This window comes from Crotalus tigris, unplaced genomic scaffold (assembly GCF_016545835.1).
Source record: "Crotalus tigris isolate CLP2741 ecotype Arizona unplaced genomic scaffold, ASM1654583v1 scf7180000018371.15429387391:27106975, whole genome shotgun sequence".
NCBI classification, from domain to species: Eukaryota; Metazoa; Chordata; class Lepidosauria; order Squamata; family Viperidae; genus Crotalus; species Crotalus tigris.
Genome location: NW_024096970.1, coordinates 23,661,071 through 23,949,428, shown reverse-complemented (window position 1 = coordinate 23,949,428; position 288,358 = coordinate 23,661,071). Strand labels below are relative to the sequence as shown.

Below are 288,358 nucleotides of genomic sequence, written 5' to 3'. Positions count from 1 at the left end.
AACCAAAAACCTTCTGGCCAGGACCTTTGAACACAGTCTAGACAGGGGTAGTCAACCTTGGCTCTTTTATGACTCATGGACTTCAATTCCCAGAATTTCTGAGCCAAGAGCCAAGGTTGCCTGCCCCTGCTCTAGAATGAAGAAAAATACATTTTCTTCATCTTCTGTGTAATATTCCTTCAAGTTTTGAAGGATGTTCTTATAGTGTCTCTCTGTTTTTTGTCAAAATTAAATATGTGGAGCTTCTTCAATCTTTTTTTCCTAAGGCTCCATTTCTGCTCCCATGATAATCTTCACTGATTTTTTTTTCAATCTGTTCTAGTTTTTCTGAAATTTTCTTAAAGTATGCTGTCCAGAACTAGATGCAGCATTCGAAGTGAGGTCTAGCCAAAGCAGAAATTCATTTATTTCTTTTTTTTTTTGCATTCATTTATTCAATCAATCAGTCATAAATATTTGTATGTTGCTTCAGTCATTTTTATTTGAACTGGCTTTCTGTAATCTGGAAATTAAACTTCTGTAGATACAGACTAACATTGCATTTGTCTTCTTTGCAATTACTGACTCATATTTATTTTGCAATTAACTATAATTGCATTGCAAAAACATTTTGAAATACTGTTATCAAACCAGGTATTCTCATCCTATGCTGGTAAATTTAATTTTTTTCCTAAGTGAGTTTGCACTCTTCTCTGTTCCATTTTGTTCTATTACTTTTAGTCCATTCCCAATTTTGAATGTTATTTTAAGGGGATTAAGTATCCCACCCAATTTTGTATGATCTACAGATCTGATAAAAATTCTTTCTTTATCTCAATAATTAATAAACATTTTGAAGGGCAGAAGACTTAGGAGAACTAATCCTGTGACAACCAATTTGACATCTCTCTCCATTTTGAAGGGGAATCACTAATAAACAGTATGATTTTTGAGTATATCCATTTAATTGTCATGCTGTCCAATCCACTTAGCTATTTGGCTGATCTCGATTGCTATTAAATTGCTATTAAATTATTTAATGCAAAATTTGGTGCTCAACTATTATTTGGGCCTCAACGTGGACCTGATTCCAGTCCATAGCCTATGGAAAAGTACCATTTCATATTTGGAGATCTTTATGGCACCCAGATGTGTACCCAATGAAGTATGCAACTGAAGGATGGAGGTCAGGATCTGCAATCAATTTTATTTACATGGCTAAATCGATAACTATAAATCTATAAATCTATAATTAGCTATAAAAGCTAATTATAGAATTTATAATCTACACATGATAGGGTTGGAATATTCTCCCTAGAAATTGATGCCTCAAAAATGCTTTGAAGATGATGAAAGTGATACTGATAGTAATAATATAGAACAGACTTTGTATGCTGGTTGTGGGATTGAAATCCACACATCTTAAAGACACCAAGTCTGAAAAACATAGATATAGGGCACTTTAGAGTCTAAAATCTAAAAAACAGTTTTAATAGTCACTGACTTACCCTTTGCATTATAATGATTTTATGGTCCATAATTTTCAGGCTTCTGAGTTGCTTGCCTGTTAAATAGATGACATTTATTTCTGGGAAAAAAACCCCAGTGACAAATGTTATTGTTGTAATTCCCTCATAACACAGCAGATGTCACTAATACATATGCTCATCCTGGAATATCACTGGATTTAGCCAGCAATACGTTTTGCCGATGAAATACGTTTTATTTTTTCAGGTGTTTCCATGTGACACTTCATTTTCCCTGTGATCAAAATCTTTTTTAAAAAAATTAAAAATAAAATAAAATAAATGTAAGCTGTTTTCCACAATCTAATTGTGACCCAGTCGAATTCTCTGGCCTAATCAAATGAAACTACATGTTATTCGCTAGATTGCAATTAGCATTCACCAACAAATTTAATTGTGGAGATTTATCCCCACACTTGGATAATGGGAAAGCATTTAGATAATTACAAGTGTCTAGTGCCCTTCCACTGCTAATTGCTTTTACTGAATGATTCATTTCAGGGCTGCAAGTGAAATTTTTATTAAGGATGTGATGGTCTTGTGGTGAACACTTGAAAGATGTTCATTTATTTCCTTGCCTCTCTAATGCTCAGCTTATCTCAGAGTCTTTTGCGTGCAGAGAAACCCCTTAAAAATACGTACTTGACATTGAGAGTCGGTACCATATGCATTCCATGAGATCCGATCTTGTTTACTGAACCTTTCCCCATTGCTGAGTTAGTACTACTTTTCCATCCTTCAGTTGGCAGACAATTAAACTGCCATGAAATTATTTCCACTCATTGCCAGTCTCTGTCCTGCCTCTCCTGTGTCTATCTTGAATCCCTGCCAAGTGTTGTTAGTGTGATTATTTATGTAAACCAACAGTCTTCCTGTTTTGCTGCCCTCTGCCTTCACCAGGTTGCCAGCCAACAGGACAAACAATCCACTAATGTGGGCATTGCAGCAGTGTTTTTCAAATTCAGCAACTTTTAAGACATGTGGAAAAGAGACGTTTGAGAAAAGCTGCCAGAGTGACCAGAAGATATAACATCAGAAATGAGATCATAAGAGAAAGAATTGCCATAGGACCAATCCTAAACTGCATACAAAAACAGCAAATAAAATGGCTTGCTCATCCAGAGAGGATGTCTTGGGATTCCACACCATACAAGGCATATATACAAAAAGAGGAGAAGATCGTAGTACACAAAGCAGACACAGATGGAGAGACATCATCAAAGACACACTACAACCTCAATTAACAATGGTTGAGGCCACCAGGCGAGCAAGGACCAGAACTTTGTGTTTCCCTCCACACCCAAGGTGGTAAAAGAGGAAGTAAAATTCTGCAGACCACCTTGTCTTTGAAGATGCCAGCCACAGTTCTGGTGAAACATCAGGAAAACTGTTGTCTAGAGACTAAAGTCACTAAACTCTGAAGCCCACACTACCCAACTTGTAGAATTCTTTATCCCACATGAAGTTAGAGTGATAGCTTGTTAGTGTACTGTTGATGATTTTATCAAGGTGCAGGTCCTCCTCATGTTACAATGGTAATTAGGACTGGAATTTCTGTCACTAAGCAATGCGATTGATAACACTTTGTAAGATAGACTCAGGATTCAGCGGGATTTTGACAGATCTGAGCATTGTGCCCTGTTTAACAAGATGCAGTTCAATGGTGAGAAAAGTAAGGTCCTGCACTTAGGCAGGAAAAACACAGATGCACAGGTACAAGCTAGGCAGTGCCTGGCTCAACAAGAGTGCCTGTGAGAGGAATCTAGCTGCCCTGGTGGACCACCACTTAAATATGGGTCAGCAGTGAGCTGCAGCTGCCAACAAAGCCAATGCAGTCCTAGGCTGCATCAACAGAGGATAGAATCAAGATCATGGGACGTGATATCTAGTGAGCCCACATTCGGAATACTGTGTCCAGTTCTGATGACTATGATACAAAAAAGATGCTGAGTCCCTAGAAAGAGTGCAAAAAAAGAGCAACAAAGATGATAAGGAGTCTGGAGGTAAATTGTAGGATGAATGAACTAGGCATGTTAGGCTAATGGAAAGAAGGCTTAGGGTTGATGTGATAGCAGCCTTCCAATACTTGAAGGGCTGTCATAGGGAAGTGAGTGTCAATTTATCCCCCATAGCACCTGAGAACAAGACAAGAAGTAATGGGTGGAAGATTGTCAGAGGGGGATCCAATATGGAAATGAGGAATTTCCTGGCAGTGCTCTATTGCTGGAGTTTTTCAAGAAAAGATTGGACAACTGTTTGTTCGGATGAGGTATGAGCATTCCTGCCTTGGGCATGGGGTTGGACTAGAACAGAGTTCCCCAACCTTTTCAGCTTTGCGGACTGGTGGGGGGCAGGAGAGGGGTTGGTTTGCATGTGGCAGGCAAGTGCACACACAGCTCCATTTGCATGAGATGTGGGCACGTGCGCCTACTGCGTATGCAATTGGAGCCAGTGCACCCACTGCTCGCATGAGTGGGGATGTGCTCACATGTGTGTGCTGGCCCATCACTTCCACAATCCAGTTCTGAAAGGCTAAAGGCCCGGTAGTGTGCCATGTCCTGGGCGTTGGGGACCCCTGGATGAGAAGACCTCCAAGGTCCCTTCCAACTTTATTTTAAAATAGGGCTGAAACATAGTATGCTAAACCAAAAACAAATCATACAGTGGCTTAATATAGAATGTGGAAAAAGAAAAATAGTTTGGAATGACTTTTCATTGTAATCTCCATGTTCAGAAGCAGTGAGTCTTTAAAAAGCATAAGACTGATGCCTATACAAAATATTTGGCTGATCAGTGCCAAAAGCAAGAAAATAGCTTTCACAGGGTGCAGTCTGCTCCAGAATGTGCCTCTGATGTGATTGTGATGACGGGGACATGCCTTGCAGACAGAGTGTCCTATTTTCAATACTCGTGCCTTCATTCAGTTCCCTAATTATCTTTCTCCGTGCAAATTGCTCTCTCAGTATTATATGACAAAAGCTTCAGTTAATGTAGTCTGTATTTTATGAAATATTTCCTTTTGTTTTTCTGTGTTGTCTGCTAATTAGTTTTCTTGTTATTGTAGTGGAGTGTGTACGCTTGTATGCATGCCTACCTATGTGCTACACTGAAAATGAATCTCTAAGATTTAATCTAGCTTTCTTTTTTGAATTTGTTTTTGAAAAATCCCTCCCTGCTACTTCTGACAAAAGCAATGTGTAATGGCTGTTATTATCCTCATGTTAGAACATGGTTTTTCCATCTCCATCTAGAGATGGCAGGGGTTAAATCTGAAATTTTCTAAATACAAGACAAACACTTGACACTTGACTAACAATCTTTTGTCTTTCAACTAGAAATGTAGGAGACCACATCAGAAATGGCTGCCTCCATGCTCCGCTCCCCTTACATCTTTTAATACGAGGGAATCTTTGGTAGGTATTCAAATGGAACAGGAAGAATATCTGGAATAGACAGTCTCATATACTGTATATCCAGGCCCTGAGGCACCAGGCTGGAGGAGTGAGTTCTAGTTCTGCCATAAGTGCAAAGCCAGCTTGGTTACCTTAGAGCAAGGGTAGGCAACCTTGGCTCTTTTATGTCTCATGGACTTGCTCAGCATGGCTGGCTTAGGAATTCTGGGAATTGAAGTCCACGAGTCATAAAAGAGCCAAGGTTGCCTACCCCTGCCTTAGAGCAGGGGTGTCAAACTCAATTTCATTGAGGGCCGCATCAGCATAGCAATTGCCCTTGGGGGGCTGGGTGGGTATGGCTAGGATGGGTGTGGCCTACTGGGTGGGCATGGATGGAGTGGGTGTGGCCTACTGGGTGACATGGCCAGCTCTACATTGTTCGCATCAAGGGTGCCTGTGGGGGTCTGGGCAGGAGTGGGACAGATCTGAGGGTTTCTGGCAGAAGGGGATGGGACCAGGGTAAGTGCCAAGGCATGGTCCACTGGTGGATCCTCACTGTTCCTCTCAGGCCATGCGGGAGGACGCTGGATGGTGGCACGGGCTGTCCAGAGCCCTGGGGAGCAGAGGTCAAATGCCCAGCCTGGCCCTCGAGCACCAGCGGCACCAAGCCCAGCCCCACATCCCCAAGAGGGTGCCCAGCTGCACTTATCTCCTCCTCAAGGCTGCTGCTGCTGTGATTGCTCTCCTTAGCCAGGTTACTCATGATGGGTACGAGGGCAAAGTCAGAGGGAGGGCCATTCCCTTTCCATGGGAGTAGACCCGGCTTTGTATCCAAAGCTTCCTTAGCAATAAGATGGGAGACCCCAGGATAGGCCAGGAGGAGGGGGCAAGGGGATGGTGAAAGGGAAGCAGGGCAGGACTAAGACAGGAGTTCCCTCAGACCCTCCCTCTCCTTCTTTCCTTCTTTCCTTCCTAAGTACAGAGTGGTGGGAAAATATGTGAGATGAGGGAGGGAGAAAAACAGGCAAGAAACGCAGCTGGGGAGGTATCACCCTTCGTGAGGAATGAAGAAATGCACCATCACCTGGAAGTAGCCAGCACATGGCCCTCACCTACTTCACATATATGACTTGGTGGGCTCTGCCATGAGCAGCGTGAGAGCCAATGTTACCTGTGCAATGCCACCCAGCCCCCAGCCTGTCCGGTCTCGGCAGGCAGCGGGGCGCTCTCCTCACAGCGCCGAGAGGCTGAGCCAGGCGGCGCGAATCCAAAAAGAAGCACGAGGCCGCCCAGCCCCCAGCCTGCCTGGTTTTGGCAGGCAGCGAGGTGCTTTTCTCACAGTGCCGATAGGTTGAGCCAGGTGGTGCAAAGCTCATCAGCTTTGCACCTTGCTGCCTGCTGAAACTGGCCAGACTGGGGGCTAGGCAGCATTGCACTTCTCATCAGATTCACGCCACCCAGCTCAGCTCTTGGTGCTATGAGGAGAGCGCCCCGCTGCCTGCTGAAACTGGCCAGACTGGGGGCTAGGCAGCATTGCACTTCTCATCAGATTCACGCCACCCAGTTCAGCTCTTGGTGCTGTGAGGAGAGCGCCCCGCTGCCTGCTGAAACCAGGCAGGCTGGGGGCTGGGCAGCCTCATGCTTCTTTTTGGATTCGCGCTGCCCAGCTCAGCCTCTCGGCGCTGTGAGGAGAGCGCCCCACTGCCTGCCAAAACCCCTCCCCCGGAGCCCATTAAGCCGGATAGGTGAAGTAGGCAAGGGCCATTTACTGGCCACTTCCAGGCCATGATGCATTTCTTCATTCCTCACAAAGGGTGACACCTCCCCAGCATGCACCCAGGGGGCAGGGGCAATGTGGCAAGGGTGGCTCCTCGCTGTTTCCAGATGGCTTTGTGGAGCTAAGACTGAATGCATTTCAGCATAGATGGCCACCACAAAATGGTACATTGGCTCCTGGCCGGCATGGGCCAGGGCCAAGACAGAGGGGGCCGTTCCCTTAGTGTTTCCAGGATGGCTTTGTGGGCCACATGAAACCACTTCGCGGGCCGCATCCAGCCCCTGGACTTTGTGTTTGACATGTCTGCCTTAGAGAGTCAAACACTCTTAGACCTCAGAAGGAGGCAATGGCAAACCTCTTTAGAAACTTTCTCAGCAACATCCATTTTTTCATCCAGACCAACCAACAAGCAGTAAAATAAAATTTCAAATTTGATAAACTCGGTCCTTCTCTTTTCTTCACACTTTGTAACACTTTATATTTAACTCATGTTTTTCCCCCTTGCCATATAAATTTAGATATCTCTTTTTGCTATTGCTTAAATAGCAAATTAATTGTCGAAATAGGTATTGTCTGAAATAAAAACATTGTTAGCAGAATATTCATTTTTATCACAGAAATTCTCCTCAACAATAAGAATGAGAATTTTAATTTCTCCCTTCTTGACATGTCTTTCTTAATCTCAGTCCATGTATTAACATAATTATTTTGAAATAACATACAATTTATATTGGTCACAGCAATACCCAAATATTTATACTTTTTTCTCAATTATAAATCCAATTTCCTCCATCGATCTTCTCAGTTCATGGTTTTTGGTTTTAGTTTTTTGATTATTAACCTTGAAACCTAATATAGCAATTTAATGAACAGCAAACAGGGTGAACTAAAAATTCAGGTTAATGAGGGCAGATATGATATTGTTGCCATTACGGAAACACGGTGGGATGAAACCCACACATGGAACACACAGCTAGAAGGATTTAAATTATTTAAAAGAAACAGACCAAATAAAAGAGGAGGTGGAGTTGTTCTCTATATAAGAAATAACTACATCTCTACAGAAATAGAGACAACAATGATAAAAACTGTCTTGAATGCATTTGGGTCAATATAAAAGGGGGGGGGGAATGACATTGCCATAGGTGTATACTACAGACCACCCAACCAAACAGAGGAAATAGATGAACTTTTGCCTTGGAAGATCTACATAGTCGTCACGATCGACTCCGTCATATCTACCCTCCACTTATTCACCTCATTTGCACCCAACTTACACTACTCTATAGCTAAATAGATTTTTTGTGGAACGCTAGTCAGCTAACTAAGGTATGTAGGAAGCACATCACAATAGTAATGGGGGACTTTAACTACCCGGACATCAACTGGGAGACAAACTCTGCACCAAGTGGAAGATCAAACAGGTTCCTGGCAAACCTAGCAGACAACTTTGTCTCCCAAAAAGTAGAGAAGGGAACTAGGGGATTAGCCATTTTGGATCTAATTCTCACTAACAGAGATGAAATGATAGAAGGTGTTGAAGCCATAGGAACCTGGGAGGAAGTTATCATGCAATATTAGAATTCACCATTATGGAAGCACAACCAATAGAACACAGTCAAACTAGAGTCTTGGACTTTAAGAGAGCTAATTTCAATAAACTTAGAGAGGGCTTGGGAAGGATTCCATGGATGAGAATCCTCAAGGGGAAAACAACTCAAGAAGCTTGGGAAATTTTGAAAAACGAGATAATAAAAGCACAGTCTAGCACAATACCAATAAAGAGGAAAAACAACAGCTCTCAGAAGAAACCAGCATGGCTGCACAAAGAACTCTCTGACAAATTGAAAGATAAAAAGGACAAGTATAGAAAGTGGACACATAACTAAGTCAGAATATCAGCAAATAGCCTGATCCTGCAAAGATGAAGTGAGGAAAACCAAGGCTCAAAATGAACTAAGGCTTGCGACCAAAGTCAAAAATAACAAAAAAAGCTTCTTTCAACATGTAAAAAACAAGAAAAAAGTGAATGATTGGTCCATTAGTGGGTGAAAGTGGCAAGAAGGTGACAAGCAACAGGGAGAAAGCAGAACTTTTTGCATCTGTCTTTATACAAAGGGAAAAAGACCAACCTATCAAAAATAATGCCATAAAAAACAGAATAGAAACACAAGTTAATTTTGATAAAATTTCGTATAAAGAATTATTAACTTGGTCAGGTTTGGATTGGCATTTAAAACCTCTAGATGTATTAAGGCAAGAAAATATTCTACAGTCATGGTTTCAATATTTACAGATAGTGGACAGGTGGACTGTAGATAAAAAAGAAGGAATAACACTAGAAGATGGAAATCTGGTTATTCAGATTAAAGACCAGAGTCAGGCCCATATAAAAAGAATTTACAATGCTTTAATAGAATTAGACTCTGAAACAGAATTGGTTAAAGACTGTATGATTAAATGGGCTCAGAATATCCAGGATCCGATCCCATTGGACTTATGGGAGACAATTTGGATTAGACATGTTAAATTTACACAAGCTCAAAATTTGAGGGAAAATTTTTATAAAATGTTTTACAGATGGCATTTAGATCCTAAAAAAATTATCTTGTATGTATCCAAATTTACAACCCAAATGTTGGAGATGTGGTAATATTGATGCGACATATTTTCATGTTTGGTGGAATTGTAAAAAGGTAAAGGCTTTTTGGATTATGATTTGGTGGAACATTCAAAAGATTTTTAAAAGGAAGATAAAGTTCACCCCTCAATTATTCTTATTGGGTATTTTTGTGGATTTAAATGACAAAGAAACTACTTTAATGTTGAATTTATTAACTGCAGCAAGGTTATTAGTAGGCTCCTATTGGAAGAAGGACTCGTTGCCTACTTTAGAAGAATGGATATTTAAAGTTTCTAACTATGCAGAAATGGCAAAAAATTCTGCTTATTTGAAGGATCATACACAAGAAAGATATATTATTGTATGGAGAAGATGGATAGATTATATTCAGAAAAAATATGGGACTATAAAGTTTCATTTATTTTATGAGTAAATTTTATAGTAACTGTTGTAGAGATTTGTTTATATGACTTAATTTAAGGGGAGTTAAAGGTTAAGTATGATGTTTTTTCTTTTCTTTTCTTTTTTATTTTTTTCTTTTCTCTTCTTATTATTGTTAACTTTCTTAATAATAACCCTGTACTCTGCTCTGGGAAGCGAGGGGGGGAGGGTTGAGGGTGGGTGGGTGGGTGGGTGAGTGGGTGGGTAATGATAATATAGTCATGGTAAACGCTTGGGTATTTCCCCTATGCTGCGTTCATGTGTGTGAGAGGGATGAGAGGGGAGGAAGGAGTAGGGAGGAAGTAGGATGGTTAGAGGAGAAGGGGAGGGGAAGAGAGTAGGAGGGGAGGAGAGAAAGAGGAGGGATGTGGGGAAGGTTAGAGAGGGTGGACGCAGTCTGGGGGGAATGGGCAGGCGGTACCAATGGTTAGAAATTTAATTGTATTTTGTATGAATAAATGGAAAATAAAAACTTAAAAAAAAAAACACAAGATAGGCAAGAAAATGGTAAGTGAGCATCTGTCCAGCCTAGATGAGTTCAAATCGCCAGGACCAGATAGATTACACCCCAAGGTTCTCAAGGAACTGGCAGATGTGATCTCGGAACCACTGAACTATATTTTTCAAAGATCCTGGAGCACAGGGGAACTACCAGAGGACTGGAAAAGAGCTGATGTAGTTCCCATCCTCAAAAAAGGAAAAAAAATGGATCCAGGAAATTACAGATCTATCAGCCTGACCTCAATACCTGGGAAGATCCTGGAAAAGATAATCAAACAATGAATCAACAAACACCTAGAGGCAAACAAAGTCATTACTAAAAGCCAACATGGGTTTGTCAAAATAGATCATGCCAGACAAATCTTATTGCATTCTTTGACCAAGTGACAAAATTAGTGGATCAGAGGAATGCTGTGGACATAATTTACTTGGACTTCAGTAAGGCATTTGATAAAGTAGATCACAACCTACTACTTGACAAGATAGAAAAATGTGGGGTAGACAGAACCATCACCAGATGGATCCGTAGCTGGCTGACCGGCCGTACTCAGCGAGTGATCCTCAATGGAACTGCATCTATATGGAGGGAAGTGTGTAGTGGGGTGCCCCAGGGCTCTGTTCTGGGCCCAGTACTCTTCAACATCTTCATCAACGATTTGGATGAAGGGATAGATGGGGAACTCATCAAATTTGCAGACGACACCAAGCTGGCAGGAATAGCCACCACTCCAGAAGACAGGCTTAAGATACAGAAGGATCTGGACAGACTTGAACACTGGGCACTAACTAACAAAATGAAATTCAATGGTGAAAAAAGCAAGGTTCTACATTTAGGCAAGAAAAACCAAATGCACAAGTACAGCATAGGTGGCACCATGCTCAATAGTAGTAACTGTGAGAGGGACCTCGGAATCCTAGTAGACAATCACCTAAATATGAGCCAGCAGTGTGCTGCAGCTGCCAAAAGGCCAACACAGTGCTAGGCTGCATTAACAGAGGGATAGAATCAAGATCACGTGAAGTATTAATACCACTCTTCAATGCCTTGGTAAGGCCACACTTGGAATACTGCATCCAGTTTTGGTCACCACGATGTAAAAAAGATGTTGAGACTCTAGAAAGAGTACAGAGAAGAGAAACAAAGATGATTAGGGGACTGGAGGCTAAAACATATAAGGAACAGTTGCTGGAATTGGTTTAATTAGTTTAATGAAGAGAAGGATGAGGGGGGACGTGATAGCAGTATTCCAATATCTCAGGGGCTGCCACAAAGAAGAGGGAATCAAGCTATTTTCTAAAGCGCCTGAAGGCAGGACAAGAAGCAACGGGTGGAAACTAATCAAGGAGAGAAGCAACCTAGAACTAAGGAGAAACTTCCTGACAGTGAGAACAATTAATCAATGGAACAACCTGCCTCCAGAAGCGGTAAATGCTCTAACACTGGAAGTTTTTAAGAGACTGGACAGCATTTGTCTGATATGGTATAGGGATTCCTGCCTGAGCAGGGGGTTGGACTAGATGACCTCCAAGGTCCCTTCCCAACATTATTGTTGTTGTTGTTGTTGTTATTATTATTATTATTATTATTATTATTATTATTATTATTATTATTATTAATCATCACACAGTCAGCCAGATGTTCAGACTGGATTTGGCATTTTGTCTACCTATCGAGTCCTTACCCAGGACCTGGGGTAGGCAGATGTGGATGTTTGATGGTATTACAGGTATCGTCGCAGGATGGAAGCAGTTCCTAATAAGGCCGCCTTTTGCAATTGACTAATAGCAAATTTGTACTATTATTATTATTATTATTATTATTATTATTATTATTATTATTATTATTATTATTATAATATACCAATTTAATTTTCCCATTGTTTCTACTCCCTCCAATGGATCTTCTAAAATTAACACCAAGCCATCTATAAATGGCCTTAACTTATACGTTTGTTTTTTTAACCTCCATAATTGTCTGATATTGTCCTATATCTCCATTCAATATTTCAAGAACAGTGGAGGCAGGGGGGCATTTTTGTCTAGTCCCTTTTTAATCTAAGAGGATTTTGTTAGTTTTCCAGTAACAATTCTTTGTGTTTTCTGAGAGGTATAAATAAACCTTTACCCATTTAATAAAATTATCTCCAAGGTTCATATGTTCCAGAACTCTAAACAAAAAGATCTGATTTAAATGGTCAAAGATCAATCTGTGACTCTACTTTCTCCATCCTCATTCCTGCTTTGGATTCCAATTTCTCTTATCAGACCATTGTCTAGGACTAGGTGATGACTCTTCCTCCTGTTGCTCAAAGTTAGTCTCACAGCCCATTGCAATCTTCTTGCCTTTCTCCTTTCCTATTATTTTTTTTCCTACTCCTTTCTTACCTGACCCTCCTCTCTGGCAATCAGCCAGCTTTTAGAAAACAGCACCTATAGATTCACTTATCAATGATATAGCATAGCTGCTCCCAGGGCCCCAACTTTCGACTTTCCAGGTTGCTGCAGGAACTTCTGCCTCCCCCTCCCACCCACTCATGAGGCAGTCCCTGCAGAAGTTGCCCGCCTTCTTATTATCCATATAAACATCACATGAGTATTGGATTTTTCTTCTATACAGCACTGCCTTGGAATAGTCATTATTATGTGAGGATATCTTTTGGTGTTTTCTGGCAATTAGACTTCTGATCAATAACTGAGTCAGCTTCTGGGCATTTTTAGTTCAAAGGTGCAAATGTGTGATTCTCATCGTAAGCATACTTACTTGGAAATCTGTTTTGTTGAAATCGCTGAGACTTATTTCCAAGCAAAGAGTGGAGGGAGGGGTAGATGGGGGTAATTAAGTAGTGAAATCATGTGGCATTAGGCTATGATGTCACCAGCTCTGTCTTCCTGCTGTTGTTGCACAATATATGCTCTTCAGAAGAATGAATTCCTCTTAACCTCTGCCATTCATCATAGAGACCACTATCTATTCTTGGAAGTCTTAGGAGCATGAGTGGCATTTACTATTTCCCTTCCATCACATCATTTCCATGCTACTTTGTAGGTCTTTCCCAAACCTGGTGTCCACAAAGTGAAAATACCACAAATCTCAGGATTTCTAGTGAGTAAGACATGTTGGGAAAGATGAAATTCCTATGCTTTTCTTTTAATATAATGTTACACCTCAGAGATAGTGGAATCAATATTCATTTAGCTAAGGTGTAGAGTGCTTCAGATGGCAAAGGACATGTCTAAGAGGTTCTTAAGCTGTGCCTCAGTGGAGAAGCAATTTTTTAAAGTCTTGACTTTCTTCTTGAACTTAGATTAAAATGTGAAGCAGAAAAAAAATGACTGCAGGACTTTCTGGTACAATTCAAAACATCTAAAACTTGGGAAACAAGTTAAAACATGAACATGCACATTCTTTTCTGTGATCATAAGGGCAGGAGTTTTTTTGGGGGGGGGGGAGATTGGTTGCACCAAATGTCTATGAAAAGTCCTTTCATAGAGAATTTGGTTGCACTAATTTTGATGTTATTTATCTATTTCACCAGACAGAATAAGCTAATTTTTAATTGTGATTTTATCTATTCTGCTGTTTTTTAATTGCTCCAAGAACTTTTATCTAGTTAAACTATAAGTTGCAGAAAAGTTTTATACCAAAGAAAGACATGCATATTTCCCAGAAAGTTGGGATTGTAGGCTTTATTTATTGATTTGATTTGTGAGGCTGTCTAATTGACACATGTTTTGAGGGGAGGGAGTTAAAAGCACAATATAACAATAAAAGAAGAACTGGCATTAACATACAACCACTCAGAGAATACAAAAATTGTTTTTAAAAAACCCTGGCAGTTCTAGTTAGTTCACAAATCCCCTAGGCCAAGATGTGCTGGAAGAGCAAGACCTTTTTGGCCTTCCTGAAGGACAGCATGGATTATGAAGATTTGAGAGGAAATACTGTTGCAGAGCGCAGGAATGGCAGGAAGGGCTTTATAGAAGACCAGTTGTATCAGTAAACCAGGGGTATCAAACTCGCAACATCACGTGACGTCGTGACGTATTGGCTTTTTTTCCACTGTCGGCAATAGGGTGGGCACAGTTTTGCCATGCTGCATCCGGCCCATAGGCCGGCAGTTTGACACCCCTGCGGTAAGCCAAATGGCAACCAATGCAATTCGTGAAATAAAAGGATTACATAGATACACTGAAGAATGAATACATTTTGAACCAGCTGTAGGCTTCTCAGTAGTCTTCAAGCATAGCCCCATTACAATATAATACAGAAGTCTAAACTAGAGGTGACCAAGGCATGGGTATCTATGAGAAGGGCCTCCTGATCTGAGAAAGGGCACAATTGGCACACAAGATGGATCTATTTGCAAACTAATCAATGGGAAATTTGGGGTAGTTAGCCAAACTACTAGGAATTCTGGAACATCAATCAAGGCTCAGTAATGACTGAACCAATAATGCACAAGAACAGGCATCAATGATTCATCTTCTGGATTATGACAACCCGTCTTCCTGGGTTCAGTTCCTCTAATCTGGTACCCAACTGATATTCAATTCTCATAATTCTGAACCCTCCTGGCCAAAGATTGTGTCGATCCAGCATTATTGGAATAAAAACCCAGCACATCTGGAGACCATTGGGCTAAGGATAGCTATTTTCTCTACCAAGCCTACTGTCTTCCACATGTGCTAGAGTATATGGGTAGAGATGATTGAAGTAGTAATCTCAGAAATCTGGAAGGTATAGGAGGCATCATTGGCAAAAATACAAGGACCCATAATATTTCTTGGTGAGACAAGCTACAGTGCAATCCTCAGCATGTGTAAAATTGACTCTTCAACAAAGATCTTATTGCATAATTGCCCTGTAAGATTTTTTTTTTAAAAAATGTACTCTAAATATATGCACTGATGCTTTTCCTGTTGTATAGGAAAGGTATTCAATTGCATTCTTCAATCTAAATACAAAATCATAGCCTTAAAGTTTGAGGTATTTTCTTGCAATACTTCAATCAAATACTTTATATCTTTGATTTAAATAAGTAAGTACATTAAATTCAATACATTAAATGAAATTACAATATTGGTGAAGTGTTGGCCTAGATTCAAACTTAAGGAAAACAAATGAGGCCAGGACTTAGCTGCCACATATTTCTTTAAAATCTCTCCATATTCTGAATTAAACTTCCCAAAAGAACAAAAACCAAAAGCACACCCCAAAGAACACCACTAACCCATCTGCTCTGGGGAGACTGAATTTATCCAATAGCCAGCTGGTTTTCCTTGACTGAATAATCAAGCTACAAAATTGTAACCCTACAATCTTTCTTTGTACCTTGAGATTTCTTTGTAATTCCTCAACAGGAAAAACATCACTGCATATGTTTAGAGAACATTTTTCTAAAGAAAAATCTTATAGGGCAAATACGCAATGAGACCTTTGTTTTTGAAGACTCAATTGCCTCTGTTGTTACAAAAGTGAACTTCCTTCCTTGCTGTAACACAATTCTTTTTTAAATTAGGTATTATGATAAGAACATTATATTAATAGTTTATTACCAGTCATGCCTTCTTGTATTGAGGGGTCAATTATTTTTCAGAGTTCTCTGTCAATAAGCTTAGGATCAAGAATAAAAGGAACAAAACCCATATCTACTGATTATAAAGATAACTAAATTTGGGGGAAAAAATTGCTAGTAATTAACTAAATTGTTTGCTTGATGATTTATTAACTATTTAAAAGTCTGTTTTGAGGCTACCAACTGAAAGAAGATTTTCTAGAGAGCAGTATTTACAGGAGAAGTGGACAAAAAAAAAAAATCAGGATGGCAGCCACAACCACCTTTTATATCTGTTATGTCAGAAGTTAGTGACAGATTTTATCTTCCTGGGCTCCAAGATCACCACAGATGGGGACTGCAGCCAAGAAATTAAAAGACACTTGCTCCTGGGAAGGAAAGCTATGGCAAATCTAGACATCATACTAAAAAGCAGAGACATCACCCTGCCAACAAAAGTACGTATAGTCAAGGCTATGTTTTTTCCAGTTTCAATGTATGGCTGTGAAAGTTGGACCATAAGAAAGGCTGAGCGCCAAAGAATTGAGGCCTTTGAACTATGGTGCTGGAGAAGATTCCTGCAAGTCTCCTGGACTGCAAGGCGATCAAACCGGTCAGTCCTAGAGAAGATCAACCCTGACTGTTCTTTAGAAGGCCAGATCCTGAAGCTGAAACTCAAGTACTTTGGCCACCTAATGAGAAGGAAGGACTTACTGGAGAAGAGCCTAATGCTGGGAAAGATTGAGGACAATAGAAGAAGGGGACGGCAGAGAATGAGGTGGCTGGATGGAGTCACTGAAGCAGTAGGTGTGAGCTTAAATGGACTTCAGAAGATGGTAGAGAACAGGAAGGCCTGGAGGAATGTTGTCCATGAAGTTGTGATGGGTCGGACACAACTTCACAACTAACAACAACAACAACAATGTTAGAAGTAAATTTCTTCAAATAGGACCAGTTCCCAGGCTTCAAATCTACAAGACACAACAGTCTGGCAAACTCAAATATAATACAAACCTGTGGAAGAAGCAAATCAAAAGTTTCTTAGCAGACCAATGGAACTGCACTGCTGCTAGGGCTAATTTCAGAATAGGCTTGGCTGAAAAGAATGATGTTTGTGGAGTTTTATGTCTGCTTCATTTGGTGAATAATAATGTGCAAATCCAGACCACAAATCAAACTGTGGTTAGAGAGGACTGCCTTAAACTGCCATTTGATATCATGGATTACTGAAGGTAAATTTTATTTTATTCATAGTCCAGAGTTTGAAAGGGATTTAATGTCAGTTTATAATTAGCCAAGCATTAGTCCTCCTGGAAAACCTCATAATCACAAGGTAAGTGAAGTGAAGCAATTTTGGCTTGGATGGATGAATAAATATGACCTCCCTTCTTTATTGTTATTGTCTGAAAGTATATGAAACAAATGCAGTAAATAATAATAATTATTATTGGTGTTGCCCAACTCCCAACATCTCTGAGTGGCTCACAACAGTCAAAACAAAGAAATTACAGTAAAACAAAAGGATAAAAGACGGGAACAGCAGACCAAGTAGAATGAATTGAAGGGTCTCCCCCTCCCTCTTGGCTCACCATAGCTCTTGTAAGCAACAGCAGAGTGTAGTCCACCCAGATCTCTCCATTCAACTGTTCCACTTCAAATCCTAATGTAAATATTTTTAAAAATATTATATATCACACATTTTGACATTAATTGCAGTTAAAATATGGTGGAAGGTCACTTGAAAAAGACATTTTGTGCACTATTTTTTGGTGTCAAGTTTTATCCTCAAAACAAATGTGTGACACATATCTTGCAACCTTTTTTTTCCAAAATTAGATGAAACAGTTGCTGACATGTTACTGTCAAATTTAAAAGGTTAGTGAAGAGGGGAAATGGTACAGTTAACAGGTGTGAATTAACGTACATTGATCTCACTTGAAGTTGGGGAAGGTGATAAAAGTGAGACATGTTGGAAACATATGTCAAAAGAATTGCATGATGGTCATAAGGGATAGACGGTGGATAACCACTATTGATTCCAGCCATTTAATTTGATTTGGTGGATTTTACTGTAATTAACTCAGAGATTTGTAACAGCATGGCTTTTAACATTAACTAGGAAACAAATTATGAAATTAAATTAACATTTCAAATCTAATTTAAAAGTTGTAAATGTTTTCAATTGTTAAACAGATTTGGTTAATATTCTCAATGCTGAAGGTACCTGCTTTCTATCTCCTCTTGTTCCTATTCAAGTGATCAGAGAGAATTTTTTTCTTTCTGCACCAAGACAGAGACATTTAGGTGGATATTGTTTTATGTCCTATCTGTCAAAAGATGGAAAAACAAGTGAGAAAAATACTGTGAAATTAATGTTATTGTAATGAATGTTATAATCTATATAGCAGTCAGATCACAACTTTTATCAGAAAAAAGTGTGATGTCTAGTCACTGCACTGAAAATTTGGCCATTTGTTTACTTTCACCTGGTATACAATTTTAATTGTTTGTTCTTAATCTAGATCCCTGCCTAATCCCTCTCTAGCAATATTTTTATGACATGCCACTTTATAAACTAACTACATTTTAACCTAGCCTCTTGAGCAAATCAACTCACATTGCAATCTATGGTTAAATATATTGCCCAAACCAAGAAACTGAATTCATAAATTAAACTGGGGAATTACATTTTGTGAAATCAGATTGAGTATGTTGTTCTAAAGGGCTGTTTTTGTTCACACATAGTCCTATATAGAAATAAAGCAAAGTCAAATAGAGAAACTTTCACTGAATAATAAATAGGTCTGGGAATCATATGTATGTTTGCCTGAGTTCCATAATCAAAGACAGGTTGGGAAATGGGTAAGAATGATAATTTGGAATAAATGGGACTGTGCATGGAAAACATTTGTCTTAGTGTGCTGTGTATGACCACTCTCTGCGTATAATATATGCATCTGTGTAAACATGTACCCAATTCATTTCTCCATCCTCAAGTAAAATGTAAAAGGGGATGGGGATATGAGATACTGCATGTGAAGTGTGTATGCCTGTTGCCAGGCACTCGTCAGGTTCTGGTGGTGTTCTGAAAGGATCGCCAGAAATAATGGCAAAAGGTCTGTGGCATCAAGCCCTGCTGCTTCAAATAAATGGTAGGAGCGAATAAATAGTGTTTGTGAGAGAGCTGGATCCCTTTGTGTAACCTTTCCTTTCTGTAGCTTATGAAGTATCTATAGCTCATTAGTACAGCGCATGCTTTGCATAATGCCCAAGGCTCCACTTTTAGATACTTCTCAGCCGAAAGCTATTGTTCTATATGTGGTTAGGGGATCCCTTGGGTGGCTGAGTATAATTAACCTCTAATTTAGTGATATATGTACTGAAGCTGTTCAATTCATTTGGCTATGATTCTTGAAACATCCCAAAGCCTGACCTCCCTCTTGTGAATCTCTCATTGGGAAACTAATTAACGGGAATCTCTTTTTTTTTTAACAACAAAAAAAGACAGGAACCACTTTTGCTTTTCTCCATTAGGATGTTAAAAAAGCAGAGCACTTCTAATTAGCAATAATTAAAAATTAATTAAGAAGCTTTTTGCAATCTCTTTTCCCTATCCTCTCCTTGGCTGCGCTGGATTGCGGGAGCTGTTCTGATCCGTGTGGTGCTGAATCGTGGTTTAATCACAAATTTAGATCTTGGAAGTTAGCCTTATATACACTAATCACAACAGCTCTCCAACAGTGACAAACATCTATTCTGGCCATTAGGAAGCCAGGCCAATTTAAAGCACATAAAATGTATAGATAGATATTGGCTGACTACAGAGGTAAATTGCTTTATTGTTTATTCCAATGAGAGGATTAGGAGATTCCCCCCCCAAAAAAAACCCCCTTAATTACTTCAATCCAAATTTCAATTTGAGGTATTAAAGGCAAAGAGGTGATTTAGGGTCACTTTGCATATTCCTTTTACATTTCCCCTTCAATCCCATTGCTAGGAAAATGTATATTTTTGTTCAGAACGGTATTTTTTTAAATAGGGGGAGTATAATAAGTTCTGAGCTATGCAATGATAATATTTAAAATGAGTATATGTAGGAAAAATAATTTCATTGGTAATGCTATAACTAGTATTATTAATAAATATATTATAACCAATGACAAATTTGAATAGTAGAAATGTGATCACTAATAGAAAAATATTATTTCTTAGAATCATGATATTGTATGCATCAGAGGTAAAAAAAATATTCCACAGTACATAGCAAAATCCTCAAGTTCCATAGAGATGAAAAACAGTCCCATATTTTGATTAAGGCTTATGGTTCATCGTAATTTTATGAATCTGAAGCAAAATTTCCAAAACTTGTTGTTCATTCTTACATCTAATTCTCCACTTAATAGACCCTTTTTTTTAAATAAAAAGGATAATTGTCATATTTTGTGGGCTTTTTTCCTGCACAAAATAATAACTACAATCCTCGTATTAAATTCACTAATAATTAATTTTGGAAAAAACTAAGATTTTCTTTTTAAAAAAATCTGTCCAAGAAATATTAATGTCCCCGAAGGCAAATTATTGTTACCTTAATTATGTTTCTGAAGCAAACATTATTCCAGGATGATAAAAGATGACATGACATTAAAGGTAAAGCTAGAGCAGATGTTACATGAGTATATGCCCACATTCTGGTAATTTTTCCCCTAGTAGACATGTTCTCATTAATCTCTGATTAATAGAATTTGAGTATAGTAAATGATGATCATCTATTGTCTGTCTTTGTGTAACGCCATGGAGAGAGCAATTTGTCAGCTCAGCTTTTGTGTGACTATTTAATGGAAAAGGCGGCGGGGGAGGAAAAAAGACGTTAATCTTCTAATTGGCATCTATAGAGAAAGGTTCAAGAACATTTTCCGCCTGGAAATAGCTTATGTGTAATTCCTATGCCTCTGTGACTGGGCAAACACACAATACACAACACTCAGTGCATCTTTTTTAATAATCATTATTTAAGGAAAAGGCATCAGAACAGAAATTAAAGAAAATAAGTTTCAGAACAAAGCATGGCTTCTCACACATAAATGAACAAAAACGCGGAACAGAGTTTCTCATAGAACAACAAGAAAAAAAAGGGGGGCAACTCTTACAAATATATGCCTATATGCAGTCACTGCACTGAAAAAAGGAGAAACAGGCTTAGAAGGTGACTTTTGCTTCATTTCTCATTTAACCACATAATTCAAACACGAAGTGCAGAAACAAGCCAAAACGGATTTAAAATCACATTGATTTCACTGACTCTGTGCAGTGCATATATACTTAGAGGTTTGCTTAATTATGTTTGATTAAGACTTACTTCCAGATATGTGTATATAAAACAGCATGTAAAACGCTTAAGCATTTACTTAGCACTTTCAGTGAAACCAGTGGGACTTAAAGGGGATTAATGTTCAGTCATGGTCTAAAGACAGCATTTCTAATTTTAAGGTAATATATTGTCCACAATGAACATTATTTTGGAATGTTTTGCTACTGTGAATCCCACTCTAAAGAGCACTCAATATTTTTCCACCATGGGGGCTGTCTAGAAATAGACATATAATCAAGCAATTTGCAGCTGAGGTGGGGTGGAGGGGGGAGATTCTTCGGTTCTTTTTTTTTCTCCCTTAAAAAGTCTCAGTAAGAAAAATGTCTCACATAATGATTTAAAAAGCTGGATGGTTTTGTGCTGCTTGGAGAGGACCTGGTGAACACTCCATATTAGATTTGCTATATTGATTTGAGAAAAGCAATACTATGGACAAACAGATTAAACATACCGTGGAGTCTAGTGTAAAACTAGACTGGAAAAAGGGTGAACGATCGAATATGCAGTAAATCTAAATGTGTGGCAGATCAACAGTGTGAAGCTACAATTTAATCCTCTCAGTTGATGTGCTGTTTGAAACACATTTGATCAAAATAAACATGCATTTGCAGAAAGAAAGTAACATAATTATATGGTACTAAAAGTATAAAAAGTATAAATAAATAACTTTATGGTTGTTAATGCTGTATAATTGTATAAACCCAAACACTAACATTCTAGAAACTATATTTCAGTTTAATCTTTTCTCATGAGTATATGAGACTTGGATGGAGTAAAATATGGCAGGTAGAAAATGTTCTATGTGTTAAAAACAACGTAACATTCAATTGTGCAAAATAATAAATACATAGAGGAGCGGTGTTCTTAATTTGATTCATCCTAATTTAGCATTATATATCTATAAGAACTTTATTTTGTGCAACCTCCCCAATAACAAAACAAATAAACCCCTGTATAGGTATTTCATAATAAAAAAGCAATGTGAGAAAAAATGATTAATCTGATATGTAATTTATAAGAGAAATTTTGACTTTAGAAATCTGAGTTCAAATTTCTTCTCAGCAGTAATTAGTTATTATGAGTCAATCATTCTTGTAGATGCAGCATTTTTAGATACAGCTGAAACAGTAATGATCTGCTTTTCAGAGTTGTTTTTTTTTTTTACTGATAGATAGAATTATATGTGGCTTCAACAGAGTAATTATTATATTCCACCTAGAAGCAATTCTGAAACTATATTTATGGTATTTTATAGAATAAATTCTGCTCGTGGAATGCAAACTTATTGCTGTATGAAGAAAATGTATAGCATGTTTTTCATGTGGGTGAAAAACAATGTCTTCCATAGGAGAGCACCCAACACTGGGCTTTTTCCCACTACACTTCCTTCTTTGGTGAGCTCTGGCCATCTGGGTTGTGAGAAGAGGCAAAGACAATTTGGTTAAGGTAGTCTCTTTGATACCAAAGAGCCAAGACCAAGCGATGTGCAACTTTGAAGGAAGCATAAGTATTTTGAATTGCTTTTGGAAATACAATGGAAACCACCAAAACTCCTGAAACAGTATTGTAATGTGTCAGCATCAAGTCAGACCAGTGAGCCTATAGGCCCTTGCATTCTAGACCAGCTGAGTTTCCAGGTGGTTTTCAAGGGCCCCCAGTTTTAGGGCACACCCAGATCATAGCTAAAAACTTTAAATTCTATTGATATTCTTAATTTTGGTTTAACTCTGTAAAGAATTTGTAAACAATCTAAAGATATAAATGTTTCAGTGACATCAAAACTATATTAAGTGCACAGCCCTTTGCATTGTTGCTATTTTGATTCTTTTATGATGACTACTCTAACAGTTAAGATTTAATTAAAAACAATATTATTAGTCGGTTTTAGCAGAATATATTTAAATGAAATGTAAGCTGTAGGATTGTAAACGGATTAAAACAAAATTCATCCACAAAATAATACATGGCATTCCCACAGGTCAGAATGGGAATTGGCAGATGGTGTCCATGATGGGAATCTGCTTCTAAAGCTTCCTTTTGTGGCCTGGAATTCACTGAGCGCCTCTCCTGGGCCTCCACACTTGAATGCGTTGCATCTGGCCGTCACTGATGTTAAGTTATCACATCTTTTCCAGTTGAGTACTTTTCACTGTGAACATAGCTGATGCTGCCTGTTGCTTTCCTCCTGTTCTCACAATATTTTAAAAGCAACCTGACTCTGGTGTGATTTTTCTTCCCTCTTGATATTATTGATAACTTCAGGGTCAAAAATGGAAATTTAGAGCTGTATCTTATCTTCTCCTTTAAACAACTTGATCTACCTTCATTAATAGACTCTTATCTAAAGCTGTTACTTACAAAGGTAGGCAATAACATTCTATTTATATTATAAACGCCATCAGCTTAAATTAAATGGAACATCATCGGTCATAACTGAAATAAAAATCAATACTATAAGAGGGTTAAATATAAACTTTAGCTCTAAATCTAAGGAGCTTTTTTAAAAAGCATTGTTTTACTCTGCTTTATTTTAATTGTGAGTGGATAGTATACACTACATCTCTAAATAACTCCCAGCACAAAATTTGGAGCAAAAAGAAAATTCATACTGAAACCTGAAAGAAACTAAACTTCAAAACTTTTCATGATATTACTTTGAAATTAGAGCCCAACATTGTGGTGGTTCTATCAAAGATAAACGCAGAAGCAATTGTTAAGTGTTGATAAGCAGCAGTTAAGAGAGATAATCTACTGGGAGGGTTTTTGATCCAAAATGGAACAGCTTTCTATGCCTGCTAGTCAGGCAGAAATATAATTACTGTCTTGTGATCTACCCAGGAGAGTTAAACCAAAGAGATGAGGATACAGACAGTTTCATTGATTTTTATGTCACAAATCAACAAGTGCAGGATTTACACTTTGCACATACAGATCTTGTTTAACTGCTGTCAGGAATCAAATACTTCGAATTGACCTATCCTACTACCAAGTCAATAAGCATTTTTTGTTTATTTTGTTCAGAGTTGTAGTTTATTTTGTTCAGAGTTGTTGCAGTTATTCTTGCAAAATCTTGTTTGGTTTGGAACTGGGGATGAGCAGTTTTTGGTACTCTAGATTTATTTAGATCGGCTCAAAGTGCTCACCCAAAATTCCATGCCTACTTTGAGTAGTCCTGTTTAGGGAATTCTTACTTATGCCAGTAACAAGGATGGACAAAAAAGTGTCATTTGTATCCTTAATAGCAAGGGCCTTTCCCCGTTTAAATCAAACATAGCATCTTTTTTTCTTCCCATCCTGTTCATGCTGTTTTCTTGAGTGGGACAGCCTTAAGCTGATAGCTCATAACAGCATGTAAAAGATAAGTAAAACCTGTTAAGTTTTGCCTCCTGTTAGAGATGAAGTCAGCTATCCAAAAGAAAATGGAATCAGAGTGGCACTTATAGCCCATTGCAGGTATTCTTTTCCTCTCCGGTCCCCAGCCAGTCTTGTATGCTCTCTTTTCCTGCTGTTTCGACAAAACAGTCAGACAATTGTGCTGTGCTGGTGGTCTGTCAGAACTGTTGTTAATGCTCAACTTCTTTGCTGGCTGTACTGTAGATGCACCTTCTGATATCACGAACCATGAGGTGATGGACCATTTCTTCCTCAAAAGAGCACAGAGGAATTTGGAAGTGAGCGTTTGTTTCCTGTATGAAGAAAAGGGAGAAGGTAACAAGACAGTCTTGTAACTCAGCTGCCTTTGTGACTCCAGTCTGGTTTTAAAAAACTTTATTCAGCTTATAACAGAATGGAATATAGGCAAAGGGGCACAGGGCAGAGCCCATGTGCCACTGGCGATATACAGGAAAGGGATGAGTGTAATGCAGCAAATGATTGAAAAAGTCAATCAGTCAGATTGCTTAGCACATGCTGTACACGCAAAATCCATAGAGCACCATTCAGCGGTGAATCAGAACAAACAATAGAATTAGCAATGGGATAGCAAATGTCATGCTGGCACATTTATCATTGCTGACACAAGAGTAGGCAAAGCGCATATGACCAGCAGTGGGGAAAGACCCTTTGAAGACTCAAGATTCAATTGTATAATCTGGTTAGTTAATGAACCACACATACATACCACATATCTTGAAAAAGCTTTCTAAGTGCTTCATCCTTCCTGTATTCAACAATATTATATAGAGGAGCAGAATGTAATTTTACTATTTCATCTATTGTTTGTATGCATTAAATCTATGGGTGGCAAATCTTTACTGCAACAATGGCTTTGTCCTGAGAATCAGCATATTACCATAGTCACATGTTGGTTTAGGGCAGCAGTGGACAACCTTTTTCTGCCAAAGAAGATGTTTATCTGTTTCAGGCTACAGGGCATGTAGGGCTAAAGCAAGCAGACCCATTCTTCCATTGATATTCTTCCTTTTGGGCATTTTGTGATCTCATGCCAAGGCCCAGGCACTCTCCCAGTTGCAAATTCTCATGTGAGAGTATTGAAGTATTGCATTATCTCACAATAGGACTACCCAAACACTTCAGATGGCATTGATCTTGCAAGATGTTGAAGTTATTTCACAAACCTAAATCCATTAGAAACAATTATTATGTAAACCAAGATACAACATTTCTCATCACAGTAGTGATATGCTTTGAATGTAACTTAAAAAGCAGCTTTGTGGTTCCTGAACTATCTTTTTTTTTAATCTTTAAACAAGATTTGTCTGTATATGCCTTCAAACAGAAAACCTAGAGCCACTGATGTGGAAAGAAAATCTAAAACAAATAATTACATTTTCCCTTTAGCATATATATAAGTTAAATGTGCAGGTTTTCCACCATTGGACTGAAATGTCAAACTATTATTGGATGTCTATTTCCTTGTAGCTGTTGTTTAAATTAAATTCCTATTTGCCAATGATGAATAATGCATAGGACACAAAAATATACCAAGCCTGGCAGTTGTTTGCTTATGATTCCCACCCAATGAAAGACCCGGTGGGTCATATCTCTTGCTCAGATGCCATGCCTGCAGACAGAGACATGGGAGCTAAAACAAGTGCAGCCTGGAGATTATCTTCTTTCTTGCGTCCTGGGAGATAAGGCTGTTTCTCCCACACCACTTTTTTTTTCTGTGTGACTGACAGCCTCTTCAGAACAGATCAGCCCCTTTTTGTGCCCTTTCAGTCAGTTGCAGGTTATCAACTAAAACTGCACTCAGCATTCAGACACGGCTTCCCCTGTGGCAGTAACTCCTGTTAACACAATTAACCTTCTGATGGGATTGGGAACATAAAATGAATCTGGGCAGGTGGGGAGTGAAGAGGAAGCAGCAAGAAGCCGAACTACATTCCCGTGTTATGGATCAAAAGGACCATTTGCAGTGTTTGTGGCTTTTATTTCTCTGTCTTTCTATCTTGGGTTGCCAAGAGACACATTTAGCAGGATGCTGGTGACTCACTGTATTCTTAAAATAATAGAAATGCCCTGAGCCTTCATTACTATAGTATTTATTCCCCAAACAATGGGATCTGACTACAGCTTAGAATTATGTTGATTTGCAGAATATTTTCCAAAGCCACCATTGAGCAGCAAGATCCCAAATGCATCTATTCAGAACCTACCCCATGAGATTGTTGAAGGGTAAAAATAAGTCTTGCACTTTGCTTAGATATAAATACAAAATCTTGCTTAGATATAAATATAAAATAGTACAAAATATAAAATCCTCATGGCATTCAACGGATTTCCAAATTAATGGCCATCAGACCAAAACTATGCAGATCAATCTTTTGTGATTTCAACTGCTCATAAGAGTGAGCTATTAATAGGATATCAAGAAAAATACTTAACCAGTAGCAATTATGATATAACCATTTCATAATATGAATTAGTGATTACTGTTATATGGTTAATGACATTCTGACATGCAAGCTACATCAGTTGAAGAAATGCATTGCTTAGAGCTGCTAGATCAGATCTTAGTCTTGCAAAGACCCAGATGACTAATAGCATTTAGCAATAGCACAGCAATAGCATTTAGGCTTATATACCACCTCATAGTGCTTTATAGCAATCTCTGGGCAATTTACAATGTAAGCTTAGTTTGCATATTGCCCACAACAATCTGGCTCCTCATTTTGCCAACGTTGGAAGGAAGGAAGGCCAAGTCAACCTTGAGCCTCATCAGGATTGAACTCCAAGCTGTGGACAGAGTTAGGCTGCAATGCTGCATTTTAACTGCTGTGCCACCAGGGCTCATTAGAGGGCAACAAAAAGGGCAGCAAAGCATTAGCATGTTCTGCATCAGTCTGCTACCATTTAGGGGCTCTCCTGAGTTTAGCAACTCAGATCTCTTTTTATTCATATCTATTGAAGATGTATGGAACATCCCAACTTGAGAGAAGGCTTTTGGGACTTTTTTTCCTAATTGCCTATTAGAACTTCTGATGGTCATGGCCAATTCTCTTTTTAAACTAAGTTGCTGCATCTCATTTCTGTACAGCTCTAATGGACAGGTATAAGTTGTTAAATCAAACTGGGACTACTTTGAAAACTGCTTGTGAGCAGTAAATGATCCAACTTTCAGAGGCGTCCTTGTTCTATTTGTATTCTTAATGATGAACTGATAAAGACTTTAATGAATAATTTTGAATAGCTGATGATACAATTCTATATTAAGAAGAAAGACTCATCAATTGTTATCTTGAGTGGGGTTAATAGGAATGCTGGATCTTCTATGAGTAATTTTCTACAGCTTGCTAGTTTTCTGCCGCATGTTTGGCTCCTGGAAACTCTGTGAGCTGCAAAGAGCCAAAAAGTCTGTGGGTGCTCACCTTTACAATTTTTCAGAGCCATTTACTTTTGTACAGCTGCTCATTACTTCCAGTGGAATAATGCCATGATGACCACATTATGTAAAATGTTAACTTTGAAAACTGCTGCTTCATAGCAGCTGCAGGAGCACCTGGCCAATCTTGGCTGATTTTGAAGAATCTCAGTTGCATTGGACCTGGTTATTATTTAGACAAGAAACTAGCAAGAAGTGACAGGCTGAATGTTAGACTAGGGAATAAATAAATAAATAAATAAAACACATACATACATACATACATACATACATACATACATACATACATACATCCATCCTAAAAGATTTATTCTTTCTTTACCACGTCGGGTGGGCCAACAATACATTTCTGGACCCCTCAATTCCAAAAAACCATTGTTCAGTTTCCAATCTTCCCTTTTTGAGCAAGGTTATAGAGAAGGTAGTTGGACACCCATTGCAGACAATCTGGGAGGAAATGGATTATCTAGACATATTTCAGTCGGGTTTCAGACTAGGCTATACTATGGAGACAGTGCTGGTTAAGCTTAGCAGCGATCTTTGGTGGGGCAAGGGTGGGTATGGTACATCCATCCCTGTGCTTCTTGATTTCTCAATGGCTTTCAACACCAACAACCACAGTATCTTTGATTGGTTCTGGGGCTTGGCAGTGGGAGGCACTGATAGTGGCTCATCTCCTTTCTCAATCATTGGTCTCAGTCAGTACTGATGGGAGAGGAAAGATCACAGTACCCCTCACTTGTGAGGTACCTCAGGATTTGATGATTTTCCCCTTCCTGTTTGATATCTACATGAAATCACAGAGCAAAATCATTGGTCTTCAGGACTTCAGTAATACTGAGCTTTACAGATATTTCTTCTTATGTAGAAAATTTATATTAGCATACATTGATGGCCTGTAATCTCAGTCAAAATATAATCTTAGTAAATCAGCATTGTAGCAATATTATAATGTAATGTGCTGTAATATATAATTGGGCAGACAACAGGGGAGTCTGCAAAATATGATAAAAAAGTTAAGATGACAGCCATACTGGTGCAATTGAAACTACATCCATTTTTTAAAATATCCATCACACACATAACCCTGGCATGTTTATACTGACCCTGCAATGATTTTTAATGGTGAACTTCCTGTAATATAAGAAATAATGAACCTGCAAACTTCAGGTTCTTCATGTAGAAAAAAATGATTTTGTACATTTCTACATTGGCTGGCATCAAGAAGAAAAACTCTAGAAGCAATGAATTGATGCCTGCCTTGTTTGGTGATTAGGAAATAAAAAATATATCTGCTGAAAATCAGTATATCTCAATTCTAGCCCCAAGGGTTCAGATAATTCAGATATCTGATAAAATGAGATAATTAATTGAATGTAGAGATGATTCTGAATATACATTTCTCCATCTTGGAGGCTGATAGTCCCCTGGTCACCTTGGCTGGAAATCCAGGACATATTACCAACATATCAGCCAGATTTGGTTGGAAAAAGCTATGCTTTAAAAGGACGACTGGAGCATACAACACACAGAATCCATTAAGATTGCAGTATGTTATAGATACTGTTAAATAAATAAAGTGCTAATATCCTTGTCAGGTACTTAGATGGTATTTTTTTAATACATTGTCCTAGTAACTCTAACGTTATTCCTTGTTCAAAAAAAAAAAACCATACACACTTTTCACAGAATATATGGTAAGTACAAATTATATGGGGTGATATCAAAATAAACACATTCTCTTTATTGCTTAGTAGTCCTTGATGCTTTCTGATCTTGGTTGTTTGCTTGCAGATATTTGGTTAGCCAACTACTGGTAGGTAATATCATCGGTGTTTGTTGCTCAGTCATCATAATCTAGATAGCATTCTTTAGCTGGAAACATACAGTATATTAGATTCCTGGGCCAATGAGTAGAACAATTGGTTTAATACTCTTGGACCTTGCCATGAAGTCTAGGTCAGTTGAGAAGTTTATAGTCTGGTTGCTGAACAATATTGGCCCAACATGATGTTGGGATATGATTTACCTAATAGCCACTCTTTGAAATATTTCAAGTTGAAGTTCTCCAAAATCTCTTGTCTCGAAAGCTGATTGCTTTTCTAGAAGCTGATGGTTACATGGAGAAGAGTGAAGATGCTCATTTTATATTTCTGAAAACATTTGTAATGATGGAGAGAATGTATATTTTTAAAGAAAAAGGCTATTTTCTTCAGTGCAAAATTGGAATTTAAGAATCCTTGCAAATCATGAACTGAATGCAAGTGTGTCTTGCTGTATCTAAAACCAGTCATGTCAAATTTTGACATAAATCCTTGGAGAACAAAATTCTCAGCTCATCCCATTGTTGAAAGATTACCTTCTGAAAGCTTTGGGCATTGAGGGATTATGGATCAGCAACCCGAAGGAGAGGCACCCTGATGTGATTTATGGTGTTTAAGGTCTTTATGCCAGATAATAGTGCAATTCATACAGCACTTAGAGCTAGTAAGACTTCCTATACATTGCCTTGCGTGATCATAGATAATGTACAAGCCTTTAACTCTTCGGTTTAACTCTTCAAAGGTGGAAGTACATTTTTGTTCTCCTGGAGAGCAGATATTTGGAGAAATGTAAGAGCTCTGTGTAGGTCACTCAGGATGCCAAAGTTCTATCCATTTAAAGTGGGCATCAGCCTTTGGGGGCTGCAAAACTGAGCAGGCCCAGAACCCATTTGGGAGAAAGTTTGGGGAATTGTATGGGGTAAAGTGGGTGTTTGAACACTGAAAGGTTTAAAGCATCAATTTTGCCTGATAAATCCAACAAAAGCTAAAATTAAAAAAGCAAACTTGTGTGTGTGTGGAGAACACAATAAATTTTGGAGATCCCGATACAGTCTTTTTGCCCCAGAGATGTGCATGGTTAGACAAAGTGAGTAGTGGATTTGATATTCATTTGTGAGAGTGTATAGATCTAGGTACAAAAAGTATGTTAACCATAGACATAGTGACTGATCTGGGGCAAATTACTAAATTTTCCCTTTAGGTTTTTACTCTTAACATTTGAATAACAACAATGGTGGTGATGATGATAATGACAATATTACTTAGGGTGAAAAGCTTACAGATTTAATATTATGTATGGATAGGAGCAATTAGCAGGTGTAGGTTGAGTTTACACATGACACTAAGGGCAGACCTGCACTTTCTATTTGGCTCATCACCAATATAGGCTATTCACTACTTTCTGGGTACAAGTCAGATGATGTAATCTTCCTCTTACTCCTAGACCATTGCAAATGCATCCTGGCCTGTGTTTTCCAGCTTCAATTTAAAATGGCTGTTTTCCAGCTTGAGTTGCCCTTTCTAGTAGAAGCTCCAGCTTCTGTTGGCTGCAGTGCAGCCTCCTGTACAACCATTTTGTCCTGGGGTGTTGAGCTACTATAGTCAGAGATGTTTTTTTTAACAGGGTCTTGCAATTAATCTAATGATGATCCATTAAGTCAGTGAACTACCCTCAACCTAGAAGCTCAGTTGCCTTTCAACCCTTACATTTTTCATTTCTGCCCAGGCTGCGTAAAGCGTGCTCCCCTCACTTTCTCATATCCTGCCGTATTGGAAAGTTTTCCTTTCCTTTCCTTTTGTTTATAAGCATATTGAGAGTGCAACTTAAGAATGTTGCTACAGCCTTGAACTATTGGTTATTTCTTTATACTACAAAGTATAGAATAGTAGAAACAATAGTAGGTTCTTGGTGGTTCTAGCATCAGACCAGTGCTATTATCATAAGAGAAAAGAAAGGGTCTGCATTAGCGACCAAGAAGTTTATTTATTTAATTAATTTTAATTAATTTGTTGCCTATCTCGTTGTGGGACTACTTTAGGCAGCTCACGGTAATCATATAATAATATGTGTGACAAAGCAATAATAATATAATAATAAGGGAAGGAGGAATGTAAAAACATCCATGTATGCAAATATCTGGAAAAACAAAGAAATGGGAATAACTGAGTGAGGAGGGAAGTATTCCTAGAAGGAAAAGCAGGACTGGTCTATGCAGGAGCTAACCAGCAAAGTCTGCTTCTCCTGTATAGAATGACATGCCCTGTCTTGTGGCCACCACAATCTGGACTGACCACTAGCACATCCTGCCTGTCAACTGATTGCAGTCCAGACGGAATTTCTGAAGTCTGCTTAAGAAATAGCTGTGAATAGCATGGGAGACACGGGGCATATTCTTGTTAGTTTATGAGAGTAGCATATTATGAGAATCAAATCATAATTTGTTTGCCTATTTATAATATTTATTGTATATCCTGCCTTTACTTTAAGAGTTCATGATGTTGGAAACATCCTGGACAATGAAAGAGTGAATGGCCCAAAGATACCCAGTGATTTCAATAGCTAGTCTAGCATATTTTCTGCGATACCACACAGCCTTGGTATATAGTAGTGTTTCTCAACCTTGACAGTTTTAAGGCATGTGGTTTTCAACTCCCAGAATTCCACAGCCAGCATTGCTGTGGAATTCTGGGAGTTGAAGTCCATATGCCTTAAAATTGTCAAGGTTGAGAAACACTGCTATATAGCCTGGGATGATGTGTGAACTTACTCAGTTATGGGCTATTCAGCAAACCATGATTTACAAGAGGAGAATATTTGTAACTCAGGGTTAAACTCTGGTTTCCTTGGCACTCTCTGAGCTTCTCTTTTTTCCTTGCAAACATTTCATTACCAAACTAGATAACATCATCAGTGCTCAGAGAGCACCAAGGAACCCACAAACCATGATTTAATGTGAAACGTGAACACAGCATGTCAGTACTAAAGCAGCTACCATGGAATCCTGTTTAAACCAAATTATATCACTTTATTATTTCACTGGAATTACCTGTTAAAATGAATATTTGCCAGTGGCAGAATACCTCACAGATCCTGGGAACACAAAGGAGCCTGAGGGTTAAGGGAGGAAGCAGGGCCACTGCAAATGAGATTCTTGAGTCCAGGGAGGAAAATAAACTCAGAATAACCCCACCTTAATAACATTAAATATTCTTAAGGAAGAATTATTTTAGTATGCTTTCAAGATTCTCATACATTACTCTACTCAGCAATAAAGCTATTTCCAGAAGTCCAAATGACTCTTGTTTCCTGAGCTTTCCAACTTCACTGGGCTTAACATTGAATCAATGCAAGTGAAAAAATCTCAGTGTAGTTGGAAAATTAAAAGGGAATATTCTATTTAATTGGAAAATGTATGTCTCCATTTTGGCTATTGAAGACCCTGAAGATGGGATACAAATCTCAAAAATCAATACATTGACACAGGTAAACCAATCAATCACACTCAGTCAATAATCAATTACCTCTGAGTTACTCTGTCCTAATTTATCACCATCCAGAATTATGCGATATATAATTTTTGTATGATGTTAAATGCAACGCCCAGCAGAATGATAATGTAAATGATTATTTTATATTATACTGTAGCTTTTCTATATCTTGACACTATATGCTAATTTTATTGCTCTAAATAGCTGTAAACTAAACAGAGAGGGTTATATATATTTCTAAACAAACCAACCTCTTTTTTGACAGAAATATCCCTGTACACGTAGTCTTCGGCTTACAACAGTTCATTTAGTGACTGTTCGAAGTTACAATGGCACTGAAAATGTGACTTATGACTGTTTTTCACAGTTACAACCTTTGCAACATCCCCATGATCATGTGATCAAAATTCAGATGCTTGGCGGCTGGTCTGTATTTATGACCTTTGCAGTGTCCCAAGGTCATGTGATCCCCTTTTGCGACCTTCGGACAAGCAAAGTCAATGGGGAAGCCAGATTCGCTTAACAACGGGGTTACTAACTTATCAACTGCAGTGATTCACTTAACAACTGTGGCAAGAAAGGTTGTAAAAGGTAGGCAAAATGACTTAACAAATGTCTCACTTAACAACAGAAATTTTGGGCTCAAAAATTGAGGGCCATCTGTATCACCGAGATGTAATTACCACTTTTCTTTTTAATCTCCCTAAAATCTAACAGTAAAATAATGAAAAGCCATAAAAGTGGGATTGTGTCAGGAACGTACGAAAGATTTCATTGTACTACTTTGTTGATATTTTAATATAAAGGCAAACATCTTGCCTAAAATGTATTTAAAAATAAAAATGATAATTATATAATAATAAATAAATGATTCTTCTCACCGGTTTAAAAAAGAAAAGAAAAGTTTTCCTATAGTGCAGATGGAATTGAAGCTATAGCTCAAAAAGAAAAAGAACAACGCTAACATGAACTCCACATAAAATTGCAATCAATAGATTTATAGCTAAGAGAAATTGACATAATTGCCTTGGAAGTGCTATGTAAGAAGACATTTCAGGCTCAGAACAGCTCACATCTTGCTTCCTGCCTGGTTCTTAGAGAAACAGTGGGAAAGGATAATGGGCCACATTTTCAAAAGTCACATTTCAGTGCTTACAGGACAATGTGCTTTTAATCATGTTCTTTGGCTAAATAAACTATATCACAGTAGCCAAGCACATTTAGACATCGTCCCAATAGTTAGGGTGTCAATTAAGAGTATTTTATTAAAATGTCTACTCCAGATTTTTTTAAAATTATTATTATCATCTTTAGCCTTTCTATTTGCTTTATTGTCACTATTCATTTCAATTTGCTATTGTAAAATCTTTTTTTCCCCTTTTAACAATGGTAAAAAGCGTTTCTCCTTCCTTATGTGTGCTTTACTATCTTTGAATCATTAATTATAGCTGTCTTTCAACCTGTTTTTAGAAAACTATCATCTCCTGATTGAAAAACCTTTTCCATTTTGCTATCGTATCCCGAAAGATACTGTATCCACAAACCTTTGCCCCTTCTTTGCTTGTAGATCTTGTCCTTACTGAAAACCATGAGCCTTCTAAGAAAACTTTGGTATGATGCATATAGATTCTCTTAATAAATGATAATAAATTATTGCAGCCTTTTCTGTGTCGAGGTACGTTGTAGTACAATCCAAGAGGAATTCTCATTTATTTCTTTTATTGCTCTGGAGGGATTCCATCTTACTTCCACTGGAGAGAATTTCCTGGCCTAAGGGTCATAAGGGAGGGAGAGTTAGTCCTTGTCCCTATGTGGAACCTACTCTTTCTGCTGCTACATTTGCCCTTTTGGAGGGGGTAGAAAAAAGCTTCATGTTTCTATCAACAGAGATGTTCTAAAAAGCCCAATTGGTGGGGAAGGGAAAGGAAACAACCTTGCTTAGAGAGGTCTCACTCTATATATTTTGCTTACAGTTTGCTGATCCCCCTTCCTTGCTTAAGGACTGCTTTAATAAGACTCATGTACAATGAGATTTTCCCACATATGAAATGGGACAGGCACCCAAATTGCATAAGTCAACGAATAGTCAAAAACAATTATGTTATTAAGCGCGTTACTTATTTGACCTCTAGCATTATCAATTAAGATATGATTACATAGGAGAATTAAGCCTTTTTTAAAATACAGGCATCATCTTTATCTATCTATTTATTACCATAACACACAAGTTTTATTATCAGCAGGCATTGCCCAAGATCTGTCAAAAAGATTGCATCAAGATTGTTTTGAAATCCCTCTTGGCCACATTGTAAGACCTTAATTTTTGTCCTGGTTAAGAACCATGAAAAGAACGAAGAGTTTATTAATTTCTTAAAGTATATATTAGATATTCCAAGCATACTGCATTTTTCACAAGCCCTTAGAGTAGTGTTTTTCAAACTTGGCAATTTTAAAATGTATTGACTTCAACGTTCAGAATTCCCTAGCCAGCATGCTGCTTTAGAAGAAGTGGACTTACAATTTAATAAGCTCTCTGTCTTTCTGAAGAAATGAATTTAAATGAACTGATGGTTTTTGAAGTTATTTTTTTTCCTGGTAGGAATAATTTCATGATAACCATAATGTTTTTGGTGGGATGGCTGATTGCACTTATATTTTTGGATCAATTCAATAATTATGTATTCACTGCCTACCAACTCCTCTCCAATATTAGTACTTTGCAGTTGAAAAAAGACCCATGTTTGGCTGAAACTGATATGCTATCTAAGGTTGTGGTCCTTCCATTATATGCACATAAACTAAGCAAGCAACCAGCTGAATTTTCATTTATGCTGACAATGGCCACCACAATTTTTCAGTTGTATAATTTTGAGGAATTATACCTACCCTACAACTTGCAGCTTTATTTATATCACCATTGTCCTCCATGAGCATTGGGTTAGTGAGGGATCTACTGTTCCTAACACTAGTTGACTTACCTAAAATCTATGAATGTAATCAACTTCATCTGAGGTAGTCTGGGATTGTGAAGCAAGTATAAATTTCAGTATCTTTCCAGAAATGCACAGATTAATTCAACATTTCCTAAATCATTCAACCTAGTTTTCCCTCCCCCACAGCAGATGGCATAAGTATCTGGATAAATGCAAAAGCACAGAAATCTGCATGGTCCAGTTAAACTGACCTCATTGCTATCCTTTTTACACTGCATGGGCTCTTGGGGAAATTACAGTGTAGGTAGTTTGAAAAAGCTTCTTGTATGACTTTTTTGAGCTATCTGGAATAAAATTTGCAACTCCTTTTTAGTTACAGTTCAGTCCTAGGTGTGAAATGAAAATAGCATTTGTCACTCTGGTTAAACGTTGTGTGTAGAACCAAGGATGATGCATTTCTCCTGTTCCTAGTAGATTTCTCGGTGTATTTAGTATCTGGACTACTTGTAGAGTTTGAGAATTGGAAGGATTATTTTGCAATAGTTCTGAACCTTTCTGAGGAAATGGATGCAGATGGTGTTGTGGCAGATGAGTGGTCAACCTGGAGACAATTTCCTCATGTGCGAATTCAGGATTTTATCCTTTTCACACTTCTCTTCAGTACTCATATGAAATACTTGGGAGAGGTAATCTGTAGGTTCAGGTAAGGTGTCATCAGTATGCTGATTTTACTCAAATATGTCTATCTAGTTGATCCCAGGCTGATCTAATATTGCTATGAAAATTCCTACCCAGTTGGGATGGCTGTTGAAGTCTGGACTGATGAAACAGGTTGAAGTAACCCTAACTTGTTGGTGACACTGTTTCTACATAGAAGTACTTGTCCAGCCCCAGCATTGATTCTGGACTGAAGTGCAAGGAACAGGGGGCTATTCTGGGCTCATGACTACTGCTCGGTGGGCAAGTAGAGAGATCATTTGCCTTATTTTGGTGGACGTCCCTGCTGTAGCCCTAACTGAAGTAGAATGACCTTACAGTGATAATCAGTGCCTTATCACAATATGCTGGATTGCTTCAATGTCCTTTACATGGGCTATCTTTGAAGACCATTTGGAAACAGCAATTGGTACAGAAAATATAGGGCTGGTATGAACCACAATGACAAATCACTGATACATGTCATACACTGACCATCCAAAGATTTGTGGTTGCAATTCAAAATGCTATAACCTATAAACAATGTAGACCTAATTAAGATTGTTACCTAGTATCTTCAAGGATGATTGTTGCCTACTGAAATCAGACTGCCTGATAGATGATTTTGGGAAAAGTTCATATGGTTCCCTGCTTTTTGAGGAATGAAGTGTTTTGCGGTTTGCAAACATTTTGTTGTTGTTGATGAAGATGGATCCAGTTTTGTGCAATGATTTTCCTCCAGAAGTGAGATTCGTCCCTTCTATTTACCTTTCTAGAAATTACCAAAACAACTGTTTTGAATAATTTAGGATTTACTGAGTTTTGCTCCTGCATTTATTGATATGCTCAATATATGATTTAATTGTAGATATTTCAATTATTTATTTGGATATCTTAATTTTTTGATGTTTACTACTAGGACCCTGCTGAGGTAAAGCAGGTCTACAAAAATTAATAAATAATAAGTAAACATGGACCTAGCCCAAACTTTCCACGTATTGCAAAGGATACGAAGAAAACAAACATTTTCATTTAACTCTGAACTCCTGGGATAGCTCATATGGCTTGAGTAGGAGAAGGAAATTAGTATAGCGAGAGAATGATTTCCTTTACAGTGGATCGGTAAAGGAATCTTTCTGTCAGTCTTCTAAACAACAGAGGTAAGAAGGCTGAAGTTGTTTAAAGAAATCATGGCATATCCCCTTGCTGGAATTAATTTACACTCTCTCTCTCTCTCTCTCTCTCTCTCTCTCTCTCTCTCTCTCTCTCTCTCTCTCTCTCTCTCTCTCTCTCTCTCTCTCTCTCTCTCTCTCTCACACACACACACACACACACACACACACACACACACACACACACACACCGATTATTATTCTGTATGAAGAGGGATCACTGCAGAGGCTTACAAAATGTGAGATGGGCCCTAAAATCAGCATCTAGAAAAGGTTGCTTAGAGGTCAAATAATGACCAAAATAATAAAGGAAGAAAGTGTTGGATATTAATCTGTTAAAAGAATTAATAGTTCAAATGATTCATCACACAATTCTTTTTATTTCTTAGGGACATGTGAAAGGCAGGGATTTCAAAACAGTTGTGTTAGAAAAAACATCAATAACAAGGCCTGCTGATTTAATTTTTCAGTACCTCAGGCTTGAAAAGAAGTTGTGATTTATGAACCTTTGCTTTCAGTGAAACTGAAAACTGTTATAAATTACAAATTACTGGTGGCTTATCTTGCCTGGTTTGAGTTATTTTTAAAAATTCATTGTGTACATTTTTATGTTAAAAAAACAAAAAGAAATCTAAAAGATTACTTTTTCATTTAAGTGAATACAATGGCTCATCATCGTTTGATACAAAACACAATACTATATTATATATTTTTGATTTCATATTTTCTTTTCATATAGAAATACATTTTCAGTACCAGCATCTGTATTTCAAAACATACTGTAAAAGCCTACTATTTTTAAAAGCTGAATATGTCACTAAAATATATAATCTCAAATGCAATGGCATCTTAGGATAAGCATGTCATTTCTTTTTTTCAAGTAATATTTGCATAGATTTCTACCATTGTGTGCCTTACAATGCATTCATTTTATAGGTTTAGGAATACTTATCATAACAGCTCAGAATCCCTTTTTACACTTAGTCCTGCTTCTTTGTTCACAGTTTTTTTTTCAATTTTTAAAGAAAGATTTTTGTAGTTCAGTGGAAATAACATCGAACCTTGCTAATCAGCATGTCTCATATTATCGGAATATCATGGTAATGGCCAGTGTGAATAGAACAAGAATATGAAGCAGAAAAGCAAAGAGAAGAAAGCAAAGAGAAATTACATAGCTTAACTTCACGGTCAGTATAGAATGCAACATATTAAACAAGATAAAAGAAAAATTGCAAAGGTTCCGGTAGATGGAAACTGTGATGGGGAAAAAAGTTCAGGAAATGGGAAATTCTGAAAAATGAGATAATTAAGGTCCAAACAAAATCAATATTGAAGAAAGGGACATGACTGGTGTGGTTGCATAAGCCCTGTCTCATAAACCAAGAAACAAAAAGGAAAAGTTTAACAAAAGAAAAGAGGGCCACATAACAAAAGCAGAATATCAGGAAATAGCCTCAATCTGAAAAGAAGGGATTGGAAAGGCTAAGTTTCAGCACGAGCTAAAGCTTGCTATATTTGCCAAAAATCTACCAAAAGGGTTCCTTGAATAGGTAAGAAAAAAAGCTAAGTCAAGGAAACAGTTGATCCATTACTTGGAGAGGATAGCAAGATGGTGACAGGCAACAAGGACAAAGCTGAATTGCTTAATTCCTATATTATACCCGCCATTTCAAAAAAGGAATAGCAGCCTGCCTTGTCAGAAGCAACATTCGGAGGAGCAGAAGTTATATACAGATCAAAATAGATACGGAATTGGTAAGAGGACAACTATTTGCGCTTAATGAATTCAAGTGTACAGGACCAGATGAATTATATCCCAGGAATTAAAGGAACTGGTGGATGCCGTTTCAGAGCCACTGACTGAAGTTTTAGAGAAATCATGAAGCACAGGAGAAGTGCCAGAAGACTGCAGAAAAGCCAAGACTGATCCAATATTTGGAAGGGGGGGGGGAAACCAAGATCCTGGAAACTACAAACCAATCAATTTGACATCAATACTTCAGAAAGTCCTAGAAAAGGGAATCAAGCAGTGAGTTTGCAAACACTTAAAAATGAACAGGGTGAATACCAAAAGCCAACATGGATTTCCTAAAAAGGAGTCATGCTAGACAAATCCTATTGCTTTCTGTAACAACATGACTAGATTGGTGGAGCAAAAGAATGCTATAGATGTACTGAACTAGGACTTCAGCAAAACATTTGATAAAGTAGACCATAACCTTCTTTGGAAGGTTTTGGAACAATGTGGGATGGATGGTTCCACTATCAGATGGATTCATATTTGGCAAACAATTGTGGCCAAAATATGGTCCTTAATTGGTCTATGTCCACATGGAAAGAAGTATGCAGTGGGATATTTCAGTGTTTTAATAGAAGAGAATATGATTTTATGATATCTAGGGGAAATTTAACTACTTTGACTACTCTTACATTTGCACTGTCTTGCCTTGTTTGTAGATAATGCTAAACTGGAACTTGTTTTGCCTAATTTTAATTCAATTGAATGTTTGGCTGTATCTCAGGATGCAAATCATGATTTATTTATTTTTTTTGTTAAAACTGTGCTATGAAATCACAGTTCAGAACGGAAATTCTGCTTGGTTTAAACAACAGATTATTTTTAATGGCTGGCATTCTGGCTTATTCCTAATGTCATCCCAAACTTCTTGCCAGCCTACAGAAGAAGGCGAGGGCTGCTGAAAAAGGCTCCTTACTCAGGCTCTCCTCATCTTTTAATCACCATGGCAACACTCTTCTGTTCACATCTAAACTCTCCCTGGACATAAGAAAACGATAGGGATCTGACCTCTAAATGCCAAATCACAGGTTTGTTTCCAGAAAAACACAACCAATTTCCCATTTCACAAAAGGCAAAACAGTTAAGCTCAGGAAAGGCTTGCACTCCCTTCAGAAAACCCATAGAACTCCTTAAACAAATCCACCCATAAACCCACAGGGGAAGAGCCTTGTAACTGTTCCCCCACAAATAGAGGCAAAATACAGATATTAAAGGCCATCAAAAAGGCCATCAAAAAGGATAATACAAGCACTGTCGCAAACAGTCAAATAAAAAACACAGATTCACTCCACAAGGCTCTTTCTCATTTACACAAAGAAAACCCACATTATACTATGAACTCCTAGACATACATAAGCAGAGATGTCAAGGTGTTCCCACTCTATTTATCTTATTTATTTGTATCCCACCTTTATTATTTATACAAATAATCCGGGGCAGCAAACATATCCAGCATACCTGCCTCTTCCTATTTTTCCCACCACAACCACCCTGTGAAGTGGGTTGAGCTGAGAGAGACTGACTGGCCCAAGGTCACCCAGATGGCTTCTCTGGCTAAGGTGGGACTTGATTTCATCTGATATGGGGGACATTAGCCATCAATTGGCCAAACAAACCATGTTTACTTTGCTTGTTTGTGAATCCATTGATATGAACTCTGATTTACTATTATATTTTAAGTTAGCCTTCTGAGTTACAGATATTGTATAAAGAAATTTCTGTTACTCTCTGCTGGTCACCTAGAGTTTTGCAGCCAGATATGGCCACCCTAGACATCAACTTACAGATTACCCAAGAAGACTAATTTATTACATCTGATCATTCTTATCATTAATCATGCCACTTCATGCTTTTTGATTCCTTATTATACTGGCTTCCTTTCCCCTCCTGATTTTTCAATGTGCTCTTACCTGTCTCACTTTATTCTGCCTTGTCTGAAGACCTAGAGTTTCAAGGTTCACTGCTGTCAGTATCTGGAAATATATATCATAATATTCGTTTTAATTAATTTCTAAAGCAACAGAAGGTTACACTAGGAAGCCTTGATTACAAATCTTGAACTAAAACAACATGTAGTTATCCCCATGTGATATGTTGTCAGTGGGAACCGAGAAAAATATTTTTAAAACATTTTGCACAATATCATGCTAGGCCATATGGTGAATTGGTGATAGCCACTTAACCAATAAATATTGATTAATCATATGAATTAATAGGGATTTTCAGAAGTATTAGTACATTAAACCAGTTCAACATTAAGTAGAGTAATTTTTCTCTCTTGTGAAGTAATTTATATCTTTACTGGCACTTGGGGGCAATTTTTTAAACACCAAGAGACTTAAAAGATGCATTAATTGTTGCCTCTCAATACTAAAATATCCATTTAGGATATTGTCAATGAGATCACACTTAGCAAAACCCGAAACTAACAGGTCAAGAGCATAAATGGTTTGGCATCTGTGGTTAAAAAAATGGCATGTCAGATCTTTTCAGCTTATTCCTCATGTAGACGACTAGCAAAACTGTCTCAGTAGAAGGTATTTTTGTAGAACAGTGTTTCTTAAACTTTTTTCTCTCAGTACCCCTTCCCACTTTTTAAAAAAGTATGGAGGATCCCAAACAAACTCATATTCGCATGGCTAATATTTATCCTTAGTTACTGGATTAAAACATAAAATTGATGCATTTGCTGCTGCTACGATTTCTCAAACTGATGGGATTTAAATATTGCATTATTTTTCAACATAGGCTGACAATTTTAATTTTGCAGACCACCGATAGAGTGTTGGGGGTCTATTGGTAGGTCTACATTTTAAGAAACACTGTTCTAAAGCATGACTTGCCCTCAGCATGTCGCTTTGTTAATGTACAGGTCAGGATATAAGGCATTTGCCAGAATGGTAAAATTGCAACATTTTAAGCAGTTTTACAGCCTAGCAGCTACCAACATTACTGGCCCAGGAGAAATTCACAGTCATATGTTCTCAAGAGGAAGGAGTTACTGTATGTGTAATCTTTCAGAATAAAGTTAGATTTATTTGTATATTTATTTATTAATCACATTTATACAGCATACATTTAGCAGCAACATATATAAGTATAGGGTCTAATGTCCCTTTACCACAAATAAGGACACAAGAATATATCAGGCAACGATCAAACAAGATATATTCTTTGTTCCTGTGACCAAACTCATAGGCTGATCCAAAAACTATGCTTTCTTATGGGGATTTAAGAACATAACAATAGCCCTTCTGGACCAGGCCCAAGGCTCATCTAATCTAGCTTCCTGTTTAAACACAACAGCCCTCAAGATGCTTTTGTGAGAAGCTCACAAACGAAGCAGATGGCCTTTCTTGCATACAGCCATCCAGACTAAGAGCCATGATTGACCATAAATCCAAAGCCGTCCAAGCTGATAACCATCACCACATCCCGACAGAGAGGCATTATAAGGGGCTAATCTAGATAGGTCTGAGGTCTTTTCTTATGTTCTTCCTAAAAAACTTGGTAATAATCCAGAGCTGCTTATTATTCTTCAATCATTTTAATCACAAAATCCCAATGGCCATAAATTTCTTAAAGCCTTCATTTGCAAGGCTATTTGCAGCAGAAACAGCAGTGGCTCCTACTCTGATCAGTGTATTTTCTTATCTGAATTTGTTCCTTTCCTGCAACAAGGCAGCTGCCTTGTTGACTTCTTCAAAGAATTGAAATTATTAACTAAGGAATTCTGAGCCTTGAAGTTCTCAAGTCAATAGACCTAGGAAGATGCACTACTCTCTTTCACATCTGGAGTGCAAGTCAAGAAAAATTATGGGAAATCAGACTAAAACCTGAAGTTCTACCCTTTCTAAAGCTTCTCTTTCCTGCTTTTTTTTTTTTTTTTTTGCAAAAGTCCTATATGGCCAGGTACTAAGAAACAATTGAAGTGGCAAAAATTGCCTTCTTTAATTCTAGAATGGCTGTGTAGGCTTTAATGAATTTTACTTCTTTTCTAAAAAGTTAAAATTACAGAATGGAATTAGCTAAAGGTAAACGTTGACAAAAACATCTGAAAAGTAATTTAACACTGTGTCTACCTGATAAACTCATGTAGCTATGGGAACATGATTCCTCTTGATATCTACAAGAGAAAGACACTTCTGTGTGTTTCAATTTAACTATACTGAGGCATTTTCTTGTTTCAGAAGTAAAAAACAAAAAAAACTTATTTAGGAGCACACAACCAATGGTAATAAACAAAACCTAACTGCTTATTGTTAGGGATAATTGAAGCCAATATTGTTGTTAAATGTTGGGGCTCATTAAACTATGAGGTCTAGGCAATTTTACACACACACACACACACACACACACACACACACACACACACAAGTTTTTATCAGGCTTGGGGATCTGCACATTGGTTGCACCACATATAGCATCTTAATTAATCCTCTTGCAATCTTGCTTTTTACTCATGTTAATGATTTAATTGTTTGAACTGGTTTTTATATTCTGTTTTAGTAGTTGATTTTATTGTACACCTCCCAGAGTCATCTTATGTGAGATGGGAAGCCATATAACTTTGGCAAATAAGTGTGTTTGTGTATGTGTATGAAAAGTGAAATATAATAATATGAAATGACATTCTAAGAGCACCATTACAATCTCCCAAATTCTTGTTGATGGATGGAAAGGCTCAGAAGGGCCTACTTAAAGCTGAAATAGAAAGATGGGTGCTGGATGCCTAAGCAATAGGAGAAGCATATTTAAGCCATATTAGCCTTGTGCAAATATATTTCCTGATAGTATTCATATGGATGAACATATCTGTTTACCCTGGTTTTATTTTAAATTCTTTTTGGTTGGTGTGTTATGTTGTAGAGCTACTGGGCTCCTGTTTAACAAATCATTTATGGTCATTATAAGCATATACACAAAATAAATGTATCTTGATGCATAACTGTGCAGGAGTACAGATGTTTTATTAATGAAAATGAATCCAGCTTTTTGTAAGTCATGGCAGTAATATAAGCTATGATTGTTTAGTTCTTTGCTAGACAGTCCCCGCTGTTTTCACATAGAAATTCCTGTAATACTTAATGGACATCTGGAAGAATTCAGCCAATTAATCGAATTCACACAGGAGCTAAGCTAATGGCTGTCTGAAAGGCAGTTTACATTAAATCAAACTTGCAATATGAATGAAAGTACTTAATCATACATGCAACATTCATTAGATGCAGCACAGCAAGTGTTTTGATTACTTTAATGAAAGATCAGGTAAAGTGCATCAACTGAACAGATTGAAGAGACAGTCTGCTTACAAATGTTTGATTATGAAGACTATCAACAGAAACAATGCCAGTAATTTACAGCAAAATATAATTTACAAGGCCAGAAAAGTTTGCTGCAACAAGTGAAATTTGGGGTTTGTTTTCTAACACATTCATAGACAGACATAATATAAAATGCCTTCAATATAGGTGCAAGCCAACTTAAAGATATTTGTGCAGGAGTTCTAATAATGTCTTATGAATCATAGAATTGGTCGTTTAGTATGTTATTAAGGTATTAATGTGTAAAATTCAATTCATATGTCATATGGCTTTTAACTCTTTATACCCCTCTGTAAACATCATGATATTCTGCCCCATGCAGGATAAATGGATAGAGGGAGGGAGGGAGGGAGGGAGGGAGGGAGGGAGAGAGAGAGAGAGAGAGAGAGAGAGAGAGAGAGAGAGAGAGAGAGAGAGAGAGAGAGAGAGAGATCCTCCTTTCTTGTCCTGAAGGTATTCATTTCAAAGTAATAGAGCTACCCTTCCAAAATCTCTTGTTCCAGTTTCTTGAGCTAACGCTGTTTGTGGCTAACTATTGCTATCAGATGCTGAACTCTAGTAATCTGCTTTTTCAAGAAATGGTAGCAACTTTTATACTTTTCCTTGAGATGAATGACCTCATGGTAAGCAAGTGTTTTTACCTACCAAGCACTGTTTATTACAGATGATGATGGTGATGATGGTGATGGTGATGGTGAGGGTGATGATGATGGTGTTATCCATTCAGTCATATCTGACTCTTGGTGACTCTGTGGGCCAGGTCTCTCCATGTCTTGCAATCTTGGACTACTACTTTGAGTTCTATGCTCTGGTGGGTGTCAGCTTGGATGGTGTTCAGCCAGCATGTTCTTTGGTGGCCTGGTTTCCTTTCCCCACAAACTCTTTGAAACATAATTACTTTCTCCAGTGAATTTCCCTGCATGATCCACCCAAATGTGGATGAAGTGAATTCCAGTTCCAATGAATTCCAATCAACATAGCCAACGGTGAGGAGATGGAAACCATAGTCTAGCAATATCTGGAAGACTGTAGTTTGCCTACACTTGAGCTACTACTGCTGAGCTACAGAAATACAGTGATCACTAGATGGCACTAAAGATACAGAACCTTTCCTGCCATCTAGTGGGTTGTTCAGAATTTTGCAGGCTGGATATGATAATTCTAAGTCTACCTCTAGTTTAGAAAACAGACTCAAGTTTTCTTAAAAACAACAACAACAATCTTGTCCAAGTAAGATTTTCTAGCCATCTATTGGAGAGAACTGAGACTTATTTCCAATATAACTATGGACATGGTTTATCTAATAAGCACAATATCCTTGTTGAACTTTCTTTAATAGTTGTTGCAAGATTATTGCAATGCACTCTGTATGGAGTTGCTGTTCAAGATCCAGAAGCTACAGCTAGTACAAATGAACGAGCTGCTATGGACACTTCATGTTTCACCCGTGGTGATTGAAAACCCAGGAGAAGAAATGAGGTTTGTACGGTTCTAACCCATAATTCATTTCAGGATGAAATGTAGCCAGAATACCTTGAGCTACTTCCTTGTCCTGAAAGATATAATTGCTGAAATGAAAGAATTACCCCTACATACTTAATGTAAGTTTTATATAGATAAATGGAGATAGCTGCCCTTGACTTCTTGGCTTCTAATTTGTGTTTCCAATTGTCATTTGTAGTACTCTGAATAATCTCCCAGTGTTTTATTACTACACCAACCCACCTCACAGGACTGTTGTTGTGGGGAAAATAGGAGGAGGAGGGAGAGTACTAGGTATGTCTGCCACCTTGAGTTATTTGTAAAAATAATAAAGGCAGGATATAAATAAATCAAACACTACATTCAACAGTCTTCAGGAATGTGGGAAGTTAGCCAAATTATTCTGAATAGTTGGATACATTCTCCAAGAGAATAATATATATTTATTTGGTTTTTAAGTCTGTCAGACCTTAAAAGACTGTGGGATATGTAATATTTCAAATACTTAATTTAAAAACAGTTAAAAACATGAGCACCTGGAAAACAATAATTGCAGTAAGAATAAAAAGACTCACTGGGGACTCCACAAATACCTTGGAAACAGAGCCAGATATTAAGGGACGTCAGAACACATGGAGAGAGAGAGAGAGAGAGAGAGAGAGAGAGAGAGAGAGGGAGGGAGGGAGGGAGGGAGGGAGGGAGGGAGAGAGAGAGAGAGAGAGAGAGAGAGAGAGAGAGAGAGAGGGAGGGAGAGAGAGAGAGAGCAGTGAGGCCAAAACAACTGGAGATAGTCAGTCCCTCAAACATCAGGCTTCATGCCACAAAGGGCCTTATAGACCAATATCTGAATTGCACCTGGAAGCCACCTGGCAACCAAGGCAGTTCATGCAGCAGTGATGACACATGGGAAAAATGGTGAAACGATTATTAGTGCCCTTACCACTGCATTTTGTACTCCAGAATTATTAACTTTCATCATTACCTCATTCACTGCCACAATACTTTGTTCCTCTTATTAAACAAAGATAGCCTACAGCAGGGGTGTCAAACTCACAATGTCACGTGACGTATTGCGACTTTTTTGCCATTGCCGGCAATGGAGTGGGCGTGGTTTTGCTATGATGCATGCGGCCTGTGGGGTGGCAGTTTGACATCCCTGGCCTAAGAGATTTGTCCTTTTTATTTACAATTGTACCCCAAATAAAGACAGGACTTTTATGAGAAATGGGGATGAACAGCTGGGAAGAACAGAAGAAATTTTGAACAAACTAAAAATAGAAGCAATTCTGAAATATAGTTTGCAACTAGTAGTTAATTTCTAGATTGAAGATGCTGATGTCAGCAGAAGGTAATTTATTTTAGGTGAAACTGGTCAGAAAATAGTCATTACAGGTACTTAACTATTCTCAAAGTAGTTTAGAGCCATTCTAATAGCAAAATTATATTGTATCACACAGTTAAAATTTTCTATGGAAAAAAACCCTCTCTATGAAAGGATGTGTTACTTGATACAGTGGTGATAATGACATGCCGTTGGGAGCTCCGGAGTAAGATAAACTCTTCTTCCATTAGTCATGCATCTTCTCCAATCTCGTGGATGTAGAGAATTTATGTCAGACGGTGGATAATTACACATTGAAAATTTTTAGTTAGGGCAACCTGTTTGCCAATTCTGGGAGACACAAATATATAACATCATCCTCAAATTGTCCCTAGCCAGGTGTAAAGGCAATCTTTCCCTGCCTTTTTTTTGCTTCACAGCAAAAAGTTGAATTGGAAGACAATGCTCATTCAGTTCATTGTAGGTGGTATCTCTGCTACCGTTGCTTAGTTTGTGTTGTAGTTCCATGCCTAAATCCTCCACAATCATTTTATCCTAGTCTAATGGACCAGTGAAACAACGAACCTTTTCCTTGTGTGCTAAAAAATTATTTTTTGTTTGGTTTTTTCCTTAAATCAGTCCTACAGAAATTGCGTAAAAGCAGGGAAATGGTGGATGCAAAGGATGCTGCAAAGTGACAATTTGGGGGTAATGGTGAAAAGACTGCAAGAAAGAGAAGAGGAATGGATGTACGGTATGTATATCGGAACAAAAGGAAGTGAGCAAACTCCAAACCTCTTCCTGGCAATCTTAATGAAAAAGTGACAGCAGCAGCAACAGCAGCAACAATAACAACAAAGTTTTTTCCTTCTGCCAGTGCAGACAAATCTCCTAGTTCTCTTGGACTAAAATCTAATAAAGTTTTTTGTTGTGTTGGAATTCTTCTAATGGGTCTTGTAAAGCCAGGACTTGGCATAAGGTATCTCTTCAGACTGGACACAAGAACTGCTGTGAAACTAACAAGAATTAGTTTCCCCTCCTAGCTCAAATCCTACCAGGAATAGTGAAATTGTAAAACAATGAGGTGTGCTCCCCTCATCCAGAGGTGGACTGGTGATGTGTTTGCCATAAGCAAGCAAGTTCTGCACTGAGTATTGGACTGTATGGCTTTTAAATTCCTAACAGTACAATTCTATGACAGTTAGACATTGTTTGCACCTGCAAAGGGAAACTACATGTCTTCAAAGATACATCCAGATAAGAAAAGGGATTCATGCCTGTTTCTCTGGCAGAAGAGGGGGAATCAGGCTTTGGTAACAATGCTGGCTGTGTGTTCTTCCTGATGTGGGCTAATATACTGAATTAATGAATTCCCCAACTTTTATGGCCAGCATTGTTACCAAAGCTTGAAATCTGGACAGTGATTTCTTAAGCCAGTTTCATTCATACGGTAGGTGGTGTTAGCACAGGAGACAAGCAGTTTAAGGCTATTGTGCAAAATTATCCTTATCCTTCTCTCTCAACCAGCATGAATGGAGACAACAATACTGATGTTTCTGGCAAAGTTGTTGCACTCTTGATAGCATTATCCAAATAGAATACATGATTATCCTTACTGAAAAATAGTGTAGCTACCAAGCCACTTCTCCCAGTTCCTGATTATTAGAACTAATGAGCATCCCAATGAGATTGCCATTAATCTTTATCTTTCCATGTGCAAGTTGTGTGTCTGGTTGATAATGGGAAGAGGTTAAACTACCATGTCATGAATGAGCTCCATTAGCTTATTTTTTTTGGGGGGGGGGGGAAATTACTGAAGTAGGGAAATGGATCACATACTTTCAGGAACTTCATTTGCTTCGGATTGTTTGCATTTTAGCAGAGGATAGGGATATCTGCATTCTTTCAGGGATCATTTCAGCACCAATAGGAATTTATTTATTGAATGGGTCAAACTTTATCTAACACCCCATCCACTGCAGGTAAGGTCCCCTTGCCTTATTGAATTCTTTGCCCGAAGCATCTGGCGTCTCCTGGCCAGCGCCTGTTGCCCCGCGAGGCTCCTTCAACTTTGCCTTGGTTTTGAAGAAGGAAACTGCAGGAGAACTGAAGATAATTATTCCAAAGATGCTTGGAAAGAGAGAGGAACCTGTGTGGGAAGATCGGGTCAGAAGAAGCTCTCTCTCTCCCTCTCCCTCTCCCTCTCCCCCCTCTCTCTGTGCAATGTATGGAAGGTCAAGTTATTAGAAGCGGGCAGGTAAGGGATAGCTGGGCGGTGAGAAAGTTGCTTGCCCCGGAGGGAAGCAGTTAGCCTTGCCGGGCCCCGCCCCTTGCCAGCGCCGATTGGGAAAGTGGCCGGGCTCTTTCCCAAGCTCAGATTCTCCCGCCTTTTCCAACTCGCGTTTCCCCTCCCTCCCCATTTGTCCTCTCAACTTCCTCATTGGCAGCCTTGGGCCGAGGGAAGGATGACGCACTCGCTCCCCGAGGGACGTGGGGTATAAACGCCCGACGGGCACGCAACGCCGGTGCAAGTGGAGCGCTGCCATCCGGTGTACCCGGAAGATGCCGCGGGGGTTCCTGGTGAAACGGAGCAGGAGGCCGGGGGGCTCCTATAGGATGCGCCCCGCAGGCGGACCCTCAGCGCTCCGCCTGGAAGAAGCGCCCCGCCTCGCAACGCCTTTGCCAGAGGCGCCGCAACAGCCCCAGCAGCTGCCTCAGCCCAACTCCCCAGTGATGGTGATCTGGGACGCCGGAGGCTCGGACAACGTAGTCTCCGCCGCAGACGAGCCCAGGCGCTACGCTCCTTCTTCCGTATCGGCCGAATCCTCTCCTCTGGGCCCCGCCTTGGCGCTGGCAGAAAAGCTGCCCCTGATTCCGCGCACTCCGGTGCCTTTGCCGGTGCCGCTCCCCTTGCCGGCTGCCTCGCTTTGCCCGGCTATCCCGCTCAAGCGCCCCTCCCGAGCGAAGGCGCCGCCCGCTAAGAAGCCCAAGGCCGTGCGCAAGCTGAGCTTTGCCGACGAGGTGACCACATCGCCTGTGTTGGGGTTGCGGATCAAAACGGCTTCCGAGGCGGGCAGCGAAGGGATCCGCGTGGCTCGTCCGACGCTGCTCGGTGAATTTGTCTGCCAGCTGTGCAAGGAGCCCTATGCCGATCCCTTGGCTCTGGCTCAGCATCGTTGTTCCCGAATTGTGCGCGTCGAATACCGCTGCCCGGAGTGTCACAAAATCTTCAGTTGCCCGGCCAACCTGGCTTCTCACCGCCGGTGGCACAAGCCGCGCCCGACCACCTCCGCCGGTCCCACCCAGGACAAAGAAAACAGTCGCGGGGAGCCCGGCCGCGATCAGCACCACGGCTCTGCGGACAGCTCCTGCTGCCGGGACCAGCCGCCTCCTCGTGCCTCCCAGATAGGTCCGGGCAGCGAAGCTACCGCCGCAGCCACCTCAACTCCTGGCTCCAGTTTGGTAGCTCCTCCTGGCGAGGTCTACTTTTGCCCTTATTGCCACAAGTCTTTCCGGCGCCAGGCATACCTGCGCAAACACCTGGGAACCCACCAGGCTGGCATTGCCAGCTTTACCAACAACTCACCATCTCACCCACTCCCGCAACAGATCGCTTTTTCCTGTCATTTGTGTGGTGCGCATTTCCCGTCGGCGGACATCCGAGACAAGCATCGGGTATGGCACACAGTGCATGAGGAATTGCTTCTGCCACTGGGGCAGCCTGAGGGCAGCGTTAACCATGGTGAGCAGCAGATCTTTTCTTGCAAACACTGTCCCTCGACTTTCTTCAGCTCGCCTGGTCTTACCCGACACATCAACAAGTGCCACCCTTCGGAGAACAGGCAGGTTCTTCTATTGCAGATGTCCGTCAGGCCGGGCTGCTAGGCTCGTCCGGCAACGAGTTGATTCTTCTCTCCAGACAGAACTGTAAAATTGCACACATTAGGGCTAAACATTTGCCTGACTGTACAGAGCAGGTGCTCGGACTACTCTCCCATTATCTGATACTGCATTATCCCTTTTGTCTCTAAGCCTTGTTTTTTTTTTCCTTTGGTGACCCAAATAATCCTCTCTAAAGTATAATTCCAATGGAAAATCATAACCAAAAGGTATCACCATATTTTGTGTCCAATATTTTTAGTACAAAAAGCCCGTTATTCTTGACAAATTTTCCCTTGCTGCCTTATAGTGGGATAAGAGTGCACTGTAGATTCTGTGAAATACTGAACTCTCTTAACTGTTTTCATACTGAACTCTTACCATTTAGAAGCTCACCTTCTGCTTTAGAACTAAAAACATGGCATTATACTGAGAGGAAACATACTTTTCTGGCTGTGCTTAATACTGTAGCTAAACCTAGAACCAATTGTGTGCCTACCTGTGAGTAAGTCATCTGGGGAAAGTGGGACTGTGAATATTTAATTCTGCTTACTCTTGTCCCTAGGATCTTAAATACATTCCAACACTGTTTAATTAAAGCTTAATTGGGAAGAAGAAGTAGTCAGATTTATATATTCAATTAGGGGAATTTGCCTCCCCAGTTTTCAAGTTTAAAAAAATAGTTTTTGTAATTGTTTTGTTCATTGTGTTCTGTAATATAACAATATATTGTCAGTTATTCATAGCAGGTCAATGTCTGTTACAAAATGCTCCTTCTGTCTGCTGTTGCTCATTACTGGTAATTAAAATCAGCATTAATTTTTGTTTGCTTCCTGAGTATATTGCATACATTTTCAAGCTCACTAAACTACAGATGATAAAAGGAAACACACACACACACAGACACGGGAAGGCTGCTTGGGTCAAAATCTTGGACAATAACTATAATAAGTACAAGAGGCTGTTAGCTTTTTAAAGTTCAGTGCTCTCCACCATCCATGGAAAGTGCTTTTGTAAAATTATAATCTCTAGCTCTTTCTCCTGGGCTCTTAATTAGAAACTAAATCATTGGAAAATGCCCAGTTGGATAAATAAATAATAATATGAATGAAAACTATTTAGAAGATCATTTAGGGATCAGCCTTTCCAAATCAAAAGCAACTTTGAACTGGACTTCTAGCTAAAACTCTTCCTTTGCTTCCAGGTTTCAAGTTTATTTGAAAAAAATATTTGGAAACTAAGCTAGCAGAACGTTGTCCAACTTCACCAATATAGTTTTCTAAAGATCTAAAATTTTCTCTAATTTGGATTTTACTTTTTACGCAATAATGTATTGATATTTTAGCTCTGCTGGTCAACAGGTATGGTCAATGAAATGTTCCATATGGCAAAATACAACTTTTTCACTCTAACTTCATTTACTTGAGATCTGAAAACTTTAAAAATGCAACATACAACATACACAATAATTTCAATATACAGTTTGCTTAAAACAGTAGACAATGATTTTAGCTTAAAATACTAAAAACCTCTTTCTAAACAGGGAAAAATATGGAAGCATTATTAATTGCTTCCACTGCTAAATGCTCTACGCTGTGACTTTATAAATACTGTTTTAAGCAGAATATGTGTTACATGAAGCAAAACCATTAGAAAATTACAGTTGGAACAAGAGAATGCAATGAAAAACTGATCAAAAGATTTTGTATTTGAATAATTAAATCATCATTCCGTGCCATTCTTTTCATGATATTTATGCCCCAAAAAGGTTTGCATAAGTAAGTTTTTGTAATGAAATGCAAAATACTCGAAGTGGTAAGAATAATTTTATTGTATTATTAAATAGCATGTCTTTTCTTCAGAACCATTACAAATTTGTATATACTACATGGCGAACAAATACATCAATATATATTTCTATAGTTGCCCAAGTGAGGAACATATATTTACACATGCAGTTAATACCAGTGGCATGCTACATTTTGTTAAACACAGTTGAATTTCTTCATCATGAAAATATTTCTGAGTAGTAGTGACAAATTGGAGTGGAATGTATTTGTGTGTATATTTGCTATTATGAGGGTACAGCCTCCCCCCACCCCCATGATATTACTTGATTAAAAGCAAATGACCGGAGTGGCAAAGTGCTTGAAAATAGGTGATTGTACACATGTATACTTATAGAGGTATACCAAGGGATGATCTCAACTTCTGGAAGAGAAAGATTGTGCCAATAGGGCCAAGAGAAAAGGAAATGTTTAGCAAGAAAGTTGGAAGCTGTTGATACTTAACAATAAATGCTTGCTGCTAAGTCTGTCCAACAGTGAATAAGAATAATGGAGCTGAGGATGAGTCTCTGTTAACTTGGTTTTTTTTTATAATATAATAACTCTGTACATTGAATTCTGGTGATATTTGCAGAGAACTCTGGACATACATCTTAGTTTGAAAAGTATACATGCATCCCTTTGAAGATGACATCTTTATTGTTTTGAAAGGGTTATACAATAAATAAGAGTGGAACATGCCTGCAGTTTCCAGCTTCAGGGGTGGCTAGTAGTTAATCATAGATGTTAAAAGAGGCTTAGTTTCCTCTCACAAGGAAAAGTATAAAAAAAAAACAGTGAAGGAAATACTCTGCATTGATAAACTATGATTAGCAGGAAGCTGAATATTCTAACACAAAAGCTAAAATATTTTCATTTTGAAATAAAATTCCATGTTTTTTTAAAAATAAAAATAAGAGCAGAGGAATGAAGGAACAATATTCAGCATAGAGGAGAGATTTATATCTTGATAAAAGCTTTGCTCCTCGCTAAGTCTTGTAGGCTGAGCCAGAGGATCGCCGCAGTTTCATGGACATACGACTCTTGCTAGTCCGTGGAGAAATGGGGAAAGCTAGATCGGACCTGTCCATCTGCGCTGCTGCTGGAACTTCGGACGCCTGAGTCTCTGGGTAGGGCCCTATAGAAAACAGAAGGACCTCACATATTAAAGCAATCTGATTACAGAAGATTTGCAAGGTGCAAGCCCCAAAACAATATCCTCTCTTTTGATCTGTCCTATCAACAGCAACTCATCTGCCAGAATCATTAACAAAGTCATCTATTTTAGATTATGAATGACTGGCAGACAGTTTCAAACAAACTAACTAATAAGAAAGGACTAGGAAGTTATTAAAAAGAAGCTAGGATGGCATCTAATTGGTGTTATACATACAAATATATTCTTATAGGATTCAATGGGAAAGAAGTATGAATAAATCATGCTAGCTGAATATACTACATGGCTCATTATCTTTGTAAAAGGAACAAGATAATTTTGACAGGACTTGGTAGTATTGTTGACCCAAAGCAGAATAATGCCCCTTGGAATGGCCCCGAGACAAATAGCAGAAGCAATAGGTTAGGTTAATATGGTTATTGCAAAAGCCAAAATTCAGAGGCATGCAAAACAGGCCAGATTGTATGGACAGTAGACATTTATTTCTACAAGTTACAGGTAAGGTTCCATATGCCAAAAAAGAAAGATACTTCTTTCTTATTTTGCCTTTTAAAATAAGCTGTAGATCAAAACAGATCATGCAGATCATGTCTGCATTCACTCACAAAGATATTTATTTTTTAGAGAAATTAGATGACATGATTGATATTAGCAGCTCAAGGTACCAGTTGGCTACTACATGCACACTGCCCTAAATTTGGATCTTGCTATTTATAATTTGGGTTTTGTAATTTCTACATTTTCCTACTGTAAATGTGAAAAACTTTCTTTGTGAAAGATGATAAAATACGACTTTCTTCAACTTATTCAAATTATTCATAGTATTTTTCTGATTATCAGCTTTCATTAATAGAATACTAGGTTATGTTGCACTTAATAAATGCTCAGAAACAAAATTCTTATTACAAAACAGAACTTGGCCATAAAGCCAGTTTTTTACAATCTATCTTACATATGTCCATTACACATAGGTGTAGTCAAAGATGGTACCAAAATCCTACTGGAACCAATGGACCAATTATTTTAGTGGTCTTCCATCATTAAGTGTTCAGATTTATGTTTATATTCTATTCAGTTTAAAATAAAAGTATTTTTCTCCAAGAATAATAACATAGCAAAATAATTCAAGAACTATTTGGACCAAATTATAAATAACACAAAATGAAAGGAAACCATTTGCAAGGGGGAAAAACTTTTATTAATATGAAAAATATCAGAAGTGAGGGAGTCTGGTGCTGCATTACACTGCAAAGAGTATTCTAATATTCTAATATTTCTAAGGATGACATTTGACAATTATATTAAATCTCAAAGTTATATTATAATTTAATGAACAGATTCTTTTGAAAAACACTAAACACCCTTAAAAGGATTATTTAGGGTTTCTAGTTTACAAAATACATATTTATGAAATCACTTTAATAAAATATTTTTGATAATATCAAGGGTATTTTCTCCCTTCATCCCTTCCCTTTCTAATAAACCTGAAGGCATATTTTTTGCTTTCATTCTGAAACACTGCTGCAAAGTGATCCCTGAAAGTCATGTTGAGTAAGTCACAAAAGTAACTGCTTTTAAAAGCAGAATGTCATAAATCTAACCTACTAACTCAAATACTATACAGATAATCCTTGAGTTATGACCACAATCAAGTCCAAAATTTCTGTTGTTAAGTGAGACATTTGTTAAGTTAGTTTTTCCCCATTTTATGACATTTCTTGTCATAGTTATTAAGTGAATCACTGCAATTGTTAAGTTAGTATCCCAGTTGTTAATTTGTTCTAGCTTCCTCATTGACTTTGCTTGTCAGAAGATCGCAAAAGGTGATTACGTGACGGCAACTGTCATAAATATGAACCAGCTGCCAATATCTGAATTTTGATCATGTGATCATGAGGAAAGGCTGCAAAGGCCATAACTGTGAAAAAGATCATAAGCAACTTTTTTCAGTACTGTTGCAACTTTGAACAGTCACTAAATGAACTGTTGTAAATCAAGGACTACTTATAGTTTGTGCTTTCCAAGTACTTCCTGAAATAGCTTTTCTCCTTTTTTCTGTATATGGATACATAGATTGATCAATTAATCAAATGATAGGTAGATATAAGCTATTTTTTGGTCCAGAAATGATCCCACATGTAACTTAACTTTTACATTCCAAAACAGTTTACTCTCTTGTATTCCTACCAACAGTGCTTAGTTTGATGGTTAGAAGGCTAGCTCCTAAGCCATTTGGCATGGGAAATTTATAATGGGAGGATTGGTCTTACAAATATTTTAGTCCCTCAACCTCTTCTCCTTAGGAAAAAGACTAGTATCTTTACATATAAAGACCACTATCTTGAACTGTGTTTGGAAACAAGCTGGTAGCCAATACAACCTACAAGAAACTGTTAACATAATAAACAAGGAATGTGTCAAAAAGCAAGTTAATGCAGCAGTTTCCAAATACCTTTCAAGGGCATCCATAAAAAACACAGTTAATGATTTTCAACTGATTAGGCATGGAATATATAAATCCACAGTAAAAGAAATTTTGTTATGCCTTAGAAGGCTTCTTCCACACAGGAAACAATTTTTTGTTTGTTTATTTAAATTCATCCCCACCTGCCCAGCACACGTTAATATTCAGACATTCTATCTTGTTCGCATTTTACAAGGAATCATGACATTCCAAATGGTAGGGTAGTGCATAAAAAGTCAACGCTGGTGCTCTGCACAGTCTACCCTTCACGGCTAGTGTGAATAGACCTTCCAATTCAAGCCTTTGCCCTTTACCTTGAAGTGGCCAATTCTTTCTAGAGGTGGCTTGGGAAGGAGAAGAAATATCACACCATTTCTTTCTTTGTTGAGAATGAAGAAGTGATGGAGAGGTGGACAGAAGTAAGGGAAAAGGAAGAAAGATAAAAAGATAACAGGTGTGAGACATGAGACATGAACAGTAGAGGCTGGAGGGCATTTACAGATGAGTACAGAAAGGAGAAAGTTAGAATCTGTTATGTTGCTAACATGCAAGCTAAGGTTAAAGAGGGATGCATTAATGTGTAAAAGTGAATTAACAGCTTAACAATCAGGAAGAATACTCACCAGCTACAGGTTACAAAAAAAAAAGAAAAAAAAAAGAACAGAAAAAAGAAAAAGAATTCTATAAAAATAATTCTGATCCAACAGCCTCATTGATACAACCATTATGACATAAATATGTTAATAGTGTTTTAGAAATTGCTTATAAATAAAAAATACCCTGCAATCAGTAAAACAATCAAATGTTAACACCCCTCCCTAATAGCAATTTTTCAGCTCACATGAAAAATAAAATTCTTTCTATAATTCTGCTAAGTGTAGTTTTAACAGATACTTACTGAAAAACATTTGATATTAAAAATCACCAACTTGCAAAAGGAAGTATATATGGTTATGATACACTTTATATTTCTAAATAATTCAAAACTGATAAAACACTTATAGCTTTTATGAAAATAGAAGCCAGGTAAACCTATAGTGTACATGTAGTACAATCCATTAATTTTTTTTATAAGACTTCCCCTTTTTGATCATTCTTCATATTTATCTAACTTGAAGGTAGTTGAAAAAGAACTAGAAATGCAGTAATTTATGTTGAGTATGTTCCAACAATCCAAATCAATATTTCCTATATCATAAAATGTTTTCATTATGTCCCTTGAGGAGGCTAGAAGCTAAGATCTGAAACAATATAGACTGAGAATTCAAACATAGTAACATACAACAAATTAATAAGGAGCTTTGATCTCAGATTTCATCTGCTCTGTTTTACCCAATAGTTGTCAATTCAGAAAAAAATTAGACTCATGGAAGATTAATTTTGTTTATGGTAACATCAGCAAGATTATTATATGCATAAAGATGGAAGAATACTGAAATTCCCACAATGGAGTGAAACTGTCAGAATTAGCAGAAACTGACCTGTTTGGCCAGAGGAAAAAAGAAGTGGGTTTTTTTAAAGACTGGAAAGCTTTTATGGACTTTTTTTTTTGCTAACAGAAGGGTGAAATGAACATTTACAGATTTAAAGATAAGATGAGAATTTAATATAGGGTTGAAGGAATTTCTGGAAGAGATGATGGGTTTGTCAATATCTGTTGAAGAGAAAGTTGGAAATCATTAATTTTCTTTTTTTAAAACAATATTTTTATTAAAGGTTTTGAATACAAACTAAAAAGAATAAAAGTTTTGCAAGAAAGAAAAAAAAAAGAAAAAAAGAAAAAAACTTGAGATAGCAACCTCCTGCCCTCATCACAAAAATATAACAGTGGAAATCCAATACAAGCCTTTTCCAGTCCAGATGTCAGCAAATTCCAAAAGAACCCCCCAAATAATAACATCCCATTTTAACAATGGTCAAAATAAACCAACTTTATGTTCCTTCTTTTTACATAAAACGATCTTGCTCTTTAATCCATTCAAATTATCTCATCTTAAATTTCTTAAAAATAAGCCTCATTTTAAAGTTAGAAGTCATAAATTTTCATAACTTTACTTTTCTTTCTTTTTTTCCTTTTTTGGCATTCTTTTCTTTCTTCTTCCTTTCCTATCTTTTTCTTTGGATTTTTCTATTTTATATGAAGTTCTCAATAAATATAAATTAAAAAAAACCCCTCAGAAATAAATTTCATTAGATTCAGACATAAGCTTAGCTGAATTCCACTGCCAAAGGAGAAAAAGGGGCAAGACCTGTTTCTTCATTTGGATATTCTGTCCAAAGCATCATCTATCACCTAGTTCTAAAGGGTGAAATATTGTCCAGAACAGCATGGAAAGTGATACTAGGGGGATTAAATAAACAATATAATATTTTGTTCTTCTTTCTCCAGATCAGTGAATTCCATCTGATCCTAGCTCACTTCAGAAATAAATAAATAAATAAACAAAAATTTCAGGTCAATGAACAGCAAAGCTAGATGTAAATAATTTACTGTAAGAATATATTGGAATCCAGTGTAAAAGGCACTTTGGGAGCAAAGGGGAAAGTCTTTTTTTTTAAAAACATTTGATTTAAAGATGCTTCCCTCCTGCCCACCCCTTCTTGCATACTGTCTTTTCTGTATCTCATTTAGCAGCTAGGGTAGATTGTTCCTGACAGAGTTAATTAATCAGAATTAATTGTGCAAAGGACTTCTAAGGCCTTTGGTCTTGGTCTATGGTGATCTAAGGCCTACCTTAAGCCAGCAATATTCTGTTTTTATCAATATATATACTGCATATTATTTTGGCTGGGTAAAATCTTTGAAAATTAGTTGGTAAATGCTAACTTGTAAAATATTAATACTTTAAAAATTATTCTATTTCTTCTAATAAATTTTTTGTGGTGAGGACAACAGACTTGGAATTCTGCATTTTGGAGGCTCATTACAAGTTATATTGAAGAAGTGCTTCAATTATACATTGTACAATAATACATTGTAGCAGCTCAGCAGCTTGCTGTTTTTCATTTAAAAAGGGCACGTGTGTTTTAAGGAATTCACTATTTAAAGTTCATATTTCTTAAAGAACACTGACTTTTTTCCAGACTGATATAAAAGTGTGACGAAGGTCAGATTGCTTTAATGACTAGTAGAGTGGGGCTTCAAGCAGTTTTTCTAGATCAATGGTTCTCAACCTTTCTAATACCGTGACCCCATAATACAGTTCCCCATGTTGTGGTGACCCCCAAGTGGGTGTGGCCATCAATAAGAGGGAGTAGGACAGCTAGGGAAAAGGGAAAAAAATGGCGGACAGCGTGGTTTGGCAACCCCCATGAAATGGTCATTCGACCGCAAATGGGGTCCCGACCCACAGGTTGAGAACCACTGTTCTAGATCACTTTTACTGTATGCAGACCTCTAATTTAAATACTCTCTTTGACATTCCTACGTTTCTTGATTAATGGTAATAGTAGGATTCATCAACAAATTATACAACTGCCTTGAAATACAGAATCTTGCTGATAGATGAAATATCTAATTTTTTTAGATCTAAATTAGATATTTAGATATTTGGAAAATATCTAACCTTTTCCCTAAAATATCTACAATTAACATAAAAATTAATATCCATGTCTTACTGCAGGCATGGGAGGAGTAACTCTTCATAAATGAATCAGCCTTCACAATCTTGCATTTACAACCGTCAGAATTTTCAGTCAACAAATCTTAGGGCCATCACATCTTGTGGGACTTGCCTGGGGAAGGCTGGTACAAATTTTATACTGAAAAGGTACAAAACCTTTTGGATTGCCTATGTTAGCATAGCATTTTATTTTGGGAAGTTTGGAGGGCCTTTGCACACATAAAAATAGAGCTTTGCTAAAATGTTCTCTTCCTCTAATCAAATTACTTTTGGCTTAGTAGTTTAATTTATTCAACAGGTAACTGGCAAATGATACAGAAGATACATCTAAACATATTATAGGCTGAAAAGACCCAGGGCTGTTTTTGTATTCCTTTCTAAATATACAATTAGAGTCGTTTCACATTCTCTGGGGACTCTTACTAACATTATTTATGCATGCAAACAATTTCATCAAAATGGAAAGTTAGGACTGGTAGCAATGTAGAAATAATTCAGGAGGCATTATGCTTTATCTGGAAGTTTCATTACAAGAGATAGATTTATTATAAGAGACAGATAAGCTGCAATCCTGTGCACACTGGCCTAAGAATAAGTTATATTAAATACAGTGAGATTAGTTCTGGTAGATGTACTAAGGATGATATTGTTTATCTTAACTTTTGAGGTGGATAGTATAAACCACTGATCTCTCTTCTTTAATATGGGGAATGTATATGATAAACCACTGGTTGGTTAAACTTGCTACAGTCATAAATTTGATATTACTTGAATTTCTGAATCAATTTTAAATCAGTTTAATAGTTGAGTATTGAGTTACAAGAATTCTGTTGCGACTATCTGTATATTCTATCTTGAAAAAGCTAAAAGATCTTCTTCAAATTGAGGCTGATTCCTGGTGGGCTACATGGACAGGTACATGTAGTGTAATTGGCAAACAAGATTGGTTTATCATTACTATCTTGGGGCCCCCTTCCAAGAAAATGTTTCCTCACATTTTTTAGGGTTTATTTTCATAAATTCATCTTTACTAAGCTAAGTAGAAGATCTGTCACCCAACAATTTTCTTTTCCTGTAACTTTCGTTCCCATCCCACAAGGAGTCTTTCTAGAGAGCTCGGGAAAGGATTCTTTAATATTGTGGTGCATGTCTTATGGAGAATCTCCTGAAATTGAGCAAACAAATCTTTTATTGATACTGCAAGATTCTCAGTTATGTTAACTTCTTCCTTTCAATACAGCTGTTTAAGTGTGTCTTACCATTCTCTAGAGAAGTTTTCAAAGAATAAACAGAAATGCAAGGATTAGAGGAACAGAATAGAAAGCTTTTGGAACGTATTTCCCCCAGTTTATGGTCACAGATCCTGAAAATTATAGTCCAAAGCATCCTTGAGATTTATGTGCTCATTTTAGTGTCAACGCTGCTAACATCGGATGTTCTTGCTTTGACAACAGATGGAAATGTAGCCATCTTTTATCTATCGCTTTTAGAGTTCGTTGATGCTGGGAGAGGGTATGTGGATGAGTCCAGCTAGTCATAATAATAATAGCTCAGCTGTGGGAACTCAAGGTTATTAGGTCCAGAGTTGATAGAAATTTGGCGGGCAGGAGAGATGGGGAGAAAGCCTGTGCTTCAAGTTAATTGGGGAATGTGATTTATGACTGTTAATTGGAGGATGAAACTGCGCTTTGCTACTTTATAATAATAATAATAATAAAGTTGGAAGGGACCTTGGAGGTCATCTAGTCCAACCCCCTGCTCAGGCAGGAAACCCTGTACCATTTCGGACAAATGGCTGTCCAGTCTCTTCTTTAAAACTTCCAGTGTTGGAGCATTCATTGCTTCTGGAGGCAGGTTGTTCCACTGGTTAATTGTTCTAACTGCCAGGAAGTTTCTCCTTAATTCTAGGTTGCTTCTCTCCTTGATTAGTTTCCATCCGTTTGTGCCAGGGGAGGGGAATTCAGTTTTTGGCTTCAACTACGTAGTGCCGATACTTTGTTTCTCGAATAAAAGATTCTTTAAGGAAAACAATGCCTCGAAGTTCTTTTGAAGAGATTTATCTGTCGGAACCGTGACACTTAGAATGTAATGCAGTTTGGAATTTCCTTTACTCCTTTCTTCATTATCAATGAATAAACACAGCATGAATGTATCCACCTGGAGAAGATACATGCGCACAAATCCTCCATGAATTAGTACTTTTTTCAGTCCACTACAAGGTCTCAGATATGGCTGAGAGCCTGATCATCACACATTCTGAGGCTGAAAGGTTTATCCATCACTATAGTCGCAAACATGCACACATTATTAATTTAATGGGAAATTGTTCCTGGCCTCACTGAGATTAGGGTTTATGTGCAGTTGGTTGGTTACTGTGAAAACAGATTGCTGGACTAGAAGGATGGGACAGGGTTCTGATCCAGCAGGGTACAGTTTATGTTCTGGCTCTCAGCCTGTTTTTCATTCCAACTTAGACTATTAGTGTTAACTCATAAAATTTTTCACAATATCTGAAAGAGTGCTTCTTCCAATGCATTGTTATCTTAAGCTCTGCCATAATCAAAGGACTTGAACAAAATTCCTTCAGATGATAAGGTAGCTAAGTACTCAAGAGTAGGTCTTTTTAATGAAGACTGTCTAGCCCTGGAATTCTCCGGGAAACAGCTTTTTCTAAAATGTCTGCTTGGAATCTACTCCATTGCTTTTTAAGCCTGACAATACTTGTTTATTCTGTCAGCGCATTTATTCATTTATTGTGTCTGTATACAATGTGTTAATGAATTTTATCTTTTACAAATCTTTCTGATTCATTTTAAATCACTGCTTTAATTGATTGTGTTCTACCATTACTATTTTCCCCAGAATTCTGATGTTTTAGAACACATCACTCTTTCAGCATCATGAGAATTAATTTTTTAAAGAAATAAATTAAGCCATGCATTTACTCTGCCAGTTATGGGTTTAGACATGATTAAAGTGCTTCCACCAAAATCAATAGGGCTTACATTAGTCATTCCAAACATTTACTTGTTGCTTCTAAGATACATTTTATTGAATGGTAGGCAAACCTTCAGTAAGAATATTTCACATTCAGTATAAATAAATGAGCCCTTGGAGAACATAATGGTCATGGGATCAGATACCAAAATAATTTTAAATTTATTTATGGCTGACTGTTAAGCTTTGAAACTACATATTGGAGGTGGATTCTGAATTGGGGATGGGCAAAATTAGAACTACATGCCCATTTTGTTTGAATTAATCAGAATCCTGATCTTCTTTGGGTTCAGATTCATTTGGAGCATCACTGATATTTACATGTATATAAAACATTTTACCACAAGAAAAATGTTTGCTTTGTGCTTTAGACATGTTAGGACAGAAAAATAAGTCTAGGTCTACAAATTATTCCCATGCAAAAAGTACATTATTCAATTCCTGTAATCACTATTCTTGCATAGTAAGACATTTTATACAATAAAGTTTAACATTAGGTATCATAATTACTGACCAGACCATAAGCAAAGTGCTTATTTTAAGAAGTTATTTCCCAACTTAAAAAAATTATCTTTCTTTACCTTTTTTGACTTATATTTATTTATAAAACTATTCTTATTTTTCATTCAGCTATTTATTATACTCAGACTTTGCATTTATTGTTCAATTTTCACTTTATTGTTTACTATTTGCTATTCACCTTTCCCTTAAAACCCATCAGTACCAGAATATATAAAGTATTGTTTTGAGTGTTCATACTCATATTTCATATATTTTCATTATCTTTAAATTTTATATAAAAAAATCCAAATATAGTTTCAAAGCTTCTGTTTCACTAATGACCAAATTTCCATTTATCATTTTCAGAAAAAAAAACCCTGAGATTTTTCTCTATTGCAAGTAGGTGATGATATTAACACTAGTAATGTTTTCAAAATCACTTTTCTCTATCATTCCTTGTTACATTGAATTCATAATCTATCTGCTGACATCAAAGAAAGACAGGACAGGGGACAGATCACACCACTGCCATCCAGTACTATTTGTTCATGCTGAGAAACAAAAGGTCAGACACAATCAAGTATGACTTGCTCAACAGATGTTTCTCCATTAGTTACCTTAATCCCAGAACCACAGTGTTAGTGTTTCATGCAAACCTGGAGTTAGTAAAATACTAAACTTGAATAAAATGTAGTGGTAATTTCTCAGTGTGAATTTCTCTCTTGTTTAATAGTAAAAATAAGGGCAGTCAGGAAAGTTTGCAAACAACAAGGTTACAAGCTTAGTGCTTTAGTAACAGATTAATAAAACAGAGGGGGTTTTTTTAGACACTTTGTCTTACCTTCTGATAAACTGAACTGATATTTAATGATCTAAAGAGGGGAAATAAATGAAATAATCATCAGGAATTCAAATTATTTGTACAGATAGGCCTTGAGAGCCGCTCATATTCTTAAGTGATTACTGTTTCATTAGTAACTGAAAATGCAGTATCTTTATAGAAGATTTATTGATGAAAATGACAATGTAGCAATATATTTTAATAGGATAACAGTGGTGATATTGTTTCTGGTTTACCGACCAAGACTAGAAATAATTCTTTCTTAAAACAATGTAAATCAATTAGGCTTATGGATCAGTCTCTATATTTAGGAATCTTAAGTATTCAGAAACATTCACAAATAATATAAATACGAAAAGTTCTATTATAGAGTATAAAGTGAAAAGTTTTAAATGGCTTTGATTTTTAGAGAAAGAATAAAATTTTATAGTTTGAGATGCTATACACACACAAACATGGACAAACACATACACACATATACGTACACGGTTACCTGCAACATACTGCATTTTAGGTATCATTTAACAAAAAACCTTTATTTTTATTATATTCTTACCAGTTTCAGGGGGCAAATGGTGGCAGGATGCTGGGCAGAAGACCTGAGATGCATAATCCTCAAATGTTGAAGGATCTAGGTGGTGCTGAATAATTGTTTGGAGATACCGAGCTCTTTCTTCATAGCTTGTTGAATTCAAATGTTAAGGATAATTTACATTTTAAAGCAAAGAAAATACAGCCTTAATCAGTGATATTGTTGTTTTCTTTTAATGAATTGATTTATGTACAAAGTATTTTACAATTGAACTGTAAATGCTTGTTTTTCAACCTAAAGGATCAAATAAAAGAAAAGATTTGTATACGTAGTACTCCACTGACATACTATGCTTAATTTATGGCTTTCCAACTAATACTAACAGTCTCTCAACATCTATTGATCAAGTCATTCACTTAAATCCTGAATGTGTTAATTCAAGTTCTATTTTTGAATAATGATTATATTTAAAAATTAGGCCTGAGTTTCTCATGATTTCTTTTTAAATGATCACACAGTTTTATAACCTCTCTCCTGATGCTACTCCAAAGCTTTTGGAAGAGCAAAGCCGTATCTTTTGAGTAAGTGTGATCACAGTCCTAGAATATGATAATAAAAGGGATAAGAACAAAAGTAATATGGCTTTAGTAGGATATGGGGTTTATTTATTAGATTTCTGATCCCTGCTTTATTACTTTTAAGTAACTCAGGGCAGCGAACATACACAATACTTCTTCCTCCTATTTGTCGCACAGCAACCCTTTGAGTTTGAGCTGGGAGAGAGTGGCCCAAAATTATCCAACTGGCTTTCACACCTGAGGTGGAACTAGAACTCATACTCTCCTGGTTTCTAGGCCAGGACCTTAACTACTGTACCAATCTGGCTCCTAATTCCTTTCATCTACATAAAACAAATGTTTTAGAAGGTTCAGAAAGATGGATTATATTTCACATTGAGTAATCCGAATCAGAAGCCACCAATTTTGAAAATATGATATTTTATTTTAAGTAACTCTATAACTTTCGGACAAATGTTCTGGTAAGTGATCCCACACTGATGACCTGAAGCAGACTACGATCAGTTGAGATGACCAAGCCCAATCTATAAAAAATACAGCTATATATGTATTTCTGCATTACATAGCAGTTTTCAGATAAAATATAGCATATAAAAATATAACCAAACCTCTTTCAAACTACCTTGGGTGCCTGCATGTTAGCTTATAAAAAAGTTTTATTTTAAAGTCATCATACTCTCAAAATAGGATTTGACATTGAAATTTTGTACATATTTACTCATAAATTCGTAGCAGATGAGAGTAGGATTTCAGTTTAAATACAAGGTAATAAAACAAACAAACAAAAACCTTAATTCAGAATTAAAACATGTAATGAATTTCATTTGTAAATGCTTGAGTACAATGCTTGTACTTTCCTTGAGTACAGATTCTCCACAGGGCTGTGTCCTGAGTCTGCTACTGTTCACCTTGATGACCCACGACTGCTGTGCCAAATCTGTTACAAATCATATTGTGAAGTATGCAGACGACACGGCAATGGTGGTTCTTATCCGAGATGTCAATGAAGATGCTTATAGGGAAGAAGTGAAGGCTCTGGTGGAATGGTGCAATAAAAGTTACCTGGTTCTAAATGTTGATAAAACAAAGGAGATCATTGTAGATTTCAGAAAGAGCTGGCATAGTCATACTCCACTCATTATGAAGGATGCAGCTGTAGAGGTGGTCAACAATATTAAGTATCGACAGTATTAAGTGCAGATAACTAATCTGAATTGACTACTCCACATGTCATCCTCAGTGAAGAGTGCAAACCAGCATCTGCATTTCCTGCATTGGATGAGGAGAGCACATCTTTCTCCTTCTGTCCTGGCCACTTTTTTCAGAGGCACGATTGAAAGCACTTTAACTGCATCACCGTCTGGTTTGGTGGCAGCAGTGCCTCAGATAGAAAATCCATGCAGAGAATGGTAAGGACAGCCGAGATCATAGGAAGCTTTCTCCCTGATATTCAGGAGGTTGCTTATATGCACTATGTGCTTAGATCTCAAAGCATTGTTAGTGACCCCTCACCCCCACTTCACGGTCTGTTTCTGTTGCTCCCTTCTGGCAGGAGGTTTCGAAGTATTTCTAGCAGGACTATCCAATTCGGTAATAGCTTTGTTCCCTATGCCAGTGTTTCCCAAACTTGACAATTTTAAGGCATGAGGACTTCAACTCCCAGAATTCCACAGCCAGCAACGCTGGCTGTGGAATTCTGGGAGTTGAAGTCCACATGCCTTAAAATTGTCAAGTTTGGGAAACACTGCCCTATGCCATCCATCCGGTAAACTTGCAAGATTCATTTTTCTCACCATGCACATGTATACATAACCCGAACTACACTGTTGTTTCTCTGTGTTATATAATATATGTGGGTATATGCATAATTCTCTATTTATTTATTTATTTTGTCATATTTATGTATTGTATATCAGAGGTGGTGATCCTTTTGAGAGCTGTATGCAATGAAATTTCATTTTAATGTATGTTGATTAGTGTACATTCAAAGTGACAATAAAGTTATAATTCTATTCTAAATCAAAATATTTTGCATAAGGAAATAAATGAGACAAGGCAAAAAAAAAAAAAAAAAATCCAATAGCATCCCTGAGCACTGATTAAGAAAGTAAGCATCCCAAGGACGTCAAAAGAAAAGCACTGTCGTTCTTTGTCCTACAGCTTCCTCTTTCTGATATTATTGACAAGAGGCTGGTACCTTGAAGCGCTGCTTTTGAAGAACCCTCTCCAGGCTGCTTGTTCCAGAGGCCCTGATTTTATGGTTAGCAGAGAGAAAGCGAGAAAAAGAGAAAATATTTCTAGTGTTCATGAAAGTAGCTATGGAAATGGCTGTCAAAATGTAAAACAGCAGGCAGCAACATACAATTATCAAGAAAAAATATCATGCTGCTTTGGTGTTATAGGCTGCTTTAGTGAATTTAGAATCGGTTCTCATGCAACTTGCAAAAGTTGTCTTGCTATACTCATTGGATCAGGAAATCTTTGCCAGTCTGTATTTTATTTTATTTTGTATGCAAAGTGATGCTTAACATCATTCAAATTTATTCTTCTAATAGAATAAAACTATTTGCAGCCCTGTTTTAAAATGTGCAAGTGAAACAAGTGAAAATCAGCCTAGTGGAATTTTCACGGGAAAATAAATTCAACTTGCTGGAAATGATTACATGCTAATACATGCACTGAAGGATATTGGAATCCAATTCCTGTTCTTTTTGAGATCTTTTGGTAGAACACAGAAACACTTTTCTTAAATCTACTTAAGTCAAGAAACAGAAACTATATTGCAATGACTCACACATGTTATATTCAAAGTACTTTCTATAGTCACACTTCAAAAGGCCCACCCACCCACCCACCCATCCATCTCTCTCTCTCTTTTCCTGGAGACATAAAATAAATATGCATGAGCAATTATCATTTACTTTAGTGTCTGGAATATCACACAGAAGTGTTTTAATTGCTTATTCTTTTGCAAACCAAAGGATGTCTGATATGGACAATTTTTCTTAAAATTTTCATCTCAAAATACAGAACACATTCCTTGTCTTTGGGACCTTCAAAAACTAAATGTACATTTTCCTAAAGCATAACCTCAGGGCTGAATTCATTGTATAGTTACAGCCAACCAGCTTGATGTTTATCCACTATCTTCAATCCGGGAGGGTACTTTTTTTTATATCCTTGTATCATCCACCACAGAAAAACAGCCAAATATCTCTTCACTGTCCTCTTTCCTGTGTCAAATGAGTAAGTCTTTATTTGTTCATATATTTCCTTTTTATTTTTGCTTTTATTACCTCAGTTGCAAAACATTATTCTGTCAAATAATTTATTAGAAATGGGGAAATAACAATTTTCCTTACTTTTCCTTTTGAAGTATTATGGTTTTATCCATCATTAATATTCAGACTAGCAAAGATTTTTCTCATGACTGCAAGTGGAAATTTAAAGAACCCTCCACCTTAACTTTTATATTTAAATAATTAACTGGATTCTGCAGTGATCATTACTTTAATTATATATAGAAAATGTGCACAGAGAAAAGTGTTTTGAATCACAAAAAGCAATAATAATCCTGATTACTATATTTAGATGTTGCTTTGGCTCAACTGTCTCCATAAAATTAGAATGCAAATCAATTTTTTTTCTTGAAATCATCACAACTAATAGCATAAGTAGTAGAACAAGGAGAAATAGAACACCCCCTTGTTGTGGAGCTTCTTAGGTTGTGGGACATACACAAGATTAAGCTTTAACACAGAAGAGTAATATAGTACTGTTTTTAAGAGGCTGTATATAAATGGTAGAGGATGAAACTGATGGCTCAAGTCTAAATAATACTACATATCTCACAACTTGTTGAAAAGCACTTTTTCCATTGGGGGAGATTCACAGCTGCTGAATTTTCTGCAGTTAATAGAGTCCTTTGATTCACAGCAGTGCCCCTTGCACGAAAAATACTGGCCTTTGTGTATTACCAGAAACTAATTTTCTATTTGGCTGAAAAGGGAAAAATTGGGTTATTGCTTCTCCCTCCTACAGAGCTTTTCATTATGCCTGATGCACTCAACTTTTAAGCTCTTCTGAGAAAAAAAAATAACTGAAGAGGCAAGAGGTAGAAAAATGAGCTTGTTAGCACATTAGAAGTGAAGTATCTTGGTGGGCCCCAGAAATTCCCAGTGGTGTGTTAACTTATCACTCTATGCATGCTGGCACTGATAGTCTCCCAATTGAGCACTCTCTTTTCGCACCAAAGGTGCTGCCAGGAAGCAAAGGCTGAAGGCCCACAGGAGAACAGCCTGCTATCAAAACAAGCTGTTTTTAAAAGTCTGTTTGAATGGATTTAATGCTTTATGAAAAGCAGGGTGGAGACACCTACCTGCTTTCAAAATGTTCCTGTTTCAGGGGTCTCTAAATGAAACCCTTTTAAGGTTTATTTTATTATATGTAGTGCATAGATACAGAGAGGACAAAAGTGAAGCAAAGTTTGTTTTCAATGCTTGCAGTCTGAGTAAAGAGGTTGCAAAGATAGATCTTCATCATCAGAACTGCTACTATTGAAGGACAGCATTATCTTTTTTTTACGAAGATAAAGGCACAGAAAATAACAAAATATAAATTGCCCTTTCAATTATCTAGAAGAAATGGGGTAAAATCTGTAAGTCCTGGTCAATCTGTATGAATTGTCTTAATCATTTCAGAAAAGCTCAGATGACACATCAAAACAGCACTTTCTTTATACCATATTATGGTAGCCAAAGTCGATGTATCTGTATTCCATACTCTTCTGATTTCGTACTATTATTAGACTATATATATATTAACTACAAAAACAATCTGTTATGACAGTGTTTCTCAACCTTGACAATTTTAAGGCATGTGGACTTCAGCTCCCAGAATTCCACAGCCAGCATTGCTGGCTGTGGAATTCAGGGAGTTGAAGTCCACATGCCTTAAAATTGTCAAGGTTGAGAAACACTGTGTTATGAAGTCTTCTTGACTAAGGATATGCTTTTGGGAATTGACTTGCAGGCTGTATCTACTATGCAAAAGGCTCTATATACGGATATAGGTGGGTAAGTAGTTAGAAAATAACTACAGATGTTAAATCTCGTTAAGAATTGATCTGAACTTGAAAATAAGAGATCTTTAGTAGTAGCAGTCATAGTCATAGTAACAGATTCAAAGATGATCAAATAAACACGAAAGGTCTCAGGAAGAGATCAGCTACACAACTCCTAAATGCTGCCTATATAATCCTTGCCATGCCTGAAATTCTGGCAACAGAATGGAAGTACTGGAGGCTATCTGTCTTTTCCTCAGCAAGGAAAGTGTTACTTTCTTTTCCTTCTTCACCTAGATGGGCCCAACCGAGCCCCATTAAAGCCCATGAGGAATTTAATTCCTTTCTACCCCCTGTGCTTGGCCTAGGGAAGAGGCAGAGGAGATATCATCTATTACAGATAGAATAAAAAAACATGAAAGGGATTTTTTTGGGTGAGTTAAAAGGAGGTAGAAACTGAAATTGGAAAAAGAAGATATATGAGGAACAGTTAAGGGAACTAGGTATGTCTACTCTAATGAAGAGAAGAATTAGGGGTGATGTGATAGCTGTCTTCCGGTACATAAGGCACTGCCACGAAGAGATGAGGTTGACTTATTCTCCAGAGCTCCTGAGGGCAGGACAAGAATAATGGGTGGAAGCTGATTAAAGAGAGATCCAATCTGGAACAAAGGTGAAACTTCCTGGCATTGAGAACAATTAACTAATGGAATAGCTTGCCTCCTGGAGTAGTCAGTGTACCATCGCTGGAAGTTTTCAAGAAAAAAATTGGACAACCATTTGTCTGGTTTGATATAAAGTCCCCTGCCATAGGCAGGAGGTTGGATTAGGAGACCTCCCAGGTCCCTTCCAGCCCTGTGATTCTATGATTCTAAGAGTTTTACTTCAGCTAAATAAAGCTACTGTAAGTGTCCTATTTTACTGAACATGCACACTGACAGACTTCATGAAGAAAAATAAATACAGAAATTTTACAGTGCACAATTACTTAAGGGCTATCTGTATCTAAATGTGCAATAATTTGATTATATTTCTATTTAATATTGCAATGATCAAGAATACAAAATAGTGATTTTATTATCAGAGAAAGCAGTAATTTTACACAGTAAACCATCATTTAAGACTGTGTCACAGTATCTTTGATAAGCTGCATATTGGTTTAAGCTAATGCATTATATGCCTCTAGGGAATGGCAGGTCAAGAGACTGGATTTTAACATCAAAATCTATCCATTAATCTTGACTTAAATATAATCTACCCCTGTGGTAAGCGGAAGAATGGGCATTCAATGAATTACTATTATGAAATATAGTAGTAATATATTTTCTCAATAATACAAGCAGAAATTCTAGTTTGATCTCTTCTTATACGTTCTAATCAATTAAGTGCATGAGTGACTTAGTTTTACTTTGTTTTTATATTAACAGAAAAAAAACTGAAGAGAATCACAGAACTGTGCCTATACACTTGTGTTCCCTGAGGAAAACCCACTCTATCCCATCAGTTCCAACTTACTTTTTTAAGTATTAATATGCCATCCTATACTCATCTACTTTTAAAATGAATAATAGAGTAAATTATTAAAGAAAAGGAAGTCATATGATTATCAATTGTATTGTTTTCCTTCATATGCTGTTTTTTATTTAAACTTGCATCTCTGAGGATCTCACCAGCTCCATTCAAAGAATAGCACTTTCTTAGTCTTACAAATCCTTTTCATTCATTCGCTCTTGCTTCATGCAGCTGCTTTGCAATTCAATACTCATTCATTATCTCTATATGACCAAATCATCCATGTCAACGTACTAGTCACAACACCCTTTCATTCTTGACTCAATCTCTTTCTCCACTCATTCCCTTCCCTGCTTTTACCCACCTTCTTAAACAACCAATTTCCATTATATATACTTTACTGTTTCCTCTGGCACACTCAACTTTCAAATGAGGGCAGAAGCATGATTTTTAAACAAACATTCATGTGTTGCAACTGATCATATATTAACCACAAAATTATCTACTGGCTTTTTTTTTTGCCATTTTCAAGTAGATGCTTTATTTTCCCTGCCAAATAATATCTTTGTCCTAAATCTATTAACATTAAATTCATACTCCTCACTGCACTGGACAATCTATCTAACATTTGTTGCAAACCATTCAGATTGTCAGCTAACAACATGGCATTGGCTGCACTCACATTCCCAAACAATATACCTGCAATATCATTATAAGCATTTCTTATACATTAATTGAAAAATGCATTCAATAACAAAATAGACATTGCAAGTCCTTCTCTTATCTCTTACTCAATGTCAAATGAATTAGTCAGCATCCCATTTATTCACTGCATGTTTATTTCCATCATACATTACTTTTGCATTCCCAACTCCATGATTTATGCAAAACACTTCCTTATTCACTTGCTCTAAATCTACAATTATAGTATTTTCTATAACACATTCACATATGTGCAGATGGCATGACCTGCTCAGGAACAAAAATCTGATCTACATACCCTTGGTCAAACATAAAGCTGCACTGCATTTCCCAAATTATACTCATTATCAGCTCTTGAACCACTTCAATAAGAGTTCTGCCAAACATCTTCTCAGGCAGATTTAACAAACTAATCACTCTGCAATTTCTTCATTCACTTTTGATACAGTTCTCTTTGGTTAAAATAACAATAATTTTAATTGTCAAGCTCAGAAATAGTCTTTGCACATATTGAACAAGAACTCTGTAAGCAGTTCAGATTCATACCTTACCATTTCACCAGATATAAACAATCTTATTATTTTTTTTGACATCCTCATATTTATAACTTCTTATACTCATTTTACAGCACTCTCTTATCACATTCACTGGAGCATAATATGTGACAACTATAAGCTTATATGTTCCCACTTGATGAAATCAGAACAATACATACTTTCTGCCATAAATTTTAGCTCTTACATTCATAATTAAATATTTATCCTTATTCCATATATGCATTCATTAATTCCATTCTGTAAGATCAGAGACTTTCTGATTTCATAAATAATATTGTTTTCATTCAATTTATTTATTATATTCCTTTACTATTATTCTAACTGCTATCTTCCATATGCTATGTTTGGCAACAGATGGGCCCATGGATATTAATCTCCACTTCCCACCTTCAATCAACCAAAGTTTTTATACGGTGCTGCCAAATTTTTTTCCTTTATTATCCAAAACCACTTATCAGAAAGTTCTTTTTTTACTCAATGTAGGTAAAACACTTTAAGTCAATTCAAGTGTCCCTATTATGACTGGATAATGGTTTTGTGTCATTAGCTAAAGATTAAACACCCTTACCCAATTTTGGGTAATTTATCCAGGTATGGGAAGCACTGCTTTTATACAATGATTTTTTAGTAAGATAGAGACAAGACAAGATCATCCAACATAGTATCATGCTGCTTTCTCTGTTAATGTTAAAGATACAATACTTGTCAGTTCTGGCACATTTTACATCAACTGCAGCCTAATTTTACTCTAAGCATGCTCCAGCTAGTATCCTTAGCCTAAATAAAGACCACCTAGCAAATCAGCATACAGTTACCAATATGTCACAAGCTAGGAAATATATGCAGCATACTGATTGGATATTGTTTAAAAACAAAGTCCATGAAATTCCAAGAAGCTCTTTGTATTTGCTGCCCACATACCGTTTTTCTCTGAAATTGTTTTATAATTTGGTAGGCAGCTACAATCTGACTCATGTTTAATAACAGCAAATTGTCTTTTCTACATTGTAAATTATACTGATCAACCCTAAAAGGCTGCATTAGGTATAGAATTTTGTGCAGACCATTTTCAGTTCTGATTGCCTAAACAAAATATTAAGAGTAAATATGATACATTAATTGTGAATAATGTAGCTCTGGTAAAAAAATGAAACTGATCCTACAAGCTTGAGTCAGCAGATTTCTAGAAAACTCTCCTGCTTTTCATGAACAATTACTTAAAAAAAAAAATCTTGCCTTGATGCAGGAGGTCCTCTGAAGATGAGAAATCAACAGTTTTTATTTGGGTAGCAATAGCGATAAGTCTTTGGACAAAGAAATTAACTCCAGGATCAGAAAGGCCAGACAGGCTCTAGGGCAGCGTTTCTCAACGTTCGTGTGATGGCGACCCCTGTCAGACGAACGTGCTGCGCATGCGCGGCGCCGCCCCATGCGCGGCACGCATGCGCGGCGCCGCCCCCTGAGGGGGGGAAATGGCGGATCGCATTGTTTGGCGACCCCCGTAAAATGGTTGATTGACCCCAAATGGGGTCGCGACCCATAGGTTGAGAACCGCTGCTCTAGGGTAAAATACATACCAGAATGCTCAATCAATAAAACGTCTGTATCTCCACTGATGAACAGATGTAATCAGGGAGAGGTGGCCCCCTCAGATAACCCAGCCCTATGCCATCAAAGATAAATAGCACATTGAATTGGATCTGGAAGCGAACCTATAACCAGTTTTTTGTGCAGTCATTAAGTGAGCATGCCCGTCGTAAAGCAAATGTTGCAGTCATTAAGCAAATCCATTTTCAGTAATGGGCGTTTTTTACTGGAAACCAGAAGTAAATGCTAGTTTCTGACAAAAAACTTCCTAAACAGCAGGATGTTGCAAACAACTATAAATGTGGGTCAGTTGCCAAGTGTTCAAAATGCAATCATGTGACCACAGAAAAGGGTTGGTGGGGCATAGCTGTTGTAACTTTGAATCCGGGTTGTAAGTAGCCTTGGAGAGGTTTGTTATAATTTCAAATGGTTGCTAAGTGTCGGTTCGTAAGTCAATGACTACCTGTATTGCAAACCATTCATCTTCTATTGAATTGCAAACCATTCAACTTCTACTGAAAATCTAGAAAATGGAGAAACATTTTTGGTACCCATATGTGCCAGGAATTAATTCATATTTTTCTTAGATCCTGAGAAAAAAATATGATCTTTGGACTATTGAATACCAAGTACCTAATGTTATTTCAGATGAAAGATAAAGAACTTAATTAAGCATATTTTGAACTACAACTTCCTTACTCCTATGATAGCTAACTTACAACTGTTTTGTTCTATATTTTTTTTATCATGCCTTTATTTTTTTTATAAACAACTCAGGATGGCAAATATACCTAATACTCCTTCCTTCTATTTTTCCTACCATAACAACAACCTTGTGAGGTAAAAGAGAGTGACTGGCTAAAGGCCACATAGCTGGCTTTCATGTCTAAAATGGGACTAGAACTCACAGTATTGTGGTTTCTAATCCAGTACCTTCACTATTACACCAAAGTGGCTCTTGTCTTTCATGGAGAAGACAACAAAGCTACATTAGTGATAGTGGCTCAATAACCGACATGGAGAAGTCCGACCTTGACCTTATAGTGGGAAAAAATTTAGGGGTCTTTAAAATCCACTATTCACTTTCAAGATGTTATGGCTCTCAAGTTCAAAGACTGCTTAAGAGCCATAACAAAACTTTACTCTTAAAAGCTCTGTCTGTTGACTCAGAAGGGTATCTACAAGCTTAGGAGACAATCCTGATTACTGGATATCTGGCTTAGAGAGAATGGACACTAAAGAAGGCTAAGAAAAAAAAACATAAAATTAAGACCTGTCCTGGATATTAATATTTTTATCTGAACGGGAATAGTATATATAAATAGGAAACAGTAACATGAATCGAGTAGTTACTGAAATGATCATTTATCCACAGTATCAAGGAGCATTTGCTGAGCCTATGGGGCACTGGGTTCTAGTAAAGGGTATCAATGTTGCTCAAGCAGCCATTTTGCAGAATTCTGGTAGACAAATTATCCCAACAACTGTGGCTGCTTTTCATCAGAATGATGCTATAACATTGGTAAATATCAATGGCAAATTGTAACTAGCCATCACCTATACAAGGCTCTTGAATTTGACACATTCTCTCAGTAGACAATATTTTTGGAAATGAATATTGCTAAAGGCAGACAATTGAATGAATCTGAATGCTAGAGACAATTACCCAACTCTTCTATACCCTAAAAAGTAATAAAATATTCTAAATCAGCAAAGAAAAGAATTGTATCATTTATTCATATTCAAGGAAGTCACTCTTGGACTTTGGGGCTTCTGCCACCAGACATATCTACTTTTTAAACTCCAACTCTCATTTTTATGTATTTTGTCAATCTGGACTTCTCTTGTCTCACTGAAAGCAGTATAGATACTGAAGGCTAAAACATTAAGACTTACCAATCTCTTTGCCTTTCTCCTTTCAATACATTAAAATATGCCTCCCTAGAATATATTTCTTTGAAGACTAATGGAATTTCTTTTCTGAATTTTGAAGAATAGGAATATACAATCTGATTCATAGCATTAAATGAAATGTTTAGTTACTTAGGTCAACCTCCACCTCACTGTATAAGACTACAATTACCACCAAGGAAACTAAAGTGAAGAACTGGATGAGGAAGACCGATTTACTGAGCAGCAGTCTTCTAAATTATATTTTTGCTCATGGATCTGTATAAACTATAGCAGACTGTATATCTTCACAAATTAGAAATTCTTACATTAAAGTTTGTTCCACTCAGAGGCTTGATAACTCCTGATCTTTTATATTGCCATTCCTATATATATAGTTTTATAAAGCCTTACCAGGCAAATGTTTATTATGATAAACTGATAATATTATAGAAAAAGAATGTTAATATATCAGAGATGTTTTTCCCATCACTCTTTTGAGCACCAATTTGAAAAGCAACACTTCTCTCCCCCTCCTTTAAAAGCTGTCAAGCTGTTCAGAGTAGTTTGCAACATGACAATAGTGCTATTGTGAACTGTGCCTGGGTTTCCTTCCCACTGAGAGTTAAAATGGGCAGTTCCTGTTGCCTATGATTGGTGTCCAGTGAAACAATACAGAGCCAGTTTTTATCAGCTCCACACCACAAAAGTAAAGCAAAGGAACCCAAGCCTCCATATCATGCAGAACCATATGCCAACCCTGCTAGCTTATCACTAAGAATCAAGATCCATCATGTCTTCTGTGAAATTTCCCCTCACAAACCTTCTGTGAAATGCATGGTTTTGCTGAAAATTGAACCTTTTCACAATAGCAAGAACAGATGGATAGGAACCGTGGCTTGGCAACAGGGTTTTTAAAATCCATACTGGTATTAAGCAGAAGCACTCTAAATGAGATGGATAATGTATGACCTTTATCCTATTTCTTAAAAAATGAACACATTCACATTCTCATAATTTCAGCTTTAAAAAAAAAAAAATTCAAGATTTCATTCTGCCAGAGTTAGTATTAAGGGAAGATTCAGTATAAATCCTTCTTTACTTCACTTGTGTTTTAATTTATCATGACGTATCCCCAATACACATTCTGGATTATTAAAATTATGCCAAAGAATTGTGTAGTTACTATGTGTAGAATATACATTATTAAAAAATGTTAGTTTAAAGTAGTATAATAGTACAGTGATTTTAGCAATTCTTCATATAATAAGCACATTTTCTCCAAAGTAAAAATAAAATCGATGTCACAAATATACAAATTTGTATATTTAAATCATTAAATTGATTAAAATGTTAAAATAAAAGAATTAATGGCAAAAATAGATAAGTATACCCTAATATTAATTTCATTTATGTTTTACTCACTCACAAATTTGTCAAGACTTTGTCAGACAGAAAGAACAGAAAGTTGTTGGTTTAGTGGGATTCATTCAGTTACTTATTAAACTCCCCTCAAGTTGATCTCTATGTTTAGTGCAAATCAACACAAATTAGAAAAGGCTGGGTAATTAGCAGAAAAGATGATGTAACACATTTTCAGTATGATCTTAGATAAGCACACACATACAGATGCATAACGTAAAAAAAAATCTTTAAATTTCTAAAATGAAGATCTGTGAATAATCTACATTGTTCTATATTAAAATTGTAAAAAGAAACGTTTACATTAATTACAGATGTCTATTGAATCTACAATGTCTAAAATCAAAGGTATTTAAAGTGATGCTTTGGAATTACTCTTTACCTCCCTCTCCATAAAAATACAACCAAACCATACTCTCTCAACATCTAATTAATAAATGACTGATAACAAGCCTAAACTACACCCACAACCCAATTGTTAGGCAAAATATTGCCTACCCATGCTCCCCAGTGCTGTATTTTATCTCTAATTGCATGATCAAGCCCATAAATTGGTTTCAAGGGACAAAAAAAGGACCATCAAGTACCTACCATGACAATACTAGATGCTTACAAGAAAATGCACTTCAGAAACAAGTAAGAAAAGTCTGAAAGACAGTCATCAATACTGACAGATTACTGTAATTTTGGCTGTCAGAACAATTGATTTAGGCAGCATATGCCAATCAATACACTTGTAATTTACTGAACAACATTTGATATATAGTTAGCCAAGACATGCTGCAGTCCCAGACTATTTTTAATGGATACAAATTTCACAATATGTGCTTTGGAATCTCAGGACTATTTAGTGAATAGAATATAGCTGACAATGCTATATAATTATGATCATATAATTAAGTAAATTTGTTAGAATTTTGATATTCAAAGACTTATTATTGTCACCTATAATATGTATTACAAATGATCTTCCAGATACTTGCTAAAAAGATCTTTTAGAAAAGTGTTAATTTAAAATGGATATTTTTAACTTCTTACACAACCTTAAAATTCAAATTGTATTTAATCAAGACCTGTATAGATTTTAAACTAAGTACATATAATTAAATCTAACTTTTAAAAAAGTTTCAAATACTGGTTTCAACTCCACAGGAAGTGTCCAAAAGAGGCATGATTTAACTTAACACATTACACTATATCCAACCAAGCTTGTTCTCTATAAAAGAAATAATTACAATAATTTCCACTAGTAACCAAACAATAAATAGGACAAACCTGTTCACTACAAATAATTATGTCTAATAAAGAAACGAATATCACTGAAAAGAGAGGCTAGCTCAAAAGTAGCAACTCACTTACTACTATAATTAATGGAATTTAACACTGCAAAAACATATGACAACATCATTTATACTACATATGTGAAAGTAGTAGCCTTTGCGATTGATTTTGAAAATTATTTATGAGTTATCATACACTCAAAAAAGGTTCCCTCAGGTAATTTAAAGTTGAGTAAGTTTAGAACAATATATCTTTACAAATAATTTTAATTGTTCTGAAATCACTCAAAATAAAGTATTTTAAATATCTACTTAAAATAATCAAGTTAACTTTATTTTCACTTGGAATCCACTTCTGGACTTTGTGTTTAAGGTAGAAAAAATGAAACTTTAACTTTGGGTTTTGCTGATTAGATAGCTTTGGTTTCATAGAAATGGCTAGTATATATTATTATGTAAATGTAAAGTTGAGACTGTATTTAACACTATTTAACAAAATATTTAACACTATCTAGCAAATTGAAATTCAGTGGTGAAAAAAGCAAGGTTCTACATTTAGGCAAGAAAAACCAAATGTACAGGTACAGTATAGTATAGGGGGTACCTTGCTCAATAGTACTAACTGTGAGAGGGACCTTGGAGTCCTAGTGGACAATCACTTAAATATGAGCCAGCAGTGTGTTGCAGCTGCCAAAAAAGCCAACACAGTGCTAGGCTGCATTAACAGAGGGATAGAATCAAGATCATGTGAAGTGTTAATACCATTTTACAATGCCTTGGTAAGGCCACACTTGGAATACTGCTTTTGGTCACCACGATGTAAAAAAGATGTTGAGACTCTAGCAAGAGTACAGAGAAGAGCAACAAAGATGATTAGGGGACTGGAGGCTAAAACAAATAAGGAACAGTTGCTGGAATTGGGTATGTCTAGTTTAATGAAGAGAAGGACGAGGGGGGACATGATAGCAGTGTTCCAATATCTCAGGGGCTGCGACAAAGAAGAGGGAGTCAAGCTATTTTCTAAAGCGCCTGAAGGCAGGACTAGAAACAATGGATGGAAACTAATGAAAGAGAGAAGCAACCTAGAACTAAGGAGAAACTTCCTGACAGTTAGAACAATTAACAGTGGAACAACCTGCCCCCAGAAGCGGTGAATGCTCCAACCCTGGAAGTTTTTAAGAAGAGACTGGACAACCATTTGTCCGAAATGGTATAGGGTTTCCTGCCTGAGCAGGGGGTTGGACTAGATGACCTCCAAGGTCCCTTCCAACTTTATTATTATTATTATTATTATTATTATTATTATTATTATTATTATTACTACTACACTACTATATTATTATTATTATATTATATTATATTATTATTATTCCACTATGCTAAAAAGAGTCTGAAGTCAACATTTTTCTTTCTTTTTCCTCTACACTTTTTATTCTTCCTTTTTCCCTGCCCTATTTTCCTACTATTTTCATTTTTTCTGTTTTATATTTGGATAAACCAATAAAAATTTGGAACTCAATAAAATATTCATGTTGGAGCCAAGCCTTTCTATCATCTCACTTCATTCTTGCAATTTGTTTTAATAAATATTATCCTGAGATTTTCAAAAATGAACTTATGGAAACCCCGGACGTCAAAGATATTATATAGTCCTAGGCATCATTAACTACTCTATGCTCAGCTGAACTTGCTTCCAAGTGTTTTCTTTTTGTTAAAGGATACAAATTTTGGTATAATGGAATGAGCGATTTCAGAGCTCTGCTTGCATTTATAGCTGTTGCTCGGACCATAATAGGAAGAATTTTTCCATTCACAATAGCACCGTCAAACAATGGACCAAAGAATGGGACCTGAATTCAGAAAGTTCAGAAATTTAAATTAGTAGTTTCTATAACAATTAGCAATCAGCTTTAACAAATGTTTACAACCCTCATTAATCATGTTATTTAAAGTATGGTAGCAGACTGCTTCTTGATGCCAATATAATCATCTGATATTTTCAAAAAGAGAATTCTTTGCTATATTAATAACTGCTTCAATAATTACTTATATTCAAATGTATTTTAATCTGATACACCCAATAATGTCATGAAACATTTCTCTTAAAGGCTAAAATATAAGAAAGGCTGTACAGGTTGCAAATTTGCTGTGGAGATATGGTTGTTTATGAAAAAACAAATAGTTTGTGGACACCTTAACATACAATTAATTGATAAATGCAATTAATATCAAAATATAACTATATGTTTAAAAGAGGTAATGGTTTTAAGCATGCCATCAAAATATTATTATATAATATACAATTTACAATAATAAAAACAATTAAAACACAGAATATATAATCCAAAGGAAGCTCTGGAAAAAATAACAACCATGAAATAAATAACTAAAACATCCCACAAGGGGTCTGCAACCCATTCTCACTCAGATCTGGAAATAGACCCAAGTTTTAAAGGTGGGGGGGAGGGCTACAACTCTCAGATGAGATGGTGCTCCAAGGGTAGATACTACAACAGAGAAAGCCCACTAATATATGCTCTGATCCAGGGTTATCTATAGCTATTGTCGAACTGCAGCTATTGAATTACAAAAACAATACTAGTGCTACTGTTCTATAGCCCAAGTGATTTGTTGAAATCTGTGCTGAAGTCTTCAAGATGTTCAACTCAGCAACCAGCACAGGACCTCATCCCATATTGATGGACATAGCATAAATCATTATTTTTTCATACTCTGGATACTGAACATATTAATTTTTCACTGGATGTGTAGCAATAACCATATTTTCAAATTCTATAAAAATGATTTTTTCTTCTGAAATCCATAATATGCTTTGACTAGACAATGTGAACATTGTTTTCTAAACATCTTAGCTAAATATGAATTGTTAGAACATACCTCAGGTTTTTTCATAATTTGAATACTGAACATGTAATTTTTCATTGGATATATAACAATAAGTACATCTCCAAATTCTGTAGGAATGATTCCTCTTCGATAGTCTCGAGTATGCTCTGACCAGATAATATGAACTTCATCATTTCCTAAATGCCTAAGCTGAAACAAGAGAAATAACATAGCAGTTCCTAAATGTCTATGGAGAGTCTCAGTCATCCAGGTCATGGTTGTCCTCAAAGGTGCTTTCTTTCAAAAGGCAACTAGACTTTCTTGTTTTGCTAGGAGATGTTTCTCTTCTTCAGTTCTTCATGACTTTATGAATATAAATCCTTCCATTCTCCACCATTCAGTCGGAACTGAAGAAGCAAAACATCTTCTAGCAAAACAAGAAAGTCCAGTTGCCTTTTGAAAGAAAGCAACTTTGGGATAGTAGTTCCTATATAATACATTAATCAAGAAGTTCTCAAGAAGTTTTAAAGAAACATTTCAAGTCAAGATGGCAACACTGCATATAATATCAAAATGCTTTCTCCCAGTCTTTTTAAGAAACATTGCTTTATGGTTTATTTTATTGTACACTGCCGTGTGTGATACTATATAAACATGATGAATAAATAAATATAGGAAATTATCTTAGTAAACTACCAGACTGATCTCTAGAATATAATTGTGCTACTACAACAGTTACTATTAACTATTTTTATTACTTTTCTTTTTATTATTTATAATTCTGCTTAAATGAACAACTTTTTAACGTACGGTTTTTGTTTTGGTAGACAAAACTGCCATAAATCAACACAATCAGTTAAAAATATTTCTATAGTTACAGCATCAGGTTACAATTTCTACTAAAGCACAGAAAAAAAAATTAGGCACTGGAAAAGCAGAGATATCCGAAATTTCATTAAAAAAATCGAAATAGTTGAAAACATTCTTCTTTTATAGCCTCATCATGTGTCAGCTTTCATAATAAGTTTACGTTAACTGAATACAAAAGAAATGTGAAATAAATATAACCAGAAGGGACGATCAAATTTAATTTTGATACATTAATGTCATATGCTGTATATGTTACAATACCAGCCAGAGTTAATACTAAGCTGCAGGCTACACTGAGATTTCCAAATGGCAGATCATTCTAAGTGATACCAAGTATAATTGAAGTAATAAACGATAGTAAAAGCAAAGAATACTGGCAGGAAGAATTCAAGTATTTACTTTAAAAAAATTAAGTAAGTTAGTTTTGGAAAGAGAAGACAAGTGAAATAATGCAGGGCTCAATTTCCTTTTATTTATCTATTACGTTAACCCTTGAACTCTTGCCAAAATTATCACTAATGTGTAGAACCCACTGATCTAAAGAAGAGATGAGGACATTATAATTTCTTGAGGCTAGTTGCTTTTGTTTAGGATTGCTTTTGTTACCCACTTAACTTTTTACCAATCCTTTCCTATTTAAATTGTTAACCTTTTTTCTTTAAAAAAGGGGAAGAGGAAAATGTACTCTCAACACTGATATGTCCAAATGTACCCATAATGCAATGCTCTTTCAACATAAACAATGATATGCAGAGTACAGAATAGGAGTAAAAACAGTTAGGCAAAAAAACTAAAGGAAGTACAAATAAATAAAAAGAAAGTATATCCCATATAGATTTTGTTAACATATGTGGACATATATTTCTCTTCATTCCAACAATATATAAAGCAATTGAACAAAAAATCATGAAAAATGGACTTTGTAATCATTTATTCAACAAAAAATAACAGATATATTATTTCCTTCTCTGAAAAAAATAAATGCATCCTTGGCATTGCTCTTGTTTATAGAAATAACATCAGTTCCTTATAACTATCTACCAATCTCATATATTGGCTGGGAAGAATTTTTTCCTAATCTTCCGTCCAGGCTGTTTTTTCAGCTGTGTGATGTTTTAAGTGGTTTCAAAATCACTTTATAGCCTCATGATGGGATTTAGATCTGACCTGGCCACTCCCAAATCCTTGGTTTCTTTTTAGCCATTCCTTGGTGGATTTAGTGGAAAGTTGAGGATCACTGCCAAGTTGAAAGATTTTTGGTTGAATTTTGATCTTCTGATAGACAATTTCACATTATCCTCAGGCACTCTTATACAATGAAGAATTCATAGTGGATTTTATGAGGTAAGCTGCCCAGGCCTTAATGCAGCAAAGCAAACCATAACATTTCTACTACCATGCTTTACAGTTGGTATCACATAATTCTGGCGAAATACTGTCTTTTTTTTGCCAAACATGTTTCTAGTCCTGCAACTAAATAACTCTATATTTGCCTTTCTGTCCAGAACACATGTTCCAGAAGTCCTGGTATTTGCCTAGAACGGTGTTCATGAACAAATTTTAGTCTTTTCCTGATGTTCCTTCAGGACAATTAAGGTTTCCTTCTGGGACACCTCCCATGCGTAGTTTCTTTCTTTTGGTAGACTCATACACTTTAATATCAATAGTGGTAAGAACTCTCTGTAAGTTATATGATAATATTAGGGGATTTCTTTTAGCACTGTGTGTTCTGTTCTTTAACTGAACCTGCTGGTATGGCCTGCCACAGGCAAGTTGGCGGTTGTCTGAAATCTCCATTTGCAGATGATGTTCTGTACAGCGGAATTTGATATCCAATTACTTGGTCACTTTTTTAAATCCCTTCCCAGACTTATAGGAATGTATACCCTTTTTTTCTGAAAGCTTCAGAGAATTCTTTTGACATAAGCATGATGATACCGCACACTTCAACAACAAAGAGCAAATTAAATGTCTGAGGATTAAATTGGATAGGTTCTCCCAGATTTTCTCTAAAAATCTCCTAATCATCTGTATCTGATTCTAGCTTTAGGTATTTGAGACAGTGATAAATATAGGATGCACTTACTTTTTCTGTATGTAAAATTTGTATTTATTTTTATTTAAATTATGCAATGAGCTAGAAAAAGTAAATGGTGCATGACATTTGGTAGAGATTCCCCCCCCCCCTGAAATCCACAAGGTCCCCACCCAGTTGGCATTCCAGGAAAATTTGAAGATCTGGAGGTGTCAACACTGCTAACATCGGATGTTCTTGCTTTGACAACAGATGAAAATGCAGCCATTTTCTTTTTCTTAATCTTAGAATAAATTGGTGCAGGGAGGGGGGTTTGGGATGCGAGCTCAGTTAGCCATAATAATAACTCTGCCGTGGGAACCCAAAGAGAAACTGAGTCCTGAGCTGAGAACGTTTTGGTGGGCTGGACAGCTGGGGAGAAAGCCAGCGCTTTAAGCTAATTGGGGAATATGTTTTATGACTGTTTATTGGGGGTGGGAATTGTACGTTGCTACTTTGTATCCAGGGGAGGGGAATGTAGTTTTTGGGTTCAACTATGTAGTGCCGATACTTTGTTTTCCGTATAAAAGATTATTTAAGGAAAACAATGCCTCGAAGTTCTTTTGAAGAGTTCATCTGTCAGAACCATGACAGGAGGTTTTTCAGGTTGTGAGGTGGGTGGAGCCTCTTGGTAGGGCAACTTTGTTATTTTTGTTTTTCTTTGTATATATAACATCTTGTTTTGATATGTACTGGGCTTTTTTATATTGTATTGTGTGCTGCCCAGAGTCAGTTGGAATTGAGTGGTGCCTAAACTGAACTGACTAATTAAATAAATATTATGATTATGCAGTAGTAACCATTCTCTGCCGTATTTTCTGGGGATTTATCTGTGCCCTCAGGGTCACCTGAATCAGAGTGCAATTGGTCCATCTGCATTTGAAAGACAAAGCTCACTCTTTTGAAGACAGCAAAGTTCACATTTTGGATAGAGAGGACCATTGGTTTGAAAGAGGGGTGAAAAGAAATCATCTATGTTAGAATGGAACACCTCTCCCTTAACAGAGGGGGAGGAATAAGAGAAATAAGATATTACCTATCTCCAGTTTATAACACAGCCCTTGCAGCAGTTCCAAGAAGATTCCACAAGCAATTGCACTCTGATTCAGGTGACCCTGAGGGCACAGATAAACCCCCAAGGAGCCTCAACAACTCTTAGAGAGTGCTAATGACCAGATGACTGCAAAGAAATATAATCCTTCCATTCCCCCCACCATCCCAACCTTTCATCCCACCCATCATCCAGTCTTCTTACATCTTCACACGTGTTTGTCCAGTGAGCTCTTCCTGAGCATGGCTGCCTTACATTCCTCTTACACTCTCTGCTTCTTGAGCAGGAAGCAGTCACTCCATCAGCTACTCTCAGCAATCAGAAGCAATCAGGATATACCCTTTGTAATCAGTCGCTATTCAAGAGATTATTTTTTTACCCCTCTCAGCTAAATTCACAGTTCCTTAGAACAGTTTCCGAGACATTCTGCCTTCTTTTCCCTACCGATTTCATAGCAAAATTCTCTTTGTTCACTCAGTAAAACATGCAAATTTTATAATTAAACTTTAAAAACAATTGAATTCCATTTTTTTTAAAAAAAATCAAATTGGAAGCAAAGGTTTTTTTTTTTAAAAAAATATATGCTGGACCAAAGAACACAATGTGGAATATAGAAAAATCAGTGTTTCACTTAAATGCCATACAGGACAATCATACTCCTTTAGTTGATGTACTTCTATGTCAAAGGCTCCAATATTTCTAAGATCTTGCTGAAAGAAATAAGATGAACCACATTTGAATCTTTCTTTTCCTCAGATGGCTCAAAAATATGCTTCTTATTGGGGAAATTCTTTAGTCTAGCTCAAGGATAGATTAAGTTTTGCTGTGGGATGGAATTTTGATTTGGGATCACTTCAATCCAATACAGTACCATTTTTGCTCTGACTATACGTCGCATTTTCTCTATATATTGAATTAGTATTTCAACAACAGAAATGCTAACTCCTTAAAGGAAGAGGAATGTTTCTGTAACAGCTAGAGACAGATGGAGAATCAATAATTGAGAGAAATCTGATCGAAATTCAAATGGAATGCACAAAGACTACAGGATAGCAGTCTTAATTGTCTCAGGTAGCTGTTAATAATCTCTTAGCTTTCTGTTCTTTGTTCAGATTTACCAACTATTAGCAGAAATTGTCATGCACATAAAGATAGAGGCCACTGTATATAAATTAGCTGAAAACAAGAACAAAATAAACTATACAAATATCTAATATGTAGAGACAATTTCATGAGTCTAGAAAACTGATGCTGCTATGAAGTTCCCTCAATGTTATTTATAATCCACCTGAGAAGTAGAACACACCCAGAGCTTTTCCAAGCATAAAATTAATTATAAGCAGTTGTGAGGAGAATGAGTGATTGTGCGTTTCAGTTCTGCATGATTTGCTGATATTTTACTCCTACAGCTATGAATAACTCCAATGTATTTGCTTATTTTGTTTTAACGGCAGTTTGCTATGATGCCTGCATTTGGGCATGTTTACTATAGGTAGATGAAACACATCTAATTCAGTCTGAGCTACATCACTAATCTCCCAATCAGAATCACTAAGTTCATGTTATGAAAAACTGCTTAGAACCTCTGGGTTTGTCAGTCTATACATCTAAATACATAGAACTTTGACTTGTAGGAGAAAAATGGCTCTTTGATGGGAGTTTTTAAGGTATCAGTGGAAAATTTTAGAACACAAAGTCTGTTAAATAATAACACAGGAAATTATTAGAGACTGAACATAGAACAAATCTGAAAATTGCCAGAGGCATAGCTATTTCTCTATACTAACTGTTGGTGATATAATTCAGTTACAGGTATTAAACTCCATGCTGAGGTCAACCTGCCTCACTTCTTCCAATATTGCACTTCTATGAGTGCTCATTAATGTGTCTGCAGAATGGATTAGAGCATCTGAAGATACATGTACAGAATAGAAGGTTCAGAATCTAATGATAGCTAACCACTCACTTTAATAGGACAAATATTCCCTGTCTCCCCCAATTTTATGTCATTAATGTGGAATTTATTGGATTTTAAATGAAAAAAGAAATACCAATAGTATTAAACAATTTATTTTTGAGATTCTTAGAAAAGCTCTGGCAGTTGCTGATTGCATATGCTGCCTATACAAATACATATAATTGTTAGATGATAATGAATTTTAGACATGATTGCTCATGGTAAAGTGTGCACCCCTTATCTATTTGGTCAAAAGTCAATGTCTAAATGTCTACGTTGGAAGTAGATCAGGAAAAAAGGAATTTTAAACAAGCCTGATAATTTCAGATACTGCAATTATATTATCCTGAAAGACTCTCCTATGCTAACATGTATGGTTAGTGAATCTCACTCAAAATGAAACTCTTTTTATAATCCATTCCAGACCTGAAGAACTGGGCAGTTTACAATAAATGCAAGCAAAAACAAAAAGAACCTCTCACAATAAAAACACAATTACAGCCACCTACTGTTAGTCAACTGGGGCCAAAGGTTTTGTAAAAGAGCTGCTTTACATTGTTTTTCAACCATTTGTAAACTGGGGCTATTTCTTGGGTGAGAATATACCTAAAGTGTAGACTATTATAGAGATGTGACATTTTTCCCACAATCCAGTATGAGACTACATGTATTGCTTGTATACAAAAAATACAGAACAATTTTACAAGCTCATTCTTTAAGACTCTTTCCATTTTTCATGTTACCTTTTATTATTATGGACTATAGTAGCAAAGTATTGAGAAGAATGAAGAATTCAACTCAAGATTGTAACCAAGTGATTTTATTTGCCAGATACGTAGAATATTTTTCATAATGCCCTATAGCTACTGAGAGTCACACTGATAATGCCCTATAGCTACTGAGATTCACTTTAAACAGGGCTATTATCTGTAAAATGAGAAGAGTAAAAAATACCTGAAAGGAAATAGCCTTTCAGACTTTCCTACCAGTGTGACTCTTCCCAGTTGGCAGGACTTTGAAATAGCCTCCAATCATATAATGAACCAGGCTTTGTAGTTGTTAGATTTACTGAATATCCTTTCCTCTATTAGTGTGCATCCTTTCCCAGATTTTCCCAGAATAATTCAGCAAGTAGATTTGATGGAGATATAGTCAGTGGCCCAAGGTTAATCAGTGACTTTCATGGTTGAGAATCTCTCAGGTTTTACTACAATAATTTAATCACCACACCACACTAATCAGAGTGTGAACGGTTATTTTGGAATACTTACCTTTTTTGTTAGGGAGTCATCTGAATCAGAAGGCATTCTGGTTGATACATGAAACATTACTTCAACCATTGAAGTGGCAAAATATGGAGTGGTCAATCCAGTGCTTTTGTTTTTTTGTAGTCCTCCCATAAAACCACAATGATTTGTTAGGTTCACCTAAAATAAAAAGCCATCACAACATAAAATATCTATATAATATAAATTAGAGGTTTTTTGGACTCAGGTCTAACAGGATACGAACTGAAAGGGGAGAAAAATGTATTTTTTTCATTGCCACTAATATTTACTGACTCCATGCCAAATCAAGACCATTCAGTAGATTATTTGATAACAAATATTTTGGGTTCACAAAGCTAAAAAAAATATTAGTCCAATCTAGTTAAATCTATATAATAATTCCACTCTGCCACAGAACTCTTCCTAGCACACACTTTGTAGTTGTTAAATGGCACACCTAGCACACACGGACTCCCAAAAGTGAGCTGTTCTACATTAATCCCATCTACTGTTATTTCCAGTGGCAATTGGAATGGTACTACAGGTAGTTCTCAACTTACAACAGTTCATTTAGTGACCGTTCACAGTTATGTCACTAAAAAAAGTGAGCATTTTTCACACTTATGATCATTGCGGCATCCCCATGGTCACGTGATCAAAATTCAGACACTTGGCAACTGACTCATATTTATGACGATTGCATGTCCCAGGGTCATGTGAGCAGCTTTTTACCTTCTGACAAGCAAAGTCAGTGGGGAAGCCAGATTCACTTAACAACCATGTTACAAAGTTAACAACAGCAGTGATTCATTTATAGCAAGAGAGGTCATAAAATGGGACAAAACTCACTTAACAAATGTTTCACCTAGCAACAGAACTTTTGGGCCTAACTGTGGTTTTAAGTTGAGGACTACCTGTATTCTCACATTGGTATTTTAACGATGACCTACACCAGGGGTAGGCAACATGGCTGCCTACCTATGATCTATACCAGGGGTAGGCAACATGGTTCGCTCAGGAATTCTGGGAGTTGAAGTCCACGAGTCATAAAAGAGCCAAGGTTGCCTACCCCTGATCTATACCATGACACTTCAGACATTTTTAGTAGCCATCATTAGGTTCAATGTAGTGAACACTGGAACTGTGAGTGGTAAACATCTGTCTTTCAGCAAGAACATTTCCACTTAATAAACAGAGCTATTCTAAAGAGAGCAATTCTAAACAGGTGCTAACTAGGATTTGATGTTGTTTCTAGATGTTAAAGAAGCAGAGCTGGTCTTCCTATCACCAAACACAGAACTGGCAAATTTCATAAATACTGAAATGTTTATGAAAACTTACAACATAATCTCCAGGTATTGTAAGAATAATTGTGAAACTAAGATGTCCCTGTTCCTCCCACTATCCAAAGAGAACTTGGCTTTTAAGAAAATCACATGCATCCCAAACCCCAGTTATACTTATTTTTTCTGTTGATATGACAAAAATAAAATCTGCTTCAGACACATGATAGGAATGTTAGCCACCCTCTTATAAGTTTTATAAGCAGCTTTCAGTTATCAGACTGAAAGAAATCTCAAATTGTTTCTAATGTGAATTCTTAAATAAATGCTGTTATTAAAGCATCACAACATTTGAAAAAATAAATGAATTGATTAGAATGGGATGAGATAGAAGTGTACCTCCCAACCAAGACCTGCTACAAAATCCTCATATGCTTGGCTTCCTCCAGTGTTAGTCAGGATGGAGTGTTTATCTTCTTGTCCCTCAGCAACATAAAATACTGCAATTTTGTGTGTCTCTCGGCTGTAAGATATATGATTGCAATTATATAAGAATATCCTCTGACATTGCTAAGACATAGTGGATATACAGAAAGGCTAATACGATTTCCTTCGTTCTGAAGGGGTTTGAAAGGGATTTCAGCTTTTATTTATAAGTTTCTTTGCTTATTTATTTATAGTCCTGAAGCAAGGAGCATTGCCAAGGCATTTTTAAAAAAATCTCTTATTGTTATAATATATAATCAAAATTAAATACCTGATCACACTATAGAAATACCACTTTTAATTAAATAACTTTTGTAACATTGCAAAAATAAGCTTCACAGTTTCTCTATGGGGGGATAATGTGAAACTTGGTTTCTAAATATAATCAAAATTGGTCACAAATTTTTTCAAAGTGATTCTCATCAGCCATTTTCACTACTATATCTTGAAACAGGTCAATGCTAAAATTCATAGGCACAGAAGACTAATTCAGCAATTTGAAAACATAATGCATTCATGTAAACAAGTTTTTTTCAAACAACAACAAAATCTGGAAATCTCCAATATTCTCCTGAAATGGCTGAAAAAAAATCTTTAAATCTGTTGTAGTTATATGAACACACATATATTAGTAACATGTGAACAAATTATGAAGTTATAAATTTCTTTCATTACTATTAGTCATAAGCTTAAAAACCTTATATAGTTCATAAAAATTGGCCTTGTAATACTGGCTGAAATAAAGGCTTTCTGCCTTTTTTCAAACTAATGATTTACATGAAGCCCTTGACTAATGACTGTAATTGACCCTGGCAATTAAGATTGTAGGTCATGACCTAAAGCAGTCATCATGTGACTGACCCAATTTTATTATCTCTTTATGCAGTGGTCGTTAATCAAACCCACTGTTTGCTATGGGCCAGTTTTTGTTGGAAACTGGAAGCGAATGCTAGTTTCTGTCAAAAATGTTGTAAATTGTAGTCATGTGACTGCTGAACACTACCAATGGCTGTAAATGTGGGCCAGTTCTTGAGTGACCAACATGCAGTTATTTGATAGTGTGTGTGTGTGTGGGGGGGGTGTGTGATGTTGAAATGTTGAAACCAGATTTTAAATAGCTTTTGAGGGATCCATTTTAACTTTGAATGGCTGCTAAACAACTGGCTGTAAGTCAAGGACTACCTATAGTAGACAGAAATACTCTGTCCATACTTCCGTATCTAGTCACTTCCATTTCTGTTAAAGCACTAAGGGCTTAAACAATGATTCAGTTCAAATGTTAATATCAATATAAGCTATTTTATGTTTTAGAACATAAGAGTTCTAATAAATTAAACAAGATTGTATTAACTCAGAACTACAGGCACTGGCAGATTAATGCTGGAGACAATTACTCAGAGGCAAATCTTCAATGCATTTTTATAAAAAAGCTTATTCTCACAGAAATTGGTCGAATTTATAACAACTTGAAATCTACATTATTTATAAAAATAATTACACTGAAGTGCAATTTAAAAAATGAAATTATGACCACACTTAAAAATCGCTTATAGCAGATAACTTGCCATTGTCTTGAATCCAAATTTCTAAGTTCTCGAAGTAATTTTTCATTTTTTTTCAGAAGATGGAAGCTTCTCCTACATGAGTAAATTTAATAAAATGTTTTCATTATCTGTGTACAATGACAGACATAGCAAACAATAATTCTATTTATTAACACCTATAGTTTTCTTGCCTTTTGAAAAATCTTTTCACATAAAAAATGAAAATATCTTTATTTACACAGACACACATACACACACAGATACACACATACACATACAGGTATGTAGTCTTCTGAATCCTTATCAGTGCCTTCACTATAATTCTTACTTCATTCTTTAACCTGGTGGCCTGAGCAACATTCCCCTTGAAGCACATAAAACACTAAGCCAAACTGGCTCTCAAATTAGGACTAGAGACTTGTAAACATCCTAGAGGCATCTAGGAGAGTATCTGTGAGAAGTAGATATATTAATATATTATGGCATATATTTAGCTGTTCCTCTTCTGTAATTTGTCATAATAAAAACCAAACCAAACCAAATCCACTATACTCCTATAATTGTGTAGTGATTTTCATTATATACACTTCTGGCTAAGAAAATCTTAATATGGAAGTGACAGAACATTTGGATTTAATTTCATTACATCCTCTTGTTTAGCGACTGCAGTTCATTCTACCGCCTTTGTCGTTAAACAAAAAGGTTGCTAAGTGAATCTGTGGTGAGAGAGAAAGGGAGAGAGACAATGTGAAGATCATTAGTTGCTGTTGCCTCATTCATATAATGTTCTCTTACACAGTGCCCTATGCCTGCCAATTTTTTTTTCTTTTTTTGCTTCCTCTCAGGGTGGAGAGATTGCTTAAACAAGCCCTCTTCCTGAGCTGCTTTTCTTGATAGCATAGCTCTTCCTTAAAAAGTGCTAATGGCAGGTTAACAACTTAATTAGTTCATTAGAACCTTCTAGCCAGCTTGCCTGCTGCCTGAAATTGACTAAACCCAAACTGGTTTCACAATGAAGATTTTTTTCAGACTATTTTCAGTTATAAATCTGCGCGTTGGTCAGAAAATGATTTTATTACTATTTATTACTATATTGTATTTGCAAATGGTTGCTAACTGAGGTAGTTGCTAAATGAGTGGCTGTCCTGGAAGGGGAAGATATATACTGCTATTGTTTTTAGTAGTAGCATGTATGTTATTTAAAATCTCTCTCAGCTCTGAAAAAGACCAAATTGTGTTGATTTTAAGAGCAAACAATATTATCATTTTACCTTTTATCCCAAGAATTCATGCCAAGAATACTAAGGAGCAACCTGCAATAGTAAAATGCTGAATAGGGCTTTTGTGGAATTGGTTCATCCTGCTCCATAGCCTTCATATTTAAGTCACTGAAGTGCTTTTCAATAAAATCTCTCTCTTCAGTGTCCTGTTTCAGGATTGCATTGATTACATCATTTTCCTGCTTCTCTGACACACAAATTGGTTGAGGAGCAGGTATATTGAGAGACACACCTGTCCTCTGTAAACACTCAGGGCTAGTGATTCCCACATATTGCAAAAGCTCATCCAGGGCATCTTCTTCGTCCTTTATTGTATCCCACGTTGGCACAATGTCTCTAAATCTTCTTTTTAGTGGAAGAGTAATTCCATCCTTTACATACATTTCTTCTGTATACACAGGACGTTCTGAGGCATTTTCTGATTTCTCTTGATGGGGCAGTGAAAGCATAAACGTGGTTGGTTCACTTAGGCCACATAGAGGGGGAGGCCCATACATGATGGCAGAATCCCAAGAATATTTCCCAGACAGATCCCGCACTATAATTCGGACATTTGAATTGGCTGAGACAAGTCCAGCAGACAAACCTCCTCCAGGCACATTCTCTTCTGCTCTTATCTGTATACATGAAACTAATGTGGTATTATTTAATACAAAGAACTGGAGGTTGGGGTTCTCAAAAAGCTCAGGAGAAAGTTCAAGGTTCTCGCAGAAAGGATTGTCATTATTTTCATACACTTGACTTGTTAGCATAGCAGGCCCCCCACTCATTGGATAATGGCCTAAGTGGTTTACCAGATGAGCTATCACAGTACGAGCTGCCACAGAGATCAGTCCTTGTTGCATATGAGATTTTACTGGGGAAAAAAACACAAAATTCAATACTTTAGGTAATACTGATAACAATAATAATGTAATTTCTATCTGTTTAAATGTTAAGGGACTCTGAAGAGATGCACTATGACCTGCACAACACCATATTCATAAAGTGAGATAGGAAAAATACTTTTAGGCATTTAAATAAAAACAATTATTAAATGATAACAAAGAAAGCAATTTTACAGAGAATACAGTTTTAAAAATACAAATAATTGTAAAAAATATTTTAACACTTCAACAGCATAGAGAAAGGAAAAATATGAACAGAAGCTATTAGCTTTCCTTCTTGAAAAGGAGAAGGCCACTGTGGAGATTATGGCAAATACAGAACTAAGACAGAAGAAGTAAACATTGTCAGCACATTAAGAAGGAAAACTGATATTTCACAGCTGAAATGATACTGATATTTTCTCATAGACAACACTATTTTAAAAAAAAATTATGACTGTTAACAGTTCTAATAAATTAATTTTAGTTTTATGGTATATATATTTTAAAATATTTAACGACAGAAATAATTACGAAGAAAAGTGCTTGTTTTCAAGAAAAGAAAAAAGAAAAGAAATAATTACAATTCTGATGTTAGGTTGAAATCTGAAATCCTGAATATATTTTGCTGGGAGTAATTTTTACTGAATTTACTGAAGGTACTAAATAAATATGTATAGATTTATATTGTTATTCATTAGAAGACTTTAATAAATTTTCTACTGAGGCTATATAGTTAATTATAATGCTTTGAATTAATACTCCAGAACTCCAGAAGCAGTAAATGCGCCAACACTGGAAGTTTTTAAGAAGAGACTGGACAGCCATTTGTCTGAAATGGTGTAGGGTTTCCTGCCTGAGCAGGGGGTTGGACTAGATGACCTCCAAGGTCCCTTCCAACTTTACTACTACTACTACTACTACTACTACTACTACTACTACTATTATAATAATAATATTCAAAAAGTTGATTAGAATGATAACCAGTTGTGAATTAACTACAATATTATTAATATATTAAAAACAGTAATTATTCTAATTGTATATTCATACATACACAAATCTTTATGCTAAAGAAGGCTTGTATATTCCCGAAACCTGAAGCTGTAGAACAATCCAAATGATGTCTTCATTTAGATTTGAAAACGAACAGGCCGATATTAAAAATCACAACTCTATAACAATTTAATTTTGTTACAGATTTTAGAAAAGCTGTTTTCAGGGCAGAAAACTAGCAACTGCCAACTATAAGCTTCAAGCCATCATATAAATATAGATACACACAGAGAAAGAGATATACAGATACCCTCAGGTTTAGATTTTGTGTTTTCCTCTTCTTGACTTATGCGATTCTTAGTGGGAAGAATGATTGACATCTGTGTACAGAGATATTGTAACAGATGGGTGTAGTGCCAGAATGTGTGGCCAAACTTGGTTCTTCTAATCCTTACAGTGCCTTTTTCTTATAGTATAGTTTATTTAGCATATTTTGTGTTGTAATTAATTCATTATCTGCTGACCTTTAATGGTAGCTGTCTCATAGTGGAACCATCTCTTGACCTGTAGTTCCCTCTTTTTCATTAATATTAATTCAGAGAGCTTGACATATTTATAAATCTATGAGTTTCAACATTCTACTGAATGGTTTTATAGAGTTTTAATATTGCCTTATAGAAATTCTGAAACAACAACACAACAAGCTTCAAACAAGCTTTATTTAATATACTTCCCAGTTTTGCTGGAAAAAATGACTTAAAACTGAAAGTAATGTATCTTGTTTGGAGAATAATAATATTGCCATATGTTCAAGATAACATATTTTTGTAGGCCAATAATAGCAACATTTCTTTCTGATATAAACAAATTGGAATCATATCAAGTCTTAAAATAAAAGGGGAATTTTAGAAAGTGAGAAGACAAGCAAAGAATACAGTATACTACTGTATACCAAATAAAAAATAGGTCATAATTTTTGATATGAACTCATTCTGACTTATCTAAGCAACAATCAGCTTCATATCTTTTAGAATTATAGGCTGCTGTGGAAAATAAAAAATACTGAAATTTTAATATTGTTAGGAGTACCAAAACTAACAAAACAGTTGCTACATATACTAGTCACCCAACCAGGATTGTCAAGGATCTCTTTAAAATAGGCTATTAATTTATCTAAGACAATATAATAGAAGGGAAAAAAATATCATTTAGGATTTAAAAAAATACCCAGGACCTACTCCTGTGTGGAAATGCACAAATAAAGGACAGCAATGCTGTTGTTTTCTCCAATAGATACTAATTTAAAAAGAGGCGGAGGGAACTATTCAAGGTTGTCTTTTCTAATAGGCAGATTAAACAAATCACAGAGTATTTGCTGTGAACCCATAATTACACATTATTATAGAATACAAAAGCAGTAAGGCACAAAACCCGGCTGCAATTCTTTACACTTGCAATGTAACATGTAGAGGAAATTAATCTTGGCAACTAGTTTAAATATTAGCTTTGCATAATATGTATAGGTGAAACTGTAATTAGGAGAGAATGAATCCTTCAGTGCTGCTTTCATTCTGACCCTGCAGATGATTACTCTTTACTAATAAGACCACAGCCATTTGACAAAAAGCCAACTACAGTAGCTTGCTTCACTGCTCAGTAAATTTAATAATTACCATTCCTCCTGCCAATAGTTCTCAAATCAGATTTGTTCAATCCAATACTGAGCTTATTAGAGGACAGCTCTATGTTCAGAATTCTTTGGCCAAAAAAGTACTTGAAAATGATGAAGCATGCCTTAGACAAGGGCACAATGATTAGCCATTTTCTCCACATAAAAAAAACAGCACGGAGTCACTACAGACCACAAAATCACCTGCTGTTAGCACACAGCTGCTACAAAAAGGTTCTGTATTTATCTAGTCCTTAATACCTTTAAGGAAACCTAAAGGGAACAGCTTAATATCAGAAGAGAATGATCCTACACAGAATATTTAGCCTCAGTATGAAAGCCTGTGCCTCCCAAATTTCTTTTCACTAGTACCATTTGATATTTCATGAAAGAAAAAAATCTAAATTAAAATCATTTGAACTATTAATTCAAGGTGTTTATTTTTTAGAGAAAAAAATCAAACCAAAGTTTGAAAAAATAAGTTTATAAACAAGCATGAAGCAAATTTTAAGAATTAAAAAATAGTGTACATTAAGTTAAACATGTTGTATCTGATTGCTTGCTAAATAACATATGTACATATTTGCTATCAATAAAAATTTAAAAATGTTTTACTTGTTTACTGGGGTAGAGAAAAATCTGTTATGAAGTTGGTACGTGTTGTAAAGATGTACTTATTATACCAAAAGGAGTTGTAATTATTCAAAATTATATTAATCTATTCCATGGTTATTAACACTACCTATAATCTATAATTGAGCTCTTAGAATGTAATTAATTGGAAAATTTATGATATTTGATCAGAAAAGGAAGTTAATTAAAGCAAACAAACCTTCTGTGACTGGCTGGAGTTTGGAAGAGCGTTCCGAATCAGGTGAATGGAGGGGTTCTGGTTCTTTCAAATTTTCCAAATGCATAAAAGGATCATAATCCATGGATGCTAAATCAGACAGGCTCATTGGAAAATACTTCAGGTTACTAAAGCACTGAGATCCATAGACACATCCATGAAGAACCTTAAAAAAAAAACCAACACATACTAAAATCTATGTATACAAGTATAAAAGACTAAAGTGAAAGTGGGATTACTTCTCAGAAAGTTGACATAAAATCCCCTCAGGATACAAAGATTTCCTAAATCTGTGATATAACTACATTTATACCAAAGAGTACATAATCTTATTTGTCAAAGGAAAAGATGATGAAAATTGTTTTATTATTCTGATTTGTAACTGTTCTCATGATATGCGATTATTATTTAATGTAACCATTATTGTATTCATATCCCACTTTTCCTTTCATGCAGTATATGAGGGTCACTTCCTATTTTATTCCTGTAATTGTAACTGTATGAGGTACACTGGTGTAAGAGAGAAAGAGAAAGATGTTCTGTGTTAATCCAGTGAAGTTAGTGTTTCAGTGAATGACTTCAACTGGATCTCTCCAATTCAAAATGACTGTCTCACTCCTATCCAAGAGTAGCCGTCTACAATGAACTGTTACTGAAAATGGCTGGATTCACATGAACCTTGTTATTGGTAATTTAGAGTACTGTTTTGATTTTTTAGGATTTTACAGTTTGGAAAATCATCGCTATTAAAAAAATAAATCCCCAAAGTTTTTATCTAGTTTCTGAGATTTCATCTGAGACTGATGTTTGAGTCTGACTCCCCACAGAGGTATCAATGAAAACAGCCTTAACATTAGCCAGATGGGATGGGCACGTTCCTAGCGCCTTCCCCTAAATATTGCTACCTGATGGGAGCATGGCACACGTTTATTACAGCAGCCCCTGTCCTATGGAATACAACCCTCCCGAAGTTCAGCAGGCCTCTACCCTCTGAGCCTTCTATAAAGTACTGAAGACATGGTTTTTCCACGAAGCATTAGGATAAGATTCAATAACTGCAGCTTAGAAGTCTGGCTTGGCACCAGGTTTCTGTTGTTTTTAATTTTTTTACTGTGTTTTAGTTTTATAGTTTTAATATAGTTTTATATGCTATTTTAACTTTTGATTGGGAGCTGCCCAGGGTTGGTTAGAAGATGGGCAGTTATGTAAATGTTTTATATAAATAAAAAGGTTTATAGATGCCCATCTTCTGCCTGGGGCCATGCAAAGGCGTTTCTGGTTTTCCAAGTGTTTTCATTCTGTCCTAATATTTAATATTGTTTTATCCTGTTAATATTACTTCTTTGTTTTTATTTATAAAATCTGAAGGTTTTAAAATATATTTATTTTACTCTACTTTCACTGTATTTTTGAATTTTTAACATATTATTTCTATTCAGAGAATAGTCCAAAGTACACTGTGATTAGGAATGTCCATCTATGCTCAGATTTTGTCTTATCGGGGAATAGAGAAGGTTCTCCAATTATTTCTGCAGGTTCCTCTTTCCAACAGGCACAGCTATGAAATCTGGATGGTTTTGCTCAGGATGTGTGTTGTATGAACTAGGTATTTTGCCTTTTTCCTTTCATAAGACAGATTCTCTTATACAACCAGCAAACAAGCTTCAGACAAAACCATTTGGATTGTTAGCTGTATCTGCTAGCAGAGCCATCAGTGGAAGTAAATGAAATAGGGTACAACATACTTCTCATTCACTGATACATCAAAGTTGTTCAGAGTTCTTACAATTCTGAAAAAAATACACATGAAAATAACTCTTCTATCTTTGTTCAGCTTTGCTTCTTCTCTTATTTGTGAAAAGAAAAAGTTTAAAAAGTTCAAAGACAAAATTTTCCTGAAACCAAGCTAAAAGTAAAAGGAGTAGCAAATACCTTATATATGTAATTAAGAACAGATTTTTCAGTTTTATCATTTTCAGATGCTGCAGGGTGAATAGGCTGTAATAATGTCCGCAGTGGCAATGCCATTGTCCAGTCCAATAGACAAAGAAGTAGAGATACCACCAACTGTAATAGAAAAATTTCTAAATGACAGATAAACATGAAGGATAATTTATTTGATTTGCTTTTCCATGCTTCCTTTTTAACTGTAGTTTGAGCAGGAAATCATATGAGAAGCAGTTTGTAGCTCAGTATGTGTTATGCCAACAGTTTGATAGTAGAATTATAAAAACAAATAAGTAATAAGATCCTATTAAAACCTCCCCTGGAGGTGCGAGACGATATTCCAAGGGGTGCGAAAACTTGGGTTTTCAAAATTATAGTGTATATGCATAATTTGTTGCTGTTATTTCAAACTTTTGTAAGGGCTGCGAGAATATATCAGAAGCGTTCTAGACGTGTGGGGTTGAGAACCACTGCTATAAGGGGAAAGATCACTTTCCAAAAGAGATTCTTTCTATGTCCTCACAAACTACCAGATCTCACCTATTCCATGGATAGAAACAGACTTTCTTTTGAAAACTGCAAGCTTTGAATCCAGGTCACTCTGCTACTTTTGTTTGAAATTAAAACATAAAAGGGACCTATATCACAGAAAGGAATTTGTTTTACATTAAAGACCCTTGCTGGATTAATTACTGATTGACAATTGAACCTACTGTGAAATACCTTTGTAGTCAGTGAAAGATGAACATAGCAGGGAAAAAAAATAAAAAATAAAGGATTTCTCTTCTCTAGGATGTGTGGTGGACAGAAATTGGGAAGCAGAATTTTGCACTTCTGGCTGGAAGAAAGAGTACGATTTTTTCCTGTCCTTTTGAGGAAACCCTTTCCGTTCATTCACTTGTACTGATTCGGTTTCATGTAGATGTTAAAAAGGAGGGGGGACAGGACCGAGCCCTGAGGCACCCCATGATCGAGGCGCCTAGGGGTCGATCTCTGTCCGCCCACCAACACCGACTGCGACCTGTCAGAGAGGTAGGAGAACCACCGCAATACGGTGCCGCCCACCCCCACCTCTCCGAGACGACGCAGAAGGATACCATGGTCGATGGTATCGAAAGCCGCCGAGAGGTCAAGAAGCACCAAGATAGAAGAATGGCCCCTATCCCGGGCTCGCCAGAGGTCATCGGTCAGTGCGACCAAAGCAGTCTCAGTGCTGTAGCCGGGCCTGAAACCAGATTGAAAAGGGTCCAGATAATTAGTTTCATCCAAGGATCGCAAGAGTTGGGACGCCATCACCTTCTCTACAACCTTCCCCACAAAGGGGAGGTTGGAGACAGGACGAAAGTTCTTCAAAACAGCTGGGTCCAGGGAAGGCTTCTTGAGGAGGGGCCTCACCACCGCTTCCTTTAAAGGTTGTGGGAAAGACCCCTCCATCAAGGAGGCGTTGATTATCGCCTGGAGCCAGCCTCGTGTCACCTCCCTACTGGCAGAAACCAGCCAGGAGGGGCACGGGTCCAATAAACAGGTGGCGGCATTCATTGCCCTCACGGCCTTGTCCACTTCATCAAGGGTCACAGGCTCAAACTCGCTCCAGATAACAAGACTAAGACCAGCCCCCGGCAACTCGGCTGGCACTGCCCAGTCGGAGTCCAGGTCTCTCTGAATCTGAGCGATTTTGTCCGAAAGAAACTGAACAAACTCCTCAGCTCTCCCCTGCAAGGGTTCCTCCGCCTCCTCCACTTTAAGAAGGGAGCGGGTCACCCTAAACAAGGCGGCCGGGCGAGATTCTGCGGACGCAATAAGTGCGGAAAAGTGAACACGCTTTGCCGCCCTTATCGCCACTAAATAAGTCCTAAGATAGGCTCTTAATAGTGATCAGTCAGATTCAGAGTTACTGGCCCTCCAACATCGCTCTAGACGTCTCTTGTGGCGCTTCATCTCCCGAAGCTCCTCGGTAAACCAAGGCGCTCTCCGGGGACCACCACCACAGAGAGGTCGCAAAGGCGCAATTTGATCCAGGGCCCCGGATGCCGCCTCATTCCAGACCACTACCAGGGACCTGGACGAGTTGTGGACAAGGGAGTCAGGTATTTCCCCAAGCTCCTCCGATCTGGGTCCATTAGGCGCCTGGGGCGGAACCACCTAGTCGGCTCCATCTCCCTGCGATGGGGGAGTGATGCTCTGAAGTCCAGCCTCAATAGGAAATGATCTGTCCATGACAAGGGAGAGATCTCTATTCCCCTTAATTCCAGATCATGTCTCCATTACCCCGAGAGAAACACAAGGTCGAGTGTGTGACCACCCCTATGAGTCGGATCCTGGATTATCTGGGTCAGGTCCATGGTTGCCATGGAAGCCATGAACTCTTGCGCCGCCTCTGAGCGTTCGCCGAGTGATGGCAGGTTAAAGTCCCCCAGTACCATAAGTCTGGGGAACTCCACCGCCAACCCGGCTACTGACTCCAGGAGCGCAGGCAGGGCTGTTGCAACGCAGCTGGGAGGTAGGTACATCAGCAGCAAGCCCAACTGAACCCATGAACCCAACTTCAATAGGAGGGACTCACACCCAACAACCTCCGGGGCAGGAATCCCACGAGGACTCAAGGACCTCCGAGCGATGACTGCCACTCCCCCACCCCTGCCCTGATGTCGAGGCTGATGAAGCACCACGAACCCATCCGGGCACATCTCTGAGAGGGAAACACCCCCCTCAGGGCCCAGCCAGGTTTCGGTTATACATGCAGTGATGTAATTTGCATCCTGAATCTTGGGTCACTTGGTTTCTTAGATACATTTTTCTCTTCTTCCCAAATAGGGTAGAATTGTTGGGTCTATCTTATAGTGATCAGAAAGGGAAGCCCAACTACTGGGAGCTGAAATGAAGGGTTGATACTATAGCAGTATTCTCAGGGTAGACTTGTGTAACAATTTATATCACTTTTTGTTACATAGCATGACCAAAGGTTATGTCTTTGTCACACATATCTATTTTATATTACTTCACAAAGGTCAATGACTCTGTAGCCTTATACATATCTATTAACAATATTCTAGTTAATGATGGTGTTGACATGGCCATTTCCAATTGACAGTGTGTTCTGAAGTTAGAAGGAGGCTGTGTATTGCCATATTCTGAAATCATCTGCTGATTTCTTGTTGTGTAAAAGATAAATAAATAAATGACCTTTTGCTCTTCTACTGTACATTTGAGCTTGAGCCTTTGGACCAGTCATTCACTTTTAGCCCAACCTACCCTCACAGAGTTCTAGTTCTCAGGAAGAATAGCATGCAGGAGCATTATTGTGGCATACTGCCTTCAGCTGACCCAAAAATAAAAATAAAAATGGAAGGATAAAAATATGAAAATAAGTAAGTGAAATGGAATTCATAGTGGTGAGAGCAAGAACATGTCCACAAATAAGCAATGCACACGAGGGACCTAAGCTCCTTGCCCATCCAGGAAAATGGAGCCGAAGCCTACTTATGCAATTTACAACAGATACTTCATGGTTTCATTTATAGCCCAAACTATCTGTTCTTCAATTATGCATTAGTCATAAATATACATTGCAATAGAGTAACATAAAAGAAATCTGCTTACTCTTTTATCTTGCTCATAAGAAGAAGCTTCTGTACTGGGCAAGAGATGAGTGATGGTAGCTATCAATATCTGCAGATAATAAACATATTTTTAAAAATAAATTTGACCACCCATGACCTCCTAGGTCATCCTTCCAAAAATATTTCTTTACCAGATTCATCAATGCCTTCAACAATGACAAACTTCTAGTGCACTGGCTTCAGTAGATACATTCAGGGATGTAGCTGTTTTGAAAATAGCACATGTACATGTTAGCACATGTAACAATCAGCACCGAAAATGTTTTATGATTTTTGTCTTATGTCATAAACTGTTTTATGATGATGTTTATGTCATAAAATATTTTATAACATTTGCCAAATTTCATTTCCATAACAGTGACGGGTCTCAGATTTTGGACACATTCTCTAGGTTAGCCCATTTGAGGTACAGCTCAATATTTTTGTTGTTAAGTGAGAAATTTGTTAAGTGAGTTTTGCCCCATTTTACAATCTTTCTTGACATAGTTGTTAATTGAATCACTGCTGTTGTTACTAACATGGTTGTTAAGTGAATCTGGTTTGTGCACTGACTTTGCTTGTCAGAAGTTCACAAAGGTGATCATATGACCTCAGGACACTGCAATCATCCTAAATATGAACCAGTTTCCAAGCATCTATATTTTGATCATGAGACCAAGGGGATGCTGCAACGGTCATAAGTGTAAAAAATGGTCATAAGTCACTTTTTTTCAGTGACATTGTAACTTCAAATGGTCACTAATGAACTGTTGAAAGTCGAGGACTATATGTACCTTGGTTCAAAAATTGTTGCCTATGATGCACCATTTCGCCTAGTTAAAGAATGGAAGTTTTAATAGTATATAGGTCTACATTTCTAAGCTTAAAATGGATTTTTTTGAACAAGCAAAATGATGCTGTTTTTACTTTTGTTTATTGTATATGCAACTGTCTTAATTTTATCTGATGAATAAAATTTGTGCTGTATAGAGATGGCTTTTGTAGCGTTTAAGTCATATAGATTCTTGTTTATAAATTAACTATTGTATATTTAATTTTTCTACACAGTTTTAATTTAGCATTTTAATATGATACAGCTATTTCATTCTGTTGTATATAATCACTGTAATCTTACTTAGTAATTATTTAAAATGGTTAACCCCTTCAAAGCCTTAGACTGTTGTTTGGAAACTGCTTATGAAACTGAATAATGTCAAAATGTCAATATTCAAGAATTACTGCTATTAGTTCTGTAAAAATTGATATTAATCACATTTACCCAGAACTCAGTCATTTTAATTCAGTGTGATTCAGTGTAATGTATTTTAAAGTATATGCTTCATACTGGTGCATCTTAAAAAACTTTTACTGTCATGGCAAAACATTCATATGCAATTGAAAGATATTAATATTAAAATATTCTTCATATACTTCATATTAAATGTTAAAGTGTTCTTCCTATTTTTCATTACTTCAGATCAAATTCTTTTTTTGTTTACAATTGTGACACTGCTGTTTACTATCTATTATAGCACTTGCCTTTTGCTTCCCTTATGGAAGAGATTGAACATCTGAGGTATCTTACTGTAGGTGACCACAACTAACTGATTCATTTTAAATGAATCTTAAACTTTCATGTGTATAGTGTGCATTCAGAAAGTATTCAGACTCCCTTCACTTTTGTCAATTTTGTTAGGCCATTCTACAGTTGTTGAAATTCATTTGTTTCTCAAAACTCAGTACCCCATAATGGCAAAGTGAAAACAGAATTTTAGAAATGTCTGTAAATTTATTAAAAAGAAAAAACTGAAATGTCACATTGGCATAAATATTCAGACCCTTCCCTTGGTACTTTGTTGAAGCACCTTTGGCAGCAGTTACAGCCTTAGGTCTTTTCAGCCATGGTACATGCACACCTGGATTGGGGGATTTTCTGCCATACTTCCTTCCAAATCCTCTCAAGCTCAGTCAGGTTGGATGACGACTGTAAGTGGACAGCCATTTTCAGGTCTCTCCAAAGATGTTCAATAGGGTTCAAGTCGGGGCTCTGGCCGGGCTACTCTAGGACATGCACAGAGTTGTCCCTAAGCCACTCCTGTGTTGCCTTGGCTGTGTGCTTAGGATCATTGTCATGTTGGAAAGTAAACCTTCGGCCCAGTCTGAGGTCCTGAGTGCTGTGGAACAGGTTTTTATTGAGGATATCCCTGTACTTTGTTCCATTCAACTTTCTCTCAATCCTGACCAATCTCCCAGTCACTGCTGCTGAAAAACACCCCCACAGCATGATGCTACCATCACCATGCTTCACTGCTGGGATGATATTGGGCAGGTGATGAGAGGTACCTGGTTTTCTCCAGACATAACATTTAGAATGGACACGAAACAGTTCAATCTTGGTTTCATCAGACCACAAAACCTTGTTCCTCAAAGTCTGAGAGTCCTTCAGGTGCTTTTTTGCAAACTCCAAGTGAGCTTTCATGTGTTTTGCACTGAGAAGAGGCTTCTGTCTAGCCACTCTGCTATAAAACCAAGATCGGTGGAGGGCTGCAGTGATGGTTGTGTTTCTGGAATTTTGTACCATCTCCACTTAGCTCTGGAGCTAAGTCAAAAGTGACCATCGGGTTCTTGGTCACCTCTCTTACTAAGGCTCTTCTCCGATTGCTCAGTTTGACTGGGCGACCAGTTCTTGGAAGTGTCCTGATTGTGCTAAACTCCTTCCAACTGAGTATTATTGAGGCCACTGTGCTCTTAGGAACCTTCAGTGCAGCAAAAAATTTATCGTAGCCTTCCTCAGATCTGTGCCTTGGAATAATCCTGTCTCTGAGCTCTTCAGGCAGCTCCTTTGACTTCGTGGTTTTTGCCCTGCTACAGTAATGCATTGTCAACTGTGAGGCCTTCTACAGAGAGGTGTGCGCCTTTCCAAATCATGTTCAATCAATTTAATTTACCCAGGTCGACTCCAATCAAAGTGTAGAAACATGTTAGTAACAATCAAGAGAACTGAGAGGCACCTGAGCTAAATTTACATGACACACATACCATTTGCCACTCTGAAAATATTTTACTAAATATTATTATATGAAAATCCATGTTCAAATGTATCTTTTACTTTTACTTACTTGAATAATTTTTAATGGTGAATCAGACTGGTACAATTGTAGCCTGTGTACGTAATGAACCAGCATATTAAGCATATTGCAAGCCACATGTGCAACTGTTTTATTTGGAAACTGTAAAAAACACAAAGAGAAAATTACTGAATGAATATAGTGATGTTATAGAGTAACGTTTTTATTTATTTTTACCCCACCTTTATTAGCTTTAAAAATAATTCAAGGTGGTGAACATACCTAACACTCCTCCTTCCTCCTTTTCTCACCTCAACAATAACCAGTGGTGGGATTTAAATATGGGAACAACTGGTTCTCTGTGTGGATGCCGCTTCCTGAAGACCATTGTGGGCCTGCCGGACTGGTGCGAACTGGCTGAATCCCAGCACTGATAATAACCATGTGAGGTGGGTGGGGTTGAGAGAGAATGACTGGCCTAAAATCACCCAGACAGCCTTCATGCTTAAGGCAGCTTTTATGATCTTCGGATTTCTAGCCTAGTGCCTTAACCATTGGACAAAAATGGTTCATTTCATTACTATTTTGTGTTGAGAGGAAAAATATATATTCAAAGTAAAAAAAAAAGTGCTCAGGTAAGAATCAAATTTATTTTCCAGTTCGTCAAGAGCTTTAAACCAGAAATTAATTATATCTATGAGTCTAAGATAGATACACAAACCCAGAAGATACAAATAATACATTATAAGCAAACTCTAAAATACCCGAGATTTATGCAGATTGAGAAAAAAGTTTATTCATGTGAATATGGGTATCTTCTTAAAAGAAAAGTTCTATATCCCTGAGATATAAAGAAAAAAAATCAGCTAGAGAATAGAATAGAATAGTTTTATTGCCCAGGTATGATTGGACAAACAAGGAATTTGTCTCCAGTGCATAAGTATACATACAAATGTAAATAAATAATAAATGGCAAAATATCTAAAATAATCTTTACTATAATGCATAGTAACAAATGTAAATATAAACAAATGGTTTTACAATGCAATAATTACAATGGGAAGTACATGAATTTGGATTACTGTAATTCAGGGGTCTTCAAACCTGGCCCTTTTATGACTTGTGGACTTCAACTCCCAGAATTCCTCAGCCAGATTACAGAATTACCCCTGCTGCAATTCATTCTACTGGAGTGGTAGAATTACAGAATTACCCCTGCTGTAATTCATTCTACTGGAGTGGTTCCCCCTTTAAGACCCTTTGTAAACTCCAACTGGAGCAAAATGCAATGGTCCATTATCCTGTTGGGTGACAGTTACTTCAGTATTATAACATCAATGCTTCGATTCAAGAATTAGTTAAGCGCACACTGAAACTGATTAAAAAATAAGAAGTTAAATGTAAAAATATATGAATAATTGTTATATTGGGGAGACATGCAAAATTGAGCCCTTCAGGGATCCATATTGGAACCAGTGATTTGTAATTTGTATTTAAGAAGAGACTGGACAGCCATTTGTCTGAAATGGTGTAGGGTTCCTGCATGAGCAGGGGGTTGGACTAGATGACCTCCAAGGTCCCTTCCAACTTTATTATTATTATTAATGATCTGACTGTTCATCAAACTGTTCAGGATAATAAAATCAATAAGGGACAAAAAAAAACCCTCCACAATGATTTCTGCAAATTAAAGGAATAAACTTAAAAATTGGAAGTGCATTTAAATGTAAATAAATGAAAAAATATGGAATTTGACTAAATAAACAAGCAAACCCCCAAATTTTGCCTATCTGAGCTGGCTGTGATAAATCTGGGAAGGGATCTAGGAGTCACAGCGCATAGCTCAATGAAAATGTCGACTCATTTTGCAGCTGCTATTAAAAAGGCTAATTTAGTGCTTGGAATAATTAGAGATAGAATTATAAACAGTAATACAACTATAATAATATCCTTATTCAAATCCATGGTCTGACATCACGGGACATAGTGTGTACCACTGAATCCTAGGTAGGATTATACAGAGCTAGAAAGAGTGAAATGTTACTATAGCAGCTAAGGTTATTTAGCTTGGAATAAAAGCAAGTGAAGGTCCAAAGCCATATAAAATTATGCTTAGTATAAATAAAGTGGAAAGAGAATATATTTTCTTTTTTCACCCATAATGCTAAAACCTGAAGTCATCCACTGAAACTAAACACAGGAAGATTCAGGACCTATGGACAGAAATACTTTTCACAAGGAAGACAGTGAAACTGTGAAGTTTAATTAATGTAACAGCAATCAATTCATATTACTTAAAAGAGTGGCTGTAATCTTTTGAATCACTGATAGCATACCTTAAATGCTGGTTGCTGTGAAGTGAAAAGGCTACTACTTCCAGTTTAGGCTGGAGCTTCCCAAATGTGACTAGCTCAATATTTTTCAAATATAGTATCTAAGGTTGGACCCAATAAAGTCATTTTGGGTTTGAAAGTAATTGGATACTCTAAAGCAGGGGTCTTCAAACTTGGCCCTTTTATGACTTGTGGACTTCAACTTCCAGAATTCCTCAGCCAGCATGGCTGGCTGAGGAATTCTGGGAGTTGACATCCACAAGTCATAAAAGGGCCAAGTTTGAAGACCCCTGTTCTTTTTTTTAAAACAAGCCAATTTTTCCTCCTTTAATTAATGTTATCTTCAGATATTCTAGAAAGCAAGATAAAATTGAAGCACTCCTACATAATACACTCTTTCCAGATGATCAAGCCTCTGAATATTCACTGCAGTTTTTTGAGGAACTTACATATTTTAACGTTAAGCATGAGATGGATTATAACTTGTCTTTAAAAGAATCACTCAGGTTTAAGCTGAGCAACACCAGTTATAAGCAAGCTTTTTATTTTTGCACTGTAGCGTAGCCAGTGAGACCATGAATGGGCCATGCACCAGTTCAAAGGCAGTGCTTAAAGACCCCTGTTCTAAAGTGATCCTTGGGTTCAAGTAACAGCCATGCTAGCTCAGGAATTCTGGGAGTTGAAGTCCACGAGTCATAAAAGAGCCAAGGTTGCCTATCCCTGCCTTAACCACTATACCAAACTGGCTCTCATATACTTTTCTATTACAATTTTCTATAACTCAAATTGCAATTTTCTATGGAGATTCTCAATCATCCAGATCATAGTTGTCCCAAAGGTTCTCTTTTCAAACTGGTGAGAAATGGAAGGATTTATTTCAATCCTTCCATTTCCCCATCAGACCGTTAGAACTGAAGAAATGTCTTGGATGAGAAGCAAAACATTTTCAAAGGAACCCCCCCCCCAAATCAAGTTGCCTTTTGAAAAAAAGCACCTTTGGGTTAAATTGCATTAAATTAATAGTCCGGAATGATTCATCTGGCTTGTATGTTTTCTCAAGTATCAAATTTCAACAGCGAATCTGGTTCACCTATTGCTTAAAAATAGTTGGAAGGATATTTTCTGCTGCATAGTAAGGCTTTCTAGCCACTTTAAAGACATGTTATTTTGAAGCAGCATGTAACACAGCTGCTAACTGCAGCAGTTGAGAGGAGTGGCTAGGATCCTTTTGCCCAGGCTTTCAATATGGTTAAATCGGAAAAGTTGTGACTTCACGCTGTCTAGAAGAAATAAATGGTCCCTATACTTTGACAGAACAGCTTGGTTGGAGTTCAGAAAGGGTTGTTTATCTGTTATAAGCCTGCAATTTGCTTTTGTCAACTGCCATTTCCTTCTAATAGTGTACATACTGTCTTTCAATAAAACTGACAAGACACAAAGCATCTGGTATCTATACTTATTCATATTTCTTCACTAGAAAATGAACCAACCTTCTTTTAACAATATGTGTCCCAAATAAATGCCCAAGAATTGTTTCTCACAAATTGTTTTTGAGCTTTACATTCAGTTTCCAAACTGTACAAAGAGGATATATCTCAATTATGTTCTCTCACGGTATATACTGTTTTAAAATTGTACTCTATTTTTAATTTAAAATTCAACTTTTTGAAACTTATCAAAGCACACCAATTTATGCAAAGCTAGGCACTATTTAGACTGAATCAGGAATTTTAAACTCAAATAAATGTAGACAGCCACATAACATAAAAAACACGCTGATCAGTGGGCTGCATCCATACCTAACAAAATAACATTTGTTGATTTTTAATTACTAAAATTAATAAAATAATTAAATCAACATGTCTTTGTTTTTCCTTGAAGGTGATTTGCTTCTCATCCAAGAAACTTTTTCCTTCTCAGGCTGGTTTTCTTTAGAAGTGAAGAAGCTTCTTGGATGAGAAGCGAAATGTCTTCAAGGACAAAGAAAGTCCAATTGCCTTTTGAAAAAAAAAAAAACACCTTTGGGACAATCATGACCTGGATGACTGAGAATCTCCATAGATAATTAAATTAACACATTATTATTTGTGATTAACTAAAATTTAAATTAAAATAGCATTACTGATGGTTAGTAAAAGCAAACAGGTTGTCTGTTATAAAACAGTAAAATATTCTATTTCTGTGAATGTAATCTCTGATGGGCTGTTGTCCCTATTCTCATTAGTGCATTAGTGCCAACTAGCACTAATTTCTGCATTAGTGCCAACTAGTACAGACAAATAACAATCCTCACCAGCAACGTTCCCTCTGTCTGCTTATACAGCTATCAGCTGTTGGTGCAGTGCCTGCATATGAGAAAAAGCAGCAAGGCAGAATGGTAGCAGCAGAGAGCAGGATCTGCAGAGCCACCCCGGGTAGGATTTGGGTTCTGGCAGAAGCTTAAATTTTTGAGCTGTTCTGGGCACATATTGCCACACACTGTCCATGCATAAAAGAGAAGGCAACAGAACAGACAGGCTCTGGCAGCAAAGCATTCAGTTTGTGAGAAATCGTAAGCTGTATGAAAAAACTTCAATAGGCTACAAATTTGAAATATATGCCTAAAATAGATTAAAAACTGCTCATACGAGAATAAAAATAGTAAAAAACAATGTCATATCTCAGTTTAGTTGCCATGTTCTAATGATTACCTACTTACTTTCAACGAAGCACAGATCACATTCAGAGCTTCCTTGATCTGAGGATGATGGGTTTCATGTAGTAGTTCTTCACAGATCCAAATGCCGAGGCTACAAATAGCAACACATCTACAAAACAAGTTACAGACATATTAAACTAACTGTACCTGATAAAATCAAGGAGTGAAAAGCCGTGCTATATTATGTTTTCTTACACGGAGTTAGATCTTATGCACTGATATGCCTTCTAAGTAAATAGGTTTTGATTAAGGAAAGTTTCCATAAACATATCAGAGGAAGAAAACTAATGTCACAAGTTCTCTCACTAACACTCCAAACTATCATTTGTTCTGTTTCAATGGTTACACTAATCCTTTAAAACTGGGGAGGAGAAACTAGTTGTTCTGATTATGGAAACTTTCAATCCATTGCGCTTACTATTTGTAAAAGGCTAGTTTTGGATACATTTTTTAAAAATTAAAACATTGTGGTGGACTATTTAGTGAAGCAAATGCCAACATATATTCACTGTATTTTCTTCACTAAATATTCTGCTACAACTTTTAAAACTATGTATTTTTGCTACTAAGAAATGGTAAAAAAAATCATAATGCATTATTTAAAAATTTAACCAAATACCTGAATTAACCAATTCACAAAATGCTTTGGAACATTCCTTGTTTACCCATACCTTGCAGGTCCCGATGGCTCCTCTTTTGCAGAGCTTAATATTGTTTTGATAACCAGTTCCTAAAGTAAGAAGATTCAAGATAAGTTATCTCTGAACAGCTTAATGTAATATAAAAAAAATCAGTGATTTACACATCTCAAAAATGGAAAATTGATTTATACTTTTAAGTCTTTCAGCTGTATATGTATGCTGATAATTTGGGTCATCTACCTTCCACTCTGTATCCCAACTGGACTTTTTAGTTTTTTTTCCTTGAAAACTTTTTGCTTCTTCTCCAAGAAGCTTCTTTACTCCTGGCTGAATGGTGGAGAATGGAAGAATTTATATTCCTTGCAGTCATCAGGTCATTAGCACTCTGAAGGTCAGTCATTAGCTCTCTGAGAATCATTGAGGCTACTATGGGAGGTTATCTGTATCCGCAGAGTCACCTGAATCAGAATGCAAATGGATGTGGAACTTCTTGGGACTGCTGAAAAGACTGCGTTGTAGACAGGAGATAGATGGTATAATATCCCTCCCCCTCCATTGAGAGAGGGCTGCTCAATTTTAACATAGATTATTTACCCCTCTTTCAAACCAACAGTCTTCTCTGTCCAAAATGTGGACTTTGCTGTCTTCCAAAGAGTGACCTTTGTCTTCCAAATTCGGATGGGCTGCTGAATCTTGTCCTCACTGGTTTGTCCTATGTTGTGTCATGCATTTGTGAAGTGGTTGTTTTGTATCTCCAATGCACAGATGTGCACAAGTCTCACAGCATTGTACTGCATATTTCACATTGCTCAGTTTATGTCTGGGTGTTTTATCCTTGGGGTGGACAAGTTTCTGCCTCAGTGTATTTTTGGATTTAAAATGTGCATGTTGTGTTAGTCGAAAATCCTGTGTTTTTTAGATATTCCTGCAACACACTGAATGACGTGGTTTTGTCTGTTGCTCTCTTCTTTGTCTGTTAGGGAGGAATTCACACTGGATATTTTTTCTGCATTTGATGAAGGCCCAGTTGTGATAGCCACAAGTTCTGAGGGCTTCCTTGATGTATTTTAGTTCTTTTTCCTCTTTGCTGATAGGCAAAGCTGGTGGTATACAGAGTTCTGATCACTCCCTTTTTGTACTCTGGGGGTAGTGAGAACCAAAACATAAATTCCGATTTCTGTGTGTTGGCTTTCTATATACTTCAATGTTGAGGCTTCTGTCTTGATGAGAAGTGAAACTTTTTCAAGAAAAAACTAAGAAAGTCCAGTTGCCTTTTGAAAAGCATCTTTGGGACAACCATGACCTGGATGATTGAGAATCTCCATACACACTTTCACTGTTTATTTGTTTCTTCATATAATAAGGCCCTCCCAGCCAATACCTTTCCTCTTTAAAACTAATTTTAAAATATTTTTGTTTAAAGTGTTCTGGAATGAGTTAAGCTTAATATTCTCTAGTACAGGGCTTTTCAACCTTTTTACCCATTGTACCACTTTTAGCCTATGGCAACATTCGAGTACCACCATTCGCCTAGCAAGGTGTCAAAAACTTGATGATAAAAAAAGGGAAAAAAATGATAAAATACAGGTAGTCCTTGACCTACAACAGTTCCCTTAGTGACTGTTCAAAATTACAATGGCACTGAAAAAAGTGCCACCCAAGCCACAGCCGAGCAAGACACCTGCCTGCCTGCCCGGCGGCGCTCTTCCTCCTGTCCGAGGTTTTCATTGTTGTAAGCAGAAATCTGCTGGGGATTGGCAGCAGGGATGGGGTGAGGGGGTGTTTGGTTTTTATTCCCCTAATCTGCTGGGTGATTGCAGAAGGTTTTAATCACTTCACACAAGCCTGGGACACTGTGACCGTCATAAATATGAATCAGTTGCCAAGCATCTGAATGTAAAGCACAAGACTCTGGAGATGCTACAACATTTCAGCTGATCGGTGCTTCTTCTGGGCTCAGCAGAAGCACCAGGATCAGTGCTGAGCTCCAGCTGGAGCCTGTCGCTGGTCCTGTCGCTTCCACTGAAGCCTGACAGCCCTGCAGCTCCAGCCATCTCAGGCTTGTGCAGTGCTGCCACCGGTTCAGCTCATTCCCTTCCCCTGCTACCGCTTTTCTAGGATACTTGCGTACCACTTGCCAGGTGCCAATGTACCACAGGTGGTACCCGTACCACTGGTTGAAAAGCCCTGCTCTAGTAGTGAGAAAGAGGAAGAAAGTAAAGGTTTCAATTTCCTGCTTACATGGGAGAAATTACCATAGTAATTTGAATTTGTATTTAATTTTATTTAAATAATTTTAACATAATAAGCTACTTAATATTGTCATATAAATAGCCTGAGATCAGAAATACAAACTATTTTTTATGATTAATCTTAATTTTGATTTACTAACAGCAGAAACTTGATACGTGAATACGATAAAACTGATTTCTTTTAATAAACCATCACTATCCACAGCTTAACATTCAGATATATTACTCCATTTCCAAACTCTTTTTCATAACCATACAAACTAATAGAGGGAAGGGGGAGGGGACCTGTATATTTTGCTAGCTAATAATTTCCATGATATTTCTTAGAACTTGTTCCTTGGTGCCTACCAGAGTCTAAGTTACCTGTCTTTTTAGAAATATTTTTAATTAAGAAAATGGAAAGCTAATATGATGGAAAGAAAAAGTCCACCTCAGTCATTATAATCTCCAAAATGCCTCTTGGTCATATACTGGCTATAGTGAAAGTATTCTTATTTATGTTTAAAAAAAGTAAAAGGCACACTAAAGTGGTGGAGGGCAAGTTAAGAAACTAGAAATGATGAGAAACAATCTTAATAATGATACTTTCTGATATATGAATGCATTATGACTGACCATGCTCCTCATGGCATTCATTTTAAAAGAGTATCCACATCAAATTCAAAATGTGCGCATGGGCCAAAGAGTTTGGGACACCTCTTTTAAGGAATTTCAATTAGTTTCCTTTTTTTTTCCTGGAGAAGTGACCTGAATGAGAAGCTGAAAGAAACATGAGGGATTTGACTGTATTGTTTGGGAACTTTAGTGAACAGCACAATTAAGACAAGATGCCTATTCTTTCTATTTTCCTCTTTCAATTTAACAATTTTATTCTTGGAAATTGCTTGGTCCATGTTAGTCCATAATTCTGACAAACTGCATCTGCATAATTATCTTTTTTCTTAGTTGTACAGGACTTTAACGTTAAACAAGCATTTCCCAAATGGCAGAAATTTGCAAATTCTGTGGCATAATCTGTGTAGATCAATAAAAATAAAATGATGGTAGGCCGACATCAATGAACATGAACTTGAAAGGGCTATATTTCCAGGAGATAAAGTCTAAGCTTCTCTGCCCAGGACTCCTTTATTCCAGTTCTAGGAAAATTAGAAAACAGGATGTTTGGCTCTGCCCACCTAAGGCCCAGAATTAAAGGATGTTAAAATCATATTCCTGTCCTGAAACACATCGGGTACCTGTGCAGTCATGTATATATGCAGGGGACATTTCAAGGAACAAAAAAAGTGGAATCAGTCTAATAAATCAGACCTCGACTTACTCCGCTATGTGGAGAGAACACTGAAATTGGGGCTTTTGTGCTTGAAACAAAGGTAGTTTTGGATAGATATAACCGATGTATGGCATACATAACCCATAATGGGATTTATTTCTCTCTCATACAATATTACAACTTAAGATCATCTACTGAAACTATATGCAGGGAGGATGTGTAGAAGGAAGTACTTTTTCTCTCAATGGATATTTTAAACTGTGGACTTTGCTGCCAACAGTTCCGTCTGCTATATTGGTAATGACAAGTAATATAGATGTTTTTAAAGGGGCTGGATAGGTTTACAGAGAATTAGGCAACCACGGTTACTAATGTTAAGTCTTTGAATCAAAAGAATATGCTTTAAATACTGGCCACTGTGAAGTGACAGTGGAAGGGTACTATCCAATTTTGGTTTAAGAACTTGCAAATGCATCCAGCCAGCACCATATAACATAAAATGTTACACAATGAGCCTGTATCCCAGAAGCATTCTTCATATGTTGTTCTATCACATTTAGGTAGCTACATGGCCACAAAAAATAATTTATATTGCAGAAGATATAAAAATAACACACAGATTTCAAAACCTACCTTTACTTCCGTAAACTGAGATACAACAATATCAGGGGTGTTTGGGTGTAATGCTGATAATTCACAATATAAATTGGGAAAACACACCAGAGAGCCTAAGAGAACCTGTGCTTCTACTCTTGGGGCCTGAGTAACAAATAACGATATGAAATATTAGTAACATTTAAATTAGTATTTAATCACAAACAAAACTGAATAAAAGCATTTATTTTTTATATTAATTTCATTATATTTGCTTCCCTTAGTCTCTTCTGCTTTCTTATTTTGTATTCTTAAGCTATCCATCTGCTGTCTCTTGCGTTGGATATCTTTATACTGAATGCTCCCTGCTATCATTTTAGAAAATATCGTTTTGTAAAAAACTGTTTGCCAATTTAAATTAAAAGGCAGCCTAACTTGTAAAACAGTTCAGCAACTTTATTGCGGAAGGCATAATCAGCTTTACATATTGAATTATAATAAAAGGATTATGTAATTACTTTGTACATAATATACTAGATTGCTGATAGTGTAACAAGCTTCTTGCTATGAAGAATTGTAACTAATAAACTTCGCAATTTACCATAACTTTTATTCTTATAGAAAAAATAATATTAAATAGCAACGCTTGAAAAAGAATAAACTTACATTGAGAAAAGATGATGCTGCTACTCTGCCAGCAGCGACAATGAAATCCATTATCAGCATGGTAGCACCGGGCAAACCAAGGGAAAAAAACTGTGGAGAACAGTGCTTTATGATTGTATTAACAATGTCCTTGAAGGAAAAGAAACACAAGATTCAGATTGTCTATCAAGGAAACTGTCGATAATGTGTTAAATATAAAATACAGGGAAGTATCAGAATGGAACAAACCTAGTTTTTTAAAAAAATGTTTCATATTAACTATACTTTAATATAAATAGTCTTAATTTAGTGACCACAATTGGGACTGGTAACCTGGTTGTTAAGCGAAGCAATTGCTAAGTGAAACTGTGACAACACTCGTGGTCTTATTTCAGCTTTCGTTGCTTTACAGACCTGCAAAAGTTGTAAATGTGAGCACTGGTCACAAAGTTACTTTATCAATATTGTAACTGTGAACAGTTGCTAAATGAAGAGATAATTAACTGGGGACTATCTGTGTGTCATCCAAATTATGATCAATTTTAATTATTGGTTCATTCAATCAGTTCATAATGTTTTGTCTTGTTTTCAAAGAAATCACAATTATCAGATTTGTGTGAATTAACTAAAATTGAAAAAGTCTACAAAACAACCTAGAGGATAGAGAAAGACAGGAGCAGAAAGCTTAGGACAACTTAAGTACACTCTCAAATCCAAGTGCTGCTGGTCTGACAACATAAAGGTTATTTTTAGCTTAGAACCACAATTGGGACTGGATTTCTGGTTGTAAGTCATTATAATCGTAAGTATGACATTGAGGCCAGACCTGATTTGATAACATTTTTTGCGGTGTTTATTAGATGAATCTGTGGTCATTAAGCAAAAGCGTGGTCCTAAGTGCAACTCATTCTTTTATACCAAGCAAAAATGTTGAAAACCAGCAAAAAACAGCTGAAAAATATAGTTGGCACTGAGTGGTATGGACTTTAACTAATATCTCCTTTACTCACGCTTTTCAACTTATGCTGCTGTATTTGGTTTAGGATACCAAAATCTTGCTCTGCCTTGATTTTAATCACTAAGAATTTGTTTACTTTTCCATCTCTTTAATAGATAAAGTTAAAATTTAGACAAATCTATGTATGGTTCTCCAACAAGCAAACACATTTTATCTTAGATAGAATTATAGTGTCCCACTAAAATATTCTTTCAAAATATATAATTCACTAAATAAGAAAAAAAATAGGAGATTCAAATTGGAATTTACATTTTTTGTTCATGAAATCATTTTTATTAAGCTGGATATATTTTAAGAACAAGGTAACATTTTCCCAACCATATATAGCAAAAATAAATCTAGAACTTTTCCTACAAATGATGTTTACTTAGTAATAGGGATGTAATATCATGTTATATAAAATATATAAAAGCACAATTTATTTTCAAAATATAAAGTCTCTAATAACTCTCTAAAACAAGATTTAGTTGAATAATATTACAGGAACCAGTGTTTCGTTTTTGCTAATGACCCTTAGATTTCTGGGAAGACAACTTATTCATCAGTATGATAAATTCTTGGCAATTATGCTGAAAATACTGTTTTACCAGAACTGTTATAAAATGGTAATTAGGTTGTTTAACAAGAAATAGAAAGAGTATGTATGAGATAAAAGCTTGTAACTAAATTGTTTGTCAGTCAAATTCTGAGTAGATTGCCTAGAACAGAAGTCCCCAGCCTTTTGGGCACCAGGGACCAGTTCTGTGGAGAAAGATTTTGTTGCGGACTGGAGAGTGCGTGGTTTTGTGTGCTGCAGATGGGACTTTGCTTGTTTCTGCGGCCCAGTTGCTGGCATGTCATGGCCCAGTACTGGTCCACGGACTGGGGGTTGGGAACCCCTGGCCTAGAACACTTGTACAACTGTAAAGCAGTTCCTTCAAACAAAAGTTGTTTATAGTCATACTGTTTTACACTGTAGATGCGACTCAAACAATTACATATTATTTTGGGTTTTTAAAAATTCTTTAATATAGACAATGAAATATCAATGAGGATACTTGTCCAGTATATTTCTCTGTGTCATCTAGTTTTATACATAAGCTTCTTTTTCTGGTATAGAAATCACATACACAATTCAAAATAGCGCACCTAAAACAAAGATGCACCACTTTAACTTTTTTGTCTGGTAACTGGATGGCATCCACCAATATAACAGATTTCTTTTCTCATTTCCATTTCTCTGAAGAACTGGAGAGCTTTTCAGAACATTGGGAGAGCACTGTGGAGTAGATTTGGCACATGCAAACAGATGTATTGAGCAGGAAGAACAAGGGAAAGCCCTGATGTTCAAGTTTAAGTCTGTGTAATAGCAGACAATGTCCTCAGCTTGTCCAGTGTCAAGAAAATTAATCTAAACTATTTTTTTTCAAAATGTGTTCTCAAACCAATCTAGGATTTGTTAAAACATTTTTGGTGATTTCTAAATAATTTAGACAATGACAAGGAAACATCCTGAAAAAAAAATGCCCATTTTTTCTGAGCTTCCCCTGAAACATAAACCTGCAAAAATGAGTTGGAAGAGAAGTAGAATATATTTTCAGCAGCAGGAGCTGAGTAGTATTTGGATGTTACAAAAAGGCTTTTTATGGAGGCCTAAATTACAGGGATAATGACTGCCTGTAAACTCCGTAAAAAAGGAAATTAGATATTTTGTTAGGAAGGTAAGGTGAGGTAGAAACCCTTACCTGATCAACATGAAGCAGTCCACAATGCATTATATTATAAAAATGAGTTAAAAAGTCTCTGTTTGGAGAAACATCTTGTCTTCGTTTCATTGTATTACAAATGAGCTTATAAGCGTGCAATTTGCCTTGTTTGTACTTGTCACTCAACATGGTTGCCTAATATTAAAAAGGAAAGTCAAAATATTAACACAGTTCTATCACATCGTTGTTTTTTTTAAAAAAAATATCAAATTATAATTAAAATTACCTTAAAAAGCCATGGAGTAAGTATTCTCAATGGAGGAATTAAGACTGGTGGAGATGGTGATATCATATTATCAATTGAAATTCCAAGATTATCTCTAATCTGAAAATATTACAAAGTGTAACAAACATTTATATGAGTAAGATATTGTTGAAATAATTCTTTTAAAGTATTTTCAGCTTGAAATTCTCTCCATACCTTAGCAAGATTTTGCCACAGTTCACAAAGGTAATCAAAAACCTGAGCATGTATTTCAGGGTCCATTATGCAATTGACATCTCCTAAAATTCCTAGCATCCGTCTCCACATTACAGTAGCTACATCTGCATGCCAGCCAGTCAGGGTTCCTCCTGCCATCACACTGCAACATTCAGATGGAAAATCACTGATTTCTGTAGGAAGAAAAAAACACATTATAAGGCATCTGTTCTTTTTTGTGAAGAGAGTCAAAGCAAAGAAATATACTGTGAATTTGTACAAGTATTTGTTAGATTAGATTGGAGCAATGCTTAACCTAACACAAAAAAACAAAGGAACACTACTTCCCCCCCCCCCCTTGGCATTCTCTTCCCAAATATTTTCCCAGTGTAACCTCTCTTCTTACCTCCAAAAACAGTTTTGAAGCAGAGGGTGTTTAAAAAGCAAACTGAGAATTCTATGGAACACTAGCCTTAGAACAAATTCAGAAAAATGAAGGCACTGCATTTATGTGCACACCCGAAATGTAGTCCATCTTTTTACAATAAACGTGTTGCATTTATCTAGAAAATAAACTTCTAGTTAACACTGAAGCCAAGGCGTATTAACTGTTCCATTCTCATTTGTCATAATATTATATAAACCTGTTTTGTATATTATGGCATGCATCTGGTGCAAAAATCATATTGTATGCATTATATCCTGAACCATGGTATAATGTTACATTAATGCCCACTGCAACTACTGGCTTCTATATTTTGCAGCAGCATAGCTGGAAAATGCCCAAGAACTATATCCACAAAGAACTACCGAGAATCATAGTAACTTCTTATATTAGGCTTTCTTAGGGCCACACACTCCTGTCTATTCCAGCTAAAATTAGCACAGGTAGGATAGACAATTTATTAGCCACACTAATCTGGAGGAAAGCTGGAGAAGTGGGACAGTTAATGTAAGAAAATGTACATTTCACATGACAGTTCGTGATAGAATAGTCTGTACTAAATAAGAAATGAAAGAAAAGGTAGTCTTAAGTTTGCTATCCAAGACATTGCCTAGATCATCCGGTGTCTGTAAAACAGAGTGGTGGAGCTTCTCATCCAATTGCAGGTCCTTTTGTTCATTGTGATCTGCACTCAAAGTAGCAGGTGATGGAGTCTGGGACCGTGATCCAAGAGCAGACTGAACTGGTGAAGCACTTTCGGAACCTGTGAAAAAAATTTAGCTATCAAAATAAGATGTATAGTTATATAATACTGTAAACACATCATGCTTTTTAATATTGATGTAATACTGTACTTAGTAATGATAAAAGCTAAATATTTATCAAAATACAGTATTTCAAGATGGAACTCATTATATTGAATTAGCAAATTTTAATTAAGCTAGTTTAAAAGTTATAGATATTTTACTTCACTGATAATTTTCTACACTTCTGTACCTGTAGGGTTCTTACAATTAGTAGAAACAAAACAGTAGAGGAAATATTGAGAAAAAGATGATAGAAATTAAACTATGGTAATGTTCAAGTAAGATGGCAGAGATGAGTGTTGAGGGAGAACTTCCCATCTTGGAGGTGTGCCCATCTGAGATTTCCAGACCTGATCCAAGTAACTGATGGCTTAATATACATCAATGGTCATACTTTGGATCTGATTTTCTCTTGGAGCAGTGACAACAGGATCTGAAGTTGGGGGAAGATTTCCAATACTTTAAATCTATCATGGTCAGATTACTTTTTGACCTCGGAGTATCCTATGGCTGCTCCCTGCTTTAGGAGGGAATGGAATGGTGAAATGCATCCATTCTTGTTTTCTTTATCCTCTCAGAAGCCTTCTGCTTTCTTCTGTACTGGCTCTAACAGTTAGATGCTGGGGACATAGTATTATGCTGATTCTCCTCTTTCCACTGAGATCAGTTCCAGTTAGTGTTATGGGGGAATGGGGAAGGCTCTGCCTTACAAATCTTCTTGACTGGGAGTGCCTTAAGAGCTCAACATTCTACCTATGTCCATTTAATATCTATATGAAGCTTTTGAGTGAAGTCACTTTATGGCACAGAGTGAGCTGTCATCAATAAGCTGACAATATGTAGCAATATATCTCTGCTCCAGGCCAATCAAATAATGCTTTTGTCAGTGCCTGGAGGTTATGGAATGGAATGGGGGCATTCCGGATGGGCAAAACAGATTTCAACTCAAGGCTAGCAGGATGGAGAGGCTTTGGATTTTACAACTCCTGGATCCTTAGTTCTAGATGGGGATATACTATCACAGACAGAATGGCTATGCAATTTGGGGGTCCACTTGGGGCTCTTGTTTAAAGAGCACTTGTGGCCAGGGAATTCTTTGCTTTATGCTATTCCTTAATTGTACCATTTCCTTGATCAGGAGGTACTACATATGATCATTCATACTTTGGCCACCTCCCAATAGATTACTACACTCTATATTGAGCTTCCCTTGAAAAATATCTGGAAGCTTCAGTTAATTCAGAATGTAGCAATGGGGCAAATATAGATATGCTTCATTATCTCCATATTGCACGTTTGTTTTAAGAGCTACACTGCATCCTAATTTGCCTCTGGGTGCTTATTACTACCTAAAAAGCCCTACATGGCATGAGGTCAGGGTATCTGAGGGACTGCCTTAGTCCCATAGTATTCAACTCATCCCATGAAGTTAGGTAGGAGGGACATATTGTTGGTCTCACCAATCAGGGATTGTCTTCTAGCAGGACATAGAAGGAGTCTCTTTTTCATACTAGCGCCCGCACTCTGGGACACTATGCTGCCTGAGATTAACTTGGCCCCAGCTCTGTTCTGATCTGGCTATTTTTCTAGGGAGTTGTGAATGTAATTTTTTTTTTAAAAAAATGTGAGCCAGAATACACTACCAATGTGTAGGTGACTAAAGGAAGACTGAACTGCAGCAGCACATCAAGATGCTGAAAAGCTTGTTTCATTTGGAATGGTATTCTCCATGTCCAAGCAATTCTTAATCAAATTAATAATATGCAAGATTAGAGAATGGTATCGTTCGGTTTAGGCACTCTTAATTTGCCATGGGGTAGCATTAAACATATGGTAAGTGGATTTTAATCAACAAAAGCTCATACAGTAATATCTATGTTACCTTTAAGGGTTCTTGAATTTGTTTTGATTTTGCTATAATAGAATGACTACCTAGAAAATGGTTAAACAAAATATATTAAAAGCTAAATAGAGATAGCTGTAGGATGGGAGAGTGATAGAAGCATCTACAATCAGGATGTTCCCCCCATCCCTTCATTTCACCTGTAATCGTAGCTGCTTCAGCAGATAGTGCTTGTTGATTGAGACTGCTGGTCTCAGAATCAATGTGGAGGGTAGTCAAACTAGCCACTTCTTGTTCTTCAGCACTCTGCTGAGGGCCGGAACCTGTATCAGATTCAGCAGAAGTTGTTGTGCCACCTTCAGGACATAAACTGAAATCTAAAAAAAGAAAAGAAAAGAAAAGAAAAGGAAAGGAAAGAAAAGAAAAGGAAAGAAAAGAAAAGGGCCATTATTCAGATCTAAGTTAAAAACACAGTCATTACATTATAAAACCAGCAACACTGAAGCTTTCACAGAAATAGTCTGTTGCTACTTTTTGTTTTATATTTGCTGTAATGTTATTAAGATGTACAGTCAAAGGTAACTGCCGAAGAACTGTTATCTATGTTGGGGATATGATATATTAGTGGTGGCGAACCTATGGCACGCAGGTCAGAGGCGGCACTCGGAGCCCTCTCTGTGGGCACATGTGCCGTTGCCCCAACCTCGCCTCCCCCCACGACCCCCTCACCAGCAGCCCCCCTGGAGGAGAGTCGCCCCCGAGCATGGCCCACACGGAGCAGGGCAGTCAAGGACATGGCAGCCAGGCAGCATAGACAAGACTCTGCCCTCATGCCCCATCCCGCACAGTTGATGCTGCAGGGTGCGGGCAGAGGGCGTGGCCACCATGGTGCTGCCTGGGCAATCTGTGGTGGGCCCTGCAGGCAGGTGGGGTGGGAGACGGAGTGGGGGCAGAGCAGGGGGTAGAGCAGGGGCGGGGCCAGTTTTTGGGCACTCGGTCTCTAAAAGGTTCGCCATCACTGTGATATATATTAGAGAAGACAAAGGAACAAAAAACCAATGCATCTGAGTTATGTAAATAACATGTATTTTCCCTAGAAAACCATAAGCTGGGACTAACTTCTTCGGCAATGTGCTCTTACTTACAGTTGGGTTTTTTGGGAGGGGGGGGATTTTGCCATCACCTCCTTCTGAGGACTGCAGAAAAAGCAACTGGCCCAATGTCACTCAGCTGGGTTCACGCCTAAAGAGATTAGAATTCATACCCTCCTAGTTCCTAGCATAGTGCCTTAACTACTATAGCAGACTGGCTCCCTTGTAGTTAGCTCATTTACGTGTAAAAGCAAAATTGTGAAAGTTTTGCCACTGGAGACAGATCTGTTGAGAGATGTATGTATAAGAAGGCCAGGATAGGACCTCATCAAGAGAACTTCATTTCAGCTACAAAATGCTGAATCTATTTAAGATATGTATATCTACAAATAAGGACCTTCCCCAACTAAGATAATTCTTGAGGACTGATTCTGATGAAATAAGCCCAAGGAACTCATTATCATAATTCATGCTGTTGTAAACCGGAGTGAATGAGGGCTTTATCTCTGTTCCTGATTGATAGAGTTTGTTGAGACAGATATATACCCAAGGACACGTTCACATCATTTGCTCTAATGGCTGAATATTCACTAAGTCTTATTGGATGCCATATGTATCCTGTAGTTTGAAACATCAATGGTAATGTTATGTGAAGAACGAACTTATGTAATACGAAAAACACTATTTAAAATATCTGTTTAATTGTGTGTTTCCCATAGGCAGGATAAACCTATTAGACAGTTCCTGCTCTGAAACTATACATTTTGATAAAAGGGTCTTCCTTATGGATTTTACTCCAGATTTTTAAATTAATTTACTAATATTAACCTTTTCAAATTTAGATTTACATCCAAATGTATTGCTATGCTGATGGAAAACACTTTTATACAGCAGACGTGAACTGAATAGGGGAAGAAGATGATCATCAGCAATTTACCCTTTCTACAGCATCCTATACCTTACCCATCTGCTCTGGATGATTTGAGGCCATTCTTCAGAAACATGGGAAATGGGAATATAGCATGTGGGAGATGGCCTAAAGAGTTACAAGCTTCCACTAGATTGAAAGAATTCTACTCCCCTCTACATTTCAGTTACAAGCTTCCACTAGATTGAAAGATGTCCTATCCATGAAGGATACCAATCAAACAGCAATTGAATTTTCTTCTTAAAACTCCCTTTTATATAATTGTATATAAGATTCAGTGGGAATATACTTGCTTTCAAATTTATGGCCATCATACTGGAATGCACTGAAGGAATCAGAGTGGCTGTCAGAACTGACAAGGTCACTGCTGCCTGCACTGGCAGGAGACGTCCATTCAGAAGGTACACCAGGATCATCAACAGGACGCATTTGATTCTGCTTGTTCAATATATCAGGAAGATCTTTTGGTACTTCTAAGCTTCCTGGACTGCTTCCTCTTCTTGCCACATTCTAATTGAAATAATATTTCATGTAATTTAACAAAAAATATAGTCAGAAATGACAGAATCTTACAATTATCAATTTTTAAAGAGGGGAAAATTGATACACTATGACATTTACACCCCAATCCATCCTGACAAGAACTTTATCTCATAAAATCATAGAGTTGGAAGGAACCTCAAGGGGTCATCTATCCAATCATCTGCTTAGTGCAGGATTCACTAAGACATTTCTGAGATAACCATCCAGCCTCTGTTGGAAAGGAGAACTCACCTCCACATGTGGTAGTGTGTTCCACTGGCTGATAATCGTACTGTCTGGAAGTTATTTTTAATGTATAGCCTGAACTTCCTTCCTTGTAGTTGTAACCCACTTATGCAAAGGATACTCTGGATGGCATACAACAATAAGTCCCTCATCATTTTCTTGAATTTATCAATAACCTTTTTGACCTATTGAGCCCAGAAGTGGACATAGTATTCTAAATGGACCATTCATAATTCCACGAGATATTCTATGCTCCTATTAATGCACTTCATGGAAACATTTGACTTTTCAGAGGCTGCATCCCTTTGCTGGCTCATGTTTTAGCTGTGGTTGATAAGTATGCCCAGATCTTTTTCACATGTAATTCTGCTAAGGCAAGTGTCTGCCATCCTATTTTTATGTCTTTCATTGTGTCCCGTCATTTTTCATTTTTAAATTTTTGCCTATTAAATTTCATCCTGTTCATTTTAATCTACCGTTCAAAACTAAGCAGAGCTTTTAAGATATGAACCATCTCTGCCATTTTTGTGTCATCTGCAAACTTGACAAGAGACTTTCAAATTCCTCATCAAAGTCATTGATAAAATCATGAATGGTACAGGGCACAGAAGAGAACCCTGTGATACTCAACACCTTCCTGGAACCATTAATAAGCACTCCTTGGGAGTATTTCTTCAACCAATTAGGAGTCCATCTAGCCCATATTTTACCATTTTATTAAGGAAAATACTATGAGGTATTCTATTGAAAGCTTTGCTGAGGTCCAGATACATAATATCCTAACTAGTAACTCTATCAAAGAAAGAGGTAAAGTTAGTTTGGCATGATTTTATTGGCAACAAACCCATGCTGACCCCTATTAATTATATCATGCCTATTCAAATGCTCACATATATGCCATTTAATAATAACATTGCTTGGTATAGACATCATGCATATAGGTCTGAAGCATCCTGGATCCCCCCCCTTTTCATTTTTGAAGACATGGATTTCTGTTTTCCTCCAATCTTTTGTCTCAAAGGTGCTCATGGATGAGACATGAAATATCTTCAAGCAAAAACAAAGAAAGTGCAGTTGTCTTTTGAAAAAGCACTTTTGGGACAACCATGACCTGGATAACTGAGAATCTCCATTGACCTCCAATCTTTTAGGATCTTACCAATCTCCTGGCAGTTCTTAAAGGTTGTTAAGAGTAATTCTGCAATCAGCTCTGCTGGTTCTTTCAGTATTCTAGCATGTGATCCATTGCAGATCTGAATTCATTTAAATTAGCTAATGTAGTTTGAGGTATTTATGCCTCAATTTCCTCTTTTCTCCAGTGGGCAGAAAAATGATCAGTGAGAGTTCCATTCTCTTCTGAGAGAAGACATGCAAAACAGGAGATAAGAGATTCTACCTTCTCATCACACGATCAACTATGATCAATCCACTACTTTCTGCTTACAACTAACCTGCAGGATCTTTGATTTTCTTTTTATTTATAATATAGTCCAGAGAGTTAGTTGTTTGTTTGCTTTTGGTATATCTCACAAGCCTCAGCTCACTCTGAGTGTTAAACTGTTGGCCCATGGGCTGGTTGCATCATACGGAAGCCATGCCCACTCCAGCAATGCAAAAAAAGGTGCGATATGTCGTGACACGTCACATGACGGGGCGAGTTTGACACCTGTACTCTAAGGTACCTCTTATGAGTCCCTGCTCATTTAAAACTTAGCCCATAATTATTACAATGTTTGGAGAATACCTTGTATTCTTCATTAGTCATATGCTCCTCCTTTCATTTCCTATACATAATTCCTCTTTCTCTTCAGCATTTTATAGAATTCTGCATAAATCCATTCTGGCTTCTTTATATTGCTCCTATTTTTCCATCTTTGCTGCCACAATTAACACAGTTCTTTTTCTAAAGCATCTTTAAAGTGCTACTTCTGCAATCAATTTCTCCCTGTTCATGTGAAATAGGTTTGGGACAGCCAACACTCTTATTTTTTGTTCTACCTTTTGAAAAATAAAGATGTCAATGAGAGAAGACCTACCTAAATTGGACTCTGACTTATTATCAGAGGTAAGGATAATCAAAATTTTCTATTATTACTATCATATGCCTCTTTAAAAGATTGATCATCTGATGGCAAAAAATTTCATCGATATCTTCTGACTGCTAAGTTGCTTATAATAAACCCTTGTGATAGTATCATTTTCATTTCTCTCTCATTTTTTTTCCAATCAAAACACTTTCAATAAAATTTGATGATATCTGAATTTCTGTGCAAGCATGTTTTTCTTTGCGTAACAATGCAATACCCCCATTTTTTCTATGGAGATGTTCCTTTGAATATGTTACAGCTTTTTATTGTTATGTGTGAATCATGAATATCACATCACCAAGATTCCATTATATCCATCACATCACATTTGTCTTCCTGAATTAGGATCTCTAGTTCTCCTTATTTATTTCCCAGTCCATTAGCATTTGCAGTTAAAATTAATTATGCAACTCAATCATAATCATAATTGTATTTGATACTTTACAATAAAAGAAAATGCTAAAAGCTTACCAAAGAGCTACCACTGCGTAGTCTTTCAGCTATAAACTCATCCATGAGGTCAGGAATATTTGCATTACTACTGCCATTATCATTACCCAGAGAGATCTGCTTTTGGCTCATATCTTCCCTATTGGCTAAAAGCAAATGAATGACTGTATATAGTAAAAAATCATTTTCAGCAATAAATACTTTAAAACATTATAAAATAAGTTAAACAATACAAATAATTATTTACTGAACATGCAGTTAAAATATATTCTTTAAAAACAGATTTAGTTATATGAATTAGTACAGCTGTTCCACGTATTAAACCATCCCATCCCATCACCACTGAGCAAGTGTTAGTCAATCTCCAGTGTGACCTTGAAAAAAGCAAGAAAGCTTACAGATAAGCACTATTAAAGTTGTTAATGCTTGCTTCACTCCTTCATATCACTGAATGCACAATATTCTACAGCTATGCAAATGTGTGCTAATGAAAACAGAAAGGTTGACATTATATGTATTATTTATATGCTGAATTATATGTTTCACTGTATTACTGCATATTCAAAATACAGGATTGAGAATGAAAAACTGAATACTTAAAAAGGGAATATAGTTGATGATCAATACTGCAAAGCAATTCATCCTGTTATATTTTGTTATTTTAACCTTGAAGGTTTCAAATGTTCTAGTTTATTTTTATTTAATTAAATGTTGTCTCTCCCCAAAACAAAGAGTAAATGTGTTGCTACTTTGAGATATAAATTTTGATTTTGATATTACACTCTCAAGGCATTAAATAAAATTTAAAAACCCTCTCTAAATATTCTTAGTACTCAACCTAAACATTTTCAGCAAGGAGATGCATTAAATATAATAAATTAAATCAATCTGAAATAATTTGTTGCATTATTGACTAATTTGTTATGATATGCTAACAAAGACTGCCCTCAGATGGCATTAACATCTCAATGCAGGATGCATTATAGAACATTCTGTTAATCATGCCAGCATACAATGTACAAAGAAACAAAAACAAAAAAACACCAAAATCCTACCTCACTGCTGAAAATGAATGTAATTCTGATTATTTTTTTAAAATGTTACTTAGCATGTTGACTAAGATGGTGATATTAGAATGACAGCCAGCCTTGTCTATTTTTATTAGTACATAGAGGCTTCACAGCTAGCTCAAGAAGAACTATCATGGTTCCTTTATGCACTTCTATGATTCCAGAAAACAAAAGCAGTGATAGATGTTGCCATGAAAAGTGGGGCATCCATTTCAGTGAATGCACCAAGAAAGTGCTAAAGCATATTTTGTATCTGCTTAAATAAAATGTCAAAATTCACACTGGACTGTTATGAGGAAGTAATCCAAACATAAAATGTTGACATCTGCTTTAAATTTTTGTTTTCAGGAGGAGGAGGAGGAGGAGGAACCTAATTGCATCTGCAATTAGTTCAAATACAATAAGTGATAACTAAGGAGAAGTACTAGAGATATTACACCTACAGTTTCTATTAGAAACCAAATATATGCCAATTGTATCTAAATAGTTGGATTGCAGGGTATGCCAGAAAAGCATGGCAAAGATACAATCTATTTGTAGATTTACTGTCTCTTCCTCTTCCCTACCTTAAGTGTTCAGCAGCAAAGTGATTCATTAAATGTTTTTTTTTAAAAAAGATAATTAGTAATTTATAGTTTGCACATTTAACTTACACTTGGGGAAAAAATTCAGCTGGCCATTGCGCATGCAAAACCAAACAAGAAAAAGCACTGATCACCCCAAAGCCTTTTGATTGCTTTATAACAGCTTGCTTTAGGTGCATAAAGCCAAACTGATGCTGCCTTTCTCCTTTTGTGCGCTGCACAGTATTAGTGCTCACCTGCAGCTTTCTTTCCAAAATAGCCCATTACATGACTGTACAGATCCCTCAGTGGAGCCTCTGCTGGCACTCTGCTCTGCCTCTGTGGGGAAACATTTGCCTTCGGCTTCGAAAGAGCATGTACAACAGATTTATACACACCACCCAGGGAGCCCTGCTGTTGTCCCGACTCCTGACTTGATGGTTTAGGTGGGCTACGATTAGACATTTGATTTATTCCAACACTTTCCTTCTGCAGCGTGAATGCTGGAACATCTCCTGATTCTTTATTCTGCTTACTATTAGCAGATGTTGCACTGACTGCATCTAGATGCCTATAGATTCCAGGTCTGACCAGCACAGCCCCAGAGGATGAGCTGGTACTTGTACTTGTATTGCTGCTGCTGCTATTGATCCCACTACTGAAACCACTGAGTTTACGCAGTCTTGCTTTCCATGGGGCCTCTTTGTTTTCTAGAGGATTATAAAACTGAACAGATTCAGTAGAAGGCCTAAAAGTGACATGGACACTGTTTCGCTTTTTAGTTGCTATTTTCATGATTTTAGCCTTATGAGTTACTGTTTCAGATATACTTCTCTTAGTTGGTGTCACTTTGCTCATGCCTGTAAGTTGAAGCATTTCAGGGTTAACTATGGCTTTATGTGGCATTTTCTTTGCATGCATAACACTTGTGTTGGTTATTTTTTCATTAAAGAGGGCACTCTTATGTTTTTCAGCTAACACTGTTTCCACAGATACATCTACATCAGTGGCAATTTGTCTGTACAAATATCTCTTCCTTTCTTTGTCAATAGTACTTGACCCGGGATCAAGCAGATTTTGAGTGTGTTTATCAATATTTAATTGTTTAGCATTATCAGCTTGGTTTCTTGTAGAAGTATCTACTTGTGTAGGTGCAATATTACTTATAAAGCCAGTTTGATTTTGTTCCAATTGTAGTTCTGTATTATTGGTATTTTCTGCAACAATAGTATTACTTGCAACAGTCTGGTCTGTACACTCTCCTTCATCCAATGGCAAATTATCACTCCTACTTATTCCTGCAACAAATTCATGAGGAGAAGACTCATACTTATCTATCTCAATGCTACTGAAAAATTCTTCTTTTTCTTTAAGATATTCTCTCAGAGATGAAAGAAGATCATCTTCACCTTCAAGGTCAACATACTCGTTTTGTTCAAAGGCTGCATCTGCAAGTTCTACTGGGCCTACCAACTGACAAAGATGATCATAAATACTATCCCCAACTTCCAGAGAGGACTCTCTGCTATTTGTATCGGTAATGTGACTTTCAGTGGATTTACATATTGAAGAGGCCTCTGTGGAACTCTGTAAGCTTGGAGCATGATGGGATGAACCGTCAATGACAGGAACTGCACCTTTGACTCGCTCAACAGTGAATGGTTCCAGTATATCAGATGTGCTGCTACTTCTTGGAAGTGGCTGCTCCTCATTCAGTGCATCAAAAACTTCACTAGGAGTTTCTTCACTCTGTGAAAAATGTCTGATGCGAGGTGGACGTGGGAGGATTTGAGTATCATCCATGTCTGCAGAAAAAATATGCATTTAGTATATATTATATCCATATTTTTTATTTTCCTAGTATTTAACTGTTCAGTACAATAATACAGCATTTAAGAAGGTTCCCAAAAATGAAATACTGTTTTTTTGAAGTTTTATTAAACATCTGCATGCATATACAAAAGGGATACAATATGCATCATCAGGACACTTTTAAAATGTTAACACTGATAGAAATAAACTGCAAAGTAATGGGAGATTTGGAAACACTGTTAAAACTAGGGCTGTGCCAATACATTATTAAATACTAGTTTAATTCAGGGAGTCAAAACAAACATTTAATTATATTGCCTATTTAGAAGGAAATGCAATGCAAAAACTGACAGTCTATCATAATTTAGATGGCTCTATATGTAAATAAAAAGTCCTAATGTGCAAATCTATAGGAATAGAAATACAAAGCACAAATATAAAAATGAAAGGGTATTGTTTTATATTATTATATAAGTTCTTTAACTGATTGTTTCTGCATAATAAAACACTATATTTTCTCCCACTACTCAGGTTTGCTTAAGATATGCATATGCACATACTTTTCAGCCTATAATTAGACCCTTCAATACCAGCCTATATTCCCCTAAATATACAAAAACTAGTTTTTAATAAAACTAATAAACACAACATAGTATTTCAGAAGTCTAACAAATTGAGCCTATACCCTATGATAATTTCATAATAATTTTACTTTTGTTTTCTTTCTAAATATCCAAAATTATATCTTGATCCTAACAAGACAGCTTGTTATTCTCTGCAGGTAATAACTTGTAATATAGAATTAATCTTTGCTATTTTAGATCAGTCAAAATATATGAAGACGAACAGAAAATTAGTAAACGCTGAACAGAAAAAGCAAAGTTGTTCATACTTTTCTGTGCCAATAGTACTGCATTCGAGCTTAACTTTAATGATCAGCGTAGAGGTTAATGAAAACAATTATAACTGCCTATTACAACTTTTTCCAAGATGACCTAAAACAAGGAAGAGATATTTTAAAGTATTATATCTGGCCTAGAATCATGTCTGAGCTTTTAAAGGCCAATGAGATACGTTGAGATATATTATAATGTGTTCTGGTAGTCGTTTAGTTATTTTATTTCAGCAACGTTTTCAAATTCTACATTTCATTATTCCCTTTTAAACTTCTTCTTTTTGGTTAGTTTGGTGTTGGTAGTTTTACAAATATTTAGCTTTAATTACCCTAGTCGAGTTGTAGGGCATCTTAAGTATTTCACCAAAAATGGAATATACATTTTTTAAAAAAAGCTAAATAAATATTCAGATCAGTGTTTCAATAAATTTATAGACAAATATTCATGAGGAGCAAGGCTGTTTTATTATGTAACATAAATTTTATGTGGGTAGTCTCACACCTCTAATATCCTCCCAGCTGACGTAAAGTAACAATATAATTGATAGATATGTACTGTAATAATGGTTTTGATTAGATTAGTTTTTCTATGAAAAAATTCTATGTCTATATCAGGAATATGCCAGATCATAAATGCAAAATAATAGCTCCATCGAATGGGCTAAATTAATGAACCTCTTCATGCAGCAGCAGACAGCACTGTATAAATATGGAAACTTGATTCTGATAGTTACTATGACTTCTATTCAGCTTTAAAACACTTCAATATACAGTATGTGACTGCTGAGAATACAAGTCAGAAGGTGTTCCAAGTAGTGTGATATCTTTGTCAATTTTTTAATGTTATGGAAACAACGCGTAGTGGAATATCCTAAACTGTATGTTGTGCAATCAAGCAAATGAAGCAGGTAAGAATTACACATTCCAGATCATATTTTATAATACATAGAAAATAAATTCAATAATGAGGCCTTGAGAAACTATTGCCTATTATATTGCCTATTATAAAGAGTACAGAGAAGAGCAACAAAGATGATTAGGGGACTGGAGGCTAAAACATATAAGGAACGGTTGCTGGAATTGGGTATGTCTAGTTTAATGAAGAGAAGGATGAGGGGGACATGATAGCAGTGTTCCAATATCTCAGGGGCTGCCACAAAGATGAGGGAGTCAAGCTATTTTCCAAGGTGCCTGAAGGCAGGACAAGAAGTAACAGATGGAAACTAATCAAGGAGAGAAGCAACCTAGAACTAAGGAGAAACTTCCTGACAGTTAGAATAATTAACCAGTGGAACAACCTGCCTCCAGAAACCGGACAGCCATTTATCTGATGGCTGGGTTTCCTGCCTGAGCAGGGACTGGGACTAAATAACCTCCAAGGTACCTTCCAACTTTATTATTATTGTTGTTGTTGTTATTATTAGTTCTATTAAAGAACAAAAGAGGATTAAAAAAACAATTAATTACGAGAAGAAATTTTTAGCAAATGGTAACATTTGTGTCATCTCCTCTGAGCTCAAAAGTTAAGCAAGTCTAGACCTGGTTAATACCTGCATGGGTGTATCTCGGGGAATTCCAAAAACGCAGGTTAGACTAAGAAGGAAGAAAAAAACTTCCTGGAAGCAAGCAACAAGAAGCAAGTTCTTTACTGTTGCTAGGAAAACCATACAGTAACAGGAGGAACCAAGGTCAATGCATAATGAAGTTCAAAACTAACCAGATAAATATAAGTTAAGCAGACCCCAAACTGAGCATCCAAGTGAATCTGACAGAAGGAGAATATGCTAGAACAGCTAAGTCCTCTTTCCTATTATAAAAAGCAATCTACTAAACCTAATCATATAAATCTCACCCAAACACAATATATTGTATTGTGTAAAAATATCTCCCTGTTGGCAGAAGTCATGAGTATGCAATCACTGCAAAAAGCTTTTGTCTCTCAAAGAGCAAGTTTATATTTTTTAAGGGCAAAATGGCTGCTCTGAGAGACATGCGAGTGATAGAAAACTTGGGAAAAGAAGGATTCATGGGTGACAAAGAGGCATTCTACTCCAGGTGCGACTGCTCCTTAGAATGAAGTTCTAAGGCACGGGTGTCAAACTCACCACATCATGTGTTGCAACGTATTGCAACTCTTTTTGCATTGCCGGCAATGGGGTGGGCGTGGCTTCGGTATGATAAAATCAGCCCGTGGGCCGGCAGTTTGACACCCCTGTATCTAAGGGAAAGAGGTTATCACTGCAAGACAGAAAAGGGAGTTATTCCTTGAAGGTTAAAGACATATAATTTTGGATTAAGGGTATGCCTCTAGGAGGGAAGGGGCTCCTGATTTCGTTAACAAAAGCGCAGATAGATAGGAGTATCTACAGTACATGATCTTAGGACATACATAAGCTGTATAGAAGTACAAGGAACAATATCTTGGAGACAGTTTTGCTCTGTAAGACAAAGAAAGAATAGAGTCCTACAAACTAGAACTCACAAATGGAACTATCTCTTCCACTGATTCATTGTGGATATAGCAAGAAACCATTTTAGAAAATATATTATTTTCAAATTAATTGTCAGTGGTGCCTAGGAGCTGGCTTGGGACATAAAGGTTATGAAACTAATTAGAAACAGTGATAATAATATTATTACATTCAATGAAATAAAGACTGACATTTTTTAAAAAGGTAACATGATCACATTTGAATTCAAAAGAGTAAAGTTCCCAAAAATAGGAGACAAGAAGATAAAGATTCTAGTATGCACAGAGATTATTCAACATTATAGTGGTGTAGGTGCTCATTCAGAATGTGTAGCTTATGTGAGAGATGCCATGAGGTACAGAAACTAATAAGCAAAGCCAGAAAAATGATTAGGTTCTTATAAGTTTGTGACTCCTTTTGAATCATCACTATTTCTGCATAAATATGACATAAAGTGTGATTTATTCTCTACACAAGCCCTAAAATTAGATAAAGAGTACCCAATTAAACAAATGAATCCAAAACATTATACTTGTTCATTAATTTATTGAGGAACATAAATCCAAAGCTACTTATTTGTGTGTGGCAGAAATATGTGAACCACACATACATTTCATGTCACGTAGATTGGGATAAAAGAAACTGATTGGCCCACAATCACCCAATGAATGTCTGTTGCTAAGGATAGAAATGAAAATTGGTCTTCCTGCTGCCAATCCAACAACTTACCATTAATTGAGAGTCAGTGTAATACAGAGAGAAGAAGGAATCCTTTATAAAATCAAGTTTTGCCAAAAAATGAAAATAAACTTATGAAAAGAAATGTAAACAGATGAAAAAAAGACTGAAAAGCACATAGAGATTCAAAAGATGAGCAACCTAGGATGTTGGACATTAGACAAAAGAATCTAATACTATAGTAATATTAACCATAATTGTTCTTGTTCTTTTCAAAAGGGGAATTAAGTGAAATATCACAATTACAATTAACAAGGGTTTTTAAATAACTAAATGGAGAAATTGCTGGTATTCTGACAAAAATATATGTCACATAAAATAATAACAATAGTGCTTAGACTTATATACCGCTCTTATATACCGCTTTACAGTACTCTCTGAGCGGTTTACGTGAACATATCATCCTCAACAATTTGGCTCCTCATTTTACTGACCTCAGAAGGATGGAAATCTGAGTCAACCTTGAGTCCTGTCAGGATCAAATTTCTGGTTGTGGGCCCAATTTGCCTGCAGTGAATAAACCTAGCAGATCTGATAGACTGGAAATTAACCAAAGAACAGGAAACAATAGGAAACAGTGGACAGTGTTCAAAATGGAGAGTGCTTGAGGAGGGGCTTTGAGGAATCATTGTTGAGACCAATATTTTTTTATTTACAAATCATCTGGACTTGTAAATTACAATAAGCTCCTAAAAGATAACTCCCAATTAGTGAATGGGATCAAAGTGACATGTACAGTTTAATGTAAACATTACTGAATGCATAATTGCACAAAATCTCTAATTTAATGCATATATTAGTGTGATTTGAACTGGCAATTAGTGATTAAGAAACAGGTTTGAGGCAACTTAAAAATTTCTGTTTAGAATTACAGTACTGTAAGGGCTGAGACTGGGAGTAAGAGGATAAGAAGGAACTAATGATTCCCAGGCTAAAATGGGCCCTTGTATTTGAATGCTTAAGGTCATCAGGCAATCAGGTAAGTATTTACAGGCAGTAATTGACATACAACAATTTGTGACCATTCAAAGTTAGAACAGCACTGAAAAAAATGACTTATGACTTGTTCTCACACTTACAACTGTTGCAGCATCCTCATGGTCATGTGATCACCTGGCATGGAGGTCAGGTGATCACCACCTTTAACCTTCCCAGTCAGCTTCCAACAAGCAAAGTCAACGGAGGAAGCCAGATTCACTTATGACTGAATGATTCATTTAACAATTACTATGGTTCACTTCAGAAATGTGGCAAGAAAGGTCGTAAAAAAGGAAAAACTCATTTAACAACTGTCATACTTAGCAATGGAAACTTTAAGCTCAACCGTGGTTGTAAGTCAAGGACAACCTGCATTAACTTGGGAGGGTAGGAACAAGAAATATACAAGTTAAAAGTTGAGAATAGATATATTAGTTTCTAATTGCTTTTCTAAAGGGTCAAGCTCTTTTTAAGAATTATGATTTCCTACTAAATTTGGGTATGTGGCCTGACAATTATTAGAACAGAAACTGAAAATAAAACACCTCAACAGACTAACACCTTTATATAATTATTATAAGATTGCACTTATAATGTTCTATGTATAGTTAGCATCATCATACTTGAAGATTATTACAGAGCTAGAAAGACTGCAAAAAATGACAACATAAATGATGAGGTAATCAGAGCAATTAGTTTATGAGGGAGGGGTTTTAGCCTGGAGCAAGTAAGAGATGGCATGACAGGTATATGTAAGATTTGGCATTGTATGAAAAATATACAGTACTTTTCACCATATGGGAATTATTAGAGATAAAAACTAAACATGAACAGATTCAAGACTCATAACAAGAAGTACTTCTTTATATAATATAATTTAGAAAGGGAATTAAACACATTCATGATAGATCAGGCTACCAAAGATGATTACTCTTGATAGCTTTTTTATCGCATCTGAAACCAGCAACATTGTATCTTGAATAAGTGTTAGAGAACAGCAGTGAATAACAATTAACACCCTCCTGATCATTTTTATGAGTTCCCTGTATATACTGGTGTGTGAATATTGGTCTAACTGGCTGGATTTAGAAGGTTCCTCTCTTTTTTGGTACTTTCAAGTCATTGTTGACCCCCGGTGACTGCCTGAACTAACCCCACAGTTTTCTTGGCAAGATTTCCAATATAGTTTGTTATTGCCGTCTTCTTCCTAGAGATGAGAGTGAGTGATTGGATTACTCAGCTGGCTCTGTGACTAAAGTGGGACTAGAACACACAGTTTCCCAGTTTCTAGCCTGATGCCTTAACCACTATATCAAAGTGGGTCTTGGATTCCTTTTATGTTCTCATAAATCTCACAATACATAAAAACTATGATTAGCTAAATCATCATCAGACCTATCAGATAATGAATGTCCTAATCTGTTTCTATAGAGGGAAAGGCATGGAAAAACAAGTACAGTAAGCCATTTATTGTCACTCTATTATCAGAGATTCCTAAAGTATAAGTCATCAGTGAGGGTAACACATTTTTATTATTATTATTACTGATCTGGAATGTTGTGTTACTTAGCATTCTGTTTAACTTCCCTTGTTGTTGTTAATTGCGAAGTCGTGTCCGACCCATCGCGACCCCATGGACAATGTTCCTCCAGGTCTTCCTGTCCTCTACCATCTTCTGGAGTCCATTTAAGTTCACACCTACTGCTTCAGTGACTCCATACAGCCATCTCATTCTCTGTCATCCCCTTCTTCTATTGCCCTCAATCTTTCCCAGCATTAGGCCCTTCTCCAGTGAGTCCTTCCTTCTCATTAGGTGGCCAAAGTATTTGAATTTCAACTTCAGGATCTGGCCTTCTAAAGAGCAGTTGGGGTTGATCTTTTCTAGGACTGACCGGTTTGAACGCCTTGCAGTCCAAGGGACTCACAGGAGTCTTCTCCAGCACCATAGTTCAAAGGCCTCAATTCTTTGGCGCTCAGCCTTTCTTATGGTCCAACTTTCACAGCCATACATTGCAACTGGGAAAACCATGGCCTGGACTATACGCACTTTTGTTGGCAGGGTGATGTCTCTGCTTTTTAGTATGCTGTCTAGATTTGCCATAGCTTTCCTCCCCAGGAGCAAGGGTCTTTTAATTTCTTGGCTGCAGTCCCCATCTGAGGTGATCTTTGAGCCCAGAAAAATAAAATCTGTCACTACCTCCATTTCTTCCCCATCTATTTGCCAGGAATTGAGAGGGCCGGATGCCATGATTTTGGTTTTCTTAATGTTGAGTTTCAAGCCACTTTTGCACTCTCCTTCTTCACCCGCATCAAGAGGCTCTTTAGTTCCTCTTCACTTTCTGCCATTAGAGTGGTATCATCTGCATATCTTAGGTTGTTGATATTTCTCCCGGCAATCTTAATTCCAACTTTTGATTCATCTAGCCCTGCCTTTCTCATGATGTGCTCTGCATATAAGTTAAATAGGCAGGTCGACAGTATACAGCCTTGCCGGACTCCTTTTCCAATTTTGAACCAATCAGTGGTTCCGTGTCCAGTTCTCACTGTTGCTTCTTGACCCGCATATAGGTTTCTCAAGAGACAAATAAGATGGTCTGGTATTCCTATCTCTTTAAGAACTTGCCACAGTTTGTTGTGATCCACAAAATCAAAGGCTTTAGCATAGTCAATGAAGCAGAGGTAGATGTTTTTCTGGAACTCCCTAGCTTTCTCCATGATCCAGCGTATGTTGGCAATTTGATCTCTAGTTCCTCTGCCTCTTTGAAATCCTGCCTGTACTTCTGGTAGTTCTCGATCCACATACTGCTGGAGTCTAGCTTGTAGGATTTTAAGCATAACTTTACTAGCATGTGAAATGAGTGCAATGATGCGTTAGTTTGAACATTCTTTGACATTGCTTTTCTTTGAAATTGGAATGTAAACTGACCTTTTCCAATCCTGTGGCCACTGTTGAGTTTTCCAAATTTGCTGGCAAATTGAGTGTAGCACTTTTACTGCATCGTCTTTTAAGATTTTGAATAGCTCAGCTGGAATACTGTCACCTCCACTAGCTTTGTTATTGCTCAGATTTTCTAAGGCCCATTTCACTTCACATTCTAGGATGTCTGGTTCGAGGTCAGTGATCATCTCATTGTGGTTATCTGGGACGTTAAGCTCATTCTTGTATAGTTCTTCTGTGCAGTTTTGCCATCTCTTCTTAATCTCTTCTGCCTCTGTTAGGTCCCTGCCATTTTGGTCCTTTATCATGCCCATCTTTGCATGAAACGTTCCCTTCATATCTCCAATTTTCTTGAAGAGATCTCTGGTCCTCTCTATTCTGTTGTTTTCTTCTATTTCTTTTCACTGTTCATTTAAGAAGGCATTCTTATCTCTTCTAGCTATTTTCTGGAATTCTGCATTCAATTGGGTATATCTTTCTCTTTCTCTTTTGCCTTTCGCTTCCCTTCTTTCCTCAGCTATTTGCAAAGCTTCCTCAGACAGCCATTTTGCTTTCTTGCATTTCTTTTTCTTTGGGATGGTTTTAGTTGCTACCTATTGTACAATGTTGCGAACTTCCATCCATAGTTCTTCAGGCACTCTGTCTATCAGATCCAGTTCCTTAAATCTATTTGTCACCTCTACTGTATATTCATTAGGAATATGATTTAGTTCATACCTGAGTGGCCTAGTGCTTTTCCCTACTTTTTTTAATTTAAGCCTAAATTTTGCAACGAGAAGCTCATGATCTGAGCCACAGTCAGCTCCTGGTCTTGTTTTTACTGACTGTATACAGCTTCTCCATCTTTGGCTGCAGAGCACATAGTCAATCTGATTTCTAGGTTGACCGTCTGGTGATGTCCATGTGTAGAGCCGTCTCTTGGGTTGTTGGAAAAGAGTGTTTGTTATGACCATCGTATTCTCTTGACAAAATTCTATCAGCCTGTGCCCTGCTTCATTTTGTACTCCAAGGCCAAACCTCCCTGTTATTCCGGTTATCTTTTGGCTTCCTACCTTAGCATTCCAATCCCCCATGATGATAAGGACATCATTTTTTGGTGTTAATTCTATAAGGTGCTGTAGGGCTTCATAGAACTGGTCAATTTCATCCTCTTCAGCACTAGTGGTTGGGGCATAGATTTGGATTATTGTAATATTGAATGGTTTGCCTTGGATTCGAATTGAGATCATTCTGTCATTTTGGGGATTGTATCCCAGTATTGCTTTTCCTATTCTTTTATTGACTATGAAGGCTGCTCCATTTCTTCTGAGGGATTCTTGCCCATCCCTATATAAGATAATATCCCTATATAAGATAACATCCCTATATAAGATAATATGAATTAAATATTGCCTCAATAACAAAATTCTGGGTCACTGAGGAGAAAATATTGTGTCTTTCTTTGTTCTGTCTAGCTTTCTCTCTTTTTACCCTTAACTGATTATAGACATACAAATATTCCTAAAGCATAACACTTCTTTTAGACCAAATATATTTTCACTTCCATACAGACTACCCACTGAATATCCACTGAAAAGGTTACAGGAAGGCTACAGGCATAGCATGTATTTATATGCAAACCCAGTCCATTGCCAAGTTCTGTGTTTATTCCCTGACCTCTCAGATAGAACTGGAAAAGAATCCTATGTAATTTTGGTGAGTTAATACTAATTGTAATAGAAAGTATTTAGTTACGCAGCCTAATTTCCTGATCTGATTATAAAAGAGCTTACCATTTTTCTAATTTCATGGAAGCTATTGAAAAGAAGCTACCTGTTTTGGTTCAAGCTTCTAGTCACTTTAGAAGTAGGTGTGTGTTCACAGTAAATTATTTTATGCAATGAGATTTTAGACTAAACCTTCATGATTCTTCTCAATATTGCTTTAAAGTATTTCTAACTTTGTATGGAAAAACTATTGTTAACTGAATGGTTCCGTTGTAAAATAATCTGCTTCATTCTTAGACATGGAATAAGATAATCTTGAACAGCTCTGGAATTGCATTCACCCAAAGGGATCAGCATAAGGTCTCTCTTAGTGTACACACAGCCTTCCAGATCTTTACTTGTTATTGGAACACTACTTGCTGTATTACTTAGGTCAAAATATTAGCTTCACAAATTTTCCATACACAAGTATCTATAAGGTTTTTTCATCAAGGTTTCCATATTTGATAAAAATCTTCAATAATTACTTTATCAAGTAACTACCTCAACACTGATTCTTAAAGACTAGACCAAATAATTTACCCAAAAGTTTCAGGAGAAGAAAAAACAGACCTGGAACAATAAGGTTTTTTGTGACCCAACATTTAATTACCAATACATATTATTCCAATAATACTGTTTTTCCAGCAATGTTTACTTCCATAATACTTTCCTCTCTATTAAGGTTGGCAAATGCTTTAGATTCATCTCAAAAACATGCTCGGAGCAGACAAATATATTTGCCACTCATTACAGTATAGTAATTGCATCTTTTCCTAGGATTATATGGCAGGTATGTAGCACAGCTATATGTCCTCTAAAAAGGTATGGTTGCTTTAACAGGGGTTAAGGTTGTGCTTGGAGCCCCTCCCAAAATTTTCTCAGTATACTCAGGAGACCTCCCTTTGACCTGAAAGTAGCCATGTTGAGCCTTTGAAAGATGCTTCAAGAAGAAAATAAAAAAGTCACTTCACTTGCAAGCAAAATATCTCATCTAAATGGCTTGCTGATCTCAACTAGTTCTGCTGATTGAAATTGAAGTCTAGTTTATTAATAAATAAGCATTAAAAACACATTTGCTATAGTATCATTGAAGTTGTTTTTGACAGACCAAAAGAGCAAAAGATCACTTTTTTTCCTGTCAAATAATTTAGAATATAGCATTTTCTCCTAACCAATTAGGATATATATAGTTTTCAAATTAACCTTGTTGCAGTTGTCTGCCAAGATTAGAAGAAAATTCTTTGCAATGACATCATTAAGAATTTAAATATGTGATCTCTTTGAATAACCATGATAAAAACTGACTTACTACATTTTAGAGAGCAAAATTCCATTTTATTATTATTATTTTAACATGACTAAATACTTAAGCCCAAATGGGCAATAGTTCATGTTAATTTTGGCCCTTGTTTATATTTTAAGTCCTGGATGCCCTGATGCTTTTTGACATATCTTTTTCAGGAATTTAATGTTTCTGAAAATAATACTACAGTAATATCAAAGAATTCTGAAGCTCTATTCAAATTTCAAATCTATCCTTAAACTATAATAAATTTATTTTCCTAGTTCTTATACAACCCAAAGAGGATGTTCACTGCATAAGAACTAGCAGTGGACCTGGGGAAACAATTTACAGAAGTAACAAATAAAACATCAGAAAACAAATTAAAGTGGAAGCCCATGAATATTAATAGATGAAAACAAATGAAACATAATAGGAATGGAATATCTTGGAAGACAGTAAGCATATTATCTGAAACGCTATACAGTATTCCTGCTAAAACAGTTTTGTTTGTCCCCACTAATTCTACCCCTAGTACTTACAAATAACAAGTTATTAAACATGGAATGTTGGTCTACCAAAACCAAACTTTTGGGCTACTGGACCCATTTTAAGATATTACTGTTACTGGCTATCAGTTGTAACTAAAACTGTAGGCAGGGCCAGTTACAAAACTGTTACAAAACTGTTATTTAATAGAAGGCAAACTAACATTTTTGCCTACTACACAAAAGCAGGTTCCCAAAATCATCTTTATCACTTTAACTATTATTTTTCCTAGTCAGGTTAGCGCAACTCTAAAAAAAAGACTATGCTGAAGGTACAGTTTTATTCCTAAGAATGCACTGCCATCTATGTGATTATCAAATATATGCCGAACTAAAGTTTATTTGGAAGATGCTACCGTACTTTGCTTCGCAGCATGCCAATTTCTTGTCTATTTATGAATTTTAAGTAGAAGAAACTAAAATCAGGTAAGGGAGGACTCTGGTGATACTAAAAAAGATTTTAAATCACTTTTTTCTATAGTAAGCTATATATAATTCAGTATAGCTGAATTAGAATAACACATCTACTATTTACAATTCAGAGGCATTAAGAAATAAATCTGAGTTTCTTCAGAAATTATCATCAGTGTGAAACATTATGTCAAACTATTTAGTACTTAACATGGAATGCAGGGATTTAGATTAAAAATTAGTACAAAATGGCTTAATGAAAGCATCAAAAATTTCAACAGATGATAATTGATTTCATTACCACAGTAATGTATCAGTTTAAAGCTCTATTTTTAAAAGCCAGCTATAAATAATTTGTATTTATTTTCCTCTAAAGTCATTTGTACAATATTTAGTAAAACAATTCTCATGTTCGTTTAGTAATAATTGTGCATTTCCTGCCATATTTCCTTAATTAAAAGCAAAAATCATGTCAGAAAATAAATCAAAATAATAAACAGCAATTATAGTTTACCAAACAGTATGTTGAAAATTCCTCAACATTTCTTTGTTCAAAAAGAAAACTTATATCAAAAATATTTCAGATCCTTGAATCAAAACAAATTTAAAAAGGTAGCTGCAGATGCAGAAAATTTGCAGTTTGAATAGCAATTGGCACAGCGCTAGCTTCTCACAGTACCAAAATGAGCCGAAAATATGGCATGTCACAAAACTCAAATAAATGTACCTCCCTTATTTTCTCCCCACCCCTAAATGTTTTACTTTGAAAAAGTACTGATTTTGCAGATTTTTGAAAGCAGAAGGATTAAAAAAGTGGAAAGGGAGTGCAGAAATTAGCAGAGGTGGCACTACCTGAAAGCTCATCAGAAAGGGGAGTGAGAACAATATCAGGCAAGAAGGGTTTGGAAGTATGGATCAGGACAGGAGCACTTTTAGCACTGCGTATATAGGCCGATGGCAGAGCACATTCACCAATGGATCGGCTTCTCATGGCTTTAAAAAAAGGAAAAGAAAGAAGTAGGGAAGGAAAAAAAAGAAGAGTGACTATAATGAAAGATTGTGTCACAGAAAAAGCAGCAACAGAGAAAACAAAGAAAAAAGGAAGAAAAATTAAATTAAAACATTTCAGCACGGCAGATACTGGCAGAGCTGTAAGGAAAAAATAATCAGTGGGCACATAAAACATTTTGTATTCATTTCTTTCAATGCAAGACAAACAGTAACACTTATATTTTCATAAGTACAAAAACCCTCAGTATTCAAAGTAAAACACTGACAGACCAATGTTATACATGTATGTAGAACTAAATCCCCAAATTGAATGAAATTTAGGCCCATGAAAATTTGTGTACGATTGAAGCTTAAAATGCTCTATGTTTCACTCCATCAGGGTTTGAAAAATATTGTCATAAACATCATATAAGAGAAGAAAGCAGTGTCCTATACCTACACTTATTTTCTGTTTTGATTATTTTTTAACAACTATTTCTCATAGTATATCTAAAGTGCTTTTACTTAATGCCCGAAGTTTGTGGATAATGATTCTGACAGTCTCAGTAATACAAAAATACCTGCGACTATACCTAAAATTATTTTCTTTGGCAGTAAAAATAATTCTCTGAATCGCTTCATTAATTCAAAGAATAAATCTTATTAACCTTCAGTGAAATATTTACAGACATTTGCTATTATTATCAAATCAAACTAAAGTTCTGTTGAAGCACTGCAATTCAAAGCATGCCACAATAACAAATTACAAGATGTGCCTTTTTTTAATGGAAAAAAAGACAACAAGAAGAAAACAAAACACAAAAAGGGCACTTAAACACAAAATGAAATCTCAACTAACTTAATTTTTTGGATCTAAATTACCATATTTCTTTGCTTCAACATAGCAACTTAAGTATTGCTTTTAAAGTTCATTTTTTAATGAAATGGAAAGAAAAAATATTAACATAACAATATTTTATTTAAGTTAAATCTAATTTAGCTTTGGATGTTTAAAAGAGTATATTGGAAAAGACTGCGTTATTAATCATGGTATTTTAAATGCTAATTAATACTGTTCTTTACAGCTTAGTTTCCTCATTTCCTATTCCTTTTCAAAATTCTGCAATATTAATTCAATGAGAATCTAAAGAAAAATGGGTATCAGCTTGAATGTTGGTTTGCTTCATTTAAAAAAAACTGAAATGGATAAACCAAACTTTAAATACCGTATATTCCGGCGTATAAGATGACTGGGCATATAAGACGACCCCCAACTTTTTAGAAGATTTTCAGGGTTTAGACAGTCATCTTATACGCCGAAAAATACGGTACAATATTGAATTTCTGTTTATAGATGAGCACAATAGAAGCTCCATTCCTTTGCTGCTAGAAAGCAAGTGTTGCCCACCACTGCTTCCCTAATGCTTCCTGAACTCAGTTGGTATTTTTTTCCCCATATATTTTATTGATTTTTTAAAACATAAATCACTTAATAGTTGGTAAACAGTGTGTTTGCTGGGTTTACATTTGTAAAGAAAAATCATTAACAATTGGTTTCTATAATCTATAATCCACATAGTACATTTAGTTGATTTCCCCCTTTCCCCAAAATGTCTTCTTTGCAAACCTTGAAATAATATAGTTTTTATTATTTTGATAAAATATATTTAATCTTTAAATATTTCATTTAATGTGCCTAGTCAGCTAATCCTTTAGGTCTTATTCAAAATATTTTTTTTCTTTTTTATACCTTATAATTTCCCTAAATTCAGACTCATTTAATTATCTAAAACATTTACTTCATCTAGGCCATTTCAGCATATTATATTACTTATATCAAGGAATAAAATAAAAGGGGGGGAAACCATACAGTATTATTTAAGGAATTCATCTCTCTTAGAATGACATATGTATTCAGAATCTTTTCTGTTTCTTTAACCATATTCAAACAAATGTTTCTTTTTTAAATATTCTCTCTGGTAGATCCCATCATCTATTTTCTTAATTTTCACTTTTACCAGTATCTTTCTTAATCAATTGATTTGCTGAATCAAATTTTTTTTCCATATATTCATGACTGCTGCTATAGGTATAAGAAGTAAATACACTGTTTTAGTGCTTATTTCTGTAAAAAAAAAAATAGGGCTGGCCACTAGGGGGCAGATTGGTTTTAAATTCAGAGAACAGCTACCCGGTGTATAAGACGACCCCGGACTTTTGAGAAGATTTTCAGGGTTTAGAAAGTCGTCTTATACGCCGGAAAATATGGTAAACTGAACAAAGGTGAAGTAAAAATAGTAAAAGTGTGGTTTTGGTAAAATATTATATGTTTTCCATAATATTTTAGATTAAAATGCTGTTTCATCTTTAATGCAGGCTCCCTCTGGGTTAAACATGTAGGCATAATGCCATGTTCAATCACAATTCTTTAGCATGTTTTGCACACCAATTTTACTTTCTATAATTGCATGAAAAATATGATGTATTGTGACATTTAAAATAGATTTAAACAATATTTTAAGATTTAAAATTGAGTTTAAAATAGAGAGGGGGGAGGAAGGAATCTGTTTTACAACCATTACTTTAACAAATAGGCATTTTTTGTTGTTTCTTAAATGTATAGTTATTTTTTTCTGTCAATTTCAGTTCTTTAGAAAAGGAAATGAATTTTCTGTTTTTCAAGATCAAGATTGTGATTTAAGGGTAGTTGGTTTTATTTAGGCTGCTCCTGATCTACAAAAATACAAAAGGGCTTGTAACAGAAAACTCAAGTCAATTGTATTTAGTTCTTGTTAAAGGATTCCTTTAAAACAGCAACATTCAAATTTTGTTTTCAAGGAGAGATATGCAATGTCAGAAATTCAGAAAGTGAATAAATGAAAAATGACCTGACTAAGTGAAAAGGGCAATATCAATGTTCTAGAAATACCTAATTAACTTCAAGGCAAGTTCCAGTGGCAGACTAGAGTCAATAAGCATTGGCAGGAATAACCTCTCTAGTGAAATGGGACACTCCATTTCATAAAAATGTCAGTCATATGAACAATATTTATATCTCATCTAAAGAGTTGTGTGCAAATAGACTATTTGATTAAAAATAGATTTAAACAGCAAAAGCTGCTTCTAACAATAAATGTCTAATTTTTAAATAGAGAAAGAAACAAAGGATTGCAAAAATAAAACTATACACAAAAGTATGTTTCAAAAGATAAGATTCCTCACGGATTAGAATATATGAAATAAAATGACAAAGTCTTATACTTGAAATCTGATCTGTTCCATTTTATAGCAAAATTTACCTTTTCTAAGCTGAATATAATAGAGCCATTTGGAACCCTGTTCTCCGAATCCTCAATAACTTATACAATACAACTTAAAAATCCACCGACATGTCTTAAAAATGTCTTATATGCTGTTTACAAGTATTTGGGTTCATCTGTCACTGTACATAAGATTCAACTTTTTAGCAGCTTTATTGTTTAGTCATTAAGTCATGTCCAACACTTCTCAACCCTATGGACCACAGCATGCCAGGCCCTCCTGTCCTTCATTGTCTCCCAGAGTTTGCCCAATTTCATGTTCATCTTTAATAGCATATCTAGGCAAATACTTAAAGAATGACACTTCATAGAAAAGACAAAAATCAAATGCTGACTCCTTATATTCCCAAACTGGGCAAAAAATGCATGCAAATTTTTAAAAGTTTTCCCCAAACTCTTGGGAATGAAGAAGACTCAAGATTAAATTTGTAATCTATTTATAATGTATTTGATACTTTTTTCTTTACAAAATGAATTTTGACTACTACTACAGATACTTAAAATTCTGCAAAATGAAAACAATGTTGGTCCCATTCTATTGTTGAATAGAAATCTAAAGCAAAAAATTAGGAGTCTGATAAGTCTCTTTTCTGACTAACAAAAATATAAATTTCCCATGAACTAACATTATATTTGTTTATTTTGTAATACATTCTCAGTTTTAGTTACAATCATTCTTAAAGCTAAAACTTCCCATATTCCAATTGGGGGTGGTAATCAGATTTATAATTTATAATTCTAGCCCCTTTCCTACCAGAAGGGAAAAAAAAGGTGAATTAACCAAATTTATGTCTCTGATTACTGGCTGAGAGGGAGCAATTAAGGAGGAGATACTATTTATTAAGATTTAGTACAAGTACATATTTATAGAGTGAATTCTAATTATTTGTCCCTTATCCATTTTACTTCATATCATTTTATTGTGATTCTATGTTTTGCCCCAATTTGTCTGTTAACTGTTTTTCATTTTCATATAGTTCTAGATATTCCATCTATATGTTCAGTGGAGCCAAAGTAAGCAAAGCAACAAAAATCAATTTTGATAACACCACTATAAACATGTGATGTCTGCTCCCAGGCTGAAAAATACAAACAGGAGTATATGAGGAACAATTCACAGATCAGTTATTACTTAAAGAGTAACTGAATATGTCATAAAGCAATAAATATTTTTATATAAACATCTTTTTAAATGATAAGCTCTCCTTACTAGAATTTAAACTTATAATGAAGATGCTGCCTAGTAAGTTTTAAATAATACTGTCCTGAAATCTTAAAAATGCCACTTGATTTAGGAATAACTGGCAAATTGAACAATAGGATACATAAGAATTAAACAAAATCGGGATCATTTTATATCACTGAAATATGTTGCTCTTGTTCTGACCAGAACGTTTCAAGAAATGAACTGCAAAATACTTCCCCAAAGCACATTAAAATGATAAACTTGGAACAAGTCTTTATTTGTTTGTTTGTTTGTTTTTTCCAGTGGAAAATGTAAATGGAATACTTTGTTTTTATTTTTTCTGATAAGGGACTATTTTAAGATAGTACGATATCAAGTATTTTAAGATACGGTATTTCCAATTTTTCATTAATTGTTCAAGCTGAACATCACAAAAAAATGAACTGCCCAATTCTGAATCATACATTAAGTTGAGAATGTATGGGGGAAAACAGGAAATGGGATTATGAAATATATTATTATTCTAAATTATAAACATGGGAAGAAAGATTCATATATTGCTATCAATCTTTATTTTATGAAGGAATTCTCAGATCTATATAATATTTTTTTTTAGGGAAATGTAGTTCCATTATCAAATCGCTATCATTCTTGTATACAGAAACAAACTACACAGTATAAGAAAATGCAAGGAACATAATGGATTTTTTCCCTTTGGCTATATTGATATTTTCACAAGAAAAGAAAGGATTCAGTCCTTTGTTCCCTGGCTTGCTTCCTCTTATTGACTTTAGAGCTAGATATTGATGAACTCACTTCCACTAGGTTTCAAAGTAACGCAAGTGGGATAAACTATGCTTGTTCGCTCACATTCAAAAGTCAGAAAGTGGTATACAAACTGATAAGCGTAAACAACATGATTACTGCTGATCGAAAGCTAGTTTAGAAATTTTAAAAATGAACGCATTTTTTCTTCTACACTATGGTTGACTTCCAGATAAATACAAGCAAGTTTCTATATTGATTTTGGGATTTTTCTCAGCTTTATTTTGAATCTTCTTGAAACATTATCTCTGAAAAAAGTTATGTTTCATTAGAGCATGCACATAAAGCAAAAGTCTAAAAACATTGTGAGGACTGCAATGCATTTTATTGTGCAAGCTAAAGGACCTTAACCTCCACAACAGACATTATCTGGTCCATATTCCCACCTGTCTCCAGTTCTTTCACTCATATGTATACCTCACAAAATCTGCATATTATTTTATCTGATTTTATATCAAACTTGACTCTTGTTATGACCGCTATATTTATCCTATGCTTTCTCATTATAGCCTAACAACTGATGTTGCAAATGAAGAACACGTGACCATTATGTGTGAGAAGGAAGACAGAACACTGCCTGATGAGGTTCCAAGGTATCAAAATACCAAAAATTTCTTTCAATCCTCAAAGAATGAAAATCACACAATATTAGTTTGCATAAGAATCAGAATTTCTGACATATAATATCAAATAACTGCAATATATTTAAAGAACAAACTACTTTCCAACTTAGCCTTGGGCCTGTAGCAAAACAGATTATAGTTGGAATGACTAAATAGGGATATGCAAAGCATATACTGTAAACAAGGCACTTTGTAACATGTAGGAACACAACGAAAGCAATTCTCTGAACTGTTAAAGCAGGCAACTATTCCCAGATGTTTCTGCATGTGTGTGTTTGCATATGCACTTCATTTCAAGTGGTCCCAGAATAAATTTCTAACAGTGTTCAATGCACATGAATGTTGCGAAAGATTCAGGTGCTTTAATGATATAGAAAAAAAAGCTTCTCTCATCTATGTAGCATGAGTCACCTCTTCTGAATGTTTTTTAGAGTCCTAGAAATATTTCCCCAGTGATATGAATAACTAATTTGAAGAGTAATGCAATAATATTACATATTACTGTAGAATTATACGTAGATGGCATATATGTCTATACATAAAAGTGCAGCTCAAATATTTGAAATTTTAAACTTAGGTACTGTATGTAAAATTAAGGAAATATTTGAGGATATCTTTCTTCTTTATGCTTATACAAAGGAACATCTGGATGCAGCTATTTATAAATTGCATAAAGTATACCGCTACACTACTCTGTATAAAAAGTGATTATGGGGTCATTTCTAAAATTAAAATAGGCTATTAAATATATAAAATGAGATCTACTTGGGATTTGAAACTAATTTTGTTTGGTAAAGATGGAAGGTGACTGATAGGAGAAAGCCAGAAAGCTAGTTCTGTTCATTCAACTGTTCTGAATTGGTGCCTTCTGGATGTTCTGGATTAGAATTCACTTTCATACCTTGGAATGATGGAAGTTTTAGTCCACAAGTGTTTGAGGGCATTAGGTTAAGAAAGGCTAAGCTTACAATGACTGACTGCAGCTTTGAAGCCTTTTCCAGTCTTATGCTGAGATGCCAGACCACCCTCATGCAAAGCATATATTTTAGATTTGGTAGGGAGACAAGAGCTGGACAGACCTTAAAGATGGGATGTACAAGATATGTGCAAGGGTTATGAAGCAGCCAGGTGGCTCAGATTATTGGCCTACCCTACTATATATGAACTTTCATTAAAGTTTCTCTCTAATCTTTACTCACATTGATATCATAATTCCTAGTTGACAAACTGCTGTCTGCTGTGCATTTCAAATACTTTAATTTAAGACTGAGGCTTGAAGACAATACTATAATAATCTTGCAAGTTATGATGGTAATTTCTTTCAATCTTTCCTTAGCATTCTAAATACATTACATACATTAACTACATTATGTATTTAGCTTTCTAAATAGTTTGGTGTATTCACTAGATTTTTCTGACTAAAAAGACAGAGCATCCTTGCTAACCATCCACTATTTCCCCATAGTTTTTATGGCTTATAGCTCTTAAATACTAGGGAGAAGGAAGACAAATGGAAATTTAATATTTAAATCTCTATGTGTGTCTTCCTATTAAGCAATTCTGGCATTAGCCTTATTCATCTTAGTACAATACAGATGAAATACTTAGCATAAGATAAGTAAATTTGGTTACAAATCAAATGTTGAACATGAAGAGAATTCTTATGTCTTGTATCTCATAACTGAGCTTCCCATCAATCTATTTTAATGATTTTTAAAACCTAACCTATGTATCTGTAATTTTTAAACATTAGCCAGAAAATTTCTGGTAAATTTATGATATGCCATTTGATGTATTAACAATTTGCAAAAAGAATCAGGATTTAGTATTTTCTTATTATTCTATATATTTCTGTAAAAATATACATTGCCACAAGCTATTATGTTACTTAAAATGGTCACTAAGCATGTAAGAACAATGATTTATCAAACCACTGAATTGTTGTATTTGGAAAATAGTCTTATATTAGAAATGTATTATTTAAGATTAAGTTCTAGTTTTTTTTACACTTTTTAATAGGTAATACAGCACTGATCTCTTTATCAAATTCAGAAAATGGAAGCATTCAGTGTTTTTTTTTCAGCATTTATTCCAAAATTGTAGAAATTCATATCTTAAGTAACTTCTGTAATTAATTGCATTTTTTTGGCTATGGTAGTTTTAAACAGTTTTTTTTACCCTTTTCATCTTTGATATTAATTATATTTTTATTTTTACAATGAGATTTTGTGATTGAGCCTAAGACTTTATAGGAAGGGAAAATAAAAACTAAAATGATATTACTAAAATTCAGGAAACTTCAAGAAGATATACCTATAGTAGGCCATTTTTAAAATGTCAAATCTAGATTCCAGTTTTGTTAGTTGATGTGTATACACTGGTTTATAGTACCAAAATATAACAACTACATATTTAGATACAAGTATTAAATAATCTATATTTTACAATCAGAACTGTTTCATCCAATACAGGGCATAAATTGCCTAAAACATGCATATATTATGTAAATACAATACAGATAAAACATATGCAGGAAATCATTTATGTATAGTTAGATGTGTTTAACCATTTTTTTTTTTCTAATTTTGCACCACCAATATCTATGTTTTCTGTAACATACCAACTGTTTTCTGTCGCACTATGCTTCTGGCCTTTTCTGTTCCCGGAGATCCCGTAGTTGTTGCGCTGCGTTGCCTCATTGGGGCCTGCCCAGGTTGATCACGGCTCCAGCCTTTCGAAAATGATTTGTCCACAGAGGCTTTTTGAAACTCATGTCCAATACCTGATATGGGAGGATTCATATGTACACTGAGAATTATGTAGGCATAATAATTTAGAGTAACATTATAAGAAATGAAGATAAATGCTATTGTAATAAAAGTTTAATAGATGATTTTGATTCAATCATATCTTTACTAAACTAGGGGTCTCCAAACTTTCCAGCTCCACCAGTGGACTAATGGAGGTGGCAGCAGTGAGGCGGAGGGGAGAGGGTTTGGTTTTGCATGCATGAATCCATGCATTGCTTTCACAAATACAGCTTTGTATGCGCACATGCTTGCCCACCTGAACGGGCACGGCCTGGCATTGGGCCACAGACCAGATGTTGGGGACCCTTGCACTAAACTATATCCAAGATTTATCTCAATAACAAAAGAAGAAGTTAATTACAATTAATATGTGTAATTTCAGTCATATAAAGAAGCTTCCTCCCTATATTTAATCTACCAGTCTGTCTATTAATTCAAATTTGAATGTATTCCTATAGCAATCCTGTAAGATACTTTTTTTTCTTGTAAAGACTCCCTTGAGCCAAATTTGATTTGGGGGGACTATGGGGACTTAGCCATTTAGGCTTTTTGGCAACAATACAGAAGTGGTTTACTTCTGCCTTACTCCTACTTAGGAGACAAGGCAAAAGCAAAAGTATTAAAAGTTTTTTCAAAAAACTTCTTTAAAAATTAACTTTTGATAAGATACTTTATAAAAATTACTATCCACATAACCTATTAGTGATAAAACTGAACCCTTTGACCTAGTTGAACACTCAATGCATATGATTCACCACAGTGTATGTTTGATAATCGAAACTCAATTGAAGATTCTGTTCATTTCTGGTTCATAGTATGCAATAGTAAACAACAGGGAAAAAAAATCCCAAGCATTTCAGTCTGCTCTGGAGCAGAACTGAGACACTTGTTTGTGAGTGGATATACAAGTGGTAAAGGTTTATACAACTGATACAGAACTCAGACTCTTCTTAATCAACAGTGTATTTCCTGCTTTAAAAAAATTCCATGGTGAAGTGGAATCCTTTTTCTTATGTTTTTGACAACCATATTATTACTTTACATAGCAACTAACAGTGCTGATAAATGAACAGATTCAATTTCTTCATAACATTGTACATTGTGGATGTGATTTTAATGAGGGTTAAATTTCTTAAAGCCAAACTAGAACCTGAAATACTTGCTGCTTGAACTCTGTATGCTGATCTCTTGATTAAACCTTCCAGAAGAATGGAAACATGCCCTGACTTATTTTATTTTTAAAAAGTAGATTACAGAATGACGAAACTGTGTATATTTTATCTAGACAGTTCCCACCCTGATGGCGTTCCAGAAGATCTTACAGACCTGGCTGCTATCCCAGATCTTAAGGAAGGGTGGATTGTTAGATGTGTTTGTCATAGGTTTTGAAGTTAGTGGTCTAGATTTGCCATTTTGTTCACTTCCCTTTTTTTTTTTAATTGATCTTATTGTACAGGTAGTCCTCGACTTACAACAGTTCATTTAGTGACCATTCAAAGTAACAACTTCACTGAAAAATGTGGTTATGACTATTTTTACCCTTACGACCATTGCAGCATCCCTATGGTCATGTGAACAAAATTCAGTCAGTTAGCAACTGACTCACATTTATGATGGTTTCAGTGTCCTGGGAACATGTGTTCACTTTTTGCGATCTTCTGACAAGCAAAGTTAATGGGGAAGCCATTGATTCACTTAACAAACATGTAGCTAACTGAATAACTGCCGTTATTCCTTTAACTGTGTTACTAATTTAACAACTGCAGTGATTCATTTAAGAACTGTGGCAAGAAAGTTCATAACATGGGGGCAAAACTCACTTAACAAATGTCTCGCTTAGCAACATACATTTTGGGCTCAATTGTGGTCGTAAGTCGAGGACTACTTGTGTTTGTTTTTATATTATGAACCACCCAGAAATGGTTTGGAGTGGAGCAGAGCAGAGCAGAAGTCAAATTACATAAATAAATAAAGGAACACACAATACAGTATTTATTATTATATTTATTTTATATTAGTAATAGATTACGTAAAAAGAGGGCTTTTTTAAAAAGGAATACCATATGCTGTAGCTCTGGACTCATTTGTTTTTGGATCACAATTTTTCAACTTTAATTAAATCACTTACCTTTGCCCTTATGCTTTTTTTGTTTCTGCTCACTTAATTTATCCAGTGGTAGATCACTGAGGTCCAGGCTGTATAGGTTTCTAGCCAATACTTTTGTCAGAGTTTCCATAGTTAATGACCACTCTGTGGCCAACTCTTCCCAATATGTCAGTGATGACAATACTGCTAAAAGGTCATCCCAAAGTTCTCGGGAAATGTACACATTTAAATTTGCTTTGATCCAAGCTACAATAAGAGTCTACAAAAAATAAAATAAAAGACGAAAATATATATTTTGTAGCAGAACAACTGAAATCTCAATCATTGTTAACATTAAAATTATGAAAGTGCATAATGCAGCTTCAGTGTGTTTAATCTTTTATCCAGTGCTTTTTTTGTAAAAAAAAAATAAAAAAATGCCGGAACTCACACACGTCATACAACCCACCTTGCCTACCCTACAAGGTTCCATCCAAAAAAGGTGCCAGAACTCTGTTCTGGGCGTTCTATGACAAAAAAAGCCCTGCTTTTATCTCTTTGCTTGTCTCTCTTTTCATCCTACATCATTATATGTCTCTATGAATCTATTTCTATACTAACCCTTTCTTCTTTTGTCTAACCACTTTCCTTTTTACCCATTTCTTGCCAAAACTCACAATGCCATTTCTCAACCTAGATTCATTTTCCCTCTCTGTGTCTTTCAACATTCGCCCTTCCTGTAGGTTAAGGGAAACTAAGCCATCCTCACATATAGCCTTTTGGAGGAGTTGAACCAGTCGCCACACATGATGTTATATCAGACAATTGAACCTGACACCAGCAAAAAAGCTAGAAAACATTATGAGCACTGTTCAGATTAGCATTATGAATATAAAATTGGTTAGTTAAAAAAAATCCAATAAATTACAAAGATAAATTTTATATAAAATGTTATTTCAGCATTATTCTGCAATTAGGCTATATACTGTTATCTAGTAATGTAGCTTTTTCTTCTTTATAGACATCCAAATTTAATTTTTTGTTTTCACATTTTATCTATCTAATTTCGAAAGTTTATTTTTACTTAATGATTACACTGGCATATATGAGAAATCTCTGTCCGCTTATTTTTTCTTCCATCCATCAGAAAAATCAGGCTAGCTGCTGGAGGCAATTTTGGTGTGTGTATTTTCCAAAAGTAGCTATATGTATACGTTCACAAGAAGGAATAATGTGCTGTGTTCTGTTGCTGAAACTAGCCACTAAATATCTTTTAGTAACAGTATATAAAGAAGACACACACACACACACACACACACACAAAATGTGCTTATTCTTGCAATGTCTGTATGATATACAATATAGCTATGTATTATTAAATGTTAATGATGTCCTATGTCAGGGATCCTCAATCCCCAGTCCGAGGACCAGTACTGGGCCACAGCATGCCAGCAACTGGTCCGCACAAACAAGTGAAGCCCCATTTGCAGGATGTAGGCAGCACACAAAATCACGTACCCTCTGGTCCGTGGAAAAACCTCTCTCCACGGAACCAGTCCCTGGTGCCCAAAAGGTTGGGGACCTCTGTCCTAAGTTATCCAGTGAAATTAGCAAATCCCACCAAACTTGGCTTTGTATGTATGGGGAATTATTTGAGTGGTTGTTATACACGACTTAGTTTTAGCTCCATTACAGATAATTAACTATTTTTATGTAAACAAATCAGAAGAAATATTTAAAGATGAATACATTTCATCAGGTGTTTCGGCTATTTATAAATAAAAATATTCATCACTGAGCATTCAGACAATAAGATAAACTGTTCTAAAAACTAACTTATAAGAATGTAAATAACTAATGATTTCATACAGTAGACTAATGAATGAAAGCCATCTCATCTATAATATTTGGAATAATTAAAATATTAAATGTATTAATTTGCCTGAAAAAGAGGACCAGCAAGTCTTCCTGCTAAAGTCAAATTCTTTCTTCCTTGATACTGTAGAAAAATTTGAGATGGTATTTTCAATACTGATTCTGTTACTCGGAGCAGCACAAGCAGCATCTGTTCCCTGCAAAACAACATTAGTATTATTTAAAGTCAATTAATTAACTTTATTACTGAAGATGGGGCATTCTCCAGAAAATAAAGATGAACAAAAATCAAAGATATACAGGCTATCAAATAAATTGTATGCAAGTTTTTCAATTCCAACAATTACGTATTAACAGTATTACATTAAGTGTGGGAAAGTGTTAATTAAGTGGGAATAGGTACCTGCCATATTATTAAACAGAAATACTTTACCAAGTTTTCTTGTCCATTGTCACTTGTACCACCATGTAGCGGTAGATATTAAGAATGCGTTTACACATATCTGTATGCTCATCTAACAAACTTTTAATCTCATTTGCTGGCTCAAGAAGAAATATATTTGAGGAATTTGTTATAAACACCTGTAATTAAAACAAATAAAAACAATTATACTAGGAAATCAGCTATGTATTACCATACTGATTACAAAGAGGAAACAAATTTATCTGGATTAACTGAATAAAATATAATTGAGCATTCTTTAATGAATAATTTCCAAACAAGTATCAAATAGAATTTTTCAAATTCAGAGCAGTTGTCTGAAACACAGAGAGCGAATATGTGCTGATATTTTGATAATCACACACTGCTAGGTTCTTCACAGAAGATCTCAAACTTAATGTGTTAAGAGATATCACATTCCTATAAGTCACCAGGGTTCAATCATATGGAATGTTCACAACTTGCTAGCCACTATGTAGATAACAGTTGATAATTTTTCTCCCTGTTTAAATTAGGTTGATGTTTATTTGTACTATCTCCTTCATAAGTGTGGGGAAACAATTGTTAGATTGTACCATGACTCTACATATTTATTTAATGATTTGGCCCTCGTTTTTTAATTCTGCATTTTGTGCAATACTGAGTTGTCCAATGTAACTGTCCTAATACTGGAAATTTATTTATATACTGAACTCCCTTGGTTCTTAGTTTTGGGAGTTTATTCTTATTACAGGGCAGTAGTTGTTTTAGTGTGAGCCTGATCATCTTAATAAGAAAGCTAACAGCTGTTTTCAAAGCAATTTGCAGATATAGGCTGCCCCTGCTTGAAAAAGCTAGCCTGGCATTAAAAAAGTGCAAGAAAGAATACAATTTCTTAGGTAGGTATTTCTCATTTGAAAGTAAAAGTACAACTGGAATTCTTGTGCTGCCATGATATTTCTTGATAAATATTATTAAATTAATGAGACAAATTCCTTAGATGGATAATTTCTATTACTAATTGATGAAGAAGTCTGACATTTTTATCTTATTCATTGTTCCAAATATTACTTCTATATTTTTTGGGGGGGGGGTTCCAATACTTTTGTTACCCTTCCAATTACACTTCATATGTAAGGAACATCTGTATTTATTCATAATCCTTCTTTTGGTTATCTTATTTTTTCTTGCTTTGTTTTTTCTATTAGTTATAATTATAAAGGTATAAATACAAATATAAATATTTAACAAGTGTTAAATATTTTGGTTTGCAAACTGAATTATGTATTTTGTCAGCACTATTTATTAGTGATCTTATATGATATTTTTAGCAAGGGAAGTGATCTGATGTGGTACTGATGGAACAGTTTGTATATGTCCCCTTCTTAAACTTTAGTTTAAGATGTCTACTGTAGTTTAGATGTCCATCATAATCTGATCTCATCAGAGCATGCAAGAACAATGAAACAAAATAATAAAACATTTATATTCAGGAAAGATGCTTGCAAAAGGCACAGGAAAAGAACACTGGAAAATGTTATGTAGGCAATCAAAAAGAAATATATGCTTACTTGTAGTACTGCTTGTATTCCAGCTCGTATACCTTGTTCCAGGTTGTCTAACTCAGATGTTTTATAGGGAACTTCCTGATAACAACCATTTCTTGTCCAGTTTGAATTTTGAATAGGACAGGAACTACCTGTATTTTCCTAAAACAGACGTGATTATTTCTTTCCAGATATCCACAGAGATACACAGGCATACACACAGTTTAAATTTTCTTGCTGTTTTGAATTCTCTCTGATTAGCAGTGGCCAGGGAAACCCAGGGAATTATTTCTACTCTCTTAACATTATCAGCATTCAGTAAAAGTATCAACATAGCAACTGTCAGCTTCTAATGAAATCTTCAGATAGATAGCTGGGTTACATCTGTTGCAATCAACAATATTTTTCTTAAAGAACAGTAATTACAATCTAATTATCATTGAACTTTTTGTATTACATTTCTCTTGGACCTCACTGTTTATACTCCATCCCACGGGTCCCCAAACCCTGATCCATGGATTAGTACCAGTCAGTGGCATGCTAGAAACCAGTTCGCACAAACAAATGAAGCCCAATCCATGGGATGCAGGCAGCACACAAAACCACACCCCCTCTGATCCATGGAAAAACCTCTCTCCACAGAACCAGTCCCTCGTGCCCAAAAGGTTGGGGGCCGTTGCTCTATCCCAGGGGTAGGCAACCTTGGCTCTTTTATGACTTGTGGACTTCAACTTCCAGAATTCCTGAGCCAACCATGCTGGCTCAAGAATTCTGGGAGTTGAAGTCCACGAGTCATAAAAGAGCCAAGGTTGCCTACCCCTGCTTTATCCCATATAGCATGTGCAAATATATTTGTAATTAAGAGCAGGACCTCATACTATTAATGAAATTGCAATTTTCAAACAATATGCCAGATAGTCTTTAATTTATCGCAATAAACTCTGTTCTTTCTTCTAGGAGAAAATTACTCCATTGCTACTACCATCATCAAACTTCAATAATGTACTGCTATTATAAACTATGATTATATTCACGCTATACATTCCTCAACCATATAAAGATATTTTTTTAAAAAAAGATATTTATCTGATCACACAGAAAATGATGAAAATCTCATGGCCAATCATATGTGAACAGAATTAAATATCCCTGGAGTCTAATTTGCACCTTCCCCACTTCTTGAAGAACTGGGTTTTATTTAAATACAGCTATTATCAATTCTGGAACCTACAAAATATGGAGAAAAGATAATCCATGAACATAATATTTTAGTCTAAGAAAGGCCTAAAATTTCCAAAAATTTCAAAGATACATAGTAGTTCTTTCTCACCTAATCTTCAAATGAGCTTGTTAAATATAAAAACTGCATTATACATATTAATCTTATATTTCCTTTTTTTTCTTTCTAGGAACAAGTTAAACCAGATAATTTTAAACTTGGATCTCGCAATCTTCTTTTATACATTTACTTATATGTACAATGAATGAAGATGCTGTTAGATACAGATGGAAAAAGAGAAATCAAAGAAGGATTTCTGATGTTTTTACCTCCTCTCTTTCTTTTCCTTTCTCTAATGCATTATGTTCTGCAATATTTTCATCACTGTTTATGTTCAAAGATGAAACAATTTCTTCTGGTTCTTTCATGAATAACGGTTTTTCCTCCTGTTGGATCCATTCTTGATATACTTTAACCACTTTCCTCATGGCTGCTGCTTCACATATTGGCAATAAAAATGCCTAATTAAGGAGAAAAGGACACATAAGGTATATTATGGAACAAGTTCCCTATTATAGTTAAATGACTCTTAGGTAAAAATTTATTTAATTTTTTTTAAATTTAAAAGCCACTGAATTCTTTCAGTGACAGGAGCATACTGAAGATATCATTTTTATTAGAAACGCAAAATCACTCAGTTTGTTTTTGAAAGGAAACAGAAGAGCAAAGAAGCACAAAAATCAGAAACTGCCACCCAGTTTAGCAATTTATTATTTATGTCTATTATTTATAAAGGCCTTTATAGGTCTTAAAAAAGCAGAACTGAAGACTCAGAGGCATCTGAAGAAGGAAAAGGAAACCAGCATCGTAATATTGGTTAAAACACTGTTGTTAGATCCCACCTGACTGGACAATTCCCATCCAATTTCCCATATCCCCTTTTTAGGGAAGGTGGTAGAAAAGGTGGTTGCTGGCAGCTTCAGAGGACCTGGGTGAAAGAGATTATCTGGACTCCTTCCAGTCAGGCTTCAGGCACGGTTATGGGACAGAAAAAGTATTGGTAGTACTTATGGATGATCTCTGGCGAGAGCGGAGTACAAGTAGTGCAACCATCCTTGCTCTCTCAGCAGACCAGAGTATCTATCCTTTTGGGTTGACTATACACTACAGGGGCTGGACAGCACAGTCTTGCTTTGGTTTGGCTCCTTTCTCCAAGGCTTCTATCAGTGTTAATAGGGAGTGAGAGATCCAGCCCTCGGTGTGCTGCAGGGCTTGGTACTCTCTCCACTGCTTTTTAATTTCTGTAAGAAGCTGTTGGGTGAGATCATCTGTCACAATGAGTTGAAGTATCAGTATACAGATGATACTCAACTCTATATCTCCACCCTTGATGATCAAGGTAATGCTGTTGCTGCCCTCTCACAGTACCTGGAGGCTGGGGGACCTGATTGGAGGACAACATGCTTTGACTGAACCCTGGCAAGACTTTGGGTGCATGGAGATTCAAGATCTGGGACTCTGACATTATCAGTTCTACGTGGGGTGGAACTACCCCAGACAGACCCAGTGTACAACTTGGGGATTCTCCTGGACTTGTGACTCCTCCTCAAAGAGTCTTTACACAACTTCGCGTTGTGAGTCAGCTGCACCCTTTCCTGGATCCGGCTTTCCTGTGCTCAGTCATTCAAGCCCTGTCATCTCACTGTGCTACTGTAATGTGCTCTACATGGAGGTACCCTTGAAAAACATTTGGAACCTACAACTGGTGCAGAGTGTAGCAGCGTGGGCAGTCCTTGGGGCCTGCACTGGCTGTCAGTTTGATTCTGGTGCAATTCATGGTGTTGGCATGGGTCCAGCTTGCTCGAGGAACTATCTCAACCCAATGGGACTGGTCTGCTCCACCCATGCGGTCAGAGCAGGCATGCTATGGACCTGTCAGTCAAGAATTTCAGCTGGCAGGATCCGGGAGAAGAACCTTCTCTTCCATGGTTCTTGCCCTTTGGAACATCTTCCCTGTCCCCACCCAGGTGGGATCTGTTCTCACCCTCCTGACTTCCATAAGAATCAGAAGACCTGGCTCTGTCAGTTGGCTTGGGGCCCCAATGATGGAATATCACACTGGAGGTGATTGATGGACCAATAACAAATTCCACTCCTCCCTTTGCACATCCTGCTCTCTCTCTCCCCATCTTTTGATCATAAATTGTATTTTTATTTTTATTAAACCAATATATTTTTATGATTTTATTCTTTTTTAACATTATAAGCTGCCCAGAGTTGCCTTGCAGCAAGATGGGCAGCAAAATAAATAAATAATTAACTAAATAAGCAAAACAAACAAATAAATAAATAAAATATAAATAAAATAATGGAAATCCTCCCTCCTTTCATGTATATTAAGATGTTGCAAGCCCATGTGAAACGGCAGAACTTGTGTTGCCACAGCCGTGATATTGCTTTTAACATTTTGATGATTTTGTGAAGAATACATATAATTAATGAGTATATAAATGAAAGCTAGCAGGAAAATTCTAATTACTTTTTAGGGGAAAGATGGAAACAGAAATCAAATAGAAATAAATTAAGAATACTGATATTAATACATAAAAATTAACACATGAATGGCAAAAACTTGGTAACGGGTCTACCATTCTTGACAGCACTATGGAATAAATAGTTTTATCAGCTGTTCTAATGAAAATCCTCATTCAGTAAAATTTCAAATAAAATGCTGTGTTTGCTGCATATGGTTACAATAGATATAAAGGTAAGCCCAAAATTTCCATTGCTAACCAAAACAGTTGTTAAGTGAGTTTTGCCCCATTTTATGACCTTTCTTGCCATTGTTGCTAAGTGAATCACAGTAGTTGTTAAGTAAGTAACACAGTTCTTAAGGAAATCTGGATTACCAATTGATTTTGCTCGTCAGATGGTTGCAAAAGACAATCACATGACCCTGGGACACTGCAACCATCATAAATACAAATCAGTTGCCAAGCATCTGAATTTTGATCATGTGACCATGGGGATGCTGCAGTGGTCGTAAGTGTGAAAAATGGTCTAAGTCACTTTTTCCAGTGATTTTGTAACTTTGAATAGTCACTAAATGAATGGTTGTAAGTTAAGGACTACCTATAATAATAATAATAATAATCTATGATTTATGTTTATGTTATCATTGTTTTCTTGCTTTTAAAGCTGCAGGCCGCCCAGAGTCTCCCGAGTCGTACAGCCTCTAAATCTATAAATAAATAACAGGACCCCTGTTGTATGATGTGTGGGGTTTCCCCCTCAGCTCTTTCATTTGAAGAAAAAAGTTTATAATGTTTCAGATATTAGACTCAACATCAAAAAAGTATTTCTAAAGATTTCGTGACATCTTATCTACTCAGCTAACAAAACAGAAGTTTATGACTGGTACAGCTGCCGCCCCTATCCAATGACCTGCATCTACAGCGTCAAAAATTTTGTGATGTTATGCTTAATTGAGTATTCAGTTCAGGGAGTATTCAATTCAGGGAGACTGATACAAATTATTGTAAGTCAGGGGTGTCAAACTCAATTTCATTGAGGGCCACATCAGCATTGCGGTTGCCCTCGGGGGGGGGGCTGGGTGGGTGTGGCCAGGGTGGGTGTGGCCTACTGGGTGGGCATGGCCAGCTCTACATCGTGCGCGTCAAGGGGGCCTGGGAAGGAGTGGGACAGATCTGAGGGTCTCTGGCAGAAGGGGGTGGGACCGGGGCAAGCGCCAAGGCATGGTCCATTTCTTCATTCCTCACAAAGAGTGACACCTCCCCAGCATAGACCCAGGAGGCGGGGCCAACATGGCAGAGGCTGGTTCCTCGTTGTTTCTAGACAGCCTTGTGGAGCTAAAACTGAAAGTATTTCAGCATAGATGGCCACCACAAAATTGTACACTGCTCCCAGCCGGCCTGGACCAGGGCCAAGGCAGCGAGGGCCGTTCCCTCACTGTTTCCAGGATGGCTTCGCTGGTCACATGAAACCACTTTGCGGGCTGCATCTGGCCCTCGGGCCTTGGGTTTGACATGTCTGTTGTAAGTTGAGATTTTGCCTGACTATTTATAAATTAGGAATATAATAAAATCAATCTATATTTGTGAACATTATGGAAAGCACAGAACAGATTCTATAATAAATATTGATTCAAACATAAATACTTTTCAGAAACAAAGGATTTTTTTTTTTTTTTACCTGACGAAATATTTCTGTGATAAAGTTAACATTGCTCCTTTTAGAAGAAAAAACTTTTCGGACTATTTCAATGTCTGTAAGATGCTCCTCATCAATACTGCAAAGGCTGGAGGAACTAGGTTCTCTTTCAGTCAGTGTGCTTGTGTTAGAATGAGATTGTTCAGTTTCTGGATTTCTATCAGATCTATCAGTGGTGTCACTTTTGCTGTCTTCTCTGGACGCCAAGGTAGCAGCTGCTCTCTGAAACCAAAAATAAAATGACAAATAAAAAGATCTTTTTTTTTTTTTTTTGAAGAGGCCTGGCAGGGAGAAAGAAGGCTATTTTAGCCATTTATTTCCAGTTGCAAAGCTTACTCTACAATCGGGGTAGTCAACCTTGGCTCTTTTATGACTCGTGGACTTCAACTCCCAGAATTCCTGAGCCAGCTGTGCTGGCTCAGGAATTCTGGGAGTTGAAGTCCACAAGTCATAAAAGAGCCAAGGTTGACTACCCTTGCGTGACATTACAGACTGCTGTGAGGATAAAAAAGGATACCATATTTCCCATCTAGACTTATTTGGGAAAAAGTGAGAAAAAAATTAAATAAATAAGATCAGCTTTTTCCCCATTCAGTTGATCATCTCTCTTTCTTGGCTTTACCTGAATATTCTTTGGCACAATTTCCCCTTCCATTCCAGGAATCTGAGGTCCTGCAAGAGGTTTTGGCTCAAGCCAGAAAGACACCAACCATCTGATGACAATAACGCGAGCTTTAAGGAAAGGTTCCTTTGTGCAATACACTGTTTCATTTGTTTCAGCATCTTTCTTCATGATTATATAATGTGGCTTTGGTCTCATCTGAGGCATATCTGCAGGAGAAACAATGATAAGATGAAAAAGATATGAAGCTGAAGTTAATTTTGGATAACTTGTTACCTCCAAAAAAACCTTCCAATACTTGTATTCTATGAAACATAAGCAAATTATTTTATTTATTTATTCAATGTGTATAGCTGCCATCTCAAATGGCTCTTAATGAAGCAGTTGTAAATATTCTAATATTCTATGTATGATTCTATTTTCATTCCTTGGGATTAGAAAAGCAGTTAAGAGGAATTAGAGGGACAGAATGGGAAGTACTAGAAGATTTGAGAGCAGAAGGGACAGTGGAATATGCCATACTGGATGTTGCTGAGGAAAGGATGGAGAAAGGATGTAATGCTCCAATCTTACTCTATTTGGGATGGTTAGGTTTTGGGGAAACTATTGATTTAATAGACATTCAATCTTAATCAAATGTGACACCTGCTGTATAGAAATTGACAATGAGAGTTGCACTGATCCAAAGAGAATACTGTTTATTCCTCATTATCCCATGGAGTTGTAAGTTTACACCAAAAATCTTATTGGAATACAAGTCCATATCTCTGATGCAATGTTCTTCAATTAGAGGTCGGTAACTATCTATTCACTGAGCAACCATTTCTCTGAAATGGGTCTCCTTTCTTCTTACAGTAGTAGAAAGTTATCTCAATTGCAATTTAGCAAATTGCAAATTGTTTTTAAAAATAATCAGAAGTTTTTAATCAAATCTAATATTTACTGAAATATTATTTGCTAAATATGGACCTGTGAGCTGGATCTTTCCTTGTCATCTGCAGGCTTGATAAAAACCATGTGATATGATGCTGCGGTTCTTTATAACGACCCTCGAGTTAATACTGCCCTTTATAATGTCATACTTAATAAAATATTAATTTGCATGAGATACCTGCCACACAAATCAGTAAGGCATTGTTTTTTCATTTCTATTAAAACCAGGAAAATGCTTCTCAAAAACACTGAAATAATGCTTACCAAGTACTGGGTTATACAAGCTGTTTTCCTTACACATATTTGGGAAAATATAAGGCAAGTAATATTTCTTAAAATGTGAAAATAAGAATGAAAATCCCTTTTCTTGATTTTCTCTGTTCTTCCATTCCAGACTTTTGACCTAAAATATGAATGTTGGATTATTTACATCTATTTTAGAGGCAGATATAATGCAATTATATATTTCAAATGTATCAACTCTCTATGCTATTAATAGTTATTTTCACTCTTTTCCATCTGTTTCCTTCTGCATTTTAGTATGTTCCTATTTTAAGCTGACCAGATTTGTGATTTTATTTCTACTTAATCTCTGCGTCCTTCAGCAAAATATAGTAGCAGCTCTTCAGTGTGACTGTATCTTGACTGAATTTTCAATAAGATGGGATTGAAATTCTGACCTTATTTCATTTATTTCCAGGAATCGAAAAACAGAAGCATAACTTCAGGGGCAGGAAAGACAATTACCACCATCAACTTCCCTATCAGGATTGTGGAAGTTTATTTTTATTTTTGTAATATATATTAAGTTTTTGTTTATACAACTTATAAACTGTTTTGGGGGGCTACTATTACCACGAAATCTTAATAAAAATTATTGTAATAAATATATCTTCCCTCATTTATAGAATTGCTCTTTAAAAACCATATTTATGTAAATAATGTGATTAGTAAATAACTAATAAATATAAAAAATATTGTAACATTTATATTGTAATGTACATAATATACATTATATTTATTAATTTTAATCAAACATTTCAATTCCTAATCCTTACAAATACTTATAAACGTTAAGTTCATTTTATTAGAAAACAAAGATATCTGCATTAGATTGAATCTTATCCAATTACTAAATTTGGTTTAAGTTGGAAAACCAATCTTTCTTCCCCCACCCAAATACAATCAACTTACCTGAATTACTAAGTATTTTAAAAGTGCTTCTAAAAAATAGCTTGTCAGATCATCCTGTCCTTTATCTCCTGACTGTGGAGGGACAAGTGGTGTAATTTCTTCTACAGTCACTTGTGCTGTTCAGTAATAAATATTAAGATCATTTAAGTTGGCAAAAGCCTAAAATGGACTTCTATTAGCTTATATACAGTACATAATCACACAATGAAACTTATTTAGATGCAGCATTAGAAGAATATTCAGTTGTACAATTTTGACAACTATGAATGGTAATCTTCAGGATAGTATTCATAATCCTGTAACATTTAGGGCCATCCCAGTTTCTCTCAAGAATGCACAGATTACAAACATCAGAAATAGTATGCTTCATAATACTTATTGAGGAACATAAAGAGAATGCTGTCCAGCTTGCTAGGCTTATTTATTTTATTTAATAATCTGTTTAATTGAATGTTCTGTCTTTCTGTTCAAATAAGCACTTATTGTAGTTAAGAGTAATTAAATTACAGAACACACAGAGATTTGATGGGTGACTGTGGGGTTGGACTAGAGAGGCCTTTGCCATAATTCAGCATCATCTATTCATGCTTGTTTTTTTCAGTATGTACCTCCATCCCTTCCATTCCCACAATCATTCAAAACCATTAACAAAATATATATAACTGTTAAGCCTCAAATAAATTTAATGGTTTTTTGTTAACCAAGCAAGCCAAATTATGTCTCTTGATACTGTTCCTAAAAGCAAAAAGTCAGTACAGTCCAAGTACAGTTGAAAGCAATGTGAAGGCTCTCTCTTCTACACTTGACCAACTGACCTCTGAAATTCTAAGCATTTATAAGAAGGCACTTGCCCTTAGATGTTAGTTCATGGTAAGGCTCACATCAAAAACAACTAGCAAACAAATAAAAGCAAACTGTGCAGATCTTGCAGCACAAATATGAATCTGGTATTCTGTATAAAATGATCCTGACACAGTTGGCTAGTTGATATTTTGCATCAATTAAAGTTCGCATGAAACACATGGAGAATATTGAGGAGGTTTCAGCCCTCACAAGTGACAGGAATATATTTACTCCTTACTTTATACATAATGACTGCAATACTCCAACACAGCATCAATTTCAAGGATGAAAAAACACTATAAAACTAGGAATTACTTCTGAGTTAATATGCTTGAGATTATAGTAACCCTCACAAATTTATTTATACTTACTTTCTTGTACATTTAGCACAGGATTTATGAGAATATCTAGTGTCTGAGGACCATGTTCAGACTGTGGTGGTGGAAATCCAGGGATTAAACAAGAAAACATACACAACTGTTCTTTACTACAATTATTTTGAAGTGCTTGCAACCATAAGAGGAACAGACGGACACCTTCGCGACGAATCTTAAATAATGAAATAAAAAGAGTTTAAATTTCACATTTACTTATTGATAAATTTGAATAGTTCAGTTATATTATTCCAGTGCTAAAATAACAATACATTAAATGAGACATCTTGAACAAGATTTTTAAAGTTCTGACCCAATACAGGTAGTCCTCAATTTACTATCACAATTGGGACCAAAATTTCCATTGCCAAGCAAGGCAGCTTTTATGTGAGTCACACACGATTTTACAATCTTTTTTTGCCGTGGTTGATTAGAGAATCACTGCAGTTATTAAGTGAATTATACAATCGTTAAGTGAATCTGGTTTCCCCCACTGACTTTGCTTGTCAGAAGTTGGCTATTAAGGTTGCAAATGGCAATCACATGACCCAGGACACTGCAGCAATAAATACATGTCAGTTGCCAAGCGCCTGCATTTTGATCACGTCACTGTGGGCTGCTATGATAGTCATAAGTGTGAGGAGTGGCAATGTCACTTTTTTCAGTGCTGCTATAACTTAGAATGGTTGCTAAATGAATAGTTGTAAATCAAGGATTAGCTGTATTACAAAAAATATCCACATCTCCAGTTCTTAGATTTTATATCTAAAACATTTTAATCATACCTTTAAAGAATTCCCTGTGTGAAGTAATTTCTTTAAAATTAAGCCTGAAAAATAGAAAACAGTACAGTTAATATTCATCCCTTTAGAGGTAAGACAGAACTGTGAGAGTTGTCGGTCAGACTTGATAAAGTCTTTTTAACAAGTCCTTGGCAATCTCTAGATTACTTTTGGTGAGCTTAATTCCAACTGGTAACAGGCTAAATACCAGAAGTGACAAAAGATCACCTTTTTACCCACTGAATCAGATGAGACCCCTATTTTCCAAACACAACATACACAATAGTATTTTCTTGATAGCTTAAAAAAGTCATCTTTTGTGAAAGAAAAAATGTACCACTGATGGATTTTGTATGGGCATTACAGGATTATACTAATAATAGGTTCATTCTTTATAAAATATTAAGATTGCAATTTAAATTAAATTAATAAACATAAATAATATAAAACTCATATATAAATAAGTATTCATACAGAATCTTATAGAAGAGAATACTTCTAGCTCAGGGTTGAACTGTGGGGTCTTTGGTGCTCTCTGAGCTTGGTTTTTTTCTTGCAGATGTTTCATTATTAAATTAAGTAATATTATCAGTGCACTGGTAATGAAACAGTTGCAAGAATAAAACCAAGCGCTGAGAACACAAGGAAGGAACCCACTGAAACTTTAACTTATTTCAATTAGTTACAAAAGACATTCCTGTAAACTCTTATCAAGAAGTAAATAACTTATGGCCTTCTAACTATTGCTACATGTAGCTTCCCTAATCTAGGACTGCAGTTCATAATACCTAGAGGACCACAGGCTCCCATTATTTGCTCTAAGGCAATGTCGTCTATCTTTACATTGCTCCTATTATTTTCCTCATCCATACTGGACCCACTATTGATTAATATATGTCTAGCATTGCAATCACACTAAAAAATACCATCATTTCAATAAATCACATGAGATTTATTCACATTAGTTCTGAAATCTCTCTAGTTTTTAGAACTGTCAACCTTTTTCCTGCTAAGACTATAGTGTAATCAAGTTTTTAAATCACATTGACATTAAATTCAAAATAGGAGTCAAGGACAGAAAAATTATTACTAGGCAATGCCTGAGTCAAAGGCAAATACATACCAATGCTGTGAAATTGCCATCTCTGGTGAATTCTTTCTGGAAGAAGTTGTAAAATTTTCTACAAAACAGAATGAAAACAAATCAATCACTGGGAATGGAAACAAATAGCCAATGTGATAAAATTAAATAAAATCTATTAAATAAAGTAATATGTAAATTGTCTATATCTAACACACTAATTGAAGACCATAGTTTGCATGTTTATTATTTCAGTTTTTTATGTCCTGTTCTAGATTCTATTAAGCTTCTTAACTTGAATAAACTTTTTCCATTCCAGTATTCAACATCAGAATAGCTTGAAAAATGCAAAAACTAATTGTGCCATTTCACTAATTAAAAATACATATTTTGAAATAATAAAATTGTTACTTTTGTGAATAATCAGATTTATAGGTGCATATATAGGAAACATTAAATTGCTCTGGTTATTGTGAATGCACACATTATAGTTTGCTCTTGTCCCATGCTTAGCCATGATGTATTTTCAGCTCTTTTAATTAGCCATGACATAGCTAATGAACTTTGTGATATAGATGTCTGAAGGCAATTTGGATATTCAAATGATATAACATGTTGTGCAAATACATTTACTGTAGCTGCCTACTTTGAGATCTCAAACTCTGACAATTTGCAACAAATATGTATGACTGCCATGAGGCTAAAGCAAACTGACAATCCAGACTAGTATGAGTTAAGTTTTCTTTTGTGAAAAATCTGAATAATTTCATATGCTGAAAGCAAGAAATGATTTCTCAATATTTATTGTTTAATTCAAATTATTTGAAAATTCCACTTTTTCAAGCAAGCTGAAAGCAAGGAAAGAAATTGTGTATGTGCTATCTATAGTTATTGGAATATAGAATTCTATACATGAAACATACAATTATTGTAATACAAAAAAAAAACCTATGAATAGAAAAGATAGGATTTGCTTTGCAAATATCCACATTTTTAATAAAGTACTTAGGAGTTAATTTCGTGTGTTTTTAAATTTGAAGAAAATGCCATTAGCAGTAAATCAGAAATATTTCTGAATACACAAGTTTCTGTTTCATCTAAAACTACTATCTAGATTATGTCCCAAGACAACCCTCTCTACAACTCTCTCTTTTTTGGCATTTGATTTCTGCCGCTGTTGAAAGAGAAAAAAAGAGAAGCTAATTAAAACCTAAAGTGTAAAAAGCATGGAATTATTAGAGAGTAAATTCTGGATTTTTACAAGTTTTCACTTATGCTATAAGAAAATATATATCATAAGTTCACCAAAATAAATTTATATTCATGGTACAGTAGAAGTAATTGTATATCCATACCTCAAAAATAAAAAGTATAGCATCTAATTCTTCTCTTTGAGATTTGTGACCTAAACAGAAAAGGGTAGGTTACAGCAACTGAAGATTAAATGAAGAAAATATGCTTAGTGCTATGACACAATGAATTCCATTCAGAAAAATATTTTCTTACAATATACTGTGTAAGGTTTACACCAGCGATCTAGAGGAAAAGGTAGAACAGCATGACCTGATCCATTTGATCCTCTCCTTAAAAAAATGGGTTCTGGTGTTTGCTATTCTATCCACTATCTCATAGGTAAAATCAGAAAGCGAGAATCTCTACAAATGGATGAAAAATATCTGCCATTTTGCCATTTGTAATCAAGTTTCAGTTTATACAACTCCATACCTATTTTAGGTGACAAACTTAGACTAGGCTTTTAAGTAAGAAGTGCAAACTCTGACTGCCACCTATCTGCTTTAGTATTCTTTTTTCCCTCAATGTTGTTGATATAAGAATTTTTAATGTTGGATCAACAAGTTCATACAGAGAGTCTTCAACTTATAACCATTCATTCAGCAACCATTCAAAGTTACAATGGCACTGAAAAAAGCGACTTATGACCAATGCTCACACTTACAACCATCTCAGCATCCCCCCAAGGTCATGTAATCAAAAATTCAGGTGCAACTGGCATGTATTTATGATGGTTGCAGCATCTCTGGGTTATGCAATTGCCATTTGTGACCTTCCCGGCCTGCTTCTAACAAACAAAGTCAATGGGGGAAATCAGATTTGCTTAGCATGATTCACTTAACAACTGCAATGATTTGGTTAACAACAAAGCAAAAAAAGTCATAAAATAGGGCGCAACTCAATTGTGGTCATAAGTTGAGGACTATCTGTATTGAGATGAAACTGACATGAAACTCAATGTAGTTTAAATATAAACTTCTGTTTGTCTGAACAATTGGAACTGAAAACAAATAAATTGAAGTCATACCGATATTCACAAATCAGTAAACAGTTTTTTTTTTTAAAAAATCAAATTATCAGGTTTTAATTACTGAATAAATATTGGCAGGGAACTTTTGATGGCTAAACCACAGTAATGTACTCAGTTACAAAACTGACATATTTGTTTTATATGCTGCTTTCTTTTCAGAAGTTCAAGGTTGAAAGAATAGAGCATTTTGTATACTACCTTGAATTGTACAAAATAAAGGTATAATAAACCAACTAATCAGAATACAGCACTCCTATTTTTCCCAATATCAACAATATCAACTTGTGAGGTAGGCTGAGTTAATAGTATGTTAATAGTTAATAGTCATCCATTAAGTTTTCAGGACAAATCTGAACCGGGCCACCGCAATACCAATCCAACACTTATATCACATTGGTTCATTATCATAAGTAATGTTTTACTAATACGTATTAATACAGCCATAAAATAGTGCCTTATTAATGTGAATCAATAGGATTAATTATAGCAGTAAATAGTTCTAAACTGAAATGTTTTGGTAAATCTCAATAAATTCTATTTACAAAAAAAATTATACATTTCAAAAACCAGGACTACAAATGGAGATTATATATTTAACTTGTGTTCTTACCTTTCTGTTTCAGACTTATTTCAATAGTCACAAAATTTTCAAAAAACACATAATATATGTGTGAAAAATGTAATTCAAAAAACTGCTTAAGGTCAATAGATTCTGAATTCTCTGCAAAATAAGTAGGACATAATGTTAATGTATATAATGTTTTAAAACAAGCTAATTAATGAAAATATGCTAATAAATATAGAACAAAAACTTTTTACAAATAAAAATAAATCTATAAAAGTGTTATGGTATATTTTAACAGTATATAAAACAAAGCTTTCATGGAACAACGGGAGCTTATTTATTAGGGAAAATATATGAAAATAGTTTTATCTTCTATGTATAAGCTAATACATACCTTATCACATTTCAGATATTAGCAATGATAAGCTTAGTGCTGATAGGCTATCGCTCATGTTCTCACCACTCTAATATGTTATTGTGTATAAGCGAGGTAATTATTTAGTAAATAAAACAGTAAAGCTCTACAGTCCTATTAATTTAAGAGGCATTAGGCCAGTGGTTCTCAACCTTTCTAATGCCGTGACCCCATAATACAGTTCCCCATGTTGTGGTGACCCCCAAGTGGGTGTGGCCACCAATAAGAGGGAGTAGGACAGCTAGGGAAAAGGGAAAAAAATGGCGGACAGCATGGTTTGGCGACCCCCGTGAAATGGTCATTTGACCCCAAATGGGGTCCCGACCCACAGGTTGAGAACCACTGCATTAGGCAAAACAACTTTAAATAACAAGTTCATTTGTTTTGTCAAACTTGCAATAAAATTGAGGTTTATGTTTTGACGGGCTGAAGATTTCATTTGCCCTTTGATGATATACAGGAGAGTATTCTTGATAAAACAGGCATGGCTAAGACAAACTAAATTTGTTTTACTTTAATTTTTCCTTCTGTTACATTATAGGAGCAAATCTTTCAGAGACCTCAGTTATGTACCTCTGACTGAAAATATGATTAATAAAGTAAACTAATTTCCTACCATATAAACAATAAACATAGCTATAGAGAAGATCATTTTGTAATATAATCATGACACAATACGTTTTCCCAAGATTTGATGTTTGGTGTTAAGATTACCATCAACTTCTTTGGCCTAAAATTAAAATTTCTTAAAGTTTGAAGATTCAATTACAGTTATATGAACTAACTGAACCTTAGGATCAATACCAAGGAACTCAAAAATGTCCTGCCATTAAGGTAAATCGGGACTATTTATTTATTTTAGACATGAAGTTGATCTTTTTTATTTTCCCAACCCAAAGAAATATTGGCAAAAATATTTCAAATATTTCATTTGTTTTATTTCATTCTCTTCATGCTTTAAAACATACTTCGCTGTATTAACCTGACTGTTTTTAAAGTGTCCATGAGCACCTAATTCTTCAGGAAAAGGAACATCACAATTAATAAAATCAGAATGGATATTTCTCCTGTAAATGTCTTATGGAATTTCCATATTCAGAACTATAATTTCCTATGCACTACAGTGTCTTTATATCTTCTATCTCTTTTAGACTTTTTAAAATTATTTTTTGATAAATGGGAACAAAATTTGAGAGCATGTTTCATTTATCTTGAGTGTTTTATCCAACATGTTAATTTTCATTTTTAACATTATAGACATTTGAGCATTGAAGACACTCACCAGAATATCAAATTAATAAAGTAAGTTAATATGCTGATCACTTTTGATAGTATATTTCAAATAATTGTCTACCAGACCAAATCTATCATAAAAAAAATAAATTTGATTTAGACTGTGAATTTCAATAAAGAGATGTCTTTGAACATGTGTTTCTCTTTTTAACCTATATACGATATACTATATAAACAAAAAAGTTAAGATTTGTTTTAAAAGTAGTTCATTAACTAGAATGCAGAGTTATTTTATCAGTAACTCTGGCAGGCTTTATATAAATGCAGGACAATTTTTTTTAAAGAAATAAAACTTAAAACATTTGCAAATTATGCAAAATCCTTGTATGAAGATTAAAAAATGTATGCTCCTAGTAGCGTAAGGCCTTATGTAGTCTCTGAAAGAGTAAGCCAAAATATATATTAGCTCAAATGTCTCAAGATACGTGTTAATACAGTGCTTCTCAACGTTTGTGTGATGGCGACCCCCGTCACACAAACGTTCTGTGCATGCGCGGCGCCGCGCGCATGGGGCGGGGCCCCAATGCACGGCGCGCACGCGCGGCGCCCCCATGTGCGGCACGCATGCGCAACGACCCCCATGCGCGACGCGCGTGCACGGCGGCGCCCCATGCGTGACACGCGTGCGCGGCGGCGCCCCATGCGTGACGCGCATGCGCGGCGCCGGCCCCGTGCGCGGCGCGCGTGCATGCGCCACGAAAAATGGCGGATCGCCACCTTTGGCGACCCCGAAAAATGGTCGATCAACCCCAAATGGGGTCGCGACCCATAGGTTGAGAACCGCTGTGTTAATACTAATACTATGCAATCACTTGCATAAAGTCTTGTTTTACAACTCAATATGTTTTAATCCACATCCCTTTTGTAAAATGTTTTCCATTAGGTTTTTTTTCATGAATTTGCAGAACCATACTACTGTCAAAATCTCTTCTAGTGGGATAGCTTTAAACTCCATCAAATAATTATTTTAAACAAGCTCAGGAACTAAAATTCATTCAGAATATACCTGTCACATGTACTTTTTTCTTATTTGAATCTTTAAAACAAACGTAAATAGCAAGTATGCATTTAAATTTGTAGCTGTCATGTTTTATTTTGTTCCATGTAGAAGTTATGCCAGCTTCTATTATTTTTTATATATTTATTACATTTGTATAGCTGCCCATCTCAATTACATATGACTCTAGGAGCATATACAATTTAAAGTGCAACTAAACAATCAACATAAAGCCTGTTTTTTTTTCTTCCCTTAAATTATGTGCAATTCCTGGATATTGCCTGGACAAGTCCCTGCAGTTTTCTTGGCAAGTTTTTAAGAAATTATTTGTCATTGCCTTCTTCCTAAGGCTAAAAGAAAGTGACTGGCCCAAGGTCACCCAGCTGGTTTTGTGCCCAAGACGGAATTAGAACTCATAGTCTATCAGTTTTTAGCCTGATGCTTTAACTACTACGCAAACTGGCTCATTACAATTCAGCCAATAAAACCTATTAAAAACAGTTTACAATATAATAACAAAAAGACAGGGAATTTATACCAGCCGTTTAACAAGCTCCATGCTTCTGTGGGATCCCCAGGCTCAATGGCAAAACCAAGTTTTGAGAGCTTTCCAAAATTGAAAATAAAATTTGACAGAGGTTGTTAAACACTTACATTCATTGGTATACATATACAGGTAGTCCTCATTTAGCTACCACAATTAGTACTAGCAACTCTACTATTAAGCAAAATGGTCGCTAAGTGAAAACTTAGTGACTATACTTATTTTATCAGCAACCTTTTGCTTTATAGATCTGTGACGGTCATAAATGCAAGGACTGGTAATTAAGTTATTTTCTCATCATCAGCTAAGAATGGTTTCTAAGTGAGGCAGTTGCTGAATGAGTACTACCTATATCAGTGGTGGCGAACCTATGGCACGCGTGCCAGAGGTGGAACTCAGAGCCCTCTCTGTGGGCACACATGGCATTGCCCCAGCCTTGCCTCCTCCCATGACCCCCCTCCTCATCAGCAGCCCCGCTGGAGGAGAGTCGCCTCCAAGTATGGCCCACACGAAGCAACGCAGCCAAAGGACATGGCAGCCAGGCAGCGTAGACAAGACTCTGCCCTCACACCCCATCGCGCACAGTTGATGCTGTGGGGTGCAGGCAGAGGGCATGGCCGCAATGGTGCTGCTGGGTTGCCTGGGCAATCTGCGGCGGGCCCTGGAGGTGGTGAGTGATCCTGCGGGCAGGCAGGGTGGAGACGGGGCAGGGTGTGGAGTGGGGGCAGGGGCAGTTTTTGGGCACTCGGTCTCTAAAAGGTTCACCATCACTCACCTATATATTGAAACCTGATGGTCAGAGTACTGAAGATTTTGTTAAAAATAAGAAACAGAAACAAAAGAAGCTTCTACATGATGTCTACTTATTTTAAAATTTCAAGAATTAGAGGAACGCCTTATTCCATATGTCTGTCCTGAAGACCATGTACAGAGGCACCTCAAATCTGCAGAACTGGTATGGAAAGCTTTTCATTAGTGGCTCTGTTTTGTAATCACTTTCCTAAAAGAAATACATCTAATGTTCATATTATATTGGAGAAGGGATCTTATATTGCTAATTGCTATATTCTTTTTGTTTGATTTTTATAAATTAAATAATACATATTATTAAATGACTAACATAATAAATAAGATTGCATATTAAAATTAATACAGCAATTTGGCTTGTCCAAATGGTATATTTTATAAATAAAATTTGCCCTAGGGAATGCCTCTGTTAAACATATTGACTATTATTTAATTATTTAGAAAATGTAAACGTTACACACACACTGAATGGCCGTAGCTGTTTACAATGTACAGCACAATGTGTATAAGTAATAATAGATATATAATGCAAAATACAAATAATGGCATTAAAAGACATGAGAAATATGTGATATATACCCTTTCTTAAACTGTAGTAAGGACCACATTTCTCTCAACTTTGATGCTAATTTATGCACAAAATAAAGTTCCTAACATGGAGAAAACTGAATGTTATTGACCTCAAAACTTACATGTTTCTACATGTATTGTTTTAATTATATTCATTTTATAAAACATTCTTCTTAGAAGTGGAATCTGCAGAAATACATTTTAAAGTTTACAGGAAATTCAGTAAACAATTTATTTCATTCAAACACTAATGCCTATCTTAGAATGCAATGCTATTGCCAGTAAAGGTTCTACTTTTACCACCAAATCTAAAAGGCAAACCAATCCAGACTGTTTATGTTATGTAAGTTTAATTGGACTGACAAAACTACATTTAGACAGGTCTATTCTTCATCTGACTGTTTTATTGCTTAAAAAAATTGTCAAGAGAGATTGTAGAATCTACTTTTCAACAAACTATATTCATTTTCTTGGTAATGACATTCTTGTAACATTACAGAAAATGTTATAATTCAATAGCAGAACATATGCTTTGCATTCCAAAAATTCTAACACCAGCTACTGGAATCTCCAGATAACATTGGCAAACATTTTATCTGAAAACTTATCTGAAGCATTAATTACTTGTTGTACCAACAATCAGATGCTTTATAAGGCAACTTTCTCCTATTCCTTATCTATTAAGAATAATTATAGTGCAGGCATGTCAAACTTGCGATGTCACGTGACGTCGTGCGACGTCTCGGAGCTTTTTCGCCATTGCCGGCAATGGGGTGGGTGTGGCTCCAGTATGATGAAACTGGCCCACGGACCGGCTGTTTGACACCCCTGTTATAGTGTATAAATCCTTATCATAAAGCAAAGTCACAATACTCCACCACCTTTTTACGATTTTGTAAATGTAAGAATCAAGATTAATTAGATTCCATGCTGCTGAAGCCAAAGTTTTAGTAAATGTATTTGTCTTTAAGATGTCAAAATATTCTTGTCTGACCCAACAGCATAACACAGCAGCCTTTCTGGAAATTGTCAGAAATTGAAACAGTGATCAGAAGAAACAGTAAACTGTTCATTAAATTGAACAGCACAGAGAAACAAAGACACACAAAGCAAATTTCAGTATAAGGGACTGCCCAGGTGGACACTTCATGCAACTACAAAAAAACCCAAACAATCCAGATCAAACAGCATCTCTTTCTCTTTTAGATGTCTGAAGCATCAGAAAGCAGGGCAGCCTTTTCTACAATCTAGACAACAGGTGCTAGAAGTTGTACAGCTGTATGCTGTATAGGACCTTCTATACCACAACAATGAAAGCTTCTAAATCGAGTTGAGAAAAGCACATCCTATCATATTGGAAAGTAGAATTAAATATTATGGCAAGAGAAACAGCAGGGAGTCTACCTCATCTTGACATAGTGAGATAAACAGGGGCCGATGCATGCAAAACAGATAATCGCAGCTCATTTCAGGTATCTCCTCCCCTGCCTTTGGCCTCCTATACTGCCCTCAGTTGTCATGCCAACAAAGACTTGGAGCTTCTTCGGCTCATCTCAGGGAGAAAAGCACCGGTTTTTCACAACCCAAAGCATGTTGACATCTGGTCAGCTGAAATAATTCTCCTCAAAAAGAAGTAAAATGCTGTATAGGAAAAAGTTCCCTGCGCAAAACAGGATTTGAACCTTCCCACGGGCTACAACTCAATCCAGAGAGAGAGAGAGAAAGAGAGAGACCCTGCGTCCCACCCCCTCCCACCTAAGGCCGCTTTCCCCTTCTCACCAATAACCACGCGCAGGTGCTTCAGCCGGGTTAGTGGGTCCTTGCGGGTATCCAGCACCTTCTGGGTGGATTTCCGCACATCACCGTGCGGTTTCTTGGAGAACATCCCGACGGCCGAGCGCTCGGGGACGGCTCGTCGGGGTTCCTGATTCTTCGGCTGTTGGTGGCACCAATCGCCGCCGGGACCCCCCTCCCCCGAAAGCTAGGGAGGAGAGAGCTGCGGCCTTGAAATCCGCCCCCCTCCCCAATTCGGCTTTCCCTACATAGCCGAGGCGCCGCCTCGAGGCTTCGAAGCAGGGGGTGCGGTCGGCGCAATCCCAGCGAAGAGCAGGACTGGAAGAGGTGTTGGCGGGTGGGTGGCTTTAGGCTTCCCCCCCGCGCAACATCGCCTTACTCCTCCTCCTCCTCCTTCCCTACGCCCCTCGGTGTTCGTGTTTTTTCACGACAGCCGTCAGGCGCGAATTCGGAGGTCCCCATGACAACTACTTTCCTTCAACGTCATAACTGGGAGACTCGGAGGGCTGCTTTTTCCGCCTCTGTTCCATCGTCGCTTGCCTTTTAGGTCATCGATTGTTTTTGTGGATTTGTGTATGTGTTGGGGCAGAGATTAATATTTATATGTAAGGGCATAGGTATATACATATGTATGTATCTAGCATGTTTATATGTATGTTATGTATGTGTACACTTTTGAGAGCAGGCAACAGAATTTCCTTTTTAATGTGTGCCAGTGTGCCCACAGTTAAAAAAATGACAATAAAGGTTATCTATCTATTTATCTATCTTGTCTGGAATTCTGTTTTGCTCTTAAGAAGTCCCTTCTTTAATGATTCTATGCTAACGTTTTCCTTTTTTAGAAACGCAAAAGCCTAGTTGTTGTTGTTAATTGCGAAGTCGTGTCCGACCCATCGCGGTGTTTCGTAATGATATACAACTCCAGAATTCAATATATAAAAATTGCCAGGAAAAGAAAAAATTTGAAGCACAGATTATTTTTATTATTGGAATAATATGGACTACCATATAGGATTTGCAAAACAAAAAACAAAAAACGGAGTGATCACTCGATGGAAGCACAGAACCAGAAAAACTCTCTGCTGCCATCTTATGATCCAGATTATATATTCAGAGTTAAATGATTCAAGTCAGGTCTATGGAGCTCCAATCATATGGCAGGTCCTTTGTTTTAAAAAACATTTGGTAACTTATAAGGTATAAAAAACCCCCAAATGTAAAAATCATCTGAGAGAATTCACTCTATATCCACTCTGCCCCTCAGCAAATGATATACTATAGTGCAGCAGACAATATACGGTAGTTGTTACACTGGTATAATCAATCCTCTCTATCCTCTTACAGTGTGGACAGAAATTGGGTGAAAATTTTCAGGCTTTATTAAGCTCTCTGGGAGTTTAAATGTGGTTCCTGATACCCATTAAATTTGCCACTATATATGGCAAATAGTGACATGTACAAATGTTGGTTAGTCAAGATTTGAATGTCTTTTTCTTTCCTGGGAAATATAAATGCTTGCTTGCTTATTTATTTATTTATTTATTTCCAGCCTTTGTTGTTTTTACAAATAACTCGAAGCATTGAATATATCTAGCCCACTCTTCTCCTATTTTCCCCACAACATTGTGAGGTGGGCTGGTAATGATCCATTACTGTGAAATACGTGTGTGTGTCTGTGTGTGTGTGTGTATGAGAGAGAGAGAGAGAGAGAGAGAGAGAGAGAGAGAGAGAGAGAGAGAGCGCTTTACTAGGTAGTCTTTTCTCTACCTATTGACTGACAATGAATGCATCTGGTTAAAAAGGACTTACCCTGCTCCCTTGTTGGAAACAACTGGTATATCTATTTGTGTTTTCAGGTGAAGGAGAAGAAAAATAAGTAGACTTATGTTATGAAGGTGGTTAATGGTAATTTATTAAAATATTTCTGCTTCATTTTAATAATAGCATACTAGTTCATAAATTTGCACATAATACTCTAGTAATACAGATGTGTGATCTTAGCACATCCTTCAAAATACTTCAATTTTTATATACATAATTTTTGGGAGAGATGAATTATAGTTTCAGATTAAGATGCAGGGGTTTGAATATAGATATCTATATTATAGTTCTCATCCATACAGCACACAGCTTTCTCTAAAATGGTTGTGGTTCTATTGATTTTCATCTATGATACCTTATACCTTTATTATTCTACTAGTAATTCCCTCCCATTAAAACCCAAGCACATATCATAGTAAAGAATGTGGTCACCAAAGTGACTATACAATGTGTATTCCTTTTAAGTTTTAATCCTTCTGAAATCAAATAAATATGAGTTGGGGTCTTCCTATGACAGTGATAACTTTTTCCTCCAAAATTGACTTAGCTTAATTATTACATGGGAAAAAAACTACAAAACTATTAAATTTTATTTCTGTTAATCCATTTCAAGTTGTAAGCTATATTAATACAGTTCTAAATGAGTTGATTCAGATGGTGTACTAGCATTAATTTGCCATCTTTTATCCTTTTTTATGTTTTAATGGTTTTAATAGTTTTCTTGATTGTTGTGAGCAACCTAGAGCGGTTGGAAGTTGGACAGCATATATTGGATATGCCTGTCGCTTTGAGTTATTTGTAAAAATAACAAAGATGGGTTACCTTTGTTATAAGAGTCAATTTTAAGGGGCTAAAGAAGAGATTTTTTTAAAATGATGTTTGTTTACAATAACTGTAGATTTATTCTTTTCCATGGGCTTTCTTATAGCCAAAGTTGCTTTGGGTTACAGCTCAAAAATATAATGATCACATAACTGGGACACTGACAGTTGTAAATACAAGGACTGACCATAAATCATTTCAGCACTGTTGTAATTTGAATGGCTGCTAAACAGGGCAGTTAAGTGAGCTCTTCCTTTATTTGGATTATCAAATTAAAACTAATACTAATATTGAAAACATGGAATTCTTCAATATGTATTTGTTTTATGTGAACATCATTACCATTTTGGGAAGTAAGTTCATCTTAAAAATCAATTTACTTGGTCTAAAAATAATAATATTTCAAAGTAATAATTTTGAGTATTTTCCAATTTGCTGAAAAAATTAGGAGTTAATGAGTCCTCGCAAAACAATCCCCCAGTCTTCCCCAAATTTTCTGTAGTGGCAAATCGTGATTAAAAAACCTCCGCTCGGGTTGTTACGAGAATGCCTCGGCCCAAAAGGCGACACAGCAACTCACTTCGGCCTCTGGAAGCGCTATTGAGCTTAATTTTTTCAGCTACAAAATCCAGAGAAAGTGAGCTTCTCAGAGGCAAGAGGAGTAATAGACGCTGCCTTCTCCCGTGCCTTCCCCACCTTGTACTCTTGACCCCCTTTACCTAAATGCAGCAGTCCTTGAAGGAGGATGTTCCCGAAAGCTTCCCGCCGTGAAGAAAAATCGGTGGCTATTGCCCCTCTCGCCAATTTTGTTTTTAATTTCAAATAAATGTGTTTAAAATATGTACACATAGACCCTTCAGTAGCCTCTCTTCCACTTCTCCTGTCCTACTTCCACTACCTACTCGGATCTACAAGCCCTTTCCCCGCCCCCGAAAGACTACATATCCCGAAATCCTCCGCAACACAGAACAACCCATCACGCCTGACTACGAAACGCCGCTCCTCCGGCTGGGCGTCCACCAATGAGCGACAGAGAGGCGGGTTGAGTTGTGCGGCCCTAAGGTGGATGGCGGGGTTTCGGTGGGGCGGAGCTTCGGTGCGTTAGAGGGCCGGGCCGGCGAAGCGGCTGTCCTGGTCTCCTGCGGGTGACGCCGGGCGTCTGCCGAGAGCGGGCGCGATGCCGGTCCATTCGAGGGAGAAGAAAGAAAACAACCACGATGATATGGAGGTGGACTACGGGGAGAACGAGGGCAGCAGCTCCGAGGAAGAGGAGTCCGAGAGCTCGTCCGTCTCCGAGGAGGGGGACAGCTCAGGTGAAGCGGGGAAAGGGCTCCTAGGCGCACATGCTAGAACGGATCTGCCTCGCTTGGGGTTAGATAGGGGCAGAAGGGAGGACTCAGCCCCGCCCCGTCCGGCTCTCTTGGTGTGCCGGGGCGATTCCGCGGTTTCTGCGACCCTTATGGCCCCTTTCGGCATTTCCTCCCACTCCTTCGCCGTCGGCGACTTGTTAGGAAACCCCCGGGTTCTACGCCCCTCACTGGGCGGGCAAGGCAATGGCCTCACTTTCCTAATAGTTTCTTTCCAGGGTCATTGGGGAGAGCTATTCTCTTCTTTGCCCCCAATTCCCCCTCCCTCATTCGGTGATAAACCTGCAGTGTGGTGTATTGTCTGCAGCCAGCCCGGTGGGAGAAATTTCTATAAGCTGTGAAAGAGTTGATTTGGTGTGGCACCCCCCACCCCCCCAAATGCCACAAATGCATTCAGAGAAATGGGCAATTCTTGGGCCAGTAGCCTTATGGACTAAATTACAAGATGGTCCAAGTAAGAAGGATGCGGTTTGTTATCTTGCTGTTTTTCCTTCCCTTTAAAGAACAAGTGCTTTATGTATTGCCATTGCCTTCTAGAAACAGGAAATGTGCTATTATAGCTTGAATATTAATTTGTTGAAACCCCTATTATGTTTTCTCTTTGTCTCCAAATCTTGAGTGTCCCATATTTGTTTGTCTGAGAAATGTTCACAGGGCATTTTCTATCCTACCTTTAGGGTTAAAGTTAGATGATAATGATTTCAGTGCACAAATAACTAAATAATGCATAAGACAAACTGCAGAACAGTAGCTTAAAGCTTGTATTTGCCTTTTTATTCAATACCTTCCGTCAGTCACTAACTCTAAAGCCCAACTCATCTCATAGGATTGTTGTGGGGAAAATGGGAGGAGGAAGAAGTATTAGGTATATTTGCTTGTCAAAAGTGTTTTTTAAAAAAAACCACTGAGTTAATAGGCCTGATACGCAATTCTTTTTTTTTAAAGTTTTTATTTTCCATTTATTCATACAAAATACAATTAAATTCCTAACCATTGGTACCGCCTGCCCATTCCCCCCAGGCTGCGTCCACCCTCTCTAATCCTTCCCCACTTCCCTCCTCTTTCTCTCCTCCCCTCCTACTTTCTTCCCCTCCCCTTCTCCTCTAACCATCCTACTTCCTCCCTACTCCTTCCTCCCCTCTCATCCCTCTCACACACATGAACGCAGCATAGGGGAAATGCCCAAGCGTTTACCATGTCTATATTATCATTACCCACCCACTCACCCACCCACCCTCAACCCTCCCCCCCTCGCTTCCCAGAGCAGAATACAGGGTTATTAATAAGAAAGTTAACAATAATGAAAAAGAAAAAAGAAAAACATCATACTTAACCTTTAACTCCCCTTAAATTAAGTCATATAAACAAATCTCTACAACAGTTACTATAAAATTTACTTATAAAATAAATGAAACTTTATAGTACCATATTTTTTCTGAATATAATCTATCCATCTTCATACAATAATATATCTTTCTTGTGTATGATCCTTCAAATAAGCAGAAATTTTTGCCATTTCTGCAAAGTTAGAAACTTTAAATATCCATTCTTCTAAAGTAGGCAACGAGTCCTTCTTCCAATACGAGCCTACTAATAACCTTGCTGCAGTTAATAAATTCAACATTAAAGTAGTTTCTTTGTCATTTAAATCCACAAAGATACCCAATAGGAATAATTGAGGGGTGAACTTTATCTTCCTTTTAAAAATCTTTTGAATGTTCCACCAAATCATAATCCAAAAAGCCTTTACCTTTTTACAATTCCACCAAACATGAAAATATGTCGCATCCGTATTACCACATCTCCAACATTTGGGTTGTAAATTTGGATACATACAAGATAATTTTTTAGGATCTAAATGCCATCTGTAAAACATTTTATAAAAATTTTCCCTCAAATTTTGAGCTTGTGTAAATCTAACATTTCTAATCCAAATTGTCTCCCATAAGTCCAATGGGATCGGATCCTGGATATTCTGAGCCCATTTAATCATACAGTCTTTAACCAATTCTGTTTCAGAGTCTAATTCTATTAAAGCATTGTAAATTCTTTTTATATGGGCCTGACTCTGGTCTTTAATCTGAATAACCAGATTTCTATCTTCTAGTGCAGTGGTTCTCAACCTGTGGGTCGGGACCCCATTTGGGGTCGAACGACCATTTCACGGGGGTCGCCAAACAAAGCTGTCCACCATTTTTCCCCCTTTTCTTTGGCCATGCCCCTGGCACCCGGTGATGTATAAGTGGTTGGGGGTCACCACAACATGGGGAACTGTATGATGGGGTTGCGGCATTAGAAAGGTTGAGAACCACTGTTCTAGTGTTATTCCTTCTTTTTTATCTACAGTCCACCTGTCCACTATTTGTAAATATTGAAACCATGACTGTAGAATATTTTCTTGCCTTAATACATCTAGAGATTTTAAATGCCAATCCGAACCTGACCAAGTTAATAATTCTTTATACGAAATTTTATCAAAATTCATCCCCTTAGAAATCCCCTCAATTGCATGTCTAGGAATCCCCCAGATAGGTATTTTATAGTTTAACCTATAATAATAAATTGTGAATTTAAATGGACTCCAGAAGATGGTAGAGGACAGGAAGACCTGGAGGAACATTGTCCATGGGGTCGCGATGGGTCGGACACGACTTCGCAATTAACAACAACAACAACAATAATAATATTTTTTCCAAACTCAAAGTAAGGCACTCCTCAAAATATGTGATTTGAAAGCCCGGTCCACTTTCTTATTAAAAATTAAATATGCATGCCAACCATACATTAAATCCCACCCTTCAAGAACAAGAATATCCTTATTTGTTAAATTAAGCCAATCACTTATCCAAGTTAAGGCGGCTGCATCATAATATAATTTCAAGTTAGATGCTTTAAGTCCTCCTCTTTCTCGGGCATCTTGCAAAATCTTAAACTTAACCCTTGGTTTTTTCCCAGCCCAAATGAATTTATTGATACCCTTCTGCCATTCCTCAAATTTACATCTTTTTTAAAAATAGGTATCATCTGAAACAAGAAAAGAAACTTTGGTAGAACATTCATTTTTACAGCTGAAATTCTCCCCAACAGTGACAATTGCAGTTTTTTCCAGTCATTTAAATCCTTTTGCACTTTTGCCCATAATAATTCATAATTATTTTTATACAATTTTCCATTTGAGGCAGTTAAATATACTCCCAGATATTTAACCGTTTTCACCATCTGAAAACCTGTGGCTTTAACCAAACTTTCCTTGTCATTGCCTAACATATTCTTAGATAATATCTTAGTCTTATCGTTATTGACTTTAAAACCAGAAACTTTTCCATACTGTATTATAAGTTCTAATAGACAATCAACCGCTCTAATCGGTTGTTCCAAAATCAAAACCAAATCATCCGCAAAAGCCTGTAATTTATACTCATTTTTTCTTATCTTTATGCCCTTGATTACCGTTGATTCTCGAATCTGGATCAACAAAATCTCCAATGTCAAAACAAATAACAATGGAGATAATGGGCATCCTTGTCTTGTCCCTTTTTCAATATTAAAAGTCTCAGTCAATCCCCCATTAACAACAATTTGAGCAGATTGTTGCTGATATATAAGTGCGTGTAAAAAATTATCCCCAAAATTCATTTTCTCTACCAGTGAGAATAAGAATTGCCAATCTAATTGATCAAAGGCTTTTTCAGCATCCAAAAATATAAAAGCCACAGGAATCTGATTGTTCTTATCCAAATACTCAATTAAGTTAATAATTTGTCTAACATTATATGTCATGTATCGCCCTGTTATGAATCCTGATTGATCACTGTGAATCAAATCCTTCATTACCTGCATTAATCTATTTGCCAAAATTTTTGTAAAAATCTTGTAATCTACATTTAATAATGATATCGGCCTATAATTCTTAGGCTCTGTAAGATCTTGATCCTCCTTCGGAATCAATGATATAAACACTCTTTTCCAAGAAGGAGGAACTTGTGCTCCCAGCAAGATACTATTAAAAAGCTCCTTTAATAACATGTGTGAGTTCTGGCACCTTTTTTTTTTTTTTTTTTTTTACAAAAAAAGCACTGCTTCTATGTGTCCAAGAAGTACTTAGTACAAAAACATTAAAGATAAGAATTGCGTGCTGATACGCAATTCTTATCTTTAATGTTTTTGTACTAAGTACTTCTTGGACACATAGAAGCAGTGTTTTTTTTGTAAAAAAAAAAAAAAAAAAGGTGCCAGAACGCACACATGTCATACAACCCGCCTTGCCTACCCTACAAGGTTCCATCCAAAAAAGGTGCCAGAACTCCATTCTGGGCGTTTTATGACAAAAAAAGCCCTGCATAGAAGTAAAGCATAGTGAGCTTAATGATAATCCATCTCGGAATATGGTTGGTTCATTTTAGCATCTTATATTGATAAATACAAAAATCAAATTGTTATTTTTAGGTGTTATATCTGTGGTATCCTATGGTATTAGGATATTGGATTGGGACCAATGAGCTTCCATGGATAAGTGTAGAACTTGGGTCTACCAATCCTGGAGGAATGATAGATTTATTTATTAATTATATTCAGCACATTTCATACATTTAGATATTGCAGGAATAAATGCAATTACTTAGTTACTTTAGTGTTGGTTATTTTCATTAGGCTAAAATACAGCATGAGCCAATATAGTCTATGGGAAGGATGTATTCACATGACCGATTGCAGAGAGATTTTTCTGTCCATTACATCCTTCTTTAAAATCAAGTTGGCTTTGATTCCTGGTGACTTCAGAGACAGAACTCCTACAGTTTTCTTTTTTTTTTCTTATTAAAAAAGTTTTTATTTTCCATTTATTCATACAAAATACAATTAACCATTGGTACCGCCTGCCCATTCCCCCCAGGCTGCGTCCACCCTCTCTAAACCTTCCCTACTTCCCTCCTCTTTCTCTCCTCCCCTCCTATTCTTCCCCTCCCCATCTCCTCTAACCATCCTACTTCCTCCCTACTCCTTCCTCCCCTCTCATCCCTCTCACACACATGAACGCAGCATAGGGGAAATGCCCAAGCATTTGCCATAACTATATTATCATTACCCACCCACTCACCCACCCACCCACCCTCAACCCTCCCCCCCTCGCTTCCCAGAGCAGAATACAGGGTTATTAATAAGAAGGTTAACAATAATAAAAAAAAAACAAAAAAAAAGAAAGAAAAAAAACATCATACTTAACCTTTAACTCCCCTTAAATTAAGTCATATAAACAAATCTCTACAACAGTTACTATAGAATTTACTCATAAAATAAATGAAACTTTATAGTACCATATTTTTTCTGAATATAATCTATCCATCTTCATATAATAATATATCTTTCTTGTGTATGATCCTTCAAATAAGCAGAAATTTTTGCCATTTCTGCATAGTTAGAAACTTTAAATATCCATTCATCTAAAGTAGGCAACGAGTCCTTCTTCCAATACGAGCCTACTAATAACCTTGCTGCAGTTAATAAATTCAACATTAAAGTAGTTTCTTTGTCATTTAAATCCACAAAGATACCCAATAGGAATAATTGAGGGGTGAACTTTATCTTCCTTTTAAAAATCTTTTGAATGTTCCACCAAATCATAATCCAAAAAGCCTTTACCTTTTTGCAATTCCACCAAACATGAAAATATGTCGCATCCGTATTACCACATCTCCAACATTTGGGTTGTAAATTTGGATACATACAAGATAATTTTTTAGGATCTAAATGCCATCTGTAAAACATTTTATAAAAATTTTCCCTCAAATTTTGAGCTTGTGTAAATTTAACATTTCTAATCCAAATTATTTCCCATAAGGCCAATGGGATCGGATCCTGGATATTCTGAGCCCATTTAATCATACAGTCTTTAACCAATTCTGTTTCAGAGTCTAATTCTATTAAAGCATTGTAAACTCTTTTTATATGGGCCTGACTCTCATCTTTAATCTGAATAACCAGATTTCCATCTTCTAGTGTTATTCCTTCTTTCTTATCTACAGTCCACCTGTCCACTATTTGTAAATATTGAAACCATGACTGTAGAATATTTTCTTGCCTTAATACATCTAGAGATTTTAAATGCCAATCCGAACCTGACCAAATTAATAATTCTTTATACGAAATTTTATCAAAGTTCATCCCCTTAGAAATCCCCTCAATTGCATGTCTAGGAATCCCCCAGATAGGTATTTTATAGTTTAACCTATAATAATACTTTTTCCAAACTCGAAGTAAGGCACTCCTCAAAATATGTAATTTAAAAGCCCGGTCCACTTTCTTATTAAAAATTAAATATGCATGCCAACCATACATTAAATCCCACCTTTCAAGAACAAGAATATCCTTATTTGTTAAATTAAGCTAATCACTTATCCAAGTTAAGGCTGCTGCATCATAGCATAATTTCAAGTTAGATGCTTTAAGTCCTCCTCTTTCTCGGGCATCTTGCAAAATCTTAAACTTAACCCTTGATTTTTTCCCAGCCCAAATGAATTTATTGATACCCTTCGACCTCCTACAATTTTCTTAGCAAGGGTATGGAAGAGGTTTGCAATGAATAGTCTTCTTGGAAGGTGATTTTTTTTTTCAGTTTCTCTGTCTATTCTACAACCCTGGAATTCTCCCATTCAAGGCCTAACCAGGCATTACCCTATGAACTTAGACCAGGCCAGCTAGTGCTGCTACACATGTTGACATGCATGCTTTTCCACTAATGTAGGAATACAATTTTATTTCATTATCTGCTGCTAATAATAGGATAACATGAAACAGGGCAGTATATAGAAAAAGTAAACATGAAGATGCTTCTGTGGGTTGAAGAAATTGCCAGGTATTTGCTCCTTACTTGCTTTTTATGTCTTACTTTGGTAAGGTTAGGCTTTTGTTTCTTGTTTAATCATTGTGTCTTTAGTTACACTTAATGTTTATGTTTCTCTGTATGTGAAAAACAGAGTTTGTGTATATTGTTCTCCAGCATTCCTAAGAGTTATTAAAGTGTAATAGTTTGCTCTCAAGTTTCTCCTGCTTCAGTTTCAATAGTTAGGAGGTACCAAAACTCTTTTTTTTGGTAACTGCTCTATTCTGGTGTCAATCCAGACAGATAGAATAAAATCTGTTACAATTTATTGAAATGGGAAATGTTTCTTTTAAATCTCTATTACGGTAGTTTAGGAAACAGATCTAAAGTAATATTTTGTGGTCAAATCTTAGAAGCTGGAGAAAATCCTTTTACCTTTAGAAGGCCCAAGTCCACTCAGTGTTTCTCAACCTTGGCAAGTTTAAGATAATGCTGGCTAAGAAATTCTGGGAATTGAAGTCAATAGAAATTGCCAAGGTTGAGAAACACCGAGTTAATTCTACTGCTCAAATGAAGTCATTACAGTAGAACAGCACTTATACCACTGAAGACAAATCTGAAATACAAAATCTGATATACAGTATTGTTGGAAGACTTCAGAACAGCATTTTTCAGGGAGGAATGAGGGAAGATGTGATAAATAGAATGATGCACCCCTTAATTTCCCTTGTACTTCTGAAAAGACCCCTTAATTATGTCAGCCATAAGCCAGTCATAGAAATGTTTGTTACATTGGAATTGGAGGCTGCATTCGCACAGAACAGAAAGCTATAGTTCTAAAGACTTACATTGATCCCTTGAATTAAACACAAGAGATTAAAACTAGGTTTCCTCAGTAGATATAATTATCTGATACAGAGCTTAATAAAACTGATGTCTAAAACACTTTTGAAAAACTCTGGAATGGTTTTTAATAAGCCAAGAACAATTAATAAATGCAATACAATTATTACAGGGGTCTTCAAACTTGGCCCTTTTATGACTTGTGGACTTCAACTCCCAGAATTCCTCAGCGTGCCTGGCTGAGGAATACTGGGAATTGAAGTCCACAAGTCATAAAAGGGCCAAGTTTGAAGACCCCTGAATTATTAGAATGTCTAATTATTAATGTTAATACCCTTCTGCATCATTTTTCCCCTATATATATTAAAGACTTATTAATCAACCCAGGAGATTCTGAATTTTTTCTTAATTTGTACTGAATAAACCCAAATTTTAATTGTGGAAGAAAATGAATTACTTTTAGAAAAACAAATTGGATCTTTAACCTGCTCAAATTTGTGAATATACTAAATTGCTTCTTTTGGAAGGACTAGAGATGACAAAAATCAAATTTTCAAATAATTTTTCCCCCACAGCTTATGTTTAATTGACATAAGCTCTTAAATAATTAAAAACTAAGAAGCACAAGTACTATTAAAGATATAGACATTAAATAAAACACTTAAGTTACCTAAAACCTATAGAATAAATATTGAACTTTTTTTCTAATAAAAAACTAATATAATTTGGGTCAGTGATTTTCTGTAGCCCAACCTTTCTTAGACATTTATTTGATTGGAAGAAGGAATATGGATGAACTCTTAGGCAAAAGAAGGGATACAAATTTAACAAAATAATGATAGGGACTTCAGAAGGGACTTTGAGGTAAAAAACAGTGGGGGGGTGAATTCCCTTATCTCTTGTATTTTACTAGATTGTATGGACTATTTATAGTTGCTCTTGATGTTACCAATCACCCTATTGCTCAGAAACAGGGTAGATTGCCTAGGGTGCTAGTTCTTCTACATACCCAACCCACTTCCTCAAGATCATAAAGTCTGGGCTGATGTACACCCTCTCATAGAGATGCTGCTTAGGCAGGAAGCATTGTGTGGGCTATATTAAACTCTTGAGAAAATAGTACAATACTAATTTAACAAAATAATTATGCAGTGATATGTATGAATCAGAATCATATTTCAGTATTTGTGACTTGTTTTAGTATAAATTGAAATTTAGGATTCAGATGAGCTTCTGATTGCTTTTTTACAACCGAAGAAAGGAAAGGGAGAATGTGTACATTTGTAGGGGGACAGATCTTTGCTGTTACCACAATTGATGGTGTAAACAACATTGTACATTATATGAAAAAAATACTTTGAGGTACTGTTTTTAAGGGATCAACAGGAGGTGATTTCTATTTCAAATTTTGGCTAAACAATGAATACTTTAAATGGGTTGCCTGACGGCATCATTTATTTATTTATAGTATGGGAAAAACAGCATCTTAGGTTGCGAATATGGAATTGGAAAATGTATGCTAAACATCATGAATGGCTAAAAGGCGCTACTTAGATTATGAACTTGATTTTCTAATATGCACCTTGGTATAGTATATATTGAATCTAGTGTGCATACTGATGGAAGCTGGAGTCATGTACATGTTTAGGTCCTTGGTGTCTGAATTAAGAAGTAATGTTGTATAAAAAATGTTTATCCATGGATGTTTTTACCTGAGTGAGATGATGAAATGTTGATTGGAAGGGAAGAATGCAACAGTTAATTAATGTAAATTATATGGTTCCTTGATTATCAGTATTTATTTATTTAATTTCTATAGTCTCCCAACTCAAGCAAGCATTCTGGGAAGCTTACAATTCTATAATTATAAAACAAAACAATTAAAAACAATAAAATAATAAAAAACATCAACAAAAGAAATATAGGTAGTGCTCGACTTACAATGGTTCATTTAGTGACCAACATCACTGAACAAACTATGACCATTTTTCACGCTTACAACCATTGCATCATCCCCATAGTCATGACCAAAATTTGGCCATTTGGCAACTGATTCATGTTTATGACAGTTCCAGTATCCCAGTGTCATGTGATCACCTTTTGCAACCTTCTGACATGCAAAATCAATGGGGAAGCCAGATTCACTTAACAACTGTGCTACTAGCCTACCAACTGCAGTGATTCACTTAACAGGGGTGACAGGAAAGGTTGTAAAATGGGGTAAAACTCACTTAAAATGTCTCAGTTACAGAAAATTGGGGCTTAGTTGCGGTCAGTTAAATTCCATTAACTCTTTATCTAGAGCCAAAATAGTATTAACTGTTGTTGAGTAGGTTCCTGGGCATAGGCATGAGCACTAAATCAGTTTAATTGGAATTTCATCTCAAGACACCTGTGTGCCTGGATGCAATTTTACAACTTTATAATTTTGCTGCCATCATTAAGCAAATCACTGTATTCCTATGGTGATTTCTGTAGAAACATACTGAAAAGGCCAGAATTGGCAAAAAATGTTGTAAATTGCAGTCACATGACAATATGTGTCATGTGGGTGTACACTTAATGGTATTTTTTTGAGAGCTGAATGCAACACAATTTTCATTTTAACGCATACTGATTAGTGTACATTTAAAGTAGCAATACAATTTTTATTCTGTTTGCTATTCTATTCTAATGGCAACCAGCTCACCTTTATGGCCTGTTGCAGCATTCCAAGTGTCCAAAATGTGATCATTTTGGATGCATGTGCAGGTGTCATAACTCAGAACAGGGTGGTAAGTATAACTTCTAATGGTAGCTAAGTCAAAGGCTTGGCTGGCTGGCTGTAAGATGAAGTGAATCAATTTAGTTCTTTCATAACATTAATCACAGGATAGAGATATACAGAAATAATTTTATATGTTATATCTGTTTCCAGCAGATTTAGAAAGTATTCCATTAATTTATTTAAATTATTTAAATAATTTAGAACTTTAGTCACTCTTAATGAAGATATCAGTTTGATCATAAATGCTGTAAAGTACATTGGAAGAGACAAGCTAGTTATATTTGTAAAAGTATATAATTTTCATTGCAGAAATGGATGATGAAGATTGTGAAAGAAGAAGAATGGAGTGTTTAGATGAGATGTCTGATCTTGAAAAACAGTTTACAGATCTCAAAGATCAGTAAGTAAACTAATGATCTCAAACTTCTCTTAGATTCTAATTCAGCTGTAGTCTTGAATATGTACATTAACTTATCCACCTAAATCAGAATGGGCAGAAAACTGACCATTAGCTTTCAGATCTACACTTTCAGATCTAGCCCAAACAATGTCTAAATAAAAAGTTGACTATAATTTAATGTATTTACCAGTCTATTTTTGAATCTTACTAATTTCTTCTGGGCTGATGGGTTTAATAGGAATGCCTATTGCCAATTGAGAAGATCTTAGAAATATTAATATACAGGTAATCCTCGACAACAGTTCATTTAATGACCATTCAAAGTTACAAGGACACTGAAAAATATGACTTATGAACATTTTTCACAGTTATGACCTTTGTAACATCCCCATGATCATGTGATCAAAAATCAGATGTTTGGCAGCTGGTTCATATTTATGACCTTTGCAATGTCTTAAGGTCATGTGATTCTCTTTTGCGACCTCCTTACAAGCAAAGTCAATGGGGAAGCCAGATTCACTTAACTTACCAGGTTATTAAATTATCAGCTGCAGTGATTCACTTAACAACTGTGGCAAGAAAGATCGTAAAATGGAGCAAAACTCACTTAACAAATGTTTCACTTAACAACAGAGGTTTTGGGCTCAATTGTGGTCCTAAGTCGAGGACTATCTGTACACTGTTCTATGCCTGGCTTTAATGTACTCTATTTTCATTATATTAAGACTTTACAAAGAGAGGTTAAGCCAAGTGGATGCAAAGCTACAGGAAGTCATTGCAGGAAAGGCACCAGAGTACTTGGATCCATTGGCAGCTCTGCAAGAAAACATGCAAATCCGAACAAAAGTGGCGGGTGAGTGCACGAGTCGTTGACTCAGTTTGGTATACTGTATTGCTGCAAGGTAATGGCAAAGGAAAAATGCTAACAAAAGTTTCAGGGCTTCTGAAGCCTTTGACTTTAAAGCAATTGAAGTTGGAATTATTTGTTATATTTTTTGGGCCTCATATTTAAATAGCAGTAGCGTACAAGGTCATTCATGACAGCATTCTGTTTCCCAAATAAATGCATATGTACAGTAGTGGCCAAAATTGTGGAAACCTTTTGGGAAAAGTGTATAGTAGAAATGCCACCCTTTGGTTAAGTTTCCACCAATTTTTCTTCTAATTTCTTTATAACTAGTCTTATTCACTTAATAATACTATTTTACATCACTTTCTGGGCAACCAGTCAACTCTTTGCATCATTACTTTAATTTTATTATGTTTTTCAAGCTCACTAAATGAAAGAACACAAAAAACCCAACCAACTTGATAGCGATCACATAACACACTGACAAATGTCCTCTTCTCAGCTTCAATACTTGACATCAATAACTGAATCCTACTGTGATCTGATTGGCTCATTGCCAAAACAAGATGACACCTGATTGGCTCTTTAAACACTCATGCTCATTGGCTACAATCAGATGAAGGAAAGCTACCTGATATCAACCTAAGCAAGTTGTGCTTCCTTTTTCTGGTTATTTGGCTATAACGTTTCATAGAATACAGTACAGATAATCGAACAAACTTTGTTGCATTACATTCTTGATTAAATTATCTTTCCGTTGATATATAATTTTATGCTACTACTCCAAAATAAAGTGGTGTTATTAGCCGTCAAACCTCAAAAATACATTTTTCCCAAAAGGTTTCCACAATTTTGGCCACTACTGTATAATCTCTCACCAAAAGCAATCATGGTTGTGTTGTTCCCTTTAAAATACAGAGCTTGGTGATACATTTATTAAAACCAACGAAAATAACACAAATTGGTATACAAATTCCTCAGATCTCTTCTTCAAGAAAGCAAGGGACAGAAAAGAAGCAAAACAGTTTCTTTTTTTAAAAAAAAAACAAACATCAGCCAGATATTTAAGATATGAGAACCTGCTACTGCAAATTAGTCCCCAAATGGCAGCTATGTCTCAGTTAGAATTGGGTGATTTTGATAACAGATTAAACCCAATTTTCAGGGGGAAAAAAGAAAACAATAATTTTTCCAGTTGTGAAAATACAAAGCAATTAATCTCTAATTTATATTTGCCCTCCCTTTCAGTTGCTTCTATAGCTGCTGTTCAGATGTAATATATCTGGTGCTCTAAGATTGTGTTGTTAAAAACTATTTTATAAATCATCTTTAGTGTTTTGTATCTAAAAACTGGTTTAAAAAAACCAGTTTGTTGCTCTGTTCAAAACAATGAACTTTGGTTTAAACTTTGTTTATTATCTTGGATCATTAAAGAAAAATTAAATAATTTAAGACTGGCTGGTAAACTGAGTTCTTTGTTTCAGATATTATGGTAGATTGTGGTTTACGTAGAATATTTGGAATCAAGTATTGAAGGAACATACTATGTGTTTATTCCTATTTTAGAAAACTGATTTGTTAAGACAGAGCATTGCAATATATTTGCATATATATACAATATTAGGACAAGTCTATACAATATATTCGCATGTACAAAATGTACTGGGGCACTATACAAAAAAGGCTGGACCAAGTTGAGTAATGAATATTGTGTAACAACAATTTTGATATAATTTTAATTTAATGTGAATTGAACATATTTATTTCCTCCCCAGTATTTTGGATGACTTAAATTGAGTTTTCCTGCATGCACCTTGAGCAAAGAGGCCTCTGCTTTCTTGCACAATGAACCAACCAGAATGGAAAAGAAGGATTTGGAAACTCAGTAACTGAGATGCTGTCGAAAGGCTAGATCAGGGGTCCCCAACCCTTGGTCCGTGGATCGGCACCAGGCTGCAACATGCTAGAAACCGGTCCGCGCAAACAAGCAAAGCCCCATCTATGGGACATAAAACCACGCCCCTGCAGAAAAACCTCTCGCCATGGAACTGGTCCCTGGTGTTAAAAAGTTGGGGACCTCTGGGCTAGATCATACATTTGCAAAATATTTTTTGCAGTCCACTTTAGGTGCTCCTCTACTTACAGCCACAATTGAGCCCAAAATTTCTATTGCTGAGCAAGACAATTGTTACATGAGTTTTGCTCCATTTTACAACCTTTCTTGCCATAGTTAAGTGAATCACTGCAGTTGTTAAGTTAGTGACATGGTTGTTATGGGAAAGATGTTCAGATGACCCTGTTGGCACTGCAACCATCATCAATACATTCCAGTTGCCAATTTTGATCGCGTGACCATGGGGATGCTGCAATGGTCATAAGTGTGAGAACGGTCATGTCACTTTTTTTAGTGCTGTTTTAAGTTCAAGCGGTCACTAAATGAATGGGTGTAAGTCAAGGACTAGCTACAAATTGAGCAGAACATTTTTCCATCGTTGGTTGCCACATCTGCCTGCATATTGTTGCTAAATTGTAATAAAGTTACATAATATTTTATTACAGTTGACACAGGAAGAAAAGATATTCTTGAATCACAGCCCAGAGGCTAGGCAGGGAGATCTGTTTTGAGTTAGCTCCAGAAACTCCAAGATTTTTCTCATCAAACTGAAACTCCAAGATCAAACTGTACCCCCACTCCCAAAGAATATGTTTTTTTTTTTTTGTCCATTCTGTTTTGTAGCAAACAAAAAATGCCATTTCTCCCTTCTATCCAGTCCCTTTCCTATTTCTTCACTCATAAAGGAAAATCCAGTGGATTGGTTTTGTTTTAATTTTATTACCTACCAGATGTATAGCAAGCAGGGACCAATGGCTAATTTCTTATTTGCTTTCTGCAAGGAAGTGGTTCCTCCATTCAGTAGCATAGCAATAGTAATAACACTTAGACTTATATAGAGCTTCATAGTGTTTTACAGCCTTCTCTAAGTGATTTACAGAGTCAGCATGTTGCCCACAACAATCTGGATCCTCATTTTACTGACTTCAGAAAGGTGGAAGGCTGAGTCAATCTCAAGGCCTTCAGAATCAAACTCCTGGCAGTGGGCAGAATTAGCCTGCAATACTGCATTCTAATCACTGCGCCACCATGGCTCTTAGTGTAGTGTTGAGCAAATAACAAAAGAAGAAGACAAAAAGATAAACACTTCAGAGTTGTTGGAGAAATTCAGTGGTGCTTTTCAGAGCTGTCTGAAACCTACCTGCATTGGTCTCATTGTGTTCATTATCTCAAGGAAGGATGGGGGAGAGGGAGGGAAGGAAGTTCTCTGAATTTTACTTTTTAGAATTAAGATTGCATTATATCCCATTTGTTCACACTCTCTAATCTGATTACCATAAGTGCCTTCCTTTTGATTTTGACTTTTGCAGCCATTCGACAAATGTATAACTAATCTAGAATTTTTTAAAAGTGAGGGAATAAGGCTTGTTCAATTAATAAATGGACTATAAACTTTAATGGCTGCCCATCTTGCTGGTCTGAATTAATGTTCACTGAGCAATTCTAATAATAATTAATTCAACCAGTGCTCAAATTCTATAACTTCTGTAACATAACAAATACTCTTATAAATAATCTTAAAATATATAATTTTAAGAGGAGCACTTGAGCCTTGTAAAGCCAGGGAAAATATCTCATTGGATTGGGATTAAAACTAATTTAGGCTTTGTACAAATGGAGATGTAAAGCAAATCTTTTTTGTAAATCCCACTTTTGTCTGTTGGGAATTTTCAGAATGACTTGGAAATACATTCTATGATGCTCTTCTCCAATTAATATTAAATGAATATTTATTTATAGGTATCTACAGAGAACTCTGCTTGGAATCCGTGAAAAACAAATATGAATGTGAAATCCAGGCTTCCCGACAGCATTGTGAGGTATTGTTTTGTCCTGGAAATGTTTTAATATAATTGATTATGCTTAGTTATACTAAGCTATATATTTGAAGAACATTTTGAAAATATTGTGTACTTACATCTACAAAAAATGCAGTTAGTTTGCTTTAAAATATCTTGACAGCTTTGTTAGTCTTATTAATTGTTCTTGTGAAATTCTTGCTCAATTTTTTAAATTATGTTTTTGCAGTTAGGTAGAAAGCCTATAATGAATCAAATGGCTCCAGCTTTTGTATACTTAAGATAATATACATCCTGCATAAATTTTACCTAGGCTATTTTAAGATATGTATCAGCTTTATAACACCTGAACCACATTTTTGCATATTTTGTGTGCAGTTTTAGTTTCAAGAAACACTTCTGTATTGTGGTATATTAACTGCGTACTCAGGAAGAAGAAAAACCATTCAAATATTATTTAATTCAATTTGTTCATAAAGTATTTAGTATTATTAAATGAGATCAGAGTAATGAATGGAATTTGATTTTTTTTCTTAAAAAATTAGGCATACAGCTATAACTAAAACTATAAAACCATATAACTAATATTTTTAATGTTTTAATGGTTTTTACTGTTTTTATTGTTTTTAAAATCTTTTTAAGAATTTAATCATAATGTATATTTCTAAATTGTGAGCTGCTTAGTGTCGTTTGCCAAGATGGATGGCTATAGAAATCAAATGAATGAATGAATGAAGAAATGAATGAATAAAATAAAACATTGTTTTATAAGAGGATAGAGCTTTCATGAAGCCTAAAAGTAAATTGTATACATGCCCTCCCACAGTTGTTTATGTAGCTTGTATGGTTTTTGTATATTAAAATACATTCTCAAAGACAGCAGAAACAGTTATAAGATTAATGGATTCCTACTTATGATGGTAAAGCCCAATTATAATAATCTTGGATCATATATAGTCTTTAGTCAATTACAGCAGAATGCAAATTTGATGGATAAATGAACGAGGACAAATTACTTCACTTCTGTCCTATGATCTTATATATACCACCTATTTTTGGTGAAATCTTTGATAACATAGCTTTTTGTTTTCAATGAACCAAGAAACTGCTTAAAGCAGGGGTGTCAAACGTCCGGCCCGCGGGCTGGATGCATCATTGCAAAACCGCGCCCACTCCATTGCTGGCAATGGCAAAAAAGTCACAATACGTCGTGACATGTCACATGATATTGCGAGTTTGACATCCCTGGCTTAAAGCCTGTCTCCATATCAAAATCTTATGCTAATGTGAGGAAGGCATTAGGACACAGTTTATTGCCAGTTTGATAAGCCTTGCAAGGAAGCGTACCTAGGTGAATTAATTCTAATTTATCATAAGGTTACATTAACAGAATCCTGCAAGTCTGAAAATACATTTCTCTCCCTCCCCCCTTTGCCTTTATAACCCAAGAAACAAGGGAGAGTTCTTGTTTGCCACACCCACATTCCTTTTGCAGGCTAAGCTGCCTCTTATCCAACTTCTCCTCTGGCTGTGGCTCTTCCCTCTGTCTCCCAAGATCATCCCCACATTTCATTACATTACCTCTCCTACAGTCCCTAATCATGCTGGAGTGGGGAGCTGGACTAGAAGACCTCCAAGGTCCCTTCCAGCTCTATTCTATTCATTTGAAGCTGTACAGCACAAATTTAAACAACCATGGAAGCAGAGGGCTTTGTCAGTAGCTCCAGGCGGAATAGTTGAGCATGTCATATGTCACGTCATATGGATTTTTGCTCAAACAATGTCAGAAATATTAGTGCATCAGCATTTTATATGAATCTCAAATTCCTGCTTGCAGTGCAGTCTGGAGGCAAGGCTGATCATTACTGGGCAAAACAGATCTGGATGAGTATAACAGATATAAAAGTTTGCCATCTGAATTCTTTTTATATATAAATGGGATTTAGAAAACTTCAGGGTCACCTTTATTTTGTCTGCCCTTTATTTAGAGTAGCTACAAATTATAAAACATTTTTTAAAATGTGGAGCTCTTTCCTTTCTAACTGTAATATGTTTAGGGACTCTGTTTTACTGGAATTTCATGTGCCTCTCTTTTTCTGTTTTAATTGTTGCCTTTATTCAGTGGGCTTTCATTTTCCATACTTATGAAATTAGATTTTTTATTTTATGGAGTTTAAATATTACTTGGGGCAAGAAAATCCCTTTTAATGCTTGTTGTGACATATAACCCACTTGGAATTTCTGTGAAAAGAGAACATCTCTACAGTATTTGTGAGGATGTTATCTGCTTCACGTAACTGTGGATGACCTTTCAGTGTGAATACCCTATTAATGTTTCCTTTCAGAGTGAAAAGCTCTTGTTGTATGATACTGTTCAGAGTGAACTAGAAGAGAAAATCAGACGGCTTGAAGAAGACCGACATAGTATTGACATTACCTCAGGTAAGTTACTATTCAACAGATAAAGCTTGAATGAATGAGTCACCACCCAAATTAATTAGAATCCATGTAATAAAGATTGCAGTGAATTGTAGTACTTACTTGGTTTATCTTTGGAGCTTCTGTTTTGTCTGCAAAACAAATTGAGAAAAATTAAGAGTCTTAAAGAACGTATAGTCAAGGCCATGGTTTTCCCAGTTGCAATGTATGGCTGTCGAAGTTGGACCATAAGAAAGGCTGAGCGCCAAAGAATGGAGGCCTTTGAACTATGGTGCTGGAGAAGACTCCTGCGAGTCCCCTGGACTGCAAGGCGATCAAACCAGTCAGTCCTAGAGGAGATTAACCCTGACTGCTCTTTAGAAAGCCAGATCCTGAAGTTTCAACTCAAAGTTGAAACTTTGGCTACCTAATGAGAAGGAAGGACTCACTGGAGAAGAGCCTGATGCTGGGAAAGATTGAGGGCAATAGAAGAAGAGGACGACAGAGAATGAGGTGGCTGAATGGAGTCACTGAAGCAGTAGGCGTGAGCTTAAATGGACTCCAGAAGACAGGAAGCCCTGGAGGAACGTCCATGGGTTCGCGATGGGTTGGAACTAACAACAAGAGTCTTAAGTTATTTTTTTAGATCTACTTGTACATTCTACCTCAAAAATTTGATCAGCTAGCTCATTGTTCTTCCACCTCAGCAACTTTAAGATGGGTAGACTTTAACTCCCAGAATTCCCCAGCTAGCATGCTGAATGTTGAAATCTACCCATTTTAAACTTGCTGAAGTTGAGAAAAATTGAGCTAGCTAATGTCTCTTAATGAGCCTCAAGTTTGCTCCCTGATGCCTGTGGTACTTAAAATTAACCTAAAGCAGGATCCCCAATCTCTTCAGCTCATTGACCCTTTCATGAAATTTCAGATTGTTCATTGATCCTCAAATATTTATTATATGAACATAATTTAATAAGTACCACTTTAATGATAGCATCAATAACAATAATGACACCTCCCCTGGATAATCTCATTGTCTCTTAGGGGTTGATATTGACCACTGGGGAACCCTGACTTAAAGGATGCATGAATAAAGATAATTCCCCATTCTCTGAACACCTGATCTATTTGAAGGTGGACAGTTTTTAAAAGAGAGGAAGAAAGTGTGTTGATGGAATAAGGGAAAATAAACACACTTGTGGCGGTTTGGGTAACTTTGTCACTTACTGTTTTAAAGTAGTCCTCATAATTTCTTAAATGCGATTTAAGATATAAATCTGCTTTTCCCCCCAAATGTAGATGTTTGTTTTTTTAGAGAGATTCAGCCTATGAACTGTGGGATTAAAAATGTATAATTGCAACATTTTTTCTCTCTCTCAGAGTTATGGAATGATGAACTTCAATCTAGGAAAAAAAGAAAGGATCTATTTAGTCCAGAGAAGAAAAAACCTGTTGTTGTATCGGATATCCTTTAACGGCTGCCATAAATATACATTCATCATGCTATTATATTTTGGAATAAGCAACATTGTGCAAAGCATTGAAAAAGAGTAAAAAGCAGTAAACAAAATTAATGAAATGCTGGAGATAAGGCTAAAGAAAAAGAAAATCTAACTAATTTTAGTTTACATCAATACTGTTCAACCTATCTCTCCGTGCCTTTCTGTTACAAATCAAGAATGTTTATAATACAGGTACAGTATAGGTGGTACCTTGCTCAATAGTAGTAACTGTAAGAGGGATCTTGGAGTCCTATTCTGCAAAGCACCTGAAGGCAGGACAAGAAGCAGTAGATGGAAACTAATCAAGGAGAGAAGCAACCTAGAACTAAGAAGAAATTTCCTGACAGTTAGAGTAATTAATCAGTGGAACAACTTGCCTCCAGAAATTGTGAATGCTCCAACATTGGAAGTTTTTAAGATTGATTGGACAACCATTTGTCTGAAATGGTATAGTGTTTCCTGCCTAAGTAGGGGGTTGGACTAGAAGACCTCCAAGGTCTATTCCAGTAATGGCAAATCTTTTAGAGACTGAGTGCCCAAACTGCAACCCAAAACCCACTTATGCATTGTCAAGTGCTGGGTGGGTGTGGCTCATTGGCTGAGTGTGGCCAATTGGGTGGGCGTGGCTGCGGTGGTAACAGTAGACTGGGTGGGACTAAAAAGTTCAATCAATTCCAACTTTGCAAGATCTTTTTTTTCCCCACGAGAAGTTGAAATTGACTGAACTTTTTTTTTTTTTGCACATGGTGGCGGAGGCCTAAAGCGAAAAGGTTTTATAAAACCCAGCTGAAGGCCTAGGACTGGGGCAACTGTGCACGTGCCCACAGAGAGGGCTCTGAGTGCTGCCTCTAGCACCTGTGCCATAGGTTCACCACCACTGGTCTGTTCTGTTCTGTTCTATTCTATTCTATTCTATTCTATTCTTACCTTTTTTTCCCTTTCGTGCCTTAGAGTCATTGTTGACTCCTGGTGACTGCCTGGATTAGCCCCTGCTGGTTTTTTTGGCAAGATTTTGAAATGCTTTTCCATTCGGTTATTCCTAGACTGAGAGAGAGTGACTATAACAAGGTAACCCGTTGGCTTTTGTGCCTAAGAAGGGACTAGAACTCTTAGACTCCTGGTTTCTGGCCTGCTTCTTTAACTACCACACAAAATTAGCTCTCTTCTTTATAACTTAACTGGGTATAGTTAGTTCACATACATTGTTGCTTATTTGTCACATTTTCTAAAACATGCATAGGGAAACAGGATGGTAGTTTGAAGACTGACAAAAATCATGAGCATCATATTTTAATAGAGCCTAAGGATAAATTTGATCAGTGTAGTTTTCATTCTATATGTCTAGTGTGAGCAATATAATATAATATTAATCCCTCTAAATATTGTCATCCAAAAAGTAATAAAGAGATTGGTGCTGGCATCTTGTTATGAACACACTTATCCCAGATTTCTTTTCACTGGTTTAGGACTTTTATATTTATGTGTAGGTCAGATTTTTTTTCCAGAAAAAGATTTGCAGATTTTTTTTCCTTTCAACTTGAAAGGATATTCATGCTGTACAATGAAATGCATTCATTTTAATTTAAATCTCAGTGCTTGAAAATAAATGTGGGAAAATAATTTATGAATTTATAGAAAGTAGTCTTAGTCTTCTTATGCAGTTTTCCTGATCTGATCTACTTGGTGGGTATGACACATAGATTTTTAAATGTGATCCGTTTTCGAAAAAGTACAACCTCCTTAACATATTAACGGCCCTATATTGTGTATATGCTACAAGATCTTGATATACTTGAAGACTGGACAACAATAAGGAAGGTATGTATATTTTTAAGTGCCTAGTTTTAAAATATTTATAAGTAGTCATATTTATATGTTCATTTTTAGACTATGCAAATAAAGAAAAATACGATCCTGTAACTATTTTGTAGGAAGAGAGATATTGATTGATTTGATGGTGGATTGATAGGTTGCTCCTACAAAATATGTGTATATATTCAGTTATGGTGGTACTTCAGTACTTGTCATTAATTGGTTCCAGGAAGGACGATAAGTACCAAAAATGAGTGCCAAAGAAACCACATGACTTACCACATGACCCTTTGTTTTGGCTGGGAAGGACTTCCTGTTTGTCCATTTTCCTATGTCAGTGACTTTCCCAGCAAAGCTAACTTTCTGTCCGCCCTCTGCAGTCATCCCCCTTTTCCTATTGCAGCACATCAAGAACCACACAAACAATGAATACCCAGACAACATTTTCACATTAAAATGCTTTGAGTACCAAATTTGACAAGTTTTGACCCACTGAGTACCAAGGTATCATTATATTTGAAACAAGAAAGAAAATTATCATCTAGCATAATCACATGGCTGAATGAGCAATTCAGCCATGTGATTTTTAAGGAACTGAAAAGAAGGTGAATATTTTCAGCATGCACCTGTAATAATTACTTACAGCATGCATTTAAATGGGACATGCCTTACCAAATATAATATATAGAATATATCTATTTATCTGAGGCCTCTGTGCACAATTTGCACTTTGGGTTCTGTCTAGTGTGTTAGACCCCATGCTTCAACTGATCTGGTGCTTAGCGCTTGTTCTTCATATTAAAAACATCTCCAGGATTACAGCAGCTGTAGCATATACAGTACCAGTCCTTTGGTTTTGAGTATGGTGGTAGTAAGGATGGTTGTTAGGGCTCTGTTGTAATCTTCTAGCATATTATCATATGGTACTTCTACACTGAACTTTAGTGATTGATTTTGAGGATTGAGTGTAGCTGATTTATCCATGATCTTATCTACATCAATTGCTCTGTAATGGAGAGTGTGACAGTGATGTTCCATCTTCGAATGTTGGCTGTATATCCAGTTCTTCTGAGCCTTCTTGAGTCTGGGATGTAATATATAGTTGGTCTATCTCACTTCTTTTTTATATTGAAGTGTTGGGCAATTGTTTCTCAGTTAATGTGAGTCTTTTCTGTCCATCTCTAGTTTCCTCGTACGTTTCACATATCCGCTTTCATTCGGTCTACTGTTGCAGTAGCATTCCAAGTTCTTTTATTTTGTCCATGTATGGTTTATCCTGACAGCCCACTTTTCATTAGATTGTCCTGGTTCTGCAACATCTAGTGCAGACCTTATTAATCTGGGGGATATCTGAACTGGCATGACTTTCTTGGGTCATATCACCCGTATCCTGAGGTAGGCAGGTGGAAGGTGGGGGAGCCTTTGCCCAAGGACCTCTACTGGTAAGATCAGTACCAACTGAGATTCAAACCCCAGTCTCCGACATCAAAGGATGGTGCTCTAATCACTGCGGTATTCAGTTGCAATATACACACTTCTTCAGAATAAGTTGTCTATGTTTCCATATATATATTTCATAGGAGTTGTCATGAAATTGTTCTTTAAAATGAAATTTCTTTAGAAGATAGACTGCTTTAAAAATGAAAACTTTTTTTTTTTTTAAATTTCAGGCAATGGCTACATTGGGACCACATAGAGTAAAAGCAGAACGTAAGGCAACTTACTTTACTCTTTTGCAGTTAATTCATAGAGTAGCCAATTACAGTTATCATGCCCTACTCCATTGCTGCTGAAAAGCAGAGGCACTGTGACCACGAATTCACTGATGATGCAGTCAGTTCCCCTTTTTTCTGTTGTAATTCTTTGTACAGTACCAATATCCACAATGGCTTCCTTCCCACTTTTTGTTTCCTTTCCCACCCTAAAAGTTAGACTACAGTTCCTAGCAACTACCTGAATGTAAGATTTAAATACGAAAAAGACAATAATTGGAAACTGATTCATGCCCTTGATGATTTGAGGGCAATTTTTGTTACTTTGGAAAGTTGAGAAGAGTTGGTCTGAGGCAGGTGGTACCTAGATCAAATCAATCAATAAATGTGTTTAGAATGTATTCTAATAATAATAATAATAATAATAATAATAATAATAATAATAATAATAATAATAATAATAATAATAATAATAATATCTCCTTTACATGGATGATCTGAAGCTGTATGGAAAAAAAAAATCTGAAATAGAATCGCTGCTCAACACTGTCCGTATATATAGCCAAGATATTGTAATGGAGTTTGGCTTGGACAAATGTGCTACACTTACTATCAAACAAGGAAAAGTAGTGAAAACTGAAGGAATCAAGATGCCCCACGAAAATAACATTAAGAATCTGGATGAGGAAGAGTACTACAAATACTTGGGTATCCTTCAAGCTGACAACATCAAGCACACTGAAGTCAAGAAAAAGATTAGAGGTGAATACATCAAGAGAGTGAAGAAGATCTTAAAGTCCAAACTCAATGGAGGAAATACCATAAAGGCAATCAACACCTGGGCAATCCCAGTCATTAGGTACACAGCTGGAATAGTGGACTGGACTCAAGCAGAACTAAAAGCAATGGATAGGCAGACCAGAAAAATAATGACAATGAATCATGCCCTTCATCCACGCAGTGACATTGATAGACTTTATCTACCAAGGCAAATAGGTGGGCGTGGAATGCTACAAGTACATCAGATGGTTGAAGAAGAAAAAATGACTTTGGAAGAATATCTGAAGAACAATGATGAAGATGCACTGAAATTAGTATATCAGGAAGGCTTACTAACTACTGGAGAGACCAAACTGGCCTACAAGAAAGACCAAATGAAGAACAGAATAGAGGCATGGGAAGACAAAGCACTACATGGCCAATACATGAAAAAAATAGCTGGGAAAGCAGAGAATAATAAAACCTGGCAATGGCTAAGAGCAGGAAAATTGAAGAAAGAGACCGAGGGACTAATTCTGGCTGCACAAGACCAAGCCTTAAGGACAAATGCATACAAAGTCAAAATTGAGAAGACAGCAACAGACAGTAAGTGCCGCCTATGCAAAGAAGCTGAAGAAACAGTGGACCACTTGGTAAGCTGTTGCAAGAAGATTGCACAGACTGACTACAAGCAGCGGCATGACAAAGTAGCAACAATGGTGCATTGGAAGATCTGCAAAAAATATCATTTGCCTGTAAGCAAAAACTGGTGGGATCATAAAATAGAGAAAGTCATAGAAAATGATAAAATTAAACTGCTCTGGGACTTCAGAATTCAAACAGACAAGCACCTGCAACATAACACCCCAGACTTAACAATTGTCGATAAGAAAGACAAAAAAGTCTGGATAGTGGACGTGGCAGTGCCTGGAGACAGCAGAATAGACGAGAAAGAACTGGAGAAGATAACAAAATACAAAGACCTACAAATAGAAATAGAAAGACTGTGGCAAAAGCAAGCAAGGGTAGTACCAATAGTAATAGGCTCCTTGGGTGCAATCCCAAAACAACTGGAGCACCACTTGAACACCATTGGCATTGACAAATTCGCTATTAGTCAATTGCAAAAGGCGGCCTTACTAGGAACTGCTTCCATCCTGCGACGATATCTGTAATACCATCAAACATCCACATCTGCCTATCCCAGGTCCTGGGTAAGGACTCGATAGGTAGACAAAATGCCAAATCCAGTCTGAACATCTGGCTGACTGTGCGATAATCCGTAATAATAATAATAATAATAATAATAATAATAATAATAATAATAATAATAATAATAATAATAATAATAATAATATCTATTTAAACATTGTTATATTATGAATAAATTTAGCCAGAAATAAACAAAGTTTAGATCCCAAGCTAAATTTAACATAGCTGGCTCAAGAAAATTTATTCTTACGGATGCATTTTTGATAAGAATATACAATCTATTTCTGCTCAAGAGCAGAAGGTAAAATCACTCATGCATGTATTAACAGGATGTAAAGTAGAGAGAAATCAGCTTCCTAAAGCAACTGTTACATTTCATCAGCATTGTCTTTACTGCCTCTTTTCAGCACCTGTCAAGTTGGAAAAACACCTACACAGCACACGATCTGAGGAAGGAAAACTCTATTATAATGGGGAATGGTATGGACGTGGACAGACAATATGTATTGATAGGAAAGATGAATGCCCTACAAGGTATGACTTTTTAAAATAAATTGAATACAGTTCAAAGATTTTTTTTCTTACTGTCTTAGCTGATTTAGGTATATGTAGCTAATTTGGGCATAACAGTTGTGCAGCTGCTGACGGTCAGAGTTCATAATAAAGCATCCTTAGTAGGGTAGCATCAGCCAGAGCACAACAGCAATAGCATTTAGGCTTATATACTGCCCCATAGTGCTTTGTAGGACTCTCTGGGTGGTTTACAATGTAGAAGCATTATTTGCATATTGCCTCCAACAATCTGGGCCCTCATTTTACCAACCTCGGAAGGATGGAAGGCTGAGTCAGTCTTGAGCCTCATCAGGATTTAAGTCCAGGCTGTGGGTAAAGTTAGCCTGCAATACTGCATGTTAACCACTGTGCCACCAGGGCTCCTGTGGAATATAAAATATGGAAAACTTGCAGCTCAATGTCTTTTTTTTCCCCACTTCAACCATTCTTTTTCTGTTTTATTTTTCAGTTCATCTGTTTGTAATAGGTAGAATATTCTTCATGCGGTATATCGTAGCCTTTGTGTTAGCTTTCCAAGAACTATAGCTGTAAACCTTACTTATTGTCCTTGAAACTGGATGCAGTATATCTTCCTCCAGTATACATATCTCTGTCTCTTTTTATGAGTACCCAAAGGAAAAAGAAATACCGATGAAGTGAAATAAGCATTCCCAGTTTTGTTCTGTTTTACCTTATTTATTTTGTAAATAAAACAGACCTAATGATTACACTTAGGTTATTATAGAATTGCTATAGACATCAACAAAACAGATAAACTTTTGAGGATATCACTGTTCCCCGTTTACTTAGTCTCTTATTGTATCTAGTCATATAAACAGGAAAGCTGTTTAAAAAAGTGAATTATTTCCAAACCAATGCAGTAGTACTGAATATTCTTTTAGCATTAATATTGTAGTGTTCTGTTAGTTTTCCTTCATTTTCCAGGCATTTGCTGTAATACTTTTAAGTTTTATTATCAGTAATTATAGTCCTGTTTATCTATTGCCATGTAGGTTGGAGTAATATTGCAGTTGTATAGGGACACTAATGTGCTCCTAATTTCTCTTTTCCCTGTTCCTTTTCAGTGCTATAATTACAACAATTAACCATGATGAAGTGTGGTTTAAGAGGTCTGATGGAAGCAAATCCAAACTATATATTTCCCAACTACAAAAAGGAAAATATTCCATCAGACATAATCACAACTGACTATTAAACTAACCAGACAGTGTTAGCCTGCTTGAAGTGTCATAAGATGGAAAATGTATTTACTATGTGCTCTCATCTATCTTTGTGGCCGTATCTGTGTATTTTTAGTAGTACAAGTAATCTTCATGCAGACGTTTTAGAATAGGTAACACATAATCATGTTGAACATGACATTTTGCCTCTATTTGGGTTCAATGCGTGACACAGAAAATAGCTTTGGATTGCCTGGAATTCATGGTTAAGACTGCAGTCCTATAAAGCTTTGTGCATGCATGAACTAAAATTGTGCATAGTGGTACAAGGCACTTTTATTTATATTTTTTCCTGTAACAGCTTGTATGACTCAGTCAGCAAGCCAATTTTGAAGTTGCTTAATTGCAGAGGTGGTGGTGGTGGAATTGAAAAAGGATGCGTGGAACTATTCTCTTTGGATATTGTATCTTCATGTGGATCTGTGGCTTCCAGGTGTTGCTGAACTACAACTTCCAGCATCCCTTTCCATTGCTCTTATGAGTACAGCTGCGGGGCTTCTCCACCTCTGATGCTGGCACCTCTCTTTTTATGGTTATACTCTAAAAACCAGTTGTATAAACTTGACAGTAGTAGAGTTATGTAAAATCATGTAATTGTGAAGTCCATTGCTGCATAGCAGTTACTCTTGCTTTTTAACAGTCTTGCTTGTCTAGCAAATTACCTTTTGCGGGAGTTACATGGATATAGTGTGGTAGTGGAATACTTTTTAAATTAATTGAAAACAACAAAAAGTGGAGTCTCAAAGAGTTTGCCTGTTTATGCTACTTTATTTGTGTTACCAGTTTCTTTGTAATAACAAAAATAAAAAGTAGCCATAAATACATTGCTTCAAGGCAAATGACACTGTATCCTGTAATATTAAGTGGTCTTTCTCTTCAAGTTAAAAGTGCCAATTCAATAAATGATGAAATAATAACAAAAAGTATTGCTGCATATACTGCATATTGTCCTATAATAAAATGTATCTATAGTTAAGCAAAATGTAACTTTTCAAAATTGTATATTGGGCAAAAAATATATGATGTTTGTTGCTTCAAAATCCTAGAAAGGTTTGAATTTGTAAAATTTAAAATGGAGGTAAGATCTAGCTTTACATGTTTGAAGCACATAGCAGGGGGTGTTGTGGGTGTAGGGAGAAGACATTATTTGGTGGTTTCTGTGCACTTTAAATCCATGAAGATAACGTTCAGGAGAAGGACTTTGTCTGATGGAAATAACTGCCAAAAGTGTTTGAAGCTTCGGCTTAGATTGGTGCTAAATCTGACTGTTAATAGGCAGCCTCAGTCTTTCTTATAGTCTTGACTAGAGGTTCAGTGGATAAATTAATAATAATCTCAGCAAACATTGCATTGACAACAATGGGGAGCTATATAAAGAAAACTGAAACTTCTTTTACAATGGAGATGTGAACACAGTCATCCCTGGAAGATGTAAATACCAGAAGGTTATATGAATCAGCCACTCAACTGCAGGCAAGCATTTTTATCTGTTTTTTTGTTTCATTTTGGTTTTGTTGTTTTTTGTTTTAAAAGGTTTTTTTTTGGGGGGGGGGATATTGCTTAAATCTCAATTCTGTGGTCTTGATTCTGACAACTCTCATTTCAAGTTCTTACCATGCAAGTTTTTGGCAATCAGAAGAATATCACCTTCATTCATCAGCAAGTGCCTGTCACTATTCAGAAATGGCTTTGTGTGTCTTGGAAAGTATTTATTTTGTTTCTGGCACGAAAGATCGGCAACATCTGTTTTTCTGCAGATCCGTAGGTTGGAAACACATCTGTCTCATTTTGTCTGCAATGTGTTACAAACTCTTTGCGTCCTAAAGCAGGCCACAATGAATAGTGTGGCAGGGAATTGTGGAGGACTAGCCTATTGTTGCTTAAAGCTGTTTGCTACCTGTTCATATTTGCTTGCTGGTAATAAGACCCAGTTGCAAGTTAGCAAATTATGACCTCTCTTGCTTGTCAGTTTACTTTGTTACCATTACTAAGCCTCAAAACAACAAAACTGCTTTCAAGTTTTTATGAAAATGTATTTGCTGATGTTTGAAAACAGTTTGACCATTGCCAAAAGTCTGCAGGCTTGTGTATTTAATCCAGAGGGGTAATCTTACTCTGCGTATCTCTCATATTAGCCAAACGTATATAAAGTATTAATGACAGGTTGGCTTTGACAACCCTTCTGTATGTACACAGTTTGATAAAGCTTTTTTTGTAATGATGAAATATTTGTATTTTTTAACCTAGTGTATAAATAAAATAACTCATGGAGAATCCAGATAATTGAACCTATTGTCTGTGTGGTTTCTATTCTATTTTTTTTTTTTGAAATTTTATTAGTTTATAGCATACGATACAAAGAAAGTACAAAAGTAAATAGTGAAAAAGATAGGGAAAGGAAAGAGAATAGAAAAGTGAGGGAAGGAAAGGGGAAAAAAAGAAAAAAAAGGCATTTATTTCCGACTTCCTTTGGTCCAGTAAAATAGAATATCAACATCAAGCCTCAACTTTTTACTTTTACAAAATAGTGTAAACTAGCCATTTCGATAACAACAAATCTATCTAATTGGTAAAGCCCAAAATCAAGCCCAATTTATTTTTTTCAAGTCCAGAAGGGGTTTCCATGTAGCAATAAAAGTATTTGTATTCTTTTCTTTAATCACTACAGTCAATTTAGCTATCTCTGCTAGTTCCATCAGTTCTGCAACCATTCCTCCATTTGTGGAAATCGATGTGGTCTTCCATTTCTGAGCATAGAGTAATCTTGCTGCTGTATAACATATAACATCAAGGTTCCATTTTTTCCCCAGGTCTTGGTTTCTATTCTATAAATATGCAACTGAATCCAAGAATCTCTCATGAAAGTAGAGTTTTAAACATATGCTACACAGTGTAACGGAGGTAATGGGTTTGGTATATGTCAACACTTGTGTCTGTCACAGTCAAGCTATTTTTTTCTTTTAATATGTTAAGTCTGTGAATGAGCCTAAGTGTAGAAAACCCATTGGAATCCCAACAGCAGAGGATTTTGAGAGCAAACTTTACGATGTTTTGAATGCTGTTTTAATAGCACTATTCCCCAAAGAAGAGTGGCTTCATGCCCAAGGCTGGACTAAAACTCACAGTCTCCTAGTTTTTAGCCTGAGTACGCCCATAAATTAAAGAGGGTTGAAAAGTATGCCTTTCCTTCCTCTGAGTAAGCCTTTGAACTATTCTACCTTCAAGGGGGCTGTTCCATCTGACCCTATAGGCTCCTTCCATCAGGCATTTTAAATGGGCCTTAACTTGATTTCTAATTAGTCCTTTCCTAACTTTGCAAGTGAGAGTTAAGGAGAGGTGATCACTTTCAGATTTAGGGGCTATACCAAAATGCTTAAGGCAAAGGGCCATATCTCTAGATATTAAATCTGTGATGGATAACTTGTGAGTTCACCCAAGTGTATATTGCCTGGGGAAATCATTTTGGGCCGAGCCATGTAACATTTGAAGGTAAGCCTGTTTATGAGATATAGCAAACTAAAGCCATCTAGGTTATATTTTGTATCTTTGAAGAATCAACATAAATGGCAGTTCAAATACTTCTTTAGGGGGACTAGCATTGAAATGATCATAGAAGACTTCATCATTACGACCTACTGTTGCATTGAAATTCCCACTTAGTAGAATGTAAGCACTGGGAAACATTCAGACAAAGAGTAAGGAAGATACCAACCTGGTTCCATGTTCCATGTTTGGGTGACCTGTGAATGGAGCTGTTAAAAAGGAAGATAGAAATTGCTCAAAAACTAACAAAACTGGTACAACATTCTCAAACGGAGGTAATTATTTTACAATTTGAATACATAGGCTGGGAGCTGTAATAGACAAAGCCCTCCCCCTCCTGAGTTTGTCAACTCAAGCTACATTGTACAGGGATTAGCAGAGAAAAATACTTGAAAATTTCCCCAACTTCAATATCTCCTGCCCCCCCCCCCAAAGTAACAAATTTGAACCGAAATCCAAGAGAAGTTGGAACTTTTTGTTTTGGGGTCCACCCAGTTATGTTCCAAGAGAGGATGGAGAGATTGTTAATAGGATGTAGCTGTCAATTTGTTGGTTCTCTTGGGGAGGAGGAGGGTTGACTTTGGATAGTTGTTCAGAAGAAGCTGGTGGTTTGAGGGAGAGGTTGGAGAGCAGATTGCTTGCTGCCAGTTGGGGTGGTTAGTGTCCTGAGTCAGACGATTCCATAGAAATTTTATGGGCAGAGTAAATAAGGACAAATTAGGGATCAGAGTGAGTCATATTCATGGTAGATATGGAAAGAGTTCACTTACAAAAAGGAATAGCAAGTTGTAGGAGGGTAGCCATTGAATGAATAAAATCAGGGGAAACTGGTATCAGAGAGTTGATATCCATGTACCTAAATTAGCCAATTTTAATTTGATTTGAGTGATGAGCTAACAAGATTGTTCTTTTCCAATTCTGCCTTGGGGGGGGGGTTGGTTCAAATGGTTAGTGTATAGTGTATATATTAAGACTGATGGGTCTATAGCTAGCTGGGTCTAACTGTCATAGGTGTTGATATTTTTGCTATCTCCTAATCATCAAGGATATATCCTGTCTGGCTAATATAGGTGAAGAGGGAAGTAAGAACAGTTGCCTACTATGAGTGGTAAATAACATATCTAATAAACAAAAGGGAAGCTGGACCCTTTTTTCTCCACGTCTTTTGGACATGGCCAAAGTCAAATCTACTTCTCTCTTTGCTTAGTCCCTTTACTAATCCTTCTTGCCCCCCCAGACAAAGGCAACTGCAAAACCATCTAAACCAAAGAATGGAAGCCTGGCTGGCTCATTAGCTTACACTGCAATCAAGAAGACAGTCCTAACAGGAATTGCACATAGTAAAAAGGTAAGAAACTGCAATCCATTCTCAATCAACCAGTTATCCAAGTCATGGTTGTCCCAAAGATGCCTTTTCAAGAGGCAACTGGACTTTCTTGTTTTTCTTTGAAGACGTTTTGTTTCTCATCCATGAAGCTTCTTCAGCTCTGACTGTATGGTGGGGAATGGAAGGATTTATATTCTTTGCAGACAGCTGGTCATTTGCATTCTTTTAGAGAATTGTTGAGGCCACTTGGAGATTTATCTGTGTCCTCATGGTCACATGACCATATGCAAATGCATGTGGAGCCTTTTTGGAACTGCTGAAAGAACTGTGTTGTAGACTGGAGATAGATGATATCGTATCCCTCCCCCTCTGTTGAGAGAGGGCTGTTCAGTTTTCACATAGATGGCCTCTTTGGTCCTTTCAAACCAGCAGTCCTCCCTGTTCAAAATCTGGACTTTGCTGTCTTCAAAAGAATAGCCTTTGCCGTTTAAATGCAGATGGGCTGCTGAATCTTGTCCTCATGAGTTCGTTCTCCTATGTTGTGCCATTCGTTTATGAAGCTGTACATATCTGCACAAGGCTTATGGCTTTGTGCTGCATATACCACGTTGCTCAGTTTGTGTCTGGGTGTTTTATCCTTGGAGCAGACAAGCTTCTGCTTTAGTATATTCTTGAGTTTAACGTGTGCATGTATGTTGTGTTGCCTGAAGATGCTCCTGAGCTTTTCAGATAAATGAAGTGCTCCTGAGCTGTTCAGCCAATACAATATAAGCTTCTTGGTTAAAAGTAGGGTTTAATATTATTCTCATTAAATCTTTGGTAGATTGACCACTATATCTTCCTTCCCCCTCTTTAGTATGATAAAATGACTTTCTTGTTGTCTTTTTGTCTACTTTTCCTGTTGGGGCTACTTATGTATATCTTCAGTTATCATGCTGGTGCTTTTTATCTCTTTTTGACTAAGTTTATCTTCAGAATTAGTAACTATCTGCTTAAGCTACTTCGTTAAGCTCATTGCCATCTCTTTTTTAGCCACAATGGAGGGAGCCACAATTCTATAAAAACTTTTACTTTCACTGAAACTATCTGAAATTTTATTTAGGAAACATCTCATCCTAATAACTGCTCGGAATAGTTGACTGAGTGAAAGACAGCCAAATTCTTTTCTGGAAAAAAAAAAAAGGCTGAGAGACCATTCAACTATTTTTAAGTCTATTGATTGATCTGAGCATCATAAGACTCTGTTTAATGATTTAATTATACCATGTTTGTCTAACCAACTGCCTTTCTTTGTAAAGTTAATTTGTATTTGCAAGAAAAGTTGCTTAAGCTGGAATACCCTGCTGAGTCCCACCAAGGCATTTTTAGTTGAAAAGTAATTGCAAAGCATAGAGTTTGAAAATCCAGCATGCTTAATGCACTATTCACTGTTTAGTTACAGCAGTTTAAAGCTGTTTGCTATTCATGTCTGGGCAGGCTGACTCTATTGTATTGCTGTTATACAAACTTACCTCAAGAATCCTGCTTGTGATCCAAAATCAAAAACCATTCAAAGATGGCTATCACTCTGGGCTATGAACTGATAGTGTTCACATATCTCAGTGACTACTTTGAGCATATCTTGGGGGTAATGGAGCAGTTTATGATTGCTTGTTTGTAGTCAAGGATACAGTTTGGGACTATTGCTGCCAAAATGCCAACATGCTACAGCGTCTTCTTGGGAGCGGGGCAGGGGTAATGACATTATTTGAGACTGGGAAAAGAGGATAATTGGATCAAATAAACCATTGATACATCGCATCTCTTTTACAGTTAGATAGGAAAAATTGGGGAACATGCAGCTCACCTTCTGCTTCTGTAAATCCTTCTGGATTATCTCTCTCCTGCTGGAATAGGAGATTCACAACAAAAATTAGATAAGGTATTACCTTCTAGTCTCTTACTTAGTAGTTTATGCACTTTGTATTTAGTACAACTGATGAAGTGTTCAGTTTTCAGCTGTTTCCCTGCTTTCCCAGTTGATATCCAGAGCTAGGACATTGCCACTTCTTATGAACCATCTGGCTGCAGGGAATTGGCAATTCATGTTGAAAAATTGATGCTTATGGGCAGTTCTTGCCAACACATTTCAAATGTCAAAGGAAAGTTGTCAGAATATCCAGTTGCCTTGCTAAAGGGGACTGGAGATGTATAAAAATAAAATATTTTTTAAAATCCTGGAGTGCTCAAGAATGATGAAACATTTGTCCTGGCAGCAATACAGTTCTGAATAGATTTTCAAAGCGGCAGAAGTAAGAAACATGCTTCTATTTTCTTGATAAACAAATGAGGGCCATTTATTATTTAAAAACCTCTGAGTTCAAAATGATTGTTTCTAGCATTATTTTTGCCTTGATTCCACAGTATAAATAGAACAATGAAAATTGAAAAATAATTGAAGATTTAAATCAATTAAAAATATAAATAATGTCATAATTTTTGCTCTACAATCTAAAGCCAATATTCTTTTTTAGCATTGGTCTTAAGTTTATAGAATAATAGGCTTCCTCACATCAATTCTTCACAGACTTACTCTGAATCAATAAGCAGTAAACCTTGAAATATTTGATGGTGTGAACTTGCTTCAAATTGAAGTTTTAGATTGAGTGTGAACACAATGTGCTGACCTAATTTCATGTTGCTTCTAGCCTAATTTCAGAAACCCTCTGCAAGAAAGAAGAATTTTCTCTCTGGCAGCTCTCTGGATGGAAGAAAGGGATGAGCATGCGCATGCCCATAAAAAATAGGACATTAGAAAAAGAAAGAGTATGCCACCATCTCCTTTGGGTGCCAGTCTCAGCTACTATAAGTCACTTTTAGTACATTGTGCAAGTTTATGGTCTATTTTCTTCTGTAAAAATAAATAACACAAGTACATCCCCTTTAGAGATAATACTGTAGCTAGAGTCCCGCTAATTTTCCTTGACTGTTAGAAGCTCATATTCTTGTAGAGACTTAAGCTTGCAATAAATACTCGTTTGATTCCTTATTCTCCTGATTTTCCCAGTGCTTGACAGGATGTAATTCATCTGGTCCTGGTGATTTGAACTGATCTAGAGTAGATAGGTATTCTCATACTGTTTTCTTGTTTATTTTGACTTGCATTCCTAATCTGCATTTTAAAGTATTTTTAATAAATTGGACTGTTTTTTTTCCTTTGGTTGTAAAGACAGATACAAAAAATAAGTTAAGCAGTTCTGCTTTGTCCCTGCTGGTTGTTACCTTCTTGCTGTTTTGTTCCATTAATGGACCAATAATTTCCTTGACCTTTTTCTTGTTTTTTACATGATGAAAGAAGCTATTGGACAGCCATTTGTCCAAAATGGTGTAGGGTTTCCTGCCCGAGCAGGGGGTTGGACTAGATGACCTCCAAGGTCCCTTCCAACTTTACTACTACTACTACTATTATTATTATTATTATTATTATTATTATTATTATTATTATTTGTTATTTTTGACTTTTGTTACAAACCTTAGTTCATTTTGAGCCTTAGCTTTCCTCACTTCATCTTTGCAGGTTTGAGCTATTTGCTGATATTCTGTGCCCCTCTTTTCATTTTTTATACATATCCTTTTTGTCTTTCAGTTTATCAGAGAGTTCTTTGTGCAGCCATGCTGGTTTCCTTTGAGAACTCTTATTTTTCTTTTTCACCTGAATCGTGCTAGACTGGGCTTTTGTAATCTCACTTTTCAAAGTTTCCCAAGCTTCTTGTGTTGTTTTCCTCTTTAGGATTCCCATCCATGGAATCCTTCACAAGCTCTCTCTAAGTTCATTGAAATCAGCTCTCTTGAAGTCTAAAATTCTAGTTTGACTTTGTTCTATTGCTTGTGCCTGCATAATGTTGAATTCCAATATTGCATGTTCACTTCCCCCCAAGGTTACTGCAATTTCAATGCTTTCTATCATTTCATCTCTCTTAGTGAGAATTAAGTGCAGTATGGCTGACCCTCTAGTTTCCTTCTCTACTTTTTGGGAGACAAAGTTGTCTGCTAGGTTTTCAGATCTTGTTGATCTTCCACTAGGTGCAGAGTTTGCCTCCCAATTGATGTTAGGGTAGTTCCCATTAGTATTGTGATGTGCTTTCCACATACCTTAGATGGACTAGCAAAAAGTATTTCTATTTCCTCTATTTGGTTACGTGGCCTGTAATATACACCTATAACAATGTCATTCTTTTTCCTTTTATTTCAACCCAAATACATTCAAGACAGTTTTTATCATTGTTCTACTGTATTTCTAGTTCACCCTGTTTATTCTTCATGCTTTGTGCATTTGTGTATAGGCATTTGAGTCCTTTTTGACTGACTTTGTGCTTATTATGTGTTATGTTATATCATTATGTTAATCAACACAGGATTTAATATAATAATGCCATTATCCAGCAACTTAGAGCTGAATGGGTCAAAAGAAAATATTACGTGTCTTTAGTTCTGGATAACTATCAAAATGAAAATGTTATTTTAAGGTTCTTTGCCAAAGCTGTTGTTGAATTTACTAAGGGCAACCCTAAAGTTGAGTGTTGAAGCCTATTGAATTAGAAAGTTCTTTACAGATAGTCCTTGGTTAGTGACTGCCTCATATAGTCACTGTTCGCAATTATGATGTTGATGAAAAGAAACTTTATGACCTATCCTTGCATTTACAACTTTCTCAAGCCTGTAAAGCAAAGGAAAGCTGAAGTAAGATCATAAGCATAGTCACAGTTCACTTAGCAATCACTTTGCTTAACAATGGAATTGCTGGTCCCAACTGTGGTCTCTAAAAGATGGCTACCTATATTAACTAAAGGACTTGTATGAGATAATATGAATGTTTAATAACATTCAGCCAAATATTTGCAATTTATAAAGACAGTCCAAAGTTAACAATGATAATTGGAACAGAATTTCTATTGCTAAACAATCTGATGTTCAGTGGGATGTCATGTCAACATATTGCTTAGTTATGGCAAACATGGCATTCCCAGTTGCCATAGTTAAGTAAGAATCAAAAGTTGTTAAGTGAGTCCCAGATAGTTTGCAAGCAGGCCAGCAGACAAATAAGGCATGGCTTAGCACAAGTACTGTAAAACGTCTTCTAGGAACTTCTTTCCTTTCCCGCTCTCCCACTTTCCATTTCCCTCTTTAAAATCCAAGTCAGTAGTATTTTATAGGGAGTATTGTTACACTTAGGAAATTGTTTCAGGTTTGTTAGGAAATTGTTTTCCCCACAAACTGCTTTAAGTCCTCAGTTCTTTGGGTGTTCTGTTAGGCAATATATATATCTGCATGGCCTGGGTAATTAATTCAGAATTTATATGTACAAGATTTTAGTCTCTGTAGTCTTTGGTTATGTTGGTAGGCATTTAGCATTCCAATAGGTATAGTATGTGCATACTGAGAATTCCTATGGCTATAAAATTAACAGAAATGCAAAGTCTTTCATTATGCAATTTGAAAAGCAAGCAAGAACTTTACATAGGCAGTGGATACTTGTTGACGTCATTGATTTATATTCTGAGAATTTCCCTACATTGAAAGGAAAATGTGGGAAGGTGCTTACTGATTTGGCTATCCGTAATAGGATTTTAGGCTTTCTGTTGCATGAGGTAAAAACGAAATGTTGACAGCAACAGAAAAGGATGATAAAAGCAAATATGAAAAGCAAGATGAATGATACTGAATATCTAGCTGCAACACTTTTGATTTTATCTCCAGTAGGTACTTTAAAAACTTCCTTTAACAGGTAGGTTCAGTGTCTTCAGAAGCTTGGCCTACTTAAACCTCTTTCTGCCAAGTACTGTAGTTCTAACGCACGGTATAGTTTAATACTGACACCTGAAGAGGGCAGCAAATTCCTGCCAATAGATATAGATGCTCACATCTCTTCTTGTCTCGTCCCATATCTGTCCAACATCAGTTATTTAGCTTCTTGGTTTCAAAAGATGCGCAACTGGATTTAATCTTATGGCACACTAATTAAGGGATATTCAGAAAACAAAATGTCCAGAGTTCTAAAGAAAGATGATTTCTTCTGCTCTCTGCTGAAAGGAAATCACCATTTTGAAGCTTAAGAACTGAAAATGATTATGTTTATAGTTGCTATAGTTACAAGTATGTAATTAAAAAAGAAAATACTGTAATGGCGACATTGATGATCTAAGAACAGAATAGATTTAGATTCTTCTACATTTATGATATAATTGATCAAATCCCAAAAGTGTCAGCTGTCAGCTACTAATGATTTTTTAAAAATCAAGCAACATTTTAGACTGCTCTCTGTTCTATTTTCCTTTTTTTGTTTTTTGTTTTAAATAAAAATAAAAAGAATTGGACTTCTTGGGATGGAGGAATTCTAAAAATTGGACTGAGGAAATACTGTAAATTGCACAATATCCCAAATAAAAATGTACAGAAAGGCAATTAGTTTTGCTGTTTTTGCTAGAACTCTTATGAAATACCTTATTTTGTGCTGTGACTGAAACTGGTGCCGTAGGTTTGTATGCGTGGAATTTGAGTTAATTTTGATTATTATTAGATATTCTAAAAATAATTTTGATTACTCTCTATTTCTCATATAGACTATCCCTGAGTGTTATATACATCCACACATATTCAAACGGCTTAATTACAGTGAATTCAGTTATGCATAGAAATGCCCTGTTCTTAATAATAAACTTCCTCAATTCAGCAAAGAGCCATTTCAAGAAAAAAAGTGATCCCCAAATATGGGGGAATTCCTTGGAATACAAATGCCAGGCAACCCTCTACAGCAGTGGTTCTCAACCTTTTTAATGCTGCAACCCCCAACCGGTTGTAAGTCAAGGACTACTCAACCGGTTGTAAGTCGAGGACTACTCAACTGGTACAGCACTGTTTGCAGAATGGGACTTTTGGCAGGCTCAGCAGGACAGAGACAGCCTGGACAATTCCTATGGGCTTTTGAAAGCCAATAGAATTAGACTCTATTCAAGAGAATCTATTCTATTGGCTTTCAAAAGCCAATAGAATAAAAGGGAGTAGCACAGCTAAGGAAAAGGGGGAAAAAATGGCAGACTGCGTTGTTTGGCGACCCCCGTGAAATGGTCGTTCGACCCCAAATGGGGTCCCGACCCACAGGTTGAGAACCACTGCTCTACAGCATGCCCAATCTGTTGGATCAAACTGGATGGGTAGAGTAGAGATTGGAAAAAGATGGTCCCTAAGGTAACCCAGTCCAATTCCTTGTAGTGCTTTAAACCACCACCTTGAATTGCACCTGAAAACACTAGTAGCCAATGCAGCTCAGGTAGTAGTGGTGTTATATGTGCCACTTATTCGGCACTATTTACTTCCTCTATAGCCACATTCTGCACCAGCTGAATTTTCTGAATGCTCTTCAAGGGCAGTCCCATGTAGAGTATGTTGCAGTAATTTGAATTGTTGTTATAATTATATAAACATGGCTGAAATTTATTTATTTGTTTATACAATGTATAGGCCTCCCATCTTACCTTAAGGTAAGTCTGGGCAGTTTACACTCATCACCACAGTCTTTGATGCTTTTCCTTGGATTTGAACCTAATGAAAAATTCTCAGATACTTGAAAGTTTGTATAATTCAACTCATAAACTTTGGTTGGCATAAAGGATTGTGATTGTATATGAATTTTCCTAGCAATTATTACTAGCGGCCAGAAGAGGGAGTTCCCCATTTTCTTTCATACTATGCAGATCACATAGGTGGCATTTTCTTTTTATTGTGTAAACACTAACTTGTCTGAACTTCATTTTTGCTGTTTTGATGTTAAAAAGTACCTTTCAAATTGAGCTCAATTTGTGGTGATTCCTGGTATATGGGTTTGCCACTGTGTTTTTTTTTGGGGGGGGGGTGTCTTCTTTTTACTTTCTAATCTATCTTATAGCCCTCAGGATCTCGCATCCGAATGCTAAGTCAGTTCTACCTGACTTAGTTTTACAAGATTACCCAAAGCTGCTAAGTGTATTTTATTTTTATTTAGCTCGATGCCTTCTAATCAATGTTGACTCATGACTACCTGAATATATCCCTTCATTTTTCTTGACAAGATTTTTCAGAAATAGTTTGCCATTGCCTGCTTCCTAAGGCTAACACAGAATGATTGGTCCAAGATCACCCACCTGGCTTCATGTCTAAGGCAGAACTAGAACTCATGGTCACCCAGTTTCTAAAATCATTATGTCTAGAAACAAAGGAACTTGTAGGGAATAAAATTTGATGGGAGCTCTGGGGCCCAAACTCAATATTTTAGAGGGCCACATATGGCCTCAGCGTGTAAACTGCATATCCCTGATCTATGTCTGGCTTGGAAACTTTAGACTAAAGATGCCTTTTGTATATATGTAGAGGTGGGGGAGAAGTCCATATTTGTGCATTTGTGATTTTATAATTTGAACTTGAATATATGGGCTAAATATTCTCTGTTTCAGAATTAAACATTTATCACTGTTGCTACTCATGTATATACAGTATATAAATCATATCAAGCCAGGTTTATTTTTTTATATTTACTAAGCCTTGAAAATTTAAATTAAATGTACAATATATAGCTTGCACATGTTTATAAATTATATTTATCATAGAGAATTCTTCAAAGTGCTAGTCAAGATGTTTTTTGTTTTTTGTCTTTCCAAGTGTCTGCAAGATTAGAAATCCAGAAATTGATGCTGTAATACCTCCTGAAGTAAATATAAGCTATCCAAGTTCTGCTTGACTCTTGGTGGACACATTCATGTGAGGCAAGGGGTGGGGACTGACAACATGAGAGAGATGATTTACCATTGCTTTCTTCAGAGATGTTTTTATTATTATTATTTTTCAGTCCAGCCTACAATTTGATTGCCTAATATTTTCCCATACATTTGACCCCACATAGTTTTTTGGAGTCATTGAAGGTTGATGAGCTGAGCAAGCCTAACAGATGGTCATATATTCTGCAATGTCTCCTACTTCCAAATCAGAAAGGGTCTTATTTACCGTTGTAGATGGAAGTTTCTTTGTCTCAAATTTTATAACTTCTTATGGATTTTCCATCAATTTTTTATTTTCAGGTTTCAGCTGAGCATCAGAACCAAGAAGCTTACTAGTTGTAATAATAATAATAACAATAATAATAATAGTGTTGGAAGGGACCTTGAAGGTCATCTAGTCCAACCCGCTGCTCAGGCAGGAAACACTATACCATTTCAGACAAATGGTTGTCCAGTCTCTTCTTAAAAACTTCCAGTGTTGGAGCATTCACAGCTTCTGGAGGCAGGTTGTTGCACTGAATAATTGTTCTAACTGTCAGAAAGTTTCTCCTTAGTTCTGGGTTGCTTCTCTCCTTGATTAGTTTCCATCCGTTGCTTCTTGTCCTGCCTTCAGGAGCCTTGGAGAATAGCTTGACTCCCTCTTCTTTGTGGCAGCCTCTGAGATATTGGAACACTGCTATCATGTCCCCCCCTCATCCTTCTCTTCATTAAACTAGACATACCCAGTTCCAGCAACTGTTCTTTACATGTTTTAACCTCCAGTCCCCTGATCATCTTTGTTGCTCTTCTCTGTACTCCTTTTAGAGTCATAATTTTTAAAGTACAATATTAAATTACATTATTGTAAGGCATTTCCTTATAAAGACATTTTACAGCATGGTAAAAAGAAGAAGAAACTCCCAAAGTCTATTAAATGGAAAGAGCAAAAGCAGTGCAAGAAAAGATAAATCTTCACCTTCCGTTTAATAGCTATTTGCATTCAGATTAGACAAAATCCAGTTTTGGATTTGGTCAGATTCTCTCGGGAAAGAATCAATCTCATGGGGAAATTTCATCTGGCACAGGCTACTCCTTTCAGTGCTTTAGTGGCAATTGGTTCTCATGAGCATTTTACGTTGCCCTCAGCCCTTAGAACTGAACTGATAACAGTTTGAATTGGTAACTGAATTAGTAATGATTCTAAGGCAGTTAAAATAAGATGATGATGATGTTATCTATTCAGTTGGTGGTTGCCAGACTGATGTCCTTGTTTTTCCATGTTCAGTTCACGTTCATCATTGCTGTGCACCCCAGTGCAATTGGATGTTTTGTTGAAAAAAGAACCAATGTTAAATACTATCAATGCTGTAGTAGTTGTTCTTTAGATATAATTTAAGGGGTTAATATGCAACCCTACATAGAAGTTAGAGGAATAAAATAAAGTTAGATGTATATGAATCTTTATTGTAAGAAGGAGGATCTCTATCTTGTTCAGGTTTACTTTCAATTTACTTAAATTTGGAATATTGATGGGTATACAGTATATTGCTGGGTGAATATTGATGGGAATATAATGCTGGGTGACATCCCATACTGGTGATACCCAGCCTCATAGCCCTCAATGGACTGTCCCAGTAGTTTCATGTAGATGTAGAATAACTTCAGGGACCCTATAGATGAGGGGTCTCCAACCTTGGCCACTTTATGACTTGTAGACTTCAACTCCAAAGAATTCCTCAGCCAGTAGTTGAAGTCCACAAGTCATAAAGTGGCTAAGGTTGGGGACCTCTGCTATAGATCCTTGAGGGATACCAGAAGTTGGTTCACAATAGCAAGGAGGCATTACCCGGTGCCATCTTGTATGATCTAACTGAACATAATATCATTCCCAGAAAACCTAGTTCTACTGAGCAAGGAGTTGCTTCCTTTTCCCAGTTGGTGTGTGTTTGCTTGCTCCTCACCCAGAGCAGTTCCCAGTGGGAAGGGCATCAAAGCATATCCAGAAAGATGAGACTGTTTTCTGAAGGAGAATTGAAGTAAACATTATGTTATATTCAACATGCAACAGAAATAAACTTTATGATTGCTTTGATGTAGAGATTTTAGCAACACATTTAACTTTTGTTTCACTCTGTCCACTTTGGAATTTTGAACTACCTTCCTTATTTTTCTCTACACAATATTTAAAAATCTCCATTTATATTGCCTTGACCCACATTTAGATAACTGTCATCTTGAAAGGATGAGCACAACCTTCATTAAATCTGAAAAAAGGTTTTCCCAGCATCTCTTGCATCTTAAAAGTTTTTACTTAATTCTTTCTATTTTATTCATTCATGCAAAGCTATTCCAAGTCATCCAACTCAAATTGCATGTTAGTTAAAACTATTTTCCTTCAGAAATTGCCCTTAAAAAGGTATGACTATATGAATTTATGAATTAGGCTACAAAAATTCCTCCCCACATTTTTTCCTAATTGAGGAAAGGAAACAGGAAACTCCAAATGTAACAAAGACATTTCATGGTTTTTCCTTATCTTTTATTGCATAAATTATGAAGGAGATGTGGCTGATCATGTAAGACCTCTCCTATAATGCTTTATTGTGTTTTCAGTAAATAAAAACCTCTGCTTTTTTAAAAAAGCAGGTACTAAATAAATTGCCATGTACTTTTGTATCAGCACGATCATTATTATTAGCAGCAGCATAGTAATAGCTTTCAGTGAGAAAGAAGATTTCCTACCAAATTCACTATTGTGTAAAATGCCTCATTCCTATTTTGCAAATACCCAAGCAAAAGAAGTTTAATTTCATAGACAGGGGTCTGTTCTCCAATTTCCTTGTTGTGCTTGAATTAATGGAAAGATTTGCAGGTAAAATTGAATTGACTTAATTGAATGAGATAACTATATAATGAATATGGCTGTAGTTGTACTGCAAACTTTATTTATCAACACAGTAAATGGGTGATAGTCTTATGCTCTCTCTCTCTCTCTTTCTCTCTGTGTATGTGTGTGTGTGTGTGTGTGTGTGTGTGTGTAATCCTATCAATATATACATATTTGGTTTATTTTATTCATATAAATAATTCAGTCACAAAGATACGGAGTTTTGATATTCCTGATATTTTTATATATGGCATAATGCATTCATATAGAAAGAAGTATATAATTTAGCAAGAGCATTCATCTTTTTAGTTTGTTTTAATCTAGTTGTGTTTTTTGCCCCAAAGCTGTCTTTTTGCATATATTATTATTTTTGTAAAGAAAAACAATTTCTTTTTTAAAGTCTATATCTAAATGCGATTTAAATTAATTACCTGATAAACAAAATGCAAGGCAGTGCCAAAAGGCTCAAGTGTATTGCCAATTATGCATAGTGTAAGAAATTTAAATCATAAATGTTGGATTTTTTGCTAAGCACACTATGAACGAGCTAATGGTAAAAGGGCTTTGAACCACAGCTTGATGTTTTCCACTGTCAGTTGTGAAATGAAGAGGTTTAAGATATTCTCACAATGAAAATTCAAACATAATTCTGTAGCTTTGTATCTGGAAATTGAATAGTTTATAATGTCAAGGTTAAATACATGTGTTCTAGTAAGAGCCTAGTTGTTCTAGCAATTATGTTTTATTGTCATGGTGTAACCCACACACACATTATATGTATATGTATATATATATGTGTGTGTGTGTGTGTATATATATGTGTGTGTATGTGTATACACACACAAACACGCACATATACAAAGAGAGAGAGAGAGAGAGAGAGAGAGAGAGGTTGCTTTTTAACCCACTATTCATATGAGTTATCATTTTACCAGAGTTTTATCCAATATAATGCCTCTGTCTTCATTAAAGACATGCTAGCTTAGAATAAGATATTCTATATATTGTGTGATTCCATGGGAATAGTTGACAATCTGTTATTATAGAATAGTAACATTATACAGCCTTTCAATCATCATCATTATCCCCCAGTGAGGCACTACCTTGAGTGGTTGTGGGGCTTGTGTATTCTGAGGAAGATGAGAGCTATGCCAGAGGTTCAACCATACTGGACAGATCTCATCAGAAGAGTTAGACAAAGAGTGTCTTTCCCATAAAAAATATGGTGAGACATAAATTTCAGAAAGCTATACTGGCTTGGATGTCGTCCGACTTAACAAGGTCTGTTGTTGATGTTGGAGTTCCTGGATATATGGTGAAAAATGGGCTACAGGACTCAGCATTGTTGGGTGAGCAACCGGGACCAACAGCTGCAGAACTACTGCAGCTGTCGCAAATACACAGTGATTGAAAACAGAGAAATAATGATCTGTTATTACAGATCAAGTCCAACAAGGATATTTGAAATGAATGCACCAGTTCTGGAAAGAACAACATCCAGAATCAGAAATAACAGAACAGAGGCTAGCAGATCAATGTCGATTTATAATACAAAATAAAGTATTCACAGAAGCAGAACTGCAAAGGTTTATCCAGGGCAAAGAAATCAAAGCCTTGTCAAAAGTAGGGTAACTCAGAATGTAGAGGCAAACCAGGGGGACTTGGCAATAGAGGAATCCACCAGAGAAATACAACTGTTTTCATTTGGAAACCAGGCACCTCTGCCTCAGGAAGAACAAAGCCCTCTAACTAAAGAAATAATTGAAACAAAGAATAACTGAGCAACTAGAACAGCACAAAAACAACAGAATAAGGCTGTCTGCATTGAAGCTTGTTTCAAAGAAACAGCTAGCACAAGCATTAAAAGATGCAAATACTGCAATATCAAGTATAAGCATCAACTCACTGCAAGATACAAACCAACTAATATACAGCACAGCTGCAGTTATAACTGAATGCCTGGGATGCAAAATCAACAAAGAAGAAAAAAAGCCAAACAGTGCACCACAAAAAATGGAAGATTAGACTGGCAAATAAGATCGTCAAATTGAGATCAGATGCAAGCAAGCTAGAACAGATGAAAGAAAAGAAGTTGAAGAACAAGAAGACCAAAGAATATCTAATCAAGAAATACCACTTAGAAACAAGGAAGATCAAGGAAGCACTGGAAATAATAAAGCAGCAAATAACAGCTATAGCTAGGAAAATCAGTAGATACAAAGCTCGAATTGCAAATTATAGGCAGAACCTTCAATTTCAATCCAATCAGAAACGTTTCTACCAATCCATCAATGGAGAAACTGCAGTGAATCAGTCAGTACCTGACAAGGAAGAAACAGTACAGTTTTGGGTGCAGATACGGGATAATCCAAACAAATGCAACAAGGACGCAGCTTGGTTAAAAGAGGTGACTGTGAATAAAAAAAGAAGTTGAAATGAAAGAACTAGCAATAACAGCAGAAATGGTAGAGAAAAAAGCAAGGATGATCAAGAACTGGTCAGCACCAGGTGAAGATGAACTGCATGGTTTTTGGTTGAAACATCTAACTGGTCTATATCCACTTGTTGCCAAGCAATTCAACAACATACTACAAGGATGTGAAATTGAAGAGTTGCTAACAACTGGGATTACCTACCTGATAATAAAGGGGCAGTACCAGGCAACTACAGGCCAATTACTTGCTTACCAACAACTTTCAAATTGCTAACTGGTGTGGTAGCTGATGCAGTCTGAAAGCATCTAGTTGAAAACCATCTCTTTCCACCTGAGCAGAAAGGAAACCGCCCCAATAGCAGAGGAACAAAAGATCAACTCCTAATTGACAAAATGATCTTGGAAAACTGCAAGAGAAGGAAGACCAACTTGAATGTGGCATGGATTGACTACACAAAAGCATTCGACTCTCTGCTACAGGAGTCAGTAAAAATATCAGAAGGTTTGTGCAAAGATCGATGGCACAATGGAAGACACAGTTGCAGGTCAATGGTGAGAGACTGGGAGAGGTTAATATCAAGAGAGGAATATTTCAAGCAGATTCACTATCACCACTACTATTTGTCATTGCATTGTTTCCTCTGTCAACGATACTGAATAACTCAGTCCATGGCTATCAAACATCAAAAACATCTGCCAGACTATCCCATCTCCTTTATATGGATGATCTGAAGCTGTATGGAAAAACATCATCTGAAATAGAATTGCTACTCAACACAGTCTGTATATATAGCTAACATATTGCAATGGAGTTTAGCTTGGACAAATGTGCCACACTCACTATCAAACAAGGAAAAGTAGGGGAAACTGGAGGAATCAAGAGGCTCTATAAAAATAACATTAAGACTCTGGGTGAGGATGATTACTACAAATATCTGGTATCCTTACATTTAGGCAAGAAAAACCAAATGTACAGATATAGTACTGTAGGGGGTACCTTGCTCAATAGTAGTAACTGTGAGAGGGATCTTGGAGTCCTAGTGGACAATCATTTAAGCCAACATAGTGCTAGGCTGCATTAATAGAGGGATAGAATCAAGATCATGTGAAGTATTAATACAACTTTACAATGCCTTGGTAAGGCCACGCTTGGAATACTGCATCCAGTTTTGGTCACCACGATGTAAAAAAGATGTTGAGACTCTAGAAAGAGTACAGAGAAGAGCAACAAAGATGATTAGGGGACTGGAGGCTAAAACATATAAGGAATGCTTGTTGGAATTGGGTATGTTTAGTTTAATGAAGAGAAGGACGAGGGGAGACATGATAGCAGTGTTCCAATATCTCAGGGGCTGCCACAAAGAAGAGGAAGTCAAGCTATTCTCCAAAGCACCTGAAGGCAGGACAAGAAGCAACGGATGGAAAAAAATCAAGGAGAGAAGCAACCTAGAAATAAGGAGAAACTTTCTGACAGTTAGAACAATTATTCAGTGCAACAACCTGCCTCCAGAAGCTGTGAATGCTCCAACACTGGATGTTTTTAAGAAGAGACTGGACAACCATTTGTCTGAAATGGTATAGGATTTCCTGCCTGAGCAGCGGGTTGGACTAGATGACCTCCAAGGTCCCTTCCAACACTTATTATTATTATTATTATTATGGATCATCGCACAGTCAGCCAGATGTTCAGACTGGATTTGGCATTTTGTCTACCTATTGAGACCTTACCCAGGACCTGGGATAGGCAATGTGGATGTTTGATGGTATTATAGATATCGTCGCAGGATGGAAGCAGTCCCTAGAAGGGCCGTCTTTTGCTATTATTATTACTATTACTATTATTATTATTATTATTATTATTATTATTATTATTATTATTATTATTACAACTAGTAAGCTTCTTGGTTCTGATGCTCAGCTGAAACCTGAAAATAAAAAATTGATGGAAAATCCATAAGAAGTTATAAAATTTGAGACAAAGAAACTTCCATCTACAACGGTAAATAAGACCCGTTCTGATTTGGAAGTAGGAGACATTGCAGAATATATGACCATCTGTTAGGCTTGCTCAGCTCATCAACCTTCAATGACCCCAAAAAACTATGTGGGATCAAATGTATGGGAAAATATTAGGCAATCAAATTGTAGGCTGGACTGAAAAATAATAATAATAATAAAAACATCTCTGAAGAAAGCAATGGTAAATCATCTCTCTCATGTTGTCAATCCCCACCCCTTGCCTCACATGAATATGTCCACCAAGAGTTAGAACCAGTGGAGCAACCTGCTTCCAGAATTGGTGAATGCTCCAACACTGGAATTTTTTAAGAAGAGAATGGACAACCATTTGTCCAAAATGGTATAGGGTTCCCTGCCTAAGTAGGGGGTTGGACTAGATGACCTCCAAGATCCCTTCCATCTTTATTGTTGTTGTTGTTGTTGTTGTTGTTGTTGTTATTATTATTATTATTATTATTATTATTCAAGCTAACAACATCAAGCACACTGAAGTCAAGAAAAAATTAGAGGTGAATACCTCAAGAGAGTGAAAAGGTTCTTAAAGTCCAAACTCAGTGGAAATACCATCAAGGCAATCAACACCTGGGCAATTCCAATCATTAGATACACAGCTGGAAGTGCTTTTCAACCAGTGATACATGTACCACTGATGGTACATCGACAGCTGGCAAGTGGTACAATCTGTGAAAAGGTTGAAAAGCCCTGGAATAGTGGACTGGACTCAAGCAGAACTAAAAGCAATGGATAGGAAGACCAGAAATATAATGACAATGAATCGCGCCCTTCATCCACGCAGTGACATTGACAGATTCTAACTACCAAGGCAAATAGGTGGCCATAGAATGTTGCAAGCATATCAGATGGTTGAAGAAGAAAAAGTGGCTTTGGAAGAATATCTGAAGGACAATGATGAAGATGCACTGAAGTTAGTATGCCAGGAAGGCTTACTGATTACTGGAGAGACGAAAGTGGCCTACAAAAAAGACCAAATGAAGAACAGAATGGAGGCATGGGAAGACAAAGCAGTACATGGCCAGTACATTAAAAAAAAAAATAGCTGGGAAAGCAGATAATAAGACCTGGCAATGGCTAAGAGCAGGAAAGTTAAAGAAAGAGACCAAGGGACTAATTCTGGCTGCAGAAGACTAAGCCTTAAGGACAAATGCATACAAAGCCAGAATTGAGAAGACAGCAACAGACAGTAAGTGCTGCCTATGCAAAGAAGCTGAAGAAACAGTGGACCACCTAGTAAGCTGCTGCAAGAAGATTGCACAGACTGAATACAAGCAGCGGCATGACAAAATAACAACAATGGTGCATTTGGAGATCTGCAAGAAATATCATTTTCCTGCAAGCAAGAACTGGTTGGCTATAAAATAGAGAAAGTAATAGAAAATGAAAAAGTTAAATTGCTCTGGGACTTTAGAATTCAAACAGGCAGGCACCTGCTACATAACATCTCAGACTTAACAGTTATAGATAAGAAACACAAAAAAGTTTGGATAGTGGACGTGGCAGTGCCTGGAGAGAGCAGAATAGAAGAGAAAGAACTGAAGATAACAAAATACAAAGACCTACAAATAGAAATAGAACAACTGTGGCAAAGGCAAGCAAGGGTAGTACCAATAATAATAGTTTCCTTGGGTGCAATCCCAAAACAATTGGAGCACCACTTGAATACCATTGGCACTGACAAATTCACCATCAAAAGGCACCCTTACTGGGAACAGCTTCCATCTTGTGATGATATCTGTAACACCATCAAACATGTACATCTGCCTATCCCAGGTCTTTGGTAAGGATTCGATAGGTAGAAAAAAATGCCAAACCCAGTCAGAACATCTGGCTGACTGTGCGATTATCAATAACAATAATAATAATAATAGAACAACACCAAAATTTAATTCTAGGTCTGGTGAACAGATTTGTTTTAAATTGCTGCTTATATGGCTATGAATAGAGAAGGAATTCCACATTATGAGCACTTTTTTCAAGAGAGAATTCCCTCTTAAGCGTCACAAGATAGTGAATTCCTGGCAAGTATGGTGCACTCCTAAAAAAGAAGGTACTTGATCTATAACTAGGACCAAACTCATATATATAGGTTACCCTGGAGAATACCTATGTGTGGTTGCTAAAATTTCATATTGGGTGAATGGCACATAATGGCAGGACTCCCAACAGTTAGCTGTTTGGTAGCCATCCAGTTGCACATGACCATACCAGGTTTGTACACATAATGCTCTATTGGTAGCAGAAAGTGCTCCCTAAGTATGGATTTCCTCAGTGGTGGGATTCAGCCAGTTCGCACCAGTTCGGCAAAACCGGTAGCTAATTTTTTGTTGCCTAGGCCCAGAATGGACTTATGGAAGTGGCATCCACACAGAGAACCGGTTGTTCACATATTTGAATCCCATCACTGGATTTCCTCCATTGGCCTTTGTGCTAACAATTTCTGCAATAAATCTAACCTGCTTCTGAGTGTTACCCAAGATTATATATCACTTTTGTATGCTGCTTGGATTCATTTTTTCTGAAGTAGAAATATATTAAACAAACAGACACATAAATAAAGTCTAAATTCCCCTTTGTAACCATTTGTAATAAAAAAATGTAAATATCCTTCTTGGAACATAAGATCCTGGTATAAGTGCTTCTGCATTGTTAATAATAATAATAAAGTTGGAAGGGACCTTGGAGGTCATAAAGTCCAACCCCCTGCTCAGGCAGGAAACCCTATACTATTTCAGACAAATGGCTGTCCAGTCTCTTGTTGATCAATATCATTTAATAAATTATTACATATTATTACTACCCATTCTTATTTGTGTGTGCAAGTATCTATTTTTAAGTAAACCTGTTTCCTAATCTGGGATTGTTAGCCAAACCACAACTGATAATCAGTTAGTGGGAAATCTGTTAAAAATACTTCCTACATCAGGAAAAACTGGAAAAGGCCTTCCTTTTCATGGAAAGCATTTTGTGTCTCCATCAATATGAATGGTCTTGGAATACTCACATATGATAATTCCTCCTTCCTTCAGAAGACATGCAACCTCATCAAATGCAAATAATCTCCAGACTGTAATTCCACACAAGGAGAAAATTCATTGACCCATCACATCTCTACTTTACTTTTTTCCTACTTAGGTTTTTTACCAAGGGAGGTAAATCTATTTTAGCAGTTTTTTTTTTAAATATATTTTTTTAGAAATGGAGAAGCATGAAATCTGAACTGCTCCTTACTTCTGGACTATTGTTGATTCATGCCAAACCCAAGCCCCACTCTCAAATGATAAATGCATTTTATTATGATGTTTGATGTCCTGTCTTGCTAAATAAAAAATCCACCATACTATGATCTGTTTTTAAAGATGAGTTCCAGATAAACTGTTAAGTCCCTAATGATGGCTCATAACTAAGAAAACTAGATTGTCATTTAGTCAGATTTATTGTAAGAAAAACGGACTAGTTGTTCTGTAAGTATCTTAAAACAGGACTTCTTTGACTTCCCATTACATAGCATGCAGAAGTAAACTGTTCAGTGGAATAATGGAAGATACACAAACCAATGTTGTGAATTAGGAATCCCCCTCCTCAAAAAAATACTGTGCTGGAAAGCTTTTTCTCATATTCACTGAAAGGAGATGCATTCAGATGTGGAATTCATATTTAATATTCGTATCTATTCTAAGTTCCAGAACTACCATCCTGCAATCTCTCAAGCACTTACTATCACATATATATTTTCTTTTGCATGATCTTTTCAGATGCTGTCTGAAAAGCATCTCCTTCATCACTAAATAGCTTGCATATGATAACTCAAAGATTTAACTGAAAAAAGAATTCCAATAGAAGAGAATATATGTAGCCCAGGGTTGAATTGTAGAATCCTTGATATTCTCTGAGGTTGGTTGTTTGCTTGCGGACATTTCATTACCCAACTAACATCCTACACATAGAAGTAAACTACATTGACCTGCCACTCAAAAGTGACAATAAAAAAGCTAAAAAGAAACAGGAAAAACAGAATGCATCCTCTCCAGCAATTAGCACCCTGATAAGCAGGAATTAACATCAGATAAACAATTAAGCAGAAAACAATTCCCTAATCAAGAAGAAAACCACATCTTCATCAACAATGGCAGGACAAGCTATTATATATAAACAGGGACCAAACCCCATGCTCATTAGTACTGATGAAATTATCTAGTTGAGTAATGAAATGTCTGCAAGCAAACAACCAACCTCAGAGAGCACCAAGGACTCCATGGCCGGGGCGGGGGGGGGAGGGGAAGGGGGGGAAGAATTAACTTTTCTCTTTTCTTTTCTTTTTTAAATAATCTTGATTCTGTTTATACTTTATGAGATTGATTTATCTCACAAAAGTTGAGGCAGGGTGGTAATGATTTACTGTAGAGAATAAGGAAGATGATCTTGACAGAGATATGCAAGCTCCATTGCCAGACAACAAATGGTAAAATGTGTTTTAAGACCAAAATTGTCAGATAATGTTTGGAAGCAGCTGAGCCAGGCACTTCCCTAATTCACTGAAATATGTAAGGTTCTATGACTGCAACCTTCATATAGAATTGATGTCTTGGTCTGAAGTTTACATTTACCTAGTTATACACTGCAATATGTAGGGTCAAGAGGTTATGCTGCAGAATTAATTTTCCTTTAATCTTTTTTTTATCCTTTTACTTACCAGTAATTATGTAGGCTGTAGGACCCTATCTTTGTCATATTCCAGGGTTAGGGGGACAGATACCAAGAAAAGTGGTGTTTTTTACAGCCCACATAACATTACTCTTGCTATACAGGTTACCTTGTTGGTTACCTAAACTTGTTTCTGGGTGCAGTTCAAGATGCTGGCGATTACCTATACAGTCCTACACGGCTTGGGATCAGAGTACCTGAGGGATTGCCTTTTTTCCAAAATTTCTACCCATCCAACTAGATCAAATAGGATGGGCATGCTGCAGATCCTGCAGCCAAAAATGTCAGCTGACAGGGAATAGAAGACGAGCTTTTTCTGCAGCAGTCCCTGCTCTGTGGAACATCCTCCCTTTGGATTACAGATTAGAATGGCCCCAACCCTGTTAACCTTCTGTAAAGCTTTAAAACCCTGGCTATGCTCCTGAGTCCGGGGCAATACATGTTCCAAGGGCCCCGCCTCCTGGCTATATTGTTAATAGGCCAGATGTCTTGTTTTGTATGTATTCAAATTAGATGTCTTAATGATTTTTTATTGTTTTAATAGTTTTTACTGTTTTTATTTTAAAATATTTTTAAGATTTTAATTGTAATATGTTTTTGAATTGTGAGCCACTCAGAGTTGTTTGCTGAAATGGGCAAATATAGAAAACAAACAAACAAACAAATAAATAAGCAAGCATTCCCTTGGGAGAGAAGTAGTGGCAGGGTTAGACCAAAGCAGGAGATGGGAAGAATGTACAGTATATAGTCCCAAAGGGTTTCTGTAAGAGGAAATTTGAAACCTCCAGCCTTTTTTACTCTATAGGCTCAGCCCTGCTGCTGTATCTCAGAAACCTAATAAATATAGAATCGACATCTTAAATTTAACCTAGATTCTATTATCACATTCAATAGTTAATCCTAATGGATCAAAACTACAGGCAATCATATGTCCTAGAAAGAACACATACTCCGTGTCCTTGAATTCCTAAGGCTGCTTCACATTTTATATTTTTCATAAATATCAACTTCTTGACCTATGCATTTATGACAAAATAAATGCCATCATAGTACTTTACTTAATAACATGTACATATTTCTCTTTATTTGATAAGAGTATTATGTAATTCTTTTAAATGCATAGAACACATTTGTAATTTCAATGTCCTGTTGAATAGATGTTTCATAAAAATGCAGGCTGAATACATTTTATTACATTTTAATTTCACTTGACTTTCATTTGATAGAGAAAACACATTGGAATATTTGTAATTTCTCCTTTTGACCAGTCATGATGGTGATGTTTGGACTTATTCAAAGTCCATTTGAGAAAATCTGCCAGATAAACAGATTCCAACTGCTGGTAGAGCTACTGCATAAAATGGAGGTGAGCTGTTAGATCTGGTGAATAAGCCAACTGAGATATTGTAAAAATTGGGGGATGGTAGATATTGAAACAGTACATAAGGCAACTTTCCCTGCCTCTTCCTTAAATAAAATCTAAGCTTAATTTCTTGTGTATGAGAGAGAGAACACAAATTTCATTTGTGCACCGAATGGAATCATCCTTTATATCGCCTATTTTGAGATTTTGGCTGTAGCACTCAGGTATCAAAGTTCATTCAATTGAGACTAGGTATCCTAACTTTATTTTTCTGCCAAAGAATCTCAAGGAAATATAGGATTTTTTTTCCCCGTGGAACTTTTTTCAGCCGAGCAGGCAAGCAAGAGAGATTATAGAATGATGGAGCCATGTATAAACAAAAAAGTAAGTGGTACCTATTTATCTACTTGCATTGCATACTTTTGGATTTGCTAAGTTGGCAGGATCTAGGGCAAATTGAAAGGCATTCATTCCATCACATAGCTCATGCTTGGATTTTGAACTACCAAGCTGTCGACCTCTCAATGGTCTTTTGACTTAGTGTCCTAACCACTTGAGCTACCATGGCCCCAAGATTCCCCTGCTCAGTCACATCTGACTCTAGAGGGCAGTGCTAATTTCTATTTCTTAGCTGAAGGAGCCAGCGTTGTCCAAATACCTTTTCCATGGTCATGTGGCCAGCATGACTATATGCTGAGGTGCATGGAACAATATTATTACCTTCCCACCAAAGTGGTATCTATTTATCAACTTGCATTTGCATGCTTTAAAACTGCTAGATGGGCAGGAGCTGGGGCAAGTAATGGGAGCTCACCTCATTGCAAGGCTCTCGAACCTGGGCTGTCAGCTTTCCAGCTAACAAGCTCAGTGTCTTTAACTGCTGAGTCATCGTGACCCTCTAAATATCTATGCATTTATATGTATATGTATATCTGATTACTTTTTAGGTTTGTTGAAAAATTGGATTTCAATGTAAGCTGCTGTATTTGTCTTGAAAAGGTAGATATGATGAGCCAAAGTATTATCTGGGATTATTATTTTTTTTGATGTTAAATAAAGTGAGTAAGGAAAAGAGTAGCCAGATAAATAGCTTGTGAAAAAGCATCTTGATATGTTTAGTATTTTCTGAACTCTTTTGCTGGATGCTAATTTCAAGCAATGGGTGAAATCTGTGAATGGATAGAGGAGAAGCTCAATGGGCCACTGTTTTTCCTTAATTTTTGAAAGAAAGCATTTCACAGCACAGAAAACACATGAGAACTGGGTCAACATGATACAACAAATCGTCTTACGAACATTATCTTCTCAATATTTGACTTGCAATTCTTCCTTCAGTAGTCTTACCTGAAATTTCTTTTTGATTACTTTGGAACACTCGCCTGCCATTTAACAGCAATTCACTATTGAAAAGTGCTGTAAATACGTCATTGTTTGCATATAATGGGTATTTTAAAATTGTATTATACAGTTATTGTGCTGGGTGACCTCTGCCACAGTTTATTTGCTGAGTGTCACCTTTTCATTTCTGTTGCAGCCATGCTTCAGAGTAGTTTCATTTTTCTATGAAGGGCAATGAATGCACAAAGCCTTCAAACATGGAGCAGTAATTAGTCTAGGAAAGATCAAAGTGTGCTCTTCTAAATCCAGCCAATTTGCTGTGGTTGTGCAAAACCAATAGTCTTTCTTTTGCCTTGGTCTCTTATTAATTTTCACTCTCATTTGTTGCAGTGCAGCTGCTTTCTTGTCAATCCACTGTGCTACTTTTTAAAAAATCCATTTTGAAGTCACAAATGCAATTTCAATGGGCCTTAGGCATAATGAGTAGCTTTCTAAAGACAGCCTTTTTGAAATAGAAACTCAGAATGAAGAAATTCTTTGCATTATATATTATTTTCAGCATGGATAAATTATTGGACCTGATGAAGAGAAGACAATATACAGATTTTAATTTTGGTATCAACTAGTTCCTTTGCCTCATCACACTGGACTACAACTGTACCATTCTGTTCACCAGCTATAGGAATCCCTCTAATGAGCTAGCTTGGGAATTTGTTTCTAACCCCACATTGTCCTGTTACACAAGGTTTGGCCAATCTTAATTAGCACATTTTTGTTTGTACTTCACCAGTACATAAATAAATGCCGCTAATTTCTCCTAATATATTTCTCTATGCCTATTGCTCATTAATGTGTGTTTTATGTACATTTCCCTAATTACATATTTATATCTATAGTTTGAACTGCAAACTGCATTGTTAGCCTTTTTTAAAAAAAGGCAATCTGAATAATCTCCACACTACTACTTTTACAAATTCATGTTTTTCCAAAGCAAAAACAATCTTTTTTGAATAAGGAAGTCTGGTAAAGAGCAGAACTGTAGTAAACCCTCTCAAAACAAACACAAACTCAAAGCCAGTCTAAAACTTACCTGAATATTTTTAAAAATATATTTAAAATTAAAAGGCGTGTATACATTATTTATACTGAGGAAGTGTTAACTGAACTGCCTTGGGGAAACTGGGTCACAACCTGTGCTTAGACAAAATGTAGCATTAGCTTAATATATTGTGTGAATGCAAACCCAGAAAACTGTTTTATTCTGTAACTCTGGTGAAATTAGTTATTGAATCATTGTGCCTCATGTAACCTAACTCACTGGTATATTATTATGCTGAGATGGGCTTTGCATTATTTAGACAGAAGGATACAAAACAATGCATGCAACAAACAACTCAAGCAACAGATGATGGTGGTTTGCAAAAAACTAATGCTAGTTAGTTTGTTTAGCAGCCATTCTCACTGCAATGGAGACAAGAGCCAAAATCCTTAATATCCAAAGGAGGAATTCTTTGGAGGAGGTCATGGGTTACCTACAGGTGAGTGGCTCTGCTGTTATTATTTCTAATTATTTCTAGAACATAAACTATCATTAAATAACAGGGTTTTTTAGGGAAATTACAGTTTAGAAAACAGCACAGAATAGATGACAGGTGAAAGGTGGAAAACATAGCTAGGCATAATTGAGAGATGGGGGGGGGTTATGATTGGACTTATACATACCTTAACCTGGTTGTAAATGTCTCCTAAGATGTATTACCTATCTGTTGGAAGGATATGTCCTGTGAAGGAGGGGGAAGTGCACAGGGGAGGGGCAGGAGAGATAAGGGGGAAGGAAGAAAACTGTGTGAGGGAATAGGTCATGTGATCTATCCTTTCCCCAGATGTTCACTTGAACTCCATCAAGAGAACACATAACGTGGCATCTCCTATGGTGTTTTTTGTCCTAATGGTATTTTCTTCGCCTTAAAAAAAAAAAAAAAAAAACTATGAGCTTTTCCAGCCAGATCCCAGATGAGTGTTTCCCTGCAGGCTGTGCGAAAAAAGCAAGAGAAACAAATTGTCTTCGGGAGACTGAGAGAGCCAGGCCGGTGCACTAGAAAGCGAAAGAGGAAAGAATGACCTGTAAATGTTGCCCTGTGGTTTCTGCGCTGAAGTGGCTGCATCTGGGCCACCTGTTGATGGCATGATTGGAGCATTAGCCCTTGCCTGGCCTCAGCACCATTGATAACTCTGCTTAACGTCACCACAGGGGAGCCTTTGTTGGAAACGGCAGTCACTTTGCCTGAGCAATGGTGTACATTGGCTCCCCCATTCAAGCCTTTTTTCCTGGACATTAGCACATTTGAATGGGCCACCAGAGAAGCCATTCAGTCAGAACATGCACCGGGGCTTCTGGGTGGCCGGGGGTTGAGCCGAAAACTCTTGTTAATGGACTGTGAGTCTCAGCCTATTGATGTACATGAACTCGGTGACCAAAGAAAAGTGAGACAAAGATGTCCCGCACAGGAACATATAGGTCACAATTGGACAAAGGCAAACTGTGACAAGCCAGAGCTGTTTGATTACCAAATGCAAAGCAGGATATCTAGGAATATGGGGTTGCTGCTGTGGAAATTATTTAAAAGCAATGTCCTTCATCCAGCAGCATTACCTGCAGGCTGAGGAATCCCTCTATACTCAGAGAACCCTTTGGGATTCCACTAAAGTGTAGTTGCAATTAGCTGAATAAATATCCTATGAATTTCATTGAATAGGATGCATTCTGCCTTCCATATGATTGTTCTAGCACAAATCCTTAAAGTAATGGCTTAATAAACAAAAAAATGAACACGTGCAAAATATAATCACAAATTTAAATGTGTTTGTGTCCTGGGTGCATTTAGGTGAATAAGTGATTATAAATCTAGGGTGGTCTTCTAACTTGGTGAAGACCACCTTTAGATGTAGTTTTCAGAATTCCCACTAGCCATGCTAGTTGGCACTTTGTGATGTGCAGTCTTGGTACAGCTTGGTGAAGTCTTATCTTGATTATAAGAAAACAAGAAGAGTAGGTTCTTGTAGGTTAGTAGGTTAGACCAAAAATTCAAACTAGCCAGCAAGCTTTTTTCTTTGCTTCCAGGCTTAGCTATTCAGAGCTAATCTATTTCAGAACAAGATTTTGTTTGGCTCTTAACAATTAACAGCTATTGAAAAGTGGGATCTACAACAAAAGGTTGCAGTGTGGAGTGCCCTTCTTCCAACCTGCCACCTAGCCCTGCCTCTTCTGGAATATTCAGTTTTATTTCCCCTCCGGAAATACTTTTTCTGCTTCTCAAGCTTGTTGATGGATGCTAGTGCTATTTTGGCTCCTCGTGAAAGGCCACTTGAAGAGAACATTCATTGTTGCTATCTAAGATAAAGCTGTATGCTAGACCATTAATACAATATTCCTCGACTTATGATCACAATTGGGACCAGATTTTCCATTACTAAGCAAAGCAGTTGGTAAGTGAATCACAACTAATTTTATGACCTTTTTTGTCATGGTTGTTAACTGAATTCCTGCAGTTAGGTGAATCTCATGGTTGTTAAGCAAATCCAGCTTCCCCCATTGACTGCTTGTTGGAGGCTGCTGCAAAGGTCGTAAGTGCAAGGATCAGAGATTAGTCATTTTTTCCAGTGTGGTTGTCTCTTCAAACAGTCACTAAATGAATGGTTGTAAATTGAGGATTACTGTACTGTAGAGCATAAGCTGCCTCCCTATATCCAAGGTCCATCTGCAACTACATCTGATTTCTGAGAAAAGTCATATTGTGATGGACTAAAGTGAATATAAATTGGGCTGCCAGAAATTAATGATTTATTTGGCAACTTAAATGCCACCCTCAAATCTGAATCTCTCTCTCTCCCTCTCTCTCTCTCCCTCTCTCTCTCTCTCTCTCCCTCTCTCTCTCTCTTTTTCTCTTTCTCTCTGCCCCCCAGCTTTCTCTCTGGTTCTATTAGCTTCTATTAGTTCCTATTACAGATATATGAAGAAGCAAAGAAAGACTCTTGGAAAGGAGGACAGTTAGGGAAAAAGGAGGACACACTTCAATTTTCTTGCCATCCACCCAAAAAAAATAAAATAAAATTACAGCAAAATAACTGCACAGGGATGTACCCAGGCCTACAAGTATATGAAATTACTTTTTACAGAATCAGAAAGACTCACTTTTCGATCATAGTATTTTTCCAACAAATCTTTATTTTAAAGAACATATGCTAGCAGAAATATAGAATTACAATAATGCGCTTTTCAAATGTCAACATAAAACCTATGATGAGTCATGTGATCTACAGACTACAAGCTCATAGATTTGAAAGGGCTGGATTGAAGCCAACTGCTGGAAGAAGGAAATAAATAATGTAAACCTAGGCCATAGAGTTTAGCGACAGCTGAGGGGCAGGGGAAAGCAGATAATTTACAAAATTACTATACACGAAAGTCTGAATAATTGTTGTTAATTGCGAAGTCGTGTCCGACCCATCGCGACCCCATGGACAACTCTGAATAATTACTGTTATGCAAACAGCCCCCCTCCAAATCCAACCCAAGACACTCAAAAAGCTGGACAACTTTAAGGCTATGCCTGCTTGATGGGGGACATGAGGATACAAAGGAGGACATGATTTCCTTTTGCTGGATGTCTGCTAACCTTAACTAAAACAAGGGTACAGCCTGTTCTACCTTCCTCCACATGATTCTGCTCTCTATTTTGACTGCATTGGTTAGAGCCCCTTTATCATCGCAATAGGTCTTGGAGGAATAACAATATCTCCATTACTGGTAGTCCTTGGCTTACTATCATGATTGTGACTGGAACCTGTGTCACTAAATGATGTGGTCTAAGTAAACTGTCCACAAATTTACAACCTTTCCCCATTGACTTTGCTTGTCAGGAGCCCTCTGAAAAAGTTGCCAGTGGTGAGCACGTGACTTTAAGATGCTGCAACTGTCATAAATACATACTCTTTGCCAAGTGCCCAAATTTTTATCAGATAACATGGGCATGTGACAGTCATAAGTGTGAAGTGTGAAGATTGGTCATAACTTCTGGGCCATCATAACTTCAAATAGTTGTTAAATAAATGGTTATAAGTCCTTCCTTCCTTCCTTCCTTCCTTCCTTCCTTCCTTCCTTCCTTCCTTCCTTCCTTCCTTCCTTCCTTCCTATACATCGTTATCTGAGGTTTCAAGGAAAGCAAGATACAAATTGTCTAAAACATAACTGTCTTTGAAGATTCTCAGTCATCCAGGTCATGCTTCTCCCAAAGGCACTTTTTCAGGAGGCAACTGGACTTTCTTGTTTTTCTTTGAAGACGTTTTACTTCTCATCCAAGAAGCTTCTTCAATTCTGACTGGATGGTGGGAAATGGAAGGATTTATACAGACAGGTGGTCATTTGCATTCTTTTACAGAGTCGTTGAGGCCATTTGGAGATCTACCTGTGTCTTCAGGGTCACTTGAATAGTGCAAATGTGAGTGGAGCCTTCATGGCTACAGGATGTTTTCTGCCCTGTGTCTCCTCACTGTTGAAGACAGGCGCAGGCTGTTGGGGATGAGTCTGTGATGTCTGCATCTCAAACTGAAGCACAAATGGTTCCTATAGTCTGCAATCTTTTCTGGAAATCCATTCATACTCCTGTACCATTCAAACGATGTTCATCCCAAAGTGCATAGCTAAATGTGTATGGAGATTCTCAATCACTCAGGTCATGGTTTTCCCAAAGGTGCTTTTTCAGGAGGCAACTGGACTTTATTGTTTTTCTTTGAAAATGTTTCGCTTCTCATCCAAGAAGCTTCTTCAGCTCTGACTGGATGGTGGGGATGGTCTGGATGGTCTAAAAGAGAACGTTTCAGATTTACAGGAATTGAAATCCTCCCCCCCCTAATAGATAGGTGCATTCTCTTGATGTCTGGTGGTAGCAATATGTCAGATTGGCTTTTAATTCACAAATAGGACAGAGCGGATATTGGCCTTTGGCCCTTGACTTCTTCTTTTCCTAGACACCCTATCCAACTGAATAATTTTGTTGAGTCTCAGTTTTTTGTGCACTTGTTTACTTGAGCCAGTAAGGTTCATTTGAGGTGTAGATTCATTTGATCTGACTATCAGAGAGCTAAATCTGAACTGCACATCAAGTATTGATTTTTTACCAATTCTTTTTATGGCCCATGTCTCAAATAGGACCAATAGCAAATAATCAATAGATGTGAGAATAACAATTAGAACAGTGAAATGCTATAGTAGTGGAAAAGAAAAACTTTTATGAAATGCCAAATGCTATCCATAAACAGGCATCTTTTACTTTTAAATATTATCTCTATTGGCAACAATTGAATGGATATATCACATGCAAGGTTTACCCCATTCCTTATTTTTTGTTGCATTCTTCCTAGAAATCAGAACCTATTTCTCATTCAGATCTGCAGGGGAGGGAAGTAAGCACAAGAATCATGAAAGATTACTCATTCCAGTTTTGACAGCCTGAGAATCTCTCATTATTTCAAGAAGTGGCTCTTTAACTCAGTTTAAATATTTGTTTCCAGGGGTCTCCTTAATAAGTATTTCCTAGTGTAAAGAGTCAGTTTTATGAAGGTTAAAAATAAAACATGCACCCAGAGTTTTTCTTTACAGTTTTTGCTGCTGTTCTAAGAAATATATTTGCTAGCTTAGCAATCAGAAAAATGATTCAGTACAATGGTGGAATGTAAATAATTTTATATGCATATCTACTAACTATTGGATATGTCTTCCCCATATACCAAACTGTTTCTTTAAGGGTGCAGACTAAAGGATCACCTTTGTAGTACTTTACAGAACTTTCCGTTTCTATTCTGCTGCTGGTGCTATGTACATAGAAGAGTTAAAGCTGGACTAATGAAATTTGATTCTCTTTGGAACTGTCCATGTAATCCTTATAGTATTGTGGAAAATTCTGTATTAATCAATTGATCAATAGAAAGATAATGTAAATGTTTGCCTGTTGCTCAAGTTTCTCTGTCTCCCTGCTTTTTAATCCCATTTTGCCAGTTAACTGTGTTTTTAAATAATTGTTGATGTTTAATAAAGACCAAGCTATATTTCTGCTAATTGAACTAAATGACACATACTGTATGCTTGCCCTGATCTGAGTATCAAGATTGCCTGAGTGTGTGATGTGTGTAAAGGAAACTGTATTTCTCTTTTTCCTGCCAGAATGAAGCCATCTTCTCGGCTTTGTCATTAACAGTAAATTATCCAGTAACAAAGAAACCACATTGAATTCACTGGGACATAGTTCCATAGGTCTGTAGTCTGAATGTACTTTATCTGCCCATATTTGTTTGATACAAGATAGGCAGCAAATACATTTTATAAACAAAAAAACAAATGAATCCAAGCCTTTTAGAAATTGACTCTTTTCAGGTTGACCATGCTGATTTACAAGCATGGTTTCTAATTTGTGACAAAAGGGAAGGGCCTGGGAGGGTGGCATAGATCAAGACAGCATGCAGGGAAGTGGCATGGGCCAAAAAGGATGCACACAGATCCTTCCCTTCCCTTGCCTTTCCATCCCATCCATTAGGCAGGTAAGTGACTGCTGCTGGTTAAGGGAAAGAGAGTGAGGGATTGTGAGACAGGCTGAGAAAAATGTTCACAGAACATTGGAAATGAAGATCATGTGACTGCAGCAGCTGCCTAGTAATGCAGCAAAACAAAGTACTGAAGAAGCCACAACCTTCTCAAATTTCATTCCCTTGGGAATCATGGTTCCTGGATTTTGGACACATTCTATAAGATAGCCCATTTAAAGTACCTTAGTTCAAATACTGTTGCTCTGTGATACACTATTAGATAAGATAAGATAACCTTTGTCATTTTTTTTTACTGTGGGCGCATTGGCACACATTAAAAATGAAATTTAGTTGTTTGCTCTCAAAAGTGTACTTTGCCCTGTATTTTGTCCTGTTAAAAGTTGTGATAATGAGAGTTTTAGTAATATATAGCTTGACTAACAAGCAATGATTGGGAAAAACAAATGTCAACGAAGTCTCCTGTTTTTTATACTTTGGTCCATGTTTTTCCCCCTTTAACCCTTTTCCTCTCTTTTTTAGGAAACTGATATTGATAATGGCCTCAACACATTCCAATGGTACCTCACACACACTAATGATTCAGAGTTCTAGTTTGAAACACAGTGCTGCAAGTTCAGAGATGGTACCAACTGAAATCACCTCCTGAAGTGGTCCATCGTTCAGAGTGGTCCATAGTTGGCAGAAGCAATCGAGGCTCAGTTGGCAAAGCCAATAAATAAAACTACCTGGGACCAAAATTATGAACATCAGGTACACTTTACTCTGATAGCAATAAAAATGGCACATATAAATATACAGTAAATCAACTGCGGTTCAGGCATAATCTTGAAAAAAATAGGTACTTTGCCAGGCTTGAAAACTATAGGAGAACATAGTTTCACAATTTTATTTCTGCTGTACTCGTAAGGTTTTTGATAATCAATGTTCAGCGTATGGCGAGGTATGTGCCATTCCCTGGAGTCACTAATTATAGTGACTAGTTGCTTTGAACCTTTGGTCAACTTCCCACTTAAGTATTTCTGAAAACTGCCACTTTCCCTTCTCTCCATTTGCTTTATGCACATAAGCCATTATCCCAGCCCACATTTTGCCCAGTTTAATATAGCTGAGAGCATTATTCTTGGGGAGGGGGGTGTTCAATACTGAGGTTTCAGAAAACAGTACAGCAATAACAGGGAACTTCCACTGCCACCCGACACCCATTTGATCAAATTGAATTACAATAGGAATGGGCAAGCTTTTGCAATCTGCGAGCCAGACAATGAAGTAGTGTAAGCCACACCTCAGCATCAATCTATGACTGTCTTGCAGACATACATCCTTGGCTACACATTAGAATAGAATAGAATAGAATAGAATAGAATAGAATAGAATAGAATAGAATAGAATAGAATAGAATAGAATAGAATAGACCTTGGAGGCCTTCTAGACCAGCCCCCTGCTCAAGCAGGAGGACCTATACCATCTCAGACAAGAGACTCTCTAGCCTCTTCTTAAAAATCTCCAGTGATGGATCACCCATGATTTCTGGAGGCAAGCTATTCTACTGGTTAATTGTCCTCACTGTCAGGAAGTTTCTCCTTAATTCTAGGTTGCTTCTCTCTTTGATCAGCTTCCAACCATTGTTTCTTGTCCTGCCCTCTGGTGCTTTGGTGAATAACGTGACCCCCCTCTTCTTTGTGACAGCCCCTCAGATACTGGAATACTGCTATTATGTCTCCCTTATTTCTTCTTTTCTTTAGATTAGCCAAACCCAAGTCCTGCAGCCATTCTTTGTATGTTTTAATCTCCAGGCCTTTGATCATATTAGTTGCTCTTCTCTGAATTTTTTCCAAACTCTCAACGTCTTTTTTGTTATATGGTGACCAAATTGGCTACAGTATTCCAGTTGTGGTCTTACTACGGTTTTATAAAGCGGTGAATTTCATTCTATGCCTCTGTTTATTCAACCCAGGATTGTATTAGCCTTTTTGGCTGCTGTTGCACACTGCTGGCTCATGGTTAAATGATTGTCCATTAGGCTTCCATGGTCCCTTTCACTGTTATTGTTTTTAAACCAGGTTTCACCCAATCTGTACTTGTATCTTTGATTTTTTCCTGCCTAAATATAAAACTTTGCTTTTCTCCACACTGAAATTCATTTTGTTGGATAGGGCCCATTGTTCAAGTTTGTCAAGATCTTTTTGGATCCTCAGTTTGTCTTCTGGGGTGTTAGCTACTCCTGCCAGTTTGGTGTCATCTGCAAATTTGATGAGTTCCCCTTCAATTCCCTCATCTAAGTCATTGATGAAGATATTGAAGAGTACTGGGCCTAAGACGGAACCTTGTGGTACCCCACTGCTTACTTCTCTCCATGTGGATGTAGTGCCATTGAGGACTACTTGTTGAGTATGGTTTGCCAGCCAGCTACAGATTCATCTGGTGATGATGTTGTCTATTCCACCTTTTTCTAGTTTACCAAGGAGTAGGTTGTGTACTTTATCAAATGCCTTACTGAAGTCTAAGTATACTACGTCCACAGTATTTCGCTGGTCTATTAGTTTAGTCATTTTGTCGAAGAATGAAATAAGATTGGTTTGGCATGATCTGTTTTTAACAAACCCGTGCTGGCTACTGGTTATAACTTTATTTGCTTATAGTTGTTTATAGATCTGTTTTCTGATTATCTTTTCTAGGATCTTCCCAGATGTTGATGTTAAACTGACTGGCCATTAGTTTCCTGGGTCCGTTTTTTTTCCCTTTCTTGAAGATGGGAACCACATCAGCCCTTTTCCAATCCTCAGGTACTTCCCTGGTGCTCCAAGATTTTTGAAAGATGTAATTCAATGGTTCTGAGATAACATCTGCCAGAACTCTGGCATGTAATCTGTTAGGCCCCAGTGATTTATATTTGTCAAGGTCAGATAGGTATTCTCTTACCATTTTCTTGCTTATTTTAATTTTTGTTTCTAATTTGTCTTTTGCAGTGGTTTTTTTGGTATGTTGGGCTATAGTTTCTTTTTGTGTGAAGACTGATGCAAAGTAACTGTGAGAGGCACCTCGGAGTCCTAGTGGACAATCACTTAAATATGAGCCAGCAGTGTGCTGCAGCTGCCAAAAAGGCCAACACAGTGCTGGGCTGCATTAACAGAGGGATAGAATCAAGATCACGTGAAGTATTAATACCACTTTACAATGCATTGGTAAGGCCACACTTGGAATACTGCATCCAGTTTTGGTCACCACGATGTTAAAAAAGAAGTTGAGACTCTAGAAAGAGTACAGAGAAGAGCAACAAAGATGATTAGGGGACTGGAGGCTAAAGGATATAAGGAAAGGCTGCTGGAATTGGGTATGTCTAGTTTAATGAAGAGAAGGATGAGGGGGGACATGATAGCAGTGTTCCAATATCTCAGGGGCTGCCACAAAGAAGAGGGACTCAAGCTATTTTCCAAGGTGCCTGAAGGCAGGACAAGAAGCAACGGATGGAAACTAATCAAGGAAAGAAGCAGTATAGAACTAAGGAGAAACTTCCTGACAGAACAATTAACCAGTGGAACAACCTGCCTCCAGAAGTGGTGAATGCTCCAACACTGGAAGTTTTCAAGAAGAGAGTGGACAGCCATTTGTCTGAAATGGTATAGGGTTTCCTGCCTGAGCAGGGGGTTGGACGATGATGATGATGATGATGATGAAGATGATGATGAGTTAAGCAGCTCCATTTTCTCCCTATTGCCTGTTACTTCCTTGCCATCTTCTCTCTTTAGTGGACCTACAGTTTCCTTGATTTTTTTCTTGTTAATATGTTGGAAGAAACTTTTTTTTTATTATCCATGATTTCTGTTGCAAGTCTTTGTTTGTTCTGAGCCTTTGCTTTCCTGACTTCATCTTTGCATGTTCTGGCTGTCTGCTGATAATTGGCCTTAGTTATGTGCCCCCGTTTTCATTTTTTGTATTTGTCTTTTTTGTCTTTCAGTTTGTCAGAGGGATCTTTATACAGCCATGTTGGTTTCGTCTTGAATTTCTTGTTTTTCTTTTTCAGTGGTATTGTGTTGGTTTGGGCTTTTATGATCACATTTTTCAGAGTTTCCCATGTTTCTTGGGTTGTTTTCCCCTTTAGGATTTTCATCCATGGGATCTTTCCTAGGTTCTCTCTGAGTTTGTTAAAGGCAGCTCTTTTGAAGTTCAAGACACTGGTTGGATTGTTTTCTGTTGCTAGTATTTGCGTTATATTAAATGCCAGTATGATGTGGTCATTTTCACCCAAAGTTCTGGCAACGTCAACTCCCTCTATCATTTCTTCTCTTTTTTTATTTTTATTTTTAACCAACAAGACAAAACAGAACAAAGCAAAACATAACACATATACACACACTATATACTTCTCCTTTTTTTACAGCAATTACGTAACGGTAGTCTAGTATTTACATTTCCCCCTTATTCTTCTTTAGAATATTTGTCCTTATAGCCCTGTTATTTCTTATTTACATTTTTCTTCCTTCATGTTCTACTTCTTACTAAGAATAATTCATATTATTATTATTATACATTATTATACACATATTTTCACTTTTGACCTTTCCATATTTATTCTCCTCTATTAATTCTAGTCTCCAACCAGACATACAACTTGTTCCATACTATATAATACTCTGTGTCTTCCTTTTCTTTTATCTCTTTTGTTAATTTGTCCATCTCAGCACAGTCCAGGATTTTTCTTATTACTTCTTTCTCTGATGGTATATTCTCATTTTTCTAGCACTGTGCATACGCTATTCTTGCCGCTGTTATTATATGTAAAATTAAGTACCATATTTCTTTACTATATTTTCTATTTAAAATATCCAACAAAAAGATCTCTGGTTTCCAGTCTACGGGTTGGTCTATTATTTCTTGAATCCATTTTCTTATTGTAGACCAGTATTTTTTTGCAACTGGGCATGTCCACCATAGATGTCCATCCATGTACTTTTTTACATTTCCAGCATGTTGGCGAATTATTCTGGAACATCTTGGCAAGCTTTGCTGGTGGAAGATGCCATCTGCAAAACATCTTCAACTGGTTTTCCTTGAATGCCACCGACATAGTCAATTTTATATTTATTTCCCATATTTTTCCCATTTCTCCAATTCTATATTATATCTGAAATTTTTTGCCCATCTAATCATTGTGTCTTTGACAACCTCGTCTTCCATTTTATATCTCAATAGGTATTTGTATAAATTGCTAATTAATTTTATTTCTGTTCCATGTATAATTTTATCCAATTCTTGCGGCTCTTTTTGGATTTCATATAATTTTTTGTCCTCTGTATATTTAGATTGAATTTGTGTAAATGTCCACCAATCAATCTCTTTGCCAATGTCTTGTTCCAATTCTTGTTTTGTTTTCAAATTTCTCTGTTCATTTACTAATTCATTGTATCTAATTATCTTATTTATATCCAATAGGTTTGGGTATTTCAGAGCTTCTGTTGGGGATAACCACATTGGAATTCTTATATAATGTTTTTGTTTTATTTTTCCCCAAGTCTGTAGCAATGCATTCCTAACTATGTGTCTTTGAAAATATCTGTGTATTTTATGTTTTCCGTCCCATAGGAATGCATGCCACCCTGTTTGCAAGTCATGTCCTTCCATTGTTAAAACTCTAGTATTTTTCAAATCCATCCAATCTTTTAGCCAAGTTATCATTTCTTCTCTATTAGTTAGAATTAAGTCCACTATGGCTTTATATCTAGTTCCCTCCTCCACCTTTTGGGTGACAAAGTTGTCGGCTAGGATGATCAGGAATCTATTTGATCTCCTACTCGCTGCAGAGTTTGTCTCCCAGTTGATATCTGGATAGTTGAAGTCTCCCATTACTACTGTGGTATGCTTCCTACATACATTTCTTAACTGGTTGGCAAAGAGTTCATCTATTTCTTCTGATTGGTTAGGTGGCCTGTAATGTATACCTATGGTAATGTCACTTTTTTTCTCTTTTATATTGACCCATATACATTCTGGAGAGATTTTATCTTGGATCATGTGCATTTCTGTAGATATGTAGTGTTCTCTTACATATAGTGCAATTCCCCCTCCTCTTTTTGTGGATCTGTTTCTTTTGAACAATTTGTATCCATCTATCAGTCCATTCCATTCATGGGTTTCTTCCCACCAGGTTTCTATAATGCCAACTATGTCATACCCTCCCTCATGTACTATTGCTTCTAGTTCACCCTGTTTGTTCCCCAAGCTTTGAGCATTTGTATATAAGCATTTAAGACTTTTATGCCTGTTCATGGATATGATTCCTGCATATCCTGATTATCGTTTGGGTTTTCTTTTTTCTCGTCTCTGCATATTTCATTGATTTGTTGTCTTGGGATTTATGATTGGTTTTGGGTTCTAGAGTTTCTAAAGATTGGTCACCCTCCCCCCCTCAATTTTAGTTTAAAGCCCTTCTGATGAGTTGGGCCAGTCTTTTTCTGAGTACATTTTTGCCTGTTTTCGTGAGGTGCAGCCTATCTCTTGTCAAGAGTTCTTCACGTAGGAAATCAGTCCATGATCTAGGAAACCAAAGTTTTCTTGGCAACACCAACCCTTTAGCCAATGGTTTATTTCTAGATTTCTTTTTTCCCTCAATGGGTGTTGGCCTTTTGTTGGGAGTACAGATGAGAACACTACTTGTGCTCCTAGCTTCTTAACTTTATTGCCTAGTTGTTTGTAATCTCTCACTATTGTACTCAGGTTCTTTGTTGTGTCATTCATCCCAATGTGATGGAGGAGGAAAAGGTAGTAATCAGTAGGCCTAATTATTTTGGTTAGATTCTCAGCCACATCTTTGATTTTTGCTCCAGGGAGGCAACATACCTCTATGGATTGTATGTCCTGTCTGCAGATGGATGATTCCATTCCTTTGAAGATAGAATCCCCTATTACCAACACTCACCTTATTTTTTTTGGGGGGGGGCTGCAGTCTGGGGTGCTTTTCTGTTTATCTCTGGTGTGTTTGTTGATGTGACTTTTTAAGGGATATCTGAAGTGATTTTTTTAAGGGATATTTGAAGTTGTTTCTTTGCTAGGCATCTGCCTGTTTTCTTTGAGGGGGAGGTTGTGGGTCTGCATGTTTCCATCTAAGGGGAGAAATTGATTGCTCAGTTTTAGTGGGATTATTTCTGGTTGGGTTGGATTGGGCAGAAGTGGTTTGTTAGTTGTATGCTGCTTCTTTCTTTGAGTATTGTGTTTCCTTCTATATGTGACATACCTCCATTTGTCTTCTTCCAAGGGTTTATCAGTAGGGTCAAATCCTCTGGGAGTTATTTGTTCATTAATTGGTTCAGTTTGGGCAGAGCTTTCTTTTATATGTTGGGGTTTGGCTAGAGTTGCCTCTAAGTTCCTTACTTTTTCCTCCAGTAGTTTACATACATAGTTTACATCTAATACATGTATAGTTTGGGTGTTCTTTGGGCATAGGCACATACATGGAACATGTATTGCATACCACAATAGTATTAGTCACCTGTTCCATGAGTTTGTTGTTTGAAAATCCCTCTTTTTGGTTGGTCGATGTGCTTTGCTGTTAGCCTTGTTTCTAGCTTCTCTGTTCTAGGTAATTATGCCTATTTTTTCCTATCCTTTTTTCTGCCTGTTTGGGCCTGTTTTTTGCCTTGTTATTTGGGTATAGATAAAAGTATGTGGCAGTATGCCCTTTGGTTTTAGTGGAAAAATTGCAGTTTATATTGAAGTTAAAAGTTAATGTAAGGATAGGGCTATTTAACGAAGGGAAGGGCTGCTTTCTTCTCAACAAGGGATTTGCTTTTTGCCTTCTGCTCTCTGCCTAAAAATTCATCCCCCATACTGCCACATGTGTGTATACAATATATGCATGCCCACAAGCTCCCATCAAAGGCCAAGCAGATTGCTGTATTTCTGTTATCCTTGGCTGCTTTCCTTATAGAAAAGAGGAAGACATGAATAAGACATGAATAAGCAATGTTTGCATTGTGGAAGAATCAATGCCTTCTTTGACACTGAAAGTAGCAATGCACCAAATCTGACTGCTGAATCAAAGCAATGAAAGTGCTTTGAGGTAAGCATGACTGGATTCAGTGGCCCAGGACAAGCAAATCTGGGTGCTATACTGTTATTCTATTGTAAGCCGGCCAGAGTTGCTTTGGATAGAGAGATGGCAAGCAAATAATTAAAATAATATAATAAAATAAAAAATAAAATATACTTGCACAGTCTGAAGGTGATATACAGCCCAGATATAGGCATTGTCCTATAGACATTGGAGCTGGCCCAATATTGCTGGATTCTATTTCATGTTCTCTAGCAAGTAGCTATCTCCTGCATTCTAACCTTAATTTTTCATTTGCAATAGGTGTGTGGAATCATACAGTATTGAATCATTTATTTAAGGTGGAAAACTGGGAAAGTGCTCAGGGTGTATAATTCATGAGGAGACAATCAACTCTCCCAATGATTCTGTTAGGAGAGGACTTTCAGTTTGTTCTTCCTACTTACCCATCTGGCATAGAGTGATTTTATCTGAAGGAGAATAATTCACCTTGAAAAACTATTTAAATGTTAACAATCCTAAAATACATGTTTGCCTTTCATCTCCAATCCTCATTACATTTTTTTCCATCCTGAATGTCAATGATCATTTCTAGGGATTTTTAACCCCAGTGTTTATGCCTTTAAATTACTAGTGTTAATGCCAACATTTATGCCTCTATATTTAATATTATTATCCCCAACTATGTCCAATTTCTTAACAATGGAGTCCCTCGGAGTACAGAAGCATCCTGTGAACCTTTCTGTGTGCTGAAACAAGTGGGCAGTGAAGAAAAACTCACTTGAGAAAATTCTCCTCATTATAGCATACTCATAGAAGCAGGAAGCTGGTCAACAGAGGAGCTCTTCTAGCTTCAAGGATAAGAGGTGAAGGGAGAAAAATAACCATCTCTAAGTCTTAATTTGCTCATTTCTGATTCCTAGTCAATGCAATATATGAAGCTAGAATTTGGGTTATGGCATAGATTTCACATTTCTATAACAAAACACATCTCCCTTCATGTCCATAATTAAGATGTCCTCCTTGCAGACAGGATTGTTAGCTAGATCAGACCATACTTTGGTGTGTGGCAACCAAACACAAAGGAATAGAAACCAATTTAGGATGGCAAAAATATTTTAGGGACCCTAAGAGACACACTTCAGACATGTTTAATTTTCTTTCTGCATGACTAGAGATTTCTTAAGTGTCTGTTCCTGACCTAAGTATATTTCTCATTAGATCCTACTTAGATACTGAAATAACATTTTATTATTTGGAAGACTGAAAATACGCAACACTAGTTTAGCACCATTCCTTTAAAAATACTTCACTATTTTGACATCCTGAAAAACTGAATGCAGCACATTGAAATTGTAAAAAAAATACAAACAAACCAAGGTTGCATTTAATTCTGAATAATGTCATGAAACCAAACTATTCATCATTCTTCACAAAGAGGTCATATCCTTACCTGTTTCACTGAATTTGCAGGACACATCTATAGGGCAATGCTGTAAAGGAAAAATATATTTCCATTTTAGCATTCAACTTATGTAACCTTTGGCAACATGTGTTATCAATGGCTCTTTGTTGATTTTTTTTTAAATTGTAAGGATATACAGGGCATTGCTATAGCAACACAGTCTGTCTTCTAACACCACCAAAGAGGTTATGAATAAAAGATGGGGGTCTGAAGACAACCAAATAGAAAAAGGAGTTTCAACCTTTGTGATACCAGGCATTTGGAGTTATTTTATTATGTGGAGAAATAAAAAATCTTAATATCAAGATATATCTTGATTAGAAATTAGCACTAATTTCTCATTTTTTCCAGAGAATAAACACTTTGCACAGTTGGCCTTTGAAAATGGATAATAAAGCAGCAATCTTATATCTATTACTTTTCAGTAGATCTCATCCATGTGAGCGACACTTATTTCAAATCATGTTGCACTTAATTAATTAACCAAGATATGTTATTGATTGAATTAGAATTGTTCTCAGCCAGGCTGTTTAAATCATAGTTTGTTGAATAGACCATAGTGGATTGGCTTACACATAATAACAGAATAGCAGAAATAACAGAATAATAATGTTGGAAGGGACCTTGGAGGTCTTCTAGTCCAACCCCCTGCTCAAGCAGGAGACACTGTGCCGTTTCAGACAAATCCAATCTCTTCTTAAAAACCTCCAGTGTTGGAGCACCAACAACTCCTGGAGGCAAAGTCATTATAAATCACAATAACACAATTGCAATTGCAAACAGACTGGAGGACTAAATGGGCTAGGGGTCCAATCCAGCAGGATGCTGCTTATATTCTGAGGTTCAAATAAATCACAATGTGGCTTCAAGCAATGTGTAAATCTATTTAAAATAAGCAGGGCCGGATTTGGACACCTCTTGGATGATAGCACCCATTATAATTAGTAAATATAAAATACATGCAAACACCAAGTCAGATAACTGTTTAGACTGAAATTGAAAAATGTAGAATTTACTTTAATATGCAAACCTGCAAAATTTAATATGCAAATATGCAAAATGTGGACAACTCTGGAAGTGTAAAATCGGGGGCCATTTCAACATCAGTAATGCACACCAACATCAATTCTTCTGAGACCAATTTTAAGCAAGTCTGCTCTGTGCATTTTACTAAATATTATTACTTTGAAAAATAAAGCATTTTATTTGATATTGTTATTGCCTGAATATCACTAAAGATCCAGAACAAAAATGCCATTTAGTTAGGAGACAGCTATATTATTCCTCTGCACTTTCCACAGAGGTTTCTTGATTATTTGGGATGTCTGGCCCTTCAAATAAACTACATTATGGGCTATTATTAAGCCGTTGACATTTAAAATTGATTGTTTTCTCCTCTGCAGTAAATAGTCCATACAATAGTTATTGTGGGATTTAGACAATCAGTTCATAAATTTAGGACTTTCTGGGGCAATGAACATTATCAAAGGCTCTTTTACTTTCCTTAACAGTAAAGAATGAAGAAACCAAACAAAAGAGAAGAAATTGAGTGAAAAACCAGAACATTGTGTATCTTTCTATAAAATAAATTGACAGTATGACATTTCCCTTGCACTTTAAAAGGGGAAGCAGGTCACAGATAATAGTTTCTAAGTGTGTATTGCAGCTATGAGTTGCCTCTGAAATGCTGAGGGCTGAGCCATCAGTGAGATTGCGATACAGGAGATGAATCTGCTTGCTACTCAACTCAGATCTTGCTGCTCAACCCAGTCCTACTCAACCTTGGAAGACATAATGGCTAGGGCCAGTGTTATCATAGCCATTCATTAATCGTGTCTTGAGAAGTTCAGGATAAAACACAGAACAAGGACTAAACCATCTGTCATCGGTAGGACTCTGTTATACATAAATACCGATTAAATGTCTTCCAGAATTTCCAGAAGATTTTCTGTGCGTAGAAAGCTTTTGAATACAGCAATTTCTTTAGATCTCTTTGAAGACAGTAGTGGTGGTTGTGACTATGATTTGTTACACAATTGCAGTGTTTAAACAGGATATGGTGTTTTTATCCACTGTTTGAGTCCTTATCAAGGACTTGAGATAGGTAGATGCTGTTGGTTTATGATGTTAAAGGTATCATCACAGGATGTAAGCCTTTTCAAGTAAAGCTGCCTTTTGCAATTGAGTGATGGTGATTTTGTTAATGCTGATGGTATTCAAATGGAGTTCCAGCTGTTTGCATCCAAGGTACTTAAGTACTATTAGTAGTGTTCTGTTTTAGAATCAGAGACATCGAAGCGAGGCAGGAGTAACAAAACACAACTTCTTTATTGAGAATCCAAACAGAACAGAACAGCAAACAAAATGGCACTGGCTCTTTTATACTTCCCTTGCAGGGACAGCATCAGCCTATCAATGCAAGGCTAGTCTCCCACCTTGCACATGCTCACAAGGCTGGAGACAGCCTGTCTGGTCCCAGGCAACCACATAGTCTGCCCAGGCCTTCTGCAGCCTCCTGAGCCTGCTGAGTCATTCAGCAGGTCCAGGACATAACACCCCTCCCCCTTTGGATAAAACAATAAGTGAATACTTACTGTTTTATAGCAGCATACATATACATGCGTTCAATTAAGCATGTTGTTATTTCTAAACACAGTTATGCCTGCACACAGGCAGACCCAGTCATTACATTTCTCCTATTTACACGAATACTACATATTGTTTAATACTATCAAACAAAACACCCCAACTCTGAGTGTGCCCTGAGTTCAAGATAACTATTAAGCCTCCCTTACATACATTCTATTTTTTCACAAGACTATTAGGCCTGTCCTGGAATTGACAAGAATCTTACATAGTCTTGTAAATGCTTGGGGGGACCCCTTGCTCGCTCTGATCTTCTTAGAGCTGTTGTGGGTGCCTGGCCTGCGAGCTCACCTGCCAGGCTTGGCAGAGCAGGACGTAGATGCCCCCTTGAATCTGGCGACCTTCCATCATACTGACTGGCCAGAGCCTGTAACTCCAGACCAGAATTCCTTGGTGGGGTGGAATTCCCTGAGTCCACAATGGATCCCACTTGGGAGCATTGTCCCGTGAGCCCAAGACCAGCAGATGGAGAAGCCTGCAGTGCCAGCTGGCTGGCCAAATCCATAGACCCAATGCCCGAGTCAGGAACCGCCTCGTAGGCAGAATCCCCTTCTGGAGCCAGTGTATCCTCATATTCACAGAGAGACTGTGGTCCACGATTACAATCGTGGTCCCACTCCCCCCGAAAGCAGAGCCAGAAGTGGAAGTGTTGCTGGGAAGCCTCCAGCGTAGTTGATCAATGTGCCGCCTTAACACACGACCATCGTCCAAGGCCACTTCGTATGACAATGGCCCAGAGACCTTGCATACCACTGCGGTCACCCAGAGATGTCCAGGTCCATAGTTCCTTGCCCAGATCGGATTGCCTACCTGTAGTCTCCTAGGTGCCCGCGGCTGTGACACCTATGAAGCCACCCAGTCTGGGTGCAACCTGTCCAGTTTGGTAATGTGTCTGCGGCCCCAGCAGAGTTCAGCTGGGCTCTTGCCAGTGGCAGTGCAAGGTGTGGTGCAGTGGCAAAGAAGAAAGTCAGCTAACCTGTATGCCAGTTGCCATGAGTGATTCCCTTTAAAGCATCTTTGGTAGTACGCGCCATATGCTCAGCCTGGCCATTGGAAGCTGGATGGAACAGTGCAGATGTGGCATGCGAGATCAAGTTGGCTTGAAGAAAAGCCTGAAACTCAGAAGACATGAATTGGGGTCCGTTGTCAGAGACAAGGATGTCTGGAAGACCATGTGAGGCAAAGATTCCTCTCAGCACCTGGATGGTCCTAGCAGTAGTAGTGGAGGAGACAGGAACAACCTCTAGCCACTTGGAATGGCTGTCCACGAGGAGAAGGAAGAATTGCCCTGAAAGGGCCCAGCCTAGTTGATGTGTACCCTCGACCATGGAGTATGTGTCTCCTCCCACCTATGTTCAGGGGCCTGGGGCATTTCAGGCCTTGACTGTTGGCACACTTGGCACCCATGAAGCTGGGTCTTGATCTCTTTATCGAGCCCAGGCCACCAGAGATGGCTACGTGCAAGTGCCTTCATCCGGACTATTCCCGGATGTCCCTCATGCAGACAGAGCAAGACTCTAGTCCTCAGTGAGGCTGGGATGACTACCCTGCTTGAAAGTGGAAAGCTCGTGCTTTCTTTGCCAGAAACTCTGGAATTCTGCACCAGGACACTTGTCAGGCCATCCTGACAACACCCATGTCAGCATGCGTGTAAGCGTGCGATCAGTGGCAGTTTCTGCAGCAATGTCCCTAGCATTGAGGGGAGATTCAGGCAATTCCTGAATGGAGAGAATGTGCAGAGCAGGAGCAGGATTTGCCTCTACCTGCTGTAGAGGTAATCTGCTGAGGCAATCTGCATGGCTCATTTCTTTACCTGGTTTGTGAAGCACGGTGAAGTCATATGCTGACAGGAAAATTGACCATCTCAGCATTTGTAGAGATATTATGTGAGGGGTTTGTTTGTTTGTTGTAAACAAGCCAGCAAAGGCTTATGGTCTGTGTAGACCGTGAAGTGGTGGCCATATAAGAAATCATGGAATTTCTTTATGCCAGCCACTATTGCCAAGGCTTCTCTGTCAATCTGCGCATAATTACGCTCTGCAGATGAGAGAGTCCTGGAATAGTAGGCCACAGGGACTTGTATCCCATCAGCCTTGATGTGGCTCAGCACAACCCCAACCCCATAAGGGGATGCATCACAGCCTATACATACAGGTAGTTGCTCATTGAAATGAGCTAACACAGCATTTGAGGCCAGCAAGGCCTTGGCTTCTGAAAAACTCTTTTCATGGACTTGTGTCCACTGCCAAGGAGCCTGTTTATCCAAGAACCGGTGTAATGGCTCAGCCACTGCGGCCTTGTGAGATAGAAATGCATGTTAGAAGTTTAACAGTCCCAGAAAAGCCTGAAGTTCGCTTTTGGACTTGGGACTTGGGGCCTGCTGAATTGCTTTGAGCTTGGATTCAGCAGGATGGATGCCTTCAGCATCAATACAGAACCCCAGAAATTCAGTGGAGGTAACTCCAATCTTACATTTGTCTTGCTTCAGCTTCAGCCCTGCTTGGCGGAAATGCAGCAAGACAGCCCTCAGCCTTTCAGCTAAGTTCCCAGATGACTCCCCAGCAATGACGACATCATCAAAGTAGGGACAGACCCCAGGAATACCACGGGCCATTCGCTCCATCACACTTTGGAATATTCCAGGGGCCACATTAACCCCAAACTGCAGCCTTTTTACCTTAAAGACTCCCCGGTGCGTCACAATTGTTTGGGCCTCAGCCGTTGCCTCATCAACAGGTAGCTGTTGATAAGCCTGAGCCAAATCAAGCTTTGCAAATATTTGCCCCCCCCCCTTGAGTGAAGCCAGAATGTGGCTCACTACAGGCATTGGGTAGGCATACTGCTGCAATGCCTTATTAAGTGTACATTTATAGTCCGCACAAATTTGCACTTCTCCATTGGCCTTCAGTGGCATGACTATAGGGGTTTCCCCTGGACTAGAGTCCACAGGTTCTAAGATGCCCTGCTGGAGCAGCTTGTCCAGTTCTGCATCTATTTTGTTCTTTAGGGCAAAAGGCACCCTTCGGGGCTTTATCCTGATGGGTGTGATGGCTGGGTCTAAACGTAAAGCAATGGAAGGCCCCTTGTATGAGCCAAGCTCTGAACTGAACACATCAGCAAACTTCTTCAAGGCCTGACGTTTGCAGATTGTGAAGTCCAGTCACTTGAATTCCAAGGGCTTCGAACCAATCGAGTCCAATAAGACTCGTACAATCACCTCCAACTACCACCACATCTAGCAGCCCTTCAAAACTCCTACGCTGCACCTTGAGCATGGCCTTCCTGTTCATGCTGACTCTGGAATTCTGGAAGTCAGTAAGGATTAAATTTGAAGGTCTGAGTTTAACTCGTAGGCCACTTCTGCTGCAAATCTTTTTAAAAGTGTCTAAGAAAATGATCAATAGAGCGGACTCTATGTCCAACTCCATCAACAAGGGAACCCCTTGCAACTTCACGTCAATGTGAAGCTTCTTTTTAAGTGGCCTGTGAACCCTGGTTTTGAAAACGGCCCTACAGGACGCGCAGAATCCCACCCTGTTTTGGCTGGGGACCTTGGTACCTTTCAGAGACAATTCTTCTGGAGACCGTTCCTTCTGGTGACCCAAACAGATGGAGGCAATGTGGCCTTGCCTTCCACATGCCCAGCAGATAGCGGAGCGGAACCACCAGTCAGAGGGCTTGTGGCGTCTTCCACGCCCAAAACACCAAGGGAATGAGGTTGTCTGTTGTCTACCTTCCTGAGGCCTTCTTTCTGCTTGCTGCTGAAGCCTGTCTACCTCCAACTCTGGATTCTCTTCTGGAATCACCCTAGCGACCTCGTGATGGACGGTGCTAGGCGTTGGGGGGTTCTTGGCAAGCCGCATGGCCTTCACAGCTCCTCCCGCTGCTTCTTCAGCTGCAATCTCTCTCAAAGCATTTGAAGTGAGACATTTTCTTTTGCAAAAAGTTTCTGTTGCAGCTCATGACTTCATAGGCCACAAACCAAGCGATCCCGGAGCCTCTCTTCTAGATCCTTAAATGCACACAGCCTAGTTGCTTGTCTTAAGGCAGCAACAAAGTCCACAGCAGACTCACCAGGCCTCTGATCCCTCTGCTCAAAGGTGTACCTCCATGCAATTACTGAGAGCTTGGGTTTGAAGTGCTCTCGCAGCATCCTCTTTAAGTCAGCATACACAATTGATTCCAGTGGTGCTGGGGCTACAAGATTCTCTGCAATATCGAAAGTCTCTTGCCCACAGACACACAGCAATGTAGCAACTTTAAGGCCATCTTCTTGGATCTTGTTTACTCGAAAGTAATTCTTACTCGAGCTTACTCCAGCATTCAGGGTGAGAAGTATCAAATTCCAATAGACAGCCTAGCTTTGACATCATTACAACCTGGAGCCTCTTTGATGCCTCTCGCTGCAAGGTATTAGAAGGGGTCCCACGAAGCCGAGCTCACCTCCAGCGTTCTTGTACTGGCAAGCAATCGCTTTCTCTGGACGCCAAACTTCCCAGCGCTTCAGGCCTCCTCTGGTAAATCAGCCTAGCTTCTCCTGTTGTTCTTCTTATAGCCAATCCCACCTTCATCGCCAATGTTCTGTTTTAGAATCAGAGACATCGAAGCAAGGCAGGAGTAACAAAACACAACTTTTTTATTGAGATCACAAACAGAACAGAACAGCAAACAAAACGGCACTGGCTCTTTTATACTTCCCTTGCAGGGACAGCATCAGCCTATCAATGCAAGGCTAGTCTCCCACCTTGCACATGCTCACAAGGCTGGAGACAGCCTGTTCTGCCCAGGCCTTCTGCAGCCTCCTGAGTCATTCAGCAGGCCCAGAACATAACAGGTAGTATCTTTGCTTTTTTATTTTTAATAATAGTATCTTTCTTGTAACACACCCTTCCATTTTTGTAGCCTCAATGGCTTCCCTTGCTTTCTGATCTAAAGACAATAATTTATTTCATGTTGTCTTCTTATCAAATTTAATCAAAGCATAATAAGGTAGGGAAGACACAGTTCAGTGGAGAGATAATTACACAATGAGAGGTGGGCATTTCATACGTTCCTTTCTTAGCCTTTATAAAAAGAAAAGTAAATGCAAGAACCTGTGTCTTATTGACATTTGCCTGACATCTTCTTCTTCAAGAAAAAAATGCAAAGCACCAAATGAACATAGAAAAAAAATATGTACAAAATTTTCAATGGAGAACATTTTCTGTGGAACACTAAATTTGGCCAAAGGCAGTTCAGTTCAGCTTATTACAAACATAGACCAGCATAAAATGTAGCATACAGTTCCCAAATAATGAGTAGTGAAAATAAACAATAGTATTCAGAATTATTTAACCTATATGTGAATAACTGATTGATTAAAGTAAAATAAAATATATTTTTTTAAAAAATAATCAGTTTCTCTAACAAAAAGACATTGAAAAGTTGTTTATTGATAAGGGAAGCTGAATTCTGCAGATAGCAGAACTGTATGCTACTATGTTCAGTGAGACACAATCTAACTGAATAGATAGTAATAGGTAAAAAGAAAATGAATATGAATTACCAGAACATTTATTTCAAAATAGGTATAACAACTTCTGACCTGAAACAGCATAATAGGAACAGTATGGTACAACGTGGCCCAATTCTTCAGTGGTTCCTGTGCCACGTAGCCTGTGCTTAAATGGAATATCCTGGTGTCCCACCTCAGTGATCTCTGTTGGGAGGGTATTAAATCTAACCAAAGAGAAAACCCTCCTAAATTTAGGGCTGCTGTTCAGTTGAGAAATTGTGCTGGAATGGATGGGATACCTTTGCTTAAAAAGACAATTTTGGATAAGACTGACAGATTCATCTGAACCTGCAAATCCATTTGAGGTGGCAAGCTCAGGATCTGGGATTCTTCTAACTACGAGCCGTAATGCAAAACACAAGTTCCTTTGCTCGATCACTCAATTTTAATTGGCTACCTGTATCTCAGGTCTCTTTCACATGGTAGAATAACACATCTTTATTCCAGGTACAATGCAAAGCTGGTCCTATGCATCTTAAAACTGGGAACCATACATAAGCCAATAGTGCTTCCTCCAGCAGACTAGTTTTGAAGAAAACACAAAGAAGGCACCCAACCAGCATCCTGCTCCCTCCTCCTCAATATGTTAGCTTTGTAAGGCTGCACAAAGCATTCACAAAGCCTCCTTTGTATAACCTTTGAAATATTGAGACAGCAGCATTCACCAGACATCTCAGTGTGATTGCTGCAAAGGCTGGCAAGCCCTATGGACATGACCTGAAAAAGGCTTCAAAGCAGCCATGCTGAGTCTTCTGGAAGATATGGCTATTTTAATGCTCCAAGAATGGGTGCATTGCATGTATCAATATGTTTCAGCCCTTCAGCCCTTGGTGATTAGTAAGAAATCACATGGTCGTTATGGCATCTTCATGCCTTCCCCTGGTTCAAAAGACCATGAGCTTAAAAGACCAATGAAATGCTATCATGGAGCTATGGCAGCATAGCAGCGTAAGGAGGGAAGTGGCAAAACAAGACCCAGGAGATAGGGTTGCTTCCCAAAGGGAAAATGATCCATTTTAAAGTCTTGCAGAATTCCAGTGGTTTCAAGTGGAAAGCCACTGAATACATACATAAAACCACTCATTATTCACTATAAAAAAAATTAAAAACTGTAAAAAAAATAGAACAGAACAAGGAAATAACAGATGAAGAAATATTAATAATGGAGTCATGCTGGGATCCCCAGGCTTGTTGGCATAAACCGGTCTTAAGGTACCTTTGAAAGCTCAGAGTGATGATGAGGAAAAGATTCCACAATGCAGGCACCTCAGCAGAAGAGGCCCCTCACTTACAGTGTGCCAAATGTAGCTTCCTAGCCAATAGATGGTTTTGGTAGGGTGAGTGGATGAAATCAGGGAGAGGTGGTGCCTCACATAACTTGGTCCCATGTCATGAAGGGCTTTAAAGGTCAACGCTTGGATTCTGAAAAAGCCTGATTATCAGTGCAGCTTGCAAAGCACAGCTATAATGTATGTTCTACCAAAAACTTGTATCACTGCTCACACTTCCACATTTTATAAAAGGGCAGTCCCATGTACAGCCTATTGCACTAGTCCAACTGGGAGGTAATCAGGGTAGGAGTGACTGAGAGTAGGGCCCCTCAATCTAGGAATGGACATAACTGGCACACAATATAAAATTGTGCAAAGGCTCTCCTAGTCATGACCTCCACCTGCTCATCAAGCAGGAGTCTTAAGTCTAGGAAAGCCCCCAGATTGCACACAGGGTCTGTTTGGGGCAGTGGGGTCTCAAAACCCAAAGCCACTCAGTCTTGCCAGAGTTCAGTTGAAGTCTGCTATTCCTTAGGCAATGGGATAAGAGATTCACAGCATTGTTTAACTCGCCATGAGCAGAGAGTATACTGATGATACCTCATACCATGATGACGGATGAGCTTACCCAATAGTCTCATGTAGATGTTAAATAGGAGAGGAGAGAGCACTGACCTCTGCAGCACCCCTCATAGTAGGGGCCAAAGATAGGATTTTCTTCCACAAATACCACCGACTGGAACTGACACCCAGAGAAAGGAGGTAATAATAATAATAGTAGTAAAGTTGGAAGGGACCTTGGAGGTCATCTAGTCCAACCCCCTGCTTAGGCAGGAAACGCTATACCATTTCAGACAAATGGCTGTCCAGTCTCTTCTTGAAAACTTCCAGTGTTGGAGCATTCACTGCTTCTGGAGGCAGGTTGTTCCACTGGTTAATTGTTCTAACTGTCAGGAAGTTTCTCCTTAGTTCTAGGTTGCTTCTCTCCTTGATTAGTTTCCACCCGTTGCTTCTTGTCCTGCCTTCAGGCGCCTTGGAAAATAGCTTGACTCCCTCTTCTTTGTGGCAGCCCTGAGATATTGGAACACTGCTATCATGTCCCCCCTCGTCCTTCTTCTTCATTAAACTAGATATACCCAATTCCAGCAGCCGTTCCTTATATGCTTTAGCCTCCAGTCCCTAATCATCTTTGTTGCTCTTCTCTGCACTCTTTCTAGAGTCTCAGCATCTTTTTACATCGTGGTGACCAAAACTGGATGCAGTATTCCAAATGTGGCCTTACCAAGGCATTGTAAAGTGGTATTAACACTTCACGTGATCTTGATTCTATCCCTCTGTTAATGCAGCCTAGCACTGTGTTGGCCTTTTTGGCAGCTGCGGCACATTGCTGGCTCATATTTAGGTGATTGTCCACTAGGACTCCGAGGTCCCTCTTACAGTTACTGCTATTGCGCAAAGTACCCCCTATACTGGACCTGTCCATTTGTTTTTTCTTGTCTAAATGTAGAACCTTGCTTTTTTCACCATTGAATTTCATTTTGTTAGATAGTGCCCAGTTTCAAGTCTGTCCAGATCCTTCTGTACCTGAAGCCTGTCGTCTGGAGTGTTGGGTATTCCTGCCAGCTTGGTGTCGTCTGCAAATTTGATGAGTTCTCCATCTATCCCCTTGTCCAAATCGTTGATATAGATAATAATAATAATAATAATAATAATAATAATAATAATAATAATAATAATAATAATATAAAGTTGGAAGGGACCTTGGAGGTCATCTAGTCCAACCCCCTGCTCAGGCAGGAAACCCTACACCATTTCGGACAAATGGCTGTCCAGTCTCTTCTTAAAAACTTCCAGTGTTGGAGCATTTACTGCTTCTGGAGGCAGGCTGTTCCACTGATTAATTGTTCTCACTGTCAGGAAGTTTCTCCTTAGTTCTAGGTTGCTTCTCTCCTTGATTAGTTTCCACCCGTTGCTTCTTGTCCTGCCTTCAGGTGCTTTGGAAAATAGCTTAATTCCCTCTTCTTTATGGCAGCCCCTGAGATATTGGAATACTGCTATCATGTCCCCCCTTGTCCTTCTCTTCGTTAAACTAGACATACCAATTCTCGCAACCGTTCCTTATATGTTTTAGCCTCCAGTCCCCTAATCATCTTTGTTGCTCTTCTCTGTACTCTTTCTAGAGTCTCAACATCTTTTTTACATCGTGGTGACCAAAACTGGATGCAGTATTCCAAGTGTGGCCTTACCAAGGCATTGAAGAGTGGTATTAATACTTCGCGTGATCTTGATTCTATCCCTCTGTTAATGCAGCCTAGTACTGTGTTGGCCTTTTTGGCAGCTGCCGCACACTGCTGGCTCATATTTAAGTGATTGTCTACTAGGACTCCGAGGTCCCTATCACAGTTACTACTATTGAGCATGGTGCCACCTATGCTGTACTTGTGCATTTGGTTTTTCTTGCCTAAATGTAGAACCTTGCTTTTTTCACCATTGAATTTCATTTTGTTAGTTAGTGCCCAGTGTTCAAGTCTGTCCAGATCCTTCTGTATCTGAAGCCTGTCTTCTGGAGTGTTGGCTATTCCTGCCAGCTTGGTGTCGTCTGCAAATTTGATGAGTTCCCCATCTATCCCTTCATCCAAATCGTTGATGAAGATGTTGAAGAGTACTGGGCCCAGAACAGAGCCCTGGGGCACCCCACTACACACTTCCCTCCATATAGATGCAGTTCCATTGAGGACCACTCGCTGAGTACGGCCGGTCAGCCAGCTACGGATCCATCTGGTGGTGGTTCTGTCTACCCCACATTTTTCTATCTTGTCAAGTAGTAGGTTGTGATCTACTTTATCGAATGCCTTACTGAAGTCCAAGTAAATTATGTCCACAGCATTCCTCTGATCCACTAATTTTGTCACTTGGTCAAAGAATGCAATAAGATTTGTCTGGCATGATCTATTTTTGACAAACCCATGTTGGCTTTTAGTAATGACTTTGTTTGCCTCTAGGTGTTCGTTGATTCGTTGTTTGATTATCTTTTCCAGGATCTTCCCAGGTATTGAGGTCAGGCTGATAGGTCTGTAATTTCCTGGATCCATTTTTTTTCCTTTTTTGAGGATGGGAACTACATCAGCTCTTTTCCAGTCCTCTGGTAGTTCCCCTGTGTTCCAGGATCTTTGAAAAATATAGTTCAGTGATTCTGAGATCACATCTGCCAGTTCCTTGAGAACCTTGGGGTGTAATCCATCTCATCCTGGTGATTTGAACTCATCTAGGCTGGACAGATGCTCACTTACCATTTTCTTGCCTATCTTAACTTGTGTTTCTATTCTGTTTTTTATGGCACTATTTTTGATAGGTTGGTCTGTTTTTTCTCTTTGTGTAAAGACAGATGCAAAAAACGAGTTAAATAGTTCTGCTTTCTCCCTGTTGCTTGTCACCTTCTTGCCACTTTCACCCACTCACGGACCAATCATTTCCTTCACATTTTTCTTGTTTTTTACATGTTGAAAGAAGCTTTTTTTGTTATCCTTGACTTTGGTTGCAAGCCTTAGTTCATTTTGAGCCTTGGCTTTCCTCACTTCATCTTTGGAGGCTCGGGCTATTTGCTGATATTCTGCCTTAGTTATGTGCCCCTCTTTCCACTTTCTATACTTGTCCTTTTTATCTTTCAATTTGTCAGAGAGTTCTTCATGCAGCCATGCTGGTTTCTTTTGTGAGCTGTTATTTTTCCTCTTTGTTGATATTGTGCTAGACTGTGCTTTTATTATCTCATTTTTCAAAATTTCCTAAGCTTCTTGAGTTGTTTTCCCCTTGAGGATTCTCATCCATGGAATCCTTCTCAAGCCCTCTCTAAGTTTATTGAAATTAGCTCTCTTGAAATCCAAGACTCTAGTTTCACTGTGTTCTATTGCTTGTACTTCCATAATGTTGAATTCCAGTATTGTAAACCAGTATAACACCATGCTGCCCACTCCCAGTCCTTTGAGATGATTCAGAAAGATACTGTGGTTAATAATACTGAAAGCCACCAAGAGGTCAAGGAAGGCAAGGAAGGACACACATCTACCCTGTAGTAACTTCTAGTCATATGGGCTAGAGCCTTGCTTTACAAAGAGTGGAACAGTGCAAAGAAATGAATCCTTTGGGACTTTGCATTCCTGCCCCAGTACCTCAATATTGTTCTCTATTTACCCAGAAAGAGTCATTGGGGGAATAGATCTAGTGCTATTTTTAAGCCATGATAAAATGAAATAAAAATTATCAGACTATAAACCATAACAATTAAGATTATTAGAGTACTAATATTTTCCAGTGCAGGTCAGAAATAATAAGAATTTATAACATTGTTTTACGCCATATTAGATACCCGGCTGAGTAGTGTTTACTGTGACAGGCAGCATTTCTCCAAATTCTTTACCATAAGCTGAGACTAATTCAGTACTTGATCCTTTCACCTCTTTTGCCAGAATCTGAGAGCTTCCAAATTCAACCAACTATTGTCTCCCATCTTCAACGTATCAGATTTTCATAGAAAAGAACAATTTAGAGGAACAGGTAACTGTAATATGTGGACTTTCACTTTAATCAAAGCAATTCTTACCTGTTTATCAACTTTACCCTCATCCAATATTGCTTTCCATTATGGCTGGTTTAATACCTTCGCTGAATGGCCTCCTCCATTAAGAACTTTTTCTCCTCTTCCCCTTTTAGCACTAGTCTATTTAAATATGACCTCAAAACATTCCCTGTTCTTTTAGCCTTTGGCAGACACTTTTTCTGAAGTGTTTTGGAAAGGTCTATAAAGAACGGCACTTCAAACATAAAATGAGAGGTATAGCCAGATGCAAGCATTAATGGTTATCTGAGAAGTAAATTCTCAGTGTTAGTGAGATGGGAGTAGATTTTTTTTAAAATTAAAAAAGTATATTTGTATCTCCAGAGTCATCTAATAGTTCTAAACTATGATCCAAATTCAGGTGACTAATTTTGTTTCTGCAGAGCTGCAGGCTGTCCTAAATTGCTCTGTTGATCTTGATTGTTGTCACTGTAACCTTCACTAATTTTGAATGAGATATCGAACATTACTCACTATGCAGATAAAATTGAAGTTTATTAAACTTTTGACCTTCTTACAGCATTTAATGAAATAGCAGGGGTTATGGATGGAAACATATGCTCCCAAAATGCAATGTTCTGAATTGTGTTACATCTGTAGGTCTTTGTACTCCTGCAAATCCATCTAAATTGACTTTTGTCATGCTCATGCATGGCTCAGTGTTTTCAAATGACTTGCAATCAGTCGCAGTTGTTGGTTAAAAAAACCATCTGAACAAGATTGATAGTGTGCTGCAGTTTGTATATAAGAAATTCCTATGATCAACAGAGAAAAGACTGTCATTCAGTCTAATTGTGGCTGGTATAATGTGACAATTACTGGGATGTTTGGGGGATAAATTAGTATAGTAATTTCTTTTAGGTTATTTTGTCTTCTGAACAACTTTGAGAAAGGACGATACAAAAAAATAAACCTTTTTTTCTGACAAAAAGGGACTAGGGTTTTCCCATAGAATACACAAGTACAAATTGCTGATAGATTGAAATAATTCCCATGAGATTACTACTAACTTTCCCAATTGCTGTGTTTGGAACTAGAATATTTTTTTCAAGACACTTCTGCATATATGAATACCAAAGCTGACTTTCTTCTCCCTCCTATTTCTACCCTTTTCTCTTTTAGAAATGATTTTGATAATAATCATTTATTCCCATAGGTTAACTTGTTCCCAGCACAAAACTTTCCCAAGATGGAACATTTGAAAGGGGGTATGGAATAGATCAGAATTACTTCTTAATGAATGCTTCATAGTTCAAACATGCTGACTTTTTTCAGGTACTTTTACTGGGGCTTAAATTTTTTATTTTTAGTAGCCTGGGAAGTTGCTGGTTTAACATCAGAAACTAGAAGAAAAAGTAATATTCATTAGGCTCCAACCATATGAAAATTTGATGATTTCTGTTTAAACCACTATGATGTTAACATCTACAACCATTATGTAAATGTTAACATCATAATTTCTGGATGTAGAGCAAAAATAGGGGGGCTAGGAGGGTGGGGGAGAAAAAAAAAGATGAAGCTCAATGTGTTCCTGTAAACAATAAATCAAATATTGGCAGTAACTCAAGAGGTGCCAGGATGGATGCTTGCTGCTTGTTAAGCATGTGAAAACAAGCAAGTAGTATAGAACTTCAGAAAGGATTACTTTCTCTGTCTGAAGGCATCAATTGTTTCCTTTTTTTCTGAGCCATCCTAAGCACAACCCTAGAACAGTTAAGTCCATTGTAAGGGTTGCATGAAACTATTAAACAGCTTTTGAATCCAGGCACTGGATTGTCCCATTCTTTAAGCCATGTTTTAATCAAAAGGAATCCTTTTGCCTCAAAATACTTCCTTCTGGATAAAACACCTGCCAGGCCCAAAGCTTACCTCATGGGATGACTGTCATTGCCAGCTTGTTTTGCTATTGCTTTTAGTAACCCTTTTGGTATCTGTCAGAAAGCCTGCCTATAATAGGAGTTTTTGGCTATCTCTAGTTAAAAACTTGAGGCAACTATTATTTGCTATTTGTCATTCTTTTTAAATCAAACTCTTTAAATCAAAATCCTTTATCTCTGGGATTCATAATACTATCATAGACATTGTGTGACTTTTCCAAATCTGTTGCTGCTGAAATGCACTATTTCAGGAACTCATTAGATGATCTTTCTGTGCAAACTTAGTGCCCAAAAGTTTGACCTACTTTTATTTGGTCCCCAAACTTACTCTTTAGATACTAAGACTATATCAGGAATGTGTAAATCAGTGAAAAATAAACATGTTCTATTCTACTATTTGTATTAAGAAGACAGTGTTTTGGTCCAACTATATATTTTATTGCCTAAAAAAATCTTGGGAAAAGATTGCTGCAACCATTTACATTTGCAAATCTTCTTGACTCTACGGTGCTTTTTTTTTTATACAACTTCCCCTTATTTATATAGTTTTTAGGATAATTTCCACAGAGTCAGCTTTTGTTTACACTAATTGAGATGGCAATAGCTCTTTGTTATGCAAATGTGCCTGCTGTAAGCTCTTTATTTTTAGGTCTTTTATGCAACTGTCCAACACATGTTGTTTTGGGCCATATCTTTTACAAATGAATGAGGCTTGTTTTGTACATTTTTGAGCAGAGACATATGGACACTGGCAGAACTTGCCAGTTTTGACATTAGTGCCATGTTTATACACTGTCTCATTTTGTACAAAAAGGAATCCATTCTGAATTACCTTCACAAATTTAACCTTTTTGTCATATATGTCAGAAGAGAAGCCTTTAGCGTTGATATTTCTCTGGAACAGACAAACTTTTACTGCTTTATTTTCTTTTTTTCCCTCCAGAATGATCATTTTTCTCCTCTCCACATTTTGCATTTCCACTAATTTAGATAACAAAAACAACAGAAATAATAGAGTAACAAAGTTGAAAGAGACATTGGAAGTCTTCTAGTTCAACCTCCAGCTCAAATAGGAAACTTTATAATTTTTCCAATAAAAATCTTAAAACCTCCAGTGTTGGAGCATCCACAACTTGTTCCACTGTTCACTGTCCACTATTCCAGGCAAGTTGTTCCAGTGATTAATTATTCTGTCAGGAAATTTCTCCTTCATTCTAAGGTTGGTTCACTCCTTGATTAGTTCCCATCTATTGGGAACTAATGGATCCAGGAAATTACAGACCTATCAGCCTGACCTCAATACCTGGGAAGATCCTGGAAAAGATAATCAAACAACAAATCAATGAACACCTAGAGGCAAACAAAGTCATTACTAAAAGCCAACATGGGTTTGTCAAAAATAGATCATGCCAGACAAATCTTATTGCATTCTTTGACCAAGTGACAAAATTAGTGGATCAGAGGAATGCTGTGGACATAATTTACTTAGACTTCAGTAAGGCATTTGATAAAGTAGATCACAACCTACTACTTGATAAGATAATAAAATGTGGGGTAGACAAAATCACCACCAGATGGATCCGTAGCTGGCTGACCGTCCGTACTCAGTGAGTGGTCTCAATGGAACTGCATCTATATGGAGGGAAGTGTGTAGTGGGGTGCCCTAGGGCTCTGTTCTGGGCCCAGTACTCTTCAACATCTTCATCAACGATTTGGATGAAGGGATAGATGGGGAACTCATCAAATTTACAGACGACACCAAGCTGGCAGGAATAGCCAACACTCCAGAAGACAGGCTTAAGATACAGAATGGATCTGGACAGACTTGAACACTGGGCACTAACTAACAAAATGAAATTCAATGGTGAAAAAAGCAAGGTTCTACTTTTAGGCAAGAAAAACCAAATGCACAAGTACAGTATAGGTGGTACCATGCTCAATAGTAGTAACTGTGAGAGGGACCTCGGAGTCCTAGTAGACAATCACTTAAATATGAGCCAGCAGTGTGCTGCAGCTGCCAAAAAGGCCAACACAGTGCTAGGCTGCATTAACAGAGGGATAGAATCAAGATCACGTGAAGTATTAATACCACTTTACAATGCCTTGGTAAGGCCACACTTGGAATACTGCATCCAGTTTTGGTCACCACGATGTAAAAAAGATGTTGAGACTCTAGAAAGAGTACAGAGAAGAGCAACAAAGATGATTGGGGGACTGGAGGCTAAAACATATAAGGAACGGTTGCTAGAATTGGGTATATCTAGTTTAACGAAGAGAAGGACAAGGGGGGACATGATAGCAGTATTCCAATATATCAGGGGCTGCCATAAAGAAGAGGGAATCAAGCTATTTTCCAAAGCACCTGAAGGCAGGACAAGAAGCAACGGGTGGAAACTAATCAAGGAGAGAAGCAACCTAGAACTAAGGAGAAACTTCCTGACAGTGAGAACAATTAATCAGTGGAACAGCCTGCCTCCAGAAGCAGTAAATGCTCCAACACTGGAAGTTTTTAAGAAGAGACTGGAAAGCCATTTGTCCGAAATGGTGTAGGGTTTCCTGCCTGAGCAGGGGGTTGGACTAGATGACCTCCAAGGTCCCTTCCAACTTTACTACTATTACTATTACTATTGCTTTTTGTCCTGCCTTCAGGTGCTTTGGAGAATAAGTTGATGCCTTCTTCTTTGTGACAGTCCCTTAGATATTGGAACACTGTTATCATGTCACCTTCCTAATCTTTCTTTTCATTAAACCAGACATACCCAATTCCTGCAACTGTAATCATTGAATTGTTATCAATGATGATAATCGTTGAACCCCTATAACTCTCCTTCCTACGTAATGATGTATATCAACAGATATTTGTGTAGATGTAACTGCTAAATGGAGTGTCAATTAGCCCCTTCATTAAATTCTATGGATGTTTTAAAATCAGTTGGCTATACATGGCTATAGGCTAATCTTTGAATGATGTTTAATTTTGTTGGGATGCTTTGTTTTGTTTGTTAATTTGGGAAGCAAGTCATTATATATTTCTGCACTGTATTTACAAATACCATTTTATTTGCTATGGTCTGATTGTCTCCAGAAAATTAACCATAGAACAGCAATTCAGGCAAATGTGATTCTTTATTCCATACAAAAGATTGTATCTGTGATGCTTTTCAAGAGTAAGTCTACTTGTCCTGTTAAGTAGGCCCAAAGAGAAATGGGTTACTATATCTAAAACCTTTCTGAACTCATTCTGGCAAAGAAGAAGACTTGTCATGTTTTCCTGTCTCCTCTCCATAGCCATTTTTTTTCTGCAGTGGGAAAAAATGTGATCTATGCCAGTTCTTGAAATATGATCAACATATTCAGAACAGATAGCAAGGTACAGAACCTTATAATTGGGACCACTTCACCAACACACAAATAATGCAGAGAGATCTATGAGAAAGAGCACGATGCAGCTCATTCTACACATAAGGTTATTCTAATGAGATATTTTAATATCTGCCGATAGCATAGCTTAGTAGGAATTATATGGAAACTAAGTTTATAAATGGGTTTCTGAGGAAGGGATAGATTATTCAGAAAAATTCAGCTGGAAAAAATGGTTTCTTTTTCCTATCTTTCTTTGGTGGTTATAAAGAAGAGATAAGGAGAAGCCAAACACAGACCTTCAGCTGTAGTACACACTTTGATCTTACTACTTCTGGGACTATCAAAGCAGTTGAGATATCAAACTTCAGGTAGTTCAAAATATATACAAGTCTTTTCTAACTTGGTGCCCTCAATATATTCTGGACTCTATACTGGCAGAAGGGTAAAGACTGGGGGTTAATAGTTCACTACATCTGGAGGGCACATAGTTGAATAAGATTAAATTATACTATTGGAGGGGAAGCCTGATCAATGCTGATGGACTGTATTCCAGCTTGTTGGGTATTAAGATGTAATATCACTCATCATAGTGATGTCAAGAATCAGAACCATGTTTAAAAGATTTTTGATCAAGTCCTATGTGACTCATAAGTAGACAGCAATGACTAACTGTGACTAGATCTACTTATCATTTTAATTTTATGTAATGCTTTGGAGCAATGTTTTAGTTACTTGGTACTAAAAGGGAAGCCTAATTCATCAGTAGTATATTGCTAAGGGCATTGATATTGTAGAAATGATTTGAAATTGCCAGATCTGTTGAGGACAGCATGGAACGTCATGATGGCATCAAATGTTTTGATTGTGTGAATGGACATTTTTCTATTAATGGAAAAAAAGATGTGCATTATGGAATATCTTTTTTCATGAGTACAATACTTACGTTCTGGACACAAATAGTTTTTCTTCTTGGAATGACAATTCCATTCCATGCTTCACATTTGGTATTATAACTAAATTTTAGGGGGGAAAATAGAAATGAATTACAAAAATATAACCATGGAAGTAATATTCAGAACTATTCAGATTTTATTGAAATAATTGAAAATTATTTCTTAAATGTTATTCAGAGCGATGACATTTCTGAAAGAACATTTCTCTGTTTCTGGCAAGGGAACATTTCAATTAGAATATACTAAGAATTTTGTTTAGTTTGGCAAAGGTCTTGTTCAACTTGTTCTTGGGATGCTGTAATGTATGGTGCTATCCTATGTGAACATCTATTCTTCCTCATCTTTTTTTTTTTTTTTTTAAAAATTAAGTTACAACAAGAGGTAAAATATAAACAAACAAGCAAACAAAAATTAGAGAAAGAAAAGCTCAGAAAAAGGCAAAGTTAAGAATGCAAAAAAAGAAAAAGAAATAAAAAAGTAGAAAAAAGTAACTTCTGGCTTTCTTCAGTACAGAGATAAATATAAAGTACATTTATTTTTTACTCTAAGATTAAGCATGGCACACATTATTTCTATAATTATAAATAGTTCTAACTGTCAAATCCCCAAATTAAAGTTTCTTTCAATTTCAAGAAAAAAGTCCAAAAGCAATCTCCCAGTAGAAACAAAGCTAGACAAAGTCTTTTCTTGCATCAAGTAGTCAATTTCATCATTTCAGCCAATTCCATTAACTTCATCATCTGCTCTTCCATTGTGGGAATTTGTAAGTCCTTCCATTTCTGTGCATACAAAAGTCTCTCTTTTTTGTCATATGAAGAAACAAAGTCTTGTGTGTTTTTTTCAATTTATTTATCCATGAAACCTAAAAGGAAAACCTGTGTACTGCCTCATCTTGGCTAGTGCTTTGATGATTTATCTTGAAATGGCAAGAGGACCCAGAAGCTCTAGGAGCCACAACTGGTAGTAAGGTGACAATAAGGAAAAGTCTGGAAATCAAAGCTTAGGAGAAATTATTAAAAGAGCTAGAAATATTTAGTCTAGATCAGTATTTCTCGACCCTGGCAATTTGAAGAAGTGTGGATTTCAACTCTCAGAATTCCATAGTGAGCTGAGAGAGAGAGAGAGAGAGAGAGAGAGAGAGAGAGAGAGAGAGAGAGAGAGAGATAATAGCCAAAAGTTGCCATGTGGAAGATGGAGCAGACTTGGAATGCCAACTTTCCTCATCATTGGTATTTATATAGTAAAACCCTGCACTGAACAAGGAAATTGGACTGGATTATATCTAAGTTAGTGCCTAAATGTCACGAGATCATCTCCTATAATAAGGGTCCCCTAACTCATATGAGAGGATTGAAAATTACTGACACCCATCGGTAAAATAATGTAGTGCAATAGACACACATTATGGATGAGGAGTACAAAAAGGCCAAGACATCACAGTGCTGAAGTAGTTCAGTTTGTAGTGATTTAAAAAACAAGCATACATAAACTTACTTGGAAATCCTTTCTAACTTAATAAAACTTGCTTTTGAAAGATGTGCAAAGGTTTACCCTGTTGATTAGATAATTCTGGCACCACACAGTTTTCATTCCTCTATCTTTCACTGGCCAGTTTGAAGCTGATGATTGATTATCTACTCTTTGGTAAAATCTGAAACTTAGGAAACTCAGAAAAAACCTATCAATACTATTCCACTCCAAGTTATTCAATTAATGCTCTCCCCCAAATTACTGCAGACACAGTCCCTACCCAATACATGCACAGCAAAAAAATAAATAAATAATTCCCATTTCCACATTTATGCTTCCAGAACATACTGTATACACTTAACTGATTGGGTGCATCATCATCGTCATCGTCCTTGTCATCATATCTGAACAGTTGGTTTTGAAGAATAGTTGTAAAGCCACCAGACCCTAATTCATCTGTTGCATCTAAAAGACTTTTGCTAGTTGTGATTGTGAAAAGGGAACATGCTGGCAATTTTTGCAACAAAGCATTTTTCCCAGTAACTGTAACCATGGTTGCATGTTGCTGTGGCAGCTGTAGGAGAGGAAAGAGAAAGATGCATTCTAAACAATGCCTATTAAAAGGCACCAGGGGCAGGATCCTGTTCCCTTTCACAAGGAAGTCACTGTGAAAATACCCAAGTAATATCCTGAAGAGAAGATTCTTGTTCATTTTACTTCTATTCTACCTGCTTGTTAGCTATGCAAAAACAATTGCAAGGATCTGCAGAAATTGGCGTAGTAATAGAGAGATTTGGAGATTATTTCGGAGCCCTGAAAGTGTTTTCAAGATTTTTTGGGGTTTGCTTTGTGGCACAGAAACTTACAAAACCTCTCTAAAATATTCTAAGCAAACTCAAAGACCCAAAACCAAAGGAAGACAAAAGAGAAATCATTTACAAAATAATATGCAAGAATTATAAACACCATTACATAGGATAAGCAGCATAAGGCTAGCAGAACATATCCATGAATACCAGCTAGCTGTCAAAAACTTCAATCCTGCTGTAACTTCAGCTAGGAAAATTTAAAATGAGCTGGATCAAAAAATGGAAGAGAATCTTTGAAGTCTGTCCCTTTGCCCAGGGATCAACAGACATCTAGACTTAACTCTTATTGTGAACTTGTCAAAGACATAACCAAAGACACAATATTCTTTCTCATCACACAGCATCAACCTCACTTAGTTCAACTAGACTAGAGCCATATTCTTAGCACCATAATAATTAAAACTTAACAACAATTCAATAATCACTGGAAAAGAACATCATCCTCCCAAGAAACCTTTCTATCATGTAGCTCAGAGGTATCAAACTGCTGGCTTGCGACCGGTTTCATCATACCAAAGCCGCACCACCCCATTGCTGGCAATGCAAAAAGAGTCATGACACCTGTGATGTAGCTATTGACACTACCAATTACACAAGAAGCAGTTAACACACAGGAAAAAATAATTTCACCTCTTTAGCCAGATAATTAATCTACTAACCTCAAGACATTAATCAAATGCCAAACAAGATCTACGCATAGGACCATCCCCTCCAAGTAGAAGCAAAGCAGGCAGATAGATAGATGAAAATATAACCCTGAATCAACCAACAAACCTTATTTCTCCAAACTCACTTGCTTTGATGATGTTATCTAGTAGGCTAATGAAACCTTTGCAAACCCACAACCACACTCAGAGAAATCCAGCAGTGCAACGTGAGCAGTATATTGTGATTTGTCTATCAATGCTGCCTACCTAAATATGCACAGATAACACACCTGTGGGCTTTGTATCTCAAGACAAAACAAAATAGATATGTTTTAAATAAGCAGACATGGAAATCCAGCTAGTGTATCTTGTACATATTTTCTATTTTCTACTATTCTTCATATAGCATATGAATGTATTCTGAACATTTGCAAAATGAATTCTTCTAAAATGTAGTGTTTTCAAATTCTAATATGTCAACAGTACTTGCCAATTATTATCGTTTTCATGTATGAATTGATGGCAAATGTGTGTAAAAGAAGAGATTCCTCATTGCTATTTTGTGACCTTGTTTGCTTTAACACAAAGCCAAAGATAATAAACAATGATTGGGGGTTTTTTTTTTTGGTGCCTTTGAGTCAGTGTTGACTCCTTTTTTCCGCCATATATTTTATTGATTTTTTTTAAACATAAATCACTTAATAGTTGGTAAACAGTGTGTTTTCTGGATTTACATTTGTAAAGAAAAATCATTAACAATTGGTTTCTATAATCCATAATCCACATAGTACATTTAGTTGATTTCCCCTTTTCCCCAAAATGTCTTCTTTGCAAACCTTGAAATAATACAGTTCTTATTATTTTGATAAATAACAGTTACATGTATGATTTTTCCCCCCAATATTCCTAGAAATAATGATCACATCAATATAATATTTCTTTTCTATCTAATGATTCGGGTTGCCTCATCTTATATCCTGTTACAGTCCTTATTTAGATTTGTTTCTCCCATAAAGTTCAAAGTATTCTTGCTGGTTAAGATTTTCTCAACAGATAATTACATTTAAAGATTTAAATCCATTTTTCCCATATAAACCATCTCAACACTTTCACATTTCTTAAAGAATAGGTAAAAGCAGTAAAGAAAAGGAAAAAAGAGCAGGGGAAAGGAACATAAAAAGTAAAATACTACTTAAAATATATATTCTTCCTAAGCTAATATATATTCATTCCCAAAATTTCTTATTCTTTTTAACCACGATTAAAAATATATTTAATCTTTAAATATTCCATTTAATGTATCTAGTCATCTAACCCTTTAACTCTTATTCAAAACATTTTTTTCTTTTTTATACATTATAATTTTCCTAAATTCAGACACATTTAATTATCTAAAACATTTCCTTCATCTAGGCCATTTCAGCAGTATTATATTACTTATATCAAGAAATAAAATAAAAAGGGGGTAAAAAGAATACAGTATCATTTAAGGAATTCATCTCTCTTAGAATGACATATGTATTCAGAATCTTTTCTATTTCTTTAAAGATAGTCAAACAAATGTTTCTTTTTTAAATATTCTCTCTGGTAGATCCCATTATCTATTTTCTTAATTTTCACTTTGATCTTTTTCCCTTGACCCTTTCTTGATCAATGTGTTTTGCTGAATCAAAAAGTTTTTCCATATATTCATGACTGTTGCTGTAGGTATAAGAAGTAAATCAAATAAAGTGTCTTTATGTGAGGCTTTTGCTTTTCCATGTTTCTTGAAAATCTTTTTCTCTTTCTCCTTCTTTGCTTCTCTTATCACTTCCTTTCTCTCTGATGTTTTCAACATCTCTACATTCCATTTTATCCAATCTGTTTTTTTTGTCCTCAGATTTATTTTGTAGTCTTAAGGGATGAGTTGTTTTTCCCCACTAGGATTAAATCATGTTTTCTTGCTTTATTAAGTTCTGTCTTTGAGTCTCTATTTTCAATCTTATGTCCACTTATTTGTTTTGTCTGCTCTTCTCTGTTGTTTCCTGGAAGTTTTTTTGTTGCAGAGATAGATTGATTTGTATTTTCAAAGTTATTTTGGATTTCTTTGTGATTTGAACTCAGTGTTATTTGAATTAATTGCAATATACTATGTATCTCCTCCTGAGAGATATTTATGTTTTCTTGGTGTGTTCTGTCTACATGTCTCTGATCCATGATGGGCAAAAGTTGAAGTTTCCCTTCTTATCTGCAGATAGCTTTAGAGTCCCGGTTAAATAGATATTTATAAGCCAAAGAGTTCAAAAAAGATTTTTTTCTAAAGTTTGTAATTCTCTCTTTGTCTGCAGCCCAGATTGTTGTCTTTTTTTGTCACAGCTGTTCTTTATTATTAAAGCTTTGAAACACAGATTAGCTTTTCCCAGGTTTTGGCAAATTCTCTATGGAAACCATAGCTGTCATAATCTTCATCCACCACTAGGTGTCAGCATCTATTTAGTTTTCAATATGAACAATGGTCTTTAAAATGAAAGTTTTAACCATTCAACAATCTTAAACTTGCCCAAAGTTAAATTTTAGCTTTCAAATTTATAAATGTATCTCACTACTATATATTTTGATCCTCCACAAAAATTTTAATTTGCCACTTCTGTTAGTATAAGGATGGGGTGGAAGTCCCCCTCCTTCACTTTCGGAGGTATTTTGCTTCTTGGGCATCTTTTCCAGGAAATTAAGTGTAGAATAGAAAAGGGAAAATCCGATTCCTCATCCAGTTTCCAGCATGGTGTTTACTGTAGTGCTGGTTAGTTCTTTTGGACTCCGGTTGCAAGTAGCTTGGGCTGATCGATAAAATACAGCCTTTCTCCTGTCGGGTTAGAAGGCTTTCCCCAAGACGAACGGAATGACCGCCATCATTCCAGAGTCGCTGGGGCACCCTTCTTTCTTTGTCGCCGCTCCAGGGTGGCCTGGACCCATTAGGGTCTCCAGGCAGGATGAAAGTTAGCCATGGGGGTGCAGCGGTCCGCAAGGCCACAACCAGTCGCTACTGCACAGGACCGGAAGTCTCCGAGTCAGTGTTGACTCCTGATAACTACCTGGATCAGTCCCCACAGGGTTTTTTTGGCCAAGATTTCAAAAGTGGTCTGCCATTAATTCCTTCCTAGGGCTGACAGAGAATGAATGGCCCAACGTTATCTAGCTGGCTTTGTGCCTAAGGCAGGATTAGAACTGATGGTTTCCTGGTTTCTAGACTGGAATCCTATTAAATTGCCAGGCATATGATAAACTAACTGCATTTTAAAGCTGTTTTATTTTTCTTCTTTTGCTTTCACCTTTTGCCTAATTCAACTCTTTTATCATTCAACCATGGGAATGTTAGGAAGATGATCCAGCCACCAGAACATTTTCTGATTTGTAAGGAAGGAAGCAGGAGAAGGGGAAGGTGAAGAAAAAGAAGAAGGAAAAAAGTCTGCCTCCCATATTAAGTGGGAGCCCTGGATGACTTTTCTCCAGCCATTCTCTGCAATAAAGCCTGCTATCTTGTGCTAAACCCCAAAGTAAATAATACATGATATTTTTTTAAGGCTGATTGTACTGTGTTTTATCTGGAATTCTGTAATTGTCTCTTATTTTTCCTGTATTCCCCCTTTCCTTATGAATTCTGTTTTTATACCTACAGATTTGTCTCCATTGATTTAAAAAGGAAGTTTTTTTTCTTTAAAATCCTTCTCCCATGCAAGATCTAACGGTTGCATTTCATAGTAGTTAGAATGCAGTATTGCAGGCTAATTCTGCCAATTGCCAGCAGTTCAATTCTCACCGGCTCAAGCTTAGCTTCCATCTTTCCTAACTCAGTAAAATGAGGACCCAGATTGTTGAGGTGAAGATGCTGACTCTGTAAACTGCTTAGAGAGGGTTGTAAAGCATTGTGAAACAGTGTATAAATCTAAGTTTATTTGCTGTTGTTATTGTTATTGCTATTTCAGGTCTGGCACAAGTATTGTGCTTCTCCTTCTGCGTTTCTTGCAGTAGGAAAGTGTTTCCCAGCTAGGCTGCCTAGAGTGTATCAGGAGGTTTAGCCTATTATAATTACCTTTACTGAGAAACTTTGGAAAAAGGGGACCTGCCAATGAGGTTGGAATTAACATCCTTCCCAGCTTGAAACACCAAGTTATTTGAAAAAAAGAATTAGAAAGGCTCGATTGGATTCTAACAGTTAATGCTTTTTTGGTGAATTAATTATGTTTGGCTTAATGGATTTGAGGTAGGAGTATATTTTAAAAAGTCCACTCTTTTCTGTCGTGGTGGGATGCTTAACCCCACCCTTTATCTGATTTAAAAATTGCTTTAAGCTATTGTATCAATTGTGATCATATGCTTGGAATCAAAGTACTCTCTTTAATTATACCATATTTTAATATTCATCAACCATACATGTTAACACCAGCACTAGTTTGAAATCTGATGAATTCAATTTTAATTTGGACCTGAAATGTCATGACTTGGTTAACTTCATTATATGAAAACCCACATTCTGATTACTGATGTAGCTTCTGGCCTGAAGGTCACAATTGTGCCTTATGCATGAAAGTGGAAGTTACGGAATTCAACTACCAAATTTGAGGCTAATGTTAACGAGTTAGTAGAAAAGAAAAAAAAACAGAATAAAATGCTGTTAATAGTATAGTATTTTGAAAATGCCATGTTTTGTCTGCAACACTGTTGCAAACTCTGAGATGTATTGAATGGCTGTGCCTGCCAACAGAAATCAAAATTTGAATAGATTTAATTACTCAGCCCAACATTTAGTTAATTTTAAGTTAATTGTAATAAACAAAGACAATTTTAATTGGTGATGGTATTAATTAAGGGCATGTATGTATTTCATGCTTTTTTTCCTACTGGTATATTATAGATCATGCAATCATAACAAATTATTTTTCATAAATTGCATTTCTGAAGTTTGGGTTCAAATCTATTCCTCAGGTCCACTCTTAACTATGAAAGCTGTGAAGGGTATTTTTTTTCCCACAGTTCTCTGTGATCGAAATAAATATTGAATACTTTTGCACCCTCCCTCAGGAAAGACTTACAAAATCTCAAAAGGAAGTGGAACAGTTCTCTGTGATCGAAATAAATATTGAATACTTTTGCACTCTCCCTCAGGAAAGACTTACAAAATCTCAAAAAGAAGTGGAACAGTTCTCTGTGATCGAAATAAATATTGAATACTTTTGCACTCTCCCTCAGGAAAGACTTACAAAATCTCAAAAAGAAGTGGAACAGTTCTCTGTGATCGAAATAAATATTGAATACTTTTGCACCCTCCCTCAGGAAAGACTTATAAAATCTCAAAAAGAAGTGGAACAGTTTTTCTGTAATAAATTAATCAATTTTCCTTTCAAGCAGAGGAGGTACAAATTAATGTACATAACCATTCCCACTCCTAATGCCTTAGAAATAATACTTGTGGATTTAGTAACACTTCAGAGGTATTCTAGAAGAAAACTGTGATCTACCTGTAAAAACAAAAAAGGTTACTATAATATTTTTATATGAACTGCAATTTATTTTAAATCTGCATGTGCTGGTGAAATAATTAAATATCATTTCAAAGATGCTGAGAGGAGGCATAGTGTCCTGAAATGTTAAAAGGTTAGAACTCTTATTAAGATAAAGAAAAACATGGGAAGATTTTTGTTTGGCCTATCAAAGCATTGGGTCATCCCAATTTCAGTTCCCCAACAGTTTTTTCCCCTCTGTCCTTTTTTTTAACTGAAAAGCAAAGCCAGTCAAAAAGTTTGATTCAGCACTAGATTTTTTTTCTTTAAACAGCAAGCAAAGTAGATCTAATTTCAGCAAATCTGTTTTCCCTTTTGTTCCCATCTTCTGCCTCTCCAGTTGTCTCTCAGTATTACTCCCTCTTTCACACATACACACTTATGCACCCACAGAGAGGCAGGGGAACTGACTGTACATCTGGCTGTGATATCAGTGAGGGGTTCTGGATCAGGGCAAGGAGAAGAATAAAATACAGGTCTTTCAATCATCTGGAAAGCCCTTCAGCAGCTTCACATGGTGAATGTTTTTAGTCTAGAAACAGTCAATTGGTTTAACAAGTGTTTTCTGTCTGAATGGCTATGCAAAGAATGTCAGGCATGCAATGTCTACACATATAATTGCTTCACAAATTATATTAATTTTCCTTTATTTAGTGGGAAAGTGCAACGAGTTCAGTTAGTTCAGGGAAAGCAACGTTGTAAACAGACAGCTTAAATGCAAGCAGCAGCTTGTGGGAACACAGCCGTAGATATTAAGACCATATCCTGCCTTGCTACGGATCACACATAATTGAATCATGTTCAATAGAAGGCCATTAAAAAATAGGCATGATTTGCAATGCTAATGTGACGAAGACAGCTGTCACTCGGATTTAAATATGTTTATTGAAAGCCTGAATAAGCCAGGCATCTATTATCTTCTGCCTCTGCTGTTATCTGCTTATAAAACAAGCACAATATGTCTCAATAACATGCTCTGTTTTGTCTTTTAGTTGTAGGAATATGAAGAAGACTGAAAGGGGAGAGGAGGGCACATGAAATAAAACCACAGAGTGACTACTGGGAATATAAGAAGAACCAGACGGACCAATTCAGTGGAAATTAGATAATAGTTTCTTTCATAACAATTTATAAATACTATTTTTGTTAAAGACGCTGGGCTAAAATGTGGAGGCTTATAAATGTCAACTAGAAAATCACCCACAAGGGTCCCAGTGAAGACTCTTAGGCTAGTATATTACACAAATGCAGGGAACCCCACAACTTCTTAAGTTAAATTCTGATCCTCCCTTGTTTGTGTCATGACTGTCTCACTCACTCATCAGCATTGCTCACCACTGTTTTTACCCCCACTGCCTCAAT

At 36.7% G+C, this 288,358-nt stretch overlaps 3 protein-coding genes and 1 non-coding gene across 12 annotated transcripts; 2 read left to right on the top strand and 2 right to left on the bottom strand.

The window, feature by feature from the left end:
• The first annotated feature begins 50,589 nt into the window (after nt 1-50,589).
• INSM2 (INSM transcriptional repressor 2) lies at nt 50,590-52,731 on the top strand. Its single transcript, XM_039351942.1, has one exon. It carries the CDS (start codon nt 50,607-50,609, stop codon nt 51,927-51,929), a length of 1,323 nt encoding a protein of 440 aa, XP_039207876.1. The 5' UTR covers nt 50,590-50,606; the 3' UTR covers nt 51,930-52,731.
• A 999-nt stretch (nt 52,732-53,730) lies between these two features.
• Nucleotides 53,731-182,353, bottom strand: RALGAPA1 (Ral GTPase activating protein catalytic subunit alpha 1). Of its 9 annotated transcripts, XM_039351823.1 has the most exons (43): nt 181,873-181,978; nt 175,513-175,623; nt 173,935-173,984; nt 172,622-172,679; nt 171,502-171,545; nt 170,714-170,891; nt 169,500-169,615; nt 168,570-168,708; nt 167,373-167,581; nt 166,733-166,972; nt 162,850-163,041; nt 161,326-161,463; nt 159,767-159,915; nt 159,401-159,530; nt 157,501-157,738; nt 155,183-155,344; nt 146,471-146,611; nt 132,055-133,602; nt 130,186-130,310; nt 127,153-127,369; nt 125,041-125,217; nt 122,802-122,954; nt 121,747-121,940; nt 121,552-121,650; nt 121,305-121,460; nt 118,584-118,712; nt 117,957-118,082; nt 113,832-113,890; nt 113,161-113,269; nt 108,181-108,291; nt 105,063-105,131; nt 101,448-101,582; nt 99,498-99,681; nt 95,126-95,990; nt 93,876-93,947; nt 92,224-92,347; nt 90,545-90,700; nt 83,373-83,531; nt 82,197-82,324; nt 65,909-66,033; nt 65,353-65,383; nt 58,014-58,016; nt 54,750-54,887 (listed from the first exon to the last, which is right to left on the bottom strand). In XM_039351823.1, exons 1-41 carry the CDS (start codon nt 181,976-181,978, stop codon nt 65,376-65,378), a joined length of 7,629 nt encoding a protein of 2,542 aa, XP_039207757.1. In that variant the 3' UTR covers nt 54,750-54,887; nt 58,014-58,016; nt 65,353-65,375. The 9 variants fall into 9 exon arrangements, with proteins under 9 accessions (XP_039207756.1, XP_039207755.1, XP_039207763.1 ...); XM_039351822.1 differs by lacking the exons at nt 58,014-58,016; nt 65,353-65,383 and adding an exon at nt 57,705-57,769 and having other exon boundaries at nt 53,731-54,887; XM_039351824.1 differs by lacking the exon at nt 58,014-58,016 and having other exon boundaries at nt 54,751-54,887.
• LOC120311891 lies at nt 110,937-111,071 on the bottom strand. Its single transcript, XR_005557758.1, has one exon. It is a non-coding gene; the product is annotated as a small nucleolar RNA SNORA76 (small nucleolar RNA).
• A 3,227-nt stretch (nt 182,354-185,580) lies between the features above and the next one.
• On the top strand, nt 185,581-214,982 carry BRMS1L (BRMS1 like transcriptional repressor). Its single transcript, XM_039351820.1, has 10 exons — nt 185,581-185,843; nt 196,634-196,724; nt 197,450-197,577; nt 201,428-201,507; nt 203,832-203,928; nt 205,285-205,368; nt 207,160-207,224; nt 208,889-208,928; nt 211,309-211,435; nt 212,539-214,982. The coding sequence occupies exons 1-10, from the start codon at nt 185,708-185,710 to the stop codon at nt 212,660-212,662; spliced, it is 972 nt and encodes a 323-aa protein (XP_039207754.1). The 5' UTR covers nt 185,581-185,707; the 3' UTR covers nt 212,663-214,982.
• Nucleotides 214,983-288,358: the final 73,376 nt, after the last annotated feature.

Bases quoted from the DNA above. Each gene is read 5' to 3' on its own strand.
- BRMS1L (XM_039351820.1), top strand. From the start codon at position 185,708: ATGCCGGTCCATTCGAGGGAGAAGAAAGAAAACAACCACGATGATATG. The intron at 197,578-201,427 runs GTGAGTGCACGA...ATTTATTTATAG, and splicing joins AATCCGAACAAAAGTGGCGG to GTATCTACAGAGAACTCTGC. The intron at 208,929-211,308 runs GTAAGGCAACTT...GCCTCTTTTCAG, and splicing joins ACATAGAGTAAAAGCAGAAC to CACCTGTCAAGTTGGAAAAA.
- RALGAPA1 (XM_039351821.1), bottom strand. From the start codon at position 181,978: ATGTTCTCCAAGAAACCGCACGGTGATGTGCGGAAATCCACCCAGAAG. The intron at 159,916-161,325 runs GTAAGCATATAT...TTTTAATTACAG, and splicing joins GAATACAAGCAGTACTACAA to GTGTTTATAACAAATTCCTC. The intron at 130,311-132,054 runs GTGAGCACTAAT...ATTTGCTTTTAG, and splicing joins TTTTGGAAAGAAAGCTGCAG to CCAATAGGGAAGATATGAGC.
- INSM2 (XM_039351942.1), top strand. From the start codon at position 50,607: ATGCCGCGGGGGTTCCTGGTGAAACGGAGCAGGAGGCCGGGGGGCTCC.